Raw genomic sequence first — 209,582 nt, forward strand, 5'->3', positions numbered from 1 at the left:
GGGCTCAGATGACTCTGCTAAGATCTGAAATCACAGTTCTTGAGTACAAGGATTTTAAACCTAGTACAGAGAACATTTTGTCTTCTAGCTAGGACATCCAAACAGAATACAGTATCTTCTTAAAAAAAAAAAAAAAAAGTATTTTCTTTCTGAAAGTGAAAGAGCATTTTGCAGTTAAGGGGAAAAAAAAGACATCAAGAAATAGTGGCTTATTTTGCTTTAATATCCCACAGTATTTGTGTGGGACTCTGCTGCAAAAACAAGGCAGACATCTGTAGACAAGTACGTCTCACTCTAAGGAAAGAACTGATTGGAGAGAAGGCACCAGAAATTGGATTTTGCTGGGACACATGTAAACAGTGAATGGGGGAGGAATTCACCAAAGAAAAACAGGCTTGCACTGTCATTTCACTGGGACAACATAAGCGTGAGAAATGGTCTCACTGGCTCCCACTCAGCCTCCATCCCATATTGTAGTGAACAGAAGCAGGTGCTCGGGAGACAAACACCTGCACAGCAGCAGGGCTTAAGGGCACAACACGGAGTGACGTTAGTAAAAGCCCCTAGGTCCTCTTGCCCACACGGCATCTCAGCTGGCACTGTCACACTAATGGGCCAGTCATCAACAACTGGTTAGTGGAAAAATCGAATCCTAAGAAGCCTGGGTGGATACATTTTGTTTGTCCATGCTCTTCAATCAGATGGCTTGGAGGGTCCTGGGGCAGAGGGACGTACCACAACTGGCCTGTCTTCTTAGGTGATAACGGTGGGCGCAGTGCGTCCTGTCCTCTCCTGGAGTTGGGACACCTTCAGAGCAATGGAAATAAGGGGGGCCAACATGACCTGAGGGAGATACAAAGAGAACATTTTCCATTACTTTCTCTAAACACAGATCCAGAGCTCCAGCCCTCAGATGGCCCCCAAGACCCACATATCTGACCGCCTCTTCCCACATCCCAAAGGCTCCTCAAACTCTGCAAGTCTAAGCACAGAGAAGTGTTCTTTCCCTAAAATCTGCTTCCAGCATTCCCCATCTCGGTGACTCAACACCACAGCCTAACATCTAAACTTAATGAACTACGAGTTACTCTGGACCCCTTCTTCTCTCACATTGCCCTTGTCTAATCTATTAGCAAACGTAAGTAGTTTTTACCTTCTACACATCTCTCAAGGGCACCATTTCTCTCCTACCTGGGCCATCGATCTCGCTAAATCAACTTTCTCTTTCTCACCTGGAACAATGGTCCTTCTATTTCCGCATCCTCTAATTTGCTGGCCACATTGTCCCCAAAGAGATCCTTGCAAAATGCAACAACACTACCCTTCTAACTACTTCTCACTCAGGGGGAAAAAGAAAAGAATTCTGCTGTTACAGGATATATTTATAAATATAAATAATTTTTAATTTTTTTAATGAAAACATTTTTAAAAACCACTTACTTATCTAGCTAAACCTCCCATGTTACAGATGAGAAAACTGAGATCCAAAAAGATGAAGTGATTTAACCAAATGACCCAAGGGCAGAGCCAAGAGCAGTTCATTTCCTACTGCCCACTGTTGCTTTCCCTCATCTTAATCTCCACCAACTCATGATTCCTGGCTGAAAGCAGGAGAAGCCACTCCGCGCACTGAGCACAGCACTTGCCATTCCCCTGGGGGTTCCAACCGTCCCAGAAAGTGCTGAGGCAAAGGTCCAGCAGCTCCAGAGTAAGGGAAGGCATTTCGTGGCTGGAATGGTGATACGTCTGGGCATTGTGGGTACCTCACACCCTTCAGACCCCTCCCACCACCCTGCCCACCTCCCCCCACCTCCTGACAACTATGGTTCAAAGAAACTTATCTTTCATTCCTTCATTACGTCTACAACATGCTTGGTATTGGGACAAAAGAACACAATTCCCTTCTTCTTTTTCTCCTGCTCTATTATTCTGTGGGTCTTCAACCCAGACACCATTGCCTTTGGTTTAAGTTTTAGGGACACCTACAGCACGACAGAGATCTTGCAACAATTGAACCTGGAGTCTGGACACGATATAAAAAAAATATGTAAAAGTGAAGCCTCCTCTCGACTTTAAGAGCCACACGTTCTCAAAAGCTAATCCTATGTGCCAGGCGCAGCATTTGGAATTTCGCATCCCTTGTCTCCTTAAATCCCTATAATACCTCGGAGCGGTAGGAAGTACTCTACCAGGAAACCATGGCTCAGAGCACGGAAACCACTTGCCCGCAGACACACGGCTACTACTCAGGTGGCAGAAACTGGATTGAAAGCAAGACCTTTCTACATCTAAACTTTATTCTCAAAACCGCTATGCCAAGGCTTTCCAAGTGAGTTTCCTCGGATATTAATTAGGTGTTAGAAGGAAAAATGCTTAGTAGAATAAGCATGGTGAAATGCCACTCAAACAGGCGTCTTTGCCGCGAGTTTTCTCAGAGCCCATAAGGTGCCATGTGTGTTATGAATCCTGAAGGAGGAGTTAATGGACCACAACAGCTCCTACACTTTTTTGACTGTGGAACTCTGGTGGGGGAACATCTGTCAAGACCATTGTGTGAGGAACAAACAAGGTGAAAGTCCCCTGTGTGTCACTGTCTCCCCTTGGCTCCTCCCCTGGGGTGGCTGTCCTCTAAGTTCTCCACCCCACCCCTGTCTCCGGGGTCCCTCCTCACTCTGACGTACTTCTGGAGATCCTCTGGGTAGGTCTGGGAGCCCAAACCACCAGGCTGCCAGTCTGCAGACTCTTCCATATTGACCTTTGTTGCTGGGTCATGAGACTCTCTGCTCCACCACCAAATCTGGAACCAGCATGTACCCTCCCAGAACAGGCGATCAGACCAGGCAGAGTAGCAAATGACCAGTGACGGACCAGAATGCCAGAAGAGGGGCTGATTTAAAGATTAGTTTTCCTGACTCTGTTGCTCACCAGGGACGTGACCCTATGAGCTGCCACTTAACCTTTCTCTGCCTGTTTCTTCATCTGTGGTAGGGACAAGAATGGGGGCTACCTCATTTGAAACTTCAGTAAGTATATCCACTTGGGTAATGGGTTTAGAACAGAGCTTGGCACAGAGAAAATACTGAGATAATGGTTAGCTGTCACTGTTGCTACGAAGTACTGAAGGAGACATAGAGAAAACTGAACACACGTTGTTTGATCACCGCAGAAACGGACTGTGGTAACCTCGGGGAAACCGCTACTGTTCCCTCTAATGGAAAGCACTAACTTGTTAGGAAGCAGGACCTGGGCATTACCTGAGGGTCCTGGTAGATCTTGGCAATGTCCTTCTCGTAGCTGTCGATGTACAGCCGAATTGTGGCCCCCGCACTCCCCGTGCCACTCAGCCGAAAGATGATGCGAGAACCGTCTGCAAAAATGAGCCGCAGGCCCTGGAGAAGGGAAGCAGAGATGTGTCCCCCACATGCTGGAAGGGAGACTGAAGGCTGGCAAATACAAGGGGTTCATCTGCAGAAGGAACTTCCTCCGCACTTGATCAACTGGAAGATCACGTCCTTGACAAAGGGCAGCCGTTAAGCCCCAGGAGTCAGCCGTAGTCAGCCTGTCACTGCGTCCGGCCAAAGGGGGCTGAGCTTACGGGGGAAGAAGCATGCCCAGCATCAGGTAGGGGATCTGATCCGGGGCGCAGGGGTCCTGGATGACACAGGCTGGCCCTCCCCTCCTCTCCCCACTCCCCTGTAATTTATAGCCTAACCATTCCAGTTTGAAGCCTAATAAGTAAACAAATAAGTCACTAGATACAGAAATTTGATCCCCAGATCAGGAGGAAAACATGGACAGAATGGGCTGAAACCAGAGCAGAAGAGGAAGAACTCTCACAATACCAACAGAGAGGCTCAAACGGAGAACAGCAGGCCACATGCCACAGGTGAAGCCAGCTACTGCCAACCCAGCAAGCAGGAGCCAGCGACCACTCTCCCCTCGACGCCTGAGGACTCAAAGCGGGGTCCATGTGGGTGCCATGCCAACCCGTGCCCCCAACGCCCTGCTGCCTTCTTCTTTCCACCCTGGAAGCATCTCTCATCCTCAATAACCTTCTTCCTTCAGGAGAATTGAGGGTAAAGATTCTCGGGTACATATTCTGTCACCTGAGGTAGGAGAGTCAGCAAGACAGCGCTCTGAGACCTAGTCCTCGTGAGCCTGTCATTCTTCTATACGAAGAACTTCACACAAAGTCGGACGCCAACCAGAAGGAGAGACACTGCTCCTCAGCTGCTGTTTGCCACCAAATCCCGTCCCGTGTCTCATCGTGCCATTCGGCAGTGAAGACAGCAGAGAAAATGCACACAGCACCTTCCTGATTCCATCATCATGGGGAGGATACCGTTAACTCCCATCTACCACTTCTTGCTTCTAGAAACATACCAGGTTGGTCTACCTCTCCCGCAGCTTCAACTTCAAGCTTCTCAAGTCTTTCCACTTGATGGCAGAGGCTATGTCTACTTCAGAGGATTCTCCCTCCTACCTGCCCTTCCATCCAAACGTTCAGCTTTCTGATTAAAGAACGTGAAGCTGTTGGGCTCTTCCTCACAGAGTGCAGCAAACAGCGCCCGTGCTCATGCCAACACCCTTCCCACACACGCCTCAGCTCCCCCTCCCCCCTCACAGATGCTGGGTGTAGCGCAGAATTGGGGGTTACTTTCCCTAATCGCCCATTTTCTCTCTGAAGGCTTCTCTACAAAACTTCTTCCCTACCATCCTGTGGCCCCCACCCTGCCCTCCTTCCATACCCACCTCCTACTCTACCCCCGGCCTCTCTTTATCGCAGACATCACTTACAATCATCTGTAAGAGTTCTCAGAGAGGGTGAACAGGCATAGAGAAGAAAGCCCACTGGGCCAGCATTTTGAGGATGGGAGACTTCCTGGTGCTCAGGGTCGCTGTGGCCATGCTCCAACCACCCGTCCACTGCCTGCTCTCCAGACACTCTATCAAGCCTGCGGTCCCCCTCCTTCAAAGCTGTCGGCTACAGTGAGAAGGGCTGGGCCAAAAATCTGGGTCCATCAGGAAAAAGCAAACTGGAAAGCTGTAAAATAATTTTCATCTCCTTCTTTATTATCTCTGCTTCTAAATTATTAGTGGTGAGTCCGGCCTGTGACAACAGCAGAACCAGAGGAGAGAAGACCCCGGGCCCCGGGTGTCTGTGAAAAGCCTGGATGAGGGCCAACCCAGCCTGCAGCCCTGGCTCTCTGGCACCCAGAGAGGAAAACCCTAACAGCTCTGTCTCCATCCAGACATGATCCAGGTTCTCAACTGTGATGTCTTGCTACGTACGCACCACTGTGTTGGACTGGCTGCGTGTCACATACTGCAGAGGGTAACAGCTAACATTTCTAAGTCCAGAGTGCTTCATCAATTTTTCTTCTTCTTCTTTTTTTTTTTTTAGAAATCAGAACATACCGGAGAAAGGTCTATGATAATGCCACTCTCACCGCTGGCATTCTGCTATCATCTCCTGAGAGAAAAAGAGGGGACTGATATCTAAGGTAGTAGTTCACCTTTTCAGCTTCAGATTCTAGGGCTCCTTTCTGCACACGCATTCAACACAACGTCTTGCATGGAATTCTGGAGGATGTAGAAAAATCCCTCTGGAGCAGGGGCTAAGAATTCCAGAATGAGGGCAAAACCCATTTCCCCATGAGTATATTTGCAAGTTATGTATGACCCAGCAGAAAGCTGGCAACGTGGGGGGAAAAAGCGGGGGCTGCGAACAGAAATGAAAAATAGGGGGAAGTAAAGGGCTCAAGCAGCCTTTTTCTTTTTTCTCGTGAGATTTCAGAGATAAAGCTCTGAGGCCTCTCTCCCATACACATAAATCTGTTCCTACCTGATTCCTTGAAACGCTTCCATCCACTGGATCACTGTATTCAAAGTTATCAATTTTTTCCACAGTGTAAACTTTGTCACCCACTGAGAACTGCTTCCCCACGAAGGAGCGGTCAGATATCAGGGCCTCCAAGTCCTTCATCATTTTGTTGGCACCCTCAGCCTCCACCTCCTCATAATCGTACCTGCAAGAAGTCACAGAGGTGGGCCCACACACTCCCTTTGGATCACCCCGAGATAGATCACTGCTTCCTTCACCCTCTGTTTGGACCTCCCCCCACCAACAAGCCCCCTGACTGCAGAAGCAGCTGGCAAAAGGCTGTGCCTGTCCGTCTCTGGGGAGGGAGCAGGTCAGGGATGGGAGGAAGGCTTTGTGGGGTTTCAGGGAAGGGTCAGGAACTCCCGTCTCGGCTTTTCTACAGAATAAGTTCTAGAAGCTTCAAGGGCTTGTGAGAGATTCTAACATCTAATCACCGCATCCCCAGGAGGTAGAATTAACTGCAGGGTTATCTCCTGAGGACTCTGCATCAAGAACATGAGTCAAGCACTTCTCTTTCAAACTCCTGGAGCTTCTTCGGGATAAATGCTGGGACAGTTCCCAGTCTGGGACCTGCCTGCGGTTGCTGAGATTTTTGGCACAAGAGCATTCCGGTCTCCACGGGAGCTTCCTAAAGTGAGGCCAAGTTTTCACTGACCAGAGAGAAGGGGCCAAACCCTAACTCTGTACATCTGAAAACAGCTCTGTCCCTTCAGTGAGGGGTGGATTCTGGTCCAAAGTGCTTTGGGTTCACCCTGATGGAGGAGGCCTGATGTAGATACAAAAGAACCACAGCAGAAAAATAAATAAATAAATAAAAATCATCACAAAAAAAATTCTATGACTGTTATTATTATTACTCCCAGAATTGTTCCTGACTTCTTTCTTACGAGGTTAAAGACTCTGACAGGTGGCTTTTCTTGACCTTGTGGCACACACCCTCTTCAGAGTTATTTTTTAGAGGCTCAAGACGGCAGACTCCATATTTATTTGCGATAGCGAAACAAACATGATATGTGCAAGATGACACCCTCTGAGACATGAGAAATACTGGGGAATTAAGGCCAACCTGTTCTGGCTCCAGGATTCTACGGATCAAGGACAGCAGTCCTCTTAATCTTAAGTCAGCTCTTTCCCCTAGTTAACATGATAAACAGCAAGAAATCACAACCAGGTGTCTGTGCGTTCCGCCTGTGACCTTTGGGTGTTTGGGGGAAGTGTTCTACAAATCCTAGGCACAGAGGGGTGTGTTGGAAAGAATCTGGACTTTGGCATCCGAACGAGCGACGAATCTAGCCTCTATCGCTTACTAACTGGGCAAATAGGAGCAAGTTGCTTCATCTCCCAGAATCTCAGCTGCCTTACCACTAACTGTTTTGAGGCTGACATAAAACAATGCCTAGCATTCCTGTTAAGTAGATGAAGAGTACGATGGTGTCTTAACTAATTAGAAATGTGGGTTCTAGGGACTTGATTTGCAATAGTTAGCAGTTATCTGAAATTAATACAAATACGTTAAAATGGTTTTTATTTTTTATTTTTAAGATTTTATTTATTTGACAGATAGAGATCACAAGCAGGTGGAGAGAGAGGAGGAAGCAAGCTCCCTCATGAGCAGAGAGCCCGATGTGGGGCTCGATCCCAGGACCCTGGGACCATGACCTGGGCCAAAGGCAGAGGCTTTAACCCACTGAGCCACCCAGGTGCCCCTAAAATGGTTTTGTTTTGTTTTTTTTTTTATTATTATTTTTTTTAGATTTTATTTATTTATTTTGACAGAGAGAGATCATAAATAGGCAGAGAGGCAGACAGAGAGAGTGAGAAGGAAGCAGGCTCCCCACTGAGCAGAGAGCCCGATGTGGGACTCGATCCCAGGACCCTGAGATCATGACCTGAGCCGAAGGCAGCAGCTTAAACCACTGAGCCACCCAGGCGCCCCCCTAAAATGGTTTTTAAATGGAGACTTTTAACTGATTCAAGAGTGACCTCTTCTCCAAACAAACTTTCTAACCTTATTCCATTCTAGTTACTATTCACTTGTTAACTCGTTCATTTATTCATTCAAAGCATATTTATGGTATCATTAGGAGTGAGGTGTTCAGTGATAGCAGAAGCACAGAACCAGACATGGTCCTGTCTTCATGAGACTCCAGAATCTAGCGAGCCCAAGACTGCTGTTCTGAATTACCAGGTTTTCCTGGTTCTTAGAAAGTAGAGATTCTTGCTGTAGCTCCCAGGGCTACTGCTGCGGTACCACGTGAACCTCATTACTTAGACCTCCCTCAGAAGAATGACTTGCAATGAAGAAGAAGACAGCCACGGCCTTCTCTCAAGTTGTTATAAGGATTCTGAGTAAGGAGGCTGAGTTGCTTAAGGTTTAATTCTTGTGGGACTATTCAGAGACCGTGGACTGACTATTCAATCTGTGACATAGGTTTTAAATTCTCTAATTTAACTCACCTATTTTATAGAAAAGGCAACTGAGGCCCAAAGAAATTACATCTATGCTTTTCTTACTGATTAGCAATTCATCTACTCCCTTTTTCTCACAGTTTCTTTCAGTAATTAGAATAGTGAGTCTAGGAAAAATTCTGTTAGATTTTTACATTTACTGGGCGAAAGGCAAGTTGGAATTAGTGAAAAGCACTTCTCAAAAAAAAAATTAGTGCCTTTTAAAAACAGAAGTATTTATGGCAAAGAAGAATTACTATGTACTCTAAGTATTTTGTTCACTGCCCAATCCCCAGTCCCTGGCAGAAAGTAGGCACACAGTCAATATTTATTGAATCAATGAATGAAGTATTGACAAGTATGCAGCCTTTGGGGACCTATTTTAATGAGTCAGAAAAGTTGATTTAGACTAAGCATAATTGTTTCCATAATTTCAGAAAAAAAAAAGTTTCCATACTTTGAGTGTCCCAGAGTTTATAAAACACTTTCAGACTCATATTTCATTTAATTCACTCAATGGCAGACTATTATTACCATTTCTACAAATGAGGAAAATGAGGACAGTTTTCTGTTAGAGAGAGGTTAAATGACTTCCCAGCTCACTAAGGGGCAGAAATAAAATTCTAATCCATTCTTCTGAGTCCAAATCCAGCACAATCATCATGTCCATCTCCGTACATTTAAAAGGCTTACAAAACATTTATTCTTTTGAATACATTAACTAAATTTTTTAAGCCTTGTTCTTAATAGCAAAGATAAAAGGCGACCCTGATTGAATTATTTTAAAATCCCTCAATTTGTAGAGGCTAGATGAACTAGGGTTTTATTATCACTTAAGAAACAGGAAAAAAATCTATACACATGAGAACTCTCTCAGCGCACTTCCCCACCTTACCTCTGTACCCCAGCCAGGCTGGGACTTACCTAGTGAAGAAATTCCGGCCATACTTCTGCCAGTGATCTTTGAGAATGTCCTCCACACTCTGTTTGCGGGTGGCTAGAATGGAGAGCCAAGCGAGGACAGCCCAGAGTCCATCTTTCTCACGGATGTGATCAGAACCTGTCCAGGGGGCAGCAAGCAGCTTTGAGAAACATGATTTCTCCAAAACATTTGGGAATAACCTCAACAGTAAACATGGAGACCCAATCAAAAAAGTCATAAAACTTGACTGAGGAACTTGAATACATGGAAGGAACCACATATGGAACAAAGCAACATAATATTGGAAAGAAGTTGATGCTTCCCAAAGTGATATAGATATTTACAGCATTTGCCAATAAAAAAGTCAGAGGGATAATCTGGTGGAACTGGATATATCAATTACAAAGTATAAATGTGAGCAGAAAAAAAACAAACAAACAAACAACAGAAGAACATGACCATTATAAATATTCAATAATTAAAAGCCTGACAGCCTAATGGAAAAAAGAGGGCACCTAGAAAGAGACCTAAACATGCGTATGACTTGAATATATGATAAGGGTGTTACTTCAAGGCTGTAGGAAAAGAAGGAATTACTTTTTAAGTAGTATTTAGCTATCTAGCTAGACAGTTGGAAAAAAAGTTTTTTCCCCTATAAAACACTACACCAAAAAGATTTCCAGGTAAATTACACATTCAAATAAAAAATTTGAAAAGCTTTAAGTCCTTGAAGATATATAAAAATAAAAGATATATATAGATATAAATATAATATATACAATATAAATATAATAGAAAATATATATAAATACATTTTTTAAGTCTTGGGAATGGCAAATACAGGTAAATTCAGAATTCATAAGAGAAAAAAAAATCTATGTATTTGCCTACTAAAAAAAATTATTGGGGCGCCTGGGTGGCTCAGTGGGTTAAAGGCTCTGCCTTTGGCTCAGGTCATGATCCCAGGTTCCTGGGATCGAGCCCCCCTTTGGGCTCTCTGCTCAGCGGGGAGCCTGCTTCCTTCTCTCTCTCTGCCTACCACTCTGCCTAATTGTGATCTCTGTCTGTCAAATAAATAAATAAAAATCTTTTAAAAAATTATCATTTCTATCTGCAAAATAACTATAGGTAAAAGTAAAAGGCCATTGGCAAACCTTAAAAAAAAAACGATTTGCAACATAAAGTAGATGTTTAATGTACCTCAATACAGAAAAAATTTACATGTTAATAAGGAAAAAGCAAACTTCAATAGAAAAATAGCCCAAGGATATAAACAATCACTGAAGAATACATATAGGTACCGAATTACGTAAGAAGGTAGCATTATTTTTTAAAAAACAAATTGAAGTTAAAACCCCAATAAGAAACTGCTACTTGCTTGACAAATGCCACAGATTTTAAAATGAGAACACCTAGGATCAGGAGAAGTAGAAGGGAAATGGGGTTCCAGTATGCCACTGAGGGGAGAGGCACAACCTTCCAGAGACCAATTTGGCAAAACGTACCAAAGCCTTAAAAAACAGACCTACTTGGGGAGGGTGTGTGCTATCGTGAGTGCTGTGAAGTGTGTAAACCTGGCGATTCACAGACCTGTACCCCTGGGGATAAAAATATATTATATGTTTATAAAAAAAAAAAAAATTGGAAGGGGAGGCGAACCATAAGAGACTATGGACTCTGAAAAACAACCTGAGGGTTTTGAAGGGTTGGGGGTGGGAGGTTGGGGGAACAGGTGGTGGGTAATAGGGAGGGCACGTATTGCATGGAGCACTGGGTGTGATGCAAAAACAATGAATACTGTTAAGCTGAAAAAAATAAATAAATTTAAAAAAAAAACAAAAAACGGACCTACTTGTGGATCCAGCAACTCCAAACCAGGGCATCTTTCTTTAACCAAGAGGGGTTTGGTTAAGTCAACTACGGCACGTCTGTCCCCTTCCAAGGCACCTGCTAAAATCTTTACCAGAGCTAACACACTAGTTCATCTGGATGTGCTTAGGTGCATAGAGACCCTCTTCCAAGAACCTGATACAGGACACAACTCTCCTTTTCAGCCCTTAACTTCCTTGTTCTGCAAGCCAAACAAAACGGAACAAAATCTCCACACATGGACCATACTGAGCGCTACTTTCTGACTCCTGAATAGGACTCAGTACAAACCCTCTCCCACAATGCTTTGCACATCATCATGCCTTGAACTCTTCAAGTGCCTGTTCACCCTTCTTGACTTGCCACTGGGTCTTATTCTTCTTAGAACATCAGAGTGTCTCACAATACTGGCTACGTAGTAGGCATGAGTGAAGTTTGTTTTCTTCCTCTTTTCATCCTTTTAGACCCAACTCAAATGTCCTCTCCAGTCTGGGACTAGTACCCAGCTCCCCTAGGCAGTTACGAGCTATGTTCTCTTCCTTCCCTCACAGCGACCCGCTCAAACCCTCTCCAATTTATGAACCTTTCACCCCGTTTCTCTATTTTTTTTTTAAGATTTTTATTTATTTGACAGAGAGAGATCACAAGTAGGCAGAGAGGCAGGCAGGAGGTGGGGGTGGGAAGCAGGCTCCCTGCTGAGAACAGAGCCCGATGTGGGGCTCAATCCCAGGACCCTGGGATCATGACCTGAGCTGAAGGCAGAGGCTTTAACCTACTGAGCCACCCAGGCGCCCCCTCACCTATTTCTTAGAGACATCTTTTACTTATCCTTATAACAAAGTCTGGTGACTAGAATAGCACACTGAGTACATAAACAACTGTAAGGAGCGCAATGAATGAGTTTATCGGTTAATTAATCTACTATAACATTTTCTCTTTCTTTTTTTGGCTCAAAAAACACCCCCCCCCCCCAACAAAGACCTTCTCTTCAATAAGATAGCACTTTCAGAAACCACAGTTCTCAGAACCTGGAAGCTGACAGACCTGGAGATATTGGGCAATACTTTTACGTAGCACTTTATGTAACAAATTCTTGGTTTACCGAATTTCATGATGTACAGACTTTTATTTGCCTGTATTGCTATCTCAAGGAACAGCAATGAGCTCTCTGGCCCTTACAGCATTTGCAAATGATGTTTTGGCGATAGTTCACCCTAAGCAGCAAGATTCTGGCAGCTTCCCTGAAATACTGAGAATTCATGACAGAAGTACACAGCTTGGAGTTATTTGTCTATGCTCCCATGGGTATTTTTCTTCCTTCTTTCCTTTTTCTTTTCTTTTTCTTATTTTGTATTTATTTATTTATTTATTTAGGCTAGACTGAAAGCATAAGGGGCCGTGTCCCTTTGTGTTTTTCCTGTTTTAAGTAAAGAATTCTGCTTTTTCTTTTATGCAGAAAAGAAAAGAAAATCTAAAGATCTTAACCAATTTTGATGGAGTTACTCAGAGATAACTGAATCACACATCTAATACCATCAACCAAACATCTGTCTTGGATAACATACACAAATATTCCATTCCATTTGCAAGATCCCTAGTCTCTGGAACTTCTTACTACTCTCACTAACCACCTTCATGTAATCAAAACTCTAGGTAACTCTACTACTCAGGAAGTGTGGGTACATTTCTTTTCCTTTTTTTTTTTTTTTATGTATTTAAGGATTTACTTCTTTTATTTTAGAGAGAGAGCAACAGCTAGAACAAGTTGGGGAGCAGAGCGAATCTCAAGCAGACTTCCCACTGAATGTGTAGCCCAACATGGGGCTTGATCCCAGGACCCTGAGATCATGACCTGAGCTGAAATCAAGAGTCACGCTCAACCGACCGAGCCACCCAGGTGCCCTAAAGTCCAGGTACATTTCATTTTCCTTAGGATTCTGATGAATGAGGACAAGTTACAAGTTAAAAAAAAAAAAAAGGCAATGGCGTATGTGTGTGTTTCTAAAGTTGCTGCTTTTGTAGTCATGGCAGTTGTGTTTCATTGGAAGTTACTTATATTTAAGAGTCATGAAAGCTCGGGGCACCTGGGTGGCTCAGTCAGTTAAGCCTCTGCCTTCAGCTCAGGTCATGATCCCAGGGTCCTGGGATGGAGTCCTGCATCAGGCTCCCTGCTCAGCAGAGAGCCTGCTTCTTTCTCTCCCTCTGCTGCTCCCCCTGCTTATGCTCTCTCGCTCGTGCTCTCTCTCTCTCTGTCAAATAAATAAATAAAATCTTAAAAAAAAAAAAAGTCATGAAACCAGAATCTAAAACTCTGTTATTTACTAGCTTAACTTTTCCAAGCCTCAGTGTCCTTGACTGTAAATTGGGAATAATGTTACCCTTCTCACACAACTGTAAGACTTTACCATGACAGAGGGTAGAAATATTTATTAACTGCTAAGTACTATATAAATGCAAATTACCATTATGGATAAGGGAAAAATAAGAAATTTTGGGGGGAAATGAGTGCTTTCCCCTACTTAATTAAGCTTTCAAAAATAATGGCTCTTAACTGTACACATTGGTGATAAAAACGGAATATAACCCAGTACATTCTTTTCTCCGGGCAGTGGCATTACAGTGTTTTCCTCTTCTTCCTCATCTAATTTTCCTATTATGAATGTGAATTACTGCTATCATCTCTTTTAATTTAAAAAAGGGAAAAGAGGCCAGGCTCCCATAATTGTGAGGAAAGGGAAACACTGCCAGCAGGCACCCCTAGCCCTAGCTAACACAAAGGCAGTGGTGGGCTTTGCACGGAGTCTCTTCATACGGGGTCTCTTCATACTCGGTCCAGCTCAGGGACTAACTGAATGTCTGGGAATTCTGCCCCTTCAGCGTCTTCAAACACCTGTCACTCTACTTCGGCCTAATCAGCACCTTGTGGTAAGTATACACTCAGCTTGGTCAGGGCATACTCCAGTCCTCAGCCAAGAAAAATGTCAACCCTTGCTGAGGGAGCCAAAAGCTAACAGTTTGGGGATTAGTTTCCATTTACCAGTCTAGGCATCTTGGGAGTGCCGGGCGCCTGTCTCTGCCAGGTGACAGGTCTGAGGATGGGGCAGTGGCAACTGAAGAAGAGCTTACACAGAGCTGTCTGAAAACAGTTGCATCTGGCTTTCACGTCTCTCTACCTTTCTCTCTCTGCCCATCTTTAGCTCCCTTTTGGTCTTCTTCTCCTTCTTCTTTTTTAAAGATTTATTTTACCCATTTAAGAGAGAGGGGACAGGGGGAGAGGCAGAGGGTGAGGGAGAGAGAGAAACACAAGCAGACTCTGTGCTGAGTGTGGAGCCCAACCCAGGGCTCGATCCCATGACCCCGAGATCAGACCTGCGCCAAAAGCCAAGAGTCAAATGCTCAAACCAACTGCACCACCCAGGCACTCCTCCCTTTCGGCCTTCTAAACATGCTATTTTCTCTGCCTGAAAATTTCCACTCCATATATCACCTATTAGCCTGGCTAACATCTCCTGCAATTACTTCCCACTTCACCCCAACCCAGGATGGCTTTCTTGTTGCCCTCCACGCTCACCCCTACTCTATCCTACCTGTCTGTTCTTACTCCACCTCGACTCTGAGGTGTATCCCGGGCTGATGCCTGCACATCAAACATCAATAAGGGTTTTCCCCAGGAGTGGTCAGACCCCAGCTGACTAGCTGGGAGGTCCAGCAGACCTGCTCTGCTGCAGTCTTGTCCCCTTTGGCTTTTATGGCACAAATGAATTTACTCTGAAAGGAGAGGTAAGCTCCTCAGGAAGCCTTTTCCAGATCATTCCAGCCTTCTGGGCCTCTCCCCCAGCCACCACCACACTTCCCCTTTAGCAACGAACCCTATATTGCCTTGTGACTCCCCTGGAACTGGGTCCTTGGAGGAATATTGTAAGTGTCTGATGGGCAGGAGCCGCGTCATAACCCGAACTCCATCATGTGCTCAACAACTATGAATCAGTGTCCACCATGTTCCAAGTACATGAGAAAATACCAAGATGTGTAAGACATGTTACTTGCCCTCACAGATCAGCACAGACATAAAGGGGAGGGAGACAGACATGCAGGTAATAGTTTAACTGAGTTAGTTATAATTAGGTTCTCAGCCTAGTTTTAGTGTGGTATTCTGTCTGGGAAATATCCAGAGATGGGTTGTTCTAACTTTCCCATGGGGACCTCACCTACAGGAAAATACACTCAAAAGCTGTGCAAATCAGAATGTGCAGAGAACCAGACAGAAAATCGGATCCCCGACACCACAGAACCAGGTTAGGTGCCCTGCCAGTAAAGCTCCCAGGGCTCCCTGCACGTCGCCATCAATCACTCTGTATACTTGTAATTACCTGGCCAGGGTCTGATGACTTCTTGCCCCAAATGTGGATTCTACAGGGCCCTGCACTAGACCATACCCATCTGCCCCCAGAGCCTCACTCAGTATCTGGGATGTGGTTAAAGTTCAATAAGCATTTGAGGAACGAGTCAATGCAAAGAAGTATAAACATGAAAAACTTTTCCTAAGAAATTAAAATTAAGAGAAATTTGCAAAGCATCAATGCTGAACTTCTTCAAGTCATCACTCCTATAGCACGCATCATCGCTAAAACCCTTTAAAGAGGAAGCAGGAAAAACTGTTACTAACCTCTAGACCTGGCCAGAGCATAATTTACTGGCATATTTCTACACACCAGGTTCATCTTCAACGGTTTCCTATCCCTTTCCCAAGCTCCCATTTTCCTGAGGAAGTTTCAAAAGCAATGACATTCTGTTCTATCTGCGACTTCACGTTCTATTTCCTTCCCAATTTCCCAACAAATTCAAGATGGGACAGAACACCACTTCTGCCCTCTGCCATTGTGTGTAAACATGGATACCATCATCCACAGTCAGGGGGGAACAATAACTCTGCACCATGAGTTCAGCCAAAAATAATAGGTTCAGCCTGTCTCGTTCTGGTGCCCATTTCTGAGTGCCTTTACCCCGACATTTGTAATGCTGATGTGTGAGGAAGTGTCCCAGCCTTTGTGGCTATGATGATCCTGAGAGGCTGTGGCTGTCCCTGCATAATGGACAGACTAATGTATGCTTGGGAACATGAGTAATATTATGGCTTGTGCTCTGAAATGCTAGTGGTTTGTTTGCTGAGCCAGTTCTTCTGAAGTCTGACTCCTTTGCACCTCTTTGCAAGTCAACTTCTCTTCCTTTATAAAAGCTCATCTGTTCTCACGAACACCTTAGGTCCCCGACTCTGGACTATGGAGCGGGAACAGTGTTGAGTCCCTATAAGAGGTAAGGTAGGGATTCTCCACAGAGGCGGGTGTTTAAGTCCAACAGCACTGTCTGCCAGCTACAATTCCAACAACACACAGGAAATCACACCAAGTGACTTTGAAAGTCTTTTCATATCCAACACCAGGATTCTGTTTGTCTAACTGGAGGGTATCAGGTGAATGCTGTGGTAACTCACTCATTTATTCAGCAAGTGTTTGCTGAGCTCCTACTCCACGCTGGCCTTCATAGGCGGCTCTGGGGATATGATGGAGAATAAGACAGCTGTGATTCCTATCTTCACATAACACAGTCTAGTGGAGCACTGGCTAGATTAACTAGATGTTTATCAAGTAATCTTAAGTAATTTTTAAATTACAGCTGTAATACATGCAACAAACGAGAAGTGTGTGTGCCATGAGAGCCAACAGGAAGGGGAGTGGATCCACAGTGGAAGGTTAGGGAGGCTTTCCTGAGAAACTGCTCCTGCTCTCATCTGGGAAAATACAGAAGTAAAGGACACTGTACTCAATGAAACTACGGAACTGAAATACCACAAAGCTTGTTTAGTCACTAGTGTCCACCCTGAGAAACTCTGTAAAGAAACTGCGGGAAGCACTCACCAGCAAGGGACTAGAAGGTGGAAATTAACTCCTCTATAAACAAGGAGATCAGAAGTTCAGTTAAATGACTTCAGCTGCTACACATTCACAGCAGTAGAGGCCCATAACTATGCAGCTTGGTTTTTGAACCGTTTGTTGCAGAAACATTACAGAACAATTTTCTTTTTTTCAAAGAGAAAGAGAGTTTGTGGATTATTCTCATGATGCATTCTCTCTTTGGATAAAAGAGATATCAAAGGGAAGATAAAATCATGGTTGGCCCTTAGTATTTGAATGGGTTAATAAATAAAGAGGAACAAACTTTAACAAGAAATAATTTAAAGTCTAATGTCTGGGTTCAAAGAAATCAATCCCTCAAATGTAACATGAATGACAAATTTTCTTGGCAAATTCTCCTGAGTAAAAACTTAAAGGGGCTTCATTAGCCACATTATATGGGCTAAACAGTATTATGAAATGTCCTGAAAGCTAACAAAGTGAAAGTTATTTCCAAAAAAGCACAGGGCCTGGTTCTCTAGAAATTATCATCCCACTCTAGTCTTTACTTCTTAGATCACACATGGATTCGGGCTCAGTTCTGGACCTGATCTAGGAGAGGCACTGGTGAACCCAGAAGCATCGAGAAGCTGGTGCTGGGTATGCAAACAATGAGGAATGACGGGGAGGACTAAGGATGGGTAGCCTGGACAGGAGAGGACCTGCAAGCTGCTTTCCAGTAGGTCAAGCCCTGTCACATGAGAGGAACCCCTTGTGCTATCCCTTCAGGTGTGTTCCCAGCCTGTCCACTCAGGGACTCCTAATGGCTCCAGGCTTGGCATCCACCTTGCCCAGTGCTTCCCACATGGATCTGTGGGACAAGATGTCACTAGATGTAATACACACACACACACACACACACACACACACACACACACACAGATGCAGCTAACTATGTTTAGGTAAAACTGTATAAACAGGACCCCTTACAGTAGAATGTTTTGGAATCTTCGAATGCTATTATCATTACGAATATCCAAGACAGAGAGCTGTTTCCAAGTTTCCCGACCTCTGTTGAATTCAGAACCCTTTCCTGGAATTAATATCCTTCCACACACCCAAACACCCCAGGAAACCTTGTTCTAAACTTTTCTCCCTTTCACTCTGTTCAGCACTGATACAGGTACAGGGGGTTAGGAAACCAGAGATTAAGACATGGTCCCCGCCTTCAAAGACAGCTTCATCCATAAAAAAGAATGCTTGAAAGCAAGCCTGCACTTAATAACATTGGAGGGGGGAGGGTATTTCATGGAATATGACCACCTCACAGGTTCATGTGCATCCATCTGGTATCCCACTGAGTAAGATGGCATCATCCATATTCTATGAAGTAGGACAAGGCTAAGCAGTGGCCTTGTAGTATTCTCTGACCGAAGACACAGAATGCTGGGAAACCATCGAGTCTTCTTTGTGGACACTGTTCAGTCCCAAGACTCATCCATCTTTCTTACATCCTCCAATTCTATCAAGTCAATTCATTACCAAGGAGCACTACCACTCCCTCTAGGACATTCCATTTCTTAGAGCTTTGTATACAGGTGTCTTAAATTTACCAGCTCATTCTACCCACCCTACCCCAGGACTTGCAGGAAATGAAATAAAATCAGTATTTAAACTCCTATTCATAACAGTATTCAAATCAGTATTTAACCTGGTATGAATTACAACTCAGTTGCAAGGCTTACAGAAGGCTAGATTTCAATCTTTGCTTTGCTTTGGTACTAAAGGACCAAGATCAGTCCTTTTATTTCAAAATATTGAGTAAAAAAGACTAAGAGGAGAAGAAATACGGCCAGTGATGTACCTTGCAACCTGTCTGGAGACCAACACATGGATAATGGCCACATGCCTGAATGGAGGGTTAGAAAGGTGAGAAACTGACACGGGTAGGATGAGGCAGTAGGGAAGGTCATGGAAGTAGGACTTCTGGTCAGCATTTGGACAGGCAGAGAGGAGGAGGGAGAGCACAGAAAGTAGGGTCTTAGGGTCCTGAAAGGTCCCCCAGCCTACCCCGTTCCCTCCCTCATCACACTAACCATGTTTGCAGAGCTCCTCACGGACAAGGACATGGTTCTCATCTCTTGACCACCTAGCAACTTCCTTCTACCCTAATGGCCTCCTTCCATTCAACCTTAATGAATCATAACTTGTTGCTACAGCAAACTTGGGCCGGCTCAAGAGAAAGATTTAATGCTGTGCGGCAACTTCCTTTTAAATAAAAACGAAAAACTGACTCGTTTCACCATATTTCTTCCCCAGAAAGGAAAACATTTATAAAGGTTTCCTTGGCCACGGAGGGAAGAAACACATGTTTATCACTCTGTTTAATCTCTACAGGCTCAGGGACGATGCCGCCGAGGGGGCTCCCCAAACTTCCTGTCTCGGTGGATCTGATCCTCTGGAAGTAAAATTAGCCCTCCTCGGCTAAGCACGCTCATGGCTTTTCAAATGTGTACACTTCACCAGGGTTGTTATAAATAGACTGCATTTTGATTTAGGACACATCAGCCACCGGTGCTATTTTGGTCCCGCTTTAGTAGTCAGACCGTCCCCGCGAGTCGTGTTTACAGGAAAGGGCACAGTAGCACAGGGCCATGCACTCACCAGTCCCGAAGCTCTCCTCCCCACAGAGGGACAGTTTGCTCGCATCCATCAAATTCCCGAAAAACTTCCAGCCCGTTGGGGTCTCATACAAAGCGATCTTTGTAGCATTAGCCACCCTTCAAAGGCATGAAATCAAAGTTACATCACAGCAGGACTGTTAGCTTAGCCTTGTGAGGGGGGGAACTGGCAACCGTTATTGTAATCAAGGGTCCCATTTAGCACGGCTCGGAGGTACACATAATTCTAAGATGGATGGAAAATCGTAGGAGAAAACTTGTGCACAATGGGCTATTATACGTGGAGTCGGAGGAGGGGGTAAAAGAGGAAGGAGGAAGAATTAATTCAGGTCACTGAGGTTAATATCTTAGAAGGAGCGAGAGTAGCAAAATGTGCAAGGCTGTTTTTGAGGCTCTTTCAACCCAACGTGTTGTGGACACAGACTGCAGCTATCAGCATTCCATAAAGAACAAAGGAAGGATGTTTTGATGCACTTCACGTCACAGACTCATGGAATATTGGGCTTAGGAGGGTCCCATTTTACAGAAGAGGAAACAGGGTCTAGGATGGTAGGTGACCAGCCTAAGGTCCGCAGAGCCAGGATGAGCAAAGCCTGTGATCTAGCTCCCGGGTCAATGCTCTTTTCATTTCTGGACAGAAGGTCCAGAAAGGACAGTGTCCTGTGGGTCTCCCATTTGTACCAACTCCCCGACGCTGCTCCTTGGTCCCCTAAGCTCTCCAACACATCTTTTACTCCTTCCTATATATCTGTAGACTATTTAGAACCTTAGAGACCTTTTTTTTTTTTTTTTTAAGATCCCTTTCCCTCTGAAAAGGAAGACAAATTTACATTTCATTTGCTGTTTTTAAAGTTCTGCCTTTCAGAAAGCTGACCTTATTGCTAGCAAAGCAATGTCACATTTAGACTCTAACATCTGAAGAAAATTAAATCTATGAGCTTGAAAGCTGAAAATACAATAAACTTTCACCTGGGTAATGAGTTATTTCCATTGTGATTCTATATGTGCATTATCAATTTTTCCAAAAACTAGAATTAAACTGCTCTTGGATGACACGGAAATTATTTCCGGGCCTGCTAGGTCTAATTACAAGAGCTCCGCCGAAACCAGCTCACAACTTCAGCTGCAGGGTGTGGACCCAGAAGCACAGGGTTCTAATTCTTGCTTTGACTTAGCTGTGGAGTCTTCAACAAGACTAGCCTCTCTGACCTTTGGGGGTCCTCTTCTTTAGGATGAGGATTGCTGTGATGATCAATTAAGACTATAAACCACTCCATGAATATTATCATCAACTTCTTCTTAGCAGAAGGAAAGTTAGCACTGATTGTGTTAACACATATCCCTCCTTTCCCCCACAGTAGGAAACTACTACACGGCCCAGTTGGGCCGATTAGGAGTAAAGGTTCTGGGTTCAAATTCTGACTCAGCCACTTACTAGCTGGGTGACCTTGGGCAAGTTACTTAACTTCTTTGGCCTTTTGTTTTCCCACCTCTAAAGTTGGGTTATAGATAGCATTGACCTCCTAAGGTTGGTTTGAGAATTAAATGACTTAAACATAAAGTGCTTCATGTCTAGCACTAGACAGTGCTCAATAAATATCAGTTATTCCTAGAAGAACCTTGATATATCCATTCTGCTTTCTTCTCTGACCTTGACCTTTTATTCACTCACTCATTTCTTATCCATTTATTCACCAAACATTTACTGGGCACCTAAGATGTTCTAATTAGCATTCTTCTTGGTCCTCATTTACTACATATTACTTGTATTTTTTTAATCGTTTTAGATGTGGCCTCACAAACCACCTTAAAGCCTTTGTAAATGAGGGGTTATATAATAAATAAATAAATAAGCAAATCTGAGATACCAAATGTTTATTACACTGGGTCCTTTCTCATAAAAACTGAATATAATTTTCCTTAACTCTTTGAGCTTTTCGTTTATTTGGATTTTGGAGAAATGAACATTTACTGTGTTTGTGTATGGACGGGCACCCAGCGAGGGATGGCCGTGGAATGCTTCTTCCGAAGTGCTCTGACATACTGACCCTCCTTCAAACTGCTCTCTCATTCAAACTCTGTGCACACCTGCTGAAGGAGGGGGGTGGTTGTCCAGAGTGATGTCTTCAGTACAGCGAGGCTGCCATCCACTCATTTCTTCAGTAACATTCAACTGTTCTTTTTTAAAAAGGGTGTGTGTGTCCTACTGTGTGCCACGCATACCACGGCATATACTTTAGTGAATAAGATAGTCTTTTCTCTGTAGAAGTTTACAGTGTAGCAGGGCAGACAGGTAAGCAAACAAGCTATGGGAACAGTGTGGTAAGTCCTGGAATGGAAGAAGCGCCGGGTCGTGAGGAAGCACAGAGGGGGGACATCTAATCCAGAAAAAAAAAAACCACCCCTTCCCTCATAAACACTTATATGTGGAATAGAAAAAACAAAACAAAACAAACGAACAGACTCTTACATACAGAGAACAAACTGGCGGTTGCCAGAGGGGAGGTGGGTGGGGGAATGTTGAAACAGGACACGGGGATTAAGAGATACACGTCCCAGAAATGCAGAGCACAGCATAGGGACCACAGTCAGTAATACTGCAGTAACACCGTATGGGGACCAGTGGGGACCCCGCTTACTGTGGTGAGCACTAATACACAGAATTGCCAAATCAATATGGTGTGGGCCTGACACTAATAAAACACTATATATTAATTCTATGTCAATAAACAATGTTTGACTAAATAAACAGTTAGCACACATTATGCCGCAAATGCCCAAGCTGCAGGGGGAGCAAGAGGGTTCTGGACACAGAGAAGAGCCTGGTGAGGGCCACAGGAATGAAGACCTACCGGTCCAGAGCCCCACTGGTAGGCATGCTGCGGGCAAAGCCTCGGACCCCGGTTTGCTGGAAATACGGAATGCTGAAGATGTTGGCAGCAATGACAGCCACGGAGTCTGAAGGGTTCACAAAGAACCCATGCTTGCCCAGAATCATGTTTCGATCCTTTGGAAGAAGGGGGATTCAAAGGAAGAGCTTTTAATCAAACTGTTAAACAAACAAACAAACACCACCAACAACAAAAAACTATCTTACCTGGGGGGGGTATCAAAATTTTAAATTACCAAACTTAAAACTGGTACCTTTATTCATACTGGGTTCTAAGCACTGGACTTTGTTTCTAATGGCTCTGCAGAGTACACCGCTACACCGAAGGCACCCCCATGCCAAAAAACAGAAACTGTTTTCAATTAAAGTGCAAGCACAAACTCCTTCTGAACCAGAATTTCTGCTCTTCCTCCGGAGGCCGGCTGACTTGAACTTCCCAGACCTTTTCCAAACTCTGGAATCAATCACCTCTCTCCCAAAGGAGAGAAGAGATCGACATAAGAAAGGAAACAATGACTGGTCACATAGTTTGGTGGGTCTACCAGGCATCTTTCGAGGAATAAAGCAGATTTCTTCAAGAAAGAGCTCTTAAATCACGGCCCCTCCATCTGGTGCAGGGCCCAGCAAAACACACTGCCACCTTCACTGCTTCCTTGGTGCCTGGTGTAAGGAAGTACTTGAGTAACACTGTTTATGGAGGAAAAAACTCCCATCATGCCCTGCTTCAGAAAGGGGCACTGCAAAATAATGTCTTGGGGGACCTTTTAATTGTCCAAAATTTTGATTTGGGAAATTTTATGTTTTTTCAGAAATAATGGATTCTGGCTGAATTTAAGAAGAAGAGCAATAAAAATATTTTTTCGTCTAAGTAAAATGTGTAGTACCAATGTGCAGTACCAACGAAAATACATTTCTTCCCTGTCTGTTATAGTCACCAATGTAAATAAAACAGCCTGTTTATTAAAGATACTAAGTGTAGAGAAGGAATAAAAGGTTAATTCTCTCATTATAGTTTTATTATTCAGCTAATAGGAATGACAAATCGGTATGTTATAAAGCCAAAATATTTTAAAGGGTTGAATAAACCTAGGATGGATTTCTAGAACCTGACCAGCTCATGAAGCACCAGCGTTATACCGTAACTGAGCCCTGATCACCCTGCCACTCTTAGGAAACAGGAATGTCTAAAACCAAACACATGGGTCCCATTTCAAGGATTCATTCCGGGGCACCTGGGTGGCTCAGTGGGTTAAAGCCTCTGCCTTCGGCTCAGGTCATGATCTCAGGGTCCTGGGATCGAGCCCCGCATCAGGCTCTCTGCTCAGTGGGGAGTCTGCTTCCTCCTCTCTCTCTGCCTGCCTCTCTGACTACTTGTGATCTCTGTCTCTCTCTGTCAAATAAAATATTAAAAAAAAAAAAAAGAGTTCAAGGATTCATTCCTGTTCAAGAGGGTCTTCTAATAACTTAGCCCTGACCCCATGTGCAGTGAGGACTCCTTGACTGTCTACTCACTCACAAAGCCCACAGGGCCTGACAGAAGCAGCCTGCTTCTCCCTGCTTTGTAGGACCAGGCCTGGCCCGCATCAGAGCTCACGGAAATGCCCTTGTACCTACCCCATCTCCATCAAAGGCAGCCCCGAAGTCGTGCTCTCCTGTTTTCATGGTCTCCACCAGGTCAGCGGCGTAGGTGAGGTTGGGGTCAGGGTGGTGACCTCCGAAGTCCTCCAGAGGGACACAGTTAACTGCTGAGTTGGCAGGGGCGCCCAGTTCTTCACAAAGGATCTTCTTCACGTATGGTCCCACAACTACGTAAAATGTGAAATGAAGAATCAGAAACTATGTTTTGTTAAAGCATGTCACGATCGGGGGAGGAGGTGGAGGCATTCTAAGGAGAATGGCGGAAAGGACAATGAGAACATAAAGCCTACATTCAGGGGCCAGCAGAGAGGTAAGTCTGACTGGGACGGAAGGTTTTGCCAAAAGGAATAATGAGGGGTTCGACTGGAAAAGGTGGGGCTAGTTGATGAAGGAAAATGGGGGGAAGGCAGGGGAGTTAGTGTCTATGAAGGCCCTACTACACACCTTGCCAGGGGCTTCACAACCATTTTCTCACTCCTTCAAAAAACAACAACAAAAAAAGAGCTCACAACATAGTAGAGCTTAGTGCTTAAGAGCCTGGACTCTGGAATCAGAGTGTCTGGGTTCAAATCCCAGCTCGGTTAACCATGGGCTGTACAACTGTGGGAAAGTTATTTCATTTCTCTGTGCCTCCAGCTACCCAATCTGCAAAATGAGGATAATAATGGTGGCTACCTAACCGGGCTGGTGTGAGGATTCAGTAAGTTAATAGATAGAAAGCCCTGAGGACAGCACCCGGCACATGTTATAAATATATGCATTATGATTATCACCTCTACTTTATAGATCAGAAAACTGGTCTGAGATGAAGCCATTTGCCCAAATTTACATATCTAGTGGGAGAAGGATCTGAGATTCAGAGCCCTAATCCTCCTACTATATCCAGTTATCAGACAAACTGGTTAAAAATAGAAACAAACAAAAATTAAGAACTACCAGCAAGAGGAAAAACCAGTCACATACTTTTACGGTGACATTTTATACAACTACCAAGAACATTCATCTCTAAAATGCTGAGAATGTGTTTTCATCAAGGAAGGTACAGACACCAATGTAGGCCACAGAGGTTGGAAGAGGGTAGAAGATGCTTCTCCAGTTAGGGGTCACATTAAGGAGGCTATGGACACACCACAGAAAAAGGTGAAGGCAGCCAGGGCTATGAAGGATATAGAGACTGAGGCATTAGAGGAACCCCTGAAAGACCTGGAGAACAAAGTGTACTTCATGACCAGCTTCCTCTACCCCACACCCCATCACAAACCCATTCTTTTTATTTTTTTATTTCTAGTTTCTATTTAAATTCTAGCTAATTAACATATAAAGCCCATTCTTAAGCCATTCTCCTCATTTCCCTAACATAACATCTCTTAAGCCTTCATAGCTTTGCTCCAGCCATTGCCTCAGCTGGAAATGACCACCCTAGATCTTTCTTTCATAATAACTAAGTGGGCTGTCAACTTCTTCCAGGAAACCTCTCTTGACACTGCTAGTCAAGCTATGCCTTCTTCCATACCCCAAAAATAATACTTGAAATTCTATCTACCCCTCATTTTGTTAGTAGTTTTCAACCCATCCCATCTCCCCAAGTCCCTGCCTAACCCCAATCACACATGTAGTAGGTACTCAATACATACCAGGTGAATGGTGTGAAATGACAGAATAGCTATTATCTTAGTAAGGAAGTAGGCGCATTCTGTGCGACTCCAGAGGCAACTTAGGACTCAAAGGTGAGGTTCAGGGATGGAAGATATCAGCCCACCAGAACTGTGGTTTCGCAGTGTAACAGGAGGCCCTAACGGCACATCAAAAAGGTTCAATCCCAGACAGAAAGTCTTCCCGACAAGGTGCACAGCTGGACTCTAAAACCAGGGAGACTCTTTCCTGTTCAAAGATTCTAAAATTCTAAATTTATTACAAAACAAATAAATAACCTCCATGCTCGGGAATTCCCATATTTCTCCATGTGAGACAGCCTCACGGTTCTAGTGCACGATGATGGCTGCCGTCTCTGCTGACCAGGCCACACACCCAGAGAGGAAGAAGAGGGAGAGACAACCAACTGCTGTTCCTGAATTTAATCCTCAGCTTGCTCTTGTAAGCTCTGCTCTTCTAAGAAAAGGCACATGTGGGGGCAGCTGAGTAGGGTAAGGGACTCAGGAACATGCTGACCTCATCTAGCAAATGACTCCCTTTTGATGGGGGCGTTTAAGAAGAATGTAAGGGATCTTCTGAGGGGGAGGAAGCACCCACAAAAAATTGCTTAATGTAGAAACTCTGACCTTTGCACTACCTTGCCACAAGGAATGTCTCTACCGTTTTTTTGGCTGTATACAATTAGATCTATGTGAATAACTCTCTGATATGGTTGCAAACTCAGTATTTAAAAATTGTGAAGCAGAAAGTCTTGAGAAAAGGCTTGTTAAAGTGTCATGGTACCCAAGGTAGAGAGCAGCTTGCTGTCTCTGAGAGGAGGCAAGGGAAGAGACATGGCTCCTTACCTCCATGCATGGCATCGATACGGATCTTCAGTCGGTTTGGACCAGAAAGCAATTCTTTCAGCGCATTGAAATCAAAGATGTTCCTCAGCATGGTAGCATAAGCTTCCACGGAATCTACAATTTCCACTGTGAGAACAAGCAACGTTAAAAGATGGGGGAACTAAACACATTAAGAAATATTACCTTTGGGGCACCTGGGTGGCTCAGTCGGTTAAGCATCTGACTCCTGAGTTTGGCTCAGGTCATAATCTCAAGGGTCGTGAGATCGAACTGTGTTTCAGGCTCTGTGCTGAGCTAGGCATGGAGCCTGCTTAGGATTCTCTCTCTCTCTCCTTCTGCCCCTCCCACCCCCTTCAAAAAAAAAATTTTTTTTTTTTTTTTAAGATTTTATCCATTTATCCACCGGACAGTGAGAGAGAGAGATCACAGGTAGGCAGAGAGGCAGGCAGAGAGAGAGGGAAGCAGGCTCCCCGCCGAGCAGAGAGCCCGATGCGGGACTCGATCCCAGGACCCCGAGATCATGACCTGAGCCAAAGGCAGTGACTTAACCCACTGAGCCACCCACGCGCCCCCAAAAAAAATTTTTTAAAGAAATATTATCTTCTGAAATGATTACATTGCTGTAAACCCACAACAGCTACTTTAAAGGGGTAATTATCAAGCCCCTCCAGTATGCCCGGGTTGTTACACAATCTCTTATTCAATACTAACAATATTCCTGACAGGAAATGTTCTCAGTCCTATTCTGTAGACAGGGAAGCTTCAAGCCTGAAAGGGTAAGTAACTTGACCACACAGCTGGGATGGGGCACACGTGGGATTTTTTTTTTAAAAGACTTTATTTATTTATTTGACAGAGGGAGAGAGAGATCACAAGTAGGCAGAGAGGCAGGCAGAGAGAGAGGAAGGGAAGCAGGCTCCCCGCTGAGCAGAGAGCCTGATGCGGGGCTCGATCCCAGGACCCTGGGGTCATGACCTGAGCCGAAGGCAGAGGCTTTAACCCACTGAGCCACCCAGGTGCCCCCACATGGGATTTTTGACACAGGTTTGCCTGACTGTAAATTTGGTTATGTGGCCACACTCACTCCTTGCCTATCACCATAAGAAGCATATTTTGATGATATAAGTAGCAGGAAATGCAATGCCCACTTTCCTTTCCTTTTTCTAGGCCCACTACCGTGGAACTTAATGGTAAAAAGCAGGGAAAAAAATTTTTAATAAACCACTTCTCACATGTACCACTAAAGAAATAAAACAAATACAAGAACTTAGTATTGTTCTTGTTGATGTGCAGGGTTCTGAACATTTTTGAAACATTAAGAGTTTAAGAAATTCTCTACTGGTGTTTTCTAAACCCTAAGCATGTCTTCAAGATGTGCCAAGGTGCCAGGTTATCTTTGTTAGGATGAAACCACAACCTCTCGATGGGTAGGTTCCAACAAAAATGCATTCCATCAAATTGCAATCCAGAGGAAAGTGTGCACATTAGAACAACCAAAATGCAAGTCGCCTTCCTAACTATCTCATTCTTTTCGTGCTAATATGAACAAGGTTATAAACAGTGACTCCATCAATTACTGGTAATACCTTGGCATTCAACCACAAAATCTACCACAGCTGCCTCTGTGGGGAGGTTCATTTAGCCCCCAAAATGGCTGACTTGGATATTACTAAATATCAGGGCAGGAAAAATAAAGAATCCAAGCCCAGGCTTTGGGATCATTCACACCTAAGTCTAAATCTGGTTTACCACTCACTGACTGTGGGATCTTGAGCTTGTCATGTAAGCTCTCTCAACCTTTGTTTCCTTATCTGGAAAAACTGAATACACATAGTGCTGCCCTCACAGGGCTCTGTAAGAATAAAGCGGGATAATGCATGTTATGAGCTTGGCATATAATGAACGCTCAATAAAAGTGAGCTTTGAATGTAATCCTACAGGTCTTCTAGTCAAGGCTATTCATTTTATAGGCATGGGAGACAAGGCCTAGAAAATTGGAAATGATTTATCCAAAGTCACAGGGCTGATTCCTGGCAGGGCCCCGAGAGCCCGGGTCTCTGGATTCCCAGACCCAACTCCAGACCTGCTAATTAAGGCATGCAAAGGTTAGTGACCACGATCTTTCTAAAACTGAAGACTCATTGTCTTAAAACCTTGAAAGGCAAACTGTTCAAGTTGGAACTAGAGAGGGAAGGAGAGGAGCAGAGTCAACGTGCCTGTGAATGGTTTGAACTTGTTTTCCAGGTCAAACTGCTGCTTTCCCAGAACTCCAAGGTCGACTTTTAGGTCAGGGCAAATTGCATATTCCTCAATTGTCTTGCTGATTTGGAAGATTTTATCTGTTATTGCTTCTGGAGCGGGACCTGGAAATCAGACAGCGAACTGTGGGTCATTTCCTGGGACTGACATGAAAATGCAAAGAACATAGAGCTCACCCCTTCCCCTTCATAAGCACATGTGCCATTCCATCATTTAGGCAGTCAAGTACCAAAATTTCCTAAAAGAATGGTCATTTATGCATGGCTTCTCATATTCAGGCACAGCAGAATGAGAATCGTTCCACTGTCACCAAACGGAAACAAAGAATTCCCTTGCAAAAGATCAGAACCAGAACCCTGGCCTTCCAAGGCCTCTGTTATTAGTTTACCCTAATGAACAGAAACTGACTACCCTCAAAATGACAGCAAACTCACCTCCATTGGAAATATTAAATTTGATTCCAAAATCTCCATTGGGTCCTCCTGGGTTGTGGCTGGCTGTCAAAATGATCCCACCAATGGCTTTGATCTTTCGAATGATGCAGGATACGGCAGGGGTGGAAAGGATTCCATTCTGCCCGATAACCAAGCGACCAATCTAAGAGAAGAAATCCAGATCGTGCACCTTAATATGAATAAATCCAGAGCTACTGCCCAGAAATACCAAAACAACAGGCAGGTGGACAAAGAAATAGTGCTGAACCAGAAAAGGTGTTCTTTAATCAACACCTACGGCTTGGGTTATTATTATTTTATTATGAAGTAGAATGTTACTGTTGAATAATATTATTATTGAATTAGAATCCGCACTGCAGAACAAAGCCATTCCTTCACAAGACCATCCCTTCAGATAGTTTTTTGGGACTTTTGTAGTTTTAAAATAGTGGTGGCCTGGGGAAGGGCTTAGGCTCAGGCAAGAAAGCACAGTCTTTCCAGACCAGGTTCATAATTTTCCACTGAAAAGTTGTTAGAAAACGTACATTTTTATCCAGATCAATCATACTTTCAAACCACAATGACGGGAGAAGATATGTTTAGCTAGTTAAAGGAATTCTACCCAAAGAGAAGGCTTTTTGCAAATTAAAGAAATTTTTTAAAGTGAAAAGGGCAAACTTTATACGAAGAGTTTAGAATCTGTAACTCATAAACTTATCTTTCCAGTCAAGCCTGGATTCTGATCAGGTGGTCCCTTCGGAGCAGGACAGACCTACTCATGTGGGGGTGTACCTGGGTTACCCACTGGGCCTAAGGCAGAAGATGCTGGGGCTTATTACTGGTTAATCCAATCAGAACCACTGACAGGAAAGGGCTCCAGGTGGTATTTTGCTGTGTTCTCAGCTTACCTTCCCATATCTCTCATAGATGCTATCGGCACAGCTCCTAAATCTTCCTTCACTAAAACGTAATTTATGTTTGTTTCACCATGACCCAAGTTGGAAAAGAAGGAAGAAGTCCCATCAGTTCCTTGAACATACTTGGAGAAGACCTGATGACTGCATCAAAAGATTTATAAAATAAGGAGTTTGTGCCCTCATTCCATTCTCCTTTCTGAGAGAAGAAAGGGACAGGGATGTTTTAAACGTTTCCATTTGTTATTTCTTTCTACCCCACCCAAGATAAACATGCTTGAAGAAATGTCTTGTGGTAGAAGATGTGTCTGATGATACCTGGATTCTCTGGGAAAGCTTTTCTGGGACTGTTACCTCTGCCCCCTACATGTCACCGAAAGCTTGCCTGCCTCATCATCAACCCCTCGGCTGCCAACCATCTCCCAGGAAGCAGCTGGTTCATTTCAGTCACTTCTTGGCTCTCACTTGTCCATCTCAGAACAATGTTCGTTAGACCAATGCATTTGCTCTGCCTTGCCTCCCTCAGGAAGTGGTGATGACCAGGGTAGGCGGTATAATGAGGCTCCTCTGTAAACTAGAGGGACCAGAAGATGGTGCGAAATCAACATTAATGATTATCACCGAGCCATAGAGCACTTTCTAAAACCCATCACATGTTCGATTCATTCTCATAACTGCTCCCTAGGACTGCTGTGCAGACGAAGAAGCTGAGGTCCAAAGTTATGATGCTGCCCATTCATCCATTCTTGCATTCATCCAAAAGCAATAATAAAGTGTTTATGAAAAGATGGTATAGGAGGCACTGGGATAGATGGCAGGGCAAGGTTACATGGCAAATTAGTAACCATAGCTGGCCACTAATAGCTAACTCAATACAGTGCAAACAGTAACATCTCACCCTTCTAGCAGTTTCTGGGTTCTTGTAAGACCAAAAGTCTATGGTTGAGCAGTTCCATAATTTCAATAGGAGTGGCTTAATTAGAAGGCAATTTGACCAGCCAGAGCGGTGATGGATTTATCTGGAAATTATACTTGCACATACTTGCACATCAGTTATACTGACCTATACTCAGATCTTACGCGTATTTGGTCTGGAGAGGGAGACTGGTGAGTGAATATTAAGCTGCACCACCCAAGTCATCCCTTATTTTACCATACTTTAGGGTGAGATCTGCAATGGTCAACCAGTCAGCAATGGTCCAAGAATGAGGGGATTATACTGGGGGTAAGAATAAGAAAGTCAAGAGACAGAAGCAAGGACCTTCTTCCTCTTCAGCCCAAGAAGAGGTAACAGTGGATCAAAGTCTCTCTTTCCATAGAAGGCTCTATCCTGTGAATCACCCTTGGGAATATTAATCCTCAACCTGATATTGAGGAGATATTACTCTATTACCCTCCTTCCCTTGACAATATCTGGAGAACGGTAACAGCTACTGACTCAATCCCCCCTTTCTCTCTCCCACCTGTACCTCCCTTATTCTACCCTGGCTGAATTCATCCTTCCAACCTAGGGCCACTTAGTTCATCTTTTTAAACCATAGTTCTGTGTCTCTATGCAAAAATCTTCCTGTACTATACGATCCAGAAATTCCAATTCTAGCTGTAGACACAAAAGAAAGCAGGGACTCAAACAGATCACTTGTACACCCATGTTCATAGCAGAATTATTCACAATAGCCAGAGGCCCATCAACAGATGAATGCATAAACAAAATATGGCATATACACACCGTGGAATGTTATCCAGCCATAAAAGGGAATGAAATTCTGATACATGCTACAATATGGATGAACCTTGAAAACACTACACTAGGTAAAATAAGCCAGACACATAAGGACAAATATTGTATGATTCCATTTAAATGACATACACAGAAGAAGGCAAATTCATAGGCAGAAAGTAGAACAGAGATTGCTGGGGGTGAGGGAGGAGCAATGGGAAGTTATCATTTAGTGGGTACAGAGTTTCAGATGGGATGAGAAAAAAGTTCTGGAAATGGATAATGGTGAAGGTTGCAGAATATTGTGAGTATAATTAATAACACCGAAGTGTGCACTTAAAAATGGTTGACACACTAAGCTTTATGTTACATATACTTTACTACAAAAAAAATGTATTTTTAAAAAAGAAAAATCCTTCCCTGGCCCCCAAGTGTCTACCAACTTTCAGATAATTCCCTCTATCTGGGTACTGAAAGTGCCCCCATCAAACAGACTTTCCTGTCCTTCCTTCTCCCTCCCGCTACTCCTTCCCACATGACACACTACCAGGAAGGATACCTCATGGTTTACGTGCCATTTTATCATCCAACATGACAGGGAGCAAACTTAGTTTTCCTTTTAAAAAACAGGGCCTCAAACTATGGAAAGAACCTAGATGTCCATCAACAGATGAAGGGGTAAAGAAGATGTGGTGTGTATGTATATATATACATACACAAATGGAATACTATGCAGCCATCAAAAACCCAAAATCTTGCCATTTGCAACAACGTGGATAGAACCAGAGGGTATTATGCTGAGCAAAATAAGTCAATCAGAGAAAGACAATTATCATATGATCTCTCTGATTATGAGGAATTTGAGAGGCGGGAAGGAAGAAAAAAAATGAAACAAGATAGGATCAGCAGGGAGACAAACCATAAGAGACTCACAATCTCAGGAAACAAACTGAGGGTTGCTGGGGGGAGGGGGTAGGGAGAGGTGGTGGGGTTATGGACATTGGGGAAGGTATGCGCTATGGTAAGTGCTGTGAAGTGTGTAAACCTGGTGATTCACAGACCTGTACCCCTGGGGCAAATAATACATTCATTATATGCTAATAAAAATTTAAAAACAAAAAAACAGGGCATCATGTTTTCCTATGTTTCACAATGAAGTAAGTTCCATGTTCTTTGCCCTGCTAGTCATACACACATATTCTTATTTCTAAACATATCTCTATATTAAAAGCTCTGGAGAGGGGCACCTAGGTGGCTCAGTGGGTTAAGCCTCTGCCTTCGGCTCAGGTCATGATCTCAGGGTCCTGGGATCGAGCCCCGCGTCGGGCTCTCTGCTCAGCAGGGAGCCTGCTTCCTCCTCTCTCTCTCTCTCTGCCTGCCTCTCTGCCTACTTGTGATCTCTCTCTGTCAAATAAATAAATAAAATCTTTAAATAAATAAATATAAAAGCTCTGGAGACTAAATGAGATATCAGTATTATAAACAAACAAACAAAAAAGTCTTATTTTGTACATTAAAATTTCCTGTACTTCTTAGCTCACAGAAGCATCATGTAAAAAAAACTTCTTGTAAAGGCAGATAGCTCTATGCCAATAAAAACAAAGGGGAACTTCTAACAAAGGCAAATTATATTCTACTGTCCACAAATGCACCAGATAAAAGTGTAATAAAGAGGGGAAAAAATGAAATGGTCTTCATTTAGCTCACTAGGCTGAAGAGGCTTCCAAGAATCAGCTTAAGGGTGGAGTAGGTATTGACAGAGGTGGGGAGGGAAAAAACCTGTGGCAATAAATCATCTTTCCTTCACATTTCCTCCCTAGAGCTCTGTCCACAGTCAAAGGGATGTTATAGGAGTCAGAACTGAGGATATGTTAGAAAAGGAAGGAATCAAACCATCTAGGAGGTGATAGTTTTCATCAGATTAAAGTGCTTTATTGGTCCACTAAATGTTTCACGTAATTCAGTTTGGTTGCATGACTGCTTTAAATGCAACACTATTTTAAATCAAGAATGCCCTTGAGAAGATTTGAAAATATTGCTTGGGCTGCCACAGCTCTGACAAATAGGCACTTACCATAATTTAGTCAATTATTATCACTTAAATGTATTATTTAGCAAACCTTCAGATCGTAAATCTGAGCAAGTCTATAGGGTCTGCCTGAATTACACATTCCTACCACCTCTTCCAACATCCTTCAGCTCCACACAAAAATGAAATGAAGCCAAATATATCACAGCAAAGGGGACAGTGTACCACATCCACTCAACAATCTAGATACATGCGGAGAAATAATGTTCCTTTCGTTCTTTCTCTAAAGATTAAAAGCATCTTAATACCTTTCCCTTTGCAGCTCTCCTCAAAGGTGAAATTTACAACATGTCACATTTTATCTTAAAAATCTGTATGCTTCATAGTAATTTCTTATTTGAGTGCTTTATCAGCAATTTTTACACGAGAGGCATTCAGATTCTGAAACTGGGTAGGAAGGAAACTTCGCATTATAAACAATAGGATCTACAAACATTTTTAAATTTAATTTGGTGGTGTGTTTCTATTTTTGCTTTCAATTTGGGTTTTGCGATCACACCTGCTTGGCATATTATAAAAGAGACTGACGATGAAAGCCCAACCCGTTTGGTTGCCATGCTAAATTTTTATGTTCTCAGGACCAGAATCACTCTCGGAAAGGAAATACAACAGATTTTTAAAATTTGTGAGTTCTGAGGGACTGTGTGCTCCAAATTATTGCTAAGTATAATCTAAAACACTGAAAATATATTTTTGGTCCCACAGAGGAATCCGCAGAGCAAAAACAGCAATGTCCTGCTGCCCACCTTCCTGCAAATCATTGGGACTGTGCGAATTGTTAAATTATCAAGATCAATGCCTTCTGGAGCAAGATTCCTTCTGATTTGGTCAATTTGGTCAATGCAGTTTTTCACAATGCCGAGCTCTCAGCCGAGCCTCCTTATATTATAGTCTTACAGGAGTTACGAACTCTACCCTGTTGCACAAATTCGCTGCACACAGGGCTTCTTTGTGTCCAAGGTCATTATAAGCAGGTTCCCCTGTAACAGGTCCTCTTGGTAGGCTTATACCTAACATTTTCCAATCCCCTCCTGGCATTTCTGCATGACTACCAGGATCCACAAACAACAGCACGCCCTGGCTTTTGTTTTCTTGTTTGACAAGTGACTGAACTTCAACAAGGAAGCCATTGAAAGAAAACAAAATCCTCCTCTCTCCTCTACTCATTAGAGCCGTCTTATATAGGCGAGGGTACCCCTCGGAACTAGGTTAGAATGTAGATAAGACAGCTTAAGGCTGGGGGGTGTGCTTTAATGTTTAAAAAGCAGCAGGTACTTTTTCAAGCAAAAGGCATGGGGTACAACACAAAAGGAGCCGACATGATCCCAACATGACTACTGTAATTTCAGGAGTAATATCAAAACACACATTTTCTGCAGTCACAAATGCTATAGGGATGTTAGTAGAACTGAAGTGTATACAACATACAAATCCTTATACTCTTGTATATTTCTGCAGAACGAAGAAAGAAGCGTATGTGGTGAGCCAGAAACATAATAATAATTATCGTATACCAACCCCATTGGCGGCCGCCATCCGCACTATTGTTTCTATCGCCGACTTATTAAAATACCGCCCATCTCCACCAACCACCAGTGAGGATCCCTGGCGATCTTTGAGGTCTATGGAAAAGAACAGACTCTGGATGAAATTCTCCAGATAACATGGCTTCGCCTCAAAACAATAGGTTTTCTTCCGTAATCCACTAGTTCCTGGTTTTTGGTCATGGTAGGGTGCGGTAGCAAAGGTCAACAGAGGGAGAGGACCTTCTTCCATTTTCCTATAGTTCCCGGAAATCCATTCACCAAAATTACTCATCTTTCATTTTCACCACTTGGCTCAGCGAGGGTGTTCAGGGAGCAGGCAAGGGTCCTCAAAATAGTCTGTCCGACCTGAAGCTGCAAGTGTCATCTGAGTAACTAAAGGAGAGGTTGATCTCTCTCAAGGAGGAAGCTCTGTTAAGTCCTTGCTGTCGTCACCCATGGTGCAAAGTTAAGGGCCACACACCCAACCACACCCACACAAAAAACACATTTTCCAAGTTGTTTTGGTGAGGGTACTTCTGCCCACATAACGACGCCAAATACCCTTCAATTATTTTTGCCGCATCTCCCCCGTTAGATAGTCCAAGGATACTGCCTGTGGCAGCCTTCCGTCACAAATACCGGATGGCTGCCAGCCTCCACTCGCAGAGCCCAGGCAACCATGGAGCAAGCGCAGTCCCAAAAAGCAGGCTCATCATGAACAGGACACCCTGGTGTGGCTCCCGCTGCTCCCGACGCCTCTTAACGCAGAGCCTCTCTGGGCACTCGTCACCGAGAAAGCCATCTGCTGCTACAGTTGTCCCATGCCATCCTAGCAAGTTAAAGGTCAATCTTAAAATGGAAGTGAGGGATCTCAGTTACCTCTGGTTTCCTTACATCACCATCATTTTGATACTCAAGTAATTTTTTTACTTCCCACATGCAATTCCAGTTGGAAGGAAGAAAGTCACCGAACAGAACAAATTTATTCATTGCCCACCAAGGATTTAACAAGACAGTATTCAGCTCCAGAAGAGTAGATACCTACAAATATGCCCTGAATGATTACTACCTTGGTCATTCCCTTGAACTTAGGGAAATGTGGGAATGGAGATGCACCAAATCCTTGAAAATGCAAGAGAAACAGGGAGGGAAAAAAGTATGTTTTTCTAAGTGCATGAGGTTTGATCAAGTTATTATCTGGACAAATAATATGAACGGAAGATTAAACTTTGTGTTTTCATTTTCTCGGGTTTTTAAAAAATATTTTATTTATTTACTTGACAGAGAAATAGAGGGCACAAGTTGGGGAGTGGCAGGTGGAGGGAGAGGGAGAAGCAGACTCCCAGCTGAGCAGGGAGCCTGACACCGGGCTCAATCTCAGCACCCTGAGATTATGACCTGAGTCAAATCAGATGCCTAACTGACTGAGCCACCCAAGTGTCTCCCATTTTCTCAGTTTTACACAGACCTGGCTTTTAAGAAAACATTTTTAGTGAAGCAGGTTAAGTCCTTTGCATCTGAAGAAACTACGATGTTTTAAAACATTCTACCTGAATAAATTTAATATCCAACCCCCATTTGGTCCCTAAGATTTTATTAGTGATCTATTTAAATTCATGTTTCCTTATCTAGTTCAGCAGAAGTTGACAATTAAGATACTCCATTGTCAAGGTTTTGGTGAACTTGTCAATGATGCTTAAAAAGTAAACCAGGGCTAGTTACACCACATGTTTGGAGAGTCCGACATGCACTGGAGTCCAGGTTTTCAAGCGAAACATGAATAATCACTTGATAAACAAAATCTGAGTATTTTTCTACTAACTTGTCAAGCAAGGTCCGAAAGCAAACAGCTTTCTGACTGCGAGCAGCAGACTGCCCTCTCTGCAGGACCAGCTGAGGGGACGGGCCCCAGAGCTGAAAGCAGCTGCTGGCAGAGAAGCCTGGTCTCCTTCAAATGACAAACGGTGCCGGTCCAAGTGCTGGGAAGACCTCGAGACATAACATTAAAACAATTCGCAAGACCACGTCTACTAAGTCGAAAAGCAGTTGGCCAAAGGACAGGTTTTGTAGTTTATTTGGGGCTTTTATTTATTTCTTAAAGATAAAATTCTTTAGAAATTAATTTATGAAGTCAGCTTGCTATACTAACCATAGTTTACGTGCCTACTGCTGGCAATGACAATAAAGGCGTTTTTTAAAATTTTTTTTTAAGTCTGGTGCCAAGTTTTCTCTGGTTCTAGATAAGTTTGCAAATTAGGCCAAGCATATGTGTCTTGACATATTTAATAATAGATCAAGATTTATGAAATATCAACCCAATAATCTTTTCATTGGGAATAACAGAGCAACCGGCCACATATTTGGTAGTTTTCTTAACAAGATCTTGAAATCCCAGGCTAGACCTAGGAGCACTTGGTCAAAAGGGTACTCCAACATCCCCAGCTGGAATGTCTTTGCCCACACGGTCCAGCATGTTCTCTGCTGGTGGTCTGCCATCTCTTGGTGAAGCTCAGTTCCTGAAGCTGGAACCAAGAGAATTAACATGTTGCTGATTTTTTTTTTCCCCATGCACTGATTTTATTTATAGTTTGATTAATGCAAATCAATTTCATAAAATGAGAAGTCACGAAGAATCAAGGCATAATTATGCAAATTCAAAGTAGATGTTCAATACAAAAAAATACAATCATAAGAGTGGTTTTGTTCACAGCATGAGATCCAACAGTTCTTGCTTCAAAGGACAGGAAATACTTTTTTTTCTTGAAGACCATGGCCACATCACACGCTAGAACACCTCAGCTTACCAGAGTGTTTTCATGGGAACCATAACTTGTTTCTAAAATAATTTTTTTTACACCGTAAGTGTTGTAAAAGCAGCACTTCTCCTGAATTAAACCTTCTCTGGGACATAGCACCAGTTTCTAACTATCTGAAAACTAACTGATACAGAAAGTATTCCAAATATAACTATTCTGATTCTTAAAAGTTGAAAAAAAAACTTTCTGGGCCCCTGGGTGGCTCAGTCCATTAAGCATCTGCATTCAGCTTAGCTCGTGATCCTAGAGTGCAGAGATGGCATTCTGCATGGGGCTCCCTGCTCAACAGTGAGTCTGTTTCTCCCTCCCTCTCTGCCCCTCCACCTGCTTGTGCTCATGCGCTCTCTCTCTCTTAAATAAATAAACAACCTTAAAAAAAAAAAGATTATCCTATTTAAAAAAAAAATAACTTTCCAAAGCTTAGAAAGAAATATTGCAAACTTGGTAATGTTGGTACTCTTCCAATAACCTGATATGCCACTAGGGGTTGATTATTATTTGCCTCTTAATTTCAAGATTTTTTATACATACCTTCCCTGTAGATCATCTTTATATTTTAAAAATTATTTAACGCAAAAGGAAACTTCTGGGTGACTGGGCCGTGACTGAGCACTAAGAGATCAGACATGTCTAACCTATGGAGTCAGGTCACTAAGTGAACCCAGTGGGTGAACCCAGCGCATCCCTCTTGCACGGAAATATCTAGGTGGGCACATGGCCTCTTTCCCTCCCTGTGTGTGAGCCAGCCCTCCAGCGAGGCATGGATTGGGGAAAATTCCCTCTCATGGCTCTTGCACATGTCAACGAATACCCAGCAATTTAAGTGCACGCTGAATCTAAACCTCCAGAGGAAAGAGTTCTACACCCCAGAATGGATAATAATATTGTCAGCAACTATGCATGTGTGGGACAGTGTTGGTCAGGATGCAAAACTAAAGTAAAAAGATATAACCCTTGCCCTAGAAAAGCTTCTATTCTAAAAACTGGCCTGAGTCGTAATTTTATGGACACTATAGAACTCAACCCATATAAAAATATTACCAGAAGCAGCAATGTTAGATGAACTGTGAAGTGTGGTTAAAAAAGAAGGGGCATTAAGAACATGAAGCTTCCTACGACGTGTAGACTAAGTGGGGCAGCTATTAAGAAACTCATTTGTTTTAGCTCTCCAGCAAAGGTTGAACTTCATCTTCGGAAACGTTACTGTCGAGCATAGCGAACCCAATTTGGCCTAATGAATTCGCCTGCGTTGCCAGTACTCCTTCACAATGACACAAATTACATTTAAACCATATGGGGGATTTAAGGATTACTCCCTTCAGACAAGGAACTTTCATACTGGTCTTGGGTCCCATCAATTTCACAACGGCAGAGTTATGAACCCCTTCATTCCCGGCCTCACAAAGATTCCAGCTCCCATTCTGATCTGCGGATACCTTCCTAGTAGACAGAACACAACAGAAACTATACACTTGCCCACTCTTTAATCATTCATCTTTCTTTCCATAGGTAAATACTTTCTGGGCAGCTGATTACCATGTTCTTTAGCTTATGCCATGGTAGTGGACATGGGGGTGGGATGGCCAACCCTGTCTCTAGATGGAAACACTAGGAAGAAAGCTAGTAATTGGGCTAAAAGCAGTGGGGATCTTCAGACCCCCAGTCTGATGCCCAGCACTTGTAACAGCTAAGGGTGCCTGCCTGAGTGGTTGGGGTGTGTGACCCAAGTGACGGGAAGACACTTACTCATTTCTCCCACCAACAGTAGGTAACCATGTCATGAACGCCAGCCCCAGGATAGGCATCACAGGATAATGCAAAGATCGTATGTTTAGGAGCCAGACACAACCAGAGCTCAAAGCTTTGACTTTGAACTGCATGAGAAAGTTGATCTTGAGCAAGTTCCTTAACTGCAATGAGCCTATAAAATGGGGAAAGCTCTCAAGGTTGTCCTGGGAATTGAATCAGGTAACCTGTGTGAAAACACATAGTGCTGTGTCTGGCATCTAGCAGAAGATCAGTAAATGGTAGCCCCTCCTCCTCCCCATCCTCAGTCTCCTCATCTCTATAATGGGATCATACCTGCCTCACAAGGTTTTTATGAGGACAACCGTGCCAAGTATCTCTGAAAGGCTTTGTGAACTAGAAAAAAATTTAAAGATGTGAATTTTTTTTTTCATTTTCAGGAGGTGGAGGAGAAGAGAATAAAGTGCATGGACGTTTGTTCTTAAGAAGTTCACGTCAGGGGCACCTGGGAGGCTCAGGCATTAAGCATCTGCCTTCGGCTCAGGTCATGATCTCAGAGTCCTGGGATCCAGCCCGCATTGGGCTCGCTGCTCTGCAGGGAGCCTGCTTCTCCCTCTCCCACTCCCCCTGCTTGTGTTCCTTTTCTCGCTGTGTCTCTATCAAATAAGTAAATAAAGTTTAAAAAAAAGAAGAAGAAGAAGTTGTTCACGTCAAAAGAGCCACCACCGTGTGGTGGCCTCAACCCCATCCCAGAGGTGCATGCACAGACCTATGGCTCTTGAGACATTACAGGAATGGGGTGAGACCAGAGAAAGAGCTGGAGCAAGACTACAGAGTCTCCTGAAACACACAACAGTCGATTTTGTAGGCACAGGAAGCTAAAGAAGCTTCTAAGCAAAAAGATTCTAAACTGATAGGTTTTGTTTTTTTGTTTGTTTTTTTTTAAACTGATAGGTTTTTGGAAAGTTAACTGGATGCCAGTGGTGCATCAAATACCTCTGAGAAGAAGAGACTGGAAAAAGATGAACAGGGCTGCAAGAAAGGATTCCTTCCTCGGCTGCGGTGGCTCTGAGGATCCTGTCAGTGGGGTCTTGACCAGAGCTGCTCGTCTGCCGGCCTCCTGCACAAGACTTCAACTTTAAGTCCTGGGGCTACTTTGAGCCCTGCTGGGATTTTTTTCCTCCAACATGAAGACACCACCCAAATAACCTTTCCTCAGACCCCTCCTCCACACAGTGCCTTCCATCCATCCCCTCTCTTCTTGGAGAACTGTGCCCTAGCCACCTCATAAGGGTAGACTCCTAGAGCCATGTTCTATTACAGGACCCTGGTGCCAGGCCAGGATCACCAGAGGTGGATGTCTGTTCCAAGCTAGATCACTCATATTTTCCCTCCCAGGAATCTAGAATTAGGACTCAAAAAAGTATAGATTCGATTTAGTTAGTCTCTGAACTGGGAAGATCGGTAAATTCAGGAGCTCTGGGGCAGGGACAGTCATGTCATGAGAATATCCATAAATGGTGTCCGACGGCCCCACAATATGTGAGAACACCTGAAGGCTATTCAGGAGACAACTGTGGCTCATTTAGACATCTCTAAGGTTTGCAGGCCCAATGTAGGGAAAGAACTGGAAAACAGTTCAGAATGGAATCAAGCATTAAATAGGTTACATGAATCTTCCCACGAGGGCAGGGACTGCAGATTCAGCAAACTTGAGAATTAGGGAATGTGGTTTGTGAACACACGCTGCACGAGATGCTCTATTGACCTTGTGTTCTAGACTGGGTGGTTTCCTCTATAGATCTCCAGTCAACATGCACTTCGGCTGGCCAACACTGTCACCCCAATTCAATGGGAAAGATCACTCCTAACTGTTGGGGTGAGAGACTCTTTTTGAAGAGGGCATTTTTTTTAAGATTTATTTATTTATTTGAGAGAGGGCACAAGTGAAAGAGAAAGCATACACATGCACATGTGGGGGGAGTGGAGGCAGGGGAGCGGGAGAGAGGGAGAGTCTTGAGCAGACTCCAAGTGGAGCCCGACACAGGGCTCGATCTCACAACCGTGAGATCATGACTATGAGAACACGACCTGAGTTGAAACCAACATTTGGAAGCTCAACCCAATACGCTACCCCGATGCCCCCTGAAGACGGCATTTTTAAACATAGGAAGATTTAGAATTAAGTTGGATATGAAGTAAATCATATTCATATAGTGTACAGATAACAAAATAAATCAGACTTGTACCATTAATATTTTTGCAGTAAGTTTGGGAGAAAATCTAAGCATATTTGATATTTTAAGTATGTTAGGAGAATCTGGGATATTAGTTTATCTAACAGATTAGTCTTATATTTCCAATTTCTAATGTGTAGTTGAGCAACCTATTTGGACTTATGCTTTTAAGTCTGAGGTAAGAGAACAATGGAACATTCACGAAAACTTTGTACCATATTTACCGTTTGAAGTTTAAATCATCAGATGCAGACAATTTGCTGTAGTGTTTCAGGGAATGGGCTGTGAGGCCCTACTGACAGGCTGGTAACCCAGCTCTGCCGGCCACTAGCTGTATGACCTCGGAAAAGTCATTCAACCTCTGTGCGTCCGTGGCCTCATCTGTAAACACAGGGAGAGTAACAGACCCCCTAGCTCACTCCCTCTTTGCAGCTGTAGTTGAATGAGATGATACACAAAAGTTCTAAAACCAGAGCTGGTATAGAATGCCACTTAGTACACTAGTAAGTACCACTTACTAGTTGGGTGACCCTGGGCAAAATACCCAACTTCTTGGGGCCCTCACTCTCTCATCTTTAAAATGGAGACTGAAAATAATACCTATTTAGACTTACGGTGATCATTTTGCACAAATATATAATACAAATATCAAATCATTATGCTGTACACCTGAAAGTAATATGATGTTACATGTCAATTATATGTCAATTTTTAAACAATACATCCTTTAAGGAGAGTTAAAGAAAGAAAATAGTACATGCAGCATGGTTTATCATATAAAGACACAATGAGTTAATAAATGTAAAGAACTTAGCATTGCAGGTTCTGTTGCCTTGTGAGCCCTATGTAAGCCTTAGCTTTTATTACTACCCTGAATCAATCTGAAACTATGAAGCTATGTTTCATACCTATCTACGGGTATATGTGTTTTAACAGAGTTAGGAAATGTCCCTTAAAGAAAAAGAGAAATTGCATTAAACTATAAAGAAGGTACAAGGTCTGAAGAATTCCAAGGGCTGGATGGCTTAGAGCTGTGCAGAGTCTCAGGCTCAAAAAGACTCCTGGAGCATATTTTGAAATTAAAAATAAAATAGTTGCATCAGAGCATGCACGTCCTTCAGCATCTGTCTGTCTGCTGTCCATCTGTTTATCCACCCATGCAGCCAGCAGTTACTACATAGACTGACTTGTTGCATTCATTTCACCAAACGCTATGGACCACGGGAAGAGGACAGACTCAAGTTGTCAAGGAAATTTTGCTCTAAAGAGAGAGAGAGGTAAGTCAACAAATTGTTTAAAAGAGAAAAAAAGGAGTAAGAAGTGCTAATCTGGGAATTCAAGAGGGAGATATGAGCTCCTAGAGGTGAGAGAGAAGGTAAGGAAGGCATTCCTCACCTCCACAAATGCATTCTTAATTCAGTGGCTACAACCAAAATCAAATCTTTGAAGATGCAAGGGCTTAGGAGGCCTTTTCCTACATACCGCACTTGTGAGAAGGGCTCCTGTTTTATCAGGAATTACCAATATTCGATCATTTTGACCTATAAAAACAGAAACTTACATGGTTCACAAAGAATTTTTTTTTTTTTTTTTTTTTTTTACATAGAATTTTTATAGGTGTCTTCCGTTTCCTTTTTGGAACATCTTCAAGAAAATTTCCATTTAACTCCCTTAAGAATATTCATTTGGTCTAACAGAGTATTTGCCCATATTCTGGCTATTACCAGAAATATGTATGAAAACCCCTTGGATTAAAAAAAAAAAAAAGGAAAAAGGAATTAATTAAATAATTAATCTAAAAAAATGGATCTAAAAGGTTGATGTTTAAATCACTTGTGGTTGTATGTTTCCCTCTTGTGGTAGAAAATGGAAAAACAGTCAAGATTTCTCATGACCTCACAAGGGGGCGTGCTAGCAGCATCACACAACCCAGGGACCAGGGGGCCCCATTCACCCCAAATACAATGGGAATCATGGCCCCTGGAGTTTTGTTGCAGACAGTGGTTGGCCCTCTATCACATAATTAGAATATGAAGGGATTTCTGGATTTTTAAGAAGAGGAAAGGTATGGTGAGGTCATTCTCTGTCTCATTATTAAGGACTTTTTCAATTGCAAGGCCTGACCAAACTAGGATGTCCAGGTATAAAGGAAGTGAATGAAGGTGGCCACAAACAGGGATGTCTTTTTCTGTGGAATCTTTGTGAGCCTAAGTTTCTGTGAAATAAGAGTAGTAAAGCTTCCTATAAAAATTCTGACAGCAGGGGCGCCTGGGTGGCTCAGTGGGTTAAATCCTCTGCCTTCAGCTCAGGTCATGATCCCAGAGTCCTGGGATCGAGCCCCGCATCGGGCTCTCTGCTCAGCAGGGAGCCTGCTTCCTCCTCTCTCTCTGCTTGCCTCTCTGCCTACTTGTGATCTCTGTCTGTCAAATAAATAAATAAAATCTTAAAAAAAAAAAATTCTGACAGTATATGAGAAAAGGCATGTAAAGTGCTTATCAAAATGCCTAACCAGAGAGTGGCAGTCAATATATGTTATCCAAACTACCAAAATCAGAAAGACATGTGGATAAGGACTGATCACATCCTTCTAAGCCAGCCTCTGATCTCTAGAGCAGGTTAGACCAGGCAGGAAACAATCGACGCTATCTAGGTAGGACTGGGTCATGGAATGTACAACGGACAGGGAAAAGGTGGGGGAAAGGGAACTACGGCCCCTGCTCTAACCAGAGGGCTTTGGAGTTAGATAGGCCTGGGTCTGAATTCTGCCTTTGCCACCTCTGGCTGTGTATGGCCTTCCTAGCCTCAGTTTTCTTATTTGTAAAAAACAGACAATGCCACCTGCTTTTAAGGTTGTTGCGTGTGGAAAATAACCACAGTAGGTCAGTATGTTGGGCAGTGTTCCAAGGGCTTTATAAGCATCAACTCATTAGATCTCCGCAATAGCACTGTTAAATCAATGCTATCGTTCTCAGCACCATCTTAGGGACAAGGACACCTAGGGATACTGATGATACTGATTTATCATTTGCCCATGGCCAATTAGCTAGGAAACTGTGGAGCTGGGCTTGAACACAGGCAATCTGGTTCCAGAGCCCACACTCAGCCATCGTACTGTGCTGCTTCTTACCATAGTATGTAGCCATGTAAATGGCAAATAATCAACAATAGCTTTTTTTAAAACAGCAATCTATGGGGCGTCTGGGTGGCTCAGTTGGTTAAGCATCTGCCTTCGCCTTGAGTCATGATTCAGAGTCCTGGGATCAAGCCCCACATTCCGCTGGCTCCCTGATCAGTGGAGAGCCTGCTTCTCCCTTTCCCTCTCCCCCCACCCCTGGTTGTGTTTTCTCGTTCTCTCTCTCGCAAATAAATAAATAAAATCTAAAAAAAAAAAAAATTGTCTGGCCTGGGGCACCTGGGTGGCTCAGTCAGTTAGGTATCCAACTCTTGACTTCAGAGATTCTCTCTCCCCCACCCCACCTCTCCCCCCTCACCCCACTTGTGCATGCTCTCTTTCTCCCTCAAGCCTACCTCTAGGAATGAAGCACAGCGGAAATCTGGGTTTGATCCCAACTCTGGATAATTTTTAATATCTTAGGGATCTTGGGCAAATCACTTACCTTCTTTTTCCTCAACTGTGAAACAGGAGTCTAAATACCAGTGTTTTCAGAGTTGTTGAAAACATGAAATGAGATGGTATAAAGAGCATACAGCCCAGTGCAGAGCAGTACACACAGGTTCTCATGCAGGCTTTTTTTTTTTAAGATTTATTATTTAAGATTTAAGATTTATTATTTACTTGACAGAGAGAAGAGAGAGAGTGAGCACACAAATAGGGGGAGTGGGAGAGGGCGAGGCAGGCTCCCGCGCTGCACAGGGAGCCCGATGTGGGTCTCAGTCCCAGGACCCTAGGATCATGACCTGAGCGGAAGGCAGACACTTAACTGACTGCGCCAGGCGCCCCTCATGCAGGCTTAATAACAGCCTAGAGATGCAGGTAATCTCACTGTTCCCATTTTACAGAAGAGGACACTGAGGCTGAGAGAAGTAAACAACTTGCTCCATGACTTGCAACTAATCAACTGGAAAGGGAGGTTTCAACATCAGTTTTAATGCCAAAGCTCCCGCTTAAGCTGTTTGACTCCTTTGGGTGCCCAAGCATATTTGAATTTAAAGAAAATGAAGAGGAAATGGATCCCAGGTGCCTGTCAAAGGGATATGGCCCAAGTGCAAAGTATATGAGCTTTGGTGGTCTGCACAACCCCCTGCATTTGGTGGACAGAGCACAGGTTGTGGATTGCCCCCCACCCCCAAAAAAGGTTATGTTGAATTCCTGACCCCAGATGCCTGTGAAAATGACCTTATTTGAAAAAAAGAGTCTCTGCAGATGTGATCAAATTAACAGGAGGTTATACTAGATTAGAGTAGGTCCTAAATCCAATGACTGGTGTCTTCATATAGGGTGTAGAGATTCAGAGACAGAGGCACAGGGGGAAGGAAGAAAAGCAAGTGAGGCCAGAAGCAGAGACGGGAGCTCTGCTCACCGGTGTCTATGGCCACCCCCACAGCTGGAAGAGGCAGGGGAGGATTCCCTGGAACCTTCAGAGGGAACATGGCCCCTCTGTAAGTCTCCAGGACTGTGAGAAAATAAATTTCTGTCATTTTAAGCCACACCGTTTGTTGTATTTGGTTGTAGCAGCCCTGTGAAACTAACATTAGAAAATTTTTAGTATAAATAAATATAATTTTTTTTTAAAAGGCAAGCCCAGCTCCAGGGACAGCTGATCCCTCCGCAGCACAGTGGTTGGTCTGCGCGAGAGGTCCTTAGCTAGACCTCTCCCCACAGGTACCCCTATTCTTTGCCTCAGGGTGCTTGGCTCTTACCACTAAATAACAAAGGATGCACCATGGCTTGGTATATACAAACAAGCCTCCGCCCTCACTCAGCGAAGAGGAGAAAGCACATTTTGTAACCTTGGTACCTGGAATGAAGAGTGGACAGTCGCTAAATATTTGGCGGTTGCACTGTTGAAACAAGAGCGGTCTATGACCTCTGCGGCTAGGGTTTCTGATCACAAAGGTGAGCTTTTCCAGGCAGTTGCCCAGTAGGTCTCCTGTCCTGAGACCGACCTCAACTATAAAATTACTCCAGCATCAGACGACTTCCCAAACCATAAGGCATCCACACTAGAGCACACTCCGCCGAGTACTGGCGTTTTAGGTAATTTCTATAGCACACAGACTCGTGCAAAAGCAATCAGGAACAGAGCTAGAAATTGCAGTAGTGAAAGGAGCAGAGCTGGTTAGTCTGTGAGACTGAGGCCCAACACTTGGGCTGCTTCCAAGAGGAGCCCCGTATCACTGCAGGCAGAGAGAGACAGAGAGGAGCTCGTTCCCAGAAGCCAACTTCAGTGTGGGGGAAAAAAAGAGGTGAGAGACAGTCAGGGAGAGAGAGAGACTAAAGCTAACAAGAGAAAGAGGCCCACCCAGCATCTCAGCCCTTCCACTAATGGTCCTTCCACTAGTATCTGTAGGAAGAAGCACAGCTCCATTGCACGTCTAATTTTTTTTTTTTTATGAATTTTGGTGTCTATAAATGTGTGCTTTAACTGAGTGGACTGTGCATCACACATTCTACAATATGGACTTAAATCAACCAAGCCAAGGGGAAAGACTTGCCGTGATGAAAACAGCCGGTCACATACAGACCTTTGTAGGCCAGATATTCTGGTTAAAGACAAGTCAGTAAACAGAGCTTTGATGTGTTACTGGACAAATCCTGTGGCCCAGTCTTCCTTATAAACAGCTTTTTAGCTTTGCTAACCTAAGTCTCCATCCACGATTCTCCCTTCCTACCAGAATCACAAGACAATTCTTAGGCGGTGTCTTAGGCTGGCCTGTGTGTAAAAGCAAGCATCGGGCGTTCAGGACCCGCGTGGTGATATCTCACCACTGGCTACCTGGCCACCTCCTCCCTTCCTGCACAACAGAAGTTAGTAAAACTTCTATTTTGAAGTCTAAGCCTGTGGGCTTCCTTTCCACAATGGCCTCCTTGTTTTCCCCATACTCCATTACGTAGAACATCCCCGCCATTTCCTGGCTTCCTTTTCTTCATCCTTCAAGACCTGACTCAAACCCATCTCCCCTGGAAGCTTCCCCCAACTGCTTCTCCAAGTCCCCCTAGGGCTCCCAATGGCACCCTAAAGGAGGCGCCTGTCACCTGTTGTAAGGCCCGCTGGACAGTGAGCTCCACAGGGTGCTGAGACTGTCCGATACGCTTGTGGACACTCCGTGCACAGCACAATACTGAGCAACAACGGGAAGCTCAGCAAAGGTCTCAGGGACGGAAGCAGCCCCTCAAGTACATTTCGGAAGAAGCTGCCGGAGCCAGCAGATCCAACCGTTCACGAGAACGGCTACGCGGAATCCCTGAGGGGGAGACGTAATGTGCAGGCACCCAATGCTGTGACGGGCACTTGAGCTACTCAGGGACAGTTTTACTTATCTGGGGTTATTTGGGTTATTCTGGGTTCTTTGGGTTACTTCGGCTGGTGGCTGTGTTCTTTTGAGATCAGATAACTAAGTATCAGACTAATAATGTATTACCAAAAGCCTCAAGTTCTGTAGAACTGGTCCCCCACCCCCTCAACCCCTCAGGCCCTGCGCATGAAACACTTACTCTCTGTGAGAAAGACATTTCTGTTCTGAAATTTATAGACCAACACGTGTGAAGCATCTTGATAGGTCACTGACAAAGCTGAGAAGTAAAACTGAGAAGGTGGGAGCCAGCTGGGGGACCCTTAGCAAAGAGAAGTTTAAGGTGTCTGTATTTCCCATCAAAATCCCCACTAGCAACAAGCTTATGACTACATGTGAGGCATTACGCCAGGTGACTTCCAACACATACCTTATTATTTCCTAAACGTACCTCTATGATATATTGTTTTAATTTTATAAATGAATTTTTAAAAAGAGTTCAGGGCGCCTGGGTAGCTCAGTGGGTTAATGCCTCTGCCTTCAGCTCAGGTCATGATCTCAGGGTCCTGGGATCGAGTCCCGCATCAGGCTCTCTGCTCAGCCAGGAGCCTGCTTCCTCCTCTCTGCCTACTTGTGATTTCTCTCTGTCAAATAAATAAATAAAATCTTAAAAAAAAAAAAAATTAAAAAGAGTTCAGTTTTGCCCCAGATTAAACTGCTAATAACCAGCATACCCAGGAATCAAATTCAAGTCTGTCTGACATCAAAAGCTATGCTGCCCCCAAATTCAAATGCAAAAGAGGTCATTCTGATATCCCACTAAGATCCTCAAAATGGCCTGATATCTGTACTTTCTGGTTATTCGTTAGCACATCTGGGGTTTGGACTTTGAGAGATGCTGGATAAAATTGCAGGTGGAGATTTGTTTTGGCAGGAGGCATACATCAGACCAGTGGGTGACTTTCCTGAAGCAAGAGTGGAATTTCAAAACAACCATCATAACGCACGCCTGGGTTGCATCTTAGAGTTCCCGAAACCCTTGTGTGCCCATTATTTAATCCTCATAAAACTCGCTGATGGGACAGATATTAGAATTAATCCCATTTTACAAATGAGAAAATTGAGCTTTGCATCGGTTAAGCAAGGCTCCATGATATTGTATTGTAATTTAGTTGTACAACTGACATTTGCACTGAAATCTTCTATTCCAACCCATCACTGGGCACTGAAGTCGTTTGGTAAGATTCAGGGAGCCACCATGTCACCTGTCTTCCACCTGACATTAGGTCAGAAGTCTACAGAACCACTCTGGATTATGGAGTTCTGGAATCTTCTCAGCAATTATTCCCAGCAGCAGACTTTTAAATCGAACAACGAAGGTATTAGCCATATGCATTAAACCAGGGACTGCTCCCTGACTTCTTCCTTACTTCACTCTCAGATGAGGTCTCCTTCGTGGAAGAAGGCATCCTTGTTCTCCCCTCCTTGCTCAAGGCGAGGTTGCTCGCCTGTGTGTTTAACGATTCCCTGAACTTCTCTGACAGCTGAAAGTGGACTGAATGTAGCCACTGCCACCCTTTCCTCGCAAAGATTATATCCACATGGAAACCTGTGAATGCAACCTTGCAGATTAATGAAGGATCTTGAGCTGAAACCATCATGAATTATTTGGGTGGACCCTAAACCCAGTAACAAGTATCCTTAAAATAGACGGAAGAGAAGACAGACACATGAGAAGGCAGGGGCCGAGACTGGGGTGACGCAGCCATACACACACGTAGGACACACGGAGCCACCAAATGCTGAAAGAGGAAGGAAGGACTGCCTCAGAACTCCAACAAGGTAAAGGTCTCAACTCAATGAGCCTGTGACGGACAGTCACAGCAACTGTGAACCTCTGCCTCACAGATCGAATTCAAGGGATAATGTATGGCTAGAGACAGAGCAAGACTTCTGTGTGGCGGGTATGGTGGCAACACACAGAAGACTCGCCCTCCACCCTCCAATGGCCTTGGCGTTTGGAAGAACCACAATGATCATTAGAACTACCCAAATCTTCCATTTACTAAAGACAATGTCAGCCACTATGTAATCACTTCATGAATTCTGCTCCGACCTCACGTGGACATTTCAAGGCAGGTATTATTATTACTCTTTTTATACCAAATCTACACATGGGGGAACTGGCTATATGGGGAACGGTGCGATCATGTTTGTCTCGTAGATTTGACTACACAGGGCTTGGTGCCAACTTGTGGCCCAGCTCAGAGAGGCAGTCTGGCTTTTGGAACAGGTGCCAACCTTATTCCCAATTCCATTTGAGTTTCCTACATTTATTTCCCTTTTGCTTCATTTTTAAACATACTTCATTTCATTCTGCACCACAGAATGCATTTCTCAGAGTCCCCCATGAGGCAGTGTAACATAATAGCTTTACGACTAAAGCAAAAGATCCTTTCCCAGCCCCACCCAGGTATGCCATCCCAGCTCCATCTTCTGGCCTCTGTGCAACCCTGAACAAGCCCTTGGAGTCAGGCAGGCACAAGTTTAACATCTAGGTTTCTGGTTTCTGTGGCTTAGCGCTGACAAGACTCTCATCCAAGGTGGGGGCCATTTTGTCTTATGTTTTAACAAACCTTCTCATGGTGCACGATTCCTAAATGCCTAGCCAAAGCATGTTTAGATGTCTACCAGAGTGGAAGAGAACCATATCCCCAGGCCAACATGGGCCTCTGCAGAAGGAAAGCAGAATGCCAGAACCTCCCTCAGCATGAACTGCCTTCTAAGACACTTTCTCAGCAGGGCAGCACAAAATATGGCAACTCATTTTAAACAGTTATGCTGAGTATTTTCATTTAAATTAATGCTATCTCCTTCAAAACAATCATCTTGGGAAGCAACGTATTTATTCAAACAGCGCTCACACTGTACTAACATTTCTGGAACTCTTTCTCTCAGCAACTGTCTTAACAGTCTGTGGCACTTCCTTTGAAAGTCTTCAGTCATAACAAATTTCATCCTCTGAGAATAGATTTGAACTTTGGAAAGAGACAAAAATTGGTTGGAGCCATGTCTAATGAATAAAGTGGGTGATCAAATCTTGTTAGATCGTTTTAGGTGAAAAATGAGGCATGACTATAAAATAATGTGACTGGTTTTCCTAGGTGACCCATAAACCGACTGGCTGAAAAATAATTCCCATAGAGGAGTTTCAAAATGCTTTGAGCACTAGACGCATCACTGGAATAAGTGTACGGTTCCCAGAGTGGTGATTTGGCAGGGTACAAAACTAATTTGGATATATAAGTTCAAATATGTTTGTAAAAAAAGAAATCTGATTGCTTACACTCATGAAAATGAAGAAGCTATTCTCCTGGAGAAATTTCTCCTCCTTTTTTTTTTTTTTTTTGGACAACCTGGTCTGCTTTGGACAAGGGAGTCTGCTGAGAAAAACCTAGTGGTGATTTTCATTTTTTGTGTCAGTACTCCCCCAACCAACCAAAGGCTCCTTGAGAAAGGGGTCATCTTCATCTCTGTATCTCCAGTGCTCAGCACAGCACACACACATGGGACACTAATTCCACGGTTCTGGACACAAACGCTTTGACTCTGCTTCTCGTCCTCTTGGGACTTCCCTTGCTAAATGTAACTTCTGCCTAGCAACCGAAACTGGACCATGTAAAACCCACCCACACAAATTTATAGAGACCTAAGGTACACAAGTGGTTGCTTAGGGCCAAAAGCATATGGATATAAGAGGGATTGACTGCTAATACACGGGCTTCACTTCGGGTCATGGAAATATTCTAAAATTAGATTGTGGTGATAGTTGCACAAGTCTGTGGACACATTAAAAGATATTAAATTGTCCACTTTGAATGGGTGAATTGTGTGCTATGTGAATCATATCACAATAAAGTAGTTTATTTAAAAAGCCCTCCACAATAGGAATGTTTGTGCCTTGCTCCTTTCTAAGATGGCGGTTGGAATAAATGATAGTCAGGTTCTCTTCCAAAAATCTCGTTCCCTATATAAAATTGTTTCTGTCTTCTTCTGTAACTCTATCACTTGAAAATGACTTTGGGGTTTTCAGCAGATCTGGAAAGCATGTTTGGATAGTAAGGACTGCTGAGTGTCCCCCAATACCAGTTATCCCATTCCTTTAGCTTGACACCCCCAATGTTTAGCCTGATACACAGTTCCCAGAATAATATGGATATATCCTAGCCTCCCTTGCTGCTAGAGGAGGCCTTAGACTATGTTTTGGCACAGAAGGTGTGAGTAAAATAAATGAAATACAGTTTCTGAGAAAGGTGTGCCTTCATTCCACTTCCTTCCTGTTACCTGGCATGACCCTATGCGGTAGGCAACCATCTTAGCTCATGCAGATAAGGGCAACTCACTAGGGAATGCCAAGCAAAAAAGAAAAGAAATACAGAACCCCTTATACAACAGACTCACCACACCAGCCCAGGACTGCCCACACCCAGTCTATTATAGAAAGAGTTCTATTACTATGAACTTATATTTCGTTTAAGTAACTTATTTTGAGACTTTGTTTTCACAGCCAAAGGTATATGTTAACTAATAATACAATCTGATCTTCTACACCAGAACAGAATCTAAAATATGCAGCATCAGCATACCTTTTATGCCATGGCAAAACTGTCACCACTGCTACCCTGGAAGGCAGACCACTGGCCAACCAAACCTGGGCAAATGGGAGAAATTCAAAACAGGAGCAGTTGTTGGCTGCTTCTTGCCACCACAGAGAGGAGCTCAGGCAAGGACTTGCCAATCCACAGGCAAAAATGAAAGTAAAGCTCCACTAAGGGAAATATCTTTGACTGTGGCCTGCAAACTATGTTGCCCGAGTCCAGTAATTTGTGGCCTTGTAGAGTCGAGATGACCACTGCATGTCCCCAAGCTAAGGCAGCAGGTGTAGAAGAAAGGGCTGTGGCCTCAACTCTTTCCCAGGATTCTTTCCTAGACAATGAAAACTGACCCACCAGCAAAGATCTGATTAAGGATACTCTTTCTTACTCAGCCTACTTTTCCTATCTCAAGGCAGGCATCAGTGATGGCGATGTCTGAGGAGGGACAGAGCACAGAGGCCAGAAACTAAAAGCTGAAGTTTTCAGGCTTGGGCGCCTGGGTGGCCCAGTTGATTAAGCATCTGACTCTTGATTTCGGCACAGGTCATGATCTCAGGGTCATGAGATCAAGCCCCTCGTTGGGCTCTGCACCCAGCATAGAGTCTGCTTGGGACTCTTTCTCTCTCTCAGCCTCTACCCCTCCCCTGACTCTCGCACTCTCTCATTCTCTCTCTCTTGCTCACTCTCTCTCAAAATAAATAAATAAAATCTTAAAAAAAAATAAAGTTTTCATGGTCAGGGCAAGGAGTCTGCACTCCCCACCTGCAGCAGAGTTTGAACACTATGGCGGCTGACTGCTCTATTTCTATAACTATGTAAGTATATATATTTATTGGAAGTAATCTAAGCTGCTGCCCCAGGGGGCAGAGTGATGTGTTTCATGGGCGAGAAGAAGAGTGGACACAGTTACCTGCACACCCAAAGAGATGCCCGTGGCAGAGATTTTTCTACTTGCAACTCCTTTTCTTAAGGTAACAGAACCACCCATTTTTAGCCGGCCACGTGCCTCCCAATATAAAGTCTACATTTTTTGGCCCTTCTTGCAGGTAAGTATGGAAAATCTAATCAGTGTGAGGAGGAGTGAGGCGTGCAATTTCCAGACTGCTTAAAGGGGGAAAAAACGCTCTGCTCCGTCTTTTTCCTGTGCCCACTGGCAGCAATGAGGCTGCAGTTATGGCCGCCCCCCACCCCGCCCCCCATCCCGCCCCACCGCAGCCAGACGAGCAAAGACAACACCTTCAAGACAGCAGAGCCACAGATCTGAAGGAGAGGGATGTCCCAAGGACCTACTGCACTAGTCCTGGCCTGCGACACCTAGACAACGGCATGAGATAGAGAAAAACTTCTATTTTGTTTAATTTACTGCTGTTTTGAGTGACAACATCTTGAACTTATGTAATTGTACAATTTTTTTTACTTAAAATACAGGCTACATGGTGTATATCAAATTCACTTTGGGAGGTAGTTTAAAATGTCATCTTCTAGAGCCTCCAAATCTGAGCTACGGTGGGATGCCAGGCCTTGCCAGGGAGCTCTCACAGAGATTTCAGATATGAGCCAAGGAGAAAGCCACAGGGCCCAGTGCTGCATAGTGCACTGGCTGAATTATGATTGCTCCCCTTCTTGTATGTGCAACTCTGAGTCGCAGCAGGAATGTGCAGTGCTGTGTGGAGGGAGAGGGGAAGAATCAGATTTAGATCAGTGAAGCTGAGAGAGAGAGACACCTTCCCCCTACAATTCTGTTAAAATATTTTATATAACAAAGGCCATTTAGTGGCTAAGTGCTTGGCTCTAAAGAACAGTCCTGTCCATTCCTTCAACTAACCTCTTTCTGCTATGTACCCACTCCAATAAAGTGGCCTCTTTTCTGTTCACACGCTCTCCACGCTTCAAGACACAATTCAAGTTCCGTCACTTCTTTCCCCAACAGAATGCTGTCTCTCTTATCTGCACTCAGCACTTTTTCAAATTCTGTTCTTTGCACGTCAATATACCGCTTGTGTCTTATCTCCCCCAAAGACTGCACACTCCGGGATGGAAAAGGACAGTATCTTATTTATCCTGGCATTTAATACCAAATTCCACTCAGAAAGTATAAACAGGGGGAGAACAATCATCCATAAACCCATCATAACTAAAGGACTTTTTTTTTAAATAGCAGTTATACCATATTAAAAAGCGACCCAAAGATGATCCTCTGGCAAGTCACGCTTGCCCCAAGGATATCAGGTTTCAAGTAAGGGTAGCAAGGAGCCTCCACCTAACACCAGTGACCTCAGAGTCCCCAAAACATTCTCCGTCCTGCCCAATATTCTTTCATTCCCTTCTCAGAACTCTGTCTAGAAATATGTCCCTTCACCTGTGTTTGCAGCTGGCCTCATGAAAGTTCAGGGAAGAGCGATCCATTCCAAACGGGAGATAGTGAATAAGACTAAGTTCTCCAAGCCCCACTGGTTTAGTCTGAGAAACTGAGAACATCAATCCCTGTGTCATGTATTTGATGCCCATTTCAGTGCAAGCAGTATCTGACACTAAAAGGGGATCATCTGTTTAATGCAGGGGTCCTTAGACCCCACTGGCAAGAGGTCCCTGGGTAGAATTCAATGGGGTCTGTGAGTTTGAATGGCAAAGCAAACAAAATCTTTATTTAAACTAAATGAAATTTAACATTCCCTTGAATTTTGAACCTAGGCAATAAACCACAGAATTATTATTATTATCATTACTAATACCACCTGGGACTTTATCATCAATAGAAATCACAGATATTTTTCCAAGGTACCTCGGGTGGCTCATTCCGTTAAGAGTTAGACTCTGGATTTTGGCTCAGGTCATGATCTCAAGGTCGTGGGATCCAGCCTCATATCAGACTCAGCAGGGAGTCTGCTTGAGATTCTCTCTCCTTCTCCCTCTGCCCCTCCCCCCCCCACTCGTGCGTGCGCTCTCTCTCTCTAATCTTTAAAAAATCACTAATATTTTCAAAGCATATCATAGTTATCTCAAATATTAAGATTGCAGATATATCAAAATATCATTTATACTTACCACTATTCTAAAGTAAGATGGTATTAGACCTTCTACTAAGTTTTGTTAATGTGTCAATACTGAAGCATATATATCTTGCTATATCACAAACTTGGTTAACATTTTGATAATTTTATTTCCAATACAATTTTTATTTCCTCTGTAATCCTTTATATTTTATTTATTTTAAAATAAAATTATTCTGAGATGGGGTCCATAGATTAATCAAAGGAATCCAGGACACAAGAACCTCTGTGAATTGATGAAAGAAAACCTGTTACTCACAAGTTCTCATGAAAGCATTTATTTTATTTTGCTGAAGATAATGATGAACCATCCTTCAAAATATCCAGACATTCATTTACTTGTGAGTTCAAACTCTTCCCAATTCCTAAGACTGGTCATGTGCAGATCACTGGGCCCAAGAGCAATTTTTAGAGATCAGGAATGGTTTGAACTAAGTTGCCCGCACTGGTATCTGTTAGACTTCTCAGTAACCGAGGCCCATAAATTCCTTTCTCACTGTGATAATCTGAGCTAGGTTTTTGGCCTTGAACCCAACTGGCTTCTGAGTAACATGGGATCCCTCTATATTGGCTGGGGCCACTGAGGATAGAGGAAGGTGGGGACAGTGCCGACACCTATGAAGCAGCGTTAATAACTGCATCAGGTTGGACCTGATGAACCTGGTGTCCCCCTATCAGCAGGACACTAATAACACAAAAGTCCTGCCCCAGGTGCATCATGAGGTTCCCCCACAAGGGTCATTCAGTCAGTTTCCACATAAGTCGAGACTGCAGGTACTTTTAAATATGTTGTTTCGTTTAATCCTCACAAGAACCTCTCCGGGTGTCTCATCATTTCCAACCTTTACAGACCAGAAGGGGGAAGGTGGGCAGGGGAAGGATCAGAAATCAATTAACTTGCCCCCCAGTCTCCAACTCCTCTATTTTTATTCTTTTGTGCATAGAATTCTTCCCCTTGACAAGTCCACCTGCAATTCCAACTAGCCCTCTAAGCCTCAGTTCAGCTACCACTTTTAGTGTTCTCAGACCCCAAAAATAAACCTCTTAAGGTTTTCTGATACCTTAGGAAACCTCTTGCTAATGGACACAAGTCAAGACACAGCATAGAAGCTCACAGGCACAGTTCAAAGCTCTGGCGGCTTCATGCTGAGACGCTGAGTACAGCTCTGGGAAGGCGCTTGGTGGGGCCACTCTTGCTGCTGGGGGTGGGTCTTTGCTGCCTCTCCAATGGCTCCCTGCACACCGAAGTCTAACCTCTGCTTTCCACTTTCACCTTTTTTTCATAAGGGCCAAAGTCCTTTTCAGATTTCTTTTGGTTTGCCATTTGCAAAAACAGGCATTTAGATAGGTCATTCATAAAAGTGAAGTGGCATAAGACAAACTTTCAGAAAGCAGGGGATACCTCTACAGCCCTCCATGCTCTTCCCCCTTTCAGTACCTGGCACATACCTCCAACATAACACCTAAAGCACCGTGCTTCTCTGTTTCTTCTCATCTACTTCCCTCTACAATGTTTTTGCTGAGGGCAGGAATATTTTGTATCCCAAGTACTTAGGACAACATAGCAAATGTTTGAAGAGAATACAAGCATTGGTCACCAACTATACATTGGCTTTAAGGGCTGGAATTTGCTTATTTCATTTTTTAAGATTTTGTTTATTTATTTGTTAGAGAGAACACAAGCAGGGGGAGAGGTGGCTGAGGGAGAAGCAAGTTCCCCACTGAGCAGGGAGCCTGATGCTGGACTCAATCCCAGGACTCTGGGATCATGACCCCAGCAACAAAGGCAGATGCTTAACTGACTGAGCCACCCAGGTGTCCCGGAATCTGCTTAACTTAAAGTGTATTCCTCATCCTTCACAATTCAAAGCAATTAAACAAAGACTTACTGAAAGCTACACTATCCTAGGTACTACAAATACAGATAACACCAGACCCTGTCTTAAAGAAGTTTACTTTCTAGGGGATAGTGTCACATGTAAAGATAATTTCAGTGAGATTTGATTAAGTATTCTAGAGGTATCTATGAGAAAGGAGGAATTCATAGGGGAATGAAAATGGCAGAGAAAGGTTTTGGGGGGAAATTTTTGGAAGATGCTATGTGAATTAATTCACACCAGAAGAGAGGAGTAGGGGGCGCCTGGGTGGCTCAGTGGGTTAAGCCTCTGCCTTCAGCTCGGGTCGTGATCCCAGAGTGCTGGGATCGAGCCCTGAATTGGGCTTTCTGCTCAATGGGGAGCATGCTTCCCCCCTCTCTCTATGCCTGCCTCTCTGCCTACTTGTGATCTCTGTCTGTCAAATAAATAAGATCTTAAAAAAAAAAAAAAAAAAGAAGAAGAAGAAGAAAAAGAAGAAGAGAGGAGTAGCATACTTAAATCCCTGGTATGGAGAGAGAGCTATAGAGACAGGGAACAAAATCAGCGAGCAGAAAGCTGAGGACAGAAACCTAGGGAACAGCTAGGGTGTGCACAGCGCAAGCAGTCCATGAAGGAACTCTCGAAAAGTGTGAGTAGAAATCAGGAGAGTGATCAAGACAAGGGAAGGAGGACTTTAAAACTGCAAAACCAGTAGTGCCAAAGGCAACAAAAGGCCAAATGAAGCCTAAAAGAGTATTCAATGGATTTAGCAACCAGAAAGTCCTTCGTAACCTTGGCAAGAGCAATTTTAATGGAGTGGTGGAGGAAGCAGAAGCCAGACTGCAGTGAAGTGGTAAGTGAATGAGTAAAAAAATCAGTGTGGCCACTGGCCAAAAAGTGGAAAAGCAATAGGGCAGTAGCTAAAGGGAGATGGGGTTTTAAGAACATATTTTTTTAGTCCTAGCCTAATTTTTTCCTTTCCACCCCATATTCCTCCCAAATGGACAACTTTCCATTTGGACCTCTAAAATCCCCACTGTGCTGTCAGCAAGCTCCTTAAGGACGAGTCTTGTGTCTGAATTGTCTCTTTATTCCACACATTTCCCTGCACATGGTATAGGATCAATCTCTGTGGAATGAATGAATGAAATATATATTCCACACGGGTGATAAGGAATTGAAGGGCTCTACTGGAATACAGTTCACTTTCTTTCAAGGGAATTTGTGGTTGTCTGAAAACTCAAGAGCACCTTCTACCCCGAGGGCCTTGTCTCCTTGATACTTATAAATTTCTGACCCGGGGAGGCAGACGTAGATTGGGCCCAGAATACAACTTACAGATGACCAGAAAAATAGATCTTTATAGATTCAAGGGTCCCTTTATTCCCAGAAGCTGGAACTGGCAGGTCAATGTGAGACTCAGGGTACTGCCACGGCAGGTCCTCTTTAAGCTGCCTGGCTTCGGTTTTCTCACTGGCAACTTGAAGATGCCCATAATAGCATCGACCTCTTCAGGCTGAAGCATAAATCAGACACTGCATGTTTAGTGCTTTTCATAGTGCTTGGCAGAATGATGCTTTTATATTAAAGATAAAGTACTACTAAAATGAATAAAAATATTACTAAAGGGAATGAGTTCCAGAAGAGTTGGGTAGAAGTCAAAGCTTATTTTATTTTTTATTTTTTTAAAGATTTTATTTATTTATTAGAGAGAGACACAATTAGATAGGGAACACAAGCAGGGGGAGTGGGAGAAGGAGAAGCAGGCCTCCCGCTGAGCTGGGAGCCCGATGCCGGGCTCGATCCCAGGACGCTGGGACCATGACCCGAGCTGAAGGCAGACGCCCAACAACTAAGCCACCTATGCACCCCAAAACTTATTTTAAATACAGAGAGAAAAACTCGTTAGAAAACGTTTTTTTTTAAAGTGAATGATCAGCCCCAACTTAACTTATTTTATAAAGTCACGTTTTCATCGATCAGGTTTACTTAAAAATCTATTTCAGAGTTTCACCTATCGGAGTGGACCTGCCCATAAAGTCAGTTAACGGTCCTTAGCTGGTGGGGAAAGTAGGGAGGGGACGAGCCAAGGTGTTGCATTAATTTCCTGGCCAGCCTCTAGGGCTTGCATAAGAGTACCCTTGGGTATGCAGTTTCTGTTCTATTGAAAATTCGGCTCCAGCTCCTTGATGCAACAGATCTAGAAGCACCACCGATGCAAACACTAGCCGTTTCAAAAGCCTTTGCCCCAGCAACCAGGCCGTGCAAGGGCAGGAGCTGTCCCGAAGCAAACTAGGGTGTGGGGAGTGAGACTGCAACCTCCTTCTCAGCCCCGAGGGCCTCACGCACCAACTGGGCGGGCGCTCCCGCCACCCCTGCCCCAAGGCGTCGGGTTCCAAGCCAGTGGGAAGCGCCAGTCCCAGACGAGAATAGCAAGCAAACAGCAGGCAAACGAGCGGGATGCGAGGGGTTCTGAGCAGGGCAGAGGCCGTCTAACCTTTCCCGGTTAAGGTGACTGCACCGTGAGCTGAAACCGTATCTTCAGTCACCGGAAAGGTTAATGTAAATGTCAGAGGCCTCTGCAGGAGGAGGGAAGGGAAGGGGAGGAGAGAGGAGGAGAAAGAAGGGCGGGGCAGGTGGCGGAGGGTCCGTCCTCCCAAGGTCAAGTCCCACTCGCCCGCCCCGCGGTGAGTCGACCGAGCAGCTCTGCGGAGCCCGGCGGCCGCCTTCCAGCACACAGCGACCTCCGCGGGGCCTGCGGGTCGGGAAGCGCGAGCGCAGAGGGGCGGGGGGTGGAGACTGGGGCGGCCGCAAGGGGAAGTGGCCCGGCCGAGAGCGGCAGGGGCGGTCGGGCGACACGAGCCGCACGTCGCGCACGGCCCCGCGCCGGGTGCACGCCACGGAGCAGTCGGCGCGTCCCTTACCCCGTTGGCGGCGGCGATGCGGACGATGAGCTGGATGGCCTCCTTCATGTAGAACCTGCCGTCCCCACCCACCACCAGGGTGGCCTCCTGCCGCTGCGCCGGCTCCACGGTGGAGATGATACTCTGGATGAAATTCTCCGCGTAGTTGGTGCTGCTCTGAAACACCTTCACCCGCTTCCGCAGCCCGCTCGTGCCCGGCTTCTGGTCCGGGTACGCCTGGGTCTTAACCGTCACAATCTTCACCATGGTGGCGACTCGCTTCCTGGGGCCGGAGCTGACTCTGCTAACCGTGGGGCGGCCGGAGCTGTGGCTGCTGCTGCTCTGGGGTGAGGGTTCGGACGGGGTAGGGGCAACGCCAGCTCTCTCGCCTGCGCTCGGCCCTCCTCCTTAAAGGGACAGGGGACAGGGCCCTCCCTCCGCCGCTGGCCCCACTTTTCAGGTCCGGGGGGAAAGGGAGCGCCCACCTCCAGGCCTCTAGTGCAGTGGGTGGAGCCTCTCCCGTTTCCCCACCCCACCCCACCCTCGTAAGCCAATCCACTATTAAACGAAATCCGCAGCTCCTCCCCTAACTGGAAGGGCAGAACCTGGGGTAGGGGCTCTGTCCTAGGGCAAGAATAGGAGGGGTGGGAAAATTGGAGAGTATAATGATTTCCTGTGGTTTGGCTAGAGTATCATGTGTAAATAACTTTCTGGAAACCTGTTCTGAGGGATAGAAGTGCCAGTCTTAGGTAGATTCATGACTCATTATTCTTTATATTCTCCAAATATTAAGAGTATTTGTATCAGAAAAAGGAATCAACTCCGAAGATCTAATTCGACCTGCGACTTTCCGTGTGATCACTTATGGACTAAACCCTTTTCTTCCACTCTTGGGGTGGGTATACTGATAACTAGGGTTTATTGAATATAATGTTTCTAATCCTTACTAAAGTACAAATTTATTTTTCCCTGTTTCATTCTTGCAAAACTGAGATTCAGAAAATTAAATGGCTTATCACGGCGACAGAGATAAGTATACACAGGAGGCCAACTCAGGTGGGTGTGGCTCCAAAACCAGGGCTCTCACCATGATTTGCCTGCCTGTGTCACCAGGTTTGATAACTAGGAAATAAATGTACAGGGAGGCCTTGATTAAATATAGGCACAAATAGGGGCGCCTGGGTGGCTCAGTGGGTTAAGCCGCTGCCTTCGGCTCAGATCATGATCTCAGGGTCCTGGGATCGAGTCCCGCATCGGGCTCTCTGCTCGGCAGGGAGCCTGCTTCCCTCTCTCTCTCTGCCTACCTCTCTATCTACTTGTGATCTCTCTCTATCAAATAAATCGGGTCATGATCTCAGGGTCCTGGGATCGAGTCCCGCATCGGGCTCTCTGCTCAGCGGAGAGCCTGCTTCCCTTCCTCTCTTTCTGCCTGCCTCTCTTGTGATTTCTCTCTGTCAAATAAATAAAATCTTTAAAAAAAAAAAAAAGAAATTTGGTGAAGAAATGAAGAAGGACTGAAAGAGTTCATGGAGGATAGAGAGTCAACAAAAGAGTCTTGATTATTGAGTAGGAATATTGATTCTTTCCTTTTGGTTTGGCATCCCCCTGGGTTTGGTGAGAGTGATTGCTATGCTCAGGAAATGTGTCATTTGCAGAAAAGCCACGGCTTTGTTCCCCCTGCTTATGAGATGTATGACCTGGAGAAAGTTATGGGCATCCATCTCTTTACTATAAAATGAGCATAAAACCTACCTTAAAGAGTTTCTGCCAAGAATTAATGGGGATTTGTATGTCTATTTCTCAATCATGGGTACACAGTGGAATCACCTGAGACACTTTTGAAACTACCCAGGCTCCAGTCCAAACAGATTAAATTGTAATCAGCTGATGTAAATCACCTAGCATGGTGCCTGAAACATAAGGCCCTCAAAAAAGATCAGCTCCCCTTCCCTAATTCCAAAACTAGAACTTCCTGTGAATTTATATTCTGTTCATGCCACTTCAGCGAAATGAAAGCGGAGAGTAGAATCACAGAGTCAGAAATCCCACTTCGCAGTTGTCTGGGTTCATTTAGATACTGAATATAGAGTTCCTAGCATAGTACTAATAAGTACTCAGTGATAATTCATTTTTATAAAGTGATGGGTTAAAATTTGGCTAAAATAAAAAATACTGACAATATGAAGTGTTAAGGAGGATGCAGACAAACTGAAACTTTCATATATTGCTGGTGGAAATGCAAAATGGTACAGCCACTCTGGAAAACACTTTGGTGCTTTGGTCGTTTCTTAAAAAGTCAAACGTACACTTATATATGACCCAGCAATCTCATCTCTGCCTATCTATCCTAGAAAAATGAAAACCTATGTTCACACAAAAGAATCTATAATCTGTGCATGAATGTTTATAGCAGCTCAATTAATATTGCCAAAAGCTGGAAATGGCCTAGCAAATGAATCAATAAATTGTGGTACATCCATATATAAAGAATACTACTCAGGGTTGCCTCGCTAGCTCAGTCAGGAGAGCGTGCAACTCTTGATCTCAGGGTTGTATGTTCAAGCCCTACAAAAGATAGAGAGATTACTTAAAAATAAAACCTTTGAAGAAAGAAGAAACACACATGCAAAGAAGTAGAAGGAAATCAAGATATATAACAGCGATTACCTCTGGATTATGAGAGAGGGTATTTTTATGTTCCCCTTTATACTTTATTTATAGATTTTTCATGTTTTCTATGGAGAATCTATATTATTTCTATAAATAATTTCTACACCTAAATTAACATTGCAGTGTATTAACTAGCTGGAATCTAAATGAAAACTTGGGGTGGGGGAAGAAACTACACTATGTGGGGAAAAGATTGCACTGTTTTTAGTACCACTTTTAAGTGGCAATTCTCATGTTTTTTCACTGATAAGTTATCCTTTATCATTTAGATGGATGCATTCATTCATTCATTCACTGACTCATTCAATTCACAAATATGTATTATACTTCTGCTAAGCACCAGCTCTTTGAAAGGTGTTAGGTTGGGGCACCTGGGTGGCTCAGTGGGTTAAGCCGCTGCCTTTGGCTCAGGTCATGATCTCGGGGTCCTGGGATTGAGCCCCGCGTCGGGCTCTCTGCTCCGCAGGGAGCCTGCTTCCTCCTCTCTCTCTGCCTACCTCTCTGCCTACTTGTGATCTCTCTGTCAAATAAATAAAATAAAAAATTTAAAAAAAAAAGGTGTTAGGTGAACAAGTCAGGATGGTCCTTGGTCTCATACAACTTGCAATATGTTGGAGGAGACAGATACTGAATGCCAATCATGATTTTGAAAAGTCCTACAAAAAAGTGTAAGTGCTGTTGGAATGTGGACAGGAGGAACTAGCATTGGAGTGAGACAGGGAAGATGCCCAGGAAAGAGTGATGTATAAACCGAGGACTGTAAGGATAAGTAGTAGTTGGCCAGGTAAGAAGGGAGAAAAACCACTTCAATCCAGGGGAGAGAATATTAAGGGAGAAGATTTTAAAGTAAAAAGGAAATGTATCATCACTGAAGATTTAAAAGGCAGCCAGTATAACAGGAGCATACAAACGGAGGAGTAGAGTGGAAGGCCTAATCATATCAGGCTTCTAGATGGTGTCAAGCATTGCAGTCTTTAGCATGACTCCAATGAGCAAGCAAAGGATTTTTTTTGTTGTTGTTTTAATTGTGGTAAAATATACACAACATAAAAATTACCACTTTAACCATTTCTAAATGTAAATTCAGTAGCACTAAGTACATATACATTGTTGTGCACCTATAACCACAATCTATGGAACTTTATCCATCATCCAAATTAAAACTCTACACCCGTTAAACAATAACACCCATTTCTCTTCCACCTTGCTCTTGGAAACCACTGTTTCTGTCAAACTTTCTGTCTCTGTGAGTTTGACTATTCTATTCCCATATAAGCAGAATCATATAATATTTGTGCTTTTGGTGTGGCTTATTATTATATCACTTAGCATAGTGTCTTCAAGGTTCATCCCTGTTGTAGCATTTCAAAAGGGTTTTAAACAGAGGAATATTGCAGTCACAATAACATTTTAAAGCAATCACTCTGGCTGCCTTGTGAATGAATGAAAGGAAAAAATGAAGTGAAACCGGATGGGGGGAAATGGTAGACTGTACTAGGTCAAAGTCAGTGGAGATGGACAGAAGTGAATAGACTCAAGATATTTTCAGAAAATGGAGTCAGCAGCACTTGCTAATAGATTATACGTATAGGATGAGTGAAAAGGAGCAGTGTCTCCTGGCAATTTGAGTCTGGGTCTATTATAAGATATGTTGAGTTGGAGGGTGGTATGATCATGACTTGTTTGGTACACATCAAGTTTGAGGTTTCTGCCATGCATCCAAAAGGAGGGACAGAAGTAAGTATTAGATACAGAGTTCTAGAGTTTAGAAAAGACTTGTGGCAGAGTGATATGAATTTATAAGCCATTAGCACATAGATAGCATTTGAAAACTTGAGAATGAATGAGATCATTAGGGAGAGAATACAGAGTACAGAATGAAAAAAAAAAAAAAGAAATGAAAGAAGTCCATCACTGAGGTCTGAGAAACTCTAACATTTAAAGGCCAGTAACTACCATGTGCAAAAGTTAGGCTTTTCTACCTCTGAAAGAGAATTTCTTTAGGAACATCAATCCAGCAGGAAGATTTAGATTCTTCTATAAGCCATACAGCTTTCCATAAACCTGAGCTCAAATCTACTAGGTTACATTCAAAGGCAAGGAAGATCTACTTCTTCAGTAAGTTATTAATATGTCATTTGGGAGTCTTCCTACAAGTCCAGAATTTTGTCAGGTTTCCCCAAGATTAAGGGGGGAAAAAAAAAAGCAGCGGGCAATTCTGTGAAAATCTTTAAAGATTTCTCTGTTTATATATATACGAATACATATAAATGAGAGGTAGGTTAAGTCCTGGCTAGATAAATATACAATGCTTGGTCAATCCCATTTCCAAATTTTACAGTGTTCATTGAAGACAGCTTTACCTTCACCATTTATAAATCATTTGCATTCCAACAACAAAATGATTTAAAGAAATGTGTTTATCATAGGATATCAATCTCTGATAAATGCAACAAATAACAAATGGCTTGCATATGCAATTTATAATGAGAAAAGACATGGAATTTAAAATGGAAACATTGGATGGTGACATGGTGATCTAGTGCCATTAGGCATTAGCAGTTATTAGTTACATGGCTCATACAGAAATTGATAATTAAAATATATTGAAAAGTGGGGCACCCGGGTGGCTCAGTCAGTTAAGCATCTGCCTTGGGCTCAGATCATGATCCCAAGGTCCTGGGATCGAGCCCTCCTTCAGGTTCCCTGCTCCATGGGAGACTGCTTTTTTCTCTGCTCTGCCTGCTGCTCCCCCTGCTTGTGCTCTCTCTCTCAAATAAATAAAATCTTTAAAGAAAATTTTTAAAATTAAAAAAATATGCTGATGTTCCTAGGAAGATGTTGCTACGGTTGAGGTCGAAGAGGTTGCTGCCTGCATTCTCCTCAAGGATTTTGATGGATTCCTTTCTCACATTGAGGTCCTTCATCCATTTGGAATCTATTTTCGTGTGTGGTGTAAGGAAGTGGTCCAATTTCATTTTTCTGCATGTGGCTGTCCAATTTTCCCAGCACCATTTATTGAAGAGGCTGTCTTTTTTCCATTGGACATTCTTTCCTGCTTTGTCGAAGATTAGTTGACCATAGAGTTGAGGGTCGATTTCTGGGCTCTCTATTCTGTTCCACTGATCTATGTGTCTGTTTTTGTGCCAGTACCATGTTGTCTTGATGATGACAGCTTTGTAATAGAGCTTGAAGTCCGGAATTGTGATGCCACCAACTTTGGCTTTCTTTTTCAATATTCCTTTGGCTATTTGAGGTCTTTTCTGGTTCCACATAAATTTTAGGATTATTTGTTCCATTTCTTTGAAAAAAATGGATGGTATTTTGATAGGGATTGCATTAAATGTGTAGATGCTTTAGGTAGCATGGACATTTTCACAATATTTATTCTTCCAATCCAGGAGCATGGAACATTTTTCCATTTCTTTGTGTCTTCCTCAATTTCTTTCATGAGTACTTTATAATTTTCTGTATATAGATTCTTAGCCTCTTTGGTTAGCTTTATTCCTAGGTATCTTATAGTTTTGGGTGCAATTGTAAATGGGATGGACTCCTTAATTTCTCTTTCTTCTGTCTTGTTGTTGGTGTACAGAAATGCAACTGATTTCTGTGCATTGATTTTATATCCTGACACTTTACTGAATTCCTGTACAAGTTCTAGCAGTTTTGGAGTGGAGTCTTTTGGGTTTTCCACATATAGTATCATATCATCTGCGAAGAGTGACAGTTTGACTTCTTCTTTGCCGATTTGGATGCCTTTAATTTCTTTTTGTTGTCTAGCAACATCTTCCTAGGAACAACGGCAAAGGCAAGGGAAGCAAGGGCAAAAATGAACTATTGGGATTTCATCAAGATCAAAAGCTTTTGCACAGCAAAGGAAACAGTTAACAAAACCAAAAGACAACTGACAGAATGGGAGAAGATATTTGCAAACGACATATCAGATAAAGGGCTAGTATCCAAAATCTATAAGGAACTTAGCAAACTCAACACCCAAAGAACAAACAATCCAATCAAGAAATGGGCAGAGGACATGAACAGACATTTCTGCAAAGAAGACATCCAGATGGCCAACAGACACATGAAAAAGTGTTCCACGTCACTCGGCATCAGGGAAATACAAATCAAAACCACAATGAGATATCACCTCACACCAGTCAGAATGGCTAAAATTAACAAGTCAGGAAATGACAGATGCTGGTGAGGATGTGGAGAAAGGGGAACCCTCCTCCACTGTTGGTGGGAATGCAAGCTGGTGCAACCACTCTGGAAAACAGCATGGAGGTTCCTCAAAATGTTGAAAATAGAACTACCCTATGACCCAGCAATTGCACTACTGGGTATTTACCCTAAAGATACAGACGTAGTGATCCGAAGGGGCACGTGTACCCGAATGTTTATAGCAGCAATGTCTACAATAGCCAAACTATGGAAAGAACCTAGATGTCCATCAACAGATGAATGGATAAAGAAGATGTGGTATATATACACAATGGAATACTATGCAGCCATCAAAAGAAATGAAATCTTGCCATTTGCGACGACGTGGATGGAACTAGAGCGTATCATGCTTAGTGAAATAAGTCAATCGGAGAAAGACAACTATCATATGATCTCCCTGATATGAGGACATGGAGAAGCAACATGGGGGGTTAGGGGGATAGGAGAAGAATAAATGAAACAAGATGGGATTGGGAGGGAGACAAACCATAAGTGACTCTTAATCTCACAAAACAAACTGGGGGTTGCTGGGGGGAGGTGGGATTGGGAGAGGGGGAGGGGGCTATGGACATTGGGGAGGGGAGGCGAACCATAAGAGACTATGGACTCTGAAAAACAACCTGAGGGTTTTGAAGGGTCAGGGGTGGGAGGTTGGGGGAACAGGTGGTGGGTAATAGGGAGGGCATGTTTTCCATGGAGCACTGGGTGTTGTGCAAAAACAATGAATACTGTTATGTTGAAAAAAATAAAATGGGAAAAAAATATGCTGAAAAGTAATTCATTAACATGTAGACAAATGCTTTAGAAAGCACCTACATTGTTAAAAGCAAAACAAAACACAATGCTATATTTGTTACACTCAAATTCCTGTCTGGTGGTGTCAAGCAATGATTGAAGAATCTATACTGAGGAATCTTTATTTTATTTTATTTTATTTATTTATTTTTATTTGACAGACAGAGATCACAAGTTGGCAGAGAAGCAGGCAGAGAGAGAGGGGTGGGGAGCAGGCTCCCCTCCAAGCAGAGAACCCAATGCGGGGCTTGATCTCAGGACCTTGAGGATCATGACCTGAGCCACCCAGGTGCCCCAGCACTGAGGAATCTTTATTGGGATAGTATCCAGTTTAGGCCAAGAATGGTGGCCCAAATCTCTCTCCTCTTTTTTTTTTTTCTTTAATTTTAGGATTTTATTTGTCAGAGAGAGAATAAGAGAGCACACACAGGGGGCTTCTCAGGCAGAGGAAGAAGCAGGCTCCTCGCTGAGCAAGGAGCCTAATGTGGGACTTGATCCCAGGACCCCAGGTTCATGACCTGAGCTGAAGCCAGATGCTTAACCGCCTGAGCCACCCAGGCATCCCCCAAATCTCTGTTCTACCCAAATGTCTGTTCTACCTACTAGGCCTGAAAGGTGGTCTCTCAATTAAAAGAGCTCTGACAGAATAGGTAAATTTTAGATAATCTCTTATAAGAATTTTCAATTATTTGTAGCTGGCAAATAATTGATGATTCCATATGAATCCATACAAATTAATGCTGAGCAATACTGCAAATGTTATGTTAGTTCATTTGTTAAACCCAAATCACAGATTCTTCCTGGCTGCAGATTTTTTCATTATGTTAAATTTTGATTTATTTGTAACTTGCTGAAACGAAAACAATATGAAACCATTTAATGTCTTCTATTTGTATCCATAAGTCATTCAGGTGCTTAAAACTTTTATTTGAATAAAAGTTCATGGATATCTGGAGTCTCTGATTCTGAATTAAGTTTGTTCCTGTGCCAAAATAATAATAGTTTCTGAACTCATGTTTCAGTGTCAAATGGTTATTAATGAAGCTATATGTGAAAAAGATTGATATATAATAAATTGGGTTTTTCCCTTAGAATTCATTTTTGGAATCTAGTGTAAAGGATATCAGTCTGAATTAACTTATATTAATATTTTATATGCAAATATTAATATTTCAAATGGCAAAAAGATAAGATTTTTTAAAATACAGATTATGAAGTGTAAGACCCGCGGATCCCCGTACCCAAGAATTCAACACTGCCACAGGATGCAAATAGCAAGAGGATCTTTATTGTAACTCGGGCGCCTGCGGGTGGTCAGCAGCTCCTGCCAGCTGAGCACACCAGGCTGGGGTGGTGCAGGGTTTTTATAGATAGGTACAAACAAGTTTTGGGTGAGGCGGGGCTGATTGGCTGACAGTTTGAACATTTGAAAAAGGCATACTTGGCTTTAGTGGATTGGCTTTGGAGGACCCGTGCGCGCGAAGGCAAAGGCGGAAAGGGGGGATAGAGCGGGGGAGCGGGAGGCGGACTTACAGAAGCAGATGCTTAGTTACAGGAACCTGATTGGTCTATTTAAATTAAGCACAGTCAGGCGTTGGGTTCAAGGCAAAGACATAGCTGTTTGTTCTGGCGTGGCGGCCTTGTTTCAGCACTCTGGAAAAAGCCCTCAGCAAGGAGGAAGGGGGTCTTTCATTCCCCCCTTTTTCTTTATCATGGATAGAATCTTATATCCATTTGTCCTGTACTTATGTCAGTTTGGGGTTCAGCTTGTTTGAGGAGTTGATATTGCTGTGTCAGTACCATTGTCTGGATTACTGACAAGCGGTCTTTGATGAACTGAACAAGCTTATTTAGGATGTAAGGGCCAATCTCTCTCTGAGTTTATCCATTGTTTCCCTAACTACCCCTGTAAACGGCACCAGCCCATATTTTCCCAAGCAATGAACCTGGCAGGTTCTCTCTCAAACGGGGGAAGGGAAAGAGAATAAGCAAAAGAGTAAGATCAACGGCGAATGAGTCTCATCTTTAGTGGGTTTGGGGAGCGTTGGACGGTCCATTCCGAGTTCTGAGGGTGTCCTGTTTGTTCTTCCGGGTGTGCCGCTTTCATATGGGAGGCGTGGATCCAGGCTGCAATCCCGTCAACTTTTAGCGCCGTGGGCGTTGTCAGGAGTACCGTGTGGGGTCCTCTCCAACGGGGTTTAAGGTTTGTGGCTCGATGTCTGCGGACCCAAACGATGTCTCCGATTTTGTAGGGATGAGGCCGCAATGAGGTGTTAAGTTTTTCCTCATAGGCGGCAGCCAGGGGTTTCCAGACTTCTTGTTGCATCAGCTGTAAGGCTTGCAGATGGGCCTGTATGGAGGGGGAGGGGGAATGAGCAGAGATATCTGGCGCAAAGAACGTGACAGCGGGGGGCGGAGCACCATAGAGAATTTCGAAGGGGGTTAATCCATGGGGGCCTGGAGTATTTCTGGCCCGATAGAGTGCTAGAGGTAGGAGCAATACCTTATCTTTAGAGCCAGTTTTAAGCAGTAATTTAGTTAGAGTCTCCTTAATGGTCCTATTTATTTTTTCTACCTGTCCTGAACTCTGGGGTCTGTAAGCACAATGTAGTCTCCAATTAATCCCCAGCAGCTTGGCCACCGACTGACTTACCTGGGAGACAAAGGCAGGCCTGTTGTCTGGTTGTCTGACCCTAGTACCTCGGGCATTCCATACCTTGGAAAAATTTCTTCCAGTAGCTTCTTGGCGACTATGTTGGCGGTTTCCTTTTTGGTAGGAAAGGCTTCTGCCCATCCTGAAAAGGTATCTAGAAAAACTAAGAGGTATTTATATCCATATATGCCAGGTTTAATTTCGGTAAAGTCAATTTCCCAATGTGTGCCAGGTCGATGACCATGTACCCAGACACCTGGTCCAATAATAGTCTTCCCAGGATTGACTTGGGCGCAGGCTTTACAATTAGCGGCCGCCTGATGAAGAAGGAAGTTTTGTTTGGGGAAGTAGTTTTTTTTAAGTTGGCCTTATCCATTAGAGATTTCATCTTGTTTGCGCTTAGGTGAGTCAGCTGATGGAGGTGGTTTATTAATTCCTTCGCCATATTTATAGGTATTATGGCCTTTCCTCGGTATTCCCATTGGTTTAGGGCTGAGTTGTAATTGGCCCCTAACTTCTGTATGAAGTCCAAGTCGGCCTTTTCATAATTCCAAAGGGGGGTCTCATCTGTCTCTCCTATCTCAGTGAGTATAGTAACAGTTAATAGTTGGGGCCCTAAAGCTGCCTGTTTGGCCATCGCATCAGCTAGGCGGTTACCTCTCTCCTTGGGGGTATCCCCTTTTTGATGGCCAGGGCAGTGCATTATGCTCAGCTTCTTGGGGAGAAATAAGGCTTTTAATAGGGCCAATATTTCGGTCTTATTTTTAATCTCCTTACCGTCAGAGGTTAGTAGTCCCCTCCGCCGATAAATTTCTCCGTGAATATGGGCAGTGGCAAAAGCATATCTGCTGTCTGTATAGACATTAAGATTCTTACCTTCTGCCAATTGAAGGGCCTGGGTTAAGGCGATCAATTTTGCCCGCTGCGCCGAAGTGCCTTCTGGTAACGCGCTTGCCTATACAATTTGAGAGTCGGTCGTGATGGCCGCTCCTGCTCGTCGTTTTCCATCCTGCAGGTAGCTACTGCCATCAGTATACCAGGTCAGGTCTGCATCCTTCATGGGCTGGTCAGTTAGGTCGGGCCGTGTCTCATGTGTTTCAGCAAGGATCTGGTGACAGTCATGTAATGGTGCTTCCCCAGGAGTGGGCAATAAAGTTGCGGGGTTAAGAGTCACTATAGGTCTGAACTGGATCCTGTCTGAGTCCAGGAGGAGGGACTGATAATGAATCAGGCGGGCATTAGACAGCCAGCGGTCTGGTGGTTGGCGGATTAAAGACTCCACTGTATTTGGAGCCAGGATGGTTAGGGGCTGTCCCAAAGTTAGTTTGGTTGCGTCCTTGATGAGGACCGCGATTGCTGCTATCATTTTTAGATATGGTGGCCAGCCTGCCGCCATGGGGTCTAACTTCTTGGAGAGGTAGGCAATAGGGCGTCTCCAAGGCCCGAGTCTTTGAGTTAGGACCCCCTTAGCAAATCCTTGTTTTTCATCAACAAAGAGGTCGAAGGGTTTTGTTATGTCTGGCAGGCCTAACGCCGGAGATGTAAGGAGTGCTTGTTTGATATGGTCAAATGCCTGCTGTTGTTGCTCAGTCCAAACAAAAGGAGTATCTTGTTTAGTTAAGGGGTACAGAGGAGTCGCTATTTCTGCAAACCCCGGGATCCATAGTCTACCAAAACCCGCCATTCCTAAAAATTCCCGCAGTTGCCTGTGGTTTTGAGGTGCAGGAATGCCAGAGATAGTCTCTTTTCTCGTGGCTGTTAGCCATCGTTGGCCATTATATAGCTCATAACCTAGGTAAGTGACTTTAGTCTGGCAGATCTGGGCCTTCTTTGCGGATGCCTTATATCCCAGTTGGCCTAGGGTTAATAGGAGGTTCCCAGTACCTGTTTGGCAGTCCTCTTCATTGGTAGCCGCTAATAGAATGTCATCGACATATTGGAGCAGGATCAGAGAGGGATATCTTACCCGGAAGTCGGCCAGGTCTTGGTGAAGGGCTTCGTCGAACAGCGTTGGGCTATTCTTAAACCTTTGTGGTAGCCGTGTCCAGGTTAACTGACCTGATATTCCCAAGTCTGGATCCTTCTATTCAAAGGCGAAGAGGGGCTGACTCTGAGGACTTAGTCTCAAACAGAAAAAAAGCATATTTTATATGCAAATATTAATATTTCAAATGGCAAAAAGATAAGATTTTTTAAAATACAGATTATGAAGGACATTTTTAAAGAGATAATGAATGTCTTCTGTTACCCCATTTCACCAGTGTTCTTGACTAAGGAATCAAGATGGTGTGGGAGGTTCAAAAATGGCTGCCTAAGAGCAATCCACATCCTAACCCCTGAAACCTATGAATCATATGGTGAGAAAAGGACTTTGCAGATAAAATTAAGGATCTTGAGATGGGGAGATTATCCTGGATTATTCAAGTGAGTTCTAAATGCAAAAGTGCAAAAGAACATAAGTGTTCTTCTAAGAGGGAAGCCAAGGGAGATTTTATTATAGAAGAGAAGACAGTATGACCAATGAAGTAGAGACTGGGGTGATGCAGCCACAAATTGTGAAATGCCAGCAGCCATCAAAAGGAAGAAGCAGGAAATATACTCTCTTCTAGAACTTCTAAAGAGAGCATAGCCCTGATGACACCTTGATGTTAACTCAGTGATACTGATTTTGGACTTACCAGAACTATAGGAAAATTCATGTTGTTTTAAGCATGGTAAATTTTTGGCAATTCATTACAGCAGCCATAGGAAACTAATACAAATGCTTTAATTTTATGGAGGAGTATGAGTCAGGAAGCTCAAACTCATCTCCTGATTCCTTAAAGTGTGACATCAGAAGGTCAGTAAGAGAATAAGAAAAAGAAGACTATATTCTAAGTGTCTACCAGTAAATAAAAAATAGAGAAAAGTATTTCAGATACAACATAAATAAAACAGGGAATCAAGAAATCATGGAGGTAATTATTTCCAAATTATTTTGCTCAAACTATATGAATAAGTTAAGATTTTTTTTTTCTTGAATTGGCTAGGAAAGTTTCATTCACTGTGTAGAATTGGATGCAACAGACTGTGAGTGTTCTGTATACCACCTTGAGGTTTTGAATACTCCCTATCAAAACTAGCTTTGATGGGTGTTAGCAATTTTTCCTAAAGAGTGAATTTTTGTTTTTTCCTTTGACATTACTGACTCTTGTAGCTCCTGTTATATATTTTTCTTGATTCTGAAGAAATAATTTATATTCATTGCCCTCACTCTCCTTTTATCCATCTATCCTTCCATTCAAATAATCTATAAAATACTAAACACATAGTGCAAAGTACTTAGGTTCAGATTAGTCATCTCAGATAAGATCCTGTAATGAAGGAGTTAAACATAGAATAGTGCAAAAGGGCACCTGGGTGGTTAAGTGGGTTAAGCCTCTGCCTTCAGCTCACATCATGTTCTCAGGGTCCTAGGATCAAACCCCGAGTCAGGCTCTCTGCTCAGCGGGGACCCTGCTTCCCCCTCTCTTTCTGCCTGCCTCTCTGCCTACTTGTGATCTCTGTCTGTCAAATAAATAAATAAAATCTTTTAAAAAAATAGAATAGTGCAGGCACATTTAAGAAACAAAGTATGAGACACAAAAAGGTATTGATTTTTAAAGCTAGTATTAGAATTAAAAAATCTAATCAATAATCGAAACTTCTACCTTAACAAACTAGGAAAAGAACAAATAAGCCCAAGGCAAATAAAAAGAAGAAAATAATAAAGATAAGAGCAGAAATCAATGAAATTGAAAGCAAAAATAAAGAAAAATCAATGAAACTAAAAGTTGGTTCTTGGAAAAGATCGATAAAATTGATAAACTCCTAGCAAGACTGACAAAGAAAAAAAGATACATCTTATTACTATCGGCAATGACAGAAGAAATATCACTACAGACCCCATAAACAATAAAACTCTCTACACACAAATCTGACAACTTGGATTAAATGGACCAATTCCTCAAAACCCACACACTACCAAATCCTCCTCCCCCCGATGAAATAGATAAAGTGAATGGCCCCATAACTGTTAAAGAAATTGAGTTAATACTTCAAAACCCCCCAAATTCTCCACACCCAGATGTATATATAAACATTTAAAGAAGAAATAACACCCAATTCCATACAGTCTCTTTAGAAAATAAAAGGAAGCAACATTTTTGACTCATTTATGAGGTCAGTATTGCCCTGATAGCCAAACCAGATGAAGACATTATAAATCAAGAAAACTAGAGAGAAAAAAGAAGAAGAAGAAGAAGAAAGATAGAGAGGGGTGCCTGGGTGGTTCAGTCAGTTAAGCAGCTGGTTCTCGGTTTTGGCTCAGGTCGTGATCTTAGGGTCCTGGGATTGAGCCCCTTGCTCAGTAGGGAGTCTGCTTGAGTATTTTCTCCCTCTCCCTCTGTCCTTCTCCCCCCTCTCACATGCGCTCTCTCTCTCCCCCTCAGGGAAAAAAACTGGAGACCAATATTCCTCATATACATAATTACAAAAATGCCCAACAATGTACTAGCCAGTTGAATTCACAATATATACTGTAAAAATAGCATATCACAACCAAGAGGGCTTTATTCTGGGAATTAAAGGCTGGTTCAATATTTGAAAATCAATCAGTGTAATCCATCATATTAATAGTCTAAAGAAGAAAAATAATAAAATGACAAAGAAAAATATTCAACATTTCTGCATCCGTTCTTGATTTTTAAAAAATTTCAGTAATTCAGGAAAAGAAGGCAACTTTCCCTACTTAATAAAGGGCATTTTGGGGGTGGGGTGGGGCAGACAGAGATCACAAATAGGCAGAGAGGCAGGCAGAGAGGGGGAAGCAGGCTCCCTGCTGAACAGGAAGCCCAATGCATAGCTCGATCCCAGGACCCTGAGATCATGACCTGAGCCGAAGGCAGAGCCTTAGCCCATTGAGCCACCCAGGGGTCCTAAAGGGCATCTACAAAAACATCTTCAACTAACTTCATATTAATGGTGAAGGACTGAATGCTTTCCTTCCTAAGATTGGGAGCGAGGCAGGGAGATCCACCTTCATCATTCTGACTCCACATCATTACAGAAGTCTTAGCCAGTACAATAAGGTAAAAAAAAGGGGTGCCTGGGTGGCTCAGTGGATTAAGCTGCTGCCTGCGGCTCAGGTCATGATCCCAGGGTCCTGGGATCGAGCCCCACATCAGGCTCTCTGCTCAGCAGGGAGCCTGCTTCCCTTCCTCTCTCTCTGCCTGCCTCTCTGCATACCTGTGATCTCTGTCAGATAAATAAATAAAATCTTTAAAAAAAATTAAAAACTTTGCTCTCCATAAGATAGTTAAGAGAATGAAAAGATAAGCTACAGACTCAGAGAAAATATTTACAATTCACATCTCCAACAAAAGGCATATTCAGAATTTGTTTAAAAAAAAAAAGCTTCAAATCTCAAAAGTAAGAAAGCAACTCAATTTCAATGGGTAAAATAGGGTGCCTGGTGGCTCAGTTGGTAAGTGACTGCTTTCGGCTCAGGTCATGATCCTGGAGTCCCAGAATCGAGTCCCACATCAGGCTCCCTGCTCAGCAAGGAGTCTGCTTCTCCCTCTGACCTTTCCCCCTCTCATGCTCTCTCTCTGTCTCTCTGTCAAATAAATAAATAAAATCTTTTTTAAAAATTAAAAAAATATAAATGGGTAAAAGACTTGAAGGGATGTCTCACTGAGGAGGATATATACAGATGGTAAGTAAATGTATGAAAAGTTGCTCAGCATCACCAGCCATTAGGGAAACGCAAACTAAACCACTGTAAGATACAACTGCACATTTATTAGAATGGTTAAAATAAAAAATACTGACAATATCAAATGTTAAGAAGGATGAAGAGAAACTGAAACTCTCCACTTTGCAAATGCAAAATGGTACAGCCACTCTGGAAAACACTTCGGCACTGTGATAGTTTCTTAAAAAGTCAAATACACACTTACCGTATGATCTAGCAATCTCACCTCTGCCTACCTATCCTAGAAAAAAGAGAACTTATGTTCACACAAAAGAATCTGTAATCTGTGCATGAATGTTTATAGCAGCTCAATTAATATTGCCAAAAACTGAGCACAGCCTAGCAAATGAATCAATAAACAAATTGTGGTACATCCATATAAAAAAATACTACTCAGGGTTGCCTGGCTGGCTCAGTCAGTAGAGCATGCGACTCTTGATCTCAGGGTTGTATGTATTTTGACCAGCTCTTTCTCTTACAAGTCTTATAATCTGTCTTAACTAGGCTGTGCCCATATTAGGAAGAAGTAGATAATATTTAAGTTTCTTAGATTCCTTAATTTGTCTTTTTCTTATTGATGGAATGATGCTTGTGGAGGCAATTCAGCCAAAGACTCAGAGAACCTCATCTGTAATAAATGTCCAGGCCTTAGCTTTTATAAGGAGAGCCATAAAGAAAGTGAGGCTCTACTTTAGTGGTTCTCAAAGTGTGGTTCACAGAACCCCGTAGCCTAAACCTGTTTAGGGGTTCCAAAAAGGCAAAATTATTATTATTTTTTTTTTATAAAGGAAGGCAAAATTATTTTTTTAAGAATTTATTTATTTAAGGCACCTGGATGGCTCAGTTGTTAAGTGTCTGCCTTCGGCTCAGGTCATGATCCCAGAATCCTGGGATTGAGGCCCACATTGGGCTCCCTGCTGGGTGGAAAGCCTTTTTCTCCCTCTCCCACTCCCCCTGAGGTGGTGTTCCCTCTGTGTGTGTGTGTGTGTGTGTGTGTGTGTGTGTGTGTGTGTGTGTGTGTCTTTGTCAAATAAATAAATAAATAAATAAATCTTTTAAAAAATGTATTTATTTGAAAGAGAAAGCACAAGCACGGGTGGGGAGGGGGCCCACGGGGGGGGGGGTGGTGTGGAGGGGAGGTTGAAGAAGAAGCAGACTACCCACTGAGCAGGGAGCCCAAAGTGGAGCTCAATCCCAGGACCCTGGGATCATGACCTGAACTGAAGGCAGATGCTTAACTGACTGAGCTACCCAGATGCCCCAGCAAACTTTTTTTAATGCAAGATGTTTTGTTTTGTTTTCCTTTTTACTGATAGTGCAAAAGCAATGGTGGGTAAGTCATGAATCAAGATAGAGGCAACATACTGCATTGTAAAGATTGTATTCTTCATTGGCACACACTACTTAACTTAAAAATAAATGCCAGTTTCACTTTAACTCTCAACCCTTGGCAACATATTATATTATATATTGGCAACATATATATGGCAACATATAATATTATATATTAACATACTGTGTGATGAAGAGAAAGAACATACAAAGCACTTCTAAGCATTCCTAAGTACAGCTGTCATTTCAAGGGAAGGTCTTTATTTGAAGTGAAAGTTGAATGAACAACCTTCTCATTTATACCATTTTTACTTGAATAAAACAAGACAAAATAAAACAAGAAAGGCTCACAGGGAAAAAAAGTATTAGATTTAAAATAGAAGCTCAAGAAGTAGAATAATTTCTTCTGGATTGGAGAAAGGATTGAAGGCTTTATGAAGGATGAGACATTTAAAAATACATGTTAAACATACAAAGTGTTAGTACTTGTCACAATCTATCTTCTCTGACAAAGCAGGGCTCTATACATTTTTGGCACTCAACAAATATGTGATTGACCTATTGCGTATGATATTAATAGGCAGAGACACAATACAGGAAATTGTAGGAAATATCATGCCTGATATTTCTTTCTATCCTTTTTGAAATCCCACTTATCCCTTCAAGTTCATTTAAAGTTCTAGCTCATTCCTGATTCTTCCAGCCCACACTAGTTTTTCCAACTTCCCCAAACTTGTTCTATCAAACTTAGTCTAATACCTTAGTGTAGTACAGCTCTAGATTTTAAAACTCATGCTTCATTTCCTTTAATAGTTATTAAAATGTGCTTTATATTATTTAAATTTTAAAATACATTGTACTCTATGATTAAAAACAAAGCACTATTTAGCTTCAAACTACCCTTCTTTCATTCCTTCAATCTTATTCCCATCAAAAAAATTGCACAAGCCTTCCCCTCCTTTTTTGCTCCCATGCCTTCACCTGTATTTTACGCTTAACAATCAGTGCTTACTAATTTGAGACTTAATATTACTCCTTAATAGGCTAATATGTAACACATTTTCTCAGCTTTTCCTTTTCTGAGGTCAGAGATCATGTCTACTACTTCTCTATTATAACTAATGCAATACGTAATAGAAACTTGCTAATTGGATATCCCCACATACCATTTACCAGCTTAGTCATCTAAATTTTTATTCCCTTGTAAGAAAACAATTCTTTCAAAAGATAAATCCAATCTTTTGCAACATATTTAGAAAAAGGCACAGAGAAATTTACTTTTTAGCAATGCTGCATACTCATGTCTAAAATTCCTAGAAAGCCTACAGCACTGGTATTCTATAGCTAGCAGTACTGTATTTACCTTAGCCTCATTCACATGACTGAACTTAAGCTGGCAATGAATTTAAGTTGGTTGATCTTGTGTAAATTGTAAAGGAAAGAATAAAATTAAGAATATGTATAAAATGTTGGATATTTATCAATTGTGTCTAAAACAGGGGCACCTGGGTGGCTCAGTGGGTTAAATCCTCTGCCTTCGGCTCATGTCATGATCCCAGGGTCCTGGGATCAAGCCCCGCATCAGGCTCTTCTGCTCGGCGGGGAGCCTGCTTCCTCCTCTCTGCCTGCCTCTCTGCCTACTTGTGATCTCTGTCAAATAAATAAATAAAATCTTAAAAAAAATTGTGTCTAAAAGAAATTGAAAAATATATATTTTTAATTTTGGGAGAATGGAACCATACGTCTAACCCCTTTATAATATGCAGGTCTTCTTTTTAACATTAATATATTTCTTTCTTTTTTTTTTTGAGACTTATTTTTAGAGAGAGAGTACACACGAATGCGTGTTTGGGGGTGGGAAGGGGCAGAAGGAGAGAGAAAAGAGAGGATCTCAAGTAGACGCTCCACTAGGCGCAGAGCCCGATGCAGGGCTTGATCTTACCACCCAAGATCATGACCTGAGCCAAAATCAAGAGTCAGATGCTTAACTGGCTGAGCCACCCAGGTGCCCCTTAATATGTAACTTAGAACTGTTAATATTTTTAAAAATAAGAGAACTTATTTCTTATTACTCATGTTATATAAAACAAGTACATATATATATGTGTGTGTATATATATATGTATATATATATATATATATATATATTTTTTTTTTTTTTTAAAGTAGTCTCCATGCCCGAGGTGGGGCTTCAACTTACTACTCTGAGGTCAAGAGTCACATGCTCTAAGGACTGAGCCAGCGATGTGCCCCAAGAATCCATTTTTAAAGTATAAATTAACTTTGGTCAAATATCACAAATATAAGCCACTGTGAATAAGTGGCATAAGAACTGAGAATCCTCTTCTTCATCTTCCTTACACAAAACTAGCCATAGTTAACAAGTACAGATACTTTTAAGCAGCCAAAATCCTTCACCTCTTAGACTTTAAGCAACCATTCCCAGTCTTGCCCCCTCAAACTGTCTCTCAAATTAATTTCATCTGCTTTCCCTAATTTATTTCCACTATTTGCCATCTTTCTCCTCCAATCATTATGGGTTTTTTGTTTGTTTGTTTTTTTTACTCAAGCTAAGCTGAGTAGCAAACATAGGCTTTATACTTCTAGGTAAAGCTAGCAGGGCCATCTTAATATGTCCTTATACTTGTAACTTCACAAAGAAGCGAGTCAGTACCTTTTTGAGAAGAAGACTTAGTATCTACATCACAAGTCAGAAATAATTTTTATATATTCTCTAATAGGGTGGGTGCATATGTCTCTTATAGATAGATCCTTAATATACAATATATTTCACCAAAGCAGTCTTCGAAGTCATAAAGGATTTAACCCAGTGCTGAGAAATATTATCAATCAGTCTCTCTCTTTCATTTTCTCTCTCTCCCTCTAATGAGTATTATGAATAATAAGTAATATGCTCACCCTCTGGTGGCCAAAATCAGAAATATATTTTCATTTTCCTGGATTATATCCAAAATATGATTAGTGTGGTGTATTAAATTTCTGTATCATATTCAACCAAAAATAGATCTAAAAGAAGGTTTCTGGCTTAAAAAAAAAAAACAACAACAAAAAACAGATCTACTAGAGTATCTAATGAAAAATCAACAAAACTATTAAATGTAGTTGTCTTAATCTGTTAGTTAATGACATGAAAAACAAAACCTGGGTAAATAGAATTTAATAATAATGAGCCATTTTTCTTACGTGTCTATTTTTTTAAAAGATTTTATTTATTTATTTGAGACAGAGAGAGAGATTACAAGTAGGCAGAAAGGCAGGCAGAGAGAGAGAGGGAAGCAGGCTCCCCGCTGAGCAGAGAGCCTGATGCGGGGCTTGATCCCAGGACCCTGAGATCATGACCTGAGCCGAAGGCAGAGGCCCCACCCACTGAGCCACCCAGGCGCCCTTATGTGTCTATTTTTAATATGTCCTAATAATTAGGAAAAATTCATACTGCAGGTAAGTTTAGTTTAATTTTCTTCCCACTTTATTCTACTGTCCAGCAAATATTTATTGCATATCTATTATGATTCTATGCTATATACCAGAATTATAACTGTCCTTGCTTTCAGCCTTTTAACTTACAGGAAAACTAAACAGTTATTCCCATAAAGTATGACGAGTGCAACAACAAAGAATAAGCATGAAATTTTGGGGCCAAAGAAGTACCAAAGTCGTCTTTGTACGGCCTTATTCAGGGAAGAATTCTTAGAAAAAATGACATATTCACTGAGATCTGAAGGAAGAAGAGGGAATAGAGAGACAGTTACTATTCTTTTTTTTTTTTTTTAAGATTTTGTTTATTTATTTGACAGAGAGATAGCACACGTAAGCAGAGTGGCAGGCAGAGGGAGAGAAGCAGGCTCTCTGCTGAGCAGGGAGCCCGATGCAGGGCTTGATCTCAGGGTCTTGGAATCATGACCTGAGCTGAAGGCAGCTGCTTAACCAACTGAGCTACCCAGGCACTCCGATAATTACTATTCTATAGACAGAAAGAAACATTGCATCCAAATGGCCTCAAGTGAGAGACAATGTGGCAACTGGAAGAAGCTACAGAAGTGTGGGTGAAAAGAAATGTCAGAGGTGAGAAGAAAACCTGAAGAATATCAGAAAGAAGACTTTAAAATATACACTATAGGGCATCTGGGTTCCTCAGCAGGTTAAACATCTGACTCTTGATTTCGGGACAGGGCATGATCTCAGGTTGCTGTCAGTGACACAGATGGAACCAAGATGGGACCCATAGCCACATTTTATCAAAGGTATTGAGAGGTAGCAGAATCTGCCACCTCAAAACGTGCTCCTTTAACATGTGCATTGCTTTCAGCTGAAGGCAATTAAGACCCACCTGACTTGGGAAAAGCTTATTACCTCTCACTTAACTGCCTAAAAGAATTTAGATAGATGGCCTGTACCAGAAAGCTATTACTAGAGATAATTTTTTTATATCAGAAAGACTTATCTTCATGGCATGGCAAACATTTGTTTACCTAACATTCATTCTTCTCATCTTCCTGTAAATTGTCTTCTTCCCCTTTGAAGCCCCAGACTCCTATCCTCTCTCCTCTGTTCAGGATGGTATATAAGCTTCAACTGGCTGACTGCCTGCGAGTCTCATGTCTTTCTTGGGCTCCCATATGTACATAATGAAATTTCTTTTTCTCCTGTTTTTCTCATGTCTAATGTCTATTTGACTCTTAGACCAGCCAATGACTCTAGAAAGTGAGGCTAGACACTTGGTTCCTAGACCTGTTTTGAAAGCAGAGGCAGAACTATAGTTATATTAGTTGCATTAACTTAGCTCCACATTCTATTTTGTTCCCTACTTAATGTTTTATGCATCTCTTAACTTCAACATGATCAATCACTACTACTCCCTATTTACCCACTGACTGTAGAAACCTAATGGGGAACATTTGTCTTGAAATTATCTGATGTACTAGATCATACCAGGTCCCAAATGGCACCTCATTGTCTGGAAGAACGCATACCTCCAGATTCTTTCAAGGCCTCTCTCTTCATGGTTCAAGAAACTCTTCACCCTCCTCTCATGTATTCACCTCCTTCCCCAAACATATACAAACTGTCCTTAGCTCAAAAGGGCAAGGCAGCTTTGGGAATGATCTCCTGCCTTCTTCTTGGGCTGCTCTTCTAATAATAAAGCTCCCTTTGCTTAAAAACTGGGCTCTCAGACATACTGTGTATCAGGTGCTAGGACAAGCTTGAGTTCAGTAACCAAAGAAAGAAGGGGAAAATTTTCCCCAGAAACAACTTGAATGCCTTTAGCTAACAACTTCTTTGAGTAGTTCAGGGATACAACATCATTTTGCACGAGGAAAGCTGAAATTCCATACAGGAATCACAAGACACTATGCATGCTCGAATCCAGTAAAATGTCTATTGCCGCAAAAGTGAACTGAAACGCATGTATCATTGTGTGCTTTCCCATCTCCTGGATGGCTAAGGCTCCAGGTTCTGTGAGTTAATGCTATTATATTACATTCTGATCTGTCTCATCTTATAGATCATTTTTGGCAAGAAAGGACAGATGATGCCAGAGCAGACTGTATAGTTGAAGAAACTGCATATTACATTTTCTTTAGAGCACCAGCATTATATTTGCATGGCCTCTGACATCTAAGAGGATTATGAGATTATGGTTCAGGTTAGAGATCCTCTCAACAGGAAAATCATCCCTGAATTTGTGATTTGCTGCAGTTTAAGTTTTCTCATTTGTTCAAATGTCAAATCACTCATCAACCACTACCATCAGTTGTCATGTCTACTGTGCTATGGTACATTAAGACAAGAATCCCCTCAGAAGTAAATTCAACATCCAACTCCAGACCTGTTGCTCCAATCATACCACCTGCCAAATGGCTGCCAGTATGGACAATGGTGAAACAGCTTCCAGGGTTTGAATACCTACAGGGCCAGAAGGGACTGGAGGAAGAAGCATCAGTTCAAAGCTGAAAAGGTGCATCAGGAGTAGAGGCTGCTGGTGGAAAGGCAGATTTTGAAGGGGCTATACATCAGCAGCAGCAAAGAGAAGGGGCCCAGGAGTCTCCCTGGTCTTCCCACAGCCACATGCTTGTGACCACAGTGGCACGGATGGGAGTCTGTGACCTTTTGGGCTCCTGGGACAGAACAGTAAGAAGACATGGTGAGAGCCCAAGGCACTAGCTGCAGTTGGCCTGCATTTTCATTTTCTTTGAGTTTGTTTTTGGTAAGTAAGACTAAACCAAAAGTATACAGGATTTTGTAGAGTTCATCAAATACTATTTTTTAAAAGCTTACCTATAATTTTATTTATTTTTTTAAAATATTTTATTTATTTGACAGAGAGAGAAATCACAAGTAGGCAGAGAGGCAGGCAGAGAGAAGGCGGAAGCAGGCTCCCACCGAGCAGAGAGCCTGATGCAGGGCTCAATCCCAGGACCCTGAGATCATGACCTGAGCCGAAGGCAGAGGCTCAACCCACTGAGCCACCTGGGTGCCCCTACTGTAATTTTATTTTGATTTACTCTTGGTAGATGAAATATGCCCAGATTTCTCATTAAATTAATAAGAAAGTCACACATTAAAAACATTATTATATTATTTCTATTTTATATTTATACTTTAATCATAAAGTATATAACATGGGTATAAAATATAAACACATACAAATTAAATAGATTATTGTTTATGTACATTAGTTAAATTGATTAGCATTTAGTTTAACAACAAATAACAGACTAAACCTGGAAGAATTCTTAGCTTGACAGACTCAAGTAGAAAACAATATTTAAGATACAAGGGAATACACACAATGATATATCCATTCTTGTCGTTCATTCAGAGGCATTACATGTTGACAAACCTGCATATAAAAATAGAAAACTTTTACTTTCCTTTTACATATTGTTATTTTTGGCTACTTTTTAAACAGGGTAACATTTCTAGGCCCTACGCAAAAAATATCCCTGTGCAGATAAAATTCTATACCATTTATTCTTAGTGGATACCTACAATCTATGATCTGATGTCTAACAGAATAATCCAGCATAAATTCTACTCAAATATAGTAGTTGATATTTGGTGTATATAAATGTGAGGTAGGACTAGTAGAAAAGGGAGTAGTGGAAAGGGGAGTAAATATCATTTTTTTGTTAAACCTAGAGCATTTTCTTAAAATTCTCTTTGGGATTCTGTTGACTCTCTCCTTTTTATTCAGTTCTAGAATGTTTTAGGATTTCATGGACAGAATGAAGAAAGGGTAAGAACAGAAGGCTTTTTCTTTTTTCCCTTCACTAGACCAGTTTCAGGGTCCCTGCCTTTGAACCCCTAGCTAAATTAGAAACCCACAGCTCTGCTAACACTAGAAACTACAGCTGTTCCTGGCTCTTGACTTAGGTGGCTGTTATCTAAAACTTAGAGGCCTTTTCTCTCTCAGGTTACTTTGGAAAATCTTAATAATGTAGATAAAAATATTTTGGATTAGCAAAATTCCCATTTATTATAAACATTACTTTGTCTTTCTATATGATGTTGCAAAGTGTTTTCATGTACACCATTTTATTTTTATCTTCACATTAACCTTGTGAACTACCTAACACTAGTAATATTACATTAATTTTACATTTAAAGAGACAGGAACAGAGTGGGTAATTGAATCTCTCATAACCACTGGACCAAATAGTGAGAACTGAACTAGAACAAAAATCTCCTAATATAGGATGATAGTAATATTAATATCATATTTAGAATAATTTTCTACTTTATTTCATACTTCCACTTATTCATAGTATTATTAGTAAAAATGTTTTTTCAAACAATAAAACAAAAAGCTTTAATTAGAAAACAATACATTACCATTGTAGATTTTGATGCCACTTCTACTGCAAATATGTTGAGTCCTCTGTTATTTACGCAGTTTTTACTTAGCTCATTGTTGATGTGAATAATCACTTTATTATCTGACTATAAAAAAAATTTTCATAAGTTGCCAGTCCTTTCTTTAATAAATACAAACAAATAAAATGATTATCATAAACATTTTGTAAGTCTTGTGATAGAGGTACTCACAGAGTCTACAGAAACATAGAAAATACCATAGAAACACAGAAACATTAGCTCAGACTGGGTTAGCAAGGAAGACCTTAAGGAAAAAGCAATACTTGAGATAATAGATCATAGATATTAGATAGCCTCTGAAGCTGGTGAATGAAAGAAATGTAGGCACCAAAGTATTCCCCTGCTAAGAAAGCTACAAGCACTCCCTAGTGACTACAAGGGGGCAGTATAACTTTATACTACCTGGATTCATTTCTCAGCTCTACTACTCAGCATGTGACCTTCTGCAAGTTATTTAACATTCCCATGCTTCAATTTCTATGTGTGTAAAATGTGGTTAGTACTTACCTCATTGGGTTGTTGTGAGAAATAAATGCGTTAATAAATGTAAAGTGCCTGACAAATGGGAAACTCTAAAATATTATTATTATTACACCATTTTGGTGCAGGGAAGTTTCCTTGAGGGAAAGGAAGGAGATGGAGGGTTGAGAAATGATAGCTAACTACAGAACAGAGAAACTGTGGTTAAGATAGTGACTCCCATTCACCCTTTTAGTTTTAATAAAACATAGAGCAGAAGGGAAGGCATGCTGGATCTTAGGAATCACCCTCCAAAGCTTTATGATCCACTTGAAGATTGGAATCTCCTAGCTGGGGACCCTAACTGTTTTTATGAAGTCCAAGTCCTCTACCTCATTTTCAAGATAATATATATAATCTGTACCCATACCACCTATGTTATTTATCTTTGTAGCACTCCTCCAAATAAAGTTTTCTGTTTCTACATAGAAGATATTCCCACTATTTCCTCTACTCTCCACATTAACCCTCTTACATATTACTCTGTACACTGTTTCTCTGCTTCTAATGGCTGTCTCTGCATATCTAATCCTCGTTTGTCTCCAATCCCATACCACCGTCCCCTTCCCCTTATCACAAGTCTTTCCCTATCTTCTATAGTCCAAATTAATATCAAGCACAAGAGATGCAAATACAGTAAAACTACTGCACAAGTAAGCAGTACTAGATAATTTAACATTTAATTATTCTCTGATCTATTTTGAGAGTATTAGTTTTGTCTTCCCAGCTAGGCCAAAAGTCCTTGAAAGCAGAGAGCATATTATAACTAATAGTGGTCCCTATTGTGACTAGAAGAGTTAGTTACATAGTATATATTTACATCGACTCAATACTCAGCCAAACTTTAAGCACTTTAAGAAATTCATGGTAAGCATAAAAATAAGTATCACCAGGAACTAAAAGAAATAGCCAATAGTCCTAAAAATTCAGCCATCTTGAGTAAGATTTTACGAAAATTTATATTTCTGGAAAGCTGAGTATCTCTAAGCATTTATATTCTCTTAGCCTGCAGTATCAGTAGTAGCAGGATGGTAGTTAGAGTTAGCAATAATTGGCTTGATAAAAATAGGTCCTGGGCAGTGGAATATATTAGATAAAATGACGACAGTCTATAGAATTTCTAGTATTTCAAAGTGTGGAAGAAGTAGGGCTAAATTTTTTCTTTACTTTGTCTTATTTCTTTAAAACCCAATGTCTGTTATTTGAAATAGTTATGTATGTTTGAAGATTTTTTAATAACAAACTAAATAAAATACTTTGTACCCATATTATGCTCTATCTTCAGAGATCTCCAGACATTTAATTTTCATAATACAATTATCTCAAACTTTAAAAATGTGTAAAAATTATCATGCTCAGTTTGAATTAGAAGCCTTAAAAGCAAGAATTGCTTATAATTGCATTATAAATATTATTAATATAATGTGATATTAATTACTGTGCAAGAATAGAGTAAGAAAGAAGATGGAACATGTTAGTAAACAATGCAGTTACGAGGAGAACACCTCATAAATAATACCTTGTTTTCAATAACTGATGTTATCCAGGTGTCACGCTTATAAGTATGTACAATTATATTTTCATAGCCATCCATTACCCTGGCATCGCCTTTATTAAGGACAGATTTACAAATGGCCTTTTCAAGTTGCCCACTGCATGCCTCCATATGGACAGCTTTAATTCTTGGCTTGCATTTGTCTGCATAGATATCGATGATAAATGGGCATGCCTGATAGGAAAGAAAAAGCAAAACTTGTTTTAGCTTTCTGATAAAATAAAAAATAATCTGTTATTAATACGTTTATCATGTGGTTTTTTTTTAATATATTTTTTAAAAGATTTTATTTATTTATTTGAGAGAGAGAGTGTGAGAGAGAGAACAAGCATGAAAAGTGGGAGATCAGAGGGAGAAGCAGACTCCCTGCTGGGCACGGAGCCCGATATGGGACTTGATCCCGGGACTCCAGGATCATCACCTGAGCCAAAGGCAGTCGCTTAACCAACTGAGCCACCCAGGCGTCCCCATTTATCATGTGGTTTAAGAAGACATACTGTACCTTCTAGCTTGTCCTTCTCATATACCTTTAGAAGATTTGAGTAATATGAATTCAATAATAAAAAAGCATAAATTATTTTTTGTTAGCATATAAACTGACAATGTCCACAAAAAAAGAAAGAAAACTATAATCTCAAGCAAATCAGTAATCTTCCTATCAGCCACAGCACCATCCCTCCATTTGGTTTAAAATTAAATATATAGCATATTAGTTATTTAATTTCCTATTCTAACTTTAAGGTTACAGAAAGAAATCCTCAAAGGACTGTAAAAAAAATTAATCTATTTACAATTGAAACTTAAATCATGGATACAGAGCACCAAAAAGAATGCAGAAATAAATAAATAAATAAATAAATAAATAAATAAACTCACAGTTCAAAGTTAGTGTAAAAGCACCTTTAAAATCTGAGATCTAAATGACATTCTGTTTGAAATGGATCTTTCTAATGTCTACCTTTTAGTCTTTACCAGAGCCAACATGATGATGCACACAGGAGCCTTTGTCTCTCTATCCAACCAAGTCTTCCTGCCTTGCTATATTCTTGCTACTCTGATCATCCAGATCCTAGAACAAATAAAGCTCTTTCCCATATCAGAGACTTTGTGTACAGTATTCTATCTGCTTGGAAGTTTCTTTCACATCTTTTTACATGGGTACCACGTTCTCCTCCTTCAGGTTAAGGCTTAAGGATCACGTCTACAGAGGGAGTTGCTTGGGTCTCCCAGTCTCCTTCCTGCCCATACTATTCTTCTCTAGTTTGGTCTATGGCTTGTTTCTTTCAAAATGTTTTTTAAATGATTTTATTTATTTTCCATTTAATTAATCATTCTCCTTTGTGGAACGTAAATTCCATAAAGGCAGGAATTCTGACTATTCTATTCACCATTTATCCTCAGTACCTCTTTATTACAGACTCACCACATGGTAGGCATCCAATAAATATTTGTTGAATAAATAGTGAATTTATACATATTGATGGTCACCTTTTTATTTGGGGGACAAAATATAAAAGCCAAAATCAATAAAGCATGATCAGGGGGCGCCTGGGTGGCTCAGTGGGTTAAGCTGCTGCCTTCGGCTCAGGTCATGATCTCGGGGGCCTGGGATCGAGTCCCACATCGGGCTCTCTGCTCAGCAGGGAGCCTGAGCCTGCTTCCCTCTCTCTCTCTCTCTGCCTGCCTCTCTATCTACTTGTGATCTCTCTCTGTCAAATAAATAAATAAAATCTTTAAAAAAAAAAATAAAGCATGATCAGAAATTTTTATTTTTACAGAAGTTTTTAATGATTCTAACCTTTGTCAATAATAAAGTCATTTTTATAAGAGAGATAGTAGAGTGAAACATCACTGGACTAGAAAACAGAAGATCTAGGTTTGTAATTGGATTTTGCCATTTGCTAGCTATGTAGTCACTTAACTTTTATGAAGTTTAGTTTTTTTTTTTTTAAAGATTTTATTTATTTATTTGACAGAGAGAGAGGGAGATCACAAGTAGGCAGAGAGGCAGGCAGAGAGAGAGGAGGAAGCAGGCTCCCTGCAGAGCAGAGAGCCGAATGCGGGGCTCGATCCCAGGACCCTGAGATCATGACCTGAGCCGCAGGCAGCAGCTTAATCCACTGTGACACCCAGGCGCCCCTGAAGTTTAGTTTCTTTAAAGGAAAAGTGGGAATAATTAATATATATTCTGCCAAGGGTTGTTGGAAATATCTAATAGGTAGTATGTGTGAAAATATCTTACAATGTAGAATTCTAAAAAAAAGATTTGTGATAGTTACGAAAATATATAAATCCTGTCTTTATATTTATTTTATTTTAATTCCAGTATACTTAACATAAAGTGTTGTTTCCAGTATACAATACAGTGATTCAACAATTCCACACATCACCCAGTGCTCATCTCAAGTGCCCTCCTTAATCCCCATGACTTATTTTCACATTCACACATTCCTCCCACCTACCTACCCCTACATGAATCCTTTAAATCAAATGTTACCACATATACACATCCCTATCACTAACAGAAACTATCCAACATATTTATACCAATTTGTTGATTATAAGTTGTTATTTTCTCCTTCTTGTATTACTGTTTGCTGGTGTAACATTCTCAGTCCAACAACTCTATAACCCTTATTGAATGAGAACAATGTTTTCACTGTTATTCTGTTAATCAAAAGTATCCATGCCAAGAACAGAATTTTTGGATGCCCCCGTACCAAATCCTGACTTGTTTGTGGATGAGTCTTATATTAAAGAAAGAAACAAACAAAAAACAATACCAGGCTTCACATACAGTAGTTTCTCATAAAATCTGTTTCCTTACCATGAAATATATTCAAATGACTAAACTGTGGCTTTTTCTCAGACATAAGACAGTAAAATATACAAACTAATAGCTACTACGCTTTTAGAATAACTAACTTTTTAAAAATGTTGTAGAAAAAAGGAGGATTTTCCCCCTCTGATTACCCCTTAAAAATGAAGAAGGAGGGAGCGCCTGGGTGGCTCAGAAGGTTAAGGTTCTGCCTTTGGATCAGGTCATGATCCCAGGGTCCTGGGATCAAGCCCTGCACTGGGTTCCCAGCTCTGCTTCTCCCTCTCTCACTCCCCCTGCTTGGGTTCCCTCTCTTGCTATGTCTCTCTCTGTCAAATAAACAAATAAAATCTTTTAAAACATTTTTTAAAAAATGAAGAAGGGGGAAGAAATAAACAAAAATAAAAATGAACAAGGGGTGCCTGATTGGCCCAGTCAGTACAGCATGCAACTCTTGATCTCAGGGTCATGAGTTCAAGTCCCACATTGGGTATAGAGCTTACTTAAAAAAAAAAAAAAGAACAACAAATACATTATTTGATACCTAAAATAATGACCATAAAGGAAGAGACTCAAAAGAAATTCCATAAAAGCTAATATAGTATATTATAAATACTATACAAGTAGTTTAAAAGTACTATAAAAACACTTTAGAAATATTAAAGTCCTTACATAAAACAACAACAAAATAGAACAAATCCATGGAGAAGTTTAAGGATTCCATCATAGATATGCAAAACCTGGCCTGCTAAATTCTGAAACACTGTGTATGATTGTGTTCTAAAAACAATGAGGATAAGATCTGGCAAAACCAGAATGGTCACCTAGATACTAGATAAAATCCTCCATGAAACAACTCATTCCAATAGGGATAAACTGGCTATAATATTAATCATTGGGGAAAAACTTTCCTAAGATAATGAAGGATGTGGTTAGTCCATGCTTTATCTGTAGGCAAATTAACCTGGAAAAATTGTGGTATATGAACTGAGGCTATGCTCCAGAAGACTCTCTAAGCATTTCCAAATTGATTTTATACAGTTGATTCTTTCTCTATGATTTATGAATATGTACTATTAATAACAGTACATTTATTTTCAGGATAGGTCAAATATTTCACTGTTGAAAAGTCACAACGGGGCACCTGGCTGCTTTGGTAGAACTCTTGATCTTGGGGTTATGTCTGAGCAGCATGTTGGCTGTAGAGATTACTTAAAACCTTTATTGGGATGCCTGGGTGGCTCAGTCCGTTAAGGGGTTGCCTTCAGCTCAGGTCTTGATTCTGGGATCCTGAGATGGAGTCCCACATTGGGCTTCCTGCTTCTCCCTCTCCCTTTGCCCTACCCCTGCTCATCTCTCTCTCAAATAAATATATATAAAACATTTTTTAAAAACTTTATTTTAATTTAAAAGTTTTTAAAAAGACTTTATTTATTTATTTATTTGAGAGAGAGAGAACTGCACAAGTGGGGCGAGGGGCAGAAGGAGAGGAAGAAACAGACTCTCCACTAAGCAGGGAGCTGGATGTGGGATTTGATCCCAGCACCCCAAGATCATGACCTGAGCTGAAGTCAGACGCTTAACCGACTGAGCCACCTAGCTTCCCCCAAAATAAAATTTTTAAAAAACAAAACAGGGGTGCCTGGTTGGCTCAGTCAGTTAAGCCAGTTAGTTAAGTCAGTTAAGTCCAATTCTTGGTTTCAGCTCAGGTGGTGATCTCATGGGTGTGTGATGGATCCCTGTGTTGGGCTCTGGGCTCATCAAGGAGTCTGCTGAAGATCTCTCTCCCTCTCCTGCTCCTTCCTGTGCACGTTTTCTCTTCCTCTCTCAAATAAATAAATAAATCTTAAAAAAACTTCTTTTAATCGGGGCGCCTGGGTGGCTCGGTGGGTTAAGGCCTCTGCCTTCAGCTCAGGTCATGATCCCGGGGTCCTGGGATCGAGCCCCACATTGGGCTCTCTGCTCAGCGGGGAGCCTGCTTCCTCCTCTCTCTCTGCCTGCCTCTCTGCCTACTTGTGATCTCTGTCTGTCAAATAAATGGATAGAATCTTTAAAAAAAAACAAAAACAAACAAAAAAAAACTTCTTTTAATCTCAGAAATCCTTCTTCCCTATGGCTTCAAAGGTTAATGACATCAGTAAATGCTATAGAATATCTTATATTGCTTTTCACTAATTTCTCTTATTAACTGAAGACATGTGTAGTAGATACAGTATTAGTCATAGATTAGATGCTGATTTTGCACCATAGGCAGAATGTGGGATTCACTGAACATTAGGTAAGTAGGATGTAAAAAGTTATTGTAACTACTCACCTCTTATTTTTAAAAATGGCAAAAAAGTTATAGAGAACTTTTCAGAAAAGAGGTTTACGAGGAATTTTGAATGATGTCAAAGCTAGGACTTAAACCAAGTCTCCATACACACAAAATTTAAAGCTTGTTGATGCTAGTGTTACCCTCCTGAGATGATTTGTTTAGAGAAAGGACAGATACTAATTTTAAGAATATGAATGACAAATGTACTGTTATCTGATGCATGGCCCAAAACTCATAATTTCTTTATTTTACACCTGACTCAAAAATATAGAAGTTTAGAAGTCCTTATTTTTACTTATTTTTGGTTTACTGCAAATCTTAATAATGATAGCAAATACATACGCAATGGTATATATAAGCCAAGTACCATCCCAAGTGTTTTACAGATATTAACCCAAGAATCAGAATTCCAATTCTCATATAGACACATTCCCCTTATTTGCAGGCTTTATTCTGTTAGGACAAAGAATTCCCTATAGACATGAGACTTCAGCAACTAAAATAGCCATTGTCAATTAAGAAATATAATTTTTTAATTACCAAATTTTTTTCTGCATATCATAGCTCAAACTCTTTTGTTCCTGAATTATTTCAATGCTGGAAGTAACTAAATTTCAGGTAAGAACAGGAACTTTCATAAGCTAGCAGAAACACACTGCTACACTCACAATTCATTCATATATTGAAATTCAAGGATTTGAGTGCCCAATTCAAAAGTCATGTGTCAGGAAAATGTTCATGGTGTAAAATATTATGGACATTAAACCCACTGCAAAACTTTCAGACTGCTTTACCTCTGTCAATTCCAAAGCTTTATTGTAGCCCATTGAATGCAGAGTTACCCAAAGGTCACGAGGATCTCCTTCTCGATCATTGGCTTCCATTAGATTCAGATCCATAAAGCCCTGTCTTGTTAGTTCATTCTTCTTTGTATCAAAATTGTCTGTTAAAACAACCAAAAGTTTCTCTGTTATATAATTTTATAAAGATTGATTTAGTTATTTCAGAGAAAGAGCAAGTGAGCGGGGGAAGGGACAGAGGGAGAGCAAGAGAGAGAAGCAGACACCCTGCCAAGCACAGACCCCAGTGAAAGGCTCTATCTCACAACCCTGAGATCATGCCCTGAGCCAAATCCAAAGTCGGATTCTCAACTGACTGAGCCAAACAAGTGCCCTTCTTACATAATTTTAAAAGTCATACAGCTAATAAAAGGCCTATGTGTATTATTACTCATAATTATTTATTTTAAAGGATGCCTTCCTTATGACTCCATGAACAATATAAAAATGGAATGAAAATAAGTCAATTGGAGAAAGACAACTATCATATGATCTTCCTGATATGAGGAAGTGGGGATGCAACGTGGGGAGTTCGGGGGGGGGGTAGGAAAATAATAAATGACACAAGATGGGATTGGGAGGAAGACAAACCATAACAGACTCTCTTTTTTTTTTAATTATTTATTTATTTATTTATTTATAAATATGTAATGTATTTTTATCCCCAGGGGTACAGGTCTGTGAATCACCAGGTTTACACACTTCACAGCACTCTCCATAGCACATACCCTCCCCAATGTCCATAACCCCCCTCCCCCTCTCCCAACCCCCCCTCCCCCCAGCAACCCTCAGTTTGTTTTGTGAGATTAAGAGTCACTCCATAAGAGACTCTTAATGTCACAAAACAAACTGAGGGGGGCTGGGGGGAAGGGGGTAGGGAGAGGGTAGTAGGGTTATGGACATTGGGGAGGGTATGTGCTATGGTGAGTGCTGTGAAGTGTGTAAACCTGGCGATTCACAGACCTGTACCCCTGGGGCTAATAATACATTATATGTTTATAAAAAAAGTAAAAAAAAAAAAGGAATGAAAATGGCTCAAAACATGCTAGTGAATTATCATTTCAATTTCCCACAACTCAGCACAAAGCACCATCATAGTTCATGATTTGGTTTTCAAATCATGACGAAATTGTCATTTTTCTGGGTAAGTCCCAACCTGCTTACTTATCTAGAGTATATACTGATACATATTTTTAAGAATTAAAATGCTTCATATATGTTTGCCACCAAAACACAGGAGAACCTGAATGAATATGATATAATACCCCCTAAACTAGTGGTGTGCCAAAAAGGGAGATGTGGATGGTGCCAAGTTTAAGGAGACTGCTATATGCCTAACTACTCTAATTTTAACCAAATTGCCCCTTGGTCCTTAAAAAACTTGTTAGATAATGGGAAACACTTTCAGTTCTATGAATGTCCCAGACAAATAAATCTACATATATCCATTTTAACATTATTTGTAAGTAAAATTAAATTCACCTAGAAATATCTACACATGTATAATTCCTGAATTTGTCTATTATATGGAAAACAAACAACTACTCACCATGGATTATATTCTGTTAACTGCCCTACAATAAGAAAGATTTTATTTTTCAACTTCCAACTGTAATATACCCAAGGAAAATAGGTACTCCTTATTTAAGATATCTCTTTTGTATACATTATTGTGAAAAAAGCAGCAGAAACATAACAATTAAAACTGATTAGTAGTTTAATAGTAGCATAATTGATTAATAGTATTAATAGATTAATAATTTATAGAATTTGGAAAGTGACAAAGAATTTTTGCAAGAAAAAAAGTAAATGTAGATTAAATTAGGTCATAGAAATGGTAGCGATTGGGGCACCTGGGTGGCTCAGTGGGTTAAAGCCTCTGTCTTCACCTCAGGTAGTCCTGATCCTTAGGTAGTCCTGGGATTGAGCCCCGCATCAGGCTATCTGCTCAGCAGGGAGCCTGCTTCCTCCTCTCTCTCTGTCTGCCTCTCTGCCTACTTGTGATCTCTGTCTGTCAAATAAATAAATAAAATCTTTTAAAAAAATGGTAGCCATCAAACTGGGGGCTGGAGCTACAATGTAATAAAGCAAGATGAAAAAAATAATTGTTATCAATACAACAAAATTATTACTTTCAAGAAAAATATATCTAGATACTATATTATAGAGACTATCAATAAGTAATCTACTTTTAAAACTTAAAATTCTCAATCTTCCATTACTTTTTTATAAATTCATTAATACCCAACTATAAGATTTTCTTTAAAGCTATAATATTCAAGACACTGTGACAGTGGCAAAAGATTAGGCACATAGATCAGTGGAATGAAACAGAGAAACCAGAAATAGACCCATACAAATATAGTGAACTGATATTTGACAAAGGAGCAAAGTCAATTTAAAGGAAAAAAGGATAATTTTATCAATAAATGGTGCTAAAACAACTGGATATCCACAGGTAAAAAAATAAATGTAGACAAAGACCTTACATCTGTCACAAAAATCAACTAAAATGGGTCACAGACCCAAAACACAAATCTATAAAACTTATGGAAGATAACAGGAGAAAATTTGGGTGACTTTTTGTTTGGCTATGTGTTTTTAGATACAACACCAAAAGCACACAATCCAAAAGCATATCATATGAAAGGAAGAAACACCTCAATCAAAAAATGGGCAATAGATCTGAAAGACATCTCACCAAACAAGATATAGATGGTAAATAAGCATATGAGAAGAACATATGTCATTAAGGAACTGCAAATTAAAACAACAAGATACACACCTATATTCTAGGCTAAAATCCAAAAAACTAACATCACCAAATGCAAATGCTCATTCATTCCTGGTGGGAATACAAAATGGTACAGCCACTTCGGAAGACAATTTGGCAGTTCTTTCAAAATTAAACATAGTTTTATTGTACCGGCAATCACTGAATTGAAATGAACTGAAACAAGTTGGAAACTATACATGCACAAAAATATGCACATAAGTATTTTTGTTATTAAAGATTTCACTTATTTATTTGACAGACAGAGAGCACAAGCAGGGGGAGCGGCAGAGGGAGAAGTAGGCTCCCTGCTGAGCTGGGAGTCCAATGAAGGGCTCAGTCCTAGGACCCTGGGATCATGACCTGAGCCAAAGGCAGATGCTTAACCAGCTGACTGAGCCACCCAGGCACCCCTGCCCATGAATATTAATAGCAGCTACATTCACAATTACCAAAAATTCAAAATAACCAATGTGTCTTTTAATAGGTGAATGAATAAACAAACTATAGTACCTTCATACAATAGAATTATTACTTAGCACTAAGCGCTGAGCTGTCAAGTCAAAAAAAGAAATCTAAATACATCCGCTAAGTGAAAGAAGCCAGTCTGTAAAGGCTACATATTGCATGATACTCCAACAAGGCACTCTGAAAGAGGTAAAACTGTAGAGACAGTAAAAAGATCAGTGGTTTTGCCAGGGGTTTGAAGGGATGAATAGACACATGAGCAGCTAGAACACAAGGGATTTTTAAGGCAATGAAATTACTCTGTATGATACTATAAATGGCAGGTACATGACATTATATATTTGCCCAAATCCAGAGAACTGTACAGTACAATATAGCCCTAATATAAGCTATGGATTTTAGTTAGTAAAAATGCATTAGTATTGGTTCATCAATTCTAACAATTGTATCAAAGTAATGCAAGATGTTAAAAGTAGGGAAAATTCATAGAGAGTGGAAAAAGAATATATGGGAGATCTAGTGAATCCTTACTATAAGCCTAAAACTGCTCTAAAAATAAAGTCTATTAAAAAATAATAAAGATAAAAGTACTTTTAAGTTTAAAAAAGTTTATTATCTTACAGATAAATAACATTTTCATATTATCAAGGAGGATAGATAAAATTAATATTATGTATGACTAGAAAAATAAAAATTTTTGAACTTAAAAAGCCTAATTCTTTGTAGTATTACTAACATTGGTGTCGGAGAATCCCCTCTAAATCATTTTTTAAGTCAACCAGACTTCGGGACTCTTTTTGTAGCAGGGTATTTATGGTTCTGGTATTTAATTGCCTGGATGAGAAACTCAGCTGTGAAATTTTCTTGCTGTTTGATCAGATGACTTACTGTCTTTGATTCTGTTTTCCTTATTTGTAAAATAAGAAATAATAGAACATACCTCAGAGAGTTGATGTATAGAAGTACTTCCAACTGGGGGCACCTGGGTGGCTCAGTTGGTAAAGCATCTGACTCTTGATTTTGGTTCAGGTCATGATCTCAGCTCAGATCATGATATCACGGTTGTTAGATTGAGCCCTGCAATGGGCTCTGTGCTGGGTGTGGAGCCTGCTTAAGATTCTCTCTCCTTCTCCCTCTGCCCCTCCCACTTCTCTTAAAAAAAAAAAAAAAAAGAAGTACTTCTAACTGGTATATGGTAAATTTTCAAAAAATGTTAACTACCAATTCTACCAATTAAATTAAATTAGTATTATTTTTTAAAAGATTTTATTTATTTATTTGACAGACAAAGATCACAAGTAGGCAGAGACGCAGGCAGAGAGAGAGGAGGAAGCAGGCTCCCTGCTGAGCAGAGAGCCCGATGTGGGGCTCGATCCCAGGACCCTGGGATCATGACCTGAGCCGAAGGCAGAGGCTTTAACCCACTGAGCCACCCAGGCACCCCTATTATTATTTTTTTTTTAAGGAGGCTTCGAGCAGGGCCTAAACTCGTGACCCTAAGACCAAGACCTGAGCTGAGATCAAGAGTCAGATGCTTAACTTACTGAGACAGCTAGGCTCCCCCAATTATGAAACTAAAATTTTATTCATCAAAAACTTTACCCTAAGAAAATTCTAATTATGATTCACTCTTATTGAATGTGCTCTAGTGCCAACAATAATCAAAAGATTGTATCGTTAAAGTTGCAAGATGATTATATCTTCCTAAAAATATTCTGTGTATTATTAATCTTGTTATTCAAAGTTTAATAGTATAAACCAACATGCATTTCTTGTTCCTAATTATATTACATAAACTTCCACTTAAAAAGATACATTTTTGCGGGGTGCCTGGGTGGCTCAGATGGTTAAGCATCTGCCTTCAGCTCAGGTCCTGAACTCAGCACCCTGGGATCAAGCCCTGCAGTTGGGTTCCCTGCTCAGTGGGGAGCCTGATTCTTCCTCTTCCTCTGCCCTTCCCTCTGCTTGTGCTCTCTGACTCTATCTCTCTGTCAAATAAAGTCTTCAAAAAAAAGAAAAAAGAGATTTTTTTAAACCTTTCTATTAGTAATATTTCTACTTTATTTGCTGTTCAGATAGACAGATTTATCAGACTCCCACCTGGCTCACTGACTTTGCCAACCTTAAACCATTTTAAGAACCAAAGGAGTAGGACACATTACTACCCCAGTGACACCAATATGTGAGTTAATCTGTCTTCTGACTGCATTCTGGTTTTCTTATTCAGTGATCTATAGCTGGCTATGGCTTTTTGGTTTTCCCCTTTGATCTTTCAGTCCTTGGCTTAAATATGTAAGTCCTCCCCTCTTCCCAGACTTCTCCTAAGAGATAACAGAATTTGTCTCATCCTCAGTATTTTTCTTTGCCTACCTTGGTATTTTTGGTGTCCATACCTCCAAGGATGTACTTTCTCCCCTCTGTTCAGTGGGGAGACTGCTTCTCCCTCTCCTCTCTGCTCATGTTCTCTCTCTTGCTATCTTGTCTCTCTCTCTCTCAAATAAATAAATAAAATCTTAAAAAAAAAATAAAAAGAAATTCCTGGAAACTGCTTAATTTCTAGTAAAACTCTAGCCTGTTGGTTCTTTGATGCCCTGTCCTGGACACAATTTGGGGCTCTCAACCACTTCAGTCCCATTAGTATCAAGAGCTGGTACAAAATTTTTTTCCATTCTAAGCTCCAAAGAGCATAGGCTAAAAATGAAATTATATTTAAGTAATTGATATTTTAACTTAAATACTATACCAACTATCAATTTAAGGAAAATAAATGTTTATTTTTTTTTAAAGATTTTATTTATTTATTTGACAGATAGAGATCACAAGTAGGCAGAGAGGCAGACAGAGAGAGAGAGGAGGAAGCAGGCTCCCCGTTGAGCAGAGAGCCTGATGCGGGGCTCGATCCCAGGACCCTGGGATCATGATCTGAGCTGAAGGCAGAGGCTTTAACCCACTGAGCCACCCAGGTGCCCCAATGTTTATGTTTTTATGGTCTATAAACAATGTTACTACTTAAAAAAAAAAAAAAGGATTTTACTTATTTGAGAGAGAGGGAGAGCATGAGCATGAGTACCTGCGGTAAGGAAGGGAAGAGGGAGAGGAAGAACCAGGATCCCCTCTGAGCAGGGAGCCCAACGTGGGGCTCTATCCCAGGACCCTGGGATCAAGACCTGAGCCAAAGGTAGAAGCTTACCTGACAAAACCACCCAGGCACCCCTCAATGCTATTACTTTTTAACTGTCCTAATTGCCCTAATAATATTCTATGGAGAAGTTTTGAAATTTTACTTAAGAATGAAAGGACACTACATATTTTTATGTATCCACTAAGAAAAAGAAAAGTGCAGGGTACCAGGGTGGCTCAGTCAGTTAAGTGGCTGACTTAATTTCGGCTCAGGTCATGAGCTCAGGGTCACAGGATCAAGCCCCACATTGGGTTTGGTGCTCAGAACAAAGTCTGCTTGTCCCTCTCCCTCCTCTTACTTGTGCACACTCTCTCTCTCACATAAGTAAATAAAACCTTAAAAAAAAAGGGGGGGGCGCCTGGGTGGCTCAGTGTTAACAAAGCCTCTGCCTTCGGCTCGGGTCGTGATCTCAGGGTCCTGAGATCGAGCCCCACATCGGGCTCTCTGCTTGGCAGGGAGCCTGCTTCCCTTCCTCTCTCTCTGCCTGCTTCTCTGCCTACTTGTGATCTTTGTCTGTCAAATAAATAAATAAAATCTTTAAAAAAAAAAAAAAAAAGGAAAAAGACAAGTGCTTACCACGGCAGACAGCCCAAGCATCTTCATCACATTTCTCACCACTTGTTCTCAATTCAAAAAAATTATATTCTTCAAGACTTAGAAGACCATTTCCATCTAAATCAATTACTTCAAATATATCTAATAAAGTTGACCTAAAATTATAAAAATAGGAAATTATTTGTCTTAAAGGCAACTGGACTAAAATGAAGTAATATCAAGGCATTAAACAATATTTTAAAACTTAATGTACCCAGATATATTTCTTACTAAGTCTACTATGAGATAAACCAGCTTCTAAAACAACTATAGTATCTCAACACATAGTAGGACCTTAATGAATAGTAATCCCCTCCTTCTCTTCTCCTTTCTCCAATCTATTTTCTTCTTCCTCTTCTACCCAATGTTATTATATATATCTAGGATATGAAAGAGCCACCTAAATATTTGGATTTCATATTTGACAGTTACCTAAGTTAACAGTGCAACTAGCAGGATCTATTTCCAAGGCAGTGCCTACCTACTTAGGTAGAAATCTATAGATATGTGACTAAAGTTGACTTGCTAAATGCGTGGAACCCAGAAATGAAAGGCAATCCCAGATCTGTGAGTGAAAAATCACTTTCAAATGCCTAGTGAATGAGTTGAGTTATTGAATTCGAATCTGGGGGTAGGGGTGGTGGCTGGCCAAAGGAAAGGATGGAAGACAGGCTATTGATCTATAACCTGTTTAGATGTTATAGTTCTAGCCTTAATAAACAAAACTTACCTAAATTCTTTCGTAAGCGATAATTCCCCTGTTTCATCTCTACACACAAGTTGGGCCTCTTCAGTTATTGGTTTTATTTCTTTCTTCAGCCTACAGCCAGTTGTGGAAGGAATTAACCAATAAATTCCAGGTCCTAGTTCACCAGTCCACCCAAACACCTTTTCTCAAAAGAATTAAAAAACAACAACCACCATGAATCTTAATGACTTTTGATCTTTCTTCTGAAAGAGAAGTGTTAGAAGTAATTTATCAATATTCACCAACTCTATTATGCTTCTGTTAATCTTTTACAGGCTTTAAAATCTTTTTATTGGGGAGCCTGGGTTGCTTAGTCGTTAAATGTCTGCCTCCAGCTCAGGTCATGATCAAGCCCCACATCGGGTCCCTGCTGGGTGGGAAGCCTGCTTCTCCCTCTCCCATTCCCTCTGCTTGTGTTCCCTCTCTCACTGTGTCTCTCTCTGTCAAATAAATAGATAAAATCTTAAAAAAATTTTTTATTAATGGTAGCCCTGGCACAAGACCATTAGATGTAGTTCATAATATATTTTAAAAACAAATGCCTAACAGTATAGTAGTAAGAAGTTACATAACTTCTCAATCTTCCTCAGTAATCTTCAAAAATGTTTGTGAAGCAAATATCTTCAACAGAAAGCAGAGATCTTAGAATAATTTTTCAGTCACAATTCCCTAGTTTGATTCAAAACAAATATTCGAAACAAAAATATGTGATTTGTAAATTAGATTTCAATAACTGAAATTAAGTATATTTCAAGAGTTCACTATTTGTATGAACTAGCCACATTTGTAAGAGTGTAATTATGTAGACAGAAGCACTGGAATTCTACTATTATTTATGTAATATGGACTATAAAACAAGATGGTAGAATCCCAGATAAACCAATCTTACACAAAATTCTTTTCCATCACAGTGTATTTATGAGTGCCAGGACATTTGTATGGGAAACATTTTATTCTTCTGTTTCATAAAAGAAAGTATAATGGCATCTCTCTATGGACCTTCTAGGTGTGTTCTGGAACCAAACGGCTACTTGTAAAACCTAGGGGTTATCTCTGTCAAATACATTAAATCTAAGCATTTTCTCATGGTGTATAATAGCAAGCAAACAGCTATTTGCCCTTCAGCACAGAGTCGCCTTAGGGAATTCTACCCAGTATTGTATCCAAAAACTTCCAAAATGCAGATGTATTTTAGATCATCCTGGGGACTCATACACAAAATAAAGTTGCTTATCTGAATTCTGGGTTCAGCCCTATTTCTGCCCTCACAAGTCAGAGGAACCATAATCATTCTAAAGTAACACCATTCTATCTCGATATCTCGATACAAGAAGTAATCCAGTAAAACTAGGGTCAGGGTCATTTTGAAGCCTAAAGATTGACCAAATCCCTCCTTGGGAAACCATAATCTTGTAAACTGGTCAGATGTAGGCTGATATCCAGGAGTGAGAAGTAGTTCCTGCTGTTTCCTAATACATGTTATCCTGAGAATTTCCCTATCTCCACATATAACCTTGAGCTGCCACTGTGGATGGCAAATGGAAAGTCTTTCATGGGCACAAAACTTTTCTTAAAGAAAATAATTGTGAAACTAAAACTAAAGCTAAAAATCTTTTGTAAATATGACATATTACAGAAAAACAGAAGCTGACATAGTAAAAAGGTAAATAGAAACTCATTCAAAGTTTATTACAGGCTTGCTATGTACTAACATTTTTATACATGCAATATCATAAGAAAGTAATTTTATCCAAAACAAAATGGGAAAAGCTATTGTTTTAGACAATGCTTTATCTTGAACTTAACTTTGCAGTCAGTTCTAAAGAAGAGTTTCATCAAAACATTAGCTTCTGTCATTTTATTTGTTTCTTGCCTATAACTATTCTTGTCTGTTAGGAAGCCTACAATAAAGACTTTTATACAACATTCCATCAGGGAAATGTTTGTCTGCCGCTGGACCTATATAAAGATTAAATATGATACTGCAGTAAGCCCTTGAATAGTATTATTCCTGTTGTGTAGCAGATGTATTTTGTAGTCCTCATAAAATAAATAGCCACATTTATGTATCTGCCTCACATATTTGGCCTCTGAGTAAATATATAATTAGGAAAGATCAGAACAACCCCACAGGCAACATATAAAATCATTTAAAAGCATTCCTTCAGATCAATCTATTTTTGAGCCCTATAATATGAGTCAAGCCTGAGGACAGTAATCTTGAAGTTTTTCTTTTTTTGCAGTAGGATTATAAGAAAGACAAACATCTAAAGCAACTTTTCCAAAGTCTTAAATTGCTTGTATTTAGGGAAAAAATCCACTGGCATCAATCATTTTTATTGCATATAAAAAAATGTTCACATGTGAGTCATCTGGGCATTTAGAGAAGAAGAAAGTGAAGTAAAATGTCATACAACTTATAAGTTATGAAGCCAAGACTACTAATCAATCCTCAGCTCTTAATCTCAGCAAACAAGAAAATATTCAACACAATTAATGAGACATATATAATATGCATAGTGCTTAAGTACTGTATATATCCTAACTGGAGAGGAAGATACAAAAATTAAAAACAAATATAGAAAAACTACTATTTCCCCCAAACTTGAGATCATATTAAATTTTCAAATGAAACATTAGGAAATAAATATGTATACTTCTCTATTTTGTAGTTCAGTAAAACACATGAGTTGTAGATTTGCTTGACTTTCATTTTCCTTAAGAATATATAAGGCAGTATCAACTGATAACCAAGGGGATGGTTTTCCTAGAAACAAAAAACCCAAACATCTTAAAATAAGCAATTACTACTTACTCTTTCCTATGTAAATAGAAGCTGGTGGTTTCTTTCCCTTTTGGATTTTTTTTTTAAGAAATACATAACCTGTTTTTATATAGAAATACATAATCCGTTTTTATATAGAAACATCACAGCTTCTATAACTATATACAGTGACCTTGCTAGAAATATTGTCTATAGTTACTTTCTAAAAATCATAACTTTTTAAAAATTTATCAGAAAGCTGAGGTTGCAAGGCCTGAAATCCAAGGAAAAACAAACCCTTTCCAAGAGAGATGAGATTCAAGCTCTAGCTTACCTATGGAAAGGCACTGGGGGAAAAGATGTTAGACCCCACCTATGTGCTGGCAACTCCATAATTTACATCTCCAACCGAAAACTTTTCTTTGAACTTTAGACCCATATAATCAACTGCCTATTTGACATTTCCACTTGAACTTCTATGTCTAAAACTGACCTTCTCCAACCCCTTAAAAAAAAGCAACTGTCCATCTATATTCTTTCTCAGTCTCAGTAAATAGTAATTCATCCTTCCAGTTGCCATACTTCCAATCAAGCCAAAAATCTTGAAATCATCTTTAACTTTTTTCTTCTCCTGCATCTGATAGCCAATCTTCAGGAAATCCTGTGGTTTAACCTTCAAAATATATCCAGGATATCCACTTTTTTTTTTTTTTAAAGATTTTATTTATTTATTTGAGAGAGAATGAGTGAGAGAAAGCATGAGAGAGGAGAAGGTCAGAGGGAGAAGCAGACTCCCCAAGGAGCCGGGAGCCCGATGTGGGACTCAATTCTGGAAGTCTGGGATCATGACCCAAGCCGAAGGCAGCCGCTCAACCAAATGAGCCACCCAGGCGCCCCCAGGATATCCACTTCTTATCACTTCTACATTTCTGATTCAAAGCATCAGCAGTACCTTCCTAGAAGTCTGCAATAGCATCATAGCTGGACCCCTTACACGCACTTGGGTACCCTTCAATCTATTTCCAATATAGCAACCTGACTGCTTTTGTTAAAATATGTTAGATTATATCCTGTCTCTACTCAAAATCCTCTTACGGAGTTGAGAGTTGGATTAATGTTGCTTCCACCCTAACAATAAGAAACAGCACATGAATCATAATTTCTTATTCTTATTGAACTCATCAGAACTGAGGTCCCAGGGTAACCAAGTAGTATGAAATCCAAGAAAAGTCACACCCTTCCAGGAAGAGAGGAGATGCAAGCACTGGCCTATCTGTGGTGCAGCATGGCAGATTAGACGTCAGGCACCATATAAATGGAAAAAGAAAAGAAAGAGCAGAAGAGATATTTGAAGAAATAAAAATGGAAAAATTTTCTAAAAATAATGAAAGAGAGTAAGTCAAAAATCCAAGCAGAATAAATATAAACACACTCCACAATAACAGCATCAATAAGAAAAACAAAAGTACCTAGACACATATTCAAACAGCTGTAAATTAAAGATAAAGAAAAAATCATGAGGGCAGCCACAGGAAAAATCCTCCTAAGGTTCCTCATTTCTCTCAGAAGCCGAAGTCTTCATTATGGCAAAAACAAACCAACAAACAAAATCATTTCTACCCCATTTTGTCCTGGTTCCTCCCTGTCTTCATCTCCTGCTTTATTCCTTCATTCTCCTACCTCATTCTAGCCATTCTAGTGACCTTGCTATTCTTCTAACACCAGTCACACTCTCACCTCAGAGCATCTGATAGAGTATTCCCTCTATGTGGAATGCTCGGCCACCTACCACTCTTCACCCATCCCTTCCACCAGCCCTATATCCACAAAGCTTACTCCCTTGCCTTCTGTGGAAGACAGCAGAAATGGCTGCCCTCTATATTCACAGCACATTACAATGCGACTTTGCAGCTCCTCCAACAAGAGAAAAGTCTAATTCTCTATGTTATAAATCTGGATTTGCTTGTAACTTGCTGTGAACAACAGAATCTAGCAAAAGCCTCAGGAAGCCCTAAGTGCTTCTGCTTTTTCTTTGAGTTCCGTGTTATATGAAGAGAACAAATCCAGGCTAATTCACTAGAAGGTAAGAGATTATATGGGGCAGAGTCAAGGTGTCCCAGCTGAGACCTCACAGAGAGACCAGCCAAGACCAGTAAAGCCAGCAATGACCTAACCTGCAGCTGATCACAGATGCATGAGTGAGTCCTACAGAGAAAAGCAAAGCACAGCTCAAAACAAAATAACTATCTAGCAAATCTGCTTATTAGTGAACAACTGTTTAATGTTTTAAGCCACTGAGCTTTGGGGTTATTTGTTATATAGCAGTTGATAATTGATACACCTCTTTCAAAGTCTTTGCTCAAAGGTCAACTTAATAAAAACTCCATTTCAATGGCAACTCATATTCCCTCAGGTTTCACAATGCCTTATCCCTCTCTATTTTTCCCATAGGACTGGTCACTTTCTAATGTGCCCTATCATTTACTATTTATTACGTTTATTATTTATTATTAGTTTCCCCCACAGAATGTAAATTCATAAGGGCAAGAATTTTTTTTTTAAGGGCAAGAATTTTTCTCTTTTTTGTACTCTGATGTATCCCAAGCACCTAAAATGATATTTGATATATAAGGCCCTCAACTGATAACTGATAAATTATTGAAATTATTGAATAAAGGATCTCCTTCATAAGAATATGGAGGGTTAACATCTGCATTGAATATGCAGGCCTATCCTGATACTTTTATCTAAAAAAGTGATTATTGTGATTGTCACTTAAAAGCATCAACCACCAAATGTTTTAAGTATCTCATAAGATATACAGTAAAAACTTTTATAATCTCTACCTTAGGAAGAAAAAAGAACGGAGTGGGGAAGAATCATCTGTTAATAAAGTAAACATTTTCTTATTATGTAAACATAATAAACGAAAAATAAAAATTGATACTTAGAACAATCAACACTAAAAGGATATCTAGGGAAAGTACCCTTATAGACATTTTCACTAATTAAAAATATAATAACCATTTTAGACACTAGGAGATTAATTTGTACCTAGCATTTACATACAAAAACCAATATTACCATGAATGCAAAGATTATTAATAAAGGTTGTTTGCAGTTCATGTTGGCACAAATTATGTTCCTAGAAAACTTCTCTTAAACCTATTAATTTTAAAAATTCACAAATGGAAAAGCTAAAAATTAATTAGTAAATAAAAAGTTAATTCTATGTCATGAGGAAACCAGGGTACACTTTACTCTGCTTTTAAATGAATTATAATATAACATGCTTTAAACATAACAAAACAACTTAATACTTTGCAAAATATGAAAACACAGTCCAAATATGAACTAATTCTTTCTTGAAGTATATGTAACCATGTTTCTAAGGTAGATTATTTTCTTTACTAAGGCTACCAAATATCTACATAAATATTTTCAAAGAGGGCATAAATTGAAATTTTAAAAATACATGAAAAACTTAAAACTTACCTTCAACTTGACTCAGGTTTAATGGTTTAATTGTTAGATAAACCATGGATCTCTGAGCTATTTGCATCCTATATTGATGACTAATGATTTCACCATCTTCTTCTAAGAAAAAGCAACCTTTTGATTGTACACATTGCCACTCCTGAAATAAAGGAAAAAAAATTTTTTTTCAAATACTTAGTAAATGATTTTAGCATGCAGAATAATAAAGAAAAACTGAGGAAGATGTAAAAGAAATGTCAAATATAGCACTGATCCCCAGGAATCTGCGATATCCTTAAGAGGTAAAACAAACAGAAAACCAATCTAACATAATCTAATTATAATTGACAGTAGTACACAGAACAAGAAAGTAATCACATGTGCAAAAAAATAACTCTAGTTCCTAAAATAATGCCTGGCACATTGTAGGTATTCAATAGTGCCTGACTGATGGGGGGCGATGCCTGGCATCGATGTAAATGGAGATGGCAATCTATGAACCATATCTTGAAAGATGAGCAGGGTTTATGAAAAGCTAGGAAAAGACATCATGGAAAAAAGAAGTAAGAAAGACGAAGTTCATGAGAGTTAGGGAAGTACTGAAACAGCGTAATAAATAAAAATGGTGCTACAGGGGCACTTAGGTGGCTCAGCTGGTTGAGTGTCCAAGTCTTGGTTTTGGCTCAGGTCATGATCTCATGGGATCATGGGATCAAGGACCCTCCCCACTTCCCATAATGAGTCAGGCTCTGAGCTCAGCGGGGTATCTGCTTGAGGATTCTTTCCCTCTGCCCCTCCCATCACTCATGTGCTCTCTCACTTGTTCTCTCTCTAATAAATAATCTTTTTAAAAAATGCTGCCATGATAATTAGGGCAGGATTAGTGCTTGGAACATGGTAAAAATGATTAAGGACCACTAAAAGTGATGTTGAAAGGAAAAGGGATGACTTTGTATTTAAAAGTTAAAGTATATGGCAACCAAAATTACCTGTACAAGTTCAGGTAACCAAAACAATACTGAATAAGTTTTACAGCTATAACAAAATGCTCATACACATCAATTTTCTATATGATCATTTCCGCTATTTTTGGTTAGCCAAATCCCTTCTGGTCGAAACCAAAAGCTCCAGGAGCTCTTAACTAGAATTAAATAAAACTCGAAGATGATGCCATTTGCAAAAAGTAAAAAATTCTCCATTGAAGATATGAGAAATTGTGTCATTGCCATAAACGTGTACAAAAATACCCTTTAGGGGCACCTGGGTGGCTCAGTGGGTTAAAGCCTCTGCCTTCGGCTCAGGTCATGATCCCAGGGTTCTGGGATCAAGCCCCACATCAGGCTCTCTGCTCGGCGGGGAGCCTGCTTACCCTTCTCTCTCTGCCTGCCTCTCTGCCTACTTGTGATCTCTGTCTGTCAAAAAAAAAAAAATCTTAAAAAAAAACAAAACATTAATTTATCATTATAGGCTTGTCTACCTATAATGTAAAACATTTCTGTTCTATTCCTAATGAATTCCAAACATATTTACAAGGTTTTGAAATGACTTTATAAAAAAGGATTTTGAAAAATGATCTGGAAGCATATTTATTTATTTATTTATTTTTAAGATTTTATTTATTTGACTTATATATATAAAATATATATATGACTTATATATATAAAATATATTGTATATTTGTATATTTGTATTTGTATATTTTGTATATTGTATATAGCTATATATAATATATATATATATTGTATAATATATATATATTATATATATATTGTACTATATATATATATTGTATATAGCTATATACAATATATAACAAATACTAGTAATTCATTATACCTACTATGGCACTAAAAAGGGGAGAGCAAAGATAATTTACATTGAGAATGATTTCTCACCCACTTTGTTCATTTATTCTTTTTTTTTAAAGATTTTATTTATTTATGTGACAGAGAGAGACAGCGAGAGAGAGAACACAAGCAGGGGAGTGGGAGAAGGAGAAGCAGGATCCCCACCCAGGAGGAAGCCCAGTGTGGGGCTTGATCCCACGATCCTGGAATCATGATGTGAGCTGAAGGCAGACGCTTAAAGGCTGAGCCACCCAGGCGCCCCACACCCACTTTTTTAAAGGCTAAATAATCCTAACATGTATTTATATATAATTTTTCTATTATATAAATGGTAATTATTTCCATAATTTGTATTTTCATATTTTATATTATTAATATATATATCCATAGCACCAAAATACATATAAAATTAGAAGTTTAGAAATAGGGGAAAATCTGCATAATTCTATCATCCTAGTTTGATTCTATGTAATCCTTCCTAAGACTGGCCTTACATAAAAACTTTTTTATATTCTAATTAACATTATTTTATTGCTATTATTATTATTTAATGTTAATCCAAAATATTTGCTACTAAAAAATAAGAACAAAGTTAGAGAATTTACATGTCCTGATTTAAAAATTCACTTCAAAGCTACATAATCAAAACAGTGTGATAGTGGCATAAAGACAAATATATAGACCAATGGAATACATAGATAGCCCAGAAATAAACTCTTACATGCATGATCAAGTAGTTTTCAACAAGGATTCTAAGACCAGAGGCACCTGGGTAGCTCAGTTGGTTAAGCCTCCGACTCTTGGTTTTGGCTCAGGTCATGGTCTTGGGATCCTGAGATCTAGTCCGGTGTCAGGCTCTGTGCTTTGCTCAGAGTCTGCTTGTCCCACTCCCTTCCCCTCTACCTCCCCCTCACTTGCCCGCATTCATGCTCTGTCTGGAAAATAAAAAAATTTTTTTTAAGATTTTATTTATTTATTTGTCAGAGAGAGAGCACAAGCAGACAGAGTGGCAGGCAGAGGTAGAGAGAGAAGCAGGCTCCCCGCTGAGCAAGGAGTCCCACGCAGGACTCGATCCCAGGATGCTAGGATCATGGCCCAAGCCGAAGGCAGTGGCTTAATCAACTGAGCCACCCAGGCATCCCAAATAAATAAAATCTTAAGAAAAAAAAAAGATGCTAAGACCATTGAATGGGAGAAAGGACAATCTGTCCAACAAATGAAGCTGGGAAACCTGGATACCCAAGTGCAAAATAATTAATTTGAATTCCTTACACCATAAACAAAAATTAACACAAAATGGATCAAAGACCTAAATGTAGTACTAAAACTATAAAATTCTAAGAAGAAAACATAGTAGAAAAGCTTCATGGCATTGGATTTAGCAACTCTTGGATATGACACCAAAACAATGTACTGTGAATATAGAAAGGGCAGCCATTTCTGCTGCACAGAAGGCAAGGGAGTAACTTTGTAGATGTAGGACTGGTGGAAGGGATGGGTGAAGACTGCTATATTACTTTTTTTTTTTAAGATTTTTTTTTTTTTGCAATTTGAATCATATGGGATTTTTTAAAATTTAATTTTATTTTTTCAGTGTTCCAAGAACTTACTTAGTATTATAATCCGTGATAACTATCCACTTATGTCAACCGGGATCATGTGACCAATCTTTTTATCAGCTAAAGGAATGGTAGGTGGCAAAGCATTCCACATAGAGGGAATACTCTATCAGAAGCTCTGAGGTGAGAGTGTGCCTGGTGTTAGAAGAACAGCAATGTGACTAGAATGGCTAGAATGCGCTAGGAGAATGAAGAAAATGAAGTAGGAGATGAAGACAGGGAAGAACCAGGACAAAATTGGGTAGAGGAAGGGTTCCTGGGGTGCTGGTAATATTCTATTTTTTAACTTACATAGTGGTTACATTGATTCCCTTAAGTCCATATTTAATGTCAATATGAAAATTGAGTACATACACTTAAAATCTATTCATACTTCAGTATAGAGATGTGTCATCTCTAAGGCACTAATTTTTACTTTTAAACAAAAAAATATATTAAGTGTATTAAAAACAGAGTTTGAAGAAAATGTATCAACACAGTGAAAAAGCAGACCACAGAATGGGAGAAAATATCTGCAATCATACACCTGAAAATGGATTAATATCCAGAACATATTAAAAACTCTTACAACTCAAGAACAAAACCCCAAAAAACTCGATTAAAAAATGGTCACAAGGGGCGCCTGGGTGGCTCAGTGGGTTAAAGCCTCTGCTTTCGGTTCAGGTCATGGTCCCAGGGTCCTGGGATCGAGCCCCGCATCGGGCTCTCTGCTCAGCGGGGAGCCTGCTTCTCTCTGCCTGCCTCTCTGCCTACTTGTGATCTCTGTCTGTCAAATAAATAAATAAATAAAATCTTTAAAAAAAAATGGTCACAAGACTTGATTACACATTTCTCTGAAGAAGATAACAGATGGCTAATAAGCACATGAAAAGATGCTCAACATTTTATCATTAGGGAAATGCAAATCAGAACCACAATAGGTTACCACTTCATACCAAATAGGATAGCTATTAAAAAAAAAACAAAACCCAAACCAGAAAATAAAAAGTTCTGATAAGGATATGGAGAAATTGAAAATCTTGTTCATTGCTGGTAGGAATGTAAAATATGAAGCCACTGTGGAAAAGATTGTCAGTTCCCCCAAAAATTAAACATGAATTTACTACATGACCCAGCAATTCCATTTGTGGATATGTATCAAACAGATATTTGTACAACAGTCTTCATAGCAGCATTATTCACAAGAGCTAAATGGTGAAAAGAATCCAAATGTCTACTGATGAATGAATGGATAAACAAAATGTGGAATACACATACAATGGAATATTATTCAGCCTTAAAAGGGAATAAAGTTCTAACACATGCTGCACATGGATAAACCGTGAAGACATTATGCTACGTGAAGTAAACCAGACACAAAAGGACAAATATTATATGATTCTACTTATATGAGGTATCCAGATTAGTTAAATTCAGAGACAGAAAGTAGAACTGTATTTGCCAAGAGTGGAAAGAGAAGAAAATGCGGAGTTATTGTTTAATAGATAAAGAGAATCAGCTGGGGACGATGAGAAAGTTTTAGATATGGATAGTAGTAATGGTTGCACAACAATGTGAATATACTTACCACACAGAATCATACCCTTAAAATGATTAAAATGGCAAATTTTATGTTATGTATATTTTGCCACAATGAGAAAAAACATTTTGCTAATAGTTTTTTCAATTTTTTTAAAAGATTTTATTTATTTATTTGACAGATAGAGATCACAAGTAGGCAGAGAGGCAGGCAGAGAGAGCGGGGGAAGCAGGCTCCCCGCTGAGCAGAGAGCCTGATGCGTGGCTTGATCTCAGGACCCCGGGATCATGACCTGAGCTGAAGGCAGAGGCTTTAACCCACTGAGCCACCCAGGCGCCCCTAGTAATAGTTTTTTAAATTTGACTGGTTCTTTAATTAATCCATTGAATTGGAGTACCATTACTTATTTCTAGAATGTTGGATATCAAGGTCATTTCTAATTTCTTATCAGTATAAATAATAATAAAATGAAGGCTATTTGTCTAAATGCTTTTCCTTTCATGAATATCCTTCAAAGGAACACCTAGGCCAAAAGTATGCACACTTTTAAGCTAATGACATGTGTTACTATATTGCTTTGTAAAACAGTGATCTAATTTTACAATACCACCAATAATGTATAATGTAATAATTCTGCCACGACCATAACTTGGTCAGTAGTGTTATCATTTAAAAAAAACAAACAACTGGGGGGCGCCTGGATGGCTCAGTGGGTTAAAGCCTCTGCCTTCCGCTCAGGTCATGATCCCAGGGTTCTGGGATAGAGCTGCGCATTGGGCTCTCTGCTCGGCAGGGATCCTGCTTCCCTTCCTCTCTCTCTGCCTGCTTGTGATCTCTGTCAAATAAATAAATAAAATCTTAAAAAAAAAAAACCTGGATGGCGGGGGCACCTGGGTGTCTCAGTCAGTTAAGCATTCAACTCTTGTTTTGGGCTTAGGTCATGATCTCAGGGGTCCTGGGATGGAGCATGGCATCGGGCTGCATGATCAGTGGGGAGTCTGCTGGAGATTATCTCTCCATCTCCTTCTATACCTCTCCCAGCTCATACTGTATCTCAAAATAATAAATAAATAAATAAATCTAAAAAAACCCAACAACAACTGGGTGATGGTGGGGAATGATTTCTTAAGCAAGGTGTGGGTTCATAAAATATTCATTATAGTATTCCACATATTTTTGTATATGGTATTATATCAATTTTGTGTCAATTTATATTTATGCACTAAAATGATATAATAGAGTGGTATTATAACAACTTTGCATTAATTTGAATTTCTCTGATTACTAGCAAGATTGGACTTTTCCTCATGTGCTTATTATTTTTGTCTCCTTTTGTGTCAACTGCCTATTCACCCTCTATTTTCATAGGTCTATTACAGACTTGATATTTTTGTTACATATTTTAATAAATTCTTTTGACTGTTTAGATGTTGACTGCCCTTTGTAAACTTTGATGTATGTATTTTCTCTGTTTCATTTTATTTTAGCTTTGGTTACTTTTCAACTTATGTAAATTTTCCATATTTATTCTCATCTTTTCTTTGGAGATTTCTTCTTAAACTGAATTTTAAGAAATTACCATTATTGCTGAGCTATTACTCAAGCTTCCAATCAGTCATTAATCACAAGCACTGCTACACCTTTGGGGTATAAAAGATATGTGTATTTTTCATTCTGAAAAATTAAAATGTGACTTTAAATTATTGGAATTCATCTTTGTAAGTATATTGCTCATGACAGAAATGAGTCATTATATATGATATTTCAACAACATCCCTACGAGGCAATAAGGGGTAGATATAAATTAGTCATTTTAATAAACAGAGAGATTAAGGTCCAGAGGTTATATAGAAACTAAATTTTACAAGGAGTTTGTAGAAATATTAGGTCTACAGCCTAAGAATTTTAGATCAAAGCTTCTACCATTAGATTATATTTCCAGAACAAAATATACTCTGGGTACTAAATTCAAAATTTTTTATAACTCAATGAGGCTCATACGGGGGCTTGACCAAAAGTTCAAGTTCAACTATTAATGGTGAGTAAGAGTATATACAGATTTTCATTTAGCCTCCCTGTAAATCCCTTGGATGGGAATATATCAAGGACTAGCAACAGATGCTGACATTACTTCAAAGCCAATTGGCCAAGGTATAATCAACATGACCCTGGAAGATGACAATTGTTACATAGAAGAAAGGAAAGATATACTCACACAGTATTTAGACAAGTTACCATTTGAGACAGTTTGAATTAAGATTCTGACATCAAATAGAAAACATGTTTTCCTTTCAAATCAATTTTGACTATAGCATTATCATATGGAATTTCATCTAAAATATTTTATGAATATGTTTATAGTCACCCATATGGAATGGTAAGGGATACTAGTTTAGAATTATAAAATATTTAAAGTAGAAGTATAAAAAGCAATCCAGTCCAGATTTCTCTTTGTTTGAGGAAAGTCTGAAAAATAAAGGAATGTACTTGTCACAATTCTCCTTGATTGCAGAACCAAAGATGGACCTAAGTAGGTCTCCTTGCTCTCTCCAAACTACCAGCTATATTCAAAATTCTGTTTTTTCCTCATTTAAACATCTGCCATGATTTTTTTCAAAATCTGGTATTTAAAGAAAGCTCATGTTGAAAAGTGAAAGCTCTTGTTTACGAAATTACTAATAAAGTATGAGAAAACATTATTATTTGGAATTACCCATATATCATAGTGTTAAGATAAAATTAGGGGCACCTGGATGGCTCAGTTGGTTAAGCATCTGCCTTTGGCTCAGGTCATGATCCCCAGGTCCGGGCATCAAGCCCTGCATTGGACTCCCTAATCATCGGAGAGTCTGTTTTTCCCTTTACTCCTCCTTCTCCCCCTGCTCATGCTCTCCCTCTCTATCTCTCTCTCCCTCTCTCGCTCTCTCCCTCAAATAAATAAATTAATTAAATACTTTTTTAAAAAAGGATAAATGATTATTTGGATTCCTTATTGAACAATGCAGATTTTGGGCACCTGGGTGGCTCATTCATTAAACATCTGCCTTCGACTCAGGTCATGACCCCAGGGACCTGGGATGGAGTCCCGTCAGGCTCCCTGCTCAGTGGGGAGCCTGCTTCTCCCTCTACCCTTCCCCCTGGCTCGTGATCTCTCTCTCTCTCAAATAAATCAATAAAATCTTAAAAAGAAATGCAGATTTTAGTGGCTGGAAAATTTGTATTTAATCACAGGTGTTGCAGCCTCCTCCTCCATAGTCAATAAAGTGTTTAAACAAACTAAAAATAGAGGTGTACCTCGGAGATATTGCCGGTTTGGTTCCAGGCCACCACAATAAAATGAGTATCACAATAAAATGAGTATCACAATAAAGCAAGTCAAACAAATTTTTTGGTTTCCCAGTGCATAGAAAACTTAGTTATGTTTACAGTACACTATTGTTTATTAAGTACGCAATAGCATTATGTCTAAAAAACAATGTACATACCTTAATTATAAGATACTTCATTGCTAAAAAATACTAACCATCATTTAAACTTTCAGCAAGTCATAATCACTGATCACAGATAACTATAACAAATATAATAATAATGAAAAGTTTAAAATACTGAGAGAATTACGAAAACGTGACACAGAAAATGTGACAGTGAGCAAATGCTGTTGAAAAAAATGGCATCAATAGACTTGCTTGATATAGGGTTGCCATAAACCTTCAATTAAAAAAAAAATGCAGGAGTAGCCTGACTGGCTCAGAAGAGTGTGTAACTCAATCTTCAGGTCGTGAATTTGAGCCCCATGATCGATATAAAGATTACTTAAATGAATGAATAAAAACTTAAAAAGAATGCACTATCTGTGAGGCACAATAAAGTGAATCACAATAAAACGAGGTACGCCCATATTGCACTTTGCCTGGTAAGCTGGTAGTGAACATAGCATGTGACATTTGAGAAACTCAAAGATGGAAGAATTTTTCCATGTGCTTATTGACTTCCTGGGGGCAGTGCCATGGGCTGATAGGAGATGCCTTTAGCTGGGGAATGAGTTAAGCATTATCATTGGAGGTCTTTCCTAAATTCCAGCTTTAGAAAAAGTACAGGAAGGGAACTTATAAGTTTCCTTGGAAAGACAGCCAACCTAGATACTACCATACATGGTTAATAAGGCTGGAAAATGGTGGAACAATAGCTATTATAAACAGAAGAGACAAATACCACATTATTTATATCAAACAAACTTCAATGTAATAATCAGATTATTTTTAATACTAAATAATGACATTAGTAAGGAGAATTTGTAGCTCTCCTGCTTAAAGGGAAGCATTCAAATTCAAATTCTTAAAATCTGCCAGAGTTATTAAAAAAAATGCTTATTTAACCTAAATTTCTTTTAAAACAAATAGACTTCCAGGGGCGCCTGGGTGGCTCAGTGGGTTAAGCCTCTGCCTTCAGCTTAGGTCATGATCTCAGGGTCCTGGGATCAAGCCCCAAATCAGGCTCTCTGCTGGGTAGGGAACCTGCTTCCCCCCCTCTCTCTGCCTGCCTCTCTGCCTACTTGTGATCTCTGCCTGTCAAACAAATAAATAGAATCTTAAAAAATAAACAAAAAAACCAAATAGACTTCCAATCACACAAAGCTTTTCCTCTAGAACCTAGACGAAAATGTTATGAATTAAAAGAAAAAAGTATGGATAAAGTGGCTGGCTCATTCAAATAAATCAATTTGAGAGGATTACAGATTAAGCTGACAGTTTGAGTATTATAAGAAAAATGGAAGGAGGTTGAGTTTTTAGAAAAAATTTTAGAATAACAGTGTAAGAAATTTTGTGATACAATTTTTAACAATACAAAGCGGAAGTAAAATAGTAGCTTGTAATTCTTACACAGGGCATAAGGTGGTGCTATATTCTACCAATTCAGGTAAATTCAAATAAAAGGAAAAAGAACTGAATTTGTCATATACAAATTTTACTTATTTTCATTCACAATGCATAAGGAAATGCTGAAAAGAAGTACAAATTAAAAATAGTTAACTTGAAAATTCTACTTATCAAAAGACTTAAATGTATCAGTAAAGTTATATTTTTCTTGGAACACTATAGAGAATATAATTTGTTTTGACATACAGTTCTATATTATTATTAAAGTTTTAGGTGAGGTTGAATTATTAAGCAGTAGATCTAGTATAGACTTAGATTGTTATCTAACTAACAAGTTGAATCGATCATCATTTTGAAAATATGAGGAACTTAATTATTTGGAGCCTTCATAAAAATTTAGACAACCACTTCTACTTTAGAACGTTTGTATTTGAATTGTTATATAGACATATATAAAACATATATGTTATATAACACATTATACCCAATATATGCATATGCTATATAACATTTGTGTAGACTGGCAATCAAAGCTATTCGTCTCTCAAAGAAAAATTCCTAACATTCCTTGCATATTACAAAACCTAAGCGAGCAGGATTCAGGATTAAATACAAAATAGTGATAAAGTACCTACATGTGATCTATTGAAAGGGTCTTATTTTGCTCCTGTAATTCATGTCCTTTACCAATTGTATGAATTTGTAGTTTAACGTATGATTCATGGATACCCCATTTCAGCAATTTTCTAACTTCTGAAAAGACCTTCTTCCTCTGTCCCAATTCCATATTCCTCCACTACACATGAAAACTGAGGTACCCAGTGCACTGGGGTGGCTCAGTCATTGTGTCTGCCTTTGCCTGGGGTCATGATCCCAGGGTCTTGGGACTGAGCCGTGCATCGGGCTCCCTGCTCCATGGGAAGCCTACTTCTCCCTCTTCCACTCCCCCTGCTTATGTTCCCTCTCTCAATGTGTCTCTCTCTGTCAAATAAATAAATAAAATCTTTTTAAAAAAGAAAGAAAGAGGGCACCTGGGTGGCTCAGTGGGTTAAATCCTCTGCCTTTGGCTCAGGTCATGATCTCAGGGTCCTGGGATCGAGCCCCACATCGGGCTCTCTGCTCAGCAGGGAGCCTGCTTCCTCCTCTCTCTCTCTGCCTGCCTCTCTGACTGCTTGTAATCTCTATCAAATAAATAAATAAAATCTTTAAAAAGAAAAAAAAATTTAAAAAAATTAAAAAAAAAGAAAGAAAAAGAAAAAAAAAAAGAAAGAAAGAAATTGAGGTACCCAAACTTGTCTAAAATAGATTTTAAGTATTTGAAGAAAATTAATTTAACAGTTTTTCTAATAACTTATTCTATTGATCTTAGTTAAAACAAATCACACTTACGCTAAGCAAAGTAAGTTAATCAGAGAAAGACAATTACAGGATTTCACTCATGTTGAATTTAAGAAACAAAACAGAGAAGCATAGGGGAAGGAAGGGAAAAATAAAACAAGATGAAATCAGAGAGGGAGACAAAGCTTAACAGACTCTTAGTCATAGGAAACAAACTGAGGATTGCTGGGGCAGGGGCAGGGGTAGGGGGATGGGTAAGTGGGTGACAGACATTAAGGAGGGCATAGGATGTAATGAGAACTTGGTGTTACGTAAGACTGATGAATCACTTAACTCTACCTCTGAAGCTAATAATACAATATATGTTAGCTGAATTTAAATTAAAAAATAAATTTAAAAAATTTTAACTAAAAAAATAAATCACACAATAACTATATTTATGAGTACTTCTCAGAAAATACTTACAAAATTCACAAAATTTACTTTAAAATTTTAAAGTAAAATGCAAACAACTGAATCCTGCTAAATAATAGAATCTTTAAAATTCACAGATTAAAAGAAAATAATTTTAGCTCACCTAAGAAGTATCAGATAGTAAACAATAGTGGGAAGTATCAACAACAGAAATAGGATATAAAAAGTCAGGTAAGGGGCATGTGGGTAGCTCAGTCGGTTAAGCGTCTGCCTCAGGCTCAGGGCGTGATCCCAGGATCCTGGGATTAAGCCCCGCATCAGGTTCCCTGCTTAGTGGGGAGCCTGCTTTCCCTCTCCCATTACCCCTGCCTGTGCTCTCTCTGTGTCAAATAAACACATAGAATATTTAAAAAAAAAATTAAAAGTTGGGTGAATAATATGAAGACTATGAAGTATTTCCAAAACACATTAAATCTTACTTGAAAACCACAGAATTTAAACGTTGACAGTATCCCATTTTCTTCTTTAAAGATTTTATTTATTTGAGAGAGAGAGCACAAATCAGGGGCAGAGACAGAGGGAGAGGGAGAAGCAGAATCCCCAATAAGTAGGGAGCCTGACTCAAAGCTTGATCCCAACACGCTGAGATCATGACTTGAGCCGAAGACAGATGCTTAACCAACTGAGACACCTAGGTGCCCCTGCCATCTGCTTTTAATCATTAATTTTTCTAGTATCTTTTACTTAATTCCTCCTTGTCATCAGCACCATTCCCTGCTCTTGATGTCTTAGATGCAAAATATAAGTTGTCCTTTGTTACATAATCACTATGGCCTACAGACTAACTATGGCGTTATCTGTTAGATCTGTTCCTTCCTTATTTATTTCAGGTACTAACCTAGGCCTACCTATCATCACTTTATATCTGGATATCTCTATCAGCCTTTCAGATAATCTCCCTAAATTGAGGTTTCCATATATAACCTACAACAGTAACGTAAGTTCTCTTTTTTCTTTTTTTTTTTTTAAAGATTTAATTTACTTATTTGAGAGAGAGAGTGAGCAGGAAAGAGTGCACATGAGCAGGGACAGAGGGAAAGGGAGAAGCAGACTCTCCTGCTAAGCAGAGACCCTGACCTTGGGCTTGATCCCAGCACCCCAGGATCATGACCTGAGTCAAAGGCAGACGGTTAACCTACTGAGCCACCCAGGTGCTCCAGCAGCTTGAGTTCTTAAACTATACTTTCATCGTGTCATTCTCATATAAATACCCACAGTCATATCTTAATTCTATAATATTAGTAACAGTATTATCTAAGTGATTACTATGTTCCTGCACCATGCTAAATGCTTAATACATGTGAGATTATTTAAATCTTTCAAAAATACACTACATATAATTATTCTCAATTTATAGATAAGGAAACTGAGACTCAGAAGAGCTGCTGACTAACTTACAAGTGACAAAGCTAAAATTCAAGCATAGGCCTGTCTCTATTCAAAGCCCTTAATCAGTATCTAAACCAGTGCCTGGCACAGAGTTACCACTCAATAAATATTTGTTAAATAAATGAGTGAATAAATGAAATACCATGCTGTACTACCTTGGTATAATATTAATAGTCAAGTAAATTTTTATTTTTTAATATAATACCCGTATTTTACACTAAGCAAAATAGCTGGCATATATTACCTTCTTAATGAGTATTTTTTGAGTTGAGCTATATTAAGAAATTGTGTTAGTTAAAACAAAAAGAAATTATATTCGTAAGGGCCCCATTAACAGGAGCATGATACTGAGAAAGTCTTATGGTTTTAATATAATCCATATTAATATTTCTCTATGTTGGTTAAAATTATTTATAGTTTTGAATTAGGTAAACCACAATTACTTAACTAAGTTAATTTTATGAGCATTTAATTTAATTAAAAATACAGGAAGCTTCCATTGGTGGAAAATAATATTGCTGGGGCACTAAATATTGTGTGTGAACATGTTGGACATTCACACCAAATTGCTTAGGGTGTAGAGATTCCTAAACAGTCTGGACAAAATTCCTTGGAGATAATGTTTTAAAATTTTAATATAGAACAAATGTCACTCTCTAGCAATTTAAAGATATAAGGGACTTCAGAGTTCAATAACAAATACAGAGTTGTTATTTGAAACAAAAATGTAGCCCTTGAGAACAATCAGTTCAGTTTTCTAACAGCAGTTATAGTATGTGGTCATAACCATTTTTCCCCCTTTTACAGAGGTCTCTAGGTACACATTTTTAATGTATCCTAGCAGTTTCCAGTTAATGTTTTATATTTCTGTAGCTATTATTTTCTGTTGAAAGAAAACTAGTAAAGGTTGAGTCTAAAAAGGGAAAACAAAGAAAAAAGATCAATATTAACACTCGACAAATATTGACTTAGCAAAGTGACTTTGTTGTCTTTTTCTCACAGGAATTGATACTGAATGAATGATTTATTTATAAGAAATACCTATGGAAAATATTTGTTAAACAAAATTTTAAAATTGCTTGGCAAAGTAGATATATATAGTTATATATATATAGAGAGAGAGAGCGCGCTTAATAATATACTTTGCTTGGCAAAGTATATATACATATATATACATAATCAATTCTTCAAGCTCAAAAACTTGAAAAGTCATCTCTTTCAAACTAAATACCTTTTAATAATATTGTTATTCATCATTTTTACTTTAAAATTACTAAAACCGGTCCATAGGTAGAAATGCTATAATCCACAGAAAAATCTCAGAAAATTACTTCACAAACTTTACTGGTTCTCTGTAGACATTGAATAGTTATATATACACTTAATGTCAATTTTTTTTTTTTTTTTTTTTTTTTTCCAGAAAAATTCTTACCTATTAATTTAAGATACTATACCTTTGGGGCACCTGGGTGGCTTAGTTGGCTGTTTCTGACTTCGGCTCAGGTCATGAGCTCAGGGTCCTGGGATCCAACCCCACGTCGTAGCGCTCCCTGCTCAGCAGGCAATCTGTTGTCCCTCTGCCCCTTGCCCCCACTCATGCTCTCTCTCAAATAAATAAATAAAATCTTAAAAAGTAAATAAATAATATAAAATATAATACCTTTATTGAGTTTGGCTCAGTTAACTTTGAATTTCGGTTACTATTAGCACCCATGGTAATTGTGAAGGAAACAGATGTTTTGAACTTTCTAGTTGTTGCCATTAAAGAACTCCTGGTATCAGCTGTAACAAGTAATAGTCTCACATCATGAAAAGTTATCAATACTAAGTCTATTTCTAAATACAGTATAGTATAAAAGGCATGTCTATTAATTTCTTTCTCTTTGCTCTTCCTATTGAAATAAAGTCAGACGTTTCATATTTATCTGTCTTTAATGGTCCCTAATATATGGGCTACTAATAAGATTCTATATTTCAGTATGTCACTCTTTCCCCTGAAATTTTAGTTTTAACAAAATATAATAAGCATAGCCAAGCTTATTTTTATTCTACAATAAAATTTTTACTTCAAAAATTTTTACAGCTGAGAGTCTAGAAATAGTACCTAACAAAAGCTGGATTCTCATTTGTTTTATCACTGATAAACTTAGAAGAAAAATTTATCTGAATATGACTCTTCATTCTTGACCAAGAAATCCTTAGTGTCAAAAGTAAATACCTTTATTTGAGAATGTTTCCTGATCAGTTTTTCTTATGATTCTAGGCGATGGTTTTGGTACTGGTGATGGATCCCTTTCAGGGGATCCTTCAGTGTGGCTTCCAAACTGTTGACGCTTCAGTTTACTGTCAACCTCCAGTTTTTCTACAGTAGTTTTGAGACATTGCTCAATGGTTGTCATGTATAATTTACAAAACTATAGGAAATAAAAAAGTAGTCCAGTGGGTAAGACATTCAATCATACATTTGGGAGGAGGCAAATGCACATTAGTAGGCAAGAGATAGACTGATAGATGGTATATATTTCCTATTGAACTAGGTTAGTCATTTTATTTTCCTGAAATCAGACTGACCACCCTCAAGTGACCCAGTGAAATGCAGCCATGATTCAATGAGAAGGTCATACTCTGAGTGAAAATAAAATGTTACACAAAGAGAGGTGATTTATTATTTTTTTATAAGACATGTGTAGGCTTGAGTTTGTTCTAAATAATTTTTATGATTCTTCCACCCCAGAAAAAGGTATATTCCTGAGGACAGTTTCTATGCTTTGTGAGTACATGCATGTATTTTACCTTGATTATTTCTAATATAGTCATCAGATTACAATACTCTTCAGATTAAATTTCAAGTGTAATTTGTATTAAGTATGTCATTGCCAATATTAAAAAGATATGCCCCTTTAAAAATTCTTCTCCTACACAGTATACAAATTTACATTAACATGATCTTATGTACCTTGATATAATCAAATTTGCCATCAGCATTTACATCTGCCAAACTTATTATGGCATTTACTTCTTCACGAGTCATCTTCTCACCTCTCTGAAAAAACAAGATTTATTTTAAAGAAACATGACAATCACTTTATTATGAGGGGAAAAGGGCAGAGTGGAAATTCATTTTAATTTTTTCTATAAGTCAGTTTGACTATATGGTTTCATTATAAATCTCAGAATGAGTATTATGTTGAGCAAGAATGAAACAAAATAAAATTTCACAATTTTACTAAATTTTGTGGAAGTATGAACTTCAGTTTACTAAATTTCAACAATATATATCATCAAACCAGTAATATTATTATCACTGAATTTAGAGTAATGATGATTTCTCACGATACACCAAGAATCAGAATGGATTCCCAATCCCATTTATACTTTGCTTCTTTTTTACTTATCACATATAAGTCTATTCCCAAATTACAAAACATTCTGGGCAGCAAATAATTGCAAAGGAACACAAGGGATTGCAACATGGGTTCAATTTTATACTTTATGTTTTATTTACAGAGCACCTTTCATCCAGAAGGATCCTTAAGTACTTTATAAACAACATATATGTGATTCATTTCACCTGCCAAAATTATTTTTAATGTGGCCTTGGTAGCCAAAGCTACATTCCTTATAGTTTTGCCAGCAATGCATATTACAAAACTATTTCACAAATCTTACCTTTGTTAGAAGTTTATAAAGATCAGTGTGTAAAATAGAGCCATCGTCATTTACATCTAATTGCTTAAATGATTTTAGTAGTTCTGCTTTTGAAGTAGGCTTCTCCTTCCTTAAAATTATGCAAAAATCATCAAAATTCAGTTTGGCAGTTTGAGGAGTCCAATACTTATTAATGGTCTTTTGGGATGGATTTCTTCCTGCATGCTGTAGAGCTGTCCAATAAAGCAAGTGTTACTTGTTATAGTAACATTTGGGATTGGTATCTGAATGTATTTTTTCTTTCCATCATTATATTATATTATAATATTATACAAAAGTATATACATACCTTTGGGGTTCATAATCTAGTGATATCAATGTATGCCTGACTTTCAAAAATGAAAAAATATACATATTACCAGCTATAGATTCTTGATCTATTAATGACAGAATTAAATATTTTTCTGTTCTGACAGTTGGTTCTCAACTTACATGGTTTAACTGATAACATGATTTACTTTGTAAAAGTGCCTGGAAAAAAAAGATTAAAAACAATCATCCATTTAATTATTTTGAGGACCTAAGAATAACCACAAAAAGCATTAATTATTACTTTTCTGGCCCAACAAATACCTTAATGAAATGAGGAAATCATTAATTTGAGAAAATTATTGTCAATAAGGCATGATATCTAAAATGTTCATCATTGCTAGATATTACGATTTCAGGAATATTAATCATTTCACAGATGTCAAATACAGGCACAAAATTTAGCTATTTGCAGTTACAGCCTTGCTAAAACTCAAGAATCTCAACATAGTTTGAGAGAAGTCTATTATGGAGATGCAATGATTGAATTACTCTTTCTTAACCAGAATCTTTAAAAATACTCCATAACCAGTTATTCACGAGATGTTATTTTTTAAAAGGCATGCCCTTATATCAATGTGAGGTAACAAACCACAATGTGAGAAAGGCTTTGTATTTGTGTATGTCATACACACTGAAATATAATGGTTCTAAACAATTATATTTGTAAGTTTAAAAGAAGTAAATTGGCAATTTGTACATAAACAAATCTCTACATATTAAGACTTAATACTATCTAAAATGAACCAGTGATATGATTCCTAAGCACTATAGATGGAATTAATAAAATTAAAGGTGTAACTGACCTGAATTTTGCTATCAACTTCTACTAGAAAGCCTTTTATTGGGGATTTCTAACTATCTTAGGTGAGATTTCACAAGATTTGGGCACTGTCAATCAGCACTAAAAAAAGATCATATGGATACTCCACAATATGATGAATAAGGACGAATATATATAAAATAATTTTTAAAAATATCCTCAAGGAAATAGAAATTAGAGCAAAGTGATAAATATAGATATTTGTGAGTCCATTATATTGAATATTGACTGTGTAGAGGCATAATACAGAGTGGTTTGTTTGTTTGTTTTCAGAGATTCAAACTTCTTGGTTGCTAAAATTTCTAATCTAAATAGGAAGTCCACACCTGAAGTGTAAAATTGCTACCTGTGGTCATGATTTAAGGTTAGTAACATATTAGAAGTCCACGGACTAAGAGAAACGTTCCCATCCTCCAGCTTATGACAGTGCAGCATACCTAGATAACTAAAACTTTGGCAGAGAAAAGAAAACAAGACATCACCTAGAGGCAAAAGAATTTGCACCTAGGAAGGCTTTGTGGAAATTTGTAGTGGTGGAGACAATGTAATTTTTTTTTTAACTTCCAAAGGCTTATTTTGGATGTAGACAAAAGTTCTGATTACCATGCTGCCCTAGGAATGAACAAAAGATAAGTTTTGCCCAGCATAAAAATGAACAATTACATATTTCATCTATTAAGAGAACCAGGGAAAAGATACATGTGTTTTAGGATTCCATCCCCAGCCAACCTCCACCCTTTAAAAGGTAAGAATACAAGTAGGACCTAAATGAAGTTGTGATTTGAGGTCAAAAGTCCATGTGAAAGAAAATGCTGGGGTGTCTGGCCAGCTTGGTGAGTGAAGCATACAACTCTTGATCTGGGGTCATGAGTTCAAGCCCCAAATGAGGGGTGGAGAGAAAGAAAAAAAGAAAGAAAGAGAGAGAGGAAGGAAGGAAGGAAAGAAGGAAGGAAGGAAGGGAAAAGGAAAGGAAAAAAAGGAAAGGAAAGGATAAAGAAAGAGGGGTGCCTGGGAGGTTCAGTCAGTTAAGCGTCTGACTCTTGGTTTCAGTTCAGGTCATGATCTCATGGGTTGTGGAATGGAGCCCCTTGTTGGCTCTGCACTCAGTGGGGAGTATGCACAAAGATTCTTTCCTTCTGCCCCTCCTTTCCTTCTGTGCCCTCTGTCTCTCTCTCTCTCTCCCTCTTTAAAATAAATAATCTTAAAAAAAAAAAAAAAAGAAAAGAAAACGCTATTTTCTGTACAGCTTTGAGTCAATGGGTATGTAACTTTCCCACAAGTGGCAGGTCAGCATACACTTGATGCTGTCTTTAATAACAAAATGGCTTTTGGGGGCACCTGGATGGCTCAGTCAGTTAAGCTCCAAGTCTTGATTTTGGCTCAGGTCACGATCTCAGGGTTGTGAGATCAACCCCACATTGGGTTCTGCAGTAGGCATGGAGCCTGCTTAAGATTCTCTCTCCCTCTGTCCCTCCCCCCTGTAAAAAAAACCAAAAAACAAAAATGGGTTTTTAATATACTACTAATTACAAAATAACTTTCTCAGAATAAAATTAATTATGCCTAAACATGTACTCAGTAAGCAGACATTCTCATATCTAAGAAATAGGTATAACTTAGTAATTACTAATGTAACTAAATTTCTAATTTTGGAATTAGTTGGAGTCCATTATTATGCCTAATAACAGTAAAAACATGTAACTGTAAATGTTTAAAGGTTTACATGAAAATACTAATCTTGTGAAAGGGTTTACTTTAAGCTTTGACATGAATCCATAATACCTGTATTATTTATAAGTTGGGAAAAAAAGGAAATCTAAAACTTTGGTAATGGTACTGTCCTGTCCAACCTTGAAATGGAATGTCAAAGCACATGTTATAGGCATAAATGGCAGAAAGATATAGTAGTAAGAAAGATATCACTGATTTACCCTACTTTTTAAAAATCTAGATTATCTGAACTTAATCATTACTATGTTACAAAGAGAATTTCACCATAAAACCGAAAGTGTATATAAGCTAAAGAAACACTGAATTATCCAGATAATTCTCTAAAACTGATAGCACCTTAGTAATACTCATATATTCACCTAGTAATATATATTCTATATTACTCATATAGTAATATAGATTCACAAACTAAATGGCATAATAATCAAAGACAGGTTAAACTGTTAAACAGGAGATTCATGACCTCACACTACTTTCATAAGAAAAAAGAAAAAACTAAAATTATAGTTTATAATAAAATGTAAATTTAATCTTTTCAATTTTTGTATTTCAAATATGGATTTCCTCAAATAGAGATCTTACTATGTACAAACCTAAGACATTATTGCAAAAATGTCAGAATTTTTTTAAGGAAACCCCAACTTCTAAAGTTGGCAAAATAACTCAGTTTCTCTATTCATGAAGTTATCAGCCTTGATTAAACTGACATGAGTATTCAGTTTGTGAATATATAATCATAATCTCTGTGATTGTGATTATATATTCATATATATAGAGATTGGTATCTATATATATGTGAATATATAATCACTTATAATCATTCAACCTGTTTTTATATATTCTTTACATTTTCCCAGTGTAGGTCAAATTCAGGCTTGTGATTCAAATGCCACATGCTTTAAATTCTATTATTATAGACTCTTACAAATCTTATATATATAGAATCTTATATAAATCTTAAGGTACCAAATAAGAATTTTTTAAAAAATATTTTAAGTAATTGATGAACACTTTAAAAATACTAATCTAGTTTGTATAAACATTGAATGTTTTATTTTGAAGCTACTAGAATATATAAATATATAAAATGGTATAGTAGCATAATATAGTTCCATTCCTCAAGCTTCCCTAAGAAACTGGGACGATCCAACAAAGTAATTCTTACTCTTGTCTTTCTGATCTATTAACTTTCAACAAATAAGGAAAAATATGTAAATTTTAAAGAAAAATTTACCCAAGTAAAGTTGTTCTTTCGAAATAATGTTCTCTAAGCTGCTTTTAAAAACAGTTAAGTAGGCAGCTCTACAATTCATATAAAATAGCTCTTCTTCAGTTAGTAGAAATTTCTTTGTTCGAGGACTCTCTGAAAGCGCTGACTTCTGACTGGAGAAAGCTGCATCTCTTCCTGGACTGATGGCCATTCTATTAGAAAATAATTTTATATTTTAGTCAATGTTAATCTCCTAAAATGCAAATGTCACCTTGCCTTTCAAATGGGGGGAAGAGGAATCAATGTATTAAAGTTTTTGTATGTGAGGGGAAAAAGACAACTATAATATGCATCTGGTTGTATTATTATATGCTAAATTAGAATAAGCTTTTGGCAGTACATACATACATATAAATATACGTGTATATTTAGAAATAAACTATATATGAGATGCAACATATATATATGTGTGTGTATATATATATATATATATATATATATATAGGAGAAGCCAAAAGGATAAAGCCAAAGCAAAGATGTAATATAAAAACAAAATAAATATTGTCAAATAAATAAAATCTTTTAAAAAAACACAAAAAAACCCAAAATAAGTATCATAGAGCAAAGGAAAAGCATACAACAATTCTCTTAGAGGATAGTAAGTTAGGACACCTGGGTGGCTCAGTTGATTACTGGTCTCCTGCTGCTCAGGTCATGATCCCAGGGTCCTGGGACAGAGTCCCACATCAGCCTCCCCGCTCAGTGGGGGAGTTGGCTTCTCCCTCTGACCTTCCCCCCACTTGTGCTCACTCTCTCTCTCATGCTCTCTCTCAAAAAAATAAAATCTTTTAAAAAAGGACAGTAAGTTAAGTTTTAGTAAGGTTGTCAAGAGGATTAAATATAATACGTGTGAAGCATACAGAACAGTGCCTTGCACATAATTGATGCTAAATAAACTCTGAAAGAGTGAAACTCCACAATAATAAGACTTTGGATGTAATGGGATCAGCAGTTGGCATCCATCCCCTCAGCAGGAGCAAAAGGTCACTTCACCAACAACTCAGTAATGCAGGCCAACCTTTTGAATGACTGAATTTTTTGGATCCCATTTACAGCATTATTGTGAGATTTTACTGCATTCATTACTAATAATGTTGTGGGGTTATACAGCACCTCGGCTCATAAGCCTTAAAGAATTATCACACATCTTAATTTATCCTTATTACAGCGGTCAGGTACTTTTTGACCCTTTTACAGATAAGGAAATTGAGGGACAGAGATGTCACCCAGCTAGCAGTACAAGAGGCAGTACATTTTGATAACAGTTTCTTCTTTATTAATGTGAATGAAGGCTTCTTGTACAACAGCTACTCTGAGGCACTAAATTGTGCTGGTGGTCTAACCCCTTCCAACATCATTTTACCCAGCTTTGACTTCTAAAAATACATCCCAACCTAATAAATTGAATATTTCAAGTTCAACAATAAGACGACACAGGTAGGGTCCCCTTCAGGACTCATTGGATTCTTACTCAGGAGGCCTAAATCACTTGCACCTTCTTGAATTATATAGGTCTTTTACACTTGGGAAAGAAAGATAATAATCGCTTATCATGGATGAAGTACCCTATTTATAATACACAGACTGCCTGCCTGACACTTTCATATTACACCAGATTTAGAAGGACCCCATAGGGATGCGGTGTCACAGTCTGGTTACTGCAAATTGATACCACTATAATTAAGCATCAGTTTTAAACACATATGCGTGCACGCATCTCCTCACGAATGTGGGGGGGGGGGGGCGCGTACGGAAACTGTTCTGGTAAGAAAGAATGAATGTTCATTTCGCAGCAAGCTATTTTTAAATTTAAGGGTTTATTTTTTTATTTTTATTTTTTGGGGGGGGGGGATCGTCCTCGAATACGCTTTCCAAATAAGGTGACTCCCTCACGTGGAAATCCCACAGCAGAAATGTTCCACAATTCTATTCTTTCCCTTGTTGTCACGAGAGACTAAACGGAAGCTTCAACAAATCTATCACCGCACCCCTCCGGCTTGGAAACCGCCTTCACTGAAACTCCAGCCCGAGACCAAGACGGGCCTAGAGTGGCCAGTGCAGCAAACGGCTCCGTTAATAACCCGCCACACGACAGCAAGAAAAATAAACTGTTTTTAACAAGCGTCTAAGGCCTCTCTAAAGGGCCAAGTGAAAACAGAGCCGCCCAGTCCCCGGCCCTGCACGGTGGAATCCGTTCACAGCCGACCTCGGGCAAGCTCTCCTGCTTGGGGGTTTCTCTAGGACATGGCTGCGGTTTTTTTGTTTTTTTTTTTCCCATTTTATTGGCTGCGGTTTTATATACACTTGAGGTATACACGGACCCAGTGTTGGTGTGAGAGGGAAGTAAAAGAAGCAGGTGAGAGAAAAGGAAGCCGGACAGCGAGCAAAGCAGGGCGCGGCACAGAGACAGAGACAGCGAACTGTTTGCTACCTAATTGCAGCTCGCACGCGAGGAAGCGCCGCCAGTTCTCTCCGCGGATTCCTGATCCTCTCACCGCTGCCCCACAGACCTCGGCCTTTCCTTTAATTACCATGGCAACTGCGCCTCTCCCTCACCGGAAATAAGATTCAGAGCACCTCCCCAAACAGTCCGGGTAGAAATCTAGGGAGGTGAATCAGGAGAGGACAGAGACGGCTGTGCCGCTCATCTATCGGGGTCTGGAATGACCAGAGCGGAGAGAGGGTCCTGTGGTGCACTGGCAGGGTGGATGAGGTCCTAGGTCCTTAATTAGACTCTCCTCCCCTTTCCCCCATACACTCGGATCCCTCGGAGGAGGGAGGGTGTTTCCAGCGGGCCACCTTGCGTGTGACACCGCGTCTGGCGCCAGCGGGCCCGCGCTTTTCAGACTCCGGCGTTTCCCTCCGAAGGGTCTCTGCTTTAGGAAAGAAGGGGCTCGGTTCCTTTTAACTCGCGGTGGTGCTTTCCTGAATGTCGAAATGCCGTAGGTATCCGCCCTCCCCACCCCATTGCTGTTTCTTGGGTCCCTTTGTGAACAAGAAGAGTAGATACTATGTTGTCCTTAAAAATAGAAGCCTGTTCCTTTACTAGCAAAAATGGGTTTACTAGGGAATCAAAGCATTTCAATTCGCTGCGTGCAAGCTATGGCTAAACCATAGGTAAAGTCCAACAAAGGCGCGGAGTTGTTTTATGGAGAAGAAGGAGGAAGTTGGGAGAGGTCATTTTGCCCAAAGTCCGTGGGAGGACAGTCAGTTCATGTTCAAGTTGACGGTTTCTCCTTGCCTGAGTTGCAGGGGTGGTTTGTATTTTGTAGGAGGTGCAGTGTACGTCTTTCCGTATTGCGACTTGTAATTAAGGGTTCTTCCCTGTGGAAACTCTTCTGTTGGAGTGTGTAATTGACAGTTCTTGCTATATGACGTTCAATGGTATGAGATCCCCTTTTAGCCTCCCCTTCTAGCCTCCCTACTCCACTTTAACGAGGCTTCCCCTTTATTATTTTTCACATTTCCTCCCTTTGGTCAAGATCTTTCTCCAAAAGCATTGCTGATTAAGAGTCAGGTTCTTCTTAATTCAGTGACCTTTTGTCCCTTAGTGCCAGGAAGGATCTCTCCTGGGTGTTATGTCCCACTTTGGAGGAAAATTGTACAAATTGGAAACCTATTAAGGTCAAATTTGAGTAACCAGGGGTAGCAGGGAGAACTCTCAGGCATTTTCCCCTCTATGGTCCATATTATCAAGACTGTAAGCTTTGGAAATCGTCTTACTGAGTAACATCGTTTTTACAAAGATTTGACAGGCAGCAAGTACACAATGGAAAGTAACATTCCCAATTCCAAATTGTGTGATGGTTCTAAATCAGGATCCTAGATCTGAAAATAGCCAACTAAAAATATTGGCACTTATTCCAACTTAGGGAAGAAAATTTCCCCCCGCTGAAGCAAACCTATGTCATGTATGCGTGCCTCCTCGAAGTCCCTACTTTAAGCGGTCATGAAAGCAGAATGATGATTACTGCAAGAGCACACTGAAAGAATTATCTTGTGCATTTGAGAAGATATAGTGTAGGTATAAACATGAAGCAATAGCTGGTGAACTTTTTGCAAAACAGTAAAACTTCAAAGACCTTTTTAAAAAGTATTGTTATCTCAAAAGAACTGTTGGAACCAAATGTGTTGTTAATAATACGGTAAAGTTGAAAATTCAGAAACCATGACTTTTGGATAAGAATCCAGAGTTAGCTAATATTCCAGATGAAAAAGAGAGACTTCTGTGAATCCCGAACCTTCTAACCAGGCCTGGTCCAGACATCTTGGGAAGTCTGTGTTATCAGGTATAGTTGGCCTCAATTCCAGGAAATCTTTGTGATCAGATGGTGTGCAGATCCAGTCAGGGTTTGATGCTTTCTTTGAATGTGTCACGTGAATCCAAGAGTCCATTCTTTGAGGTTTGGCACAGAAGTGTTGGCTAACAGTCCCTGATAGGGGGCTTTCCAACTAGATTGAAGAGAGTCTTTCTGGAGGCATTTGTTTGTTTGTTTGTTTTTGTTTTGTTTTGTTTTTTTCAATAGCTGAAATCTCCCAAGTTGCAAGAGGAGGTGCTTAAAGTTTTTGTCTCCTGAGAGTGCACTGGGAAAGATTGCTCTAACAAGGCATATAGTTAGTTTTGATAGAAGCAATTAGGCCTTTATAATATTGAAATATAATCTCCTTTTCTCAACTGTGGGTCAAAGGAACCAGGAGCCAAGTGCATTGGATGTCCTGTGACTGTCTCAAAGTCTATGAGTTCCCAAGGGAGTGGGTCTGATACTTAGAAAGAACAAAGGCAATGCTTTAGGCCAAGATATATGTGGAGTTGATTGTTAATAGTGCCATTAGTGTGTTCAACTAACCCTGAGGATTGATGATGGTATGCACAATAAAAGTGTTGTAAAACTACCCAAACAGCACAGACTTGTTAAAGCACCTAACCGATAAAATGGGTTCCCTAATCAATGAAGTTTAAGAGAGGTTCCCCACGTGGGGATAATTTTTTCTAGTAGAATTTTGGCCACAGAAGAGGCAATGGCCAGTCTACTAAGGAAAACTTTAGTCCAGTGAAGAAACATACAAACCATAACCAAAGCATATTTAATCCATTAGATGGAAAAGCTTTATGAAATCCATTTGTGAAAACTGAATGGTCTTTGAGGTAATTTAAAGTGCTGGAGAGCTGGGCAGGCAGGTTCCCTGCATTGTGTTTTGGGCAGGTGGGACAAGTGAGGTGGGCACTTTTTGTGACCTCATTAATAATTCCTCACCAATACTGGTTCATGAACACTATCATTTTGTTAATAGACCAATGGTTTAATGCATGTACAGGGGTAAATAGTGGAAATTTTAGGATTTCTGGTAGGGCCAGATTGTTAATTGGTCCAAGTCAGTTTTTTCTTTTTAATCAAATGAACAATTATTAGATTTCTAATATTTTTTCCTGTTCTGGCGCCAATTGTTGGATGTTTCTGGTCAGTTTTTCAAAATTATCATGGGGGAATATCCCTTTGGAACATGATAGAGGTTTGGCCATTGGTTTCCTTGACAGCAGCATTTTTGGCAGAAGTATCAGCAAGATGGTTTCCTTTGGCATCCAGGGAGTCATTTAGACTACTTGGGACCTTAACAACCAGAGCAGGCAGCAAAAGTATGGCATCTAATAAATTGTAGACATAGGAACCATTTTTAATTTTATCCCCATTGGAGGTAAGGAAACCTCAGTGTTTCCATAACATATCAAAGTCTCGAACTACCCTAAAGGCATACTGGCTATTGGTATAAATGGTTGTGGTTCTACTGTTGGCTAAGGTACAAGCTTGAGTAAGGGTGTATGACTCAGACTGTTGGGCCGAAGTAGCCAGAGGTAAAGGTGCTACCTCAATGACTTCAAAGGAGTTGCAGTAACATAGCCGGCACAATACTTTCCATTTTCATCCTTTAAATGAGAACCATCAGCAAACCATGTAAAATCTGTATTGATTAGAGGAGGTTCCTGTAAATTGTTATAGGGAGTCAGAAGGTGATCTGTCAGCATTCAGCAGTCATGAGGGGTCTTATCAGTGTAGGAGAGGAGAATAGCCAGATTAAAGAAACTACCGTGAGAAAGAACTATATGAGGAGCAGTTACAGGATTTCACAGATGAAATGACTAAAAAGGGGGTGCATAGGTCGCTCAGTTGTTAAGTGTTTGCCTTCACCTCAAGTCATGATCCCAGGGTCCTGGGATCGAGCCCCACGCAGCAGGAAGCCTGCTTCTCCCTCTCCCACTCTCTCTGCTTGTGTTCCCTCTCTCACTGTGTCTCTCTGTCAAATCAATAAATAAAATCTTAAAAAAAAAAAGAAAAAGAAATGACTAAAAAGTGTTGAGTGTTATGAGAATTAAAAAGGGCTTCTTGTGCATGGGGCACAAAGATGGGATTCCCTGACTATTTCTTCAGTGGCTTTATCCAAAAAGGCAGAGGCAAGGTGGATATGGTCTAGTTGTTATCTATAATACCCTATGAGTTAATGAAGGTCTCCCTGTTTTGGGGTGAGTACTCTAAGGGTATTCCCTTCCCTCTCATATGCAAAGAGGAAAAAAGGGAAGTTGATAATTAGGACATCTGAAGGCAGGGGGCTTTATTAAAGGCTTTTCTTTAAAAGTCCCAAAAAGCTTATCTTCCCAATATTTAAAGTCCCAAAAGCTTGTATTCCCAATCTTTCCAGATAATAGGGTCGTTTGTTATTTTTTGGTAAAGCATATAGAGTCTGAGTCATAAGAGAAGTTTGAAATCAATTTCAATGGCAGCCAACTGGTCCAAGAAAATATTGTAATTAGTGCTTTGGTTTTGGTTTGGGGGAAGTTCAGGATGCCATAAATCCTGGATCTAATGTAGTCCTTATTTCAAGGTCACGTGTCGTTAAGTATCAAACCAGGGTTTGTAGTTTTTCTTGAAACTTGAAAAACTGTAGTTTTTCTTTGGAGACTTTATGTCCTTTTAAGACCAAAAGTTTTAACAGGTAGATGCTGTCGTCTTGTGAAGAGGTTTGAGAAGGGCAGCAGAGAAGCAATCATCTGTGTATTGTAACAAAGCAGAACCTACAGAAAACTTTATGTCATCCAGTTTTAAGGTTTGTGAAAAGTAAGGACTCTGTGTAACCATGGAACATTACTATCCAGGTGTGTTATCATTCTTCCTGAGTGAAAGCAAAAGTATCTTTATTAACTAGAATACTAAAATGCACCGCGAAGATCAATTATAGTAAAAAGTTTGCTTTTAGTGGGAATAGATATCAGTAGTATGTGGGGGTTAGGAACGTAGGGTGCGGAGGGATAACAGCATTACTTATTGCGCAGAGGTCTTAGACCTCTATCCTTGGACATTGGGTTTTCTCACAGGAAAATAGGGGAATTGCAGGGACCAGTGCAAGGGATAATAAGGCACTGAGTCTTGTAATCTTATATTATGGACTTGATGCCTTGAAAAACTCTTTATAAGATATTGATTAGTTCTGGGGAGAGGTTTTGAGATCTGTTTGAATCTTGATGGGAGGTGCACTGTAGATTCTACCAACACCAGTTGAAGACTTTGTCCATAAAAAGGATGGTAGTTGGTCCAAGAGGGACAACTGATCATTGTCCCCAGACTCAGCTATAGTGCCATCAGAGGGATCAAATAAAAGATGTCAAGCGTCATTTAATTTGCTTGGTTGGCTGTTTTGGTTACTACAATCAAATTTTAAACTTAAATTCCCCCTTTGGAAGAAAGAAATTCTATCATAATATTTTTCTAAGAAGTCTCAGCCCAATAAATGAATAGGGGCAGAGGAACTAAGGAGAAAGGGTCTGTAGCTCTAAATCACCTAAACAGAAGGGAATAGGTTAAGAGGCAAGAACTTGTTAAGGTTTATTCAGCACCACCACCCCCCTTTGAACTGCTTCAGTATCTTGAGGCAGGAGCTGCTTTATAGCAGTGGTGTTAAGCACTGAGAGTGGAGCTCCAGTGTCAATAAGGATGGAGGATTCATTCCCAATCCGGAGAGTGCTTTCTCCAAGCTGATTAAGAGGGAGGATTGGGAAGAGCTCCTATTAGTTCCTTGGAGCCCCATTGGGAATTAGAAGAACATTGGAAAGTCTGGCTTAAAGGGCTGAAGGCACCTTCAACACTTAAGTTTGTTAACAGTCTTTTTTCCGGTGTCCTGGCCCTTTGCAATAATAGTAGAAACTAGTGGGGAGGAAGGTTGTTTTGTATAAGGGCTTTCATTTACTAGAGTTGAAAATTGAAAATTTTAGATGTCTTTGTTTTAAAGTACTCATCTAGCGTGTGGGTGAGCTGGTTTGTCAGGTTAACTCAATATAGAGGGGACATGATTTCCCATTCTATCCTCATCCCTTTAAAAGAGAAAGATTCTAGTTTAGTCCATTAATAAACCTAGAAGTAAATACTACCTGGGTAGTTTGAACATCTAAAGGGTGACCAAGTTATTTAAACTTACCAACGTAGTTTCTCAGATTTCTGTTAGTTAGTCTTCATGCTTTTGTGGGGACCAGGCCAAATACTGGATGAAACTAGCACAGTGGGGTCATCCCAGAAGGGATCTGGAGAAACAGACACCAATCTTTGGCAAGATGCTAGACCAATCGCTGGAAATCTCCACCAAGCAATTATAGTAGCTTTTCCTAAGCTTGCTAATTGGAACTAAATTCAGGCTTGCACACAAAAGCCTGACAAACACGTATGTAACTATTACACTCAACACCAAACTGTCTTCTAAGAAAATTCTGGACTTCTAGATGTTGGATTTTTCAGCAAATCCACTGATGTCCTCAGTCACTTTAGGAAACTTTATGGCTTGTAATTTGGCCTTAGTTCAGAGAGTATAAGAAATGTGAGGTTTGGGCGCCTGGGTGGCTCAGTGGGTTAAGCCGCTGCGGCTCAGGTCATGATCTCAGGGTCCTGGGATTGAGTCCCACATCGGGCTCTCTGCTCAGCAGGGAGCCTGCTTCCCTCTCTCTCTCTCTGCCTGCCTCTCTGTCTACTTGTGATCTCTCTCTGTCAAATAAATAAATAGAATCTTAAAAAAAAAAAAAGAAATGTGAGGTTTATTAGGATCCTCAGAAGACTTAACTGTAAAGGGGTAAATTTTAATAGGTTCAGGAAAGTAGGGAGTGGGGGAAAGATCTGAAGGAAAAGGGAAGTTTGGTGAAAGGATTAGCATGGGGGACAATCGGGGAGGTGGTGATGGTGCAGAGAAAAATGGCACCAGAGGTAGAGCCTGAGCACAGAACATCTGCCACATGTCCTGAGACAAAGAAGATGGGGAAGGCTGAAAAGAGGCTTCAGAAGTCCTTCTTTCTTCTTTCTTTGTTTACTTCAGTTAGTCTAGAAATTGTATTTTGCACAGAGGCGATTTTAGTTTCCCAATAACTTTTGGAAGCTTCAAAATACTAATCAAAATAGGCATCCCATTCAGTTTTGACAGTTTTAGAGCTGTAGCTATCCAATTCAGTTTTGAGAAAAGTTAAGTTTGGAGAGAGAGAAAGTTTCCCATAATGGCCATTGAAGTTCTAAATTACTTTTGGTAAGTCATTTCATTTAAGGAAGGACCACAGTTTTTTGTTTTTTTTTTTAGGACCACAGTTTTTAAACCTAAAACCAGCTGGGGTCACAGAAGGGGTGGGAAGAGGTGGGGTACCCTTAAATTATTTTGATGACAGGGATTCCATTTCTTAAAAGATTTTCTTTTTAGAGCAAAAAAGAAAAATTCCTGGACAGCACAGTTTCAGCAGGAACAGCCTGGTTCCAAAATAGTAACTTCAAGTGAAGTAAAGACTCCAACAAAAAAGTAGAGAATATCAGACTAGATTTAAAATCTATACATAGATTTTACATACATATACATTTTAAGTAATATGTTTATATATAATTTTATAGTTTATATACAACATATATGTAATATATGTATATTTAACATATATATAGTCCAACTCATTTAATCGTCATAACACTGATACTACCTAACCTGATACTGGTAAATAATTATTAAAATATTACTGACCAATATATTTCATGAACATGGAATCAAAAATTCTTAGCAAAAGATTAGCAAATCTAGGGGTGCCTGGGTAGCTCAGTCCGTTAAGCATCTGCCTTCTGCTCAGATCATGATCCCAGCATCCTGGGATTGAGCCTCTTGTCGGGCTCCCTGCTGAGCCTGGATTCTGCTTCTCCCTCCACCACACTTGCATTCTCATGTATGTGCTCTTTCTTTCCCTCTCAAATAAATAAAAAAATTTTTAAAGATTTTTTATTTATTTGAGAGAGAGAGAGAGATCATAAGTAGGCAGAGAGGCAGGCGGGGGGGGGGGGGAAGCAGACTCCCCGCTGAGCAGAGAGCCCGATGTTGGGCCTCAATCCCAGGACCCTGAGATCATGACATGAACCAAAGGCAGAGGCTTAACCCACTCAGCCACCCAGGCGCAAATAAATAAAAATCTTAAAAAAAAAAAATTGGTAAATCTAATTCGACATATAAAGGGGACAATATATTATGTCCAATTGGGACTTATCCCAAGGATGCAAATTGTTCTGTTATTTCAAAATCAATTAACATTCTCAAAAAGAGAATAAAGGGGATCATATTAATAGTTGTACAAAGAGCACACTCATTCATGCTAAAATAAAAACTCAACACACTAGAAGTAGAAAATTCTAATTCTAAATTCTAATTCTAATTCTAAAAACACTAAGAAGTAGAAAATTCCTATGAAAAGCGTACACATATCATACCCAGCATTAAACACTTACTCTAAGATTAGGAATAAGGCAAGATGTGCCCTCCCACCACTTCTTTTTAACAAAGCACAAAAAGAAAGGAAGTATGTAAATGTTGGAAAGGAAAAAGTAAAATTGATGAATTGCTGGTGATACTGTCATGAACATGGAAAATACTAAGGAATTTGTAAAATAGTTTTTAGAGCTATTTAACAAAGATACATGTCATATAGTCAATATACAAAAATCAATTCTATTTCTACATTTTACCAAGAAACACCTGGAAATGAAACATTTAAGTTTCCATATACAATCACATTTTAAAACTACTTAAAAGAAGTTTAACTAGAAGACACTTAAGATTTCTACATTGAAGATTAGAACATGTTGCTTAGAGAAAAAATCTAAATAGGGGCATGTTTATGGACTCAAAGTCTCGATAATGTTAAATTACTAGTTCTTCCCAGTTGATCTTTAGATTCAACGCATTTCCTGTCAGTCCCAGCAAACATTTTATAGAAATAGAAAAACTGATTTCAAAATTTTTATGAAAAGGCAAGGGACTTATGAGTAAATAATATTGAAAAGAATGAAGTTGGAGTACATCTGCTAACTAGACTTACTATAGTGGTTCCGAATTCAATGTGGTTTGGGCATAAGGACAAATAGATAAAATGGAAGAGAATCCAAAGTCCAGAAATAGACCCACGGAGGTGCCAAAGCAATTCAGTGGGGAAAGAAAAGTCAAAATGGTTCTGGGACACCATACAGAAATATAAATGAAATACCCTCAACTTCTATCTTATACCATATACAAAAACTGATTTGAAATATAGCATACTCCTTTATGTAAAGGTAAAGTTTCTGAAGGAAGTTTATGAGACTATTGTTACAACATGGGGTAGGTAAAATTTCAGGCAAGATACAAAATCAGTAACCATAAAAGAAAAAATGATAGATTAAGACTTCATCTAAATTTTGAACTTATGGTCATCAAAGGACATAGTTAAGAAAATAAATTGTCGAAAGCTAGAGGTATTACAATTTCAGATTTCAAATTATACTACAAGGCTGTCATAATCAAAACAGTATGGTACTGACACAAAAATAGACACATAGATCAATGGAACAGAAAGCCCAGAAACCCATGATTATATGGTCAATAAATCTTCAACAAAGGAGGTAAGAATATGCAATAGGAAATAGTCTCTTCAACAAATGGTGTTGAGAAAGCTGGACAGCTACATGCAAAAAAATGAAACTAGACCACTTACACCATACATTAAAATAAACTCAAAATGGACTAAGGACCTAAATGTGAAACCTGAAACCATAAAAATCCTAGAAGAGAGCACAGGCAAGAATTTCTTTGCAACTGGCCATAGCAACATTTTTTTAAGATCTATCTCCTACGACAAGGGAAACAAAAGCAAAAATAAACTATTGGGACTACATCAAAATTAAAAGCTTCTGCACAACAAATAAAACAGTCAATAAAACTAAAAAACACCATAATGAATGGGAGAGGATATTTGCAAATGACATATCCGACATATACAAAAATTTATACAATACAACACCAGAACCCCCCAAATAATCCAATTTAAAAATGGGCAGAAGACATTAACGGACATTTTTTCAAAGAAAACATGCAGGTGACCAATAGACACATGAAAGGGTGCTCAGTATCACTCATTATCAAGAAAATGAAATAAAAACTATAGTGAGATACCATCTCCCACCTATCAGTATGGCTAAAATAAAAAAACGCAAACAAGGACGGGGAGAAAAAGGAACCCTTGTGCATTGTTGGTGGGAATGTAAACTGGTGCAGCCACTCTGGAAAACAGTATGTATGTTCCTCAAAAAATTAAAAATAGAATACCCTGTGATCATAGTTATCGCACTACTAAGCATTTACCCAAAGAATACAAAAGCACTAATTCAAAAGGGTATACGCCCCCCTGTGTTTGTTTATTGCAGCATTATTTACAATAGCCAAATAACCGTGTGTGTGTGTATACATATATATATATACATATGTGTATGTGTGTATATATATATATTCCATATATATATATATATATATATATACATATGGAATATTAGTCAGCCAGAAAAAGAATGAAATCTTGCCATTTGCAACAACGTGGTTGGAGCCAGAGAGAATAATGCTAAGAGAAATAAGTTAGAGAAAGACAAATACCATATGATTTCACTCATATGTGGAATTAAACAAAGGGTTAAAAAGGGAAAGAGCCAAACCAAAAAACAGACTCTTTTTTTTTTTTTTAAAGATTTTTTTAATTTATTCATTTGACAGAGAGAGATCACAAGAAGACAGAGAGGCAGGCAGAGAGAGAGGGAAGCAGGCTCGCCGCCGAGCAGAGAGCCTGATGCGGGACTCGATCCCAGGACTCGAGATCATGACCCGAACCGAAGGCAGCGGCCTAACCCACTGAGCCACCCAGGCGCCCCCAAAAAACAGACTCTTAACTGTAGAGACCAAACAGATGGTTACCAGAGCGGAGATGGGTGGAATTAGGTGAAAGGGATTAGAAGTATCCTCATCTGTGGCGCCTCAGTGGCTCAGTGGGTTAAGCCTCTGCCTTCAGTGCACGTCATGATTTCAGGGTCCTGAGATTGAGCCCTGCATCGGGCTCTCTGCCCAGCAGGGAGCTGGCTTCCCCCTCTCTTTGCCTATTTGTGATCTGTCTCTCTCTGTCAAATAAAATCTTTTAAAAAATAAATAAATAAAAATGAAAGTACACTTATCTTCAAGAGCCCTGAATAATGTCTAGAATTGTTGAATCATTATATTGTACACCTGAAACTAATATAACACTATATGGTTACTGGAATTAAAGTAAAAAACTTTTTAAAAATGATTTGTTAGGGGGCACCTGGGTGGCTCAGTGGGTTAAGGCCTCTGCCTTCGGCTCAGGTCATGATTCCAGGGTCTTGGGATCGAGCCCCACATCGGGCTCTCTGCTCAGCAGGGAGCCTGCATCCTCCTCTCTCTCTCTGCCTGCCTCTCTGCCTACTTGTGATCTGTCTGTCAAACAGATAAATAAAATCTTAAAAAAAAAATTAAAAATGATTTGTTAGGGCCCCTGGCTGGCTCTGTCTGTAGAGCATGCGCCTCTCTTGATCTCTGGGTTTTGACTTTGAGCCCCACATTGGATATAGAAATTACTTTAAAAAAATTTTTTAAATGAATTGTCAAGCCACTGAGTAGGAGAAAAATAAGGCATATTTTAAACAATTAACATTTAGAATAAATACAAAGAATTCTTATAACTCGACAGTAAAACAATAACTTAAGTAAACAGTAATACTCATTGAAATAATAGTTCAAAAACTTGAACCAATACTTAATTTAAAAAAAGTTATATAAATGGCAAGGAAGCATTTTGTTAGTCATCAGGGGAATACAGATTAAAACTGTATTGAAATACTGCTTAACACCTGATAGAATGACTTTATTTACATTTTATAGTTAACAATATTATGCAAATACTGAATCTTAGTAAATCTTAGTAAATAGATTTGCTTTGGACAGGGGTCTGGACTAGCACTTCTGAAACTGGTTTCTATGTATTCTAGGCTTCAGCAAACAATATTTTGCACATAATAGGAGCTAGGTTTTCATTGTTGGATAGAGGAATTTAAAATATGTTGGCTTGGCACTGGAAGTATCAATATGAAATCACAGATTTTTAAACTATGCCTATATACAGAGAGATAGATGGGTATTTTCTGTTCTAGCTCTGTGTATCTTTATATGTACATTAAAAAAATCTGTGATTTTTTTTTTTCCTGGCTGCTGATATGTAATACAATAGTCTTTTGTGGTGCTAGGCACTGACACTGAGCCACAGCTCTCAATCAGCCCCACCCAGTTTCTGGTGAAAAACTGATACACTTAAAGCCATTCTATACCCATATAACCATTCTGTTTTTTACTTTTGGTATAGAATTCAGTAAATTACATGAGATGTTCAGTACTTTATTGTAAAATAGGCTTTGTGTTAGATGATTGTGCCCAACTATAGGATAATATGTGTGTTGTGAGCATGTTGTGAGATAGGCTAGTCTAGGCTATGAAATTTTGTAGGTTTGGTATATTAATTGCACTTTCAGCTTGAGATATTTTCAACTTAGATGGGTTTATCAGGGCATAACCCACAGTAAGTCAAGAAAGAACTAGAGCAAGAGAGAAAAAGAGAATGATAAATAGGACAAAATGTAAACAAGTGATAAGTCTAGGTAAAAGATAAGAACTCTTACTCCTCAAAGTTTTTTTAAGTTTAAAATTAAGTAAAAATTAAAAGTTACAGCCAAAACTCATCAAATTGTTTAAAGCAACAACAACGCCAATGGGTGGATTAAGCAGTAAATTAGCTATAAGTGAAGAAAGAATTAGACAACCGGAAGATAGATCTGAAGGAATTGCCCATACACAGTACAGAGACAAAAAAATGCTTAGAAATAAGAGTTTAGAGATATGGAAAACAGAACTAGAAAGTCTAAAATTACTTCTAGATGAAGTCTAGAAAGAAAAAAAATGAAGGAAAGTCAATCTTTGAATATGGTTTAGATTTTTCCAGAACTATTAAGACATAAATCTGTATGAGACTATGTTAGAGATAAGACCGTTAATATGACATCTTTTGGGAACCTGCATTGAAACTACCTTAAACAGAATTGGGGGATCATAAAAAGTTAAAGGAATTAAATATATTCCTCAATTTGAGACTAAGTTTTAAGTTAAAAATAAATACAATTAGTTGAATAAATCATTAATTTATATAACACTTTTCTTTCCATCACTGTGTCAGGCTTTGGGCATTCAAATATGAACAGATACTGTATTTGCTGGGAGTCTTAATTTTTTTTTAAATATTTTATTTATTTATTTGGCAGGAGAGATCACAAGTAGGCAGAGAGGCAGGCAGAGAGAGAGAGAGAGGGAAGCAGGCTCCCCGCCGAGCAGAGAGCCCGATGCAGGACTCGATCCCAGGACCCTGAGATCATGACCCGAGCCCAAGGCAGTGGCTTAACCCACTGAGCCACCCAGGCACCCTGGGAGTCTTAATTTTTGTGGGAAAGATAGTTTAACAAGGATATTTAACCTCATCACTTAACAGAGGAGGTGCTAATGATATAAATGTCTTAGTCCAGGGAGGAAAGACAAACATAGAAATATACTATTTCAATGTGGTAAGTTTTGTGAGAGGGGCATACACAAGTGCTATAGTGCTACAGAGTAGAAAGATCCTTAATGCAATGTGGACTGTGTCAGAGAAAACTTAGAGATTGTGGGATTGGGAGGGAGACAAACCATAAATGACTCTTAATCTCACAAAACAAACTGGGGGTTGCTGGGGGGAGGTGGGATTGGGAGAGGGGGAGGGGGCTATGGACGTTGGGGAGGGGAGGCGAACCATAAGAGACTATGGACTCTGAAAAACAACCTGAGGGTTTTGAAGGGTCAGGGGTGGGAGGTTGGGGGAACAGGTGGTGGGTAATAGGGAGGGCACGTTTTGCATGGAGCACTGAGTGTTGTGCAAAAACAATGAATACTGTTATGCTGAAAAAAATAAATAAAATGGGAAAAAAAAAAGATTCTCAAGGGAAGGGTAGACTTCAGTGTAAATTCGTTATTAATTTTTATGCTATAAAATATAATACATACCAAAATATGTAAAATGTCACCCATTTCCCATATTTAATTCTGATAAAACTATTTGGCCCCTTTTGATAAATTTTAAAAGGATTTAACTTATGTCCTTTATATATATGTATGTGTGATGATACTCACATATATGTATATGTAAGTTTCTCACAGGAGGAAATAATGAATATTAATGTTCGTTTTTGAGAATACTCAGTTAATGAAATTATGACATTTCTCATTTTATTTTGCCCAGTGACCATGTCACCTGTATTTATTTATCTTATGGGGTCAGTATTCCCAAATATATCCCTTTACTTCTATAAGAATTGTTTAGCTAATTCTCTGTTAACCTTTTAATAAGGAAGCTTTTGGCCCAAAAAACATCTGTTACCCAATAACTGCTTAAGGTTTTGGCCAGTTTTATCATGAAGAATAACAGGATTCATTATTTATTTAGGTGCTTTCACATGATGACCAGATTTCTACATGTAACAAATATTTCTCTCTACTCACCCATATGTGATAGTAAATTATTATATGACCACTTGAATGTTGAACACAAAAGAGCACTTGAGAGTACACAAAAGGCTTGAATGAAAGGAAGAATATAAAAGGGATATGGAAGATTCTTCTCCCTTCTCTTCTCATTCTCATGCATAGAATGGAAAATAAATCATTTCAGATATCTCAGTTTACACCAAAGGAGTCACATGGGATATGAATTTGGTCATTGCCTTTCATCAAAGGATTTCTAAGCATCTCACAAGTATACTCACTCCTTTAAATACTCTTGAAATATTGTCATCACCATTATAGTGAGAAGTAATGGAAGCATTGACATTGTAAGTGATATTTTTATCTTCCATTCAGAGATTATCTACTAGTTTACAGGCCAGTATTATCAACTTTATGAAGCTTAGTGAAATTATATGATTTGCCAAAGCTTAGGGGAGGAATTCAGCATAGCATCAAGGCCCTTTTACTCTTATCTGCTTTACCAAGTTTATCTGTCTCCTCACACCACACACACTCTTACCCTCAGCTCTGCTATTCAAAATTATATTTAGTCCAGTGTTTTTGTTTGTATTTATTTATTTCTAGATTTTGTTTATTTATTTGACTGAGAGAGATACAGTGAGAAAGGGAACCCAAGCAGGGGGAGTGGGAGAGGGAGAAGCAGGCTCCCTGGTGAGCAGGGATCCTGATGCAAGGCTCAATCCCAGGACACTGGGATCATGACCTGAGCCAAAGGCAGACCCTTAACTGACTGAGCCACCCAGATACCCCTGATCCAGTGTTTTTAAAGAAAAGCTCAAAGGGACACTTGGGTGGCTCAGTCAGTTGGGTGTCCAACTCTTGACTTCTGCTCAGGTCATGATGTTGGAGTTGTGAGATTAAGCCCCACATTGGGCTCCGCCTTGAGCATGGAGACTGCTTGAGATTCTCTCCCCTCTCTGCCCACTTGCACATTCTAAAAAAAAAAAAAAAATTAAAGAGAAGCTCAAAGCATTCATTTTGTATTTTTTGAGGTGTCATTCCTCATTCTTAATTAGAAATCAAATGAAAATTCATTTTTTCTGGAGTAATTTCTTTAATATTGTCACCAGTGTTAGTATTTTCTGTGTTTATGAATTTGTATAATGAAACTCATGTACTTGTTCTGTTGTTGTAGAATCAGAGAATCCTATTCAGGATACTACCACGTGATAATTTAAATAAAATAGGGGAGGATAGTCTTAATAATATGACTAATCCTACAAACATGGTTACTTTCTATTCCTCTTGATATGAAATTGTATGTCAAATGTATTTATCTTTACTAAATTCTCAAGAGCAAAATGTTGGTAGCAACCAGAATTTTCATCCCAATGAATCTAAACTTAGTGCAACTAAAAATGAAGCATAGTAGTAATATTATGGACATAGGAGTAAATATGGGTTAAGTTGGAAGTGGGAAGTAATCTGCAGAGGTAATAAGATTACTAGTAGGAGGGAGGGAATTAGGATATAGTAGATAAGTGCCCATTTAAAAAATTATTTTTTAAAAAGATTTTATTATTAGAACAAGAGATTGAGAGAATGAGTGGGAGCAAGGACAGAAGGAGAAGCAGAAGCAGGGAGCCCAACAAAGGACTTGATCCCAGAACCTTGGGATCATGACCTGAGCCAAAGGCAGAGGCTTAACCAACTGAGCCACTCAGGCACCCCCAAAGTTTACAGTTTAATCATTAAGTGTACAGTTTTATGACATTAAGTACATTCACCCTATGCACTATCACCATCATCTATCTCCAAAACTTTTTCCATCTTGCAAAACTGAAATTTTATACCCATCAAACACTAACCCCCTATTTACCCTTCCTCTCAGCCCTTAGCAACCACTATTTTCTGTGTTTATGAATTTGACTACTTTAAGTAGCTCATTTGAGTGGATCATACAGTATTTGTCCCTTTGATATTGGCTTATTTTACTCAGCATGATATCTTCAAGGTTCATCTGTGTTGTAGCATGTATCAAAATGTTTTTCCTTTTTAAGGCTGAGTAATATACCATTGTATATCTATACTACATTTTGTTTACTCATTTAGCTGTCAATGGGCACTTGCATTGTTTTCACATTTTGGCTACTGGAAATAACACTGCTATGAACATGGGTGTACAACTACCTGTTTGGGTCTGCTTTCAGTTCTTTTGGATATATACCCAGAAGTGGAATTGCTGAATTATACACCTAAGTACCTTAGATGTAGAACTTTGAGGAACTGCCAAACTGTTTTTCATAGCAGCTGTACCATTTTACAGTCCCACCAGCAGTGCGTGAACATTCCAGTTCTCCATATCCTAGCCAACATTTTCTGTTCTTTTTTTCTGTGTGTGGTTTTTTTTTTTTTTTTTTTTTGTAATTAGACATCCTAATGGCTGTGAAGTGGTATCTCTTTGTGGTTCAGATGTGCCTTTTCCTAATATTAAGGATGTTGAACATTTTTTTTATATTTTTTTGGCCACCAGTATATCTTCTTCGGAGAAATGTCTGTTTGAGTCCTTTTTAGCCTATCCCATTTTTTTAAATCAAAGTAGTAACCCCTAAAACTACTTGTAACTTTACAGAACGACCAGAGATACACCACTTTTAATTGCCAACTGGCCCTGGTAACAAGTGAGTAAATACTTTAGAAAAATATTTACCCCATATATTTAATCAAGTTTTGTCTGTTCTTCCTTTATAGTGTATGTTTCAACCATCTCTTCCTCTCTGTTCTTTAGTAACATCATCCTCTTCCATGTAACATAATTTCATGCTTATAGTTGTTTATGGATAAAAGAGTAGATTAAAAAAAGAGTAAAAGCATACAGTATGTGCTTAATTTAATAATACACTTTGGCAGTGGGCCTAGTTCTGATAGATCGTCATAAAATCCTCTAGTAGGTTTGCTGTTCAACTCCTCCCCAATTCGACAAAGATTTGTTGTGCACAGGACCTGAGATCTGAGTTTCTGCCCTTCAAGCTGTTGGACAGTGGGCACATCACACCAACTCTTCCATATTGGATGAACTAAGTGATTTCTTAGATTTCTCCTAGTCTCATCGATTAAATCTTTTCATGATTCTTGTAAATATTATCAGGTTTTAGTTTACATGCCTAAATTACCTGAAAACTGTATCACTGATAATAAATCATGTTTTTTAGATTCTCACTAAACTGTTAAAGTGGAAAATAACAGTCTAAGTCTGCTCAATTTCTTGTTTACATATATATTTTCTTGGGCTTCTTAGATCAAACCTAGGATGTAAACCAGAAATCTCTTAAATCCAAATATCAAGTTACTTTCTCTAAGAATTAGTCATCAATAAGTAATATTTTGAACAATTAATATCAGGGTGGGGTTTATTTCCTTCTAATAGGTAGTATTACATCTTAGCATTTAAAAACAGAATTAAAAAACTCTGTGCTGTGTACTTTTAGTTTTTGACTTCTACTTTCGAAATTTTGTAAAATGCCAAAATATCTCATATACCTGAATAGAGTACTATGTATTCCAAAACCAAATATATATACTTTTTTGGGATCATGTGCCATTTTTATTTGTTCATACCTCTATTCTCTTCTTGCTTCATTGAGAATTCACATTAAATTTATTTCAAGTGGACTTCTAAGAGATACAAGTTATTTTTCAAAGTGATTTAATTAATCTCGAGAAATAATGTTATATGATAAGCTAATGTAGATATAATAGCAAAATTAAGTGAGCCCTTTTTTTAAAACTTTTTTTTTAAGATTTTATTTTTTATTTGACAGACAGAAATTATAAGCAGGCAGAGAGGCAGGCAGAGAGAGAGTAGGAAGCAGGCTCCCCGCTGAGCAGAGAGCCCAACGCCGGACCAGATCCCAGGACCCCGAGATCATGACCTGAGCCGAAGGCAGAGGCTTTAACCCACTGAGCCACCTAGGCGCCCGAGTGAGCCCTTTTTTGTTAGATTAAATTTTCGCATTTAATATTTACTACTCCGTAATATTTGTAAATTGTCCATCTCTTCTATTTTTTCTTGTTCTTATCACTTGTTTGAAAGTCAATATTCAGGAAAAAAAATAAATAGTTATTTATGAACAGTCATTTTCTGATATGCATAAAATTTTTAAATTTTCTATAATATAAACTTTACAATACAGTCCTCTCTTTTTTTTTCTTTTTTCTCTCCCTCTTTTTTTTTTTTTTTTTGCTTTATTCTCAAATTCTCTAGTATTTTAAATAACATAATTTCTTTTTCTCAGGGATCAAGAAAGTACTTTTGATGCTGCATTTATTACTGGGAAAACTAGTTTTAATTTATATTGACCTTTTTCTCCTTTAAGCATTTAGCCTGCATTCAATAAAATGTTGATGACTGCTCTTTAGAAGACAGCTGTACGAAATAAAGTATTATAAATATTCAGCTTTCCTTTCTAAGCATTGTCACCAACAGCTGGGCATCCAGTTTAGCAGAACAGATTTTGCACAGAGAGAGCCTGGCATGTTCCTGAATCAGTTTAGTGAGGGAAACAAAAAATAGTTTCTTATGGATTGGGGACTTATAAAGACATAGAGCATCTGTTCCTCAGTTAAGTCATAGTCTGGTAGCACTGAATCATGTTTAAAGCTAGAATAACGTGCAAAATTTTCACCTTGTTCATACCTTTATTTTAATACCTAGTACATTATTTCTGCAAATAATATACTTTCAACATCTCCATTAAGGTTGTATAAATTATTTTGTCTTTATGCTTAATTTTTCAATAGTGTTATTTTAAAGCACAAATATATTTATTTTTACTAAGATTATTTCATAATATGACTTTAATGCTTGAATTGTACAATAGTGAATATATATGAAACTGTATATAAAAATCCATTTGAATAATTATTCCATATTGAAATATGCTGTTAAAAAATCCAGTTTCGTCATCATGAAAATTGCTTTCTTCATATGGTATTCTGCTTTCATTGGCAAAAGTAACTCAGAATCTTTGTTTGTATTTATTACTCTCAAATATTTGGCTACTTAAAGCATATAAATCTAAGATTTCTTTAAATATTTTGTTGGCAGTGTTAAGAGATCACTGAAATTGGATCATCTGTTAGAAGCAAATGTAAGTATTTACCTGTGAATTTGTAATTGCATAAGAAAATGTATTTTTAATTTACGGGAAATTTAATTTACGAGAAATTTACCTTAATAAATAGAAAAATTTTCAAAAAACACTGTGACATTATTGTGATTGGTGCACCATTTTCTATATAAAGTATTATTTATAAATCTAATATATGGAAATTCCTGGCCAGATTGAGGTTTTCACTTAAGAGGCAAATTATTTAGAAACCTTAATAAAATAATTCAGTAGAAATGAATTTACTATTTGTGGAAAAAATATTCTGCCACTTAAATGCACAAGAAACAATATGGAACAACGGCAGTGCTTTAATCTGTATTCTGTAATCTGCTAAATTGAAATAAAAACATTAACAGCACTTTTATATCAAAAATGTAATTACCTCCCTAAGCTATTCTGGCATAATTAAACAATAAAATACTAACAGTGTAATAAATTTCACCATGGTTGTCACAATAAAAATAAAAATGTACTGTTGCTATTACTTTTTGTAAATCTAGTCATAGTAGATTCCCAGTGCCAACATATCTTGACATATGTTGGTTTATTATCTTTTCATACCAATTGTGGAGCTAGATACAAATACTAATATTGAGCTACTTAATCTTAAATGCAAGTAAATTGATGAGAAAGTAAATTAAAACAAATAGCTAGTCAATAAATGGCACTCCTACAAAATCCCATATGAGAATGCCATTTCAAGAAATGAATGTTATATGGAATTTCTCTTCGGACGACTCACTGATATTTAACAATTTACCATTTTTAAAACTTCCAAGATGCTTTTTTAAAAAAATTTAAACAAAAGTGGGAAAATAATGCAATGCCACTAAAAAAATCATTAGCAGTGTAATTAGCAATTTAGAGTACCATTATCCAACTTGTTCTACACAGAATGCAGCTGTGACTGTAATTCTGCATCTGTTTCTTTGGTCAAAATGGTATTTTGGTAGATGAGTAGTCCAGCTTAAAATGAAATATTGTTCTTTTCTGCCCTCAAACTGTTCTTTGGGAGATGGTAACATTATTTGAATAGCAGAGACTGGCCATTTAGGAATTCATCCTCTTCTTGAATACAATTGTCATCATGGCAGGCTTTCAATACATTTTTACTTCAGATTAGGATATGTCAAGGTAGCCAGTGCCACAGCTAATATCCTGTAATAGAAAAATACATTGTTATGTTTGGCCCAATTCTGTACCTTTAAACCAAGGAGACTTAGCTTGACTTAGCTTGGTATCACATGGCCATTCCCTGCTAACTGCAGGTTCCTAGCATCTAGCCTGGGCCTTTCTTCAACATTTCTTTTCTATATTCTGACCTATTTCTGGTAATTTCTGCCTTTGTATTCTTGCCTCATCGTTTGTTGGCAACTCTATATTCACATCTTAGAGCTGGCAGCTTTTGTTCTGGTGCTTAGTTTAGGATTCTCTCCTTCACTACATTTATGCTTCCATCTACTCCAGTAACAACTTAGCCCATGCAAAGGAAAATCAGACATTCAAGATATACCTATAATTCCAAGAGTACCTAATTGCTATAAAACTGCAGAGGAACTAATAGTAACTCTCTAAGGTCATTTTGCCTTACCAGTATGATACTGAAGGAAGAAGACTGATATCCACAAAAAGGAGATGGCCCTTATATACCAGTTGGTTAAAGTGGAACCTATTCATTCTATCTGCTGCTCTTTCCTCTTAGAGATGTTCTAAACTTCCAAATCCCGATGTTCCCAAAGCATCTACAGACCTTCATAGAGATAAATGCTCCATGATGTTAGGGCAAGAATGCAAAAGTCATTTTCCTTAGGAGTCTCTTAATGGAGAAAACAGCTGTGATATGAATCATCCCCTGTGACCTTCCTTTAATATCTGGAATATATACTACAAGTACCATCATTTGCTGAACCTCCCACATTGTTGAGGGGGGTGGTGAGGAGTTAAAGAATGTTCCAGTTTTTCATCACCTACAATATTTTAGCTGCTCAAGTCATTGTCATCCAAATACTGTTTCTAGAAGAATTTTTAGAAATGAAGATGAATTATTTATTGCAAACTGCTGCCAGTGGCAATTCAGATGAACTTATAGGGATAGCTAGCTACCTAATCATGTACATAATTTTGTTCAGGCCACCTCAGAGAAGGAATGGAAGAAGCAGATGCTACAGGTAGGAAGGGAAGGACCATTCTTCCTACCAAGGCCAACTCAGTAGGCTTGCTGCTAGAAGAAATAGCAGTGTAAATTGGGGAAGGTGGGGGAGGTTGCTAATTTAGGTATGGATGCCCAGGCTAGATTACTCCCTTATTATTGGTAGGACACTTCTGATTATTCCTAAGACCTAAACTTGTCTTATCTTTCTGGGACAAGGCTTCTTCCACCTGCTGAAATTAGAAAGAACTTTGAGTTTCAGGACATTGGGAAATTTTATAGCTCTCATTCTGCAGTCCTACTTACTGATTTGTTTCAAATCTACTTTCCTCCCTCCTTCCCTCTCTCTCCTTTCCTTCCTTCCCCTTTTATTACAGAAATTTTCAAACATAAAATAGAATAATACAATGAACTTCTGTGTTCAACGATTATTAACATCTTGTTAATTTTGCTTCGTATGTATATATGTATATGTACACATGTGTGTGTATCTGCATTTTTTTTTTCTTGGCATGTTTTACAGGACCCAGACATGTCATTTCATCAGAAAATTCTTCAGTATGTATTTGTAACAGATAATGACTTTTTTCACAACCACAGTGCCATTATCATCCTTAAAAATTAATACTGATTTCATAATAATATCTTCTACCCAGTCTACATTCACATTTCTTTGGTTGTTTCAAAATATCCTTTTATAGTTGGCTTATTAAAATCAGGATTAAAACAAGGCTTATACATTATAATACTTTTTATATATACCCTAAGTCTTTTTAAATCTAGTTAAGTTTTACCCTTTTTTTGTAATTTATTTTTTGAGAAAACTGAGGTATATTTCATATTCAGGAGTTAATTGATTTGTTTCTTGTGGTGTCCTTTAAATGATTTCTCTGTTCTTCACATTTGCTATGAAACTGGTAAAGTTAGAGGCTTGATTAGATTCTCATTCAAATTTTTGATAAGCATACCTCATAGATAGTGTATGTAGTTCCTATCACATCCCCTCAAGAGCACAAAATGACCTGATTTTTGGTTCGGGTATTAATCACCCTGATTCACCCATAATAATAAAATTCCCATTAATCTTTCTTCAGTGGCTTTTTTTCATTGATGATTATTTCTTAGATCCTTTATTTCACTATAGTTACAAAATAGTGTTTTTTTAAACTTCTTATTATGAAGAATCTCAAACAGAGACAAAGATAATGTACTACCTGTTAATTACCAAGCTTCGATAATTCTTTTTTTTTCCAAGCCTTGATAATTCTTAACACAAGCCGACTTATTTCACTTATACTCCCTTATATACTTTAGTACCCCATACTAGATTATTTTGAAACAAATCTGAAATATCATCCATAAATACTTCAATGATTATTTTTAAAAGAGAAAACTTTTTTTTTAAGATTTTATTTATTTATTTGACAGAGATACAGCAAGAGAGGAAACACAAGCAAGAGGAGTGAGAGAGGGAGAAGCAGGCTTCCCTCAGAGCAGAGATCCCGACGCTGGGCTCGATCCCAGGACTCTGGGATCATGCTCTGAGCTGAAGGCAGACTGGTGCCCCAAAGAGAAAGATTTTTTAAAAAGCTATAATAGTATCATCGTATTTCTCAGAATTGATAATTCCTTCACCATCAAATGGACAGTCTTTGTTCATATCTTCTAATTATCTCATGTACTTTCTAATAGTTCTCTTTTTTTAATTTCAGGAATTTTTATTGATATATAATTCATATAACATTCATCATTTTAAAGTGTACACCAGTAGTTTATAGTATACTCACTATGTTGAACAACCATCACCACTATCTGATTCCAGAACATTTTTATCACCCCTCCCCCCGCCAAAAATCCTGTATCTCTTAGCGTTTGTTTTTTTTTTTTTTTTAAGACTTTATTTATTTGACAGAGAGACAGGGCGAGAGAGGGAACACGAACAGGAGAACAGAGTCGGAGAGGGAGAAGCAGACTTCCCACTGAGCAGGGAGCCGGATGTGGGTCTCAATCCCAGGGACCTGGGATCACAACCGGAACTGAAGGCAGAATGACTGAACTACCCAGGCACCCCTCTCTTAGCAGATAAGTGGTGCTAACTTTCTCCTCTTCTCATCCCCTGGCAACTAATTTACATGCTGTCTCTATGGATTTGCTCATCCTGGACATTTCATGTAAATGGAATCATATAATAGTGTGGCCTTCTGTGACTGACTGCTTTCATAACATTTTCACGTTTCATCCATGTTGTTGTATGTAACAGTACTTTGCTCCTTTTTATGGCTGAATCATATTTCAGTTTTCTTTAGATATTTAGGAATTGATATTTAGGAATAGATATTTAGATAATTAGGAATTGCTGACTTACATGAGAATTCTATCCTTCTAGAAAAACTGTCAAACTCTTTTCTACAGCAGCTGCACCATTTTACATTCCCACTACCAGTGAATGAGGAGGGTTCCAGATTCTCCAGATCCTCCTTGCTATTATCTGACTCTTTGATTCTAGCCATCCTAGTAGGTATGAAGCAGTATCTCATTGCAGTTTTAATTTGCATTTTTTAATGATATTGAGCATTTTTTTACATGCTTATTGGCCATCTCTATATTTTCTTTGGAGAAATATCTGCTCAAATTAGTTACCCTTTTTAAAATAGGATTTTGTGCTTTTGCTTTTGTGTATTCTGAATACTGTCACCTAATCATGGATTCTCTGGGTTGTCTTTTCACTTTCTTGGTAGGATCCCTTTGATGCACAAAAGTTTTAAATTTTGATGAAGTCCAGTTTACTTCTTCTTTGGTTGCATGTACTTCTGGTGTCATATCTAAGAAACTATTACCTAATCGAGTTAATTTGGCACATGATGTGAGAGTAGGGGCATGTATATTCAGTTGTCCTAGCAGTATTTGTTGAAAAGATATTCTTTCCGCCATTGAATGGTGTTGATACCCTTGTTGAAAATCAATGAGCTATAAATGTAAGGATTTATTTCTGGACTCTCAAGTTACTCCATTCATCCCTGACTGTCTTTTTGTCACTACCACACTTTCTTAATTAAGTTTTCAAAATAAAGTTATAATTACTATAAGTTTGAAATCAGAAAACGTGAACCCTCTTTTTGTTGTTCCTTTTCAAAATTGCTTCTGCTATTTTGCATCTGTTGCAATTTCATAGGAATTTTAAGATCACCTTGTCCATTTCTGAAAAACAGCCATTTGGAATTTTGACAGGGATTACAGATGAATTTTGGGAATTTTCCATCTTAACATTAATAATTCACCCAACAACAGCAGAGCATACACTTTTCACATGTATTGAAAGTCTTTTAAAACAGCATCCCTATCCAGGCTACTTTCAAAAGCTTTAGATTGTGGGAGTAGAGTTGCAGATAAAGTGTTCAAGTTCTAGGAAGATTTTCCATGAAAGCCATTGTTTGAATAGCAGTGTTGGGCATTCCTTTGCCTCACTCCTTCCCCTCACCAAGAGGGAAAAGCAGGTGATGCTGTGGATCCTGGCCCAAGAAATTGGCAGTACTGGCTGCCTATACTGACCCTATCTATTCTGCTTTTTCTACTATTTTCTTCGTGCTCCTTGAACTTTTCTGATTGCAAATCACTTACCCACCGTGGCTACATTCTGTGCCTCTGGGAGGAGGGCAGGTAGATGAATCTCATCCTTCTCCTGAAAGTAAGCTGGCTTTCTCTGTGAAGTTGGGGCCTGCTGGGCTTTCAGTGGATATGAGGCCATCATCTGGCTGATGCTCTGATAGAAGTGGCACTTCTTGGACTGGAGCAGTATGCAGCCCTTGGCTTTATGGTCTGGACATCCAGTTGTAGCACCAGTCTCATTTGCATCTGTGCTTCTGCATGTTCTCTTTCGGCCACCTCTCACTTCCCAATACTGAATACCTCACCAGGTCTGGGGACACAGAGAGATTCTAGGCCCTTGGAAGACATCTTAAAGGTGAACTCCACTGCCTTGCCCTCCTTCCTTCAAGTTCTGGAAGCCCTCCATGTCACATAGACATTAATATTCTAGTGATATGCTAGATTGAGTGAGGAAACTAAAATTCAGAGTAAGTGGTATACCCACAATAGCACAACTAAGACACAGGTAAACTATTATATGAGCCCAGGCTGCCTTCCTTATGACATAGCTGCTTTTCCTTTAGTGTACCTAAAGTGTTTTTCCTTTAGTCCTTTATGAATCTTCATTCTATTTGGCAAAATCTAATATCTAAAACTTTTTGTTTCATATTATCTCTATGGTTGACTAAATTTATTAAATTTTCCTTAAAGATTTATTTATTTACTTGGTGGGGGCAAATGGAGAGGGAGAGAGAATCCCAGGAAGACTCTCCACTGAGCAAGAAGCCCAGCGTGGGTCTCGATCCCATGACTCTGGGATTATAACCTGAGCTGAAATCAAGAGTTAGACACCTAACCAACTGAGCCATCCAGGTGCCCCTGAAATGTTTTGAAATATTGGGTTGATTTAGTAAGAACAAAGTTTTTTAAATATCCATATGGAAAAAAATAATCTCCATCTTTATTTCACTTGATACACAAAAGTTAATTCAAGAAGTGTCATAAGCATAAAGTAAAAGTTAAAAGCATCAGGCTTCTAGAAGGAAATATAGGAAGTTATCTTTGAGACCTAAGTTCGACAAAATTTCATACAACAGAAAAAGTACTAACTATAGCAGATAAAGTTAATAAGGTAGACTTTATCAAAACTAAAAATGTTTGCTCCTCAAAAGCCACCATTAAGAAAATGAATAGCCAGGGCGCCTGGGTGGCTCAGTCATTAAGCGTCTGCCTTCAGCTCAGGTCATGATCCCAGGATCCTGAGATTGAGCCCCGCATCAGGCTCCCTGCTCAGCAGGAAGCCTGCTTCTCCCACTTCCACTCCCCCTGCTTGTGTTCCCTCTCTTGCTGTGTCTCTCTCTGTCAAATAAATAAATAAAATTAAAAAAAAAAAGAAAATGAATAGGCAAACCAGGGATTAAGAAGAAAATATTTGCCATGCATCTATCTGGCAAAAGACTTGTACCTATAATATATAAATGAACAATAAAAGTACAATAAAAATGTACAAAAACTTGAACCAACATGTCACAAAAATATTTAAATGGACAGCATATGAAAAAGTGTTCAACATCATTTATCATTGGAAATACAAATGAAACCCACAAATGGATACCACTCCCGCCCACTAGAAGAGCTAAATAACAAAACAGAATGGCTGTTAAAAAAACAACACTAGAGGAACCTGACTGCCTCAAGTTGTAGAACTTGCAACTCTTGATCTCAGGGTTCTGAGATCAAGGCCTATTTGGGAGTAGAGATCCCTTAAAAAAAAAAAAAAAATGGGGCACCTTGGTGGCTCATTTGGTTAAGCATCTGCCTTTGACTCAGGTCATGGTTTTAGATTGAGCCCCACTTTGGGCTCCCCATTCAGTGGTGAGTCTGCAGCTTCTCTTTCTCTCTCTGCCCCTCCCATCAACTCATGTTCTTCCTCTCAAATAAATAAATAAATAAAAATCTTGAAAACAAACAAACATGAGAATGACTAAAACAGTGCTAAAGACTGATAAGGATGTCGAGCAGCTGGAACGCTCTTTTACTGATGGGAATTTAAAATGACACATGCTTTAGAGAACTCCAGCTTTTATTTAGTTTTTTTTTTTAATTTTTAAAATATTTTATTTATTTATTTGACAGAGATCACAAGTAGGCAGAGAGGCAGGCAGAGAGAGAGGAGGAAGCAGGCTCCCCGCGGAGCAGAGAGCCCAATGTGGGGCTCGATCCCAGGACCCCGGGATCATGACCTGAGCCAAAGGCAGAGGCCTTAACCCACTGAGCCACCCAGGCACCCCTCCAGCTTTTATTTTACATCGAGAGTATAAAGCTCTATCCTCTAACCTAGCAATTCCATTCCTTGCTTTTCCAAAGAAATAAAATTATGTATCCACAAAAGACCTGTACAAGAATTTTCTTTTTTTTTTAAAGATTTTTATTTTATTTATTTGACAGAGAGAGATCACAAGTAGGCAGAGAGGCAGGCAGAGAGAGAGAGGAGGAAGCAGGCTCCCTGCCAAGCAGAGAGCCCGATGTAGGACTCGATCCCAGGACACTGAGATCATGACCTGAGCCAAAGGCAGAGGCTTAACCCACTGAGCCACCCAGGCACCCAAATTTGTTTGTTTGTTTGTTTTTTAAAGCCTTATTTATTCTAGAGCGAGAAAGCATGCATGTGAATGGGGGGAAAGGGGAGGGAGAGAATCTCAAGCTGACTTCCAGTTGAGTGCATGGAGCCCTACCTGGGCTGGATCTCATGACCCATGAGATCATGACCTTGAGATTACCAGGCTTAACTGACTGAGCCACCCAGGGACCCCAACATATACAAGAATGTTTTTAGCAACTTAATTCATAATAGCCCAAACTGGAAATAATCCAAATGTCTCTCAATCAGAAAGTAGAAAAACAAATTCTGGCATATTTATACAAAGGAGCACTATTCAGCAATAAAAAGAAACACTACTACCACATGCAATAATGTAGACGATCTCAAAAACAAACCCAAACCAAAAGTTACATTCTTAATTTACATGAAGTCCAAGAATAGGTAGAAGTTTCGATGATTATAGGAATTAGAAAGCAGTTGCCTATGGACTAGAAAGTGGAAATTGAGTAGAAGGGTGTACAAGAAAACCTGAAATGGTTGAAATGTTCTATATCTTGTGTGGTAGTTGCATCAGAGTATACAGTTGTCAGATCTTCTCAAGCTGACCATTTTAATGTATGTAAATTATACTTTAATAAACAGACAAAAATATATTTGAGATGGAATTTACTTTATATTCTGAGAAGCATGAGGATATATGAAGGAATGATGGGAAACAGCCATGAAAATATTTCATTAAAATCTCAAGAGTTACATACAGGACAGTTGCAGAATAGTGTTATCTTTAATATTTATATTTTAGGGGCACCTGTGTGGCACAGTCAATTAAGTGTCCGACTTTTGGTTTCAGCTCAGATCATTATCTCAGAGTTGTGGGAATGAGCCTTGCATTGGGCTCTGCACTCAGTGTGGTGTCTACTTAAAGATTCTCTCTCTCTCTCTCCCTTTCCTCCCCCTGCCAAAAAATAAATAAATACATCTTTTAAAAAATATTTTAATATTTTTAAATTGTGGAACAATAATGAATATAAATAGAAACACCGATGTATCTTTTATTTTTCCTATTAAAATTTTTTATCAAAGTAAAATTTATATATTATAAAATCCACAGATCTTGAGTGTACAATCCATTGAGTTTTAACAAGTGTATACCCCTGTGCATCAAACACCCTATCAAGAAATAGAACATTACTATCACCATAGATCTAATATGTTGGTTATATTATTGCTCTGCCATCTCTGTAAGATCACTGAGATTAGTGCAAAATGCTTTTGCATCCATAACTATTATAACAAATAACAATGAAACCCAACATTATTAGAACCATTAAGAATGATAATCATGGTAGCTGATAAGTTTGTTGATCTCTAGGACTGTTCTGAGAACCCTAGGCCCAAACTGTGAAAGGTACCCGAGACAGCTAATAGAGTAGATTAATATAAACTCCATAATAGTATTAATAATTTATAATAATGTCTTAGGTAAGACATTCCAATGACCTAATTAACCCGTGTAAGGTTATGAAAAATTATCTCCCTTTAGATGCCCTAATTTTTCTTTTGTTTCTAGTTGTCCAAATATCTATAGTACCTGTGTTTTAAATATTTCACTGATAGCATAGGGTAGTACTTCATAATAATAATAGCATATCCTTTCCATCATATTTCATCCCAAAAGAACCCTTAGTTAGTACTTTCTACACTGTTTGTTTATAATAGGTAAAAATCAATGCAATACAGGCACCTTTTTGGTAGAATATGCTTTAGATGAAGTGACAAAGCAAGCTACAATTTGTGAAAGATATTGAAGGAGAATGTCATCTATAGTTGAAATTATGAAGCGAACATTCATTTCTTTTTTTAGACAGAAAAATCAATGCCCAAATTTTAGTTTTTGCTAATATACAAGGTTTGACCACTTTACAAAAAGTATGGTGATACTTGGGCTGATCATCTTTTTTAATAGTGGCATTAACTATCTCTAAGGAGTCACTGAATATTATAGGCAGTTATAAATTATTATAGAATTATGACTTATTGATTTCTCTTTTCCTAATTTTATTCACATCCTGAATTCCTTTCCTTCCTAGCCAAATCTAGTCTTCTTACTCTTTCTTCCTCTGTTTTCTAAAGGATCTGGTAGCTAGCACTCCTCATTGCAGAGTGGAAAGAATGCTGGACTTCTCAATTTGTAGCTGTCTTCCCTGAAATCCCAATCTTAACTGTTCCTGGTATAGGTTAGATGGGTTCTGGGATCACTTTTAAGCATTTTCAGGATTTTAAAGTTAGAGGACCTTGACAAAACTTTGAGGGGAAAAAAAATCTTAGAGAAGTAAGATTATGCCTTTGTGTATATCAGTAGTCAGGTATATAAAAATGTGTTATTTACTGAAGAACATTTTGTTCTTCAGTTCCCTACCAGGGAAGGTAGAATTTCATTTTTCCCTCTTTGTATAGTAATTGTAGACAGACATTTTTCCTCTTAACTAACATAAATGGCCTAAAAAAGAAAGCAGCAGAGAAGTCTCGGGATTTTCCCCCTCCTCTCCCCCCACTCCCCCGCCCAAGAAGTTTCAGTATTTTAAGATAAGGGGAAACACACACACACACACACACACACACACACACACACACACAGACTTATTTTATGAAACCTAGAAAATGGTTTTCAAGGAGAAATGTATGATCTGTAGTTGTAATGTTTAGATATTTGGCAATTGGAAAAAATAATTTTTGGTAAAATAGGAAAACAGATTGACGTAAATGTACATTAGTGTAGTGACTTCCATTTCTTGTACCTACACAGTGAAATAGTTCTGGGCAATAAATTCTTGGAAAGGTAGGGTAGGATTGGATAAATGTCATAGTTTATGACTGAATACATATAAACAGGTGAAAACTCAAGATGGAGAGGTAATAATAACCATCTGATAAAAAGACTTAAAAACCTTTTCACCCTACAATAAAGATTGCTTTAGAGTTATAACTTGATATTATAGTTTGATTTTTAAAAAAGATATTGGTTACATTTGTGGCTACCATGGATACATAAAATAAAGAATGGAAAGCCTTCTGTTTCCCCAATACGCTAAAGTATTTATCATTTAAAACCTTAACTGTAAAAATAAAAATTGATGCTATAGATTCTGGAACTAGTACCAAGATTATTGAAAAAGGTGACACAGCCACTATTTCTGCCAGGGTGTCTTAGAAATAAAGAATCATTGACAGTGGAGAATTATATAACTATTTCAAGTCAGCTACCAAAATAAGTTTAATTCTACAATGTTAGTAACATAACCTTTAGACCTTTTTTTAATCCCCCAAATCCAGTCTATGCCATCTGTAGCACTTCTAGATTTCAGGTTTTTCATACCTTTCATTTTTGCTTATCTAAGCCTCATCCTTCCTCCTCACAAGAATCCTTCTGTAAAATTACTGCAGCCCACTTTGATTTTCCTTTCCTCTCCATTCTTGTAGCACCTGTACTACTGTTAGGTAGTTAAGACCTCTACTACTGTTTAGACCTCTTCTCTGCTGTTTATGAAGCCAGAATAATTTCTCTTTCTTTGTACACATTAGTTAGCAAGCACTGGGTGATTGGTAAGCATTACAGAAAAGAGTTTAAAAGGAATTCAGAAGAACAAGCAATTAGTAGTGTGATAATGGATGTTTGGAAGAAGTGGATCACAAATGGGGACCTAAACCGAAGAACGATTTCATCCTGGGGAAGATAAGAAAGGGCATTCCAGCCTAGGATCACAGAATGAGCTGTGGCCCATATGTGTTTAATCTAAATGACTGGGATACAGGTGTCATTTCATATTGGAAGAATGAACTAATGAACGAATGAATTCAGAGTGGCTTGGCCAAAGTTACTGGACTATTCCTTTTACATCATTCATTCATTATAGATTTTTGAGTTCTAGGGCACAAAGATGAAGAAATATTTATTTTTAGGAATTCAGATTTTAATGGGGAAGACAGAAATGTAAAAAATTATTAAAATAATTTGTAATCTTATCGGAGAAGATAGTCTCCAATAAGAGGTATGCACAAGTTGTGTAAGGAACACAGAGGAGAGGACAGAGGATATCCTATAGGATAGGCCAAATTCTCAAAGGCCTTAAATGTTATACTCAATTGTTTGAACATTATTTTGCTTATTTTTTTTTGAAAGATTTTATTTATTTATTTGACAGAGATCACAAGTAGGCAGAGAGGCAGGCAGAGAGAGAGGGAAGCAGGCTCCCTGCTGAGCAGAGAGCCCGATGTAGGGCTCGATCCCAAGACCCTGAGATCATGACCTGAGCCGAAGGCAGAGGCTTTAACCCACTGAGCCACCCAGGTGCCCCAACATTATTTTGCTTATTCTTAAAACAAGTCACTATGTCAGAGCAACTTTGTGAAGGTTTAAGAAAGCACTACCCCTCCTAGGATTTCCTTGTGGGTTTTACTACAATTACTTCTGAGAGTTTCCCTGGCCTAGCCCCATAATTATACCTCAGGTTCAGCAGACAGCAAAAGTCAGGATATAACTGGAAGAGTCAGTCATCTCTAAACTGTTTGGAAGTACCATCTCAGAAGGTAGTAAACCTTTAATATTAAATTTTGACAAATACCTAATTGAGATGCCCTAATCAGTGTGGAGACCTGAAATATCTACAAAACTTTAAAAATAGTGTTCATTTTGGAAATGATAATTGAGTGTATTTAAATTCTGAAAAGAGGGGCGCCTGGGTGGCTCAATGGGTTAAGCTGCTGCCTTCGGCTCAGGTCATGATCTCAGGGTCCTGGGATCGAGTCCCGCATCGGGCTCTCTGCTCAGCAGCGAGCCTGCTTCCCGCTCTCTCTCTCTGTCTGCCTCTCTGTCTACTTGTGATTTCTCTCTGTCAAATAAATAAATAAAATCTTTAAAAAAAAAATTCTGAAAAGAAAGAGCAAGGAAAATAATGCTGGTTTGAATTTTACAAGTTTTAAAAGGCATTCTCAAGGAACTAAACGTAAGTATTTTTGTCTCAAATTAATATTTATTTTCAGTCATTTGATTCTTCAAAAATCACAAGGAAGAAAAGTATTACAACTTACTCTCCAACAACTGGAACTTGTCAAATGAGCCCATTTGCTTCTCCTGCAAGCTCTAAAGAACAAGAGCACGAAAATGAACCATCAAATGGTTAGTTGAACATTCTTTTCCATTTATTGTAATATTTTTCTAGTTACTGGTTAAATCAGAATTTTTATTTAATAATATATGGATCTTACTGCAACTGTTTTTTTCTTAAGGAATTCAACATAAAGAAGTCTAGAATATATAGGTACGACTTTGGACATAAATGTAAACTTTCTAGGCACTTACTTGAAAATGCTACTGCAGACTTTGTTCCCTTACTATCCCATCCATTAAATAGAAATTATGGTCTGACTGCCTTCAGCTACTATCAATTATAGTGGTTACAGATATACCCTTAACAAGCTATCCATCATGTGCATAAATTAAAGGGCATATAATTCAGGTACTGCTGCACTACAGCTTAAGAGAGATACTTATAAATGTTATTTTTATTCATGTTGTCCATTTAGTTTTATCCACATTTCATTTATCTTTATATAGCTTGCTCTTATTTATTATATTTCATTCCCTTCTTTTCCTTTACTGTCTTAAATGCATTTGCAAAAAAATTTGTAGAGTTTTCCACTAGAGAATAACTTCATTTTAATATGAAATTGTTTATTTTAAAATATTTAGCTTAATTTTGACCATGCATATTTCTTGTTCTCTCGTAGTTTATTGCTAAAATATTTATTTAAAAGATATATGATTCTAGATTTCATAGATTTAATTTTTAATATTATAAAAGGTCATGAATCAGTGACATGTCAGGTTTCTATAATATAAAATTCTAAGTAGGCTCAAATTTAATAAAATATATTTTAGATGTGCTGTGATTAGCCTAATTCATATTTTATTGTTTAACATTTATTGAGTGCTAAGAATATACTAGAAGCTACACAGAAACAAAGAAATCTCATTTTACCTAATTTGTTGTAATGAAACCCATAATGAGATCTTAAACTTTTGATTGACTTTTATTTTACTTAAATCAAGTGCTTTTTATCTTAAAGCTATTACTATTAGATTTGCTTTCACAAAAATGTATGAAGATGTATACATTTTCTTCAAGCTCTGTCTGTTTTTAATACACTTAATATATCTTTTGTTTAAAATTAAAAATTAGTACCTTAGAGATGGCACATCTCTATACTGAAATATGAATAGATTTTAAGTGTATGTACTCAATTTCCATATTGAAATTAAATATGGACTTAAGGGAACATTCCTTTTGCCCATAAAAAGATTAGTCACATGATCCCGGTTGACATTTAAGTGGATAATTATCACAGATTATAGTACTAAGTAAGCTCTTTTTTAAAAAGTCATATAGCAAGGGTTCCAGGGGTGCTGGTAATATTCTATTTTTTAACTTAAATAGTGGTTACACTGATTCATTAAACTGTACATATATATGTTTCATATACTCTTTGATATATATATATATATATATATCAAGTCTCAACATAGAATTCTCTAGGATCTTATATCACATTATGTCATTTGTAATCATTACATTGCTTGTCCTAATATGTTATACATATTTTAGAAATAAGAAATCCTGAGTCTTAAAGTAATTTAAGTTCCATGAGATAGTAATTTAAGTTTTGATCTCATAACTTCTATTAACAATTCTCAGTTTTTAAATATTGTACAAAACATAAGATGCCACTTAAATAAGTACTTTTATTTAAATAGCATTTTCAAGGGCATTTTAAGTGCAGTTCACTTCCCATCACACTTGGGATATAATTCAAAACCTAATCATAACTTCTAAGGCCATACATCATCAAATACCTGACCACCTCGTCTATCTCCTTTTCTGTTACCCTTCCCATATTTACACTACTTTAACCACTCTTACTTTCTTGCTATTCATCAATCATGTTAAACCCCTTCCTGCCACAAGGTCATTGCACTTACAGGTCTCTCAGCCTGTATTCCTTCTGGAATACTCTTCCTCTAGGTATTTATATGTATTTTCTATGTACATTTGAACTGTGTACTATGTGAACAGATGATTTATTATTACATTTAAATACATTTATACTTATAAAAAAAGAAAAATCTGTTTCTAATTCTTCCCTCTACTTAGACTCTCCATGCGGGCAAAAAACAGGGTGAGTGAGTTTATACTTTTGAAAGATATATATTTAGCTTAAAAAGTGAGTTTATAGGGGTACCTGGGTGGCTCGGTGGGTTAAAGCCTCTGCCTTCGACTCAGGTCATGATCTCAGGGTCCTGGGATCGAGCCCCGCATCAGGCTCTCTGCTCAGCAGGGAGCCTGCTTCCCCTTCTCTCTCTGCCCGCCTCTCTGCCTACTTGTGATCTCTGTCTTTCAATTAAATAAATAAAGTCTTTTTTTAAAAAAAGTGAGTTTATAAAAAAAAGTGAGTTTATACTTTTGAGAGATATATATTTATTTACTCATTGTTATTGTTATATATGTTTGTATGTGTGTGTTAACATTATATTGCTGCCCTCCCCTGCCTCTTAGCAAATTTCTCCAAACTATTATGCTTTTCGATAAAGAGGAAGGATGCATCAGACTTACTATTTAATAATTAGAGTAGAAGGATAAACAACAAATTTGCATAGTCAAAGAGAATATTTGTGAATTAGATAATAGATCTGTAGAAATCAGCCAGACTGTAGCAATGTGATAACACAGAGATAAAGAAATGGAGAACATGATAGAATGGTAAAGAGAAATGATGAATAGACAAGAAGCTCCAACATATGTCAGATAGGAGCTCCACAAGGAGAAAATAAGGAGAATGGGCTGAAGCAGTATTCTAAGATAAAAGGACTTTCAATTTTTCATAATTTCAATTTCATAGTTAAGGAAAGATGAGAATTTCCAGATTGGAATAGCATACTTAGTCTGAGCAGGATGAATAAAAACAAATCCACACATAGTCATATGGTAAAATTACAAACTGTCAAAGACAAAGAGAAAATTTTAAAGGCCACCAGAGGAAAGACATATAACCCCCAAGGAAATGACAGACTGATTGTAGATTTTTCATCTATATCAACAGACTCCAGCAGGAAGTGGAATAATACCAACTAAAAATCACAGCTGAAAATTTTTATTTAGGAATGAAGATGAAATAAAGATTTTTTTTTTCAGACAAAGTTTGAGAGAATTTAACATTCACAGAGACTCCCTGAAGGGACTACTAAAAAATGTACTTGTAATATGTCTCCAAAGGCAAAGGAAACAAAAGCAAAAATGAACTTTTGGGACTTCATCAAGATCAAAAGCTTCTGCACAGCAAAGGAAACAGTCAACAAAACAAAAAGGCAACCCATGGAATGGGAGAAGATATTTGCAAATGACAGTACAGACAAAAGGTTGATATCCAGGATCTGTAAAGAACTCCTCAAACTTAACACACACAAAACAGATAATCATATCGAAAAATGGGCAGAAGATATGAACAGACACTTCTCCAACGAAGACATACAAATGGCTATCAGACACATGAAAAAATGTTCATCATCACTAGCCATCAGGGAGATTAAAATTAAAACTACATTGAGATACCACCTGACACCAGTTAGAATGGCCAAAATTAGCAAGACAGGAAACAACGTGTGTTGGAGAGGATGTGGAGAAAGGGGAACCCTCTTCCACTGTTGGTGGGAATGCAAGTTAGTGCAGCCACTTTGGAGAACAGTGTGGAGACTCCTGAAGAAATTAAGAATAGAGCTTCCCTATGACCCTGGAATTGCACTGCTGGGTATTTACCCTAAGGATACAGATGTAGTGAAAAGAAGAGCCATCTGTACTCCAATGTTTATGGCAGCAATGGCCACGGTCGCCAAACTGTGGAAAGAACCAAGATGCCCGGGGCACCTGGGTGGCTCAGTGGGTTGAGCTGCTGCCTTCGGCTCGGGTCATGGTCTCGGGGTCCTGGGATTGAGTCCCGCGTCGGGCTCTCTGCTCAGCCTGCTTCCCTCTCCCTCTCTCTGCCTGCCTCTCTGTCTACTTGTGATCTCTCTCTGTCAAATAAATATAAATTAAAAAAAAAAAAACAAAAACCAAGATGCCCTTCAACGGACGAATGGATAGGGAAGATGTGGTCCATATACACGATGGAGTATTATGCCTCCATCAGAAAGGATGAATACCCAACTTTTGTAGCAACATGGACTGGACTGGAAGAGATTATGCTGAGCAAAATAAGTCAAGCAGAGAGAGTCAAGTATCATATGGTCTCACTTATTTGTGGAGCATAACAAAGAACACGGAGGACATGGGGATATGGAGAGGAGAGGGAGTTGAGGGAAACTGGAAGGGGAGATGAACCATGAGAGACTATGGACTCTGAAAAACAACCAGAGGGTTTTGAAGGGGCGGGGGGGGGGGGGGGAAGTTGAGGAACCAGGTGGTGGGTAATAAGGAGGGCACGTACTGCATGGAGCACGGTGTGGTGCAAAAACAATGAACACTGTTACACTGAAAATAAACAAATAAAAATAAATAAAAGAGTAAAAAAATGTAAAAAAAAATGTACTTGTAGAAGTAAACTGAGCCTCAGTAAAGGAATGGAATGCAAAGAGCAATGGTGAGAAAATAAATCAGCAAACATGTTGGCAAATTTAATTATAAATACAAATACAAAAATGTGACTACAAATTCTGCTGGCTATAGAAAAAAAGACAATTTAAGATGGGGTTAAAAACAAACAATAGACTATCATAGCATGGAATACTGATGAAGGAGCAAAAGAAGCTGAAGTGTTTTAAGATTCTTATAATTTTTAGGGAGCAGAAGAATATCTGTTAACTGACTTTATAATCGTGTGTGTGTGTGTGTGTGTGTGTGTGTGTGTGTGTGTTTTATTTACTTGCCTGTAAAAATGGGGAAAATAATAGTTTCTATCTCAGGATTGTTGTGAGAATTAAATAAAGTAATATACAAAAAGCACTCAGAACATTGCCTGGCATGTAGTAAGTTTTCAATACATACTCTAACTATTTTTATTAATATCATTATTATTTGGGCTTAAAGACGTAGGATGATTAAATGTAAAGGGATAGAAAAAAACAAAGCAAATATTAACTTAAAAAATTAATAGCTGTTGTAAGAATATTAATACAGACAAAAATAGACTTGAAGGGGTGCCTGGGTGGCTCAGTGGCTTACAGCCTCTGCCTTCGGCTCAGGTCATGATCCCAGGGTCCTGGGATCGAGCCCCGCATTGGGATCTCTGCTCGGCAGGAAGCCTGCTTCCCTTCCCCTCTCTCTCTGCCTGCCTCTCTGCCTACTTGTGATCTCTGTCTGTCAAATAAATAAATAAAATCTTTTTAAAAAATAGACTTGAAGACAAAAAAAGCTTTATTGAAGATATATGAATCTATTCATAGTGAGAGAAGGGAAGAGTCACTACTAGAAAAAGTTTCCTGAAACTATGTGCATCTAAAACAAAAACAAAACATAATGAAATAGGATAGGAGTACAAGGAGAGACTCACAAATCCCTAATTATAGTTAATTTTAAAGTACCTCCTTCAGAAACTGATGAAATAAATAAAACTTAGGTAGGGTATAAACAGTTTGAACATAGCAAGTGTGATCTAATGAGCTGTGGTCAAACAAGTGTAATACCCAACACATGATAAAGCAGGACCTAAAACTTTTCAAAAATATAACCAGTCTGGAGTCGCAAAATACTAGAATTGCTGTCACATTCTATGACCAAAATTTTGTGTAGTTAGGAATCAACAATAAAAAGGCAGCCCTCTAAAAATTTTAGCCCATGTGTTTGGAAATCTAGAGCCTTCTAAATAATTCATTGTTCAGAAAAATCATAATGGAAAGTATAAAATATTTAGAATGAATGATGATGACAATAAAAAACTTAGAGGAAAACTTTAACCTAAATACTGCATTATACTAAAACAGTTTTTAGTGGAAATTTTATACTTATAAATGTGTATATTTAGGAAGGAAGAATGATTGAAAACTAATAAGCCAAGCATTTAACTCAGAAGGATGGAAGAAGAATAAAATGAACCTCAGGAAATACAAGAAAGGAAATAGTAAAAGATACAAAGTATTAAATACAAATAAAGTGTTAAATAGAAAACAAGGCAGTGTTAAAGAAAAGCAACAAAATCAAAAGCAGTTTCTTTGAAAAGACTAATCATATGGTAGACTCTGGCAAGACTGATTTCTTTTTAAGTGGGAAAAGGAGCAATATGTATTTCAAAGGAGCTGATAAATTACTATCAGCTTAAATATATGATGAGCAGTTTGAGATATATGAGACAAATGCTTCTTAATGTGGTCCACAATCTAATTTGGATGGAAGATTTTAAAACTTACCATTCTGCTTGTCAAATATTAATGTTTTCGTAGCTAAAAAGCAATTCTAATTTTCTCATTGATACCTTTCTATTCAATAATATAGGTAATATTTTAAGAATATTACATTTCTTGCGTGGGACTCAATAAAGGTATTTTGAATTTTAAAAAAGGAACCATTAACATTGTTATTTTTCATAAATTGATCCTCTAAAGCAGTTCTTTGCTCTCCACTCTTGTTTAATAGTAATAATTTGGTTAATTAAAAGAATAACATGATTTCGGGGTGCCTGAGTGGCTCAGTAGGTTGGGTGTTGGACTCGGATCCTAATTCTGCCACTTACTAGTTGTACTCGGATCCTAATTCTGCCACTTACTAGCTTTAGGGCCTTGGATAAGATATGTGGCTGTTCTGTGCCTCTCTGTCCTCACCTGTAAAATGGGAATAAGAGTGACCAATGCAGAGTTTTGCAGATTAGTTTATATATGTAACATTTAAAACAGTGCCTGGTCCTAAAAATACTATTTAAGTGTTAGCTGTTATCATTAACATGTATTGTTAATTAACTGATTGTATTTCTAAACATCATGATCTGTTGAAAATTATCTTCATTAGTTAGAGAAGGGGCTCCCTGAGCCTTACCAGAAAGTCCAAATACAATTTTGGTTTGTTTGTTTGTTAAAGGGTAGTTTTGGGTTTTTTTTTTAAAGATTTTATTTATTTGACAGAGATCACAAGTAGGCAGACAGGCAGGCTCTCTGCTAAGCAGAGAGCCCAATGCATGGCTCGATCCAGGGACCCTGAGACCATGACCTGAGCCAAAGACAGAGGCTTACTGAGCCACCCAGGCACCCCCAAAAACAATTTTGAATATAGCCCAGATTCACTGATGGTATATTTTTCACCAGCGTTTTATGAAACTGCCTTTAAAGGAGATCACATTCACAAGTATTTGTTATATATAACCTAGCAAGAAAAAGTCCGTGTAGAATCTGCAGCTGTTTACTGTATGTTAATTGCTAATAGAATGAAATGAAATAAAGAAAGCAATTATTAGTAACTGGAATACTCTTTTTTCTTCCTTCTTTAGGGGGGTGGAGGGGCAGAGGGAGAGGGAGTGAGAGAATACCAAGTCACAGAGCCCAAGCAGGGCTGGATCTCACAACCCTGAATTCATGACCTGAACCAAAATCAGGAGTCAGATGCTATAACCGACTGGGCCACCAAGGAACCCCAGTAACTGGAATACTCTTAATGGTATATTGGAGTCCGAATAGTCTCTGTTAACTGATCCAAGTGTTATTCTTAGAGATATTAAAACTCCTCCTATTTAGCAATTGGAAAAGTATATTAGAAGTGTAAGTCCTTCTATAAGAAGATTGAGATTAATGCTATTAATTATATTTTATAGAATAAGATCTAATCCCCTTACCATAATAAAAATGTTTCAGCAGGCATTGAACACCTGGTGAAAATTCAAATAAAGCATTCTTTTACTATTTCTCACCTAACTTTATTGACTGATGGTGCTAAAATGTGAAAATTAATTACAAGTTAAAGGAACAAAGTAATTTTAATATTTAATTGTGGAGCTTTATTGAATGCAGACAGCATAGCACAAAATTCAGGAAATTAGTATTAACCTTTAGGCAAAGATTTTCTGAAAATAAGGTTTAATGTGTATCAAGGGATTTCATATCCAGCTTGATTTTTTTTTTAAGAAAGATGGATTTTAACAGATTTTTTTCCTCAGAGTTCTCTAAAGTCATAAAAATTGTTGCTGTTTTTCCCTTTAATGCTTTGTTAAATAAACTCTTACTGTTTGGAATTTAAGGATAGAGACAAGTCAAATAATGAAAAGTTAAAACAAGAGAGATAACCAGTACTTTAGGAAGATCTCTAAATTATAATTTTTTCTCTTTTTAGAATTAAAGACTATTTTGAGTTAATTTAGTTATGATACAGTTCTGGGTTTTTGTTTTTTTTTTTTCTTTTTTCTTTTAGAGAATCCATAAGATCTAAAGTAACAATGAGGGAAATTATTATTCATCAGTTTCTGAACCAACTTACTCAGTGAAATTATAAATATCAGAGAATAGAAAATATGCATTAAATAAGCTTTTCCCCTAGTAACAGAAGCAAATAAGAATAATGGAATAAAAATTAAGTGAAGGAAAAGGGTGCCTGGGTGGCTCAGTGAGTTAAGCCTCTGCCTTCGGCTCAGGTCATGATCTCAGGGTCCTGGGATCGAGGCCTGCATCAGGCTTTCTGCTCAGCAGGGACCCTGCTTCCCAGTCTCTCTCTGTCTGCCTCTCTGCCTACTTGTAATTTCTCTCTCTGTCAAATAAATAAATAAATAAATATTATAAATATATTAATAAATAAAATTATAATAAATAATAAATTAAAAATCTTTAAAAAAAAGAAGCAAACAACAAAACAGCTTCTGTTAAAAAAAAAATTAAGTGAAGGAAAAAGTATAAACCAGCATTAAGAAGTCTGTTCCAGATCATACGTTAATATGTTAATAAATTACGTTTGAAAATTTAAAGAAATTGCCTTCGTGTTATTTCATATAGAAGTATCGGACCCTCCTGCAGTAGTAGTACATAGAACTATACTTTCCAATTCATGTAGACACAGAGCATTTGGATTGTGGCTCATCTGCACGGAGATGTGCTATAAGCATAAAATATATACCATGTATCAAAGACAGTGTGAAAAAGAGAATATGAATGATCTCACTAATAATTTTATATTATTATGTGTCAAAATTGTAGTATTTTCACCAGTTTTTCCTTTGTGAAGAACAGGACATTGAGTTAAGTAATAGTTCCTGTGCCAGTTATTGAACAAATGGAACAACATAAAAATACATAGTGTAAGGTGGTTGTCACCAACTATACATTTAAAAAATGATTTTTTTGGACTTCTTTTCATTAGTAGTAAAAAGTTTCGATTATTCATTCATCTGCTTACTTATTCATTCAATAAACATTTATTAAAGGCCAGTGTATGTAAGATATTAAGAATTTTCTTGCTAATATGTCCTCAAATACTTGTTATACATCAAATATGTTTGAATTTGGTATATTTGGTACAAATACTGTATATTTGGTACAAATACTGTACCATGAAGTACAGTAGAACCAACAACTAAATGGAGAACTCATAAAACAATTACCTACTTGACTGCTAATAAGTGCAAACATCATATTCTACTGGGCTGTAAAATCAAATTTACCTTTCAACCCCACACACAGGATCTTTCCAAGAATTAAGCAAATCATTATGCATTTTTTCAATATGTTTTTAAAGTCAGGCACGTTTATCAAATTTATTTTACTGTGACATCACTAGAAGCTTACTATTTTTTAGATATAAGTATCACCAACCCGGGTTCCTGGGTGGCTCAATGGGTTAAGCCTCTGCCTTTGGCTCAGATCATGATCTCAGGATCCTGAGATCAAGCCCTACACTGGACTTTCTGCTTAGCGGGGAGCCTGCTTTTCCCTCTCTCTGCCTGCCTCTCTGCCTACTTGTGATCTCTCTCTGTCAAATAAACAAATAAAATCTTAAAAAAAAAAAAAAAATCAGGGGCGCCTGGGTGGCTCAGTGGGTTAAAGCCTCTGCCTTCCGCTTGGGTCATGGTCCCAGGGTCCTGGGATCAAGCCCCACGTCGGGCTCTCTGCTCAGTGGGAAGCCTGCTTCCTCCTGGCTCTCTGCCTGCCTCTCTGCCTGCTTGTGATCTCTCTCTCTCTCTGTCAAATAAATAAATAAAATCTTTAAAAAAGAAATCACCAACCCACTGTTAACTTTGAGGCAAAAAATAGGAGTGAAATAATACAAACTGGAAACTTTAAGATGATATTGTTTATTAAAATATTTGATGAAAGTATCCTTTATCTAGTAAAGATTGTTTTTTTTTCCTACATAAAGTCACCATGAATAAAATATTGGATATTGGGAAATTAAAAAAAACTATTGAAAAATTATTCATAATAGTGATTTTTCTTTTCTATAGCAAATTCTAGGATACTTTTTCTTTACTTCTCTTTCATTAGTCTACCTTTTTATTCTATATCTAAAGTTTGGTGATCTAAATTCTATTTAAAATTTGACAGTTTCCCCCTTAACTTTAAGTTCTTCTTTTTACTATATGTATATAGGAAAGAGGAAAAAATTGAGTCACCTCAGTTTAACCAAAAGGAAGGAATCTACAACAAAGGACAATGATGAGTAAGTTTATCGTTTTTGAAATAATAAATACATGTCTTGAAAGAAAAGAGTCATATTTCTTAAAGTAATAATTTAAGAGAAATAACTTATTTGCAAAAATTAAAAAATAGTTTATACCTGAGTCGTAATATTCTTTTTTGAGGAAGTAAAATATTTTGTGATGCATTTTGCAGGGTTCATGTGATCATGATATGTGATATCTTAAATTTTTAAAAATATTTCTTCATTTGAGAGAAAGAGAGAGTGCAAGTGGGGTGAGCAGAGTTGGAGAGGGAAAGAGAGAATCTCAAGCAATCTTCCCACTGAGTGCAGAGCCCATGCAGGGCTCAATTTCAGGACCGCAAAATCATGATCTAAGATAAAACCAAGAGTTGGACACTCAACTGACTGAACCACTCAGGTGCCCCTATGAGATCTTAATTTTAATACTCATTGAGCACAGCTTCCCAGCCCATGAATAAGAGACTAACTTAAGTTAAATCTGGGGAGGGGCACCTGGGTGGCTCAGGGGGTTAAGCCGCTGCCTTCGGCTCAGGTCATGATCTCAGGGTCCTGGGATCGAGTCCTGCATCGGGCTCTCTGCTCAGCAGGGAGCCTGCTTCCCTCTCTCTCTCTCTCTGCCTGCCTCTCTGCTACTTGTGATCTCTGTCAAATAAATAAATAAAATCTTTAAAAAAAGAAGATAAATCTGGGGAATAACGACCTTTTCAGATTTTATATGGATGGAAAGTAATACCTCGTCTAAGAACATAGTGCCTAACAAATAGCTGGTTCAGGAGCTAGGAACACAGTGAAGCCAGCAGAGTAAGCGATCTAGAGGAACCCAGCCTGCTTTTATACCAGCACCCAACTATTTTCATACTGGCCAGCCAATGCTGCCTTGAATGAAGGTAGTATTTACAAAAATCTACTTCTTCTATGTATTCTAGAAAGAATAGTTATATCTATCCACTGAGGCTGGAAAATTGAATTAACCAGAAGAGGGGGTTAAATTTTCAAAGTAGTTCATATGTTCAGCTCATTGACCCTTTCAGCTATATTGTCTTTGTGCCATGCAATATGATGGGTGGGTAAAAATGAAGAAATTGGGAGCTTATGGCTTTATGTTGTAAGTTAATATACCTTTCCAAACTTAGAAATAGGTTATAAGTTATGTTTCAAAATTTTTTACTCATTTGAGTGGAATTCAGAGTGCATTTTCCATATAAACAGTGTTGTAACTAGTGGTTATGACCCCAGAAGTCTATTTTTTTTCATAATGTAGCCGAACTAGTCTAGAGTATCAGTACTAGTCTAGAGTAAAATATACAAAAATTGAATGCCAGTTAGAGTACAACAAGGACAAAGAGAAGTGTTTCACAAAGAAATTTCTTTGTTTGGCATCTCCTACATCTATCATCATATCCCCTTTATTTGCTTTTACTAGATGCTTTTCCTAGCCATGCTCCCTCATCTCCAAATATTTTCATTTTCCCTGTCCCACAAGTATTTTTGTTGTAAATTACTACTCCTTCCTTCCCCTAGCAAAGTTCCCATTTCCTCAGTGAGACCAATTTTAACCAGATATTAAGAGGAAAGCATTCTTTGGGTTCCCAGGTGGCTCAGTTGGTTTAAACATCCAACTCCTGGTTTCACCTTAGGTCATGATCTCAGGATCATGAGACTGAGCCCTGCATTGAGCTCCGTTCAGCATGGAAGCTCCTTCAGATTCTCTCGCCTGCCTCCTTTGCTTCTCCTCCCACTGATGCTCTCTCTAAAAAAATAAAAAATCTTTCCCAAAAAAAGGGAAAGAATTCTCTTTTTGTTTAACTTATTTAATGTATTTTTTAAATTTTATTTATTTATTTGACAGAGAGAGATCACAAGTAGGCAGAGAGGCAGGCAGAGAGAGTGAGAGGGAAGCAGGCTCCCTGTGGAGCAGAGAGCCCAATGCGGGACTCGATCCCAGGACCCTGAGATCATGACCTGAGCCGAAGGCAGCAGTTTAAATCCCTGAGCCACCCAGGCGCCCCTTATTTAATGTATTTTTTAATTGGCAATGTATACACACAGAAAAAGAAATTTTACAAAAGGACATACAGTGAGATCAAGTGGCAAGTAACAATTTTTGAAATGTATGATTTTATATTTGAAAGCAGATACCTGGGTGTTAGGTAAGACTGATGAATCACGGAACTCTGTCTCTGAAACTATATTGTTAATTAATTGAATTTAAGTTTTAAAAATTAAAAAAAAATGAAAGCAGATACCTGCTAAACCAAATGAATTTCTGATATAATTAAATGAAGTATAACAAACTTAGGAATAAAAGTAGGCAGTGAAGGAGAAAATTTTTTTGAACAGAATACCACATAAACAAGCAAAACTTACCCTTGCTTTCTGCCCAATCAGCTCCCCTTAATGCTATTCTAACTTTTTATAGTTTCATCCTTTCCTTATTCTGAACCCATCGATTTGCTATGGTGCCAGATTTTTAACAATAGCTCTTGTAGCAGTGAGCTTTCAAGTAGCAAGGGAACAAGAACCCTTGTTATGGTTCACTTAGGAATTTGCCTGTATTTATTTAATTTCTCTAAATATTTATTTCTAAAAATCCCTATTACTTATGTGTATCATTCTATGACTTGATATTAGAATTAGTGAACTTAAGGACAAGCCAGGATATTTTACAAAAGATAAAAATAGGCTTGCTGATTTTTTTTTTCCCCAAAGATTTTATTTATTTATTTGACAGACAGAGATCACAAGTAGGTAGAGAGGCAGGCAGAGAGAGAGAGGAGGAAGCAGGCTCCCCGCCGAGCAGAGAGCTGATGTGGGGCTCGATCCCAGGACCCTGGGACCATGACCCAAGCCGAAGGCAGAGGCTTTAACCCACTGAGCCACCCAGGCGCCCCATTGCTGATTTTTTTTTTTGTACTCATTATATAATTAGTCAATTCCAGTCAATAAAGCCATTTTACTAGCTTTAATAATGGGTTCTTCATTTGTTCTATTTGTTTGGATTTCTTTTATTATCTTGTAAACCCATTCTAAAGCCTTGGTTTTTGAAAACCTGAAATTAAATTGAACATTTCACCTCTATACATCAGTTTTAAATGATATAACATTTTATTTATTTATTTATTTTTAGATTTTATTTATTTATGATAGAGTGAGAGAGGGAACACAAGCACAGGGGAGCTGGAAAGGCTCCCAAGCAGGGAGCCCAATATGGGGCTTGATCCCAGGACTCTGGGAACATGACCTGAGCCGAAGGCAGATACCAAATGACTGAGCCACCCAGGCACCCCGATATAGCATTTTATATTTTGTTTTGGAAAAGTTCGGGTTGTCCAGAGAAACAGAACTAAGTACAGAGACATATATATGTAATAATATAATAATAATATAGCATTAATAAAATATAACAGTTAATGATAATAAAATGGCATTGATGTAATTGTTATTAATAATTAAAATGTATTGGGGTGCCTTGGTGGCTCAGTCGGTTAAGCATCCAACTCTTGATTTCAGCTCAGGTTATAATCTCACGGTTGAGGGATCAAGCCCATTGGGCTCTGTGCTCAGCAGGGAGTCTGCTGGAGATTCTCTCTCTCCCTCTACCTTTGCCCTTCCCCCCACTTGCATGTGCACACATGTTCTCTCTCTCTAAAATAAGTAATCTTGGGGCACCTGGGTGGCTCAGTGGGTTAAAGCCTCTGCCTTTGGCTCAGGTCATGATCCCGGGGTCTTGGGATTGAGCCCCGCATCAGGCTCTCTGCTCAGCAGGGAGCCTGCTTCCTTCTTCTCTCTCTGCCTGCCTCTCTGCCTACTTGTGATCTCTGTCTGTCAAATAAATAAATAAAATCGGGGCGCCTGGGTGGCTCAGTGGGTTAAAGCCGCTGCCTTCGGCTCAGGTCATGGTCCCAGGGTCCTGGGATCGAGCCCCACGTCGGGCTCTCTGCTCAGCAGGAAACCTGCTTCCTCCTTTCTCTCTGCCTGCCTCTCTGCCTAGTTGTGATTTCTCTCTGTCAAATAAATAAAATACTAAAAAAAAAAAATAAAATTAAATAAATAAATAAATAAATAAAATCTTTAAAAAATAATAAAATAAGTAATCTTTAAAAAAATAATTTAAAAATACTGATGATGAGTTTTTATATATATATCCATATATATATATTGGCATATATAGAGATAGATTGATTATGAAGAATTGGCTCATGCAATTAGAGAGGCTAAGTTCTACCATCTACCATCTGCAAGCTTGAGATGCAAGAAAGCCAGTAGTGTAATTCAAGTTCAAGTCCAGAGGCCTGACAACCAGGGAAACTGATGGTGTAAATCTGAGTTTAAGAGCAGAAGAGCAATGTCCCAATTCAAATAGGCAAGTAGGGTGAGTTGCCTGGGTGGCTCAGTGCCTTTAAGGTCTAACTCTTCATTTCAGTTCAGGTCATGTTCTCAGGGTCATGAGATAGAGCCTCATGCTGGCCATGGTGCCTGCTTGAGATTCACTCTTTCCCTCTCCCCCTACCTCTCCCCTCCATGCTTGCTCTCTTGCTCTGTCTCTAAAAAATAAATTTAAAAAATAAAACAATTCAAAAAAATAAACAGGCCGGGAACCAATCCTCCCTCCCTCCACTTTTTGTTATGTTGAGCCCTTCAAAGAATTAAATGATGCGCACCTACTATGGGAACCCTACTAAGTCAAATAGTACTGAAGTGGTTATACAGTGGTGATTTTTTCTAACTCCATCATTCCTTCTATTAGTCAGCCTTTTTAAAATTCATGGGTTATAGTGATAAAGGGTTTTTCCTAGCTTCCCCCTTTCCACATTTGCAGCCTTTCTCAGAGACAGTAGATCTTTGGCTCCTAATAGCAGCAATATATTTTCATATTTGCTTAATCTTACATGAACACAAAATAGTTTCAGAATTCTTGCACTCATAGTGCTATTAAAAACCAGCTTGCAAAGCATTCAAGATTTGTTTGCAGTCTTTTTATCTTTAATTTGATAGTATATAGACAAATTACTATGTTCAAAACTATGTGGATTAGTTCTCTTTTATATTGTTTTCTGTTTTAATTCCAGTATCGTTAACAGTGCTATATTAGTTTCAGGTGTGAAATATAGTGATTCAACAATTCAGAACATTACTCAGTATTCAGCATGATAATTGTACACTTTAATCCTTATCACCCATTTCACCCATTCCGCGCCCCCCCCATACACAAAGCTCCCCTCTAGTAACCATCATTTTGTTCTCTGTCATTAAGAATCTGTTTCTTGGGGCGCCTGGGTGGCTCAGTGTGTTAAGCTTCTGCCTTCAGCTCAGGTCATGATCTCAGAGTCCTGGGATTGAGTCCCACATCGGGCTCTCTGCTCGGCAGGGAGCCTGCTTCCTCCTCTCTCTCTCTCTGCTTGCCTCTCTGCCTACTTGTGATCTCTCTCTGTCAAATAAATAAATAAAATCTTAAAAAAAAAAAAAAGAATCTGTTTCTTGGGGAATGCTTGGGTGGCTCAGTCAGTTAAGCGTCTGCCTTTGGCTCAGGTCATGATCCCAGGGTCTTGGGATTGAGTTCCAAGTCAGGCTCCTTGCTCAGTGGGGAACCTACTTCTCCCTCTGCGTGCCCCTCCCCCAGCTTATGCTCCCTAGTGCTCTCTAACAAACAAAATTTTATTTACTTTTTTTTTCTTTGACAAACAAAATTTTTAAAAATCTTTAAAACATTTTAAAAAAAGAATCTGCTTATTGGTTTGTCTTCTTTGCTCATTTATTTCTTAAATTCCAGGTACGAGTGAAATCATACAGTATGTCTTGCTCTGACTTCTATTCCTTAGCGTTATACTCCCTACCTAGCTCTATTCATGTTGTTGCAAATGGCAAGATTTCATTCTTTCTTATGGCTGAATAATATTCGTGTGTGTGTGTGTGTGTGTATCACATCTTCTTTACCCAGTTCATCAATTGATGGACACTTGGGCTGCTTCCATAATTTGGCTATTGTAAATAGTGCTGCAGTAATCATAGAGGTGCATGTATCCCTTTGAGTTAGTGTTTTTGTGTTGGGGGGGGGGTAAATATCCAGTAGTGTGATTGCTGGATAATAGCGTAGTTCTATTTTTAACTTTTTGAGGGACCTCCATGCCGTTTTCTGCAGTTGCTGCCCCAGTTTGTATTCCCACCAACAGTGTAAAAATGGTTCCATTTTCTCCACATTACTTGGATTTGTTCTTTGAAGAATTAGTTATTCATTTGAAGTAGTTAGGTTCTCTTGTTTCTGTTTGTATTCAATTTTAATCTTTTTTTCTCTCATCCTTTTTGATTTAATTTTTTTTAAGATTTTATTTGTTTGACAGAGAGAGACGCAGTGAGAGAGGGAATACGAGCAGGGAAAGTGGGAGAGGGAGAAGCAGGCTTCCTGCTGAGCAGGGAGCCTGATGCAGGGCTCGATCCCAGGACCCTGTGATCATGACCTGAGCTGAAGGCAGACACTTAACGACTGAGCCATCCAGGAGCCCCTGATTTAATTTTTTTAACGATGTAAAACATTAACATGGTTCCAAAAGCCAAACTTTACAAAAAAGTATATTCAGAGAAGTGTCACTCGCTGCCCCATTCTTTCTATCTACTCCCTGTAGGTAACCAAATTCATTAATTTCTGGTTTACCTTTCTTATGTTTATTTTTATGAAATTGAGTTGTTTCATTTCTTTTTTCTGATTTCCCTTTTTATACAAAGATGGCGTACAATATGTACTCTTTTACACTTTTTGTTTTTCAATTATGTATATGTCCTAAAATGACACCCTGTTAATCAATTTGGCAAGTTTTAAATATAAGAATTCTTCCAACAGGAAAATACAGTTATTCTAGGCTTAAAATTTTTTCCCCAGAAAACAAGCACTTAGTGACATGTCAATAAAACTCATTTATAAACAAACACCTACACATTAATATTTTATGTGAAGTTCCATATCCTTTATATTCTGAAAGGAAAATATATTGTATAATTCACTGTCATTAGCTTTTCTTCCTCTTGGCAGTTTGCTGCTGGCTACTGTCACTGCTAAGAAAATGCAGTAATGGTGACTATCCTGCAGGGTTTACTTCCATTAAACTTAATTTTCAGATTGTAGATTCACGTGCCATTGTGAGAAGTAAAATAGATCATGTGTACCCGTTTCCCACTTTACTGACATGATAACATCTTGCAAAATTGTGGGACAGTATCACAACCAGAAAATTGACATTGCCACAGTCCGCTGGTTTTTATTCAGATTTCTTGAGTTTTACATGCACTCATTGGTGTGTGTATGTGTATATTCTTAGTTCTCTGTAACTTTATCACATGTGTAGGTTCACCACCGCCAAGATACAGGACATTCCCATCACTACAAAAGTCCCTCCTGTTGTATAAAGGTTATTTTTAGCCATTGGCTTATTCTCTTGTACATAAAAAGTAATTTATTTTAGATTTTTAAAAAATTTCTATACTAATCCAAATAAAACCTTTCTAATTATAAAGAATTATGCTAGAGAGGCGCCTGGGTGACTCAGTGGGTTAAGCCTCTGCCTTTGGCTCAGGTCATGATCTCGGGGTCCTGGGATCGAGCCCTACATCGGGCTCTCTGCTCAGCAGGGAGCCTGCTTCTCCCTCCCCCTCTGCCTTCCTCTCTGCCTACTTTTGATCTCTCTCTCTGTCAATAAATAAATAAAATCTTTTAAAAATAAAATAAAGAATTATGCTAGAACTGGGCTTTTTATTTGTTTGTTATGAATGCAGTTAATTGTGACAGGTAGCCGCTGTCCAGAATTCTAAGCCAGGGGAAAAAAATTCTAAGTCTGAGTTAGTGTTTATTATATTTTAAGCATTCAGTAATGCAACAAGAATCAGATTTATGGATCATTTTCTTCTTAAATCACCCAGTTCCTAAGGGTGAGTTAGTTGAACATGGTTATCAAAAACTTAAAATGAAAAAGTCATGCCTGTTGTCTGTAGGTAAATAAAGACTAAAACAGAGACCAATATTTACAAGAGACTTAGCTTTCAACTGTTCAAAATTTTTGACATGGAAGAATGAAAACCTTCCCCCAAAGATCGATAACAAGATGGGCATGCCCATTTTCACCACTAGTACTCAACAGTTTACAGGAAATTCTAATCAGAGCAATTAGAAGGAGGGAGGGAAGGGAAGAAGAAAGAAAACCAAAGATAAAACTATCTCTGTTTGCAGACAACATGGGGCTATATATAGAAAATTCCAAAGAATGCACAATGACTGTGTTCCTTACTGTGTAACTCTGAATAATTAATTTGTTTCAGTTTCCATATCTGTAAAATGGAATAGATAATGTTTATCACAGAGCATTATTTTAAAGATTAAGATAGAACTTGTAAAGTAGCAAGTACCATGATTTGACTTTAGAAAGAGTTCAGAAAGAAACTTAGCATTGTATTTCATTATTACAATCCAGTTATCATCATTCAAAATAATCAGTTTAGATAAAAAATTAGATAAGTAGAGGTTCTGTGACCAATTTACCTTTTTCTCTATAAGATATAATATTAAGAGGATGAAGAAAACACTGAGGATTTTGTCCCTGTACATATAACTTTCAGGTTTCAAATACATCTCTTATAGGTAGTGACTTTGATGTAAATTATTAGAAATGGAATTAACTAAGAGTTTATTGTAGCCTTTGAGAGAATATGGTACCAACAGAGTAGTAAGGCAAAAACCTGAATATAAAGATTAAATTTCAGTATGGAGGAACAGAGATTGTGTTTAGACCATTATTTTGAGCAATGGTTTGTGGGTAATAAAAGAATGTTCATTAAATTAAGTAAAAGCATTAAGCAGTATCAGGGGCCCAGCAAATCATATACTTGTAATATTGACCATCAATCCTGCTGTAAGATTTCTGTAGCACTCACAGTTTAGGCCAGAGAGTAAAGAATCCAAATAGGTAGGAAATCCAGGATTACAGATTAGAAGGACATGTGTGTGGCAGAAGGTTAAGGGGCTTTTGTTCTTCTTGTAACTATCCCCAACTTTATTAAAATGTAATTGACAAATAAATTTGTATATATTTAAAGTGTATAATGTGATGATTTGAAATATGTGTGTTTATGTACCCATTCCATGAAACTTGTTGTTATCAAGATGGGAGGAGTTGATTTCCTCCAGAAAGAAGTAAAAGAAGGAGGAGAGGAAAGGAGATTAAAATTAAAATGGGCTGGCTGGCTCAATCGGTGGAGCATTTGACTCTTGATCTCAGGATCCTGAGTTTGAGGCCCATGTTAGGCATAGAGTTTACTTAAAAATTAAATTAAAATAAAATTTTTAAAAAATGAAATAAAAATGAAAAGAATGATGGATTTTCTACTAGTCTACTGGTCATGCAGTGAGGACAAGTTTCCCTGAGAAAGCAGCTCAGGCATGTGAAGGATATTCTGAAAACAGTTTCCCCAGTTATTTGATACTCAGGCCATACGGCTCTCCAACATTGTCAAAAACAGTTTGCCTAGCTGAGTCCCTCAATAGCTATTTTAACTTGAGGAACAGAATTATTAACAGGTCCTTTGGGGATGCTACATGCGCAACTCCTGGGGGCACCATTCCCATCTTAATCTATCTTAACAGGCCCCTTGAAGTCATTCAAGTGGCAACCCTGCAGGACCCACTCTTCCCACATAATTCCATAAGGGTCAACAAGGTATATCATCAGTTCTTTAGAGTGTGGTGGGTAAGATCGTGTAGAGAGACTGCCACTTCAGTCCTCCCAGGAAAAGAGTGCAAGGTGAAGAGCCCTTAGCATTGCTTCTCATAGTGAAATAGCTCATTTGCCCTAGCTTTGCCCCTGTCAGGCAGTGAGTAAGGTTGATATAACGTTAGGGGACGCTAGAGGTTCACAGGCCTGGGTGGGAATCACTTAAACCCACTTGCTCCTTGAGACTTTTGGAGCTCAATGGAAGTAACTGGAATTCCTTTATGACATTATCTTTTTTTAAAAAATTTTTTTATTTATTTCTTGTTTTTTTATAAACATATAATGTATTTTTATCCCCAGGGGTACAGGTCCGTGAATCACCATGTTTACACACTTCACAGCACTCACCATAGCACATACCCTCCCCAATGTCCATAACGCCCCTCCCCTTCTCCCAACCCCACCTCCCCCCAGCAACCCGCAGTTTGTTTTGTGAGATTAAGAGTCACTTATGGTTTGTCTCCCTCCCAATCCCATCTTGTTTCATTTATTCTTCTCCTATCCCCCTAAACCCCCATGTTGCATCTTCACGTCCTCATATCAGGGAGATCATATGATAGTTGTCTTTCTCCAATTGACTTATTTCACTAAGCATGATACCCTCTAGTTCCATCCATGTTGTCACAAATGGCAAGATTTCATTTCTTTTGATGGCTGCATAGTATTCCACCGTGTATATATACCACATCTTCTTTATTCATTCATCTGTTGATGGACATCTAGGTTCTGTCCATAGTTTGGCTATTGTAGACATTGCTGCTATAAACATTCGGGTGCATGTGCCCCTTCGGACCACTACATTTGTATCTTTAGGGTAAATACCCAGTAGTGCAATTGCTGGGTCATAGGGTAGTTCTATTTTCAACATTTTGGGGAATATCCATGCTGTTTTCCAGAGTGGTTGCACCAGCTTGCATTCCCACCAACAGTGTAGGAGGGGTCCCCTTTCTCCGCATCCTCGCGAGCATCTCTCATTTCCTGATTTGTTAATTTTAGCCATTCTGACTGGTGTGAGGTGCTATCTCATTGTGGTTTTGATTTGTATTTCCCTGATGCCGAGTGACGTGGAGCACTTTTTCATGTGTCTGTTGGCCATCTGGATGTCTTCTTTGCAGAAATGTCTGTTCATGTCCTCTGCCCATTTCTTGATTGGATTATTTGTTCTTTGGGTGTTGAGTTTGCTAAGTTCCTTATAGATTTTGGATACTAGCCCTTTATCTGATATGTCGTTTGCAAATATCTTCTCCCATTCTGTCAGTTGTCTTTTGGTTTTGTTAACTGTTTCCTTTGCTGTGCAAAAGCTTTTGATCTTGATGAAGTCCCAATAGTTCATTTTTGCCCTTGGTTCCCTTTCCTTTGCCGATGTTCCTAGGAAGACGTTGCTGTGGCTGAGGTCGAAGAGGTTGCTGCCTGTGTTCTCCTCAAGGATTTTGATGGATTCGTTTCTCACATTGAGGTCCTTCACCCATTTTGAGTCTATTTTCGTGTGTGGTGTAATGAAGTGGTCCAATTTCATTTTTCTGCATGTGGCTGTCCAATTTTCCCAGCATCATTTATTGAAGAGGCTGTCTTTTTTCCATTGGACATTCTTTCCTGCTTTGTCAAAGATTAGTTGACCATAGAGTTGAGGGTCTATTTCTGGGCTCTCTATTCTGTTCCATTGATCTATGTGTCTGTTTTTGTGCCAGTACCATGCTGTCTTGATGATGACAGCTTTGTAATAGAGCTTGAAGTCCAGAATTGTGATGCCACCAACTTTGGCTTTCTTTCTCAATATTCCTTTGGCTATTTGAGGTCTTTTCTGGTTCCATATAAATTTTAGGATTATTTGTTCCATTTCTTTGAAAAAAATGGATGGTATTTTGATAGGGATGGCATTAAATGTGTAGATTGCTTTAGGTAGCACAGACATTTTCACAATATTTATTCTTCCAATCCAGGTGCATGGAACATTTTTCCATTTCTTTGTGTCTTCCTGAATTTCTTTCATGAGTACTTTATAGTTTTCTGCATATGGATTCTTAGCCTCTTTGGTTAGGTTTATTCCTAGGTATCTTATAGTTTTGTGTGCAATTGTAAATGGGATTGACTCCTTAATTTCTCTTTCTTCTGTCTTGGTGTACAGAAATGCAGCTGATTTCTGTGCATTGATTTTATATCCTGACACTTTACTGAATTCCTGTACAAGTTCTAGCAGTTTTGGAGTGGAGTCTTTTGGGTTTTACACATATAGTATCATATCGTCTGTGAAGAGTGATAGTTTGACTTCTTCTTTGCTGATTTGGATGCCTTTAATTTCTTTTTGTTGTCTGATTGCTGAGGCTAGGACTTCTAGTACTATGTTGAATAGCAGTGGTGATAATGGACATCCCTGCCGTGTTCCTGACCTTAACGGAAAAGCTTTGAGTTTTTCTCCATTGAGAATGATATTTGCGGTGGGTTTTTCATAGATGGCTTTGATAATATTGAGGTATGTGCCCTCTATCCCTACACTTTGAAGAGTTTTGATCAGGAAGGGATGCTGTACTTTGTCAAATGCTTTTTCAGCATCTATTGAGAGTATCATATGGTTCTTGTTCTTTCTTTTATTAATGTGTTGTATCACATTGATTGATTTGCGGATGTTGAACCAACCTTGCAGCCCTGGAATAAATCCCACTTTGTTGTGGTGAATAATCCTTTTAATGTACTATTGAATCCTATTGGATAGTATTTTGGTGAGAATTTTTGCATCTGTGTTCATCAAGGATATTGGTCTGTAGTTCTCTTTTTTGGTGGGATCCTTGTCTGATTTTGGGATCAAGGTGATGCTGGCCTCATAAAATGAGTTTGGAAGTTTTCCTTCCATTTCTACTTTTTGGAACAGTTTCAGGAGAATAGGAATTAGTTCTTTAAATGTTTGGTAGAATTCCCCTGGGAAGCCGTCTGGCCCTGGGCTTTTGTTTGTTTGTTGTTTTGTTTGTTTGTTTGAGATTTTTGATGACTGTTTCAATCTCCTTACTGGTTATGGGGCTGTTCAAGTTTTCTATTTCTTCCTGGTTCAGTTGTGCTAGTTTATATGTCTCTAGGAATGCATCCATTTCTTCCAGATTGTCAAATTTGTTGGCATAGAGTTGCTCATAGTATGTTCTTATAATTGTCTGTATTTCTTTGGTGTTAGTTGTGATCTCTCCTCTTTCATTCATGATTTTATTTATTTGGGTCCTTTCTCTTTTCTTTTTGATGAGTCTGGCCAGGGGTTTATCAATCTTATTGATTCTTTCAAAGAACCAGCTCCTCGTTTCACTGATTTTTTTCTCTTGTTTTTTCGGTTTCTATTTCATTGATTTCTGCTCTGATCTTTATGATTTCTCTTCTCCTGCTGGGTTTAGGGTATCTTTCTTGTTCTTTCTCCAGCTCCTTTAGGTGTAGGGTTAGGTTGTGTACTTGAGACCTTTCTTGTTTCTTGAGAAAGGCTTGTACCGCTATATATTTTCCTCTCAGGACTGCCTTTGCTGTGTCCCACAGATTTTGAACCATTGTGTTTTCATTATCATTTGTTTCCATGAATTTTTTCAATTCTTCTTTAATTTCCTGGTTGACCCATTCATTCTTTAGAAGGATGCTGTTTAGTCTCCATGTATTTGGGTTCTTTCCAGCTTTCCTCTTGTGATTGAGTTCTAGCTTCAGAGCATTGTGGTCTGAAAATATGCAGGGAATGATCCTAATCTTTTGATACCGGTTGAGACCTGATTTAGGACCCAGGCTGTGATCTATTCTGGAGAATGTTCCATGTGCACTAGAGAAGAATGTGTATTCTGTTGCTTTGGGATGAAATGTTCTGAATATATCTGTGATGTCCATCTGGTCCAGTGTGTCATTTAAGGCCTTTATTTCCTTGTTGATCTTTTGCTTGGATGATCTGTCTGTTTCAGTGAGGGGAGTGTTAAAGTCCCCTACTATTATTGTATTATTATTGATGTGCTTCTTTGATTTTTGTTATTAATTGGTTGATATAGTTGGCTGCTCCCACGTTAGGGGCATAGATATTTAAAATTGTTAGATCTTCTTGTTGGACAGACCCTTTGAGTAGGATATAGTGTCCTTCCTCATCTCTTAGTACAGTCTTTGGCTTAAAATCTAATTGATCTGATATAAGGATTGCCACCCCAGCTTTCTTCTGATGCCCAGTAGCATGGTAAATTGTTTTCCACCCCCTCACTTTAAATCTGGAGGTGTCTTTGGGTCTAAAATGAGTTTCTTGTAGGCAACATACTGATGGGTTTTGTTTTTTATCCATTCTGATACCCTGTGTCTTTTGATTGGGGCATTTAGCCCATTAACATCAGGGTATCTATTGAGCGATATGAATTTAGTGCCATTATATTGCCTGTAAGGTGACTGTTACTGTATATTGTCTCTGTACCTTTCTGATCTACTACTTTTAGGCTCTCTCTTTGCTTAGAGGACCCCTTTCAATATTTCCTGTAGAGCTGGTTTGGTGTTTGCAAATTCTTTCAGTTTTTGTTTGTCCTGGAAGCTTTTTATTTCTCCTTCTATTTTCAATGATAGCCTAGCTGCATATAGTATTCTTGGCTGCATGTTTTTCTCATTTAGTGCTCTGAATATATCATGCCAGGTCTTTCTGGCCTGCCAGGTCTCTGTGGATAAGTCTGCTGCCAATCTAATATTTTTACCATTGTATGTTACAGACTTCTTTTCCCGGGCTGCTTTCAGGATTTTCTCTTTGTCACTAAGACTTGTAAATTTTACTATTAAGTGACAGGGTGTGGGCCTATTCTTGTTGATTTTGAGGGGGGTTCTCTGCACCTCCTGGATTTTGATGCTTGTTCCCTTTGCCATATTAGGGAAATTCTCTCCAATAATTCTCTCCAATAGACCTTCTGCTCCCCTCTCTCTTTCTTCTTCTGGAATCCCAATTATTCTAATGTTGTTTCGTCTTATGATGTCACTTATCTCTCGAATTCTCCCCTCATGGTCCAGTAGCTGTTTGTCCCTCTTTTGCTTGGCTTCTTTATTCTCTGTCATTTGGTCTTCTATATCACTAATTCTTTCTTCTGTCTCATTTATCCTAGCAGTGAGAGCCTCCATTTTTGATTGCACCTCATTAATAGCTTTTTTCATTTCAGCTTGGTTAGATTTTAGTTCTTTAATTTCTCCAGAAAGGGCTTTTATATCTCCAGAGCGGGTTTCTCTAATATCTTCCGTGCCTTTTTCGAGCCCGGCTAGAACCTTCAGAATCGTCATTCTGAACTCTAGATCTGACATATTACCAATGTCTGTGTTGATTAGGTCCCTAGCCTTCGGTACTGCCTCTTGTTCTTTTGTTTGTGGTGATTTTTTCCGCCTTGTCATTTTGTCCAGGTAAGAGGATATGAAGGATCAAATAAAATACTAAAAGGGTGGCAAAGACCCCAGAAAAATGCACTGTAACCAAATCAGAAGAGACCCCAAATTGTCGGGGGGAGAAAGGGGATAAAAAGAGGTTCAGAAAAAAAAATTTTTTTTAAATAAAACAAATAAAGAAAAAATATAAAAAAGAAAGAAAAAAATATATAAAAAAAGAAACAATATATATTTTAGATAAACTAGTCAAAAACATTAAAAAAGAAAAGGGTAAAAGTTTTAAAGAATTTAGCAGAAGAAGAAAAAAGAAAGAAAAAAAATTGAAAAAAGAAAAAAAAATTGAATTAACCGCAAGACTAAAGAATCATGGGGAGAAAGCCATGAGTTCCATGCTTTGCTTTCTCCTCCTCTGGAATTCTGCTGCTGTCCTAGGTATTGAACCTGCTTTCCTTGATAGATGAACTTGGTCCTGGCTGGATATTTTGTTGATCTTCTGGGGGAGGGGCCTGTTGTAGTGATTCTCAAGTGTCTTTGTCCGAGGCGGAATTGCACCGCCCTTACCGGGGGCCAGACTAAGTAATCTGCTTGGGTTCGCTTTTGGGAGCTTTTGTTCCCTGAACGCTTTCCATAGAGTTCCAGAGGACAGGAATGAAAATGGCGGCCTCCCAGTCTCCGGCCTGGAGGAGCCGAGAGCCCGGGGCCCCACTCCTCAGTGTGCCCCCAGAGAACAGCACCCAATCACTCCCGTATCCCCAGCCTCGAGCCGCACTCCGAGCTCACCCATCCTGCGACCGGTTCAAGGTAACCCCGAGCTGAGAGTTCAGTCCTCGGCTCTGTCTCTGTAGCCGGCTTCTCCGTTCTAATACCTGCGAGCTCTGTGACACTCCGACACCCCCGATCCTTCTGTGACCCTGCGGGACCTGGGGCCACACTGACCCTGTGTGGGCTTCACCCCGGTTTAGCCTCTGGAGCAATGTCCCTCAGTGGAACAGACTTTAAAAGTCCTGATTTTGTGCTCCATTGCTCCGCCGCTTGCCAGGAGCCGGCCCCTCCCCCCACGGTCTATCTTCCCGTCGTTTTGGATTCACTTCTCCGCCAGTCCTACCTTTCAGAAAGTGGTTGATTTTCTGTTTCTAGAATTGCTCTTCTTCTCTTCGATCTCCCGTTGGATTTGTAGGTGTTTGCAATGTTTAGATAAGCTATCGAGCTGATCTGCTACCTGATGTAGTCTCAGCCTGCTACTTCTCCACCATCTTGACTCCTCCCCGACATTATCTTTTAAACTGAGGTTCAGGTACTATGCAAGTAAGGCCTCTGACAGGTAATTCTTCATTGAAATACATGATAATAAGGGAAAACTTTTAAAGAAGAAAGATCACCCGCAATTCCATTTTCCTCACATAAGTTTTAGGTTTTGCATAAATGCTGTTTCTCCCTTCCTTGCTTGCATACCTCATATATTTTACTTGGATGAAACATATTGTACATATTCATTGTGTATGAAAATTTAACATATCATGTTAGTCTTATTTTTAATAGTACAGAAATGTTAATGGATAACACTGATATGGTTTTGAAAGCATTTAAATAAAATTTCTGACTTCTTTTCATAAAATCAATAGTATAGATTTGTGGTCTCTGAAACAGTAGTCACTAGCCAGCCACACATGAGCATCTGAAATGTGACTAGTCCGAAATGAGATGTGCTGCAAGTTTAAAGTACACACTGGGTTTTGAAAAAAAGCATAAAAAAAGCTCATGAATAATTTTTATTGATGATACTTGAAATGATAGTACTTTGGATATATTAATTAAAATATATTATTAGGGGCACCAGGGTGGCTCAGTGGGTTAAAGCCTCTGCCTTCGGCTCAGGTCATGATCTCAGGTCCTGGGATCGAGCCCCACATCAGGCTCTCTCCCTGCCTCTCTGCCTACTTGTGATCTCTGTTTGTCAGATAAATAAATTAAAAAAATATATATATATAAAAAATTAAATTTCTCTTGTTTCTTTTTACTTCTTTCACTGTGGCTACTGGAAAATTTTAAATTACATATGTGACTGACATTTTATATCATACTGCACTGATATAGATTATATACAGCTATGAGATCATAAAATTGGAAAAGACACTAAAACTAGAACAATAAGGGAATGGTTAAATCATCTTTGGTATGTTTACTAGGTACAGTATTATACAGCCTTGAAAATTATAAACCTATGGGTGATGTGGCCAAAAAATATATATGTAATATTATATTTAGGAAAGTATGATACAAAGTTATAGAAATTGTTTCCAAAAAAACCTAAGAATTTTTCCTGTACGCTAATATGCTAACTAGTGATATGTTCAGGAAGTAAGATTATAAATGAAGTTTTCTTTGTTTTCAAATTTAAAAGAATACCTTTATAATCTTTATCACACTGAAATTTATTTATTTGTTTATTTTTTTAAAGATTTTATTTATTTATTTGACACAGAGAGATAGATCACAAGTAGGCAAAGAGGCAGTCAGAGACAGGGGGAACCTGGCTCCCCACTGAACAGAGAGCCTGATGTGGGGCTCAGTCCCAGGACCCCAAGATCATGACCTGAGCCGAAGGCAGAGGCTTAACCCATGAGCCACCCAGGCACCCCCATACTGAAATTTATTAAGCCATAAATCTTATTTTTTATTAAAAAAAAAATCACTGGGTAACACTGACTCATAGACTTAGATCAAGATAAATAAGGAGAGTGGTAAAATTAGGGTTCTCAGAGTGGTACTGTGGAGAAAAGAGCAAGCCAGTTAATTCCATTTCACATCCTCTCCCCCTGTTCAGTGGGAATGAAAGAAAACAAAAACCCCAAGGGCAGGATGACTGATAACATATGGTGTGTTTATAAAGGGATGAAAGAATGAAGGAAGAACATTTACATCTTTTGCCACTTTGTAAAGAAAAGGATTAGAAAACTGAATCTAAGATCTTTTAAAAAGAATTAAAGGTGTGAAAATGACTTACTGTGTTTAAATGCTTGATCTTGGTAATTTTTTTTTCATTCATAGATTCATGGATTTGCTAGCTAAAGTTGAGAAATCATCAGAAGAAATCATGGAAATAATGCAAAACTTAAGCAGTATACAGGTTAGCTTTTTTTTTTTTTTCTTTTGAGGCATATAATTTTTCGTATATCCGTTACCCCATTTGAAAAAGGAAAATAGGAAAGAAGCCCCAGCTTGGAGAATTCAATCCAGAAATGAATTTGCAGGGAATATGTCTAATTTCCGTTCCATGGGAATTTTTCTTATAGGAATGTGGATTAACCGTAATATTTAAGTATTATGTGACTTTTTCACATTTTAAAGCTTGCAGTACTTGACCTGCCAGAAAAAATTAAATATCCCACCACAGAGTTTAAGGTTTTCAGATGAAAGAAACCATAAACTGTATTTTCACTAGACTTGTCAGTAATATTATATTTGTAGAGAACTTAACTCATTTAAGATGTCTTTTTTTTTAGGCTTTGGAGGGCAGTAGAGAGCTTGAAAATCTTCTTGGTATCTCACATGCATCATATTTCGTACAAAGAGAAATGCAGAAAACGAAAGAACTAAGTAAGAAAAATTCATGAGTTTTCAATGGTATCTCTCCATTCCTTATTTGTAAATGTAAATATATATGCTCATGTTTTCAGTTTTAGAGATAAACCTAATTTTCCCAAATTTAAATCTGATAGACTTTTTTATATATGGCATTACTGAACATGTAATGGAAATATTATTTAGAGAATAAGAAGCCATATATATATCTTTTGCCCGGATATGTTACTTTAGGGATTCTTGTTGAATATGAAGGAAAAGAATATGCCTTGAAAACTGATAACCAGACTTTTAAAAAATCTGGTGCTCATTCTTTAAATATAGGATATAATAAGGTATTGCATTTTGTACTTGATACCTGTATATATTACTTCAAATTATTTTTTTCTCATGAAGTTATCCCAGGATGAGAAATTATTCATATGCCATGCTAATTCTTAACATGAGTTCTGTTGTTGTTGTTGTTGTTTGGTTTTGGGGTTTTTGTTTTTTAGTGATAAAAGTAACAGAACAAAAACTGTTTGAAAAGAAGAGTTCAGGACTTCCCAACAAAGGTAAAGAACTGTGTTTTCATTTATATAAAAAAATCCTTTCATCTCATTTCATCATCGAAAATCAGTCATCATGGGTCCTTTTTTAGTGTGATCTTTTTAAAAGATCATAAATCTCATTTGCAAACCTTATACTGAATTTGACAGACCATGTCTGATAAGATAACTTCCCTGATGATTAAACTTTTAAAATAACTTTTGAAATAAAATTTTCAGTGTAAGATTTAAATTTTGTCTTTTTATTAAAAGTTCTTGAGAATATAGACAAATAGGGAGAACAATGCATTAATATATAGCAACTTTTAATGGTGAATTAGGATTACACAGAGCATAAAAAGTTACTTTGTAACCAGTGTTCTGAAGACTTTCAGATCATTAATGATGTTTATCTATTGTGAACTCATGTGCCTGTGAGCATTTCGCAGTATGGGAAACTAAATTAGCTGGTTTTCCCATAACACATGCACATCCATACCTCGGTAAAGCAAAATGATCATGGACTATAAACTACTAAAACCTGTAGACCAACTTAAGAGAGATCATTTTAGTATTACTGACATGAATGCCATTTTGCAATCATTGCAAGTGGAGGTAGACCTTTAAACAGGTAGCCATGTTTTAGTCTACCATTTTTGAGTTACCAATGACTACCATTTATAGTAATGGACCAGTAATTACTATGTACTAGGATCAGTGAGCAGATCTTTGTAGCAACTCTGCAAGATATTATCATTGTCATTATAGATAAGGAACAAAGACAAAAAATGTTAAGTAACTTGCCCAAAGACACTACTACTTAAGTGTCAGAGCGGAGATTGCAACTAAAGACCAGTCTAACCTCAAATAGTTTTTCTCATTGCTCTGTGTTCCCTCTTCCTACAACAAATGAAATCCTCTAGTCATCCCAGTATTTAGATTCAAACATATGAGGCATAACTGAAACCACTTCAGCCAGTGTAGTATATTAGACTGTATTAAGGATCTTTTACAAGCCAGTAATGAGTTTGCACTGGAAAGTGCTGGGATTCCCTGTTACTTCCAAAGGCCACCTGGGTAATGCAGGGCACTAGCCCTGGCAGGATTCCTCCAAGGCTCATATGGGAAGAGAGCTGAGCAGGTTTCCTGAGCCATTCAGTAGAGCAGCTAACTTTCACTGTGATCCCAAGAATTTAAGACTATGAAGTTAACTTTTAGGAAAGGCTTAAGATCTCTTCTATACTGTGAAACTGGCTTATAATGTGCAGCTGGGTTTCAGTGGTTTCAGTCTCTTTTAACTTGACAAGTTTTAGAGGATCATAAGGGGAAATTAAAATGTTTACTATTTCCAAAGCAGAGGAAATCTTTCTTCTATAAATTACGTGCCGGTGGTATGAATTTTTTTCAGTCTGTAATTTTCTAGAATTGACTAGAATTAAGCTTTACAGAGTTGGCTTTCACTAAATTTTGAGAAATGAGGAAGGGAAAATTGTAGAATAAATAAGTGAATTGTCACTTTAACAATGAGAAAAAATTTTCCAAAAGTATTGTTGCCTTCCCTAAATATTTATAAAGATGTTGAAGTTATATTCCATGTGTTAAAAATTATCTCCCTTCAGTTACCTAGTACATACCAATCCTTTGTGTGTTTATGTATAACCAGCCTCAAAACTATTTTCTAGTATTTTAGGCATTGAAACTGACTAGCCCATTACCACGTTTTCCCTAAGGACTGTTTGTTCATGCATAAAGGAGATTCCTATGATTAAATCATGTTTTAAAATGTCTAAGTAGCACTGATTATTTGTTGTGGTTTAAATGAAAACTGAGGGGCACCTGGGTGGCTTAGTTGGTTGGGCAGCTGCCTTTGGCTCAGGTCATGGTTCCAGAGTCTTGGGATCAAGCCCCACATCCTGCTCCCTGCTCAGCAGAGAGCCTGCTTCTCTCTCTCCCACTGACTGCCGCTGTGCTTACTTGTGCTATCTCTCTGCCAAATAAATAAAATCTTTGAAAAAAAAATTTGAATGAAAACAATTTAGATAAATAAAATGTATCATAGCTATAAAAATATATACTAGAATATACGTCATCTTCCATTTCTGTATCTTGGCAAGAGCTGCATTAGCTTTTATATTTCCTGACGTGTTCAGATCTTCATTCGCTTTTCAACTAATTTTTTTTTTAAGATTTGTTTATTCGACAGACAGAGATCACAAGTAGGCAGAGAGGCAGGCAGAGAGAGGGGGAAGCAGGCTCCCCGCGGAGCAGAGAGCCTGATGTGGGGCTTGATCCGAGGACCCTGGGATCATGACCTGAGCTGAAGGCAGAGGCTTTAACCCACTGAGCCACCCAGGCACCCCTTTTCAACTAATTTTTTTAAAGTACTGTTGCCTGAAAAATCTTTTGAAGCTTACTTCCTTTATAACTTAAGTTTGAGTGTTTTTCTGAGTGTTTTCCCCTCTTCTCTCTCTGGTTCATAATATATTTTTTTATTTTGGTGGTTTTGTTTTGTTTCTGATTAAAGATGATGCACAGCAACACATTTATACACAAATAATTTTTTTTGCTGAGTTCATAACTTTCAACCTTTTTTATTATACACTCATTTTACAAGGACTTTGCTAGTATTTTTGACATCTCAAACTAATTTGCTTTATGTGTTCCTTATTTGGGGATCCAACCTTCAGCTTTTTTTTTTTTTTTTTTTTTTTTAAAGATTTTATTTATTTATTTGACACACAGAGAGAGATCACAAGTAGGCAGAGAGGCAGGCAGAGAGAGAGAGGAGGAAGCAGGCTTCCTGCTGAGCAGAGAGCCCGATGTGGGGATCGATCCCAGGACCCTGAGATCATGACCTGAGCCGAAGGCAGCGGCTTAACCCACTGAGCCACCCAGGCGCCCCAACCTTCAGCTTTTTATAGAAATTTCTCCTTTACTTCTTTCTTTTACTATGCTATTATCCAGAATTGTTTAAAATTTAAAATGTTTGGGAAATCTTTTTAATATTAGAAATTATATAATATAAAATAACTCCCATAATATGTATGAGATTTGTTTTATTAGGTACTTAATGAAAATAACAAATTACTTGTTTCATGATTAAAACAATGTTCTTCAGATTCTCATAAAATTTTCCTGGAATAGTTAAATTAGACAGTATCAGGAAAATTCCAACATTTATGCTGTTGCTGCCTCTTCATGTCGGTCCTCTAGTTCTATTTATTTTTCCATGTCACTGCTAGCTTGTTTTAGCATCATTTGCAGTGTTTATTACCGGCAGAGCAGTATAACTGTGAAAATAACATGCTAGTGTTTTAAATAAATAGACATCTGACACACATTCTTAAGCTTTTATGTAACATTCAGGGGAAATTAAAATGTATACAATAACATGAAAAGGTACACTGAGATTTCAGTTTTAAAAAAAGAATTGGACATCACAAATCAGGGAATTCTTTGATAGAGTATATGAATAAAAGAGGCTCTCCCCTGCTAAATACAAATTTCTTTAACAAAGGAAGGCTTTTTCTCTTTTTTCAGTTACTTAGGAAGTAAGCCTAACTTCACTTTCCTTAATAATATTGGCTTTATGACTCTTAGAAAAATAATGAGATGAAAGGTCCTTTTTCTGTTAGATTTAGATGTGAATTTTCATAATTATTCTTAATTTGTTATGCTGAAGATTTAAAACATGACCATTCAATGGGTTGATACAGATGGAATGTCACATTATCATCACATGGTTAGGCATGAAATTTATTTACTTTACATAATCAACCTCTACTTAAGACAACTTGATACAAATATTCCTAAATCAATAGATGGCATTATATAGTACTTAGTATTTTCGTTTTTTTCTGGAAATATTAAAAAATACCATCATTGTTTGTCTATGACCAGTACTTCCAGTAAACAAAATGTTTTTGAAAAGAATGTAAGCAAATTGTAGAACAGTTGCCAAGATATGCAATCTAGACACTTAGCTTTAGTCCAAAACATATTTTATCTGTTTTGAGAATAATTGTGTAGGTTGGAGTATGCATATTTGAAATGAAATGTAACCATCTGAACTTTACATTGTTCAAAAAAGTTGATTGTCTCAGCTGTTTGTAATACAAAATATTTCATAATTTCTTGCTGTGGCCTTCAGAAGGAAAGCACAAACTGTAACATTTCTGTTTTCTTTAGCTACCTTACTGTCTTACATTGTAAAATACATCTGGGTCATAGGATTTTAAGTTTTCAAATTCTTGGACTACAGGACAAATTTTAAACTCTTTCTGTTCTAAGACTATAAAATAGTTTGATATTGCCTTTTCATTCTAACCACCCACGGAAGTATTTTTTAACTTAAAAATTTGTTGTTCTTTCCCCCACTCAATCTTGAAAAAGTATTTATCATATTGGCCAAATAATTTTACTCCCTAGAAAACTACTACCCTTTTTGTTTTGTTTTTTTGTTTGTTTGTTTGTTTGTTTTTTAAGATTTTTATTTATTTATTTGACAGACAGAGATCACAAGTAAGCAGAGAGGCAGGCAGAGAGAGAGGAGGAAGCAGGCTCCCCGCAGAGCAGAGAGCCCGACGCGGGGCTCAATCCCAGGACCCCAGGATCACGACCCGAGCCGAAGGCAGAGGCCCCAACCCACCGAGCCACCCAGGCGCCCCCCCCCTTTTTGTTTTTTATATCTTAACATTAAACAGTATCGTTTTTTAAATACTTGTTTTAAAAGCACTGAACTTTGAAGTCTAGACATGATGAGTTTTAGAAGGAACAACAAAAATTCCTTCCTGTGCTTTAATGTTCTTGGTTTATCTGGAGATTAAAAAAAAAAAAAAAAGGAGATACTAGTTTTGGTGACCGAGATCTGCATTAATGTACAACTATACTCCTTAGCTCTTTCTCAGAATACACCTACCATGCATGTTGTACATGGTTCATACCTTTCCTATTAATAATGTTAATGCCCTTGTCTTACACTATTCATCACTGTTTGGGGGATATATTTTGACTGCTTACTTGAGATTTGTCTAGGATTTAAGAAAAAACAAACTGATCTTTTACTTTTCAAAGCCTTTTAAATAATTTCTTCCACAATTTGAATTTTTGTATACCTCTCTAGAAGTATGATCATTTTTATCTTTTAAATAATCAGTTTAAAAAATTAAACCATAGATTTGAACTCACTTAATAGCAATTATGTGTTTAAGAGGTGTAAATAACTTGCTATCAGACATTACGAATATCCAGGTGCTCTGTATGTGCTGATGACAACAAAATTGAAACGAAAGACTGTAATAATTCTGACTGGTTTTCTCTGCAGAAGATATTGATTATTTGTGTGTGGTGAGAGAGTTGGAAAATTCAATTAAAGGAGTTGTGCAAAGGTTTCATAAATTTTCCTTCTACAGCATGTACACAGACATTGTTGCGTATTAAATCAATGCAGCACTTCACAATATATTTTCTTTGAAACATAAAAATAAATAACATTTAAACAGTTCTGCTTACTACAGAAACAAATTTTATTTTCTGTGAAGCATTTAGTCATGTGCTATCACTGACTCATACACATTTGCCAGCTGTAACAAATTTTATAGACGTTTTCTCCAGAGACATATCTCACATACTATGAATTTTTAAATGAGCAAATGGTGAAGAAGGGATGTCAGCAATATAAAAATTGATCAGTTAAAAGATAAAAGCATAAGTAAAGAGATTTGTATGGTAGTCTTAATAGGTTTTATTAAATAAAAATACTATAAAAAGACAGTAATGAACAGACTGAAGACTAACCATTCTTGAGGTGGAGAAAAATTATTCTGGCACATTTAGTAGAAATTGGTTTTATGTCACCTGACAGGTGAACATTTTTTTTCTCCATTTTAACTCTTAGAGTAGTCAGAAAAGCTCCTCAGAAAAGAGTTATAAATTTTCTAAGTGGTTTATGTATTAAACACATATATAAAATAATATAGCAGGTATTTATGGTGTCATATAGCTAATTATATAGTTAAAAGCAGGACTTCTGTAAAAAGTATTAGGTGATTTTTCCTCCAGCTCAGACCTCATACAGGAGGAAAGGCATTTGAATGCTTATGTTCCCACCACGTGACTTCAGCCCTCTGGAATCTCTCTTTGTGAACTCCAGGCCTCTCTACTGCTTCTCTTTCTACCTTGATTGCTCTTTCTTCCATCTCTGTCTAATAAATTCCTGCTCATTCTTTAAGGTCAGCCTCAGATGTCACATCTTCTGTGTAACTTTCCCCACCTTGCCTAGGTAAAGCTAAATTGCTTCTTCTGGCCTTCTACAACACTTGTCTAAATGTTTATAAATGTATTATACTGTAGTATTGTAGTGTATTGTAACTGTCCCGTTACAGGGCTCCTGGGCTCCTCCTTGGCAAACAAACAAAGCTCGTATCTCTGTATTATAGCCCCAGAGCCTAGTATATAACCTGATAGAAGGCCCACAATGCATGTTCAATGAATGAGTAAAAATAAATGTCACTCTAAGAATTTTTTGAAGGAATTTAAATATTTTCAAATACTTATAAATCATGATCTCCTTTGAGGCACCTCGGTGACTTCAGTGGTTTAGGTTGCTGCCTTTAGCTCGGGTCATGATCTCAGAGTCCTGGGATTGAGCCCAGCATTGGGCTCTCTGCTCGGCAGGGAGCCTGCTCGCCACCCCCCCCGCCCTGCGCCACACTGCCTGCCTCTCTGCCCACTTGTGATCTCTCTCTCTGTCAAATAAATAAATAAAATTAAAAAAAAAAAATCTTGATCTCCTTACATGCCTCATCCATTTAATATTTACTGAATGCCTATGATGAACCAGGCCCTTTTCTAGCACTGGGGATACAGTAGAGAACAAGGTAAATATAGATAGTCCTGCCCTCAGGATTGTAGAATCTGTCACAAAAGACAAATAATTTTAACAAAGCATAAGCATACATTATAATAATAGGTTTTTTGGCACTTTTTACCCTAAATTCTTAAAGGTACATTCTGAAAGAGAATTGGGCAAATTGGTAAGATGTTGAAATGAGAATTTATAACCCCAAAGCTATTTGTAATGTAAAATAAAACTTTAGGTTCTTTAATTTCATTTGATTCAGCATTTATTCTACATCATATACTGTGACAACTTATTGAACTGTTTTCTGAAAAAAAAATATTTTTTTTCTTATAGGATTATATCGCCTTGACAGCTATGAATTCCTTAAGGGCATTGTAAACTAAGGTAGGGTTTTACCATTCTAATTAAGGTTGGCCTTGTTAAATTTCACTGTTTTGTCAGATGGAAACATTTTATTTATATTATCAGATTTGATACTGTCTATGAAGAAAATAAGGACATGAGCTTTGGAGGTGTTTTTGAAATTATATTTAATCTATTTTTATAAATAATAGGAAAATCTGACAAGATGTGTGAATGAGAGGCTGGTTAAAAAGAACTGTAGAGCTCATCGCCTAGCTTTAAAAGTGAAAAAGCACATATATTTAGGTGAGTGTATAGAGGGCTCTTAATTTAGCACCTTTAGTATAAATAACTAATTAGGTACTGACAGGTGGGTTATAGTTGCTGTAGGACACATGTAACTGAATGAGATACAACAAGTCTATGAATTTGGAAATTTGCTGAATTAAGTAAATAATTATATATTAATTAGTTGTGTCTTTCTTCAAAACAGTTCCCTGTAGATTCAGCAATATAAGTAAAAATGATAAATTTATAACATATTAGCTAGAAGCAGTATGAGTCATAATGTAATATTAGTATCTAATGTGCCGTAACTGAAGGTTTGCATTAAGAACTAGCCTATCCCAGACTTAGTGGCATCTATTAAGATGCCAATTAAGATTCTTCGAAGCTAACCACATGTTGACTGCTATCTCTTAGAAACAAATTAAGGCAAAATAAATTCTATACTGAAAACACATTTCTTTGGAAATGGTATTTCAAATGATTAGTATTAGCTTCCTAACTAACAGTTTTAAAAATATTTGCAAAGCATCTTATGTACAAAATTCTGTCACTTTTCATTCATTATAAAGTTTATTCTGTTGTACACAACAAATAATAGTTTATAATAATAACTGACACTTACTAAGCACTGCCAGTGTGCCAGGTACTACTGCAGGCACTTTATACAGATTCCACTCAACCTTTTCAACATGTATGTGATTACAGTTATTGTCTTTATTTTATAGGTGAGGAAACTGAGGCACTAAGAGGTTAATAACCTTGTCCTAGAATTACCTCAGAAACAGAGCCAGGAGGCTAACCGGAGCCTTTGCTTTGCTCACTCACAATAGTAAACTATGATTGTCAGGCTTCACTGCCAGTCAAAGGTTTTAGTTCCTATGAAATAGTAGGATCTAATATATATACATATACACATGTACTCGTCATAGGGTTAAACATTTTGTGGAAAATTTCTGGTCCATTGCAGTCCACAGACAACTATTAGATGGGTATCATAAACACATAGTTACTGTTGTACATCTGGCTAATAACATACACATTTAGTATATGATGGTCTCATTTGTGAACTTTGGGGAACTTAGAGTACTGAGAATAGCTTTGTGTTCCTGGATTCTAATAAAAATTAGAATGTTAGGGGTGTTATTCTGAGTCCTTAATATGAGTCATGCTTACAAAAAACTTGCAGGAATGAAGGTTGACCCACCACTCAGCTTCCCTTTTTGTGGAAAGCGGTAGAGAGAAATAACAATGAAATGAAATTGGATTAAACCTTTGAGGCATTTCTCTGGGTTCATTTGACTGTGTTTTCTTATTTTGGGCACTTTCTTCATGATCTCACCCATTCCTTGACTTTAGTTCTTACCTTAGTGGATTTTATAGTTTCCAAATCGATTTGACCTTCTTCCTGAGCTATAAACCCACAATCTCAGCTGCCATATATTGTCCCCCAAGTACAATGATTTCATCATCCCCTCCCCCCATATTCTAACTCATTCTACTTTTGTAGGGATTACATTCATCCAGTGATAAGGCTTACAACCTCAAAATTCTGTCCCTTTTTTTGTGCCCACATGTGCAATTGCTGCCAGGTCAGATCCCTTCTAAAAATGTTTACCTCTCCCTTCCATGCCCCCTGCACTCCATGACCTCTCATCCAGATTATCCTCCCCACTGTAACCTGCCTCTGCCAGTTGGTCCTTTTTCCCTACAGCCTATCCTGCTACTGGACAAATTATGCTTAAGAAGATATCACTCTACCATATTCACAGTAAAATCCAAATTTATACTAACATTCAGAACTCTTCCTAATGTGACCACAGCTTACCTTGTCCTTGGTCCTTAGTCTCTCCAGATTATATACCATTCTCCAGACACATTCCTCAGAGAGAAACTTTCTCATTCCCTTATCTTTGTTCTTGTCTTTCCTCTGCTTGACATGTTTTCCCCCATCATTGTAAAAAATTTATCCATCTTTCAAAACCTGCTTATAACTCACCTTGCTTCTTCAGATCCTTCTGTTCCATGTTCTCTCATTGTTCCTTTTTTGTGCATTTGTCATGGCTGTCCAACTGGTAAGACTAAGGGAGGGTATTAAACTCTGATTTTGTCCTGTGCTCTAGAAACCTCTGATAGGCACAGTACTCCTAATACCATTGTGGCCAACTTCCCCATCTATGTCAGTTCCTGTCCTCTCTCACACTTAAGTGATTATTCCTCCTGACCTTTATTGTTCATGGGGGAGAAATACACCAGATTCACTCCCAGAGCCTTTAACAAGCAAAGCCATTATAAAATAATGTTAGAATAAGAGAGAGTGTGAGTAAGAGAGGCGGCAACCTGCAAGCCACAGACAGGACAAAGACCAGCAAAGGACTGGAGGGAGCATGGTAGGCTAATATTAACAGGGGATACTGCAGGAGATACTGGGGTAATATATCTAGAAACAACTGGATAAATAACTTGGTTAACAAAAGTGTGAGGCTTAGTATAAATATAGCACTTGCATTATGCCAACCTTTTAAACCTAGTGATCAAGCTAAAGATCCAAGATTTATATTCTATACATGAAATGATAATAAGGCAAGCTATGATAAGCAATACAAGTTCAGACCCCTCTTCTTTCTAGGATTCTGGGCAATAACAAGCACAAAAAAGGATGAATCCATTTAGGATCAAAGTGTCAACTTGATTAGTGGAGAAATTGGTAACTTCCAACATGGCAGGCCCTCTGGCAGAAGCTTAGGGTAACTAATGTGGAGTGGGCCTCAGGCAGAAGTGGAACCTTCTCTCTCCCACACTGAGTCTAAATCTTGAACCCTGTGAATCTCAATCTTGAATCCGAGGAGAAAGCTGGATCTTTGAAATAAACTCCATGTCCACATGACATTGATCACAGTATTTATTTTTGGTGGATCCTGAATTTGGCGTTAGAATCTTTCTCAACACACTTCTAGCAGCCCTGATCAGTTGATGAAACTCCTTTGCATGGTCTGGCATTATAACAGAGGAGAGGATTTGGATTACACCAGCTCTGTTATCTACTTAGCTCTGTGGCCTTAACAAGGCACTTGGTTCCCCTAAACTTTAATTATAAAATGGGACTGATATTTACCTTGTGGGATTGTACAAAAGGAGCTTATCTAGCACCTCCCCCATAGTAACTAATGATAGTCTTACTTTCCTGTATAATATTGTCATTAGGTCTGATAACTGTGTATCAGTAACCTATAGGGATATTAGGTGAACACCAGAGTGCTTAAAATCTTCTACAGGAATTCAGAGCAGACTCAAATTGGCAAGCACTGGTGGTTGGCAAGTTGGCAACCTACCTTCTTCTAGGACAAGAATATATGTGGACTCTCATGAATAGGGAAATATAGGAGCCTACCATGCATTACTTCTTAATAGCTGCCAATGTAAGCATGGAAGGGGTATTTCAGGAGTGAAATGTCCATGTACCCTATGGGAAATATGCCATCATTTGCCAATGGCTGAAGGCTTCCTCTCACAGAGGTCCTAAACAAAACGGCAAGAACTTCTGCCACCACTAGGAGGCCCCAGAGGGACATACTCTGAATAGGAATGCCAGTAAATACGGTCTCTTTTTTGGGGGGGCAGCTGTTGGCGGAAACACCTGCTGAAAGGCCCTGAAGGCTTATAGACAAAAAGCCATATAGATTTTGGTGTTTTTAGCAAGTAGATCATGTAGGAGTTTTAGAAATATTTGAGAACTATCTCACGATCCATCTTCATATAAAGAGTGTGGTGTCTGAGTAAGCCCTATTGACAATTCTCTGTGAAGGTGAATCTCGTTAGAAGACTCAAAAATAAGCAAATGAGAGATTACCAGTATCTAAACGAGGTGCCAGATTACCTGGTAAATGGGTGTTTAAATCATTTAAGTAGTCTATGAGATGCATGTTAATGTGGAATCTAATTCTTGATTTAATAATCATCTTTTATATCCTACAGGCATTTAAAAGAAATGCACTTACTATGAACACCAACTTCTGCATCTGCCTGATCATATTTAAAGGAACAGAAGAAATGTTTGTAATTAATCTGCCCAGTAAATACCAGATCATAGCACTAGGCAGGTGCAGGTCTAGATAAAATTTCTTGCAGCTAATTTAAACTTTCTACACACACCAGTAGATAATCTCAATGTAAATAATACATTTCTTCTTGACCCTTTAATGTAAGCCAACATGTACAAGAGGATTTTAACTTCTATTCTCTATCACATACACTTCTGTATACTTTTAGCATTTGTGGATAGGGTTTTTTTTGTTTTGTTTTGTTTTTTTGTAGTTGATTGTGGATAGATTTTTAAAGCATTTATGAAGATGGCACTTTAATAAAACTATGTTTTAAAACTCAGATTAAATTTAATGGCAAGTGGAATTAGGTATCACTTTCCCATGTAAAGCCCCAAATGCGTATTAGATTCTTTTTAAACTTTAAAATTTTTTCTCGAAGTTTATTCTGTAGCCACAATCTCAGGGGTGAGTTTTTATCCTCTAAGTTATTTCTACACTTATACCGAAGAACTATTTTCCAAGTTTTAAAATTTTCACACCTCCTTTTATAAAACTGTGTAATGTATTTTTCAGTACAAGTTGTTCTTAAACTGAACTGCAGACTCTACTGAATTTAAAGAAAAGATCTTTTTTATGGGGCATGTAATCACCTGCAAATTATTTTGAAGCATTAATTTCAATTTCTGTTTTTCTGTGGTGTTATTTTGTGTCATCCTCGTACTATCACAAAATAAAGGGGAAGTAGGAATCACAGGATGTGTTATAAATTGATAACTTTTTTTTTTAAGAACTCCGTATTTTTCTTTGATCATTTCTACAGGGAAAAAAAATGCTACTCCCTTGGTACTTGCCCTAAGTCTTGACAAAATTTGTACATTATTATATCATGTAAATAAAAATACTATATGAAAATCTGAAACAAAATTTAAGTTTGAAAATAACTGATCTTCCATTTAGAGAAATTTCAGATTTACCTCTTAAAATGAAAATGAGTTTTTAAAAACTATTAAATGACATGGATAGTAAATAGTAACCCAAGTAACTATTAAACCTAATTCCCTTCAGTAATGATTTTATTGGTACTATTTAAATAAGATTTTAAAGATAATCAGTCTGCTAAATATTAAGAACATTTTGTGATACAGTCCTTCTAATAGGACATTACCTAAGTATACCAAAAAGGATAATTCCTTTGTGTTCTAGCATTGTAAACTAGCCTTAGGATATAAGCCAAAGCATATAAAGAAACTTATATTAGTCAGGAAATAAAGGGTTAAGAAGTAGATTGGTTGCATATGTAATGCAAGTTATGTAGGTATGTGCTTAATGCTATTAAGTCAGTTACTGTATGTTTGACCTCCATACACTAAGCTTTTGCCTTTCAGAACAGCTGGGTCTGCTAAGAATCATTTCCCAATTCTCTTCATTGTAGATCAGATGACTCTCGCTTTATCACCCTTGGAGGCCACATGAAGGACAAAGCAGAAAGATCCACAGACAAAACTAATGTTTATATGGGGGGAGGGGGGCGCGTCATGGAGGAAGGCGGGGGATACACTTGGCCCTGATCTTCCAATGAACATAACAGAAGAGAGACCAATTGAGACTTGAAACCCTGTGTTACTCCAACCATTATTTAGTTACATCCTATCCATCTTTTACTCCTTCTATTGAACAGAGAGGCTCCTTTGGCTGCCTTGACTTTTGTAAATGTTTCACTCACTTAGTTGTGGTTTATCATTTGGACAGAATGCTACATCTGGGATTTTTCTCCCCTCCTTAACGCTCAAGGGAAAATGGCTTCTGTATGCTTCATATTTGATACATGAACATACACCCTGTTCTCTTCATTTTAAGAAGCAAGCCTAAGTTTATTGGTAATAGAGAAAACTGCATTTTTCAGACACAGCCCTTCCCTCTAAAATGAACTTGAACATAACTTAGAAGGCTTCATTTCCTAACAGGTATATTGGTGAAGTAAGAAATCTTCAGCACGTTTGCATTACTTAAATATATTACAACATCCCAATAACCCTTAGTATAGCTGAGAGAAGTACTTTGGAATTGCCTATTTCTGTGATCATAATTCATCAATGGACATTTTTTAGTATTCTGGAACCTAATCCTTCGAAGTTCAAAGTGGACTCTTCTTAAATTGGTTTCTAATGGATATAAGAGATACTTGACTTATAATTGCTGCAAGTCTCCAAAAAAGCTACAAAGTTACTCGATATGATTAAATTATGTAAATTATTATCTAAATTATCTAAAATGTATATTTAGAGGATTTACCTATAAGATACCTTGAATATGGGTACATTCTATTTTATTAATATTTATATAATATACTTGTATTTTAAAATAGTTTCTCTGCTCCATGTATTTAGAAGTAAGAACTTCCTCATCACTGATTTAAATCAACATCCTTCGTTAAACCCATGTATGCTATTACAAAAATAAAAACTAAAAAAATAGGAATATACCAGCCAGCCAAGATGCTGACATTTGGGCACAGTGATTACAGATGGTGACCATGGACAGCAATGTTCCTGCTGATTCGGCAGTGATTCAAGGCTGCTTTTCTGTGCTGACCTGCCCTTTGAGTCCTTATGCACATTTGCTTTGAGAAAGAAATACTTCCTGATTTTTGCTTTGTCTAAACCTACTTCCTTTATCAGACGTAGAAGCATATACCTTCTTGCAGGCTGTCCGTGTCTAGAACCAGATTTTCTTTATGTCTATGTGTTCAGTGTTTTAGAATATATCACCACTTAGTCAAGATACTATAATGAATGGCTTACAAAAGAAATATATTCATTAAAAACATAGGTTGATGTGAAAATAATTGTTTTATTCTTACCACAGAAACTGAAGAAAACACATCTTTTTTCCCCCTGCCCTCCCAAAAGAACAATCTTTACATAAAAAACTATAACACAGGATATATTATTTTTACCAATTGAATATGATAGCAAAGATGAGCTTCTCCCAATATAGAATGATATGTTATTAACAGAGCCAAGTTAACATGAAACATTATATGAGTCAATGCTTATAGAAGTGGTAATC

At 38.8% G+C, this 209,582-nt stretch overlaps 4 protein-coding genes across 6 annotated transcripts; 1 reads left to right on the top strand and 3 right to left on the bottom strand.

The window, feature by feature from the left end:
- Nucleotides 1-258: 258 nt before the first annotated feature.
- On the bottom strand, nt 259-61,901 carry PGM1 (phosphoglucomutase 1). 2 transcript variants are annotated; one of them, XM_046025428.1, is made up of 11 exons: nt 61,422-61,901; nt 29,415-29,577; nt 28,938-29,084; nt 26,722-26,847; nt 24,200-24,390; nt 22,548-22,702; nt 19,679-19,794; nt 9,257-9,392; nt 5,846-6,029; nt 3,255-3,389; nt 259-843 (listed from the first exon to the last, which is right to left on the bottom strand). In XM_046025428.1, the coding sequence occupies exons 1-11, from the start codon at nt 61,665-61,667 to the stop codon at nt 754-756; spliced, it is 1,689 nt and encodes a 562-aa protein (XP_045881384.1). In that variant the 5' UTR covers nt 61,668-61,901; the 3' UTR covers nt 259-753. The 2 variants fall into 2 exon arrangements, with proteins under 2 accessions (XP_045881384.1, XP_045881375.1); XM_046025419.1 differs by lacking the exon at nt 61,422-61,901 and adding an exon at nt 35,656-35,955.
- A 9,167-nt stretch (nt 61,902-71,068) lies between these two features.
- On the bottom strand, nt 71,069-71,880 carry LOC123955315. Its single transcript, XM_046027262.1, has one exon. The coding sequence runs from the start codon at nt 71,878-71,880 to the stop codon at nt 71,089-71,091; it is 792 nt and encodes a 263-aa protein (XP_045883218.1). The 3' UTR covers nt 71,069-71,088.
- Nucleotides 71,881-85,457: 13,577 nt separating this feature from the next.
- On the bottom strand, nt 85,458-132,258 carry EFCAB7 (EF-hand calcium binding domain 7). Of its 2 annotated transcripts, XM_046025588.1 has the most exons (14): nt 132,129-132,258; nt 129,662-129,849; nt 125,526-125,737; nt 124,813-124,899; nt 124,075-124,270; nt 123,517-123,638; nt 108,812-108,953; nt 105,210-105,319; nt 102,535-102,692; nt 101,787-101,920; nt 94,744-94,892; nt 88,779-88,988; nt 86,699-86,806; nt 85,461-85,706 (listed from the first exon to the last, which is right to left on the bottom strand). In XM_046025588.1, exons 2-14 carry the CDS (start codon nt 129,846-129,848, stop codon nt 85,632-85,634), a joined length of 1,890 nt encoding a protein of 629 aa, XP_045881544.1. In that variant the 5' UTR covers nt 129,849; nt 132,129-132,258; the 3' UTR covers nt 85,461-85,631. The 2 variants fall into 2 exon arrangements, with proteins under 2 accessions (XP_045881552.1, XP_045881544.1); XM_046025596.1 differs by lacking the exon at nt 129,662-129,849 and having other exon boundaries at nt 85,458-85,706; nt 132,129-132,237.
- A 263-nt stretch (nt 132,259-132,521) lies between these two features.
- Nucleotides 132,522-207,437, top strand: LOC123926642 (integrin subunit beta 3 binding protein). The gene is made up of 9 exons (XM_045980587.1): nt 132,522-132,639; nt 151,704-151,746; nt 165,144-165,279; nt 175,702-175,771; nt 193,921-193,999; nt 194,376-194,469; nt 194,949-195,008; nt 202,177-202,227; nt 206,446-207,437. Exons 1-8 carry the CDS (start codon nt 132,635-132,637, stop codon nt 202,224-202,226), a joined length of 537 nt encoding a protein of 178 aa, XP_045836543.1. The 5' UTR covers nt 132,522-132,634; the 3' UTR covers nt 202,227; nt 206,446-207,437.
- Nucleotides 207,438-209,582: the final 2,145 nt, after the last annotated feature.

Source organism: Meles meles, chromosome 1 (assembly GCF_922984935.1).
Source record: "Meles meles chromosome 1, mMelMel3.1 paternal haplotype, whole genome shotgun sequence".
Classification (NCBI taxonomy): domain Eukaryota; kingdom Metazoa; phylum Chordata; class Mammalia; order Carnivora; family Mustelidae; genus Meles; species Meles meles.

What these genes read in the sequence shown, in the direction of transcription:
- EFCAB7 (XM_046025588.1), bottom strand. Translation starts at nt 129,848, where the DNA reads ATGGCCATCAGTCCAGGAAGAGATGCAGCTTTCTCCAGTCAGAAGTCA. An exon ending in TTTATAAACTTCTAACAAAG is followed by an intron (nt 124,900 to 125,525) that starts GTAAGATTTGTG and finishes TTGTTTTTTCAG; the next exon opens with AGAGGTGAGAAGATGACTCG. An exon ending in TCGCTTACGAAAGAATTTAG is followed by an intron (nt 101,921 to 102,534) that starts GTAAGTTTTGTT and finishes TTATAATTTTAG; the next exon opens with GTCAACTTTATTAGATATAT.
- LOC123926642 (XM_045980587.1), top strand. An exon ending in ATCATCTGTTAGAAGCAAAT is followed by an intron (nt 151,747 to 165,143) that starts GTAAGTATTTAC and finishes ATTTATTTTCAG; the next exon opens with TCATTTGATTCTTCAAAAAT. An exon ending in TTCAGGACTTCCCAACAAAG is followed by an intron (nt 195,009 to 202,176) that starts GTAAAGAACTGT and finishes TTTTTCTTATAG; the next exon opens with GATTATATCGCCTTGACAGC.
- LOC123955315 (XM_046027262.1), bottom strand. Translation starts at nt 71,880, where the DNA reads ATGGGCAGAAGCCTTTCCTACCAAAAAGGAAACCGCCAACATAGTCGC.
- PGM1 (XM_046025419.1), bottom strand. Translation starts at nt 35,955, where the DNA reads ATGAGTAATTTTGGTGAATGGATTTCCGGGAACTATAGGAAAATGGAA. An exon ending in CAAGTTCAAACCATTCACAG is followed by an intron (nt 26,848 to 28,937) that starts GCACGTTGACTC and finishes TTGTTCTCACAG; the next exon opens with TGGAAATTGTAGATTCCGTG. An exon ending in GGAGGAGAGCTTCGGGACTG is followed by an intron (nt 9,393 to 19,678) that starts GTGAGTGCATGG and finishes CCCCCTGGACAG; the next exon opens with GTTCTGATCACATCCGTGAG.